General features: G+C 35.3%; 14 protein-coding genes and 1 long non-coding RNA gene across 20 annotated transcripts; 7 read left to right on the top strand and 8 right to left on the bottom strand.

The window, feature by feature from the left end:
- Nucleotides 1–12,547: 12,547 nt before the first annotated feature.
- Nucleotides 12,548–13,306, top strand: LOC113508362. Its single transcript, XR_003402017.1, has 2 exons — nucleotides 12,548–12,738; nucleotides 13,030–13,306. It is a non-coding gene; the product is annotated as an uncharacterized LOC113508362 (long non-coding RNA).
- A 33,649-nt stretch (nucleotides 13,307–46,955) lies between these two features.
- Nucleotides 46,956–65,019, top strand: LOC113508361. 4 transcript variants are annotated; one of them, XM_026891341.1, is made up of 4 exons: nucleotides 62,872–64,023; nucleotides 64,096–64,182; nucleotides 64,407–64,694; nucleotides 64,831–65,019. In XM_026891341.1, exons 1-4 carry the CDS (start codon nucleotides 63,919–63,921, stop codon nucleotides 64,867–64,869), a joined length of 519 nt encoding a protein of 172 aa, XP_026747142.1. In that variant the 5' UTR covers nucleotides 62,872–63,918; the 3' UTR covers nucleotides 64,870–65,019. The 4 variants fall into 4 exon arrangements, with proteins under 4 accessions (XP_026747141.1, XP_026747142.1, XP_026747140.1 ...); XM_026891339.1 differs by having other exon boundaries at nucleotides 62,873–64,023; nucleotides 64,096–64,254; XM_026891340.1 differs by lacking the exons at nucleotides 62,872–64,023; nucleotides 64,096–64,182 and adding an exon at nucleotides 46,956–47,768.
- Nucleotides 65,020–83,785: 18,766 nt separating this feature from the next.
- On the bottom strand, nucleotides 83,786–143,984 carry LOC113508358 (semaphorin-2A-like). The gene is made up of 14 exons (XM_026891337.1): nucleotides 143,413–143,984; nucleotides 100,312–100,399; nucleotides 97,955–98,006; nucleotides 95,731–95,901; nucleotides 93,851–94,121; nucleotides 92,622–92,852; nucleotides 92,203–92,348; nucleotides 90,707–90,822; nucleotides 89,772–89,926; nucleotides 89,333–89,522; nucleotides 88,299–88,574; nucleotides 88,050–88,184; nucleotides 87,717–87,825; nucleotides 83,786–85,898 (listed from the first exon to the last, which is right to left on the bottom strand). Exons 1-14 carry the CDS (start codon nucleotides 143,543–143,545, stop codon nucleotides 85,824–85,826), a joined length of 2,148 nt encoding a protein of 715 aa, XP_026747138.1. The 5' UTR covers nucleotides 143,546–143,984; the 3' UTR covers nucleotides 83,786–85,823.
- A 2,598-nt stretch (nucleotides 143,985–146,582) lies between these two features.
- LOC113508360 (clavesin-2-like) lies at nucleotides 146,583–153,742 on the bottom strand. Its single transcript, XM_026891338.1, has 6 exons — nucleotides 152,908–153,742; nucleotides 152,492–152,642; nucleotides 151,609–151,713; nucleotides 151,163–151,310; nucleotides 150,614–150,815; nucleotides 146,583–150,533 (listed from the first exon to the last, which is right to left on the bottom strand). Exons 1-6 carry the CDS (start codon nucleotides 153,035–153,037, stop codon nucleotides 150,379–150,381), a joined length of 891 nt encoding a protein of 296 aa, XP_026747139.1. The 5' UTR covers nucleotides 153,038–153,742; the 3' UTR covers nucleotides 146,583–150,378.
- Nucleotides 153,743–155,063: 1,321 nt separating this feature from the next.
- Nucleotides 155,064–159,877, top strand: LOC113508354. Its single transcript, XM_026891331.1, has 10 exons — nucleotides 155,064–155,224; nucleotides 155,550–155,643; nucleotides 155,933–155,995; nucleotides 156,582–156,713; nucleotides 156,830–156,974; nucleotides 157,268–157,420; nucleotides 157,786–158,023; nucleotides 158,599–158,769; nucleotides 159,263–159,382; nucleotides 159,690–159,877. Exons 1-10 carry the CDS (start codon nucleotides 155,124–155,126, stop codon nucleotides 159,811–159,813), a joined length of 1,341 nt encoding a protein of 446 aa, XP_026747132.1. The 5' UTR covers nucleotides 155,064–155,123; the 3' UTR covers nucleotides 159,814–159,877.
- Nucleotides 159,878–160,597: 720 nt separating this feature from the next.
- Nucleotides 160,598–164,840, bottom strand: LOC113508356. Of its 2 annotated transcripts, XM_026891333.1 has the most exons (10): nucleotides 164,534–164,838; nucleotides 163,851–163,947; nucleotides 163,418–163,483; nucleotides 162,874–163,005; nucleotides 162,560–162,704; nucleotides 162,340–162,492; nucleotides 162,036–162,267; nucleotides 161,603–161,767; nucleotides 161,215–161,316; nucleotides 160,599–160,981 (listed from the first exon to the last, which is right to left on the bottom strand). In XM_026891333.1, exons 1-10 carry the CDS (start codon nucleotides 164,626–164,628, stop codon nucleotides 160,858–160,860), a joined length of 1,311 nt encoding a protein of 436 aa, XP_026747134.1. In that variant the 5' UTR covers nucleotides 164,629–164,838; the 3' UTR covers nucleotides 160,599–160,857. The 2 variants fall into 2 exon arrangements, with proteins under 2 accessions (XP_026747135.1, XP_026747134.1); XM_026891334.1 differs by lacking the exon at nucleotides 162,340–162,492 and having other exon boundaries at nucleotides 160,598–160,981; nucleotides 164,534–164,840.
- A 5,875-nt stretch (nucleotides 164,841–170,715) lies between these two features.
- Nucleotides 170,716–173,050, top strand: LOC113508357. 2 transcript variants are annotated; one of them, XM_026891335.1, is made up of 5 exons: nucleotides 170,716–170,730; nucleotides 170,902–171,290; nucleotides 171,436–171,588; nucleotides 172,219–172,345; nucleotides 172,638–173,050. In XM_026891335.1, the coding sequence occupies exons 2-5, from the start codon at nucleotides 171,158–171,160 to the stop codon at nucleotides 172,780–172,782; spliced, it is 558 nt and encodes a 185-aa protein (XP_026747136.1). In that variant the 5' UTR covers nucleotides 170,716–170,730; nucleotides 170,902–171,157; the 3' UTR covers nucleotides 172,783–173,050. The 2 variants fall into 2 exon arrangements, with proteins under 2 accessions (XP_026747136.1, XP_026747137.1); XM_026891336.1 differs by lacking the exons at nucleotides 170,716–170,730; nucleotides 172,219–172,345; nucleotides 172,638–173,050 and adding an exon at nucleotides 171,713–171,975 and having other exon boundaries at nucleotides 170,881–171,290.
- A 935-nt stretch (nucleotides 173,051–173,985) lies between these two features.
- Nucleotides 173,986–177,572, top strand: LOC113508355 (protein phosphatase 1 regulatory subunit 36-like). The gene is made up of 10 exons (XM_026891332.1): nucleotides 173,986–174,206; nucleotides 174,402–174,498; nucleotides 174,576–174,641; nucleotides 174,862–174,993; nucleotides 175,065–175,209; nucleotides 175,834–175,986; nucleotides 176,079–176,307; nucleotides 176,723–176,893; nucleotides 177,076–177,192; nucleotides 177,317–177,572. The coding sequence occupies exons 1-10, from the start codon at nucleotides 174,112–174,114 to the stop codon at nucleotides 177,435–177,437; spliced, it is 1,326 nt and encodes a 441-aa protein (XP_026747133.1). The 5' UTR covers nucleotides 173,986–174,111; the 3' UTR covers nucleotides 177,438–177,572.
- Nucleotides 177,573–180,210: 2,638 nt separating this feature from the next.
- LOC113508353 (probable dolichyl pyrophosphate Glc1Man9GlcNAc2 alpha-1,3-glucosyltransferase) lies at nucleotides 180,211–184,174 on the bottom strand. The gene is made up of 8 exons (XM_026891330.1): nucleotides 183,884–184,174; nucleotides 183,401–183,673; nucleotides 182,969–183,116; nucleotides 182,550–182,792; nucleotides 182,107–182,212; nucleotides 181,660–181,858; nucleotides 181,228–181,314; nucleotides 180,211–180,874 (listed from the first exon to the last, which is right to left on the bottom strand). Exons 1-8 carry the CDS (start codon nucleotides 183,940–183,942, stop codon nucleotides 180,400–180,402), a joined length of 1,590 nt encoding a protein of 529 aa, XP_026747131.1. The 5' UTR covers nucleotides 183,943–184,174; the 3' UTR covers nucleotides 180,211–180,399.
- A 2,836-nt stretch (nucleotides 184,175–187,010) lies between these two features.
- Nucleotides 187,011–188,094, bottom strand: LOC113508350 (RWD domain-containing protein 2B). The gene has a single exon (XM_026891327.1). It carries the CDS (start codon nucleotides 187,912–187,914, stop codon nucleotides 187,045–187,047), a length of 870 nt encoding a protein of 289 aa, XP_026747128.1. The 5' UTR covers nucleotides 187,915–188,094; the 3' UTR covers nucleotides 187,011–187,044.
- Nucleotides 188,095–188,288: 194 nt separating this feature from the next.
- LOC113508349 (anaphase-promoting complex subunit 4) lies at nucleotides 188,289–192,141 on the top strand. The gene is made up of 6 exons (XM_026891326.1): nucleotides 188,289–188,620; nucleotides 188,851–188,954; nucleotides 189,127–189,318; nucleotides 189,535–190,072; nucleotides 190,260–190,459; nucleotides 190,702–192,141. Exons 1-6 carry the CDS (start codon nucleotides 188,512–188,514, stop codon nucleotides 191,917–191,919), a joined length of 2,361 nt encoding a protein of 786 aa, XP_026747127.1. The 5' UTR covers nucleotides 188,289–188,511; the 3' UTR covers nucleotides 191,920–192,141.
- Nucleotides 192,142–192,149: 8 nt separating this feature from the next.
- On the bottom strand, nucleotides 192,150–193,257 carry LOC113508351. The gene is made up of 3 exons (XM_026891328.1): nucleotides 192,941–193,257; nucleotides 192,593–192,827; nucleotides 192,150–192,392 (listed from the first exon to the last, which is right to left on the bottom strand). The coding sequence occupies exons 1-3, from the start codon at nucleotides 193,154–193,156 to the stop codon at nucleotides 192,160–192,162; spliced, it is 684 nt and encodes a 227-aa protein (XP_026747129.1). The 5' UTR covers nucleotides 193,157–193,257; the 3' UTR covers nucleotides 192,150–192,159.
- A 99-nt stretch (nucleotides 193,258–193,356) lies between these two features.
- On the bottom strand, nucleotides 193,357–193,900 carry LOC113508352 (transmembrane protein 60). Its single transcript, XM_026891329.1, has one exon. The coding sequence runs from the start codon at nucleotides 193,783–193,785 to the stop codon at nucleotides 193,378–193,380; it is 408 nt and encodes a 135-aa protein (XP_026747130.1). The 5' UTR covers nucleotides 193,786–193,900; the 3' UTR covers nucleotides 193,357–193,377.
- Nucleotides 193,901–194,562: 662 nt separating this feature from the next.
- Nucleotides 194,563–198,909, top strand: LOC113508347 (COP9 signalosome complex subunit 3). The gene is made up of 10 exons (XM_026891324.1): nucleotides 194,563–194,584; nucleotides 194,666–194,720; nucleotides 194,819–194,973; nucleotides 195,140–195,233; nucleotides 195,444–195,661; nucleotides 195,931–196,128; nucleotides 196,296–196,448; nucleotides 196,722–196,853; nucleotides 197,106–197,288; nucleotides 198,789–198,909. The coding sequence occupies exons 2-10, from the start codon at nucleotides 194,666–194,668 to the stop codon at nucleotides 198,867–198,869; spliced, it is 1,269 nt and encodes a 422-aa protein (XP_026747125.1). The 5' UTR covers nucleotides 194,563–194,584; the 3' UTR covers nucleotides 198,870–198,909.
- Nucleotides 198,910–198,924: 15 nt separating this feature from the next.
- LOC113508348 (uroporphyrinogen decarboxylase) lies at nucleotides 198,925–201,314 on the bottom strand. Its single transcript, XM_026891325.1, has 7 exons — nucleotides 201,106–201,314; nucleotides 200,739–201,026; nucleotides 200,479–200,637; nucleotides 200,237–200,380; nucleotides 199,542–199,697; nucleotides 199,253–199,420; nucleotides 198,925–199,179 (listed from the first exon to the last, which is right to left on the bottom strand). The coding sequence occupies exons 1-7, from the start codon at nucleotides 201,121–201,123 to the stop codon at nucleotides 199,036–199,038; spliced, it is 1,077 nt and encodes a 358-aa protein (XP_026747126.1). The 5' UTR covers nucleotides 201,124–201,314; the 3' UTR covers nucleotides 198,925–199,035.
- Nucleotides 201,315–248,154: the final 46,840 nt, after the last annotated feature.

Below are 248,154 nucleotides of genomic sequence, written 5' to 3'. Positions count from 1 at the left end.
TATATTTACAAGATACTTTTAAATTTTCTCACAAATGAAATGAAATTCGTTTTCGCGAGGAATCTTCGGCTATCTGACCTGGGACAGTAATGGAATTTTCCTTTATTATTTGATTTACCTGCTCCTTCAATTTTATATCGGTGCAATAGTGTTATCCTCTTGTACAGGAGCTGAACCTTTTTATATTACAAATGTTATAAGGTAATATACCTATAGGAATCTAGTATATTATGTAGATGTGTCTGTAGGAAAGTTGTTTTAAACTTTCTACATGTGTCTACAAAACGTACGGCTTCGAGTACCTATCGATTTATATTCAAGTCTTCGGGGACTCATTATAAACTTTCCTCTCTTGATTTAGGTTATCATGGTTATCTCCATCTCAAGAAAAACCTTATTTCTTCTGTTTTACAGTTAAGACTTTTCTATTGCAATCCCACGTAGCAATAGACATCACAATAACATTTCTGCCTCATTTGAATAGTTGCTGAGCATGCGATTGTTGTTTATGGAAAAGCCAATTCAAATATGGCTATAATTATGAGCCATTTCGTTTCAACAGAAGCTAATAAAGCTCACGTATCCTGCATTTCAAGAAAGCTTTTAATTTTCTACGTAGGTTCATATAATTAGTATGGTTAAATTACAATTTACGCGAAAATGGTTTGGCCATCAGACTTCACTCGCTCGTAATGCGACAAAATAATTGCTACTTAAGTAACTAAGTGGGTCTTTAATTGGTTTACAAATTAGATAAGATTTTATTTCATAGAACACGTTTACGTAAGGTGAGTAAATTTTTTGATTAGCAAATGTCTAAATTTAATAATTCTGATAATCTAATTTATTTTTAAGTCTTTTCAAAGTAGATACTTGTTTAGTAACTTAATTGCCTACAAATGTGTTCAAGGTTCGGTGAAGGGGGCTTGTGGTGGTTCACGATACACCTATTCTCAGCCCCCTCCCCGAAACCCTCACTCAGTAAGACTCGGTAGAAGGTATAACAATCCCGGAATGTGTGCGTATGCGTCGTAAACTAAAATTTGTGACTTCTAACATCTGAACGAAAATCGTGTAATCTCAGATAACAAAGTTATAAAAATAGAGTTGTTTACAAATTTACCTTCTCGCAAAACTGCGAACGTAAATAGTACCTTTTCTATTGCTACAAATTTTTCTGGAGCAAATCGGTGTGAGCTCGACGCGAAACTGACAGCTCGTTCATTTTTAACTCCCGTCCCTGCTTCCACGTTGGATACGACAATTTGGATAAATGGTACATCCGCCGACGACCGACTAAATTATTCAGTCTCCTTCTGGCTCCACTTCTTCACGTGGCAGCGAGAGGATTACACAACAAAGTGGAATATTTAGAGAGTAATCACGCACGCAACATTGGAACTTAGAATAGCTCTGTCAACCCTAGCGTGTGTTTCCTTCAACGGCATTTCTACTCTGCTCATAAGGCGTTAAGGATATGAAAATTGCCTTCAGGCCTTCACATAATATAAGTAGGCTGGCATGAAAATTAGAATTGCTTCTGCATATTTGCATGATTTTTATTAAGTGCGTGATATCCATTTAGGTTGCGATTGTCCTGAATACGCTAGTTATAAAACCTTTTTCTATTTATAGTTTCGTAGGATTGGTAAAATACAATTGTATGCAGCACTTTTTTAAATGCTTTATTTAAATCTAAACTGCTTGGTAATAAACTACCAGAACTTAACTAGGTACATATTTCTGAAAACAATTTAATTCGATAGGATCTACGTACTTATGTAGGTCATAGAGATAGCACATATTCATTGAGCGCTGACAACCTAATTAATGTTCAAGACGTTAATAATTGATCTTCATCTAATATCGGATTGTAATTTGCTAGTTAAATCCATATTTGATAGCATAGACTGTAATTATTGAAGATAGTATCAAACGTAATTATAGAGACATTACCATAGTTTATTTTGAACTCAAAGCAATATTGTAAGAGTCATCATTAAGTTTGAATGGAGCAAGGTTTCTTAAAATAAAAGTTGCCTAAATAAGTTCAATGGTATTTCATTAAAAGGCAGACGTTGAAAAACAAGGCATCCGAATGAATAATGTTAGCTAATGACGAATGTTTGCAGTTGTTGAAAATGTGCTCGAATACCACACAGGGAGCGCGGCAAAAAGTAAACTGCAATGTAATTGCGGCCCGGAATAAAGTTATAAGGCCCTCCTTACTCCGGACCGAATATTATAATTTAGGAGAGTGCTAATGTAATTTATTATTTTTTATAAATTCATTTAAGTATAGTTCGTAAAAGTTCGTTTTATTGACTATCTCCAACTCATTTTTGATTGCTTAAAATTATCGTTATTAATACTAAACTATTTGTGTATATTTTTTCGTTGACGCTATAGAAAAAATAAAACAAGGAGCAAATCTCTCTCTTCGCAAATCCGAGCAAACAGTTCGCTTAGATAGGGACCGAAACCGGTGCCCATAATCCAAAACGAGAGCAGAGATTAAGCCTTAATGGGATGATAACTATCTAAATTAAAGTTAAATCCAATAACTCCATTCATCAGGTAGCAGTTAAGTAATTCACCCGAGTTGGGGTGAGTTACAAGTTTTGTTAGATCTGTTTCCTTTCCTCCCCGTTTATCTTTCTTAAACACTGGAATTGGCTCGGGATTCGGAGGATAATTACGTTGCCTATTTAGTTGGTAAATAACGTACCACCTTATTTTTCTTTTTGCTTTTTTTTGCTGTTCGTTTGTAAGACGGATTTGTATTGTTTTGTGACTTCTTGCGATCTTTTGTGCCAATTGGATTTTATATAAAATGTCGTGACATTTAGCTTTATTATTTTATCCTGAAGTCCTAATTAGAAAAAAATAAATTAGGACTTCAACATGAAAGCTTCTAATAACAACTCGAGGTTTAATTTCAGTTGAGCTTGAGAGATTTTAAGAGGAGTTATACCTAATTGGCGGCAGTTTTATTAATACAACCTGTGGTAAAAAATGGGAAGGTATGATAATTTTCATTAAGTTCCGGTGCAAAATCCTTGCTTTTTTACTACGTACATTTTACCACATGTTAACATATTAAACACGAAAGTACCGTTGATACCATAAATAGAATACTGAACAAAATTTATATCAAACGAAATTTTGTCCAGAATCCGAAATACACTCAGAATTAACATTACGTATCCCACATTTACAAAACCATTAGATACGATATCGCGCGAATTATCAAAGCGGCGTGTTTAACGAAGACACACAACACGGGATCAGAATATACACGAACACAGCACCAAGAAAATACATAGCACCATCGATATTCTGATTAGTGCGAGTAAGCTCTAATTGGCCCAGTTTGGGTGAGCACAGATCGTGCCACTAAAATAGAGATTTGCGCGGGATTAATCCTTGTTGATACCACAAAATCCCACCGAAATGTTTACCTTTACAAATATGGGTCAATGGCGCTGGCGTTCGCTGTTGTCTGCCTTAGGGACCGTGCACATGCCAGCGCTTTAATGCAACAGCGAACGAACTGTTGCATGCAAACTACTGCTAAGTACATAATGAATTTTAGGTTAGGCTGGGTATTGCATTCGTCGGAACGAATTCGTAAAACTAACAGGTAATTTTCAGAAAATATGTTTCCATTTTTTGACTACAAGTTCTATCAACTAAAATTTTACATCATAAAGGTTGTGTTTTATACTTTGTTAAACTGTGGCTGTTATTATTTATGCTTTCATGTTTGCATACCTACTAACTTTGCTTTCAATTTACATTTAAGCTATTTTAATTTCGAGAACAGTTTCTATCCTTATTACGAGTAAGTTCTAATACTCTTAAAGTAATCGATACACCTAAAATAACGTATCAGTAGTTAGTGTTGTCTCGCATAGCGAGTGCGGGAGCCGGCGATGCACCAGAATAACTCGGCTAAGTAATATTGTTTTAGTTAGTAAGTAGTGCAGAGCGAGACCTCTGGCAGACAGTTTTGGCAGCTGTTCTGCACATGATGTATGTTAATGTCACGTAAGAGATTATTTCTTGGCACTGAAACATGGTGCCTGCGCATACAATTGTTTGCTCTCCTATTTTGCATTCGACGAATTCTTGTATTATAGTACGTTGGCTAGTGCGGAATAAGTGACTACAAGTATTTTACTTTTTTGTTAAGCTAGAGCAGGGTTAGCGAATTTTGGGTCATAGTGAGCTATCTGAACTGGTAAATAAGCTTTGAAATTCATTTGTTTATCGGTTAAAATCCTATTAACCAATTCGATCAAGGTGCACACATCCATTAAGGATCAGTTAATTAATTTATTTTAATCCCTTTGCTCTATCATACCTATCAGTCAACGAGTTTTTTGCGTTACATGTTAAATGGGTGCCGCTTACATTTTAATAGCTTTTCCCTCCGATTTGTAGGCGTTAAAAGAGACAGAAGAAGAATTTAAAATCATACGTACCGTGGCCTTATGAAGTTACAATAAAGATCTTAAAACCAAACATGTAAATTAAACAATACTGAATTGTAAGTTGGCCAAAGAAATAAGGCAAAAGTCCTTAAATTACTGTATCACCTACTAACATATTTTTAGTTTTTGTTAAGGTTTGTTTGTTAAGGTGAAACGTGGCTTGTTTATCATCGGGCTCTACTTGCTCAACTAACAGACCGAGGGTACCTAATGGTTAACTTAAATAGCGCTTGAAAGCTATAGACAGGCTTCAAACTAACTCTCAAGTGGAATAAGCGCAGGTAAATGGTGTTTACGTGTAGGTACTTGTTGTGGTATTTATGAACGGTTACTGTACATTGTAAGTGGGTATTTGTCTATTTTAAAACATGCAGTGGTAAATTATCAGCAGCATTCGCAGTAGCAAGACAGCCGTAAGGGCAATGGGAAAATTTTCGTTTCTTTATTAGAAGGCGTTTGCCCACTTGTGGGACAAAGTAGCTTAGCCTATTAGATATCACACTAACTATTCATGCTGATAGATATAGTAACTATCCAAAAATTGCTTTATTCAAATTTCAACATTCACGTGGAAGCGAAGGCTTTCCTTAATGATACCTCCGACATTAATTACGTGTTAAACAATAGAATAACCTACATTCTCTTTATCTCGTCCTAGTTTTATTTTGAGCTGACACCTAAATGGCGTTATCAAACAACCGACGTTACCTTAAATTGCCAGATATTCTGTCTAGATTTCTAGAACTACATTTTGTATAATCCAAACAGTCGCCTCAAGGTAGCGGAGCCAAGAATTGTTTCCGAACTACAACGGTAAACTAAATTCTAAGCTATTGAAGGTAGTATGTCGTGGAAGAATTACTACGGCAATCCATTTGAGGTAGTTTTTGTAGAGCGGCAGGAGCGAGTCGATACACAGTATCTCTACAAATTCGTCTAAGTGCAACACTTTGAGAAAGAAAACAATTGTACGAAGTTTCCGTCTTCCTACGATTGAATTCACTAACTTTAAAGTGTGTTATTTCTTTCAGGCGTAACTTTGTTGTTGAACGGAACTGACAGTTGCGTAGTATTGACTTCTCGATACTTGTTATTTGTTATAAACACTAAAAGGACGTAACTAAATAAACCTGGACTTGCCAAAATAATGTTGCGACTTATTTCCATTTATTTAACGTTTAGAAGCCAGTACCCACTTTAATATATATCAGAAGACAGCCATTTAACGCTTACAATTGTGCCCTATTTTAGCACATAGTTTGAGGATCTCCCCAAATGTTTAAACTTAGAAATGTTGTATAGTTAACAGGTTTGCAAATGAAGCATTGAGGTTGCTTGCCTCTAGCTCGGAGTTGCTAAACTTATCTCCGGTGCTCTCTAGGCGATGGACTTCAGCCTCGTCCATTTTACTTGCACCAAATCCTGCACCAATTCAAACAAGTTCCCAAGTTTTGCTGCAAGAAAACACTATGTAACAAAAAATTATGTTGTTCCCCCAAACGGGGTCCGCAGAAGTTCTTCTTTTATTATTTGTCCAGGAGAGAATTGTACAAATACGTCACGCATTACCACAATTTTCCGTATTCGTAGAAAATAAATAAACGATTTTATGGTTATTGTTATTACTGAAAGAGTTTCCACAAAGCTTTTCCTAACATTACCTATTAGACAAAAAGGTTATTTATTTTCGCCACAATGATTTGGTACGGGGGAATCAAAGTTTCCTTCATTTTCCTCAAACTTTCTTTGGATAGTGAACGAACACATCGTCATAAACCAAGAACACAATGGTTTTATTGGTAGCATTAAGTTAATGGATGCGACCTGACATACGTAGATATTTAACCAAGTTTTGACAGTAAAGCATTTGGAGCTTAAAACTTAAATTAAAAGAGTTATTTTTGGAAACATCCTCATTTTAACTTAGCATTAAATGTAATTTGTAACATTTAAGGTCACTTTTAATCTAAGTTATGTTTAAAAATGATATTAATTTTACAACAGTTTTCCCCCTCTTTTAAGACTTTTGACATATCTTTGCTATTTTTCGCGACGTGAAGCTAATTCATTTACAAAAAAAAAACAAACACAGCATCATCATCATCATCACGGATCATCTTTGTAAAATCCCTCTAAACTATCTACATATGCAAATAACAAGAGTTCACTCAAGCAACATTACACAAAGCGTTCAAGAACGGTTAAAGGCAAAGCGCCGGCGACGGGGTGCGTTCGACCCTCGCCACAGACCCTGCGTCCATGAAATTGAATTAGCAACTCATTAGTAACGCCAATAAAACCAGCCGACTGCCCGCCGCCCCTACTGGACTTGCCCTGCCGGCTGGCCCTCCATAGGCCTACCTTCGCTACGTACACAATATACACTAAATGTACCGGCCATGCTTTGAAAAGGAGAGCGCATTTTCAACTGTTCATATTGAAATCTCTATGACGTCTGAGGTGTTTCTCCGTTTATATTTTGAAACCTTGAACAGTTTTATTTAGTTAAATTTAATACAAGTATTCACATAATTTGCTGGTATTAAAAGAAATGTTAGTCTCAAGACTTGTTTTCTTTGTCCCTTATTTATTCATATAGGTATTTTAATTTAATTTGATCACGAAGCCAGCTTATTGTTCATAATTACAAATTGTGATTATGGAATGGATACACAAAAGTTATTCCCAAAGCATAACTCTTTCGCAAAACCTAAAACATTGCTAGAAAAAGTCCGAAACGCATCGCTTTTAGAATTCAGGTATCGGATTAGCATGTAAAAAATGGAACACAGCAAACCGTCGTACATTACGACGTTCTAAATAACCAGTGCTTTTGCTTTTGACAGATCTAGTTATCGGACGCAAACATTCGAATGACCACGTCACGTAGAACGAACGTGTCTGTGATATTGCGAAGCGAAAACTGAAGAAAATTCGACCTTTACAGATTCTTTTGAGTTGACTCGAACGTTAAAAAAAACTCATTTTAAATATACTGGCTTTTTAATCTACGTGCGGAAAATTTAGTACATCTTTAAGTAGCTTTTTCAGGTTGACTCTGTCAAAGCGTTTCATTATAAAATAAGACTCTTCCTATATATTATGTTTACTATATTTTTAATAATTTGTACTTCAAGAGACCTTATCTTCCAGAGATTTATACAACGTTCTGAAACAAGCTGGAATACTTGGAAGTAACTCCGTACAGCTGTAGCAATGTTTTCACAAATGAGCATTATGGTAACATTGTATCTAAAGCTACTCTCCAGTTTATTCGCAATCGGTGTGTATTGCAACAGATCTCTCGGGATACAAGTTGACCCTAGTTTGTTAGTTACACATTGTTCTATAATAATACATTTGATACGTTGCAACTGTCGAGGTAATAAACTTTATACTTCATATTTCCATGTATAGGTAATTTTTGAAAAGCAAAACATTTTTTACATGTACATTACATTACTTGTTTACTATTACGTAAAACAATTTTTTAGATCTAAACGTTAATAATTATGTAATTAAAGAAAGTGCTGGTGAACAAATAATCGGGTCCTGATTAAGAAAAAATCTACAGCTGTCATTGGCGTCACAAATTGTCTTAGTAACAGAATGAAAACTTACTTAAGACCAGTAATAAAAATATAAATCAGCCTCTAGGGCTTAACAAAATCAGAGCTTCGAAACATTTTTAATAACAACTTTTACGAGATACTAAATAACTTTTCGGGAGTTCGCGTTTATATTATCAAAGAGTAATCACCGTACATCGGCGGGAGTTAAATGACATTCTTGTGAAGGTGCTTTACATGATTAAAATCCTCAAGTGTCTTAGTAACTCACGGGTTTAATAAAAATATAGGTAACATTTTGTCAAAGAATGTAGCCGGATTTTAAGCCAACCGAGCATCTAATTTTTTTTTGCAAGATTATATAATGTCAATCATCCATGATTTATCATTGTTATTTATTACGAATAACGATAAAATTCTGTGATTGACATTCTGTCATATCGGGTAAAAATAAAACAAAAAATATTTCAATACCATAATAAAGAATACTTTAAATAAATCTCTCTTTTGCCTTAAGACGGTTTCTTTCCGACGATAATTATTAAGAATCTAAGGAGAGGTATTACTATGTGTGCTTTTATATAAGAAATATTTGAAAGCGGTGGAGCGCGATTCCCAAAGGCGCCAGAGGGTAAACTCTTCGAATTATAGGCACTTAGTTTAAACGATAGCCCATTGGGATTCAGTATGTTTCGTTACACTCATTAATCTTAACGTATTACACTTTAAAATAACTTTCATATTTGTGTGATCAAAAAGATTTTACAAGTTATTTCTGTAATTATTCCAACATATATATCTACGTTACGTAGGTTTATTTTCCGTGAACACTGATGCCATTTTTTATCTATACTAATATATAAAGCTGAAGAGTTTGTTTGTTTGTTTGAACGCGCTCATCTCAGGAACTACTAGGCCGAATCGGTAAATTATTTTTGTCTTATATAGACCATTTATCAAAGAAGGTTTTATTATGCTATAAACCATCACGCTGCGACTAATAAGAGCGATACAATGATAGATAGATACAATGGAACAAGTGGAAAAAGCAGGGTAGATATAAATAATAACTTACGAGTATATTATCTAAACACGTGGACGAAGTCGCGGGCAACAGCTAGTTTCAACAATAAAACTTAATAGATTCAAAGCAAAACATTAAACGAATAATAGATATACCTATATTTATGATGTATGTATTAGATATTAAAAGCAAAGCTCAAAATCTAGTCTCTACACCACTCTAGTAATCAAAATTCATTCACGTAATAGCTTTAATATAGCCCGATAACTAAGTTCTCACGCCGATAAAATATTCATAAAAGAAACAGGAGAGTTTTTACATTATCGATACGGCGGCGATTTGGTTTTTTATGTGTCGACGTCAGAGCTTTGTCGTGTCTAGATTATAATGTAAAATAAGGTATTTGAATCAATCTCATAATAAAAGTTGTTTAGTCCGTAACAGATTTTTCAAAAATTTTCAATGCGTATTTTTCATTTTATTACTGTAACACTAAATAGTGAGGACGATTAAAAGTACTTTAGGAATATGAAACTATAGGAATATAAGTTCTCTTTCAAAGGCGTCGGTCATCAAGAATTTAATTTTCTGTAGCAATTACCTAAGCCATGGGACGCGAACCTCTCATAGCGCCCAGATTAAGATCCGCGATCAAGATCCATGACCGCACATGCCTACGCAATAGATTTGCCGTCAATCTCTGTCACATACGCATTCTCGAACGTGTAAGATACCGCGGCTTAGCTTTTTAGCTTTATTACTTCATTATACTAAATTGATCAGATATCTTTGAAAACTAAAGTAAGTGTTGCGTCCCACGACGAAGCAACGTAGTGACATAATTTTCGCAATTTGGCCAGACCCTTCACCGAACCTTTCAGTTGCTAAGGTTGTATTGCAAACAAGAAGTTTACAGTACCTATTAGGACGGCCAGAACAAACATACATACATTTTGGAGTCGTGAAGATCATCAAATAGCCTACAAAGGGAAATGGCAATGTCAATATTGCCTATTGATTGTGACGGCCCTGGGGGCTTGCCACCACCTCTTAAAGTTACTCTAGCGATGTGGAAGCAAGATGGCGCTACCCAACATAGAGTACCGTCTCTTTTTAACAACGGTCTTAGTTAAAGTGTAGTTAGATACTGTTGAAGGCCATTCTAAGCTACTCAGAGACACACGATAATGACAAATTCAATTAATCCTCGCCTTTTTATAGCACATACGATAATCAAATTTCTGTTTCGTAAGCAGCCCAATCAAGGAATTTTGTGTCAAAAGAGAGAACCGAGTCAAACGTTAATTTTCTTAATGTATCTTGTTAGGGTCGGGCAGGATCGTGTTCCGCTTCTGAATAAATTAAGACAACATTAACAGCAAAGACGCGATCGTTCTCGTACCTTTAACGAACTTTGCTATGAATTATACGGCTTTATATAATCGTATGTTCAGAATAATTATGGAATTCGACCGTCTCACACAAAATTCTCGAAAAATTCTTTCCTTTTATGAGGAATAGGTATTTTTTTATTTAATTAGCAACCTTTAAATAGCAGAATATCGTTCGTTATAAAATTGAGCTAATTATAACTTAATGATATTTTAACGGATTTTGCGTATGAGGCAATGCTGATTTTTATTATTATTTTCAATAAGACTATGTGTTGTCCCACTGCTGGGCATATGCCTTCCTCTCATCTTTCGCTCGCTCATCATACCACATACGCCTATCAAGTCTTATTGTACCTAATTTCATAGAGAGCAGTTTCATAGAGATGGGTCTAATAAATCAAACACCATTAAGTGTCTTTGACATTAGGTACAGAAACAAAATACTGTAAGATTTTTTTTCTGTACCGCAAACATATGAAATATAATATTTTTCTAACCCTAGCCATTGTCTGAACATCCAACTGTATACAAAAGGAGCAGCGTTACCCAGCAGAACAATGCCTAGTTCCCATTAGAGATGGCGTCGCGACTGCGTCCCAACTTAATGTCGCGTGTAAAGTTACCGCCACTTCCAACTGCATGCACCAACTTCGCGGTCGCGTATGACCTCTACAGACCTACAGAAATTCAGGACACGCAGCATTAACTCAGCTTGTTCTCAACACGCATTTCAAAACAAGAAAAAAATAACAAAAACATAGCCAAAAGTTACAGCCAAGTCGTAACGGGGTTAAGCGTTTATTTTCATACCGCGAGAAAAAAAACATTTGGAACAACAAAATAATGGCTAAGACCACGTTACTGTTTTTCTTTGCTCCTTTTTGAGGTTCAAGAGCAACCCTTCAACTTGGTTGGACGTTAATTGCTTCGTGAGAACACTTACACCTGCACAGCCTTTATGGAGAGAGCGTAATAAACAAAATAAGTAAACAGGAATTAAAACATTACACGTTTTATGACAAAACGTGCTCCCCTTTTATGTTTCTTGTGATAATAATAACTAGCTGCTGGCTATTATCTGACGGTAATTACTGGCGCACTTATTAATGTGCCCATCACAAGTTAATCAACTACCGGATAATTAAAAAAGCTCTGTCCTTAACTAATTATGTGGTTCACTCCGTTTGGTATACTTAAAAAATAATTATAAAGTTGATGTCTCCATTAATTTCGTGTTTTGGAAACAACATAAACGACAATTATTTTACTTAATAATGTGTTATGATAGTTTTCTTTTGAAAATCCTAAATGAATAATTAAAGTTCTTTGTTTAATTACACAGGAGTTACCGTGCGTGTATAATCTCAGATGTGTTATTACAGGGATATTTATTCGAGTATCCAGAAATATTCTCGGTTTGTAAGATAATAAACAATTGTATCTCATTTAAAAAGATTAGTAGCCTATGAGCGTTCGCTCTAAATTAAAAACTGGAGCCATGTTTACTAAGCTACTTAGTTTTAATTGAAGTTTACGATGTTCATAGACATAGTATATTAGAACATGGCGATGCTCTCAACTGCGGTACATCATTGCATGAAAATTATAACGATTTGATTACAGCCGATTAATTACCAAAGTCATAAAGATTCTAATTAACTGGAACAATTAATAATTAAAAACATAGTTTGGACTCTAACGTCTATTATGAATTATTTTTCAGCCATTAAACTAATCCAATTTATCTGACAAACTGCTTAGTTCATCTTATAGAACAGAACAGCAGAAAAATAAAGCAATACAATTGGACAGCCATAAAATAAAATATGGAAACAAAGTATCGAGTCGTAGAATTTGAAAATAGAAGTGACAATAATATTAAAATCAAAAATTCACGCATTCATTCGTATCACCCGGTCGAAATTCTCGTAATGTTGCCTACGGGGCGTATAAAGTGAAAAATTTAAACCAGATATGACAATATTTTAGAAAGAATAGCTTTATTTTTAAAATGAGCGCCGTCATAAATCCCACCCCACTGCAATAACGCACGCCCGTGTACATGTGCCCTGAATATAAAACATAGGGTAAAGTACCTTTAGTCGTACCAGCGCTTAAGTCGTACCACGTCGATATCTGCGCACCCGTCATGAAAAGGTGGCATCTAGCAGTGCAATATGGTTCTACTAAGTACCACGGATAAACAGCAACGCGCGGCGGCTTGCCGGAATTCGCGATCAAAAAATAATGAAAAAGTAAGTTTTTTGCACAGTTTTCACTAATTTTTTTACGTCATTCATAAGCAATTTCACAAAAGATTGTGTTGAAACGAATATTTTTTTGATTCATGTCTGTTTTTATAGTGTTTTCTGGTTGATATGAGCTAGGTTAAATGGTAAACGGTTTCTAGGTTATGTTTTTAATTTTGGTTTTAAACTTTGTACACCCCGCTGCCTAACTCGTACCTGCATAAACTTCTTAATTCGTACCGGTACGACTTAGGTGTTACAGAGATATTTTTTGCTAATTTATTTCTTTTCCTTTAGGTGATCAATATGGCAAAGAAAATTTATAACTCTTGGAAGCAAGATGACATAGATGAACACAAAAAGGAACACAATTCACAAATAAAAAAAGAAAGATAGACAGAAAGATAAGAAATTAGATGCTAAAGAAAATTGGTTGTGCAAACTAACAACACTAAACAAGATCGCAAAGAAAATATGACCCTATGTATTAAATGCAAAGGATGGGTACATGATTTATGTGCAGATCTCGAAATTAAAACTAAAAATTACATTTGTGATATATGCATTTAAAAAATGATAGTTTTATTTCAAATCAAATCAAATCAAATCAAATCAAATCATTTATTCATTTGCGAATATGGGTACATAAAAGTTCTTAAATATTATAATACTGCACATTGACCATATCCCACCTACAAAGGCATGCAAACTACACAATTTTCAAAATCACTGCAGACATGAAACATTGTTCTGTTTAATCTAAATCTTATACAATCTTAAGTTATCCTCTAGGTATTCTGCCACATTGTAATATGCTTTTCTTAATAATAATATCTTGACACTAATCTTAAATCTATCTATATTTGTTATTTCCCGAACGGATTTTGGTAAATGGTTATAGATACGTGGAGCCATACATAAAATGCTTTTGTTAAATAGTGCTGTCTTGTTTTCTGGTAAACTTATATTATAATTTAATCTTTGGCTTTTTAACTTTTTGAAGTAGTGCATGTTTTTTCTAACGAACATTAAAACCTCTAATATGTATATGCATGGTAGTGTGAGTATACTTAATTCTAAAAATGATGGCTTACAACTCTCTGTTTGCTTAATATTGGTAATGGCTCGAATACATTTCTTTTGCGCTTTAAAGGCAGCTTCTTTATCAGTGGAGTTGCCCCAAAAAATAACACAGTACTTTAAAAGTGGTGCAACATAGCCGTGATATGCTGTAATTAAAGTTGACCTATTGACCGTTTGCCTAAGTATATACAATGCATAAGAGTATTTATTTAATTTAGAGCATAGCTGTTCAATATGATGTTTGAAGTTTAAATTATTATCTATATTTACACCTAGGAACTTTGTGGCATTTACTTCATTTATATTTTCATTTTTGTAAATAATGTTCATGTTTGTAATTTTATTAACTTTGTTTCTAAATGTCATGAGATTAGTTTTGCCAAGATTAATATGTAAATTATTTGCTTCTAACCAATCTATAATATTGTTTAGAGTCGTATTAATGTCTGATTCCATTTGCAATCTGTTGTCGCCGGTGAAAAGGATTGTACTATCATCAGCAAATAAAACTGTGTTGTATTTTGTTATCTTAGGAAGGTCGTTTATATATATAATAAAGAGAAGTGGACCAAGTACACTCCCTTGTGGAACACCTGATGTAACCATTCTACATGCTGATGAGTAGTGTACTATTTTTTTTACATATGGACATACTCTAGTCACTTGAGTTATTTGTGTTCTATTTGATAAGTAAGATTTGATTAATTCATGAATATTCCCTCTGACCCCATAGGCGCATAACTTATCAAGCAAAATTTGGTGATTTACATAATCGAAGGCCTTTGTAAGGTCCATATATAGTGCACAGGTTTGCTTACCCTTATCCATTTGGGTGTATATAGTTTGGAGAAAATTATATACAGCTATGTCAATTGACTTGTTTTTGCGAAAACCAACTTGCTCACTACAAAATAGATTATTTGCCTCAAAATATTTATAAATGCTATCATGTATAACTTTCTCAAATATCTTTGATAAAACTGGCACAAGAGCTATTGGGCGATAACAGCTCATGTCGTATCTGTCCTTTTTCTTAAATAGTGGCTTTATCACTGTTAACTTTAACTTACTCGGAAATTCTCCCTTTAAAATACTAAGGTTAATTATATGACTCAGAATATGTGACAGTTTTACAGAAACATGTTTCAGAATTTTGGTTGATAAATTATCATAGCCGGTACTATTTGTATTCTTTAAATTTCTAATTATGTTATCAACATCTTGTGGTATAGTCGGAAGCATAAACATTGACCTTGATTCAAGCTGAATATGGTATTTAGTGTGATTTGGTAAAGAACTTGTGTCTTGATCTATGTAAAAGTTATTAAAATGGTTAGCGATTTCTTCAGGGTCAATTATTGAATTACCATTGACAGTTATTTCTTGGATTTGATCCTTTGGTAAATTGGTTTTATTAGCATTGATTATCTTCCAAGTAGCTTGTGATTTATTACGAGCAGATTTAATGTATTCATCATTACGAGACTTTTGGGTAAGCTTGATAATACGATTTAATCGTGATGATAATGATACGAAACTAGACTTGTTGGACTCCGTTGGTTTTTTCCTATATTCCCATAAAAGCTCCCTTTTACGTTTGCAGCATACTTTAAGACCCTTTGTTATCCATTTCGGTCGTGACTTGGCAAATATTTTTATTTCTATTGTTGGAAAACAGAGATTATAGAACAGGCAAAAAAGGTCATAAAATTCATTAAATGCTACATTTGGTTCAGAGCTCTCAAAAACATCAGTAAATCTGAGGGAATTTATGCATTCTTTAAATTTATTAATATTTTCTTTAGAATAATCACGTTTTTCCATATTCCACGATTTAAGAATAAAACTAGCTCTGATTGGACATTTGAGCATCTGCGCTGTGTGGTCTGATAATGCTAGTTCAGTGACCTTTGCTGTACATCCTTTGATGTTAAATATTATGTTATCAATACATGTCTTACTTGACAATCGTGTCGGTTCTTTAATGCCTAATTTTAAATTATAACTTTCTATAATTTGCCGAAATGAAGTTGATTCATATGTTTTTTTGAGCATATTAATGTTGAAGTCACCGCAAACTATTACTCTTTTTTTATTGTAACAAAATCGGCTTAAAAGAGAATTTATATTTGAAAAGAAATTATTTATATCTTCTGCACTCGATCTCGGGGGCCTATAGATGCAAATTATTAATATTTTATGTTCAGTTAATTCTATACCTGAGCATTCAATGATGTTTTCAATCGAATATTTACTAATTTCATGTAATGGCATATATTGTAGAGATTTTTTTACCAGGATACAAGATCCACCGCGTCGGTTTTTTCTACAAAAACAAGAACCCAGTTTATACTCCTGAATGTTTAAAATACTTAAGTCATTTAAAATCATATTGTGTTCTGTAACGCACAAGACATCTATAGGTGTTCGTTCATTATCAAAAGTTAATGATAAGAGATCGGACTTGGCGATTAAGCCATTTATATTTTGGTGCAATATTGTTAGGTAATTATAGACGAAAAAGCTGATTTGAAGTAGAAGTTAGGTTCTCATTTTGTAATGTCTGCGAACAATTATTATTTATTTTATTATTTACCAAAGAGACCTGAGGACTTATATTATTAGTTACTTTTTTAAAATAGAAAGGTATTGTTCCTGGATTGCATTGATTAGTTTTATTATCTGTAAGTGTAGTTTTGGTTGTGTTAATATCGTTAGAATTTACATAACAAGCATCTAAATAATTAATATATTTTTTTAATTTTTGAAAAATTATATAAATCCCTAAATTGTTTATTTTGCCCGTATTTTTGGAGAACATGGCATATGTGTATTTTAGGTGTTTATTAGAATCAAATATGAACGCATATTCGAAAATTTCGTTACTTAAATGTAGATGATGGTTAAATGCTTCAACTCTCTTATTAAACAGAATTACATTGTTATGCAGTTTAAAATTAGGGGCGCAGATAATGACGTTAGTATGTGTTATTGTTTCGAGCTTACTCTTCATGTAGTTAACTAATTTTTCGTAGTTTGTGGATACAAGAAAGTCCTTCTCACCTATAAGAATTATACAATAATCTTCAAAAGTGTAATTTAAAAGCTTAATTTCCAATGTTGATAGAAGATCCGATATACCTGCATTTGGCATGCAGTAATGACATATTTTTGCATTCTCAAAAGTATGTTCCGCAGTTTCTAAGATATTATTAACATTATTGCTACTTATTATACAATATTTTTTGAGGATTCTTCTTTCATAAATACTTGAGTAACATTGTTTAGTTGATTTTGAAATGCGTTGAGAAAACGATGCGTTCTCTGTGTTTGGCAGATTCTTCGAAGCCTCAGGCATATTAGCTGCAGTGTCGTTTAAATCATATTCAGTTGACGGTAATGTAGGTGACAGTAGTGCGGAACATTTTGGTGGTGTACTACATCTTTTATTTCGTTCTTCTTCCATTGTTTCTGTTATTAATGAAGTTTTAAGGTCTTGGTTTTCGGAGCGTAAATGTTTTATTTCTTCTTGAGCATTCGTTAATTGAAGCATGAGGGATTCTATTTGAAGCTTGAGTTGACAAATTTGCTCACTTTCGTCGTCCGTTAGGTCTTCATTTAATTTCAAAGATGTGTTAGTAGCGCCATCTAGCGTTGCCCCACTCATATCATTATATTCCTCACTTTGTGATATTGGTGAGTGATTTGTAGACCTTGTTTTGCTGGTTCTAAACGTGATATTTTCAAAGAAATTCATTCTTATAACTGGTATAGAAATTTAATAATACGAAAAGAGATTTCAAATTTTACTTGGTTTCGAACGTGCGACCAGTTGATCGATGACCATCAGTAGAAGTAAAAAGGGGACCTCGAATTCACTTGACCATCACAACATTAACAATGTTGCTCAAATTTTCATTCCTATAGTTGAGGTTTATTTACAAACAATGACGGTTAATGGAAAAAAACGAATTTGCATTTATGAATTGTAAACAACTTTTCAAATTATTTGGTAAATTTATAAATGTTTTTTATTTCACTCAATACGACGATTTTAATGTTCGGATAGTACTGTATAACTGTTTTGCGGGTTTTAATGAGTTGTTCAAGTTAATTTCACTTCATAAACAACAGGTAATAGCGGTTGCAATTCAAATTACTGTATGAATCACTTTGGCACTTATTTTTCGATTTTTCACTGTTACTATTGTTTTATCACTATGATTCGTTTATTGTTTTATAATGTTTGTAAATAAGGGGTTTTTTATGAAAGTTAAACTTTGTTTTAATTTGAAAACAGTCACTTTTTGTATTGTTTTGTCATTGCTCACAAAAATTTAAAGTTTTTTTTTTTTCTTATATTTCCACTTTTTCTGTACATTAACACTTACACAATTACTGTGACTTAATAACTACTGAAAGTTTTATGTATGGACTAAGTTTCATACACTTTTATGCACTATTTATATTTTTAAAGGGTTTTTATTTACGGAGCACTTTCACTTTACGTTTGTCCACGTGCAGCGCCATCGTTTCCCAGAGGTACTCATTATTACGAAACTACTACTAACGTTTTTTTATTGATATATTTATAAGTAACACTGAAACTGGTCTCGTAGCATATTAGTCTACGCAGTTTTTTAATTGCCCTTAGAATTCCAGTTGGAAATATATATGTTTACTCTAAGTACGACTTAGGCCATGGGTGGTACGATTAAGGCAACCGGTTGCCTAAGTCGTACCGAAGGAAGGTTTTTGTAAAACCTATAAAAAACATTTTATAAAAAGATTTTCATATGTCTTATTTATCTTTGTTGATTCGTTAATAAATGAAGTATTTATATATGCAAAGATTTTTCTTTTATTTATATTACAATAGAAATTATAGCTATTTTCCTTGAACTGGTACGACTAAGGCGACCTTACCCTACCTACTCGTATTAAAATGTTCAGCTTACCTATTGACAAATATACTTACCACTTACAGTGTTTTAGCTTGATGAAAAAACCGTCTATCGCAATTTTTGCCGGCTCCAAATATAAATTCCATATTGAAACTTGTATGTTATATGGAAGTTAAATAATAAAATCCGAATTTACTCGAGAAACTGACTTTCCGAAGATATTTTTTCTTTCGCTTGCTAAAACCTTAAAAGATATATCAAGAAGATGTACGGGATAACGTTCCTACAAATAACTTTTTGGAAGCTCAGGCGATCGTGACGTAAATATTTATTTTGCTGAAATGTAAGAAAATAAATAAAATAATTTGTAAAACTTAGGTATAAGCGAAAAGTTTCATAAATAGCCATCATGTTACTCATGGTATAGCGAAATAAAAAAGTACTAACTTATTTAAGGTAGTTACTTGTGGAAAGCGTTCCGCCGTGTGTCCAAACACCCAAATATAAACGTAACAAACAAAATTTACTGTTATTACAACTATTTGCTGAAACATTATTTCATGTTCATTACGTTCATAGCTACAGTTTCCTCAGTAACTCTGGAAATTCTTACATTACTCGTTCATAATTGTACATTATAGTAATTTTAATATGCGAAATTTTAGTTCGCTAGTATTTAAACTCTTTTTAATTAGAATGAGTGCCTCCTACAATTTCGTTAGGTAAGTCGAGAATAAAAATGTGTGTGGGGCCGACGTGTGAGCATTACAGGAGCATACCGCTAGACTTCGTCCGGACACAAAATTCCGTCGTAAAAAGTACGGATTTGTATTAAGACAGATTTATGTTCTAATTAGTCGCTTTGCGAATGTTGCAGAGCTGCGTAAAACAAATTTATGCGACCGCGTCTTTGTTTGTACAAATTGTTTCATATGATTTAAAAGCGACAGGTAACTGCGGATTCCGTACGAGGATTGATGGCGCGGCTCGCGATACGGTATTGGAACAGTTTATTACATAAATATTGCTGTTACTGGAATTTAGTGCCAAAAGAATGGGGCAGGATTTTAATTATAAGCTATTGGTGAATAAGTACTGGCTTTTAACATAACAACGCAATAGTTCGTGTTTTACATAATTAGGAGGGTAATGTGTCATGCAGACCAGATAAACCTTCGATACGATTTCTTCTCAACATGAGGTTTTGACTGCATGGTAAGCCGAGTGGTAAAGGTCACCACTTCAGATCTACCGTGCACAACGTGACTGGGGTTCGATTCCTGCGTAAGACAAGCATTCGTGTGCACAAATACTTGTTATTGTTGTACAGTGTCTTGTGCATGAGACTTTGATTGTTTAACCTACGCGTTACAAGAATTTATTTGGCCGTGGCAGATAGAGCCATTCCCACAGTTAAAACATTAGTGTGGATATAAACCCAAACACACAAAATATCAAATCAAGTAGGTATATTTGCAAACAGACAATATCATATAACTTGGGATCGGAGAGGCCGAAGCGCAAAACACAACAAATACAGTGCCACCATTATCAATTCACAGTCTGTGGTTTACGACAAAAGGTTCGACCATCTACTCTCTGCACAAAACCAAAGCGATACAACAAAGCCCTTTCTATAACCAGAAAAAAGTGTAGTGAACTCTGGTAGGCAGACAAAAACACCCCAGGGTTTCACAATAAATATTACTTTGGTGCCTATTGATTCGATCGAAGTTCGGGAAGCCAAGAAGGCTAGGTTTCCCAATTGACCTTTCTGAATTAATGGATAGACTAAACTAAGTATCATTAATTATCTCCAAGTCTCGTGATTTCGTACTTTGAGGATCGTTTCCAAACATTTCTTGATGCTGTTTTGTATCTACTAGCTTTTGATTGTGATTTAGTCGCGTGAATATCGATTAAAACAGATGATGATTATAAAACATTTTCTTGCCATTTGTAAAGAGATAAGAGACATACACTTACAAATTTTAGTAGTTTTATGGTATCGTACCAGAAGGGTATAAACTGGCTCACTAGGGTGTACCTCATGGATTACATCACCTGTGGCAAAATAATATAGAATAAATTATTGAAAGAAAAAAAGAGGATAAGCAGACGTTGGTACGGTAATAAATTTAATGAGTGACTAATATTTTAGTCGAATTTATTTTTCTTTAGTTTTCTTGTATCTCTCAGCACCGCGAGTCAGACTCGCTCTTGACCAGTTTTCTAGCTTATAGTGTTATGCAAGGCTAAGTTGGTTCACAGGATACTGATCTTACAACAATTATTTATACTATGTAACTCTGTTGCATGAGGTTTCACATCGTTAATGTATATGTGGGCGTAAGTACAGCAGATTACACCCACACATGTGCTTAAGCGCGTTTAAAACGTCTACACTTAGGCAAACAAGTATATGCGTGTATTTAAATGTATTACAATCAATTCAGCTATTTGAATACCAACATTACGGAACGGTCTTCATTAAAAAAGACCAAAAATATCTACCGTTTCGTAAAAATCTATTGGTAAAGTGATAATAGAACGTCATCTTTAGCCTTGAACATCCCACTGCTGGACATAGAAGACCCTTTGTTTATGCCATTCTCCTCATTATGTATCTTGCCCTTCTTGACAATATACATATATTGCGCATAAATCTGACGTTTTATCAATTATTTTATACCTATGTTATTTTATGAATCCAATTTGAATGTTTGTTTACGTATGTGAGAGAGTAAGCCCTGGTCTCGATCAGAATTCGTCATAAATTCTCTATTTTCGATTCAGAAAATTAAAGTCAAAAACTGTCAGATTTTCCATGTTATCGGAAAAAAGCAGAAAAACTAACATCTGGAAATAAAGTACTAGTCAGCTCGAAACTGACCTCTAAAGGATTTGTAAGATCTGTGAATGGATTCATAAAACGTATAAGGGACCGTAAAGGGTCAACCGGCGGATAAATGTTACTACTCAAGCTTTAAGACCTATCTCCTATCCACTATATTATGGTGGGTTATTTTTTAAAGCTAAATTGTTTAGTTTACCGACAGAAAAAAATACTTCGTTCATTAATGTATTGTTTCCTAAACCGCTTAATATGTTGTCGATAAACGTTCATTGTAATAAAAATAGATCTACTCAATACGGTGAAGGTGCTTAGTAGCAAGCAGGTACATCACGTTTTAATTATGTTTGAGTTCTACATTGTAATTACGAGAAGGCGGTAAAGTGTATTCAATAAGATCAATCGAAGTGCCTTTGATGTTATTGTCATAGAGCAGGCTACATCCGAAATGTGGTGGAACAAATGTTCGGCTCTGGTACACCGACAGGAACCTGTTTTGAAGTTAAATTACCAAAGTTTGACAAGCGGTCCGACTCACTAAACTACGCCAGCAATAATTCTGCATAGCGTGGTTGGAAGACAATCACCCTCCAACTACTTATCTACTATTACTGCAGATTCAAATGCATTTTCAAATATTTTTTTGGTAATATGTTTATTTTTTTTTACGCCTTGTAGACTTAAAAGTTTAAATTAATTCGATTTGATAAATCGTACGTGACCAATGCGCTGGAAATACGTCGTCTGGCAGCACAGGTGCTCATCCGCGACGGAGCACCGCGTCTAATGAAATACGTCTCCCAAGACACCCTGGCGCGTTCCCCTCAAATTGATACCGCGGATTATCTCATTCCGGTGATTTCGCCGTGGCTTTATACTTTTCATTAAATTGAACAGACGTACAAATCGCCTTACGAGTCAGTCTCGTTGCGGGTTTCCATGTCCGGATCGCGCACCTCTCGCCATTAAAGCTGTGTTGCGATGTGTCAGAGAGCGCGCCGTGAACGGGCCGACCCACATGATATTAATTCCGAGCCGAGCTCTGGCCCACCGACAGGCTTATAAGATTAGAATAATTTTCTCATTCCGAGGACTCCCCGCGAGCGCAACCAGCAGTTTAATTAAAACTAACAGTTGTCTCACACAGTCTTATCCGGCAATTTGCGAGGTATTACAGGCCGAACTTTGTCCACAAATTATCTTGACTCCATTTAACAAAGCGGTTATGTTAATACAATCTCGCCGGATTTAGAAGAATGTTTTTGTTATAAGAGGCGTGCACCGAATTACGGCATTAAGGTTAAATTATGATATTTAATTTGGGGCTCTTAATAATATAGCAGCAACAGCCCCGTGTTGCGGCTTCACAACGTGTCGGGGATGTGATCATTAAACCGGGGCCCAAATTAGCTTTTTATAGGCATCATAACACTTACAGTCGTTGGAACCAACTATTGAATTAGTAATATCGTTTAATACACTCACTTTAGTGTTGTAGTGATGGCGCCGCGACTCTAAACTCGGCACTTCTATCAAATATTAAAAGCCCTCCAAGATATGAAATTATAAAGTAAACGTGACAGTCTCGTGGACTAGTTGACTTATTTAGTTCTCGCCGTCGTACTGAGATCGGGAGTGCTATTTAGGTGTGATAAAATGTTATAACCGGCATCGCGTATATAACAATAATTTATTTATGGGTACGTAAGTGCATATGGCTTTCGTGGAAATAAAATAAACTGCCTTCATATGTCCGAATAAAATCCGGTTGTCTTCATGCATATAAAATTTTGTCTCACCCGCCTTGAAATATTATGTGACACGATTGTTGGGGAAGGAATCTGGCGGAGTCAGTGAGCTCCCTCCTATCGGCTGCTGCCCTTTATCTTCACTATGAAATAAAGGGAAGCACCACTCCCTGTGTAATATCTTATGCGTATGAGTGCTTATGAAATATGAATTCTATCTCACAAAACATATTATTTCGTTATTACTGAATATATTGCTACACGTTTCGGAGTTATATGGGATAATACGCTTTTCTTTATAAGCAAAAATAAATATCGTTGAGCGCATCGCGTATAGCATTGTGACTGTGGCCCGCTGTTAAAATGTAAATTTCTCTGATACCGATAGGAAGAGCTGACGTCGACTTATTTCATTTTATAATAAACTGACGTACGAGGTATCATAAAATGTATCTATTTATCATTGTGGCCGTTAAGGGAAATACAAAACATAGTAGTGAATTACATTTTTAAAATATACGCGAGCACCTTAGCTCTGCTTAAAATGGAAATGGTTTAATTTCGCCATGTTTTATAACAAAATGAATAAAGCGTTTCAGAAGATTATTTTGGATTGGATTTAATGATGAATAATGAGTGCAGTTTTATAGTTTTCAATGGCTTACATAATTCATAACGTCTAATCCCACATAAATGAGCTGAAGGCGGAAGTATTATTTTGAATTAATTAATAACGGGTATAAACACGAGGCTAATAAAAGGGCAACAGTATTGTAAACTGTGTAAAGATTTAGTTCTGGGGTGTTCCCCGTCGGTTTGCCGGTAGCCGGCCCGTGACGGCGACGGCGAGACGCCGGCGACGCACACTGCGCTGCGCTCGCCTATACGTGGAAAAATAAAATCATAAAAATAATAGTCAGGAGGTAAGATGTCTAGAAAACTCTTTTTGTAAATTTAAGGCTGTAAAACTTTATAATAAAATTGGTGCTGAGCATAAGGTATTCATCGGAATCAGACCTAAAAAAGGTTCCAAATGAAAAACAAAAAGCTGTTTTCCTTAATAAATATATTAGTTTGTAGTTATTATTAGTTAGTAGTGAATTACATTTGCTTTTGAAGTATAGTGAAGTACCTTCTTAATTTTCCAATTTCATTATTTAAACCACACCCATAATCATGTCGTTTTTAAATAAACACAGAGTAAGTACATGAAAACACTTACTCGAAGCTATTGGACTAACTTCTCAAATGTATGTGTAGTGTGTAACACCATGAAGTTGTGCGAGTTTTAAAACATCTTAAAAATATAAATAAAACTATTTCCATTATTTCTATTAAAATAAATATGTGGAGCACTGTGCTGATCCCTAGCAATCTGTCCCGAACAATAAGTCGCTCTCGAACAAAAGCCGGCCATTTGAACAAGTCGGAAAGTTTTGTAAGTTTAGCTCTTTCTCCGCGGGATCTTGGCAACGTCGCGGTCCTCACAATGGGACGAATAATCGTTAGGGCCAGTCATAAGAAAAGGCATTACAAAAACAACGACGCACTTTAACCCGTATTACTCAACATTTTGTCAGTGCCAACTACTTCATTCCGTCACTTTTTGTGGTTGTTACCTAGTTTTTTTTTTAATTTATTTGGTCTCCAAGCCTACTATGCTGTATTGCGTCTCGAAAAAAGCTATCCACCAAATATGAAGTTCTCTTATATTTGCGACTCAAATTAAAGTTATATTTTTTTGTTATAAATTAAGATACTTAACTTCTCAAGCGTACGTGTAGCCGCGTATGAATAATGAACAACGCGCTGAATAATCATGTTTATGATATAAAAATGTTTCGGTCTGCCAGTTCTGCCGCCGAAATACATTTTTTGTGAGAAATTGTATATTACAGTTGTAAAGACAGAACCATATTTTATAAAATCCCTTATGTCTTATATCATAATGTAATTGCATCAGCTACTTAAATATTGGTGGAAAAAGTAAGAAAATTATGGATTGATATGTGGTGCAAAGGTACTTCTTATGCTTTCCGTTACCCAGGGGTTAAATAATAAATAAATAAAATAAAGCCAGACGTTAAAACAATCCAGATAATGAATTGTTGCCGCTAGTTGGCATGTCGATATTTTTTTGCAGTCTTAGAAAACTTTTAGTGTCGCGTGGCCGACTCACACTTGACCGGTTCGTAGTACCTATTCCTAATCATTATTATGACTTGGCTACGATTTGGTCCAAGTAGCAAAAATAACGAGATCATTTACGCTTCTACCAGGTGTCACCTTTTCGGAGCGCTTTTGAAAATAAACCAGAAATCAGTACAGCGAAACTTCAGAATCTCGACCAGGTCCTGAATAAGATTCATCAGTGATCTTTACCCACTTTCCCACACGAGTAAGAAATCTATTGAAAATAAGTAAGGATAAAAAGCTCGAGAGTGATGGTAAGGCGACATAACGAAGGAACGCAATCCGGCGTCAGTTCCGGCGTCCGTCACGTGGGAACGACTTCCGGCGCGGCGCCAGAACTCACCCCCACTTACAATCACTTAGCTCTCTAACAACACCCGATCTTCTGTAAACACACTGGAAACTTGCTATCACTACCCCAACACTCATTTATTCCTTCCACGTCCTCATATTAATTCCCAGTATTACTAATACAGGATAGGTATTAATTAATTATGCTGTCAGATGCAAATATATTCCAATTAACGGCAAAAGGCTTTCATAAAATCCAAATGCTCACTTCCCGCTACCTGATAAACGACTTGCATTAGAATTCAATCATTCGTTCGAGTTATGTCGAAAAGCGAAAATTCGAAAACTGATTAAAACCGAACAAATTCAACACCTAAACACATAAATCTGTCCATTTTCAAGATCTCGGTTATTTTCATACATCGGTTTAATTTCCGTTTCGGCATTGTTTTCAGAGGGAAATTCGATTGGCACAAGAGACGCGCGTTGATATGAGCCCGTGTAATTTCCTCTCATATTCAATTTAATTCTTTGAGGGATGCATGTCAGGCGACCCTTACTTTAGGAGAATGAACTCGTTATATCGTATCGTAAAAAGGAGAATTTATTTACGAAAATTGTTTTCCGAACTGAAATGTGTATTAACTTTGCGAAAATACGAGTATTTACGAATCATTTTATGGGATTCGTTTAGAAAGGAACTTTATTTTGTTGAAAGTAAGCTTAACAAGATTGGATGAATTTTAAGATGAAACTTCAGTTCGGAACTTCGTACCTAGTTCATTATAGAAAACTGGAATAGTGATATGGTTTCATGATTATAATTCCAGGTAAAGGATGTAAAAAAACATTTGGATAATTTTCATTTATCGGTAGACAAACTTAGCTGAAGTTCAGTAGGGCAACCAATACGAAACCACAACAAAGTGAGTGGAGATATGTAGAAACATGTAGAACAGTCGAGTTATAACGAGCAATTAGGCTTACGCGTGCCTATTAATTTGATCAAATAATTATTTTATACAAGTGTAGGGCAATGTAAGTGATGTCTATATCGGTGCGTGTGCGGCTCACGGGCCGCGGGCACGCGACATCGCCTGCCCTACTATCGACTTACACCCTGTTAAATCTGGCCCAATATTTGTACAGCCTATTCATTACCGCCATTTTATTGTTTCTTCTTGTACTCGTAACAACGGCCCGTTTCATTTTCGTGTACCCGTTAAAATTTGTTCAATGAAAATTTATAGCCAATTAAATACTCGTATGAATTAAATTCTCTTTGCTACAAATATTTTGCTTGTTAGTTATGTTTTGTGAGTCGAATTTATAATGTTTGGGTCTTAGCTGAATTTAATTAATTCTATTTTATGCTTTGTTACCTGAGTATTCGAGCTAATTTCATTAATATCGTATGCAATAGGAAAATTGGTTAAATCAATCCAGTATAAATTATTTACTACATTTCTGTGTACGAGACTTACAGGTTTAATTTCATTTTTATTGTTCGTCTTTATCCAACGTAACAAGCGACAAATGTCTCCATTTCACGTAAACAAAGCGAACTCTGCATAATCTACTTGCGAACGTTTTCCTGGTATCCCAATCAGTTTGATAATAACGGCGACAATGAAGCCAATCCGACACTATCACCTTAATTTGTAGAATGTCGTCTACTTTTTTCCAATTAGTCGCAACTCGCTGTCTTACGGGGCATGCCGGGATAAAAGTTAAGCCGAGCGTCGCGCGAGACACCGAGCACAAGGCCCGATGCCGGAAACCTGTCAATAGTGAGAGGCACTGAAAGAAAATCTAATTTGGATTTGAGGGATTACACCCAGACTTGTTTCGGCCTAGTAGTTGCCCCGAGCCGTTTCGTCTTCGCTTCAAATTGAATAAGAAACGCGAAGGCTTCGTCGACACGACCATTTGATTTCAGAAAATCCCGTACTGCCATTCTACGGTAAATTATTTTGTTTCAAATACGTTTCTCGTTTTAATGAATCCATTCGCTTTAGTAGATAACAGCTTTGGGATGTATATTTGGGTGGTACAATACTTTATTTTGTATAAAAGAGATTGTTTTGTAAATTAAAAAAAAACAAATTAATTTGTCATGTAGGTACCTAAACCGCAAGCGATTCCTAGTTTATAGCTGTAAATTGTAGTAGTTTAAAATGAAATTACAAAGTAAAATAATGTTGAAAACGAGGAAAATTAATTAACACAAAGCGTTCCGTTAATTGCTAACACAGCTGCAATTTTCATATGAAAATATCTGAATAAAAACTTGATTTAATCGCCTGCGCTCGTTCGATTAAATTGCCAGTTGCCATACGAAGGACACGATGAACGCACGTTCCCATATCGCCTTGGTATCGGTAATTAACGAGATGACTCGATGAAATCAAAATACATGAGTCACTGTCATTGTCCTGTCCCCTTTGAACCTGAGCTAAACGATGACCACGAAAACACGATGTTACTGGCACCAGAACAAAATTAATTTAAAAATAAAATAAATCCTTGAGCAGACAACAGTGATTTTGGCGCAGCATGTTAAATGAATACTAATTGGTTTGAAAAATATTTAGGATGTTTTTGCGTATGAATATTTATAACATTTACGTAGACAGTTTCCGTTTATTTTTTAATTTGATCAGTCCAGTTTCAATAAGATTTGTATTAACGGAGTAGAGTACACAAATCCACAAACTTTCTAAAAAACAAATTTTGGGTTTCGTAACTATGATTAAATTTTGCCAAAATTCAGTCTTCAGAAGTTTTGCAATTCATTGTAGGTCGGAGATGAGTAAGAGTCGCCCGGCGCCCAAGTCTGAACGCAGTTGGTTTCATATTTCATATTGGCAGTAGAACAAGCTCTTTTATTTCTGTCTGCTAGCTGACATGTGGCTTTTTCAATCGTCCCCTAGTTTTATTAAAAAGTAATTTTGTTAGTCTTGGTATGCAAATGTTATTTATCATTTATTGCTGAGACGATATATCAATAATTTGAATGTTCTTTCTACGTAACGTTTTATGAAATGCGTTGCTCTTTAATAAGAGTACTCCTGTTGTTATTTTATTCCTCACGACAAGCAAAGCATTAAATCCGCCAATGCGACAAAAAAAAAAACAGAAAAAATAAGCTTAATATGAAAATGAAATAATTCATCTGCGAAATAGACATGTTTGTGTGTACGTGGAAGGGAAAAGTCGCATTTCATCACCTAACAATTCTGCGAAAGCATATTGTGCACAAAGATGAGGGGAGAGCCAAGATTGAATTAAGTTATCGACGAGAACCGGCCTCACGTTATTTATGAGAGAAAGAAAACGTAACTAGCCCTGTTATCTACTAACTATTAATTTCGGTAATAATTAAACCTGACCGACTCATTTATATCTGCCGGCGAGGTTCGCGGTACAAACCAATTTCTTTTGTTACGTGAAATGAAAGTTCTGTGTAATATTTTTTCTAAAGCTCGCTTAATTTTCAGTGTTTTGTCTGTTCGTTTTATCTTTATAAGTTATTTATTTTTAGGTGATTTGTACTATCATGAATTTTCTCACATAAGTACGCAGTGTATTTTCCAGATGTACTTTTGTGCACTGCTGTGTATTTTGTTACCAGCTTTTAAATAACCTGCCCCTTTGTTTAACCATGTGTAGGTTATTGTCATGTCGAGTACTTTGGTATAAACCGAAAAAAAAATTGGTTATAAAATAAGTTCATTCTTAGTTATTAAAATAAGGAAAGAAAATAATGTACAATGCAAAAAGTGACGTGTTTCGACATAGGTATAATAAATAAATATGTCTTCAAATCCGGCCCCAATTATCCTTAATGGAAAGTTAATGGGATCAGTAATTTGCAAAATGTCGCCCTCTTTAAATATCATATACACGGCATTTTTGATATTTTATCGGCCGACATAAGGCCAACCCCTGTATCAGGTAGATCCATCAAATCGATCACATTACACTCTCATTAGTCCAACATAAAGTATTACAGTCAAGGCCTGTTATAAAATCGACGCTCGAATCTAGATAAGGCTCCACCATACCCAATTTGAAGTGTATCCCCAACTTTGGTTTAATAAAATTTCTTTTCAACTTTTCATGAAATGGATTTTCTACGGTATTTTTTATTATTAAGGTAATATTTTACCTTCACGTATATTTTATTGTAATTGCTTATAGAGTTATTATTGGTTTAAAAAGAAAATTTCCTGATTTGAGTTTTATATTATTCCATGTTTTGGTTTCATATGAATAGAAAAAACATCGTTTAGGGGTTGAACTATTTTAAAAATGAATATAAACAAATAAAACCAGCGACCAACTAAATAATCGAATAAGAGAAACGAACCTATGTATATAAATTATTACTCAGCATCGTAAACCAAAGCAATCTAGCGTGTAAGCAAGCGCGGCAGTCCAAATAAATCCACATTAGTGCCTCAAAACAAATACTGAACAAAAAAGGAAACAAATTTAGGAGTAGTAGAAGTCATTGGCACTGCACCATTTAACATCTTATCCTGTGTAATACATTCGGTGCACATGTTCCCTTCCTGGGCCGTCGACTACGGAGATAGATAACTTCCCGATGATTTAGTTTTATTGTTATCCGCCATCGGAATGTCTCTCCGAACCACGGCTCCGCCATGCGTAGATCCACAATTATTACCGACCAAGTTTCAGCTTTATTTTATCGGTGACTCAGCCCAATCGAATATTTTCCTTAAAATTCTGTTGGAAATTAAATATTGTTTTTCTCTGAATAATCTTTCTTTCTTTAGCAGGGTACGTACAGAGCTTTGTACAACGACACATGTAGCCTCTACATCTTCTTTACATTTGGGTTTTATTTTAGTTACTTTTCTATCGTGTTTATTTATTTCAGTGTGTACCAAGGAAAATACATGCGCCAAACACGAAAACGGTTCCTGTATCAGCATTTTAGTTTGCGGCGGCAGGTCAGGTCGTACGGCGGGTTCAACGGTTCGTCTTTGTCACGTCCGACAATTTTTACAACACAGGGCCGGCAAGCGTTTCGGAAAGATTTTATTGGCCCGTTCGGTCACGTCTCGCCCAAAGATCGTCCCCGGATGGAGTGGCGGCCGTTTCGCGCGATATGGGTTAACAGCCTCGATTCATCGACGGAGCAGATCGTTTTATGATTTCGGCGGAACAATTTTTATGAGGGTCCCGATACAAGCAACCGTTTTCCTATGAAATTACTTAAACGGTATTTACTAAATGCTCACATTTTATTATATTATCTGGTCTTGGGAATAGTTTTGTCGGCAAATTATTTATCATTTACATAGATATTGCTGCAGAGATAAAAAGATAGCTGACAAAATAGCATACTTACGAAACGACTGCAATGCACAAAGCATCTAATTTAAAGGTTCTCTGCGTCTGTTTAACCCGCTGAGACGGCGACTAGCAGTCGGGTTTATACTACCCTTAATAATAGGGGTGGCGTCTATGAAATTACTATTCAAAGGAGTTGGCCAGCGCGGAGGGCACATTACAATGCGAGGTAAACCGCTTGTACTCACGTGAAGGTTGTACCATGACCCTTTTATCATCCCTCGTCACGGATGAGTGCCAGGGACATCATTACAACTTTATCAAACGTCACCTTTACGATAAATAGATTTTACACGGGATGACCCCAATTTGGACGCAGCTACACACATCTACATAATATTTCATGTCGGAATATTAGTTTAAGGAGAAGGTCTGATATTAAAACGACAATTTTACCTTCTCGTGAATAATCTGGATGCATATCGCAGCGAATAGAGGGTGCATAACAATAAAACTAAATCACTGAAGGCTCTGTCTATTGTGCTTGTACGGCGCCGGCGGAAAGCGAGCGTATGTGGGGGACAACTTGATTCTCCCCGGATATAAAATAAACTACATTACAGTACCTATAGGTCATCGGTAAACAAAACTAGTGTTGAATAATATTATAAAGTTTTTGGTGAGACCGCGATCGATGACAAACCACTATGCATGTTTGTTGGTTAAGTCCTAAGGATTACAGTTACATTAACCAATTTTAGACTTGCTCCATTAAACTTTATCTTTAAGTTACCAAAGTAAACAAGCATAATTATATAACACTAATAACAGGCTTAAGAAGACTCAAAACATTTTCAAGCATGTAACAACTAAACATAATAAAAATCTGTCTTTATAAAACTAGAAAAATTGTAAGAGTTTCCGCCGTTTGTGACCGGAATATCGAAACAATCAATGGAGTTTGTCGCGGGCCGGACTAAATTGAATCGTCGGAGGGACGGCGCCGGAAACCGGACGCGCTCCTCCAAACCTCTCTATCTTAAACATTAACCGACTACCGACCGTTTCGCTATGCGTTGTTTTCCTAAAATAGTTTTTGGTAATAGTATTTCAGCCCGGAAATTAAAAGCTTAAATGGATTGTAAATTACATTTAAATTTCGTAAAGATATTAAAAATCCATATAAATCTAATCAAATGTTGTGTTAGGATGATTAACAGATGGAATATGAGACACATGATATAATTTAATCATATTATGGCAGTAAGCTATCATTGAGTGCGCCCCGAGGGTGTCAAGTTCCCAAACATATCATGACGTCCCCATAGATTATGGGGTCAATCGCTACATAAGGAACTAAGGAACTTTTGTAGCATAAATTATATGAGAAAGCTTCAGTAACAGGCAGAAAAATACCAATAGCCATAAGCTATTCCATAATGTTAACTATAGTTGTAATAGTTGGTTCACTTTGGCAACAGGTGAAGTTTATAAGTTAGGACAGTTGACTTCGCCCTGACTTGTCTTTATACAACACGTTAAGGTACTTGAGTTGAAACTGTTATGGATTTGGAAAGTTCATTTAGTGAAGTTGTTGAAGTGATGTGAGTTTTTATCCATGGTTTCAAAATGTTCAATGCAACTTTTGTCTAGTACTCGTAGTTATAGGGAGATAAAAATTTAAAGCTACCAAAATGTTTTTGTTAAGAGAAAATTCCATTGAGAGGGTGGATGACGAAACACGATCAATGAATTCAGTAATAAAATGGAAACAAAACCAAAGGCTAAAGACCATATCAGCAGCTGGAGAATTTCTGGACATAGCTCATCCAAGGAACATCACATAACCCGGTAAACTGCTTACGAAAATCAGGACAACGTAAAACAGAATCAGTGTAATGAACATGTTTATCTAAACCATTGTCTTTATGTCAGTGTTTATGGTCCAGTTATTTGGACATAACAGTTACAATGGTATCTGGACAGAATGGTCGGTAGGTTTCCCCGGGGTATAGTTTCCTGTGGACCTCCGCGAACCAGGTGAGGCAGCTCATTAAATTTGGTTGAGCGTGTAAATGCCGTTATGAGATAACGCCTCTCTGTAATTAGGTTTTCGTAGAGGTACTTAGTTATGAGGTTGTATATATAGGAATTATGTTTGTGTGTAATGGAAACATACTTCTTCTTGGAACGACCTCACGATCTCACAGCAAATAAAGGCTTTTTTAATAGTTAGACAACAAATTAACAAGTTTGGAGAACATGTTAATAATGCATGCATTTCCAGCTAATCAAAAAGGCTTTATGTCGAAATACTGACAGAGATGGAATTTATTTGTGACAGATCCATAAACAGTAAAAAACATTATTGTAAATAACCATCGCAGAAAATAAATTATTGAAATACTACTAATTGTGAAGTGCATGTAATACTTAATACAATTAAATCAGTTTCAGCATTAAAGCATTGAATGAGGTTGTAAGCCACAACAATTCCATAATGCGCGAACCGATTGAGTGCCAAATTCTCATTGCGAAATATTTTGATTTTGAAGTCTTTAATTTAATTACTGCTCGTGTTGCGATAAACTTAGCATCACTAATTGACATTGACGAAGGTGCACTAAAAAGAGCCAATAACGCTTTGTATTTTTTCGCGGAAAAGAATCTGGGGCCGAAAAGCTGTCTCGAGATTTCTTATAAGGAGAATCCGGTTTTTCCTCAACCTCTGATGTAACATACCTGTAATACGTTATTAAAAGCTTCAGACTTTATTGCAAGTTCAAAGTTAAAATACACGAGCAATTACATTTTAATCTCGGATGGTATTCCGTAGATTTCTTTGGTCCGTAATTTATGCATAGGTACCGCTTTCTAATTTAAGGCGTTACTATAAACAAGTTACGAGCGACATCAAGGGTTACGACGTCGCAGCCTTAATGACACCAGCATCCGAAAGTAAAGTAAGTTTATGGCACGCATGACTTTATGATAATGCCCATTATTTATTTGTAAATTTGCCTTACATTGATAATTTTGTCAACTGACAAAAATGGATACAAAATGTGCTTGTCTGGTATGGTTCATAACGTAACGTTAAAGTATAGTTTTACCAATACTTGGACTGTCTCAAAAAGGTAAGCAGCAAAAGCATTCATGAAATTGAAGTTTATAACTTCAGCTTCCCATATTTTTATTGATATTTCTTACGCATTTCCTAAACTGCATATTTCAGATTTTGATTACATCCCAAAAATACGTATTACAATCAACAAACATCGTACCTGGCCTAATAAAATCTTATGTAATTAGTGGTGCTCCATGATTTAATTGTCGCGTCTCGGGGCCGGCTACATAAGTCGTCCTGCAGGGATTTATTGCCTCAATTATAAGCGGTCTGGCCCCAGCCGCACACCTGGAAGCATTCGCGTACTTTGCACTTAACCGGATTATGCTCAACTAGCATACATTATATCTTCGAGCTATCTCTTTCATGGAACACCAAAATGGAACGCTATTTTAAGATAGCTTTGTAGAATTTGCATTAATTCATACCTGGTTTTTTGGTTTGGTAGGATTTTTTGACGTAAGTACCCAAAAAAAGCTGTGAATGTAATTAAGAGTTGGCTAAATTTCTACTTACGTAATCCATGTCTGTAATATTTATTCCATTATGTTAACTTATGTTAAGCATAAAAATGAACAAAAAGCTTTATATTCTATAAACCTTGACCACCTTTCCCTTCAAATGTTTCGAAGTACCACCAAAAGTATAAATTTCGTAGTTTATCATTTTCTTTAAAATTCTCAAGTTTTCCAAAAGCAATTTCCTCCTGCAGCGAGTCCAAACATTTTCTATATATTACGTAGTGAATCAGAACAGTGGTCAGGTGTGACCTACTTAGAATGGCGTTACATCAATTTGACGTGTCTTTACAGCTTGATTTAATTGTCGTCTCCGAGGGATGTAGAGGCAATAAGTCGTGATTTGCCCACTCCCTCGGGATTTATTACTTCAATTACCTATAGCCGGTGTTCCCAGGTGTAGCGATAACTATTTGGAATGTCCTATGTGTTACTGCGACATCTGTTACACATTAGTACGTAGGTGTGTGCGGATAACGATGTTTAACTAGATGGAATGCATAATTTTAGTTGATTGTATCGTGATATCTACATACACTGTTTACTTGCTGCGACGTGAGAAACTGATTGTCCTGGCTCAAGCAATCGTGTTTGTAGATATTTTGTTATTTAAGGTGAGAAAATACTTCGAAAATACTATTACTTTTTATTACCAGATAAAAGTGCTTTCAGGACATACTTATATCTTTTGTGTCTGATAAAATATAATACTCAATCTCCAAACGACGTTAAAAGTAGTTATTCATAGCATGTTTGTAAGGAAAATAGCTGAATCATTTCCATGTAGGAAGAATGCAAACAATACACACATAAAACGTCTATGTGACGTCTTGAACATTAGTAGTGTATGGTGGGTGCCAAGATATAATCTGTTATGGTGACATTATCTGGATCCCCTGCCAACGGCAGATCCGGCCAAAAACTTAAAACATTCTGCTTTCAGACGTGCCTACATCTCTGCTACATCACGCTTTTAACAGATTATTTTCTCGATTTTTTGGTTAAGTAGCTATTTTGAATTTATTTGGCCTTTAGTCTCTATGCAAGTTTATTTGAAACGTGTCCACTAGGTCTTTAAGTAAATTGTAATGTTCTATGATTAATTAAGTAATTTTGCTGCAGATAACTAAGCTACTCTGCAAATAAACAATCTTGTTTATCATTAAACACATTTAAAATAAATTAATAATACAACGTTAATTAACATAGAAATGTATACGTTTAAAACAAATTAATAAAAATATTTGCAGAGCATCCTCACTTCCTACTGTTTTTTAATTAAAAGCTACGTAATTATTAACACAACTGTTCGATGAAGGGTTAAATGGTGTACACCGCTGACACATCCACCATACAATGTTTACGAAAGTGTATTAAATTGCGAAGGCGGGTTATAACGTAATATTATTTCCCCGGAGTGACATTACGGCCGGCTAATGAAGATGTGTCGGTGAGGTTGCGCAGGTCGCCGCACTGTCGATTCTGTCCCAAACTTTGTCATACTAGAAAATTTACATTTTACAACGCCAAGCTTATTTGTGAGGGCTTTATACACCGGTGGAGATATTAATTTGTAAAATGAATTGTTTTTTGCATTTAATAATCGTGAAATATGGCCGGTATAATTTTGTCGCTCATTTTAGGGTTTTAAATGTATTTTGCGATGTAACTTTATGCTCTCAGACTTTTATGTTGCTTATTGAATTAATATTCTAGACATAAATAAATAAGCTTATTTATTTTAGGTAATGTGAAACACCTCATGTTTTTGTTTGTGAAAATTAGATTTACGTATAAAACTTAATCAATGACATGCTTGAATGGTTTAATCACATAAAATGATGCATATTATTCGGTTGTGACACTAATTAACCTGTCGGATTTATGAGCGCATTATCAGATGACAGTTTGATGTCTAAATTAGGTATTTCATAGTGTGACTGTGACATATATATTTTTTGGGAGACAGTTTATATTTTGATTTAGGCTTCGTCGGTTAATTTATGTATTAATGTAAATATTAATGAACAATGAACATGCTTCGTTTTGGGTTGATAAGGCATTTCGGTTGTTGTGAAATACGGTCAGGGGCGGGTCGGTACGCCCAGCCGGGCGCGCGTGATTCTGACAGTTCTGACTTACTGAACAAGTCCCGCTCGCTGGACGAAACGAACATCGACACACTGTTGACCTCCACTGAGGTCCTACACAGAAATACTCACTCAATATTCCTTACTTTAGAGTTAAAATTTCATCTTTCAATAATTAAATTGGATAAGGACATATCATGGTCCAACTAAACAAATGACAATCTTGATGAAACAAAAGCATTATTGTATTGAAAGGAGAAGAGTTTCATTTAGTATTACGGTTTAAAGCTGCCATACGCATGCCAAATATTTTAAGAAAAAAAAACTGACCTGTTTGAAATTTGCATTTGATTCCGAAAACCATGTATATATGTAGATTCATAACAACTGTAATGTTTAGTCACGGGCAATAAATTACGCTAAAAGGGAGAGGGGGTAAAAGTTTACACATTTCCATTCAATTAGTCACCGCTTATTCTATTTAACTCAATACATTTATTTGGACTAAATGTGATTCATTGTATAAGTCGGCATCGAATGTTTAAATTATTTACCCATTTCTGTTTCATAATTTTCATAAACTCGTCGTTCCGCTTCGTGTGAAATAGTTAACCAATGTTTTACCTAAAGATCAATGTAAAACATTTTATAAACAACAATAAAATAAAATACCTTTAACATCTGAACCTACATTTAGAGTATTTCATGAGATAAATCATCGCAACTTGGCATACGAAACTAAAAATTGCTTCCGTTTATTCATAAGAGAATATGAGAGCAATATATATTTCTAGCTCAGTAATAACTTGTCGTGCAAATTACCTTTGTGATTTTTTTATTAAAACACGTACTGGAGTGGCGCCCTATAAATCTGGTGTTGGGTCTCCCACTTTACTGCTGAATGTACCCATCAATTGACGGGAAATATTTAGGGGTTTCGCTTTTTATGTTGTCTTTTATTGGGATGAACGCTTCCTGGAAAATCGTTGCGAGAAAATCGTGTGTCGAGACTTTGGTGTCGCGACTTATTGAGGATTATGGAGAGGTTATGTCGAACACGGAATTGGAAATAGCTTCCTGATAATACTCGCTTCGAATGTTGTTCTCAGAAATGATGGCGCTGCGGCACGTTCGGTAATGGTTTCTCAGTTTTCTATTTATATTTAGCACCTAAATAAATAAACATTTTAGCTTAAACTATTACATTCTGTAATCGCTTCATATGCATCTGACTTTGTAATTCATTAGGGATTCTAAGAATCAGGGCCCCAAACTAAAAGACGCATAGGTGGCATTATTTCTCCCCTTCTTTACGCTATTTAACCGAGCGAGTGAAAAGGTTAATTTAAAAAGTTAATTTCTTTGTCTGGCTGAGAACTTCAATTCGCGTGATGTCCTATAAAGTTAAAAGCAGCACTACCACCGGTTGGTGTAGAATATTAATGTCGTTTTTCTAAGGAGTAGTAGCCTGCCCTTGGGGGCATTGTTGTCATCTTTCTACTGTCTCGTCTTGGACAGGCTCCATTAGTTACAAATTCTCAGGATATAAATATTCACACCCGGCACGGGAATGCTGGGGATACAAACATTCATCCGGTTAATGGAATTAGAAAACTGCACTTACCTTCTACTTGCACTGATATAACTGCAGATTACTTTGGGATTCACACCGACTCCACACCAGATTAGTAATTTACAATCGTGGCCAAATCGGCTTTTAGGATTTTTGACGCGAACGAATGACATCCGCGAAAAAGGTCATAAGTGGATTAAGCGAGCTGAATTTTAAATCGAAATCGATCCTCTCAAAATGCAAATTCAAAATTACTCGTGATTTGAATGATCCGTTTCAAGAAACGCTTGCTATATCTTAGATGTATTTATAAATTAACAGATTGAATAGAAGGAAAATAATATAGTAGGTACTATTATGGTTAATTAATACATAGTGTTGATTCGAGTAAAGATTTGCTACTTTTACAAAATACAAAAACATAGTTTAAAGCCTACTTGCAAAAGTAAAACTTATTATTTTAGCTATGCCTGGTTCAATAATACAATAATGTTTAGCAAAGAATTAATATCCATGTAAAAGAATTGAAACTGAAAGTTTAAATAATCTTTATGTAGTTCTTTAAATGGAGATTTTTATTGCTGTTCACTGAAATCTAGTTTCAATTTTAGAATTTTCCAAGGCCCTTTTTCCATTCTCTGTTTGAAATTCTCATTCATTTAGGATAGAATAAAATCCAGTCATGAAGGTTTACCATCTTCATTAGACTGGATTATTCAATCAATTCAGTCGGTCCAGACTACTTTTCGTGCTAACTGACCCTTTCTTTGTATACGACATCACAATTCAATTAAACATTTCCGAGCCGGCTTGATTGTGGGCTCCGTTTTATTTGTTCGTCCCATGAATTATTCAAACAACCCATTTCTTTTGCTTTCCTATTCACCAGCCATTTCTATAATAGTTTCTGTTAAGGGTTTATTCTCATTAAACTCAACTTAAGTATTTCTCACACTACGTTTGTTATAAAAAAAAAAGAAGTATTTTTAGAATTTATATTCATTTTTACCACTGGAATCTACTTTGCTTGTATGAACTATTAGGTATACGTAATTTGAATTATTTCAACCTTTTTTAGTTTTCTTCTATTTAACAAAGTGATTTAATGTTGTAAATACCTCTTTGTTTCCTCTTTCGTAATACCTTACTTTGTTTGGCCATCACCTACGGATGTAGGCTCATGGTTTATTTTGCAGAACTGGAGAACGCACGGGTTTTCGAACGGTTGTTGATTTATTATTCACGAAACAACAGAAACATCGTTTTTCAGATCCGTTTCTATCTCCGCAAACACGCGTTCACATTCAATTAACACTTTTTCGTTGCGGATGCTTCCAGGCCGCCGGAAATTAAAAAACTGTCTAGTATGTTTATGTTATACACGATTCTTCGCATTCATTGGAGAACAAATATAAACAAATACCTGGATTTCAAATGAAATATATTTTTTCGGATAAAGGCACCTTAATTACCATACATCATAAATTATTTCTGAATTATCGCCAGATGGATTTTTACATTATTTTAACTTCATTTTATAAGTAACATTAGTGTCTAGTTCTGATTGCAGTGAGTGAAATGAAACCCAGCCTCTTATAAGTTGTAATAAGCACCAGCAAGAAAGCTCAGGTGATGACGTGTCTGTCATAGGTTCTGCTTACAATAAAAATTAACCATGCTATGAATTTTCAGCAAACAAACGAAAAGGGTACACTAACAAACAAAATGATCATATAATAATTACGTGGCCGCAATAAAAGGTTCGCAAACTACTGTTTACTGTAGTCTTGTTATCATTACGTATAAATAAGGCAGTGCTCGTCGGCAGTTAATGCGGTCCACCGAGGATCGGATCCCGGTTACATTGTTACCCTGGAGATTAGATAGGCGTGATGATTGCCAAAGTTTGATTGAGCTTCGTCCGAACCCTTTCGCGAATCTCCTTGATTATGGGATAGGTAATTGGCGTCTACGGATTGGGTACACAGTTCACGGATCGGATATAATGGAAGATAACCGTTGCTTTGTTGGTTATTGCTCACGTTGCGATGTTGCCGATATGGGCCGAGTTTAATGATCTATTTTGATAGTTGGGTAACGTTGCTATTTTGAATTAGAAATTTCTCCTCGTTGAATCCCTTGTGATCTTAAAAGTTATTTATAAAAAGAAACAATTTCTTATATTACAATTTGGTCTATTCTATTTCAGTTTTATTTACTCATGTATATTGTATGGACAGTACTAATTTTGTGCTTTTATATCAATATTATGTGCATTTTCTCTTCCAGATCGGGTTGGTATTTACGCACCATTAACCCCGAGTGCAGGACGGCGACATCTTCGCTAAGCCGTACTGGTGTACATCGACCTTATTTGTAAACCACTACTCGTAGATATTCTTTGATCTTTTACCGTCAAATATATGCTGCTTTACGTATGGGTTTTAGTTTTTGGATTCCAGTTTTTTTCTTTAATTTCGCTACTAAATGTCTTAGTCTCTATTTTTATGAGCCTGACAGACATAGGCATTTTAAAATTAGACACATCCTACACGAAACTCTAACCTATCTAAACTCTGAACAAAGGAGTTCTTTGAAAGTAGGTCGTGTTATTTGGATCATGATGTTAACTGTTCCAAATAGAATTATTAGTTTTAATATTAATTAAATACGCTCAGGGATATTCGACTAGTTACCGCAAATAAAAATACTGACAATTTTCTCACTTTATATACTGGAAATTGGAATATTTGTAAGAAAACACCCACAGCTATTTGTAAAAGCCTCGGAAAAAAATGTGTTCAGCAAAAGAGATCCCACCAAGATTTTTGTACCAGGTTGTAGAACCACCCTATATCATAAAAACTGCATGTTTATGTGTATTAAAATTTATAATAAAATACCCCAAACTATAAGAGAACTTCCATTTAGACTGTTTAAATTAAAATTAAAACAATGGTTATCACAAAAATGTTTTTACACGATTACGGATTTTTTAGAAAATAAAGTAGGTAATAAAACAAATATATTTTTGTAAATGTAAACATGTACACCTTTTAATATATGTAGCATAAGTTTGTAATTATATTCCTGCCCGACTATGATTTAATTATTGTATGCCTAAATAGGCTGATTGTAGTACTGGATTATTATTATTTAACACCTGTAACCTACTCAATCAACACAATAAAGATACTTTGACTTTGAAATGTTTGGTTTAGGTATTCCAAACAACAGATCCACGGTAGGCCGGTGACGAGAGCAGCTAGCTATATTCCTAATTATGAGGTGATAATTAGCAGTCCATAATCGGTTGATAAGTTTTTTTTAAGTATTTTATTTATCGTGGTTATCATAATATTTTTTATTAAGAAATATCCTGTATATATGTACTTGGAAAGTCGTTTAGACCCTGCGACATTCGTAACAGTCTATAATAATGCAAACAAAAAACAAAATTTAGGTGGGTATATCAATTGCCCCCAACCCAAGTCTATATAGTAGTACAGTAATATTTGTATCGATTTCTATCACTTCTGTAGCATATTTACTGGTTAAAATCTATGTCGATACTTGGACCATAAATATTCTTTGCAATGTGTAGTACCCGCCTCAGGAGAAGCCCCCAGCAAGAAAACCTTTAGTCACCTCCAATAGCTCCCAAAGGGCGACGAACAGTATTGCCTTGTAGGTGAAATATAATGTGTAGCAAATTATGGAGCATGAGTTTTACAGCCGACAAGTGGTTTTTAACTTAATAAAATTCTCACATATAGGCTTATCTGAAGATTAGACAGTCTGTCTGGAGTTTTGAAAGGTACTGATTCACGACAGCTCTTTTTAATCAAATCTTTATTTCAATTTTGTCAGACATCAATGCTTCAATTAATAATAATGCGTAAGTATTTTTAATTTTGTCCCGCGAACGTAAATTTATTAAATTACAGTGACTGTGTATAAATTTTACGTCACAAGCTGAATGCACTTTAAAACATTTCATCTGCTTCAATTTTATCGTTCAAATGAAGGCAAAAAATTATTTAATGAATTATTTACCCGATTGTTCTGTTCTGTTCGTGGATCGCACAAATACTTGACCTACGCGGTGATCAAATCCTTGACACGTCGTCGTGCAAACAACTTGCAAAGCAAAGGTATTTCAATACTGTTATCAAATAAATTCATTTACTAATAATTATTATTAAAAATATTACAAATTAAAAGATAAAAATAAACAACATTACTCATATAAAGCGATTTCTATTTACATAATCTAACAATCATAAGAATCATGGTGTTTGTGTAGCTTCAGCAAATATGAAAGAATCCGTTGTAAACATGATACGCCAGCAGCCATGTTTTCTTACACGTCATAATCTCGTGTTTGCCGGCGTCGAGTTCCGGAGAGGAATCGAAATTGCTTTGTTTTGCTCTTTTTTACATATGTGTGTGTTTATTGAGATACTATTTACACTTTGAGTATGATTTTCAAATTAATTAATTTTTGTGGTCTCAGGGTTTCGTACCTACGGGGTAAAAACTGAACTTGATTAAGGCTCTGATGGCTATCCGTCTGTCCATCACACGGGTGTACAAATATTATGAACTGTTATAAACTGATGATGTATTTCTGTGGCTGCTATAAGACAATTAAAAATATTTGAGGTTAAGCAATGGGATCACCGTGGTTTTAGTTAAATAGGTGTAAAAAAAATATTTTTCTCTTTCCCATTTGCACGGAACCCCGTTGTGGGACAGACACGCACTTGACTGTTTTTTTTTTTATAACAGTATCAATATTTTTGTTCATAATGTGTTGGCGCGGACGATTTAATAATTATAATTATGAATAATACGTTCATAATATTGAACAGAGTATATCGTTTAGTAAATAATGAAGATAAAACGAGAAAATGCGGAAAGCGAAAACAAAGGAAAACTTTTTGACTTCCCTAATGTTTTGAAGTAGATTTGGAAGAAACAGTAAACTGCCAATGTTTTCGGTCAATTATATTATCACAGCCAACTAAATAACAACTTTATTGACTGGTGTTATTGTTTTCTAAGTTGTTTAGGCCTTTTTAACAGTTGTTGTGTTGGGTGCGAAAAGTTCTGCTTTGGCTCTGAACTCTGATAAGAAAGTTACCTAAATCAATGAATGTTTTTGTATAAAGCATCAACATTTTTTTACTGTTACTTCAATTATAGTGCAAGGAAAAATTAAGTAAAAGTACTAGGACCGTGACCGACTGAGACCGCTTTAGCAGAATGGTTAATTTATTTTACGCCTATAAACACCTAAGTCCAATAGGCATGTGTGACGTTGTGCTGTTTGCAGACGACACTTCTTTAATATTTAAAGTCAACAGAAATAGAAATGATTTTAATGAAATAAATAATACACTCACTCGCGTCACACATTGGTTTTCAATTAACAATTTAGTATTAAATGCCAAGAAAACCAAATGTATTAAATTCGCGACGCCTAATGTTAAGAATCTTGGGCCGAATATTGTTATAAATAATGAAGTGCTAGAGACTGTAGAATCAACGGTTTTTCTCGGTGTTACGGTTGATGCAAAACTAAAGTGGTCGGCGCATATTGCATACCTAGCGAATAAACTCAGCTCTGCCGCTTACGCAGTTAGAAAAGTTAGGCAGATTACTGACGTGGTCACAGCTCGTCTTGTTTATTTCAGCTACTTCCACAGCGTTATGTCCTATAGCATACTTCTGTGGGGTAAGGCGGCTGATATCGAAGCGATATTCGTCTTACAAAAGCGAGCTGTCAGATCCATTTATCAGCTAGGCTCTAGAGTTTCTCTTAGGGAGCGGTTTAAAGAGATAGGCATTTTAACTGTAGCATCCCAATTTATTTTAGATAATATACTATGGATACGACAAAATCTTCACTTATACCATAAAAAGAGTGATATACATAGTATAAATACACGGAACAAACATAAGCTAATTGGTACATCGCACCGTTTACATAGGGTACACAACTCATTTGTAGGGCTTAGTGTTCGCCTCTACAATAAACTACCTCCTAGTTTATTGGAATTGCCATTCAACTCGTTTAAATCAACGGTTAAAGATAAACTATGCAAGAAGGCTTACTATACAATAAATGATTACTTGAATGATAAAAATAGTTGGTCGCCGTGATTAACACAGGACGGTTTTAGTGTGGAATAATGTATGACGTGTTATTACGATTATTATGTTATTTGATAGGCATACTTTATGTATGTAACATTGTGTTACCTATTTTGTTTTATTTTTAGTATGATTATACGCATAAACGTATATGTTCTTTATTAGAAATTTTGACATGTATAATTTTATTAATTATAAGATTGAATGACGTAGCAATTTATGCCGCCTCCGTGTTCGGGGCTGTGCCAGGTAAATCAACGTTTGGGGTATTTCTTTCTTTGAGTTTTATTTTATTAGCCGGCAGCAGATACGTCATGCTCCCTTAGTCGTCACTGCCTGCGGTGGCGTCTTGGGTCGGGTCACCTCCTTCCCTCAAATATGGCGAGGGAGGTGATGGCTGACCCTTGCGTCATACTCGTGAACGGGTGCTGCTTGCGGTGGCTGGTCGGTCTGCTGACCTTGGCCGAGTAGTTGACAGTTTAAGTTCATAGTGGCTTAGGTACCATGACCTCAAATTTTTGTTTATTTGGCACGGCACCTACACACTTATTTTGATATATTTTTTAATAATTATATTGTAAATGGAAAGACAGCGCGCTGCTGGGGAGTTTGTTGCGCCGTTTCTTCTCTCACAGCAAAAGCACTTAGGAAGCGGTGACGGGTGGGCAAAACTGGGTGCTGTCAATGTAATTTGACCTTCAAAAAGTGCTACTTAGTAGCCTAATTTGAATAAATGACTTTTGATTTTGATTTTGATTTGATCAATCCCTTAGAATAATTAGGTGAGTGAGGCCTGTACTTTTTTATTTTTTTTTGCATCAGAATTAAAAATAATACCTATATTTATATTTTTTAGGTGAATTAAACGTGGTGATGGAACAAACAGACAAACTGTCATACTTACAGACAGCAGATCTCTAATTCCGTTCCTTTTGAACCCTCTGTGTGCGCAAACCCAAAAAATCTACATATCCTCTGCTGCATATCCTGTACGTAAATTTCAGCTGTACTTAGTACTAATAACTTATTAGTTAGTCATACTAAGTACCTTGTACAAGTGTACTGGCACAACTCAGTTCCTGAGTGATGACGTCATTGCCGTAATCGTCACAGTTTGCCGGTGGATTAGCCGCCGGATGAAATTAGTACACGTGACTGCTGGCTAATTCGTCCACTTGATTCTTCATCACAGTTTGCGACACGTCTTATTTTGATGAATATTTCTCTTGTTAAGACATAGTTTCAGTCGAACTTTACCTTCTTTAAGTCTCAACTTTAAATGTAACTTGTCAAAGATTTATTACGTATCAATAATATTTTGCTATTTGTTTTCAGGCATAGGTTTAGTTACTCGAGAAAAGCAAAGATGTCGCCTTTATTAATGTAATTTAATATTTAGGCAATTAGGTAGGTACTTATAACAATGATTAGACAAAACCGCTGAGATAAAAGCCATTGCCGTAGTTATTTTACTAGAGCTACTTGGGGTTGAAAAAAATTGTTGCGAGAAACAAGTAGGTATGCAGATTAGCTTTTGATATCCAAAAATAGCTAGTAAAATTCGTTGGATCAGGGGAACAAATATAAATAGAAGAGGAAAAAAGATAAATTCTACAAAAAAGTTCTTAAAATGATGTTCATCCTTTTTTCACTTCATTAAACTGAAACATATTTTTGAACCTTTATACTTCAAGAGATCTTACGTTTGTTAGATTTTAGCAGATATGATTACAGCTGCACGTACCTACACGTAGAACTTTCGTTATACACATACCTATGAGTTATCAACTTAGCCTACCAGCTTTTAATGCAGAGAGCATACTATCTGAGTAAACCAACGCTGCATCGTACTACAGAAGCATTAGAACGATATTAATTAATTAGTTAAATGGAATATTGGATATCTCGGCACATATTTGGAACTGTTCGTTTAGCCCTAACGGGAATGTATTCATTATGCGAACACTAAAATCCACTAGCTTCTAACATACAAAAGCCACGACATGTTGCCCGTAGCGAGAACTAATCCGGCGAAATTTGCACTAATATGCCTGGAAAGTCAATTTCTGGTATGAATTTGCATTCGTGACTGGACTCGGTCCAAGCTGCCTGCGGCGATGACAGCTACATCACTCATCCTATCTGCGTACTTAGTCATACCAACATACACACACATACGCACACCATACTGCACACCTGAGTAATCAGACACCTATATGCATACACAGAATACGTATTATATTCTGATTACATCGCCAACACGAATTGATAGGCTTGAGTTATTGTTACAGTTATCACACCATTAATACACCAACAAAGTTTAGTACAAAACTTTGAAATGCCAATGTCTGCTGTATCGTAATATATCTGCAACAACACGAATAATATCAAGAAACTTTAAATCACAATAGCCTAAAGAAGTCAAACTGTATTGAAGTAGTAAATCGAAATAGCTGCAGAATTTATTAAAATGGATATAAAGTTACCTAGAGGAGATCCGTAGCTGGAGCAAGTTCTAATCTAGTCGCAGAGACAAAGCAAGCGTAGCGGGGGTTGCGATACACGAGCCAAATGCAAAGCTTTATTTAGTTTAAGGCGCCATTACACGGCTCATATAAACTGTCAAAGTTCGAGGACGGGGGTCGTCGCAGTCACCGCGTTCCCTATCCTCCTTTCAGCTTTACGTAGCCAATCGAGATTTTTACCCGGTTTTATGTTACTATTGCTTCTTACGCGCGATCAATTTAACGGCAACGTCTTCAGATGTTCCGATTTTTTAGTATTGGTATTATTGTTTATTTTAACATACGCTTATCTCCTTTGATTGTTGGATTCGTTCAAATTAAGATTGAGTGCTCTTGATACGAATGTCACAGGTTTTATGAAGGCAATGTACCATATACATTTTTTGATTACCATCCTTTTTTACCGAAAACTCATTCCCATTTCACATTAAACATATTTTGTAAATAAATGAATGCGACACGACGTAAAACAAAACAACCCTCCGATTGTTATGTCATATTTCAGCGTAAAATAAAATGTCATCCGCTAAAAAATGGCGCACGGGGAGGAAAGATTAGTTATTGCGGGCACATAAACCGCGGTGCAATTACTGCGTCTGTCGTGCAGTGTCGCGCAGACGTCGCGCCGAGCCGCGCGCCTCCACCGGTAAGTCTCACCTCGCGACACCTGACACACAATTCCAGTAATTTATTTTACTCATACGCTCCCTTATTGTAAAATATGTCCCTTTTTCGGAAGACATTCTCATTCTACTTGTCAAAATAAGTCGTATTGTCGTATCCCCTTTCAACAAAGAATTTATTCCCGTTATTTGAGTATGTACCGACGCAAACTGTTCGTTCTTCCTTGATTTTTCTTTCGTTGTTTGTTGTTTCTTTCAATCCCCTAATCAAGTTTAGAGCTGGGCTATGTATTTTCCCTCCAGCTCTTTCGATCTAAAACAACAATCCTAACGGAGGTGTTTGGGATGTGAAATAAAATATAAATACAATGCGCGAAATGCTATTTTTCTAGTATGCAGCCATTGTTTTTCCAAACTTCATACAAAAGGGCTTTGACTGTAAATCCTGTCTTTGTGCCTTGACAATATTTAAAATAAGTGCAACCAACCGTAACAGTGTGATTGAGCAGCAAATATCAAAACTTTGTATTTATACAATTGAGATATAGTCTATCTCTTCGCAAAAGAATGGAGGAGACCAGCGGTACGTGAAATTAAATATATAAAAACGTAGATTTGCATATAAAGGTTTTGGAAATAATCATCTTCAACACGAAATTAAATCTACCTACCTAATGTATTTTTTATACGCTGATATCATTGGTACTTCACACTATCTACTTGCTTTTAAACAATATTGGTTTTCTCTGAGATTTTCCTCCTTGATTTGAAGCTATTTATAACTATGATATTTGATTTTGTGCCTGCTATATCGTTCAAAAGTTCCTTTTTCGTTTTCTTGACTTGACTTGCAATGAGTATTATTAAAGTTATTTTTTAATCTTCTAAGGACAGAATCTATTTTGCAAATTTGGCGGGTTGATAAGCGATGCGAATTGTAACCTGGCGTTAAAAATCTTTACTCTCATGACCGGTGGGCATAGAAGAACTAGGAAAATAATAGAAAAAAAATACAACTGAAAAATAATATTAGAATTCAAGGTCTGGAGCTCCAAGTCCTTTGTCAACGGCTAAGCTAGATTTTTTTATCGTCCCACTAGATTCGAACTCAACCGAAGTCCTTGCTCATGAGCGCACACAGCGCAAGTTGTCGAGTCAAACTAGTCAGGCGATACCAATAAATACGCATAGGCAAACTATCAAAATTATTATGAATCCGTCTCACGATAGTTATAACACTAATCATTTTTACTACGCGGGTTCAGTTCAGTTTCCGTTTAAACGTTTTATGTAAACCGTACTCCACTTTATTAGCGTATTTATTTCCAAACACTCTGAGTGTACAGAGTAACCCGTATCATCACAATTGAGTGGAGCTCGGTGCCAACAATTAATACTGGCTGGAAGCTTGTACGACAATAGATTGTGACTAACACTGGCAGCCTCACCTCCAGCTTTGCACAGGTAGTTAACCTTTGGCTGAAAACAATCAACAGAGCCGTTTAAGGGCTGCGACGTCGCCTAAATAGTTTGTCACAGCTACACTACAGGGGTGAATAACAATAAGACCCCTCTGTTCCGGTATTCAATCTGCGCGAGACATAATCAAGACGTCGGGACTCCTTGCAGACATCACTTCAGCTTTGTATCGTTAGTTTTTGTGTTTAGTGTAAGTGAGCTGTTATATGCAGTAAGGCAAACTGGTTAAGGAAACATAAAGAACTTAACTATTCAAAAACCACAAAAAAAATATTTTTAAATTGCTAACACATCACTCCTGACCATCTCCCAATTGTTTTAGTTTATTGCATTGTGTTTATTTCTTCCATTTCCACTCATCACCTCTTTATTGCCTTTCATGTAATGGGTATACATATTTACAGGCCAAAATAACTTATTGGTAACGAAAAATAATTTGCTTGTTATCACATAAATTCACTCCCACACTGGCGCCTCTCTGTAGACGCAGGAAAACAAATAGCAACATATTTATTAAAAACGATAACATCAGAATAAAGAGCATAAAATATGAGAAACAGGTAATAAACCACAGCTGGAATAATAGCACTAGCAATAATTAACAGTCATCGAGTGAAAGCCGCAAGCATCAATTTTGAAATGATTGGCATCGGCCGAGAGTGATCCAAATGGGTGGCTTAAACACTCATTTGATATTCACATTTGGTCCGAAATGGGAGAACGTTGCGACGCAAATTGGTACTAATTTGTCCACATTCAACCTGTCCTAGACATACAGCTGGTATCATTTACCTTTACTTTTACCCAACACTTCCCCCATTTATTTAGTTCTCCATTACTCATTAGGGAAATCTAAACAAATTGATTGATGCCAGATATTTCCCAATTCAGTTGTAATTAGGCTAATCAACTATTGAGCTTGTGAATCTACCATCGATATCCGTTAAATAAATTAGTCCAATTCGTATTTGTTGATCCCAAAGTAAATAGAATATAGTCCATGTATAGGGTTTGAACGAAGTCTTTTAATCAAAAAGTTTTAATTGGAATAAAAATAAAATCGGAGAAACGATGTTGAAGCTTCGTATTTCTCACACTAATCTGGGAACAAAATAAAATAAAGAACACTAGTAACTAGTTCACTATTTGGAATCAGTTAGATAGGAAAAAGGCTATTAATGTATGACCTCGTTTGTGCTAATGCTACTTGGAATAATTATTGCTTTATATAAAGTGTACCTCGGCTATTTCTTTTTTGGATCATACTGAACAAATATAACTGCAGAACAGTGCAGCGAGAATGAAAAATCTAATGGGAATAAATGTATCTAAAATGTACAGCACTAGAAGTTTTGCTTTTGCTCATATTTCTCGGACATTTTTTGCTAATTATGAGGTTCCATGTTGGACTAAATTATACTCTACTGTACTCGGAGAATATTACTGTGTTATTATCATTTATGTGTGTATTCGAATTGGGTGGATTGCGCATATTCGGTGCAGCGTGCAGGTTAATTACCATGATCAAAATGCGAAGGAAAGAGAGGGTTCCATAAATAAATTAAACAATAGAAACTGATCATATAATAATATATTATATTGTTTCTAATTTTGTGTGCATTTTTCCATTTGTTATAAACAGTCTTGTCTAGATGTCAGTAGCAAGATCTCTCTTTTATAGATTTAATAGAAGAGGCTCTATTTTATACCTTTGTAGTTTAAAGTACTTGAATGGCATTTCAAGTACTTTTTACAATTTTCTACCTTATATCTATGATCACTTAGCTTCCAATTCTTCTTATAAAGATACCTACGAATTTACTCCTGTTTCCAAAATATTAAAATGAAAAAGATGTCAGCGGAGTCCAGGCCATCATTTTCAAGATCGCACCTGCCTTCCGTGTGGAAGTTGGCACTCCCCTGTGACCCAGATGCACTCGTTCAGTATTGCTGGCACTGTTTCCGCATAAATTGCGTATATCTCTGGCCTGGTGTCATCGAGATGTTTAACATCGTGTGTTATTGCCGACAATAACCTATTGAATATATTCATGTTTCGACGACGAGTTTTATTTGAATTCAATGGTTTTATATGCGAGTTATTTTTGTTTGTGTATTTCTGGCTTTTCGATTGTCACTGGAATTTTGAAGGGGCTTGTGTGAAATGTGTATGAAAACAAAATGAATTACTCTTTCTACTCTTCTGAGGTATCAACAAACGGTATCAATAAAATATGTGCTGTCTGTCGTTTCTGAAATTCAAAATAAACACTATTATAGATGGAGAAATAATAATAAAAAAATATGACATTTGAGACTGCTTTCAGCCATTTAGTTTGCTTTTACTGTAGTATACTATACGGTAATAGTTAGTTTAGTCATTTGCACTGCTTAATATTGTACTCGTAGATATCGTGTACATAATCTCGCAGCAATCGTTAAGTGTATTCGCGCAACGATCCAAAACTTGTTAATTAAAACTCATTAAAAGCTTAATTTCAACATTGTTGGTAATTAAGAAGATTCACGATCTGCGAACCCTATTATCTTCGCGGAGCACTTTTACGAATTATTAAGATAGAGAGCAACAATATTAAAATCCCATCTTCTTCCTATATTCGCTAATTAGCGGGGTCTAGACTGAGGAATTTGCACAGAACAAACTGCCTAAGAAATACGAGTTAATACGAAGCTGTAACAAATTTTGTTTTAAACTTAATTGATAAGAGTTTTAGCAAACAAACAGTTTTTTTTATGTATGTAACCTGGTCCGGCCATGTTAAATAAATGAAAATTTAGGTAAGCTAATTATTAAAAACAAATTCTGTTATTACATTGATAGGGGGAGGCCCCTTGGAAATGGCATTCATTTATATTATCTTTCATAAAGTTACAGTACCTACTTACTAACTAAAAGGTGTCTTCGTGCATGTTACTTAAATGATTGTGAAATATTCCATGTCACAAGTATTCAATTTCCGTAATACGGGAGTCGTTCCTTTAAAAATATCTATCTGCTTATTTAATTTACATAAATCGGTTTCCTGACGGTTTTTGTCTCTGTGTCAAAAGCTTTTCTAGTAAAATTTTAAGAACTGAGAAAACTTGAACGATGTCGTTATAAAAAGCAAAAATCAAAAAAAAAACTCCCTAAATTTGTGATCAACTAAGTAAACTAAACTGTTTGGTCTATTATTCTTAGGCTTCAAGATTGAGTGAGTGATCAATAGGAATTATAAATTAATTTCAAAGTCTTTTATTAGTCTTCTTGATGAAATTACAATTTGAATACATCTATTTTAAAACAGAGCACTCAAAACGGATTGTTTCTGCAAATATAAGTACATTACATTCCCTTGCGTTTATGTCTCCAGGAAATTAAACTTCGAAATTAGTCTGAAATTCAAAATATTATTACTGAATTAAATGCGAGTCTGGGTGTAGTTTTATTACTTGAATTAGTTAGCGCTTACTGCAATTTTCTCAACGACAATATGGTTCCAACTTTCTATTTCATCGAGAGTGTGTTTCTATTTAATTGTATATATTTATATATTAATTGTTTACATTACAAGTTAATTTAATATACGATTTCATCGGATTACATGTTGGGCTCTTTACTTAATTCATAAAAATGGTTTATTTTAGTTTTCTTTTAGTTACTTCTTTCACCATGAAAAGAGAGTCTTACAAAACAATCTCCAATATTCCTGTCCAAATTAAGATTCGAATGAGTCTGAAAAGAGAATTGGTAAAATTATTAACATATACAAAGTTCTAGAAAAGTCAAGGAACTTTAATTAATGCGGCGCGCACGAAACTTGGTTGAGTGCCTCTACTCTTGTAAAATCGTTCGAAACAACAGCGTATAACAATGCTATTCCTACTTTTACCTTCGTCTACCGCAGCCGTAGTCTGCACCATAACATATTATCTCAGTCACTGTAGAAAATTAAAGTTTCGGATGTGTCTGAAGTGCGGGAAGCCACTTAGTGTTTAATTAAACGTACGATGTCGACGTCTGAACGTCAGGCGTCCCGCGAAGGGCGCAGTGCGTCGACTCCACGATACGCCGCGTCCTTTAGATGTCGCAATATCCGCCGCGACTAACTAAAGCGATTATTCTGTTTAATATGTATCGCGAATATATCGTTAAAAGTCCTGTGTGTTTGGATTAGTAGTCAATTCGCCCGAGACAAATAATATTTTGGTGTACCGTATTCGCCTGCTGTTAAATTTGTCTCGGGCGAATCTGCCCCTAAAAAATATTCAAAATAGAATAATAATAATACTACTAAGCCGTGTGTTTTTGACCTAGACGCTCCTTGCAAGTATTCAAGATTCTTTTCTAATACAAATTATCTCAACTACTTCATCGAATTACATACGTGTTTATTTACGTTAAGTTTATTTTGGTTACTTTGTTTAACAATTCGTTTAAATAAATTGAATTTAAGAATAAACACTTAAGGCAAACATCACAGGTGTTGATAGACACTAATATAGTTAAGTGTAATTATTATTAAGAAGAAAACAGTCGGGTAATCTCTGGTGATTGTTGATAGCAATCCCGCATCGGAGTTGTAACAAAGTTGCGTGTTAGAATAGGCGCCGCGCCGGCTCCCCCGTAGGTTCACTCCTAATTACGTACATGTCACGGACACACCAGTGATTGATTGTAACTCTAATATCTTAGACAATGGATGACATGTGTGACATTGTACTTGCGATATTTTGCTTCTCTCTCCCATTATTAGGGACTTAGTAACAATACACCAATTCTAGTTAGAATCCCTTTGTTCTCAGAAATCGCTTTTGTTCAAAGCTAAGAAAGTGCGTATCTTTTTAGGGTTTATTTACTTTGTATTTTCTTAGAAGATTCGTTTGAACATGTTAGAGTTTAGCTATTTTGTATGTAGATTAACATTTGTAGCAAAAATGTTAGGCTGGGGCTTACCATCAACTCTTAAAATAAGTCTATTGAAGTGAGACAGCATATGCCATAGCATATAGCGTCTTCTTTTTTCTACAACTGTAATCCTCTGATTCCAACAGAAAGTGGTAGGTGACTGTAGGTATGTGCCTTTGACCTTTGTTTTAAAACTGAAGATGATATGGTTCAGACTGAAAATTTTATTTTCTTTTCATCATGTCTAAGGTCGTCGCCGACATCAAGTGCCAGCAGCTTGTTATATCACATTATGTCTTATTTTTCAAAAGTTACTTACGCATTAATGAATTTAATCATTGCGTTGAGGGGGAATTCACAAACATTCAAGTCAAATGCACAAATACACAGGACAAGCATTCGAAAATTACACTTGTTTTACGCGGGGATCGAACCTACGACACGTCACGGCTATCCGTGAAGTCAATTCTATTTTTATATTAACTTTAAGCCTCATTATTTGTAGTAGTTATTATCTTTAAGATAAACAATAGGCATTCTTAAATGAGCTTAGTTACTATATAAATAAACAATATAAATTGCTGTATAAATAAACAAGTATCCCCAATATAATTAATACAGAATTAGATTTTGTGTGTAGTCAAATAGAAAACATTTTAATATAACAGATCCATTGTACATTACAAACTCTAATGTAAATGTTAATGTTATTGTGAAAACTAATAACGTTTGAAATAATGTTTATAAATACGAATATAATAGACTGGAACTCCATTGAACACAACCGAACTTGTAATGACTACGTAGTACGAGATATTGCGAATTCAAAATATTAAAATATGTGGCTGGGTCTTCATGGATGTAATTTATATGTTTGTAAAACCCCCGTGATACAAGGATTAAATTCTACTACAGGAGTCGTCTTTTTTTTTAATAAATTTTAATAAATAATATAATATGTCATACACATTTAAATGGACTTTCCCGTAGACTCATTCTCTGGCGTAGACGATACTGCCTACGGGATGCTACGAAAGTGAAAGAAAATAGGTTCTACGCATAAAGTTGTTTTATTATTTTATGGAAATAAATCTTCGCACGTTATGTTCTCGTTCTTGGAAGACATTTGAAATCGATTTAAAATATATATATATATATTCATACTTGTTAATACATTATATACAAACTGTGTGTTTATTCAGAAAAGTGATATGATACTACTTATATTACCATGTAACCTCGCCTATTTTGAGTTAGCTTCTATGATATATTCTATTGATATTGTATCTCTATTTGCTGTTTAAATGTTGTAAATAAATAATTGGCCAGTCGATTCGACTTTAAAAGTTCTTCAATTTCTAGGTCGACAAAGTTTTAATAGTATTTTTTCTAGGAAAGTCTGTGTTGCAGTCTGCGTACAGTTTTCCTACAAACGTTTTTCTCGTAACTGTCGACTTTCATGGCATTAATTTCATGGAACAAAGTTGTGCATATAATATCTTAACCTATATTGTCCAGAGCAATGTTACTTTTTAAAAGTTTTGTAAATATTTTTATAGCATTCTTGAAAATGATTGTAAAATTACGTATAGGTAATTTATAGTCTTATGTCATTGAACGTTTAAATTGCTGAAAAATATAATAAAGAACTTGGTAGAACTACTATCGGAGATAATAGGTTCACAATCGTTTTAATAGTTTTAATTTTGCAATTCAATCCTTGCTGCTACCAAAACGTTCAAAAACATGACTTAACATTACAAAAAAATTCTATATCTATACTAATATATAAAGCTGAAGAGTTTGTTTGTTTGTTTGTTTGAACGCGCTAATCTCAGGAACTACTGGTCCAAATTGAAAAAATATTTTTGTGTTGAATTCATCGAGGAAGGCTATAAACCCTCACGCTGCGACTAAAGCGAGCGAATATACAATGGAAAATGTGAAAAATAACAGGGCAGGTAGGTATAAATCATAACTTATATCTTCTACCCACGGGGACGAAGTCGCGGGCAACAGCTGGTCCAACATATACGAGAACCTGCAAACCTACTCTAATTACACTTTTACAACTGAAGACAAAAAGCAATCAGTAACCGCTAACTAAAGTTCAACTTTGAACTTCAATTCGGACTTACACTGAAACTTTAATAGTTGTATGCACAATCTACGTTTGTAATTGTAGCAACAGTTACTGTCTAGCGTTTCCACAATCTAATAGTTAATTACACCAAACTTGTCCCACTAACGCCTTGCAAGCGCTAATTTTGTAAAGACTTGTATTTATGGAAATATTCTCTTGTTTCGACTTCGCTGTTTTAAGCTAATTGCTGTTTTTTTCTATTGTTTAAAAAGTTTTGTTTTCGGGTCTTATCTATGCATGTGTAGGTGTAAGCAGGTACGAGTTTTTCCATCATAACTTTCAAATGCCTAAAATAATTTTGTGTTAGATTTACTGCGCATTGATAGCTTGCATGAAACCTTACTAAGAGTACTGATTTTAATAACAATACTGCCTAGCGTTTCTAGGGAAAAATGATTTTTTAAATTATGCCAGGCTTCTTCTTTCTAACTTCTCAAGAATCGTGAAATATTAATATCAAAATAAAAATAAATCGAAATCCAAATCGAGTTTAAACATAGGTAAATTTAATTGGTAGATACAGACATATGGAACACCTTGCACATTGATGTTTTACCAAACCGCTTTTATTTTTATCCGTCTCTAAAATCAATATTTGTTCAGCCATTTCTGATCATCAAAGTCCGTATTTTTATTCCATTACTTTCTGTCCACTTACAAATTTATAAAACTTCAATAAAAGTCAATTAAACTAAACCTTTTCGTTGAAATAGAATTGTACCCTCCTACGTAATTCAAATAAACTACAGTTAGTTTTTATATCACTTAGATTAATATTTATTACAAGTATAATGTACTCAATTCTCAAAATAAAACATGTTTTTTCGAAATATTTGCGTTTATCTTTTTACTTGAAGTAGGTGCTCGGCATTTATATAGTCTCAATGGTTTCGAGAAAAATGTAGTAGAAACTAAACTTTTTTGAGACGTGTTAATTGAAATTAAATAAACGGTCATTCACCACTATCCAAAAAGGGAAAATTCTGAATATTAGTCTTGTTTAAGAGACCTGTATGACTAATATGCAAATGTAAATAAATAATTCGAAATCTCTACAACACTCGACTGTTGATCCTCTACTATTAAATGTTAAGTTTATGCTACACGGTTTTCTAGAAGGGTATGTATATCAGACAAACACAAACCTTCCCTGAAATAGTCGCTGGGACACGTGCCTGCATTCAATCACAGCACTCCATCATCACGCCACAACGCACGTATCGAATCTCTAATTACAAGTAACAATATATCGCAGTATCGTAGGAATGCATCCCCACAAAGTAATTCATCTTGTTAAGGGCATTTGCCACAGCTGAGAACAGATTAATTAAGGTAAACGGCGTTCATTAATTGTTCGCTAAAGGGTTCGAACGCAAGAGGTTAATTATTACAGATTTTCAGCTAGAGTTGATCCACTCGAGTTTATAAATGTTGAGGGGAGGTGTATCTTCAAGCTAATCTATTAAAGAACAAATAAAGTACTCATTTGTATGCACTACATGCTTTATTAAGAATACTTTAATATTATAATCTACAATATCTCAGACATGATAGTGCCTTGGCCTCATTTCTGTTCGTAGAGTAGTCTTAAGTGCTTTTCAGCACTTACTCAAAATACAAAAGAGTGTAGAGAATACACCTATCGCAATAAAAGATGAAAGAACCATACTGAAAGTAAATATACAATAGGCAGTGTTATCGGTAAAAGCTTGATAGAGATTCGAGAGTTAGGTGAGAATGCGGTTATCGTTCTAGTCAGGACTCCTGAAAACTGTATGTGTCACGTGCTATCCAAATCACCAGCGTCCCGACAAATAGAGCTGTCGGTCAAATAAACCTTTTAACCGACATATCGTCCAACTAAACGCGCCTGGTGTTAAAATTTATCAGAGTTTTTGAAAGGTACAGATTAAATTTTTGTCGCCGAACCCAGCCATTTTAAATCTGGCAATTGTGAACCACGTTGCCGTAACTGCGAACTGCAATTCATACGTTCCATGTTATTTTCGGTATAATAGAATAAAAGTGAAATGACGTATTGGTGTTCCACTAACAGAGTATGTCGCGAACTAATTGCTGAACACAATAGTTCACTTAACAGTGAGTGATGAAAATACAATTCTACAAACGTTGGGAGTTTGATGCTCACGAATCAATCACACAGTGTCAGTAGAATAGATTCAGGTTACAAATAAAGTGCAAGCAATACTTGAATATAATATATTTCTAAAATGAGACTAGGTTTCTTTCCATATAGGTATGTTTGAGCATTGATTACCACGCTAGCTCGCTATAGGCTGGCGATTTCTGATTCCAATATTACTATGACCTAACTATAGTAATTACATTAACGGCTTTGAAAACCGTGTAAAGTTTACAGCACTTCGTATTACATGCATCTCTCGCACATTTTATCACGAAGACTTGACGCAACTAAGGCACCCGTAGAGATAGCAGCGTAGGTTCATGTGGAGTAGTATTAAATTTTAGCTGGACGGGGTGGGTGAACCGCAGTCGGCGGTTTGACGTATTATCGTCGCGCCACACCACTTAGTGCCTGCGCCGGGCCGACACGCGAGCCCTGCCAGCCCCGCCGCGGTCGCGCTGCACACCCAAACTGAATTATATATGTAACTCATCACGTACTCAACTCTAACCTTTCAAATGTAAGTTTACACGTATTTGTATCGTCATTCCCGAAAGGATCGCTCGCTATTTCATAGTCGGCCAAAATATCTAAGCCGCAAAAAGTTCGCACCGCAATATATTACCATTCCTGAGCGAAAAAGATAAACTAAGTCCTTACTATCCCGAAACGACGTCGAAAATATTCATAGATGTAACATTTTTTGCGTAAACAAAAACGGTGACGTACAGAGGTCCGTAGAATCCGTGCAATCCGTACTTATATTCAGGGATTGCACGGGAAACAATGTGAAAGGTGTAGGTATATAAAGCTTCTGATACAGGCACGGAATCTGGAGGATCCAGCGGGCGCGTGCTGCTACAATATTCATGAGCGCGCGGCTATCGGGCGGCACGGCCCGCGAACACTATCTCACACTCGGACCCATTCCATCAATATAACGAGTCGCTGACCTGAATTGTTTAGTGACCACCTTTATACATATTTTGTCCGCTAAACTTAAATATACGATTATTGCCAACACAACCTATTTCAACTTACACATGAGCTAATAATTTTCTTTGTGTACGTTTCCCGACCTTTTACGGCTTCACTAAATTTTGTTAGGGTTTTATTTGGCAAATATATCAAAGGTCAAAAAAATACCTGCCAAAGAATGATATAAAATAAATTAATATTTTTATTCGATGTAATAATGTATTTTGCCCTTGGAAATACAACAATAGTAAAAATATTTCGTATTGGTGCGTGTTTGTGTAATTGTTTATGAAACGTGGTAACTGTCAATAAAAAGCTTGGATCATGTTTTTAGCGGACAATTTCTGTCTCACGTAGTGTCGCTGTTTTAATTACAGAAGCGAGTTTGTTGTTGGCTGTAAAACTTTGTCGACGAACACTGACAACAATGACATTAGGATAGCATAGCTCTATTAACTTTACTTGAAACTATCCACTATTCACACGAGGCTTCAATCCTCAATGCTTGTTGTTAATTTTAATATTACTGTAATGACCGAAGGCATTTACTTTGGAGTTTCTTTTGAAAGTCATATTGAGTTTGTAGGTGTTTTGCGAGTTTAAAAAAATACTGAAAAAGGCTGCTTACCTATATTATTTAGTTAAAGAAAGAATCCCAAGAATCTTCTGTACTTTTGATGTTCTTTTTCTTGATCGTAAACCTTAGCATGATTAAAGGTCATCAGGAACCATACTTTCGCCTTTGGATCTTTGGACGTTTCAATGTTTAAAGGTACTGCAACTTTTTTGACAAATAGTGATAAAATTAACTTACTTCATTTCTGATTTCTTTGCAGTCAGCTTACATTTTTACTATTCGTTAAAATATAATACATATAACGAAGTACCCTTTTGCAACGATAAGCTAACTTAGTTCAGCTCCCAGTTCAAAACGGCTTAAGTCTTAATAGAACATGAAGTTAGTTGAATAAATGCTGTATATGTTCGACTATGGGCCGAGTGCACCAGTTCTACCAAAACCAAGTTTAATAACCCTAGTTTTTTTTCGAATGCTATTTTTAATAACTCGATTTTATTTACACATTTTTTACTATTAAGTGTACTTTAACTCAGTTAATTAGTTAATTACTCAGTTCTTCTTGATCAAGCTCTGTCGTCACCTCAAGATTTCTTTTGAATGTGTAAATTGGAGATTTTTCAGCGTTTAGGAATCGTCCGTTAAATGTACTGGAAAGTAAAAAAAAAAAGTAAAAGTAATGGGCGGAGCTGATTGAATGAGGCAAAAACTGAGATTATCTCAAACTCAATAGGCATGTTTATACCTTGAAACCCGCCTTAAGGTTAGGGATAGGTAAAATTTGCGGCGCTGGTAAAAGGCTGACCACTGTTTACACGTAACCTTCTTGTATAAGCTTGCCACGCTTAGCAGAGCGCGGGTAAATGTAGGTACCGGTCGTTAAGTCTGGTTGCTCTGAGCAAGCACAAACCGAGAACCTGACAATGTTTCTTTTTTATAGCATGTAACTGCTTTACGTTGCTTCCTCCATAAGTTTTCAGTAGATAATCGATATGTACGATATCTAGGTTCTATTAAAATTCAATATTCATACTCTACGTATTTTGGTCTAGTGTTTAGAGACACTGACTGCTCTACCGGGTTCAATTTCAACCCAGGAAAAATGATTATTGTGAGTGTGTATATATACATTTGTAGATATGTGTGTTTATAAGTTGTCTAGTAGGTACTCATAATGCAAGCTTTAAGTTACTTAGTTTCAGACTAGATAAAGTTGTGTGAAAATTGTGGAATATTTCGTTGATAGTTTGCCTTCTTGAGACAGCGTATGTAAAAAATTATAACCGATCTGCAATGAGTGTTCGTATGTGTACTACATTAAACCAACAAGGACATATGAAGTAACTGGTACTTTTTAGTACTAACATAAGGGTCACTTTAGTTTTGATCTAGGTCTCTCAGAGAGCCATTCGACGATATTCGGGTCCAGCAACTTCAAACGTCATAAAATTTAAAATCAAAGCAAAAAATACATTCGACCCAAAATAAATGACCTACCACTAATTACTATGAAATAGCCCCACTTTTACAATGTTATATTACCATTTTTATTTATTAAATGGCATGAAGAAAACCTAATGTTGGAGAAATAATACGTAGAACAACATTATTGTTTTATATTCTCTGGTAACACGCGATTGAAGTCGCCAATGCTGGTTATAAATATAATAATATTTAATTGCCATCAACATTTAAATTCATTGTTGTGTGGCTGTGTTGGCAATCGCTACATTACATGCCGGACTGGTGTAATAAATTGTACGTAGTAACAAAGTTGGACTGTGCTATGCTTTGTGATCAGGTTCAAATTTTAAGTCCTTGCAGTCGTTATGTCTCAGTTACAGTGGCTGTAAAGAAAAACAATCTTAAATTCACATCGCATTTACATTTTATTTCAATTAAATTTCGAAAATATACAAGTTCTCTCTCTGCCTCTCAAACAGATGTTCAGATGTTCAACCCCAATGTCACAATTAAGGAATTAATTTTAGAAAACTAAAATCATTAACATGAAGTAGCACTAGTAGCTAATTTTTACCAATAGCAAGGCATTCTTTATTATCTTTTCCGACGGCAAAAATAAACAAATAACACTAAGGTTATGGTTAGAAACTTCTGTGTGACCTTAAACTTGACTCGGTAATGACATTCATGTGTCGGTCAAGGCTCAGTGGGATTTTTAAGCAGAACCATTGCTTTTATAGCGCCGGCACTTAACCCTAACAATGCGGCTGAATAGTTTACATAAAGCCGTTTAACCGACCGAGTGGGATCACTGTGTTACTAAAATTAATAAAAAGAAAATTTTATGCAGGAATATTTTTATTTTAGAATAGAAAAACTTAAACAAAAATCACTTTTGAATAAGATTGAACAATGCCAGAAATTGGCTACGTCCAATTACCAGCACCTTATTTAGAAATAAAGAAACGTAGCTGCGAAGGTAATCTTTACTAATGCAAAATTTGTTTATATTTTGTAAATAAAAATAATGGCTCAGTAATTTGACTGAGAAAACTTAAAAAAAAATCTCTTTACCTAGATAGAAAATGCTCTTTCGTAAATAGTACTTTAAGTCGTTTTTGCTTTTAGTACATTTAGATAAGTTAGAAATTATTTCTGTATACGTTTTGTTATTGTAGAATCTCTTAGCTTGCACTAATTAGTATGTAAAGCTGAGTGCATATAAGCGAGCTCTGAAAGCGCCAACCCACAAATTTGAAAGTTGGCCAAGTTGTATTGACAGGGGTGTTGTGGTCGCAACCCGCTCCGCTCGTCGCTCCGCTTGGCTACACACGCTTTATACCATGCTACGTAACTAATATTCAAAATAATTATGCCAAAATAAGAAAACATCTCTGAAGTTGTCTTTTAAGTGTTTATTTTCTTATAATATTTATTCGGTAGATATTTTATTTTACTTCAAAATCAACACTATAAACAAATGCGCTATTTGGTTTATAAAAAAGTATAGGAGTATTTTATTTAATTACAATAAACTACAAAATTATTTTCTACATAAAATAAATAAACTATCATATCCCAACAAGTTGTAGGCTTGAACTATTTGTAAGTTATCGATCATGAAACTGCCGAAATGACTATGAGATACATTTAAACATAAATAAACATGTCCGCTAATGTCCAGTTATGTTGGAGGATGTAAAGAGATCAAGGCCTTGTAATATGCATCCCGCTCCGTTTTCCCGCCCATCGGCAGTGAGGTCGCTCGTGGTTGTCACAATTCTCGCGATATCCCGCATCTGAAATACTAGCAACACGTGTAAACACTAGTACTACATTTTCCAACTCCTTACTATCATGTATTGCAATCAGTGTTTAAAAAACAACACAACATGCATCCGGAATCTCGCTCGTACCATCAAAACATAGCCGATATCTAAAGCGCCCCGCACAATGCCTTAATTCTTGCAATAAAAAGTCAGGTTTATTCAGCTACAACAAAGCGTTTCTAATTTAAGTTGTACATTAACATCGTTGCAAAGAGGCAAAAAAGGTGAACCTAGAATGTGTTGCAACCTGAGCAAAATTTAGTTGTTGGCGTCTGCGCTCAAGCAAGCGAAGCGGCTCCGAACAGGGCCTGGGTAATTGAACTAATAAATCTAGCTGTGTTACTGCGCGCTCCCCGCTCCCGACTCGCTCAGGATCAAGACGAAACCATTAAACCTACGCTCAGATTTCGCCTTGACTCGAGTTGCATTTAGTCACACGATACCAACGTGACGGTTCGCTCGGCTCTGCGTTTTATTGATGGAATTTTACTTTCTTTCGATAATGCGTTTTTAACACGATCAGCCATAAACCGTGCTACCAAATAAATTAAATAAAGATTACTGTTGGTCGTAAAGCCAGAATTTGAAATAGCACCTTATCAATTGAATGCTATTATGGTGTAAGGTAGTTCTCCTTCTTGATGCTACATGTTGCGCGGTTCAATTGTTTTCATGAGCTGGAGGTTGCGCGGACAGTGGACAACTATTGTTCTTGTTTTTGTACTAAAGCTGAATATTGCTTCAACTACACAGGTATCTGTACAATTTTACTTTTTTTTTTAAGTGCGACTTCAATCCCAAAATTAACACAATTAATTGACACAGATACCACACGATAATGTAATGAGATTCTCTGGTGATTTCGAAGGCTTCCTAAAAGATTTGGGGTCATTGGTTTATAAAAAGAAAGGAGTAAGTGGAAATGATTTACACTCCCACTATGATCGATACACAACTCCCCCGCAAAAACATTTTCGGAGACAAGTTAGTGCACCTTCTACATTTATTTTTGGAGCACCTTAATTTAGTAATTTGCACCCAATGGTTTAAAAAAATGCATGGCTTAACGTTTACGTAAAAATTGCATGAACGCTGAAAGTTTTTACTATTAAATGTTATGTTTCTGCTAATTTCAGAACATTTACAACACGCAAAAGGCGGCGCTTGGAGATGTTCTCATGATGAAACTGGTCTCGTACTATGAGGATAAATATAAACTGACCCACGCTGAGCCTACCACAACCGAGAGCATAACATTCATGTCCGATATTGTCACGCAAGTTGGTAATAAGTATAACGTGGACATGGCTGACCAGAGACCACTTCATCAATCGCACGAGAACAACCACCTGATTGACCAAGCAAGGCAAGAACCTCAACCCCGAATGGACAGGAATAGGAGGATGGAAAGGAACAACCCAAGGGTATTTATTATATATCTTTTAACTATCATATCTGAAAACTATTTGCACCGGATAAGTACTAACAATTACAACTATTGACAACGAAAATCTGAATTAAGTTAACAATTGCAATTTAAATTTGTAATCTCGTTTTCAGACTTACGAAGAACCTATACCCGAAGTTGTTATTTTATAATGTTTCGATAACAAAACCGCAAATGCATCGTTCACAAAACCGCAAACCTACAACCAACTGAAAATACAAAGCAAGGAGGAACATTCTCGTATTTCAACTTCGAAAATCGGCTTAACGTACTTTTATTTAAATATATTGTTACAAAATAAATTGCATTCATCAATACCTATTAACGTTTAAAATATTATCATGAGACGAGCTGTTTAGTCAAATCTAAAGCAAAGATTCTTGTCGATTTCAGTTTATTTTTGCAAATTTCCCTGAATATCGGTCCTCATTGGCACTTGTTCAACGGCGTGGAGCGAAAGGTACTCCAGGGGACAACTCTGTCTGCACTAAATGTCATCTATCAACGGCGTATGCCGGATTTTAGCAAAGACACCGTGACCAACGCAACTCCCGGGATTAAACGTTACGGATGATAACTATTAAAATTCAACAGCATGACTTCAATTTGAACGTAAGACAGTTTCGTCGAACAACGGAATTTGTTTATGCTAAAGTCGGTCCTAAGGTGGAATCAATTTACGGGGCATTATGTAGAGTTTCGTTTTATTCAAGTGGTAGGTACGCTTTGGACGAAAGTGCTTTTATTTATTTTAAAAGACTTTATTACTCGTAAAAAATATTTTGTCGAATTTACGTGTGAATTTTTGGTGATAAACAATTTCAAAAAGTTTTTTTTTTCAAAATAGTTTTTCGTATTATTGCGGAGTGTATTGTTTTTATTAATATAATAATATAAAAAAAGAACCAAGTTACAGTAGGTAAAGTATTTCGCTTACTATAATGACTGATGTAGTAAATCCTCTTAACGGCTTGCTGAAACATCAGAAAATCCATGTAATTGTTGTTTAAAACTTCGAACTTTAACGTCGTTATAACAGTAAGTATAAGTGTTACTTTCCCAATCCTTACAAAAATTAACGGTATGTGACAGTTTTAATTAAATCCGGTCGGTCGTGTTGGCAACATCGTCACGCAAAACATTACATCTACAACTTTGTCTACAAATTATGTTTACACCATTCAAATAGACGTTCCTTGCGTAAATACTTTTGTAACTTAGACCATTAAAGAAACTCTACACAAGTAATTACCATAACACAAAGTGGTTTGTTTAATGTTTCCCTTGATGACGAACGAGATGGAAATATGTATCAGAAATAGAGAGAATAAAAACAAACTTAATTGTCTAGTGCTCATCTTATGACCCTTTATGCAGGGTTTTTGTCAGTAATAACCTTTATTGTAGCCATGTTATAAACTCTGCGTGAGTACCATAAACCTTAGAGTCGCGTGTTTGACCGAGAGGCCATCGTAAACTGCATCATAAACTTGCGCACATAAATTTAGAAAATCGAAGTGCCTACCTCGGAAAATGAATAGAAATTGTGTGTCGGTTCAAATAGGAATGTGGCACAACATGCGGATTGCAGAATAACAATGCAAGTTGATAAAATAATAATTTGAAAAATAAACATTGCTTTCCTTCCTACAAGAATAAGAAAATACTCATAATAATCATCTAGTACAGCTTTGGCAGAGTGCCGGCATTGCAATAAAGTTAAATCTCGGTGGGCAACAGGCCCGACGCAGAAAATACGGCAAGGATCTTGTTATGACGCTGCTCCGGCAAAACAATACCCGAAACACGCCGATCATATGGGAAAATAACACGGCCCGAGCGAAAATACGGCCTACTTATACTACGGATATATACCTATACTTACACCGTTATATTTTTGCATGGGGTTCTGAAAACTTCCGACATATAATATTTTTTGGCATGACATAAAATAGCCCATCGGTTTAACCCTTTAAAAGAAAAATGGACATAAAATGGAATATCGCCACCCCTCCCAGTACCAGTCGCGTACACTTTGTTCCAATCGCATTTCCCTTTGGAACGATCTCACGGCGGAAATTAATCCATCCGGCAAATGAATAGACTGCACTTGTGCGTGAGGGGTGCGATCTACGTATGAGTATGACTGATGTTTTTAACTTTAAATTGCGAATAACTTTTAAATGGACCTTCGCCCTTGTGTCCAATCGCCTTTCAATATATTCCCCCTATGATCTAACAAAACTATGTTAACAAAATCAAAACTTTGCATTTTATTATAGCCAATAATCATATGTTTTATTCCTATTATTACATGATAATCAAATTTTGACTGTTTGAAGCCGTCACGCAAGTTTGCATGATGCGTATTATGTTGTACAACAACAACCTACCCAATTTTATATAGCTCTTTGGTATATGAAATTCTCATGCGTTCCAAAAATCAGTATCACATGCCTGTTACGTGAAGTTTTTAAATTAAATTCCTCGCTTACCAAACTGATGTTGTACGCAATGTTCTGTCTGCTATTGTAACAACTTTATAATTGTAACCACTGTCAACTGTCACTTGATAACTTATTCTACTGTTTTTTGGATAAATGTAAATTATATTCGGAGCATTTATCGGGATTGCTTTTTAAATTAGTAAGTTAAATCTGGCTTTCTCCGACTGAATAGTTTTGGCAAAATGGTTGAAATGCAAGTGTGGAGTAAGGGGAACTTGCGATATTTGTCCGCTGCATTAGTGGAATTAGCAATCTCATATCCGTGGAGCTAATATTTCTGGAGTTCGCACAGGGGCCGAGAATTAATCAGTTTGCGCTGGCCACTAGCCGCACGAACAATTTCTCTTTGCTAATATACTTTTTTATATTGGGTACCATTAAGCTTACAACCTATTTTTTATCTTTTTGCTAAAGTAAATTTGAATATTGAAACTAATTGTTATTAAACACGATAGTCGTGATTTTTTTGTTAAGTATATTACTCAATATAAATAATTAAAGAGGCTTTTATGTTCCCAAAATGTGTAATTCTTGTTGTAGGTATATACAACATGTATGTCAGTTGATGGTATATAGGCTAGAGTTAACGAAGACTCATTGGATTATACGGGTGTCAGTTGATTCGAGACGCGTAATTAGGTCACCTTGAAACGTGGACTCCGCTCCATATTTTATTTTTACTTGAGAAAATTTACCCTGCTTGGCTTTTACACGAAATTGTATTAAAACGGTGTAAATTTCTCATCCGTGCCTAAGAATTAAAAATATAAAATAAATTTTTAAAACATTGTATCTAACTCAACATGTTGACATTTCAACTCAATACAATAAATAGAAAATGACGATCCTGAAAATATAAGCAGTCAAAGCAATTACACTATTGCTCATACCAAATTGACACTTAAAATCTGCAAGCTAAAGGCTATATAAGCTTAACAGATTTATTGAGCATAAAATCCATTTTCCACACGCAAAGTTTATAAAACAAAAGGTGGCAACACCAAGACGGTACTTGAAAACTCGGTAACTGTTTCATGTCGTTCATATCAATTATTGACGTGTAGTAGGAAGCATGTGCGCCATATAATGGTGACTGCCGGGATCCTGGGCGTCTACCATTACCCTAAAGAAAAATAATCGCAGTTGTGCAAGCAAGAACGCGCGCTGCAACGCGTATAGTGATGTCTCTATTCCACAATTGCAATAATATTGCTTTCATAGGCGATGATAGGGAATTTAAAGTCTAGCGGAACCCCTTAACGGTCTACCAGGCATCGTCATTCGATAAATATTTAACTTTGTAAACTTTTCAATAACCAGTACTTAGAGGTGTTAATAGTTAAACTATTTTGTAAGTTGGAACAACTTACACAAACTTAAAAACGGTCAAGTGCGAGTTAAACACCAGAAAAAAAATGACTGTACCAATTTCCTTTTAGACATAAATAGATCTGTTTAAATATTAACAATCATCCATAAGTTGCACCCTGGTGACAGACGCGTAAACAGACCGACAGACAGTAGAGCCTTAGCCCTTTACGTAAAATAAAAAAAAGTAATCCTTACATTATTTGCTTCATTCTGGAGTAACAAATTCAGTAAGTACCAATAAGCATTCATGAAAACATGTTCACTATTGAAATAACTAACGACGGTAAGGATTAAAATAAGATGTTATCAATATACTCACTAATGATCGGATTAAAAACAGCAAATGATTTTGCACCATCGATGCTCGTAATGCTGAATAATCCCTAATGAAAACACGGCTTAATAGAGTTATTGATTCATAACGAAGCTCGTCCCGATCCGATATTCAGATGTGATACACATCGCATGCTAAATCATGAACTCATTTGTTCCCATTCAGTTAACGAACAATACAAAATGATGTTCTGTCGTGTCGTTCGTCCGATGGATTCACTCAGCTTACTGGGATTTCACTCAATCTATTGTTGGAGCTTGCAGTCCAACTAAATATCTATTTTGGCAGTTCGATCTATTGCTAGTCTTGAGCTGATGCGTGGTGTTAGGTAATTAATAATTTGTACCAAAGAAACACTATAAATACCCTTTCGTTAAGAGATGAACATTCATGAAACAGAGATACATATTGTTTTCCAGCCGAAATGTTTGATGCTCAAAGACGTAATGAGCCCAATACAGCAGCGGGTTGTCAATTTTTCTCTCTTTAACTTGATAAACTTTAAATTGGTAAATGAAAGCCTATTAATTTGTTTCTTGGTCATAGTTTTAAATGCATCAGTAGTTATAACTGTACCAACATAAATTAGTCTTATCAAACAATGCGTAGAATGCCCCCATCGTCCATGATCATCGTGAGTGGCCATTAAAGGATTTGTCTAAGAGAATTAATGATCCACTCCACTTAAATAGCATCAAAGTAGCCATCGTAATATTTCCGAACAAAAATCTCAATGCGTAAGTTATAATAAAGCCTCCATTTATTCGACAGCGACCGTCTAAATCGCGTTGTACATTTCTTGAAGCAATCTGGATTGAATTCGTCATTTTCACAGAATCTTTAATTCGCCTGTAAAGTCCGGCTGTAATCCTCCAAGTTCCCAATTATTTCTGTTGAGGGCAGTAATTAAGCAGTATAAAGTGCTTGGCTGCCGTAATCCAACCACTTTTGTGATATTTAAACGAGTTTCATTACGCTTCGGTTATAAAAGCAGCGTTATTACGAGAAATGTAGTGGAAACATGACGCTTAAGTTCCATTGACCGTAATTGTCGGCTGTGGAAATAAATATGACGTTTGTTCGATTTTAAAGATTTATTGTGACCGTACTTCGTTTAATGAGTGCTGTACACACGTATGGTTATTTACAGTACAATATTTAACAGTTAATATGTGTACTCACGCTCACCAAAACCGCAACACCCTCATTCATTTAAAAGGATTGTTAAATTTTATTTTAAATGTGAAGAACATGTTTTATGGATACTGCGGCGTTAAAAATAAGTAGACAGTGGCAATACAATTCTACTGGAAATGAAAAGCTTAATTCCCTAATTACGTTTTCACTTAATTTTTATTTCTCATAAAACTGTTGATTTGATAGATTTTCGAGTGATATTGTGCAAACGAGTATTAATTAAAGGTAAGCACGTTTAATGCATCTCGTCGTGTGGTTCGCATGCGGCTTCGTTCAGGCATTAGCTCCGACAATAAACATAAATATTTTTGCGTCGTTATGGCTGGCTCGCTAGCGAGTAATTAAATTCCATTGAATCGCACAAATCTTCGCCCTACGTCCGCACGACTTCCCTGTACACCAAAAATTTATGTAAAATATTTTGACGCCACAAAAGTATTTTTTTCTATCTGTGGTTTCCCAAAAACATAAATTTCACCCACATAATGCTTCAAGTTCTATTTGAACAGAGGAATGCAAGACGAAAATAATATGAGAACGAAATACTTACGAAATGTCAGCACTCTTCTAGGTAAACCAAAAGCAAAAATTCAAGATATTTTCCCTTTTTCAGGCACTCCCGCGGAGTACCTGCAAATAATACTTACAAAATTTAATCACTCTCAACAACCATCTTGCCTCCCCACACGTTTTCTTTTTAAAAGTTGCCGTCTCTGGCTCGTTAGCGGGGTCTTCCTTATTATTTCCTCCAAGACTGTAATCTGGCCTTTCAGCTACTTCAAACGACTTGTTCTTTTTCTTATGTGTAATTGAAATATATTGCCGTAATATCCGCCGGACTGGAGTACCAGCACTCGAGCGCATCAGCTCGAGTTTTCATTACTTGGGGAAGTGATTTTTTTTCATGAGACAGTATAATAATTCATTTTGTACCCTTAGCCATGAGACGACACTCAGAAACTTTGTGCCTACGAGAACTTGGGACTTTCATTACGATTAGGTACGCACATCGTGGACTCTTGAAAAATAGACGCTATTTTTTTTCTATGTGAATTGTACATCACGAAGTTTTGTTAACTGTGATTTGCTAAACTGACCAACTCTCCCATTTTTTGGACTTTGTGAATTTAATAATTTACACTTGGTATTTTAACAAATATAATTGACAAGAAGACGATATTACTGGCTGTTGGTGGCCTATGAACTGACGACGGTGCTTAGCTTATGATTGATAACTCCAAGACATTGCATCACGGAAGCAGATAATAAATATCCTTCAGAGATGTTTAGATTACGTCAGGTTTAAATTTAAAATAAGTCCATGAACTGGTGAAGTATTATTAGTGCTAGAAAAATGCTCTCATATTTTATCAAAATATGATGCAAGGCTCGCAGTTTTGTACGGTAGTATGTAAATGCGAGCGTTGTGGGCGCAGAGCGTATCGCCGATGCCCACTTGCAGACCGCATCTTCCGCTTTAACTATTTTCCCACACTCTTGAGGTGATTTATTGCGGGAAACGCTACCAGATACACACAAACATTCGCCTCCACAGCCTCTGCTACTAAAAATATTGGCTTCTTTACGACCAACCCTATATTTTATGGCCGATCGATAAGTTAAGTTTTCAGCTCTATCGCAAATACGAGTTTAGTGTATAAGTCGTAATGGAGCGTTACGTTTGCGTTTAGAGCTTTACCTCTAGCGTGTCCAATTGGTTACTACGAAATATGAAATCACAAATGTCGTGTGTTCGTGAGTCCAAGTTGGACGGTATCTAGTAATTACAGTAAAAGGGGTGGGTTTTAAATGTGGCTGCAGCAGTTGACGCAGACTCGGAGCCACGTAGACATACAACATAGCGTAACTTAATGGCAGGGTAAAACATACTGTTATTGGCAGTTATCCACGGGTGAGTGCACGGAACATCACGTGACTGTGACACCCCCCCCCCACTCCTATGCTCGTAGTATTCATTACCATATAAAAATTTCCTAACTCCTGAAGTATGGTTAAAACAATAATATTACGAGGTAAAAGTCTAAGGCTGTGGGATTTACAACTTGGCAACTGAATAGATCTTTATCTTATTTTTTTTTGTAGTATAAATGTTAAGACGTAATTACCTAATTATGTTGACATACAAACCTGCTTAGTTGATATTTGGGTCAACACAAAACACATAATCTACTGCCATATGACTTACGCGTATATCAGTAATGCCCAAAGGGACTATTAATGTCGTTGTTTGGGGAATACATTGCAACAAATATAATTACAAGATAATCAAGGTCAAATTGGCGTTTGCAATCGCACAAAATAATTTCTTCAATATATTTTTATGAATTCCTGATTCAATTTCGTAAAACCTTTTGGAATATTTCCAAAATTTTGGAAGCTACTTGGGAAATGCCTCTAGGATTTTCCCTTATTACACGTGGTTTAATAAAATTATTTCAGTTCATATCTTTTTATGTAATTAAGCCTATGCTCCCCAAAGAGGGTCGGCAACCCTTCGGCTTCACAGTTCACCCACATATTGCTAAAGATGGTAGAAAATCCCAAGTAGTTAAAAGAGGGTGACCTTTTTTTAATTTTTGAGTCATTCCATTACCTGAGATTTTTTTGCAGCTGTTTTCAAATATAATTTGGTTGATCAAAATCGGAAACCTTTAAAAAATAGCGTTTGTACTCGTATTAATGATCAGCATGTACAAATGACAATACTCGACAAAATGAGAATGAATGTAGAAAAAACACACAGAACCACATTCTTCACAAACTTTTTTCCCAAAACCTCATGATTTTTTCAGCGTAATATGTCGTTCACATGTCCGTAGTTTATCTTGAATCGGATATCACCAATATATACTCAGTTGGATAGAGATGTGTCAAGTCAGCAGGGGAGGATCGCCGGCGGGCGCCTCTCACAATGTAACCTATCCTCCAAATGTTCGCTGAAATTAAGTGCGGTGATATAAAACATCAACTTTAAGTACGGGTTACCCTAACATTCCCTTATTAAAGCCAAACACCGGCTAATTAGGGTAAGTACATGAATATTTTTTGGGGCGTCATGACAAAGAATTATGTGCAGCTATGGTGTTTTTTCATTAGGTTACATGTTGATGTTATAATTATTCTAATGAAATTTGGTAATTTAATGTGAAGGTGTTTATTTACATTCTCATGGCTTTCAATTGTTTCATCCGAAGGATTGTTGCTTGGATTGTTTCGCAAGTCGATCAAAAATAAATTCACGATTTTTCAAGTATATAATTTGATAGTAAAAAAAACTTTTTTTAACCGATTTCAAATAGAAGTATAGTCAATATCTTCAATAAGGAGGTTCTCAATTCATCGTTTTTTTTTGTATTTGTTACCTCAGAACTTCGGATTGGGTGAACCGATTTTGAAGATTATTTTTTATTTAACGTGAAATTGCTGTCATTTGATCCCATAAAAATATTCAAGTTTGGCGAAGTAATTTTTATTCGAAGTCGGTTGTATCTTTTTGTATTTGGAAAATATTATTCTCATATTTTAATAAATTGCAATTTCTTATAGAACATATATTAAAGTCTTCCCAGAATCTAGATGAAACGAACCAAACCCAAAAGTTAAAACGTATTGTGTATTCGTTTTATTCCAAGTTCTTTTTTGTTGGTAGCCTGTAATCAGCTGTTTCGGGCTGTATACAAAATAAGTTTTTACCCGAGAAGGGTTTGATGGATGAGGTCGCTGGCGACAGGTCCAGTGCCTTCGTGACACGCATCCTTAATCTTCACGTAGACGCTTGGACCCGACAATGTGATGACCTGAAAAATAACTCGGTTACCGTTTGATACCGCCGAAACATTCTCGGTGGGTTGCCGATATCCTTCGATAACATTTTAAAATAAGGTTGTGTTGTCTGTCTCTTGTAATGCGTGTTTACTGTAATATTTGTTCATAATGTGTAACGACTGTAGCGAGTTTACATACTTTGAAAAACAATTTAGAATATTTCTTTGTAACGCTGAGTAGATATTTTCAGTTAATAAATAAAACCTTTTTTAAGATGTTATTAATTGCTTTGTTGCTTAAATTTAAAGGCATATGTTTTTTCTGCATATCTATAAACGCGCATGTTTGATTTCCTATTAAAAACAATAAATAAAATTATATATTAATTTCTAGATAATTTTAGCGTTTGTCTACAGATTTTGCCTTAGATAGGTAGGTATCTAAATTAATACTATCGTAAATACTAATAAAACTATCTACAAACAATCATAACATCATAAGTAAAGCAATACATTCGTCTCGAGACACTTATTACATTAGTAAATGGAAACGAAATACCAGGGATCCTGAGACAATTCATGGTTTGCGTAAAGGTATTTAATTAGATCTATAAATCAAGGTAACACAAGCGGAGATTGCCCACTTACCTGCAGTCGACGAATACATATCTATAGACCAACTCCGTAATGAATAGCGTCTGCTAAATCTTATAATTATTATCTATAAATACTAAGAATATGAAAACTTGTCATTTTTAGACTGGGTATTGTGTAGGTACTTGCAATAGGTCCTTCTCCAGAAACTAAACGTGTTGCTTGTAAAATGAGTCTTCATTAAACAAAACAAAATAAAGCTACTCAAAAGCCCACGCCAACTTTTATTGTCTTCGCAACTTGGAAAGTAAATTACCCGAACAAATTCGCTCAGCGCTAAATCTGGGGCTTATCAGAGGGCTTGGCCGAGATCCTTAAATTGAGAAAGAGCTATCTCGATGTGCCGAGTGGCCTCGAGGCGTCGCACGGTGGTAACCCTCCTTATAACGCCATCTCAAAAATGATTTTTGCGAAAATAGGTTTTCCCGAATTCTTTTGACGAAAATCAATAGTTTAATGAACAGGTAATTTAATTTCGATATAAATTATTTTTTTATTTATAACCGAATTAGTAAAATGAGTTGCTGAAGTGCATAGAGTCAGAATATTGATTCGACTGAATTATTCATACAGACATTTCAAATGAATTTCCTAGAAATCTTTCATATAGAACTATATATGTGTTATACATTTTTGGAAAGCGCAAAGCTTGAAGTAATTATAAAAAATACAAACATAATAATCTATATTTTAAGCAAGATGTTATTTTCGTTTTAATGTGACTCTTTTTTTACGTGATTTTCTTGGTATTCAAATAGACATTCGAAGTTTAGCGCTGTTTGCCGCTGCTTTGTTACTTATCTTATTAAAATATTTGATTACTCTAATTTACAAAGGAACAAAAAAATTTTGCTCCTTTTTTGCCTTTTTCTTGTCAGACACAAAAATATCTCTCAAAGTAAAATTTTAAATTTTGGCAATATTTTATTATTTTCTGATAGTATTCCCAAAATGGACACAATAAAAATAATATTTATTCACGAGGTCTGATAACTAAAACCAAGATAAAACAATCAATTTAGTGGTAGGAACTTGTAGTGATAGCTCGATAGCTCTAATTGTGGGTAAGTGATAAAGATATTTTTTTCAATAACCGCAAAAGATATCAAAACCACGAGTACGTATACACATTGCACACTGCACTGCGATCTGAATCATATAAATTCAAGTTACAATTCATAGCCTAACATTCATAAAGTGACTTTTCAGTGTTTAGTATAGTTGGTAAATTCCTAACTATTTATTTATTACAATGAGTGACTTTGTTTGTGCTCGTAGGGTTTTATGTGACTTTTTCATAAACTCGGGCACAAATTATACTGAATTAAAAAAATATTTGATGGACACTTTTACATTGTCATCAGAGAGAGCTGATATAGTTGGAGCAAGTATTCGGAAAAATTTACTATCTAAATTTAACGATCGATGGGAAAAGGCGAGAAGAATAAAAGATCGCTTTGAAAAAAGTAACAGTGCTTGGTTGGATGGTGAATTCAAGGTAACATTTGAAGATAATACTCCTACAACTTCTTCAGGTGAACGTGGTCGACCTCCTAAGCCATATGAAGAATCGTCAGAGAAATCAAAAAAACGAAAAAATATGGAACTCGTACAAGAATATGGGTTTGAATTTATACATAATGCGTATGTCCAACATTTACGGTCTATTGGTGAATCAGACGAAGCCTCTATTCTGAGTATTGTACGAACTTTACCCAAGAAAGACAAAAAGGAAGTCCTTAAGAAGATGACAGATGATACGGAATTAATAACTCCTTATTCAAAAGATGAAGCTCTGTGTATGTTTATTGATTTGGACTTAACGAAATCTCAGTACGGATTATTAAGGTCTCGTTTATCTGAAAAAAATGTATTTATCTTTCCGTCATATAATATGATATTAGATGCTAAAAAAATGTGCTATCCCCCAAGTTCTAGTATCGAAATTAATGACATTGGAGCTTCTATCAAACTCCAAGATCTTTTAGATCATACTACAGCTCGGATTCTTCAAATTAATTCGGTATACAAACCAGGATACAGAAATCTGAAGTTATACGTTAAATGGGGCTGTGACGGATCATCTGGTCAAAGTGAATATAAACAGGCTTTGCCAGGTGAGACCCAGCTAATATCAGATGCCAATTTATTCATTGCTTCTCTTGTGCCTATAAAACTAATTGACTTATCAACAAATCTTGTAGTCTGGCAAAATACTACGTGCTCTTCTGTTCGCTATTGCCGACCCATTTCCATAAAATTTGTCAAGGAAACTCCACAGCAGACTAAAGAGACTGTTGATAATATCAAGAGACAAATTGATGAACTTACTCCATCACTGATAAGCAAAGATGACACCGTAGTTGAAGTCAAACATGAACTATTGCTGACCATGATTGATGGAAAAGTTGCTCAAGTACTAACAGATACATCATCTAGTTCTGTGTGTACTATATGTGGAGCAAGACCTAGAGAGATGAATGATCTAAACAAAGTTTCTTCTAAACCCGAAAACGAAGAAGCTTTCCAATATGGCCTTTCCACTCTTCATGCCTGGATTAGATTTATGGAAACCATTTTGCATATTTCTTATAATCTTTCGTTTAAGAAATGGTCAGCAACAACTCCAGAAAATAAAATAAGCAAAGAAGAGAAGAAAAAATGTGTGCAAAGTAGGTTCCGAAATGAACTTGGCCTCCATATAGACAAACCCCGACAAGGAACTGGTAACAGTAATGATGGTAATACTGCGCGGAGATTCTTTTCAAACTACCATTGTTCAGCTAATATTACTGGTGTTGACGAAGAATTGATAAAACGGCTATATATTATACTACAAACAATGTCATCTGGAATCGCAATAAATGCTACCAAATTCGGTCAGTACGCAATGGATAGTGCTCAAATATTTGTAAATAAATATAATTGGTATTATATGCCATCCTCTCTCCATAAAATCCTTATTCATGGGGAAAGTGTTATAAGACATTTTGCAATTTTACCAATAGGCCAATTGTCTGAAGATGCACAAGAAGCGCGAAACAAAGATTACAGACGATACCGATTACATCATTCCAGGAAGTGTTCTCGTTCAGCAACTAATGAAGATGTTCTACATTCATTATTATTTACATCAGATCCATATATTTCAAGCCTGAGAACACCAACCTTTACTGTAGACAAGGAATTGTTTGATGAAGCCAAAATGCTCTTGGATTTGCCTGAAAGTGAATAATATAATAAATAATATACTATGATTTGATTGATAAAAAACTATATGGTTGACTTTATAAACACTAATTATTTCATAATTTTGTTTTTTTTTTGTATAATATTTTCGACATTTCTATTTTTAAATATTTTTATATAATAAAGTTTAAAGTTCAATTAATTAAAACTTGTTTCATTAAAAAGCCCATACATTCAATAACATATGTAGAAATTTTCAAGTTGTTATCACTTAAGACAAAAGAGATACACATTTTTGAGACAGTGAACCCGTTTCGGTCCCACTGTGCGTCGACACCTTGCTGCCGCTGTTCAGATTAAAAAAGTTTAATTACCAGGCCTTACATATCCATTAGAAATGAACGCCCAACTTGGATGAAAATAAATATACGTTCGTTACAGTTTTAATGTCCCGCTTTCTTACGTCGCTCGATACAGTTTTATGGAGGTTTGTTAATTTAACAAAAGTGACCCAATTATAAATCGTAGTAATTTGAATAATTGTCTGCCAGCATGTTGTAATAGAGGCCTATCGTTAACGACAAGTCGGGCTAATAGGATTAAAGAACTCGATCCTCTCTTAATCCAAGATGATGTATTAATTTACATTTCATTATTTTAGCCCTTTCTAACGATAGGGCCGATTCCCGAAAAGGTTCACTGCGGGCCAAATGTTCCGTGAGCAAAAGTTCGAACTTCACGTTTACTATGGGGAAACTAACAGTAAGTACATGTAAGCTTAATATTATTTATTACTTCGGCACCTATTTCGTGTAATTACTCTGCATCATCAAAGCAAGTAATATCTTATTCGTTGGAGAGCATTAACTTGGAACTACTTAGTAACTAGTTACGGCCTACTGCGGGGGAGTTCAAACTATTTAACTGATCGAACATTAAAGCGCAGTTAATAATGCTATTAGGTTCTCTGTACTCTAGAGGCTTGGTTTGTTTTTTTGAACTCTAACAGATTTATATAATCTGTGACTTTCTTCCTAATAAGTTGCAAATTCAAAATGTCAATTTGTAAACAAATGAATGCCAGATTAGAACTCTGTATGAATTTGTTTACATCCCAAAATACATAAACTAATTCTAAATGGAAGCAGGGGACTCTAAACTTAATGCAGTACATAACATTTATCTATTAGGTGTGTGATGTTCCGAGACAGCCGAGGTTTCGCATTGCCGCCTCTGGATTATTAACAGTTATTAGGCTCAGCGGCATAAGTCCGGATTAAATCTGTGTCAATTTGCATTTTATTATGATGACACAGCCTTGAAGTCTCCTAAGACGGCTTTGTGAAGTTTATTTTGATTTTGTGATCATACAGAAATATTCGAATACTCTTAAACATTCTTCTGCGCGATAAATTAAGTTGTAGTCTTAGTAAAAAAATAGAGCAACATTCAACGATTCACAGGAAAGCGGTAATTTATGCGGTTCGTTGGGTACGGAGAGAAATAAGAAAACGATACAGCGTGTTTACAAACATACACATTTTGTCGATTCTTTAATGGATTCAAAGTGCTTCGGGCTTAAGATAGTGTGCAGTTGTGGTTGTACGTTTAGCGTGTAGCAACCTTTATCCATTGTTCTTTAGTAAGAATTGTAGTGTTGTACCTATAATACTCAGCTGTTCTGATTCTAACTCGATATTTTTTTTTCAAATTTGCAAGGTATTTTGTTTTGTTTTTTTTCTACATTGTGAATCGAATACAATGGGATTTTTGTGCGTAATTTAAATATACCGCTATCAACTACACTTTATTATTTGTTTTTATTGTAGGTTATGTCAAAGTTAATAAATCCTTAATAGAATACTCAATACAAAACAACTTACAAGCAATAAAATCGTTCTCGATGTTTTCAAAGACACATGTCCTTCTTAGAATTCTTAACTCAATTAAGTTTTAACCGGTATTAATAAACTTCTTAATTCGTATAAATGACTTAATGTATGTGATATTATATTAATTTCGCAAGAAATGCAATTTACTTTTATCAATGTAAGTGACATTATTCTTCCATTTAATGAAGAGCGGAGTTACGAAACAATGATAAACTGATGTTAGATATTCAGCATTGTTGAATACACCAGTTTTTGGTGACAGACTTTGCACTTTGACAGAACTATACAATAATATCATTTTTAAATCATTTACCTCTCGCTACCGAGGGTCCGAGACGGTAAAAATCGATTTAGTCAAACAAGATTCCGATTTACAATACAACGTAATATTATGTTTATCACCTAACAAAATAAATAGAATCATACTGTATATAGAAATTACTATTCATATAGAATCCAGAGTACGAGCACACCGTTGTATCGCGGATCACAGCAAAATGATTGATATTATTATCGGATTAGTTGCGCGGTAAGCGAACCCAATGCCATCGGTATACATTCTATGTGAGTTAGGCGATATTCACCTTAACTCAATATTAATAACTTGTGTTAATACTTGGGCTTTTATCGTACAAATGTGTGTGAAAATAGTTCGGCTCTCGCTTTTCATGTTTTGTTTTGTGCAATCTGAAGTGGTGATATGGAGTATTTTGTAGCTATAAATTGGTTCTTTTAAACACTTAAAAGTTTTTAGTAAGGCACAGTTAATAATATAAGAAACTAGCTGTTGCCCGCGACTTCGTCCCCGTGGGTAGAACATATAAGTTATGATTTATACCCTATTTTTTTCACATTTTCCATTGTATCTTCGCTCCTATTAGTCGCATCGTGATGGTTTATAGCCTAAAGCCTTCCTTGATGAATGGTCTATTCAACACAAAAAGAATCAATTTGGACCAGTAGTTCCTGAGATTAGCGCGTTGTAACAAGCAAACAAACTCTTCAGCTTTATATATTAAAGTATAGATGATAAAAATTAAATTAAAAACATTGGAGACTTGTATTACGGACTATGTATTTGTATCCTTGGAGATAATGTTCTTCCCTTATTACTTTACATTCCCTAAGACAACTATTATGAGATGGATAGATTTTAGTTTCATTATATCGGGCAAAAGGTTTGACGGAGATGTCTTCGATCCTAGTCATGCTGGGGAACAATATTTAACTCTTAAAGACGTAAAATTCTTACTCGAAACAATTGATTTTCTTCTATTCGTCTAAAAATTAAACTCCAAAACAACAACTGAGAAACTTATTTAAAAGTATCTAGACAGCCTTAATTTAGAAATTTTGTCCTTGAAACAAAATAAGTACAAGTGGAACTTCTGTCTTTCAAATGTTTGTTGGTGTTTCAAATTATTATTTATGTGGTTGGCTATAGTTGCCTTAAGGCTTTAAGCGGATCCCAGGATTCCCAGGATAAACTTTATAATCCCTTCCCTTATTTGATTACTGATATGAAACATTATATTTTATTACTTCTAGTGGATTGTTCGATACAATTTATATTACCTACCTAACTATGTGAGGGATATAAGGGCTACGACTTGAAAATAGTTAAATTTGATAACACTCAAATACTTTGCTGCCTTTTAAATTAGACAAGAGAAAATATGACAATTGTGAGAAATTAAAGGGATCTTTTTAATTTCCCATTGTAATTTCATGTTTTCGTAAAGTCATGTACCTAATTCAAACTTGTCACAAATTTTATAAAATGAATACCAATTTAATGAGAGGCAAAATAAAAATGCCGCTCACTCTTCTACCAGTCTAGGATAAGTTTTAATTCTAGCATTTTGGACTAGGTAGTTCTAACTACTAAAAAACTTTCTTAACTCTACCCGTGCTATTCTCTTTGCAAATTTTCACCCAGCTCATAAGAATTTAATTTTAAATTATAACAAAAACGATTAATCAAGAAAGAGCTATGTCTTGTTACATTTTTTGTATGAACTCATTACGTAACTCAAGTAGTAGGCGTTGCGTTAAATTTGCATACTGCATCAAACCAAAACGTAGAGTCTGCAAATTAATTATACTACATCAAAATGAAAACTTTGAAATGAGTTCAACATGCCTTGTTTTAATTTAAAAGTTCAAGCTGTTGTCGATAGACGGAGGTTATTTAAATTATTACACACTGCAGATTTTAAATTGCTATTCAAGAACACTTGTAGCCGTGTATTAAATCTATTGTGGCTACGGTTTGATCAGTTTGACTTTGAAATCATTTATCAAAGTCCAAATCTTGTAGGTGCTTTGATTATTTCGAGAAGGTGAAATATACATGCGTCCTTGGTGATATCAACCCAGCCAAAAATGCAAAGTTGCATATCAAAAGACAATTTACGATCAGGACACTTGAATATCAATAGATACTCTCAAATAATAATAGTCAATATTCATTAAAAGTGACGTAAGGGCTATTTATGTTCCCCTTCATATTCTAAGGCAGTTGTCATAATTGTTCTGTTTACGCAAGCATGGCTTCGTGTAATTAATTAACTTTCCGATATCCACAGATTTGTTCAGACACATGCTCCACCGCTCGTCAATCTGGCGCCAATTGTTCCGTCAATAGAATTATTTATTGGCTGAAGCCGGCTATGCAAGACGTATGTAGGCCAAACCTACATTTATTCAATACAGCAAAATTATAAAGGCCCATAATAATTAATCTTATCAATGGATGGACATCGGTATCCTTCGATTCAATAACCAATGGACATCAATATCAGTGGAACAATTTATAATTAATTGATCATTTCAATTATTAAAGTATATTAGTGGTCTGATTTTAGGTCAGCAATTAATATCAAAATGAGTTCAGTGGAGGTTCAGCGGGTCCCGCTGCGGAAATCTATTAATTTGGCCGTAAAGCGCGGCCATTACAGGCGAGTCGCCAATTATTCCAGTCTCCCTCAGTAATTAAATTCTATGATGTTCGCCAATCTAAGACAGGCGCCGTTTACGATACCCAAATTACGGTTTCATTGCCCGTAAAAAGATATAAGAATAGCTTATTATTGAGAATTTCAGTTATAATCTCGCGTAAATTTTTTTGGAGAGCCATAACTAGGAAAGCACATTAAAGTTTCGCCATTATAGATATTAATTAAAATTAATATTTTTGTGAAAAGTTTGGTCGTTTTGTAATTTAAATGGTATTATGGAGTTGATCACACTTGCCGCGCCGCCGTAATCCTTACTGTCGCCGATGCTCAGGTTGTTGACACGCGTTCGAAAAGGCTCAGTCACGCCGAAACTGATTTATTATTTTCAATTCTGAATATTGGCGAGTATTTTTTGTTCAATGAATATGGTCTTGATAGTTTTGAGTAATCTCATCCAAACCTTGACTAATCAAGCTATACAAATAGCTTGGGGGGTAGCTTTTTTTAAATGACTCCCGTATTGATAAAATTAACCTTCAAGTTTCGTAAGCCTTCAAGTGACATACAGAAAGACGCCCGGACTCAGTAAAAGCTTGTCTTACGCAGGGATCGAACCCAGCGTTACCTGATAATCAGTCGGCTCTACGGGCAGTCAATAAATAAAATTGCGTCACATTAGAATTAGTTCATTCATGTTAGATTGTAGTCACTAAGCATTAATAACTGATTTCAAAAACTATTTTGCCCTATTTTTTTTGTCTAATTGTATTAGACAAAAAAAACAAAATACTTATTAAACAAAAAACTGAATTTTAATTTGTAGGGTAGGTTTACTAGATTTTTTTGCCACATTTTTTTTCACTTTTTATATCTAGTAGCAATAGAATAGCTGTAGTGTGTGTAGAATAGCTGTGTGTATCTAACTAGCTGTTGCCCTCGACTTCGTCCGCGTGGTTAGAAGAAATTGCGACTATAACTTGAGATTTAAACTATCCTATCTCTCAAGTTGGATCGAACTGCACATGGTGTGCGAATTTTATTATAATCGGTTTAGTGGTTTAGGAGTCCATTGAGGACAAACATTGTGACACGAGATTTATATATATTAAGATATACAAAAAATACCACAGTTGGATATTTGTGTCTCAAGGCGAGCCAAGTATTAAAATAAAACGAATATTAGATCTAAAATAATTTATTTTCTTGTTTCTTTTATAAAACAATCGCTTACAATCTACCTTAATTACAATCTTTACAATAAACATATTTCATAGCGTTTCTTCTACATTTATATTTATTTACAATATTTTTTTACAATAACATTTGAGTAATGAAATTACCGTTAATTTATAAACAAATCATGTAATAAAAATAAACGAGAAGACTACTTTAACACTGCACTGTTTAACCCTGAACTGCATTAACAACAAACAATAATTAATGACATTCGTTTCCCGCCTGGCGATATTACAGGGTCCACAAGTGCAGTTTATAATTATTTCAGGGTAATTAATGGTCTTTCCGTAGTCCAACAGAACCCAATCATTGGCTAGCACAACAATAAATAACAAGTCAGAGTAGTCTGTAACTAATCAGGGCTCGCGGCCGTAACATCCACATATAAGTCGCACGTCTTCACATCTTATACACTAACAATTTTGCTCAAATACAATCTCTATCTACTTTCTGCAGATCATTTTAATATAATACTGGTGACTATAATTCAGTGGAACGTTATTGCTTTATTTTACGAATGAATCGCTTAACAACTATCATCATTAATCTTCTTTACACAGTACACAAAAATATTATCTACTCAATAAATTTTTAATAAGTTTTTTTTTATTATAATGTAAGCATGCTTCACAAGGCACTATTCTAGCGAGATTATTATAAACTCAACTGAAAACACGACCAACTATTAAATTCGGTTTCAAAGTCCGAAGTCGGGCCTAAAATTACATTTTATGGCAACAAATCAATAACAACCTTTTGAAACAAAAACCGCATAATAGATGTGGAACAGTTTTGTAACACGCAACAGTTAGCCGCTACTCCAACGCAACAAACAAATGATGGTCTACAAGTCTACGCATCACGCTGACACGGTACAAATAAGCATGTCGTCATACAATATAATATCTTACATCTAAGTTGGCGTTTGTATTGCTCATTATTTTAAACACTCCCAAAGCTGGGACCACGACCTCTCCTATAAATAAGTTTTAGGTACTTCACTTGTCAAGTACGGGCTCTCGAATCGATTGCACCAAACTTAAACTTTATTTATGAACTTAGTTAACACAAGGAACTGTCACATTTTTCATAGCTATTAAATAAAGTTGCGAGTAAATGTAAATATCTTCGTAAAATATTGGTGCAATCAAAATTTGTGCTTTGTGGTACTTAAAAATGTTAATACTCTTTTCGCAAATTAATTTTATCACAACGTACAATTTATTTGCCAGCACAATGATCCAATGAGAACTGATATCACAGCATTTTATATAGGTGTGTTCACACCTTTATAATTTGTTTTTCGACATAATATTTACAGTAGAATTTCATTGCGAAGGCGAACGGCAAAACTACTCGTTCATTGAAGCGCTAACAACTTTCGACGAGACAATTGTCCTCACTATATTATACTCAGTCGCTTTCGTTAATATTTTATTTAATCTTGATTACTTAGAACTAATATAAACTATACGATACTTTTATGTTTACAAATAAAACTTGGAGAAAGTTGAACAGAAGTCATTCATCCATCACTGCAGTCTTGGGTACGGACAACAAATCTATTTTAACAGATCATCCCCTCACTACATTATCGTCCCCTTTTAGTTTGAGTCCCTTACTACTGATTCTCGTCACTCAACTCGTACTAAATTAAGCTTGTTCATTTCGCTGACAGTTTTAATTTAAGTGAGAACACTCTTTATTGGACAACATGGCCATAGATGTCGCTTTGTATTTAACTATACTTGACAATTAAAAAATTCGTAAAGGACTCAATCTAATATAAGGAAAGTATTGATTTAAAATGTTTGCAAGCTGCTTAATTTGTTTCAAATTAATATCTAAGGGAGTTTTAGTCGAGGAGTGATATCATAGTAAGGGTATGAGGGTAGGTAGCGTCTGCAAAATATCGGCTAGTTTACGTTAGCGTGGCTCGGTGTGTGTAATCGTTCATTAATCACTAGCGAGCTGTGCCCTATCACCGCAGCGAAGCCACGATCTCGTTGGACATACTGTTTTGCTGGCTCGATGCATTCAGGCTTTTGGAGCATTGCTGAAATACACAATATCTATCAATAAATTTCCCTGAAAAGGGAACGTCGTTGCAGTGAAAGATTGGATACAAATCGTTGCCAATAAAGAATTTCTAGAGCCAAATTCGAAAGTACTTGAAATTGAAATTTTTGGAACCGTTACAAGATATTGATGTATGGTGGAAGTTTACATAAGTATGGTGTTTGCGATATAAATGTTAATTTATTTATATCGATATCTTTCATGGGTATGCATAATGTTGTAACGGTGCTCGTAAAAACGATACCAATGACAGTTAGATGCCTACTTCAATCGTTTCACATAAATAAAATTTGTCTATCTTTCTGAATGTCTCATAGTACGTGATAAGTGGACATAAACTTTCCGGTTTATGGAGTTCAAATTAAGCTTTCAAACCAAAGCTTTATTTTAATTATTTATTTAAACCAAAGCTTTATTTATTTTAATTTATTTTACAAATCTTATCGGCTACAATTCAAGCAATTCAAAAACCTTATCGACTAAACGTTTTCTTTTAATTCTATCGACCAGGAAGTATTTTTATAATAAACTAAACTGAAAGTATGTATAAGTCTTCAACACTTCAGCGTTAATAACGATTTGGGAAAATCGACTCTACCTCATTTTGAATAGAGCTCTTGTTAAAACGACCAATGTAGGGAGGGCTAGTGTACAAGTTTATAGGGCCCTCACGAATGTAAGTAATTACGCACCATAATGTTATTAACTATTCATACCACAATGTTAACATAAAACTTGTGAATAGGCTGTAATAAGGCTCCAAAGTTTTAAAAATAAAACACTGCCTTCGATTGGTGATTTGATAACAGTAGTTAGTTACGGCACTTCAATTACAAAAAGTATAAAAGAACAAACTGAAAAAAACTAAATCTACCTAACTCTGTATTAGAAATGCTTGCTAAAAGTACCGAAAGTGGACTCTTGAATACTTGTTCAGTGTGTTCTACACATTGTATTTAAAATACACACAACGGCAAATACTACTCCTAAAATAAATCAAACCTTCATGAATGACGTCATATTGTTCCTAAAGTTTTCAAACTCACTTCTGAGTTTTGATGAGAAATAAATGTCATTCAAAATGAAATTAGATGGAAGATGTTGTATCAAATAGAGTCTGTCAGTACATTAGATTGTAAGTACAAATCTTAAAAAGCAGTGAAGTGAACCTTGAAAGAACCTGAAAACAAGATTAACGAGCTTGGGATGCGAGCCGATAAAACATGGACATGTTCCATTAGTTCGCATATGTTAAAATTGGCAGAAGCAACGTTTACTGCACGGAATGACCAATGATCCGTTTATAGTACGGCTAGACGATTGTGATTGAATAGTTTTTAGGATTGCGTTTGATGTTTCGAATGTATTTGATTGCAATGTTTTTTGTTCAAATTTATGGGGTTAAAGAATTCAGAATAAGCGTTTTACGAAGATGGGCAGACTATAGAGACCGTAGGTGAATTGGTGGTAGTCTTTGGGAATTGCCTAATTAATAAGCCCAAACAGTAGACAGTCTAAAGTCATCAAAATGTCATAGTATCTGAAGTTATTACAAATGTTTTTACTTGTCATTTGCAAACCACAGCACAGTGGTTTACCATGAGTATATCTCAATTAGATAATGAAATAGAAAACAAATGACTGTTTGGAATCGCGAATACTGTTTAAATAGCTATAAATAAGTAACAGACTCTTGTTTTAATTTAATTGACATACAGTCACGTTTGACATACTTTAGACCTACTTATGTATCGAACAGTGAAGAAATGTGAAGGTCAGCATAATTATGTCTTACCATTTGCCGCGACTCCCAAGCCTTCATAGCACTCTTGTATTTCTCAAACTCATGACACCAGTCGGAGTACACTTGCTTGTACTCTTGCGATTTACTCGGCTGTGTGCACCTGTTATAACATACATTGTTTACGATACTGTTTAATCTCTTTATTTGCCGGTTTTAGGACCAAAGGACCAAGTACATAACGAAAAAGTGTTTGTTTTACTTAAAGTAATAGGGAGATTTCTGATCCATATTAGACACCAAGTCAAGTCAGTCTTAAATTTGGCTATCATATGTTTATCAAAGTTGCAATGGAACTATCAACGGGTTATTGAACAATCCACTTACCTATGTATATCGATGTCCAAATTATAAGAGGCGATTAATGTCGGTCCGAAGTAACACTCGTACCGTCCTCGATCTGATTCTGTCACCGACAGCAGCACCAGACCTCGTTCTGATGTTTGTAGGACCCGGTCCCAACTATGACAACATAAATGTATTATTAAATAAAACTTTTTCAACAAATAGAAAGTTATTTGTGAGGATCTATTAGGATATAGAGGTTTTTACACTTTAAAATTATATGAAACTTACTTATAATTAATTTTGTACCGTCCTTTCTCCCTAGAATGGTGGTACCATATTACGTGTTGGTCTTTCAGCGCTTCAGGTGTCTTCCCGTAAGCGGCCAGGTGTACACTCTGCCCGTACCCTGCCCTCACGGTCTTTAGAGGCGCACTCGCCTCGCATATTGAAGGTGTTGAGTTTGTCGCGTCATGAAGCAACCCAGGACTGTATGGACGGCAAGCTCCCACTTCTTTGTCCCAACCGCAGTAAGGATCCAAGACACATCGCACACAGCTATCGTATCTACACAAAACAAATACCATTTTATTTTATGTTCAGTTAAAGCAAATAATTAGCCGGACCACTTTTTGCTCTACTTCTACGAAGTCAGTTTAAATTGTCACTGCAAAGTTACTTGGAAAAAATCACAGACATTTTTACAAAGCAAAACACTTTTATTTCAATTAATAACTTTATAAAACTAAACTAACCGACCAACAAACAAGTTACCAAGAAATACCAATTACGCACGACTTTGTGGCTAATTTAACATAGAAATAACCCCACATGGCAGGAAATGTAATAACGCCTGACATATACACATTATTATTAAAAAAGGGTTCTATAAACAGCAGTTGTTGGTGCTATCAGTAAGATTAAAATTACAAAATTAACACACGCATAAGAATTACAAATACTATACCAAGTATTCGACAGAAAGGACCAATTCTATTCAAACGTCAATAACAGCTGTTAGAGACAGAGCGACCTTTGCGAGAGAGCTACAGCTAAATCCTTAACTTCAAAACAATTGTAAAAGGACAATAAAGGATGACAATCTGGACAACATAAACTGACACGTTTGCAACAGCCTTAAGGTGGTTCGAGTGAGATGCAAGTGCACAAAAGCTTCGGCGAAAAAAGGAGAGCGTTAGTTTGTACAAAGTTTATATATCATACCATAGTTATCGGGCGCCATTCTAGTTCCGATTTAATTGGCGGCAGGCGTTTGGTTTAACTGTCTAAATCTGTTCCAAAGAAAAAACTGGATGATACCATACCGGTGTGTGCAGGCTCTCAGTGGCAGCTGTCGCAGGCGGTTGTCGGTGGCGAGGTAGAGCGAGTGCAGGCGGCGAGAGAGCGCGAGCGCACGCACTGGCTCGTCGCCTGCGGCGCGCCATACGTCCGCCACACGCGACCCACCGCCCCCACCCCCTGCCCACTGCACTATCTTGTATACTTCTCCTGCACCTATTGATTATGTTCGGTATTTAGTTATATGTTGAGTTTTGGTTGCATTTTGTGGAAGATAAGAGAAACCTTGGCAAGAAAAATATATTTTAAAAATTTTTGCACGCATTTATCTTACTTTCAATATTAACAACATTAAAAGGCGATGGACTCAATAAAACTTATAATTTCGATCGGTTAAAGATTATCTCAGTGGTAAATGACAAAAATAGAACTATTATACTTAATCTGTTATAGTTGTACACTTACTGGATCCGGCGTAAAACACGGTGTAAGTGATATCGTCGCCTAGCATATCAACAAACTGTCTGTCGACCACTAGGGTAGTGAGTACTAAGTCCCGTTTGTAGAACGCCGGCGTGTCTCCCTCATGACGCACAGCTGAATCCATCAACGGATGAGACCTAAAATACACACAACTTCAAACTCACGTTCACTCAAATTTCCTATCCATTAGTGAAAGGCCTTGGTAATTAATAGCAGTTTTAAAAGCATAGACTGACTTTTAATGGTCGAAAATTTAAAAATTAGGACCAAGTTAAATCCATTTTAAATTTGATAATTTACTGACGGCGTGCTCCGAATATGAAGTTCCGTGCAAATTACGGGCAAGCAACTAGTAGTTGGGTCCGTACCCAAGTTGAAACTGATTGTCAATTACTAAATATGTTAAGGCATAAGTTCCCCAAATTAGAATAGAGCAGGAATCCCGCCGCACCATCAATTAGTGTGTGACCCAATTAAAGGATACGCGTCGAACTAACACCACCTCTAACCTCACTCAGATTAGTCCCACGAGAGCAAGATTAAACTCCTATATAACCAATATCTTGAATGTTAGCACAACAGTTAATTCAGTTCATTTATCATGCGGACTTGTAAATGAGCGCCATTTATTTTAAGTATAGTTTTAAATACAGCGGCTGTTATATGAGCGTAGATAGATGAGAGTGTAATGACCGTAATTTACAGATATAAATGTCGTTGCATATGTTTAGTCGGAATGTAAGTTTAAATCTTTATTTGTGCATGCTATACACAAGGTGGAAGCGAGACGATGGGCTACATGGCCTATAAAGGTGTCTCCTTCACACAAGCTGCCAGAGCCTTATTTTTAGCTGCGGCAGACTAGCATAGTTCTTAAGTAATAGTTTAACGTCACTTTTTTGTAAGTTCGTTTTTACCTGATAAAGTTAAGGACATTGTCGGGGAGAGCTTCGGTGTTGTTGACGCAAGTTCCAGGCCTGGGGACGGGCACGCGAGCCCTAAGCACTGGTAGCCACGCCGAACTTGATGATGCCTAAACATACAGATTGTTCATGCAAATACACATGGAAATCATCATAAGGCTATTTATTTGTCTCAGTACTCGGTAGTGTAACTATTCGACATAAAGATGTGTTTAGACATTCAGACAGATTTCAAAAAAGTATTGGTTAAGTATTTTTCATTTTATCACGTCATTCAAAAGTATGGAAGACTAAAAGAATATAAGTATGGTAGTGGGGGCTTAAAACGCCACTTGGTAGTAAAAAGCGTACTTTTATGTGACGTCACACCAGATTTTAAAAATAAAACACATAATACACAGCTAATGTTTTTCGGAAATCTGTCTGACTAAACATTATTTTTTTCAGGTTATTGAGTATTTAGACCATTAAAAAAATCTCGAAATAATCTGAAATGTTTCAAGTTCCGCGAAAATCGTTGTCCTTTTTTACAGTGCAAAAATACAGTATGCACGTAGACTAAAATATATCTCTGTAATGACTCATTAACACGCCCACTACACACAACAAAAGTTTCTACCACTTACTAGACTAGATAAACAGTAGTTACAAAACTTCATTTCTCGTACATTAAGACGAATACGAAGCTTCAGTTACATAACATGAATAAGTAAAGTTAAGATCAAAATATAGAGTAACTAGCTGTTGCCCGCGACTTCGTTCCCGTGGGTAGAAGAAGATGTAAGTTATGATTTATACCCGTCCTGTTTTTTTTCACATTTTCCATTGTATCTTCGCTCCTATTAGTCGCAGCGTGATGGTTTATAGCCTAAAGCCTTCCTCGATTAATTGTCTACTCAACACAAAAAGAATTTTTCAATTTGGACCAGTAGTTCCTGAGATTAGCGCGTTCAAACAAACAAACAAACAAACTCTTCAGGTTTATATATTAGTATAGATTATTCATAACTAGGGTACTAATAAGATTAAATCCCCTGCGAGCTGGTAAGATGTAACAGTGGTAACACATTTAAACTATTTCTAGTATGTAATAAATATTACGCGTGTATTCTGTTGTGTATTGCTGTGTCGCCATTATAGTATGGCGCTTATGTAATTGTAAAAAAAATCCTGTTTTGCCGGGGATGTTTCAATCGGCGCTGACAAATAGGAATGGCTAACATCAGTATGAAAGTGACGTATGTTATAGAAGTTTCTTACCACATGTTTATGTAGTCAAGTGGCACATACTTGTAATTTTACACATTGAACAAGAGCTGATAATTTTGTCATAAATTATAGCCAAGTGTTTCTCAAATAACAATCAGACGCTTAAAATGTAGATATTCCAAAATAAAAGCAGACTAATTGAATAAATAAGTGCAATCCATTTTCAAATAGTCCATTTGCTGTTTTTTTTAAACTTCTAAAAAGGTTACATTATGAATTACCTGTTCTTTAAATCTCCCAGCGAATGCTTCTTGGATATCATCCATAGCGAAGGTGCATATCGCTGAACCCACCAGTCCGTCGCTGGCGCCCGTCGTGAACGCCGCGTAAAACTTTGTGGGCTCGTCCGGCATTTGATACACGCTCTCTATACCAGACAATTTACGTGTTACTTTATAGAAAACAATTTGAATAACATAAGAAAAGTTGTAAAATTGAAATTGAAAGATTTTATGGGTGACACAGGAAATAGTCTTGTCCTCTTCTCTTGTCCTCAGTAAAAGAGCATAGACCTTATATAGACACATTACTGTACAGTTTATGAAAACCTTTTAGCATATCAACTTAAAGTGAACGTTACAAAAAGCTACTAAAATGAAAGCAATCATCACAAAGCAAAATAAAATTAGTTCGAACTCACGAATTTCATCAAAGTAGAAGGGGAACTCTCCGGGTATACTGCAATTAAGGCGGGCCTTCAAATATGTGGCCCAGTTCTGGCTTAATATATGTTTTCCACCGGTATCTTGTTTACAGACTCTTGCAACTCTCGAGTACACCGCTTTCCCGCAGTTCATAAACTCCACAGCGGTTTCGCGGAAGAAGAAGAAGACATACTCGCCGACGTCGAAAGAACCGACGAAATTAGTTTCTGAGACAAAACAAAAGAGGTTGTCAATGCTGCCGAACATCCAAACACATTAATTTTAAGTACGGTACGGATTAAGCTTTCAGATGTCAATTTCATCAGCAAATGTGTGTATTGTCAAGATCTTGGAATGGTTCAAATAAAATTTTCCGTCTTGAACATTTCCAATAACTAATAAAAATGTAGGCTTTTATTTCGGGTCGTTTAGCTGACAGGTCAGACATTGTACAAGGTTCTTCTTTATTTCCTTTTATGTTACTACGATAAAGAGTAAGCACCTATAGGTTTTATCGTAGTCTCGTAAAAGAAAGTACGGAATAAGGGACAAAGACCCAATATCCCGATTAATATAATGAACGTACCCTGCTTTATTTATCCAATAAAGCTTAAATTTTGCATAAAGCAGCTTTTGCACGCGCTTTGAGCAATCTAAAACAATATGTAGGTGATAATTTCCGCATTACTGCTTAAATTGAATTATATTTTTTAATTTTCAACAGTAACAGCGTAATAATTCTTTGTTCGTAAGAATGCAAGAGACAGTTTGTTAAAAGCGAAAACAAATAAAATTATTTCCTTGAAACGTGTACAGACATCAATAACGATTTTGTATTTGTAAATGTATGGAGATATTTTTTTATTAACAATAGATGATAATAATTTTAGTGTTTTATCGCTGGGAACGAGCAAACAATAAGCATTTCCATTAATGAATAGTTATTTAAAAACAATTTATGATGGATTACAGTGATTTTATGTCAAGAGCTTATGAGGAAACGCCCGTAAATTAAACTTTTAAATTATTTTTAAAACAAAATGCCTATTTTGTTATTTTGTTGGGTTTCATTTTCCTCATTCCAATGGCAAATATGACTTGGTATCTCAGCGCAAAAAGTGTCCTCGCTTTAAATGGGCTTAAAGAATCAAAACAACATACAAAATGAAAGCTTACTCCATATCTCCAGTAATGACTTTAATATATGTATGTAGTTATTACTTACTGTCAAGCCACTTCGAATCGTATTTCAACGTTCGCTTGAAGTTAAACTTCTTCTGTCCCGTACGAAAGTCGTACAGATCATTGCGAAATATGACTGGATCTGCTTTCGTGAATTCTGCATTGGTTCCCGCGTAGAGAGTGGGCAGGCCACCAGGGTTGCCTGCCGTCACCCACACGGCAGTGCTGTTGTCTGCCGGGTCGTAAGGACACTTCGCCACCCCTAGCCCTACGCCCGGCACGTACTCATGTCGAGGAAGGTGCGTGAGGTTCAACTAAGTAAAAAAGGAAATTATTTTTTTAAAGAAAGTAGACTTGCGAGCTGTCAGGAAACATTAAAATTTGAAGAATATAGTATAATATAGTAAAATGTAAGTACGTTAAGCCGTCGCGCGTCGTTTGCAGCGCCTGATAATCTAGAAGCACATTGATTTTCCATTCGTGGTAAAGTGCTCTATATCTTACCTATTCTCGGGCCCTAAAATATGAGAGAATACTAAGAGGTCTCAAACTGTTAGAGCGCTCTTAAAAGCATTGCTTCAAGTAACTATCTACTCCTGATTTATGTTTTAGAGGCGGTATTTTCGATTAAGAATTTGAACATCTCTATTAAAATATGGATACTGGATTTTGTTTATGGACGTTTCAAAGGGTGAAATATACGTAACCATTTTGTTAGTACGTGCACGAAGATTTCACTAATAGGAAAGTCTTGTATGTACCTTAAATAATAATAAGAAAAGCTCCTATAAACATACACGAATACACACACATGAAAGTGAGATTATTCAAGGCAAGCCACTAACGAACACGAGGCTTAATGATGACGGCAAAGAGAATTGTACCTAGATACTAGAAACATAGGTACTATAGGCACCTATAGGTAAGGGAATTAAACACAGTACTTCGAATTCCGCTTAGCTTCGAAGGTAAATTGAGGATGAAGGTACATCAATCTTACATTCAGGACGAACTAGTTCGAGCTGATAGTTACTAACCCGAGATCCAACAACTTAATGATGATAGAAGCCATTAACCGTTTTACTGTTATCGTTAAGCGAATGTAACAGATAGCCGTTAGATGCAAAGACTAAATTATCTTTATAAACTTACTGACCGTCGCGTCGAGTCGGAATTAATTGGTGTGGTAATTAAGCTAATCTCATAAACACTTAGATTTTAAATTGGGGATTAGATTCGAGACCCTTTTGTGTATCCTTAATTGCTTTTAAAATGCCTGATTTTTTAAAATTTGAATAAGTTTTGACTCTGATTTTGTGACATGTTATATGTTTTATTTATCTATTTTGCTACGCGCTGACGATAGAAATGTTCAGGTATGTATAAGAAGCTTATAGTATTGTTACTCAATCCTTAAATCTTAGCTAACTCGAACACCGTGTGTAAGAAACACGGTAAATCGATTCGAACCACCTGACGTAGGCAATTAACACAAATCGCGGCCAAATTCTAAAGCAATTTGAACTGACATAGAAATTGCCTGCGAAGAAAATAACACGAATAACGTAAGTCATGTGTATTTGAATGTTTTCAATTTAGGGTACGAATAGTTCTTGGTACACGACTAAGTTCTACGGAAATAATTTGGAATAGAAAAAGAATCAGACTCGGCAATTCTAGGTGACGTTTATATTTTTTATAAACTTCTTAGAGCCAATGCAGACTGCATACAGACTTATCAGCAGATACTTTAACCGTATTGAACTTTTACTAGGGAAGTCATCAAGAGCCACAACTTTCCTTCAGGCAGAATAGAAAAAGAAAAATAAATAAGTAGGTACAAGACGTTTAAATAAACCTTCACCTATTCTCTTGCTCAAATCATTCGCGTAAATTACCTAACACTACCAAACAAATACTCACATAGACCACCCAATCCTTGGGGCTGTGTGCATTAGTCCCGCACACGTAGAGCCGCTCGCCGTCCCCCAGGGGCTGCAGCACGCGGATGTGGTTCCTGCACTCAAAGGGCTCTGATTTGCCCTTGCTCACACACCTCGCCACATTACTCGCCTCCAACAATAACGCGTCCCGCTGCAAAACATACACTTAGAACCTCCATACATATGACAGAACTCAGCATATCGGTTCAGTTAATGACAATCAAAAACAGACTTTAACACTGTTACTAAAAAGTGCATAATTGTTTGAGAAATTAGTGTAGTTGTTATTTCTTTGTCAAGTTTTTGTGATCTTTCGGTTTACAGTTTTAAAGTTTATTTTCGAGTGTTATAAAAAAACGCTTTTTGCTTGAAGCAGAATAGTTTATAGGTGAAAAAGGAGGTTGCTGTATTGAAGCTAGGTTTTCTGGTACATTTTGTCAAATGTTTTAGGTGAACTTGAAAGGTAAATCACTAGATACATTTAAATGTCCTTCTAAATACTAGAGATATAAGACTGTCATTATACTATACACCTAATGCTACAGACAAATTACCCTAGACACGTCTGCTAATACAGAAATCGTGTTGTGTGTGTACTCATAATGTAAGGTATATGTTTGCGTAAAAGCTCTGCTTGTATGATCAAGGATTATGACATACCTACTTCTAATGTAGTTATTATGTTTTAGTCTACTTAATCCTGCAATTTCAGAATTATGAATAAAGAAAAAAATAAAAATATAAATTTTGATTTTGATTTAATTATGAAAAGATTTACAAGTTAATTATAGAAACAAAAGAAAACACCACGTCGAAATAAGAAAGTAAAGAATATCTAAAAAAAGTATCCGTTTGTAGATTTTCAAATAATGTTACTTTTTGTATATTTATCGGACATCAATAACAAATATCGAAAGTAAAACACATCAAAGATGAAGAATGAGATGATGCTAGATTTTAACTTAGATACTCTATCATCTTAATTTTAGGTTTACGCGATACCTTAAGAAACACGTGTCCGTCATTTTTTTTTTAAATCAACTACGGACCAATTCGATTATTAAGGGGAGGTAATAGTATATTCACCTTTTATGATGCCTATGTTTCAAGCTTCAATAGATCGCAGCATAAATTTAGTAAAATATTACTGTTTGTCTCATGGTCAACGCCATGTTTGCCGACATTCTTTAGATTGTTTACTCAGACGAACATAAAGACACAAGTTGACGACGAATACAAAAATAATGCGCGACTACATATCAAACACATTTGGAATACACGTCTGCTCTGATTCAATGCCCTGAAAATAGTCTAGAAACCGTCTTTATATAGGTACTGAATAACGCTATACTTTTATTTAAGTACGTTTAAATAAAAATAAACCTTTATTTGGTGCTTATAAAAAGGTAAGTGTGAGTATCAGGTACCCAACACACTTGACGTACCTAAGTAGCAAATAAAACGCACACATCCTCCTTTATAACACGAATGTAAGGGTTTTAACGTCAGAAGAGTATGACACTTACGTGTGAAAATGTAGAAAAAGCTTATATGAAAGCAAGATGCATTAAAAATCTAGTGTAGTGCCTTTAGAATTCAGCAACCATAAGCAAGAGGTTCTTTCGCTTTATGAAAAAAGTCTCACAAGTAAATTTTAGGGACGCTCGCTTTTTTTTAGTGTTTACTCAATTTTGAATGCAGAACAGCTTTTTACCGTTTTAAGAATAAGAATTCCAGGGTAAACTTTTTTTATAAATCAGCCAGTATTGTGTTTTTGTGCTATCAGCATTAAACCTTTTTACTATTGCTATTGAAAATATGATCAATATTGCCTAACATTGATGACAACGCAGTTGGAATCAAACGTACACGTGATTGTAGGAATTGGGTTAAAACTCGTTATGCAGTGGGTACGTTTCCCTAGTAACCGAGACAATACTTGGCAGCTAAGTCTGTGGGATAAAGTTCTAAGCCAAACGGTTTCAGACTACGGAGCCCCGGATTTTAGAGATCCTCATTGCATAGTGCTCTCTAAATGTAACAAGCGATAGATTTAAATTCAACTTGGGTTACACGTGTTCCTATTCTTTTTACATTATGATTAGCCTTTTATTTCAACCATATTTGTACGTCACGTATTATTTCAAACTCAAATTTTAGACTTACTATATGAAGAGCTCATAAGTTTACATTTTGTTACTCACCTCACAATGTGATTGACTAATATCAGTCATATTTAATCTGAATACACGATCCCTGCAACAAAAGAAAACATTCAAATAAAATAGTTATGGTAATAACCGTAGCACAGTAGGAGGAGCACAAGATAATAATAGTTTCTTAGCTGCATTACGTATTCAAATAACAAAAGTAAGACAATCCACGGTGGAATCGAATGAGCGTCGGCTCTGTGGGCGGGTAGCATATGCACAGACATCCCGCTTTTTTTTCCTCTTTCCCCGTCCACTATCTGCTCAACGAATCGTATAAATTATGCAGAATTGTTAGCCGTTTAACATTAAATGCATTGTTAGTTAAATGAAAGACTTGCTAGCATTTAATTAATACCAATAATAGGTACTCTCCTCAAATTAATTTATTAGAGCGCTTGATTTAAGTTTATTAGATACGTGTGTACTTGTGGTCTTTCTTACATGTCTTAATTTATGGCCTCGACTGGTATTTGTTGGTTCACATAACATTTGTTAAAGTTAGTGTGAGAATTTGAGAATGTATCGTAGTTTGTGTACGAGATTTATTGATGTTCTTGTACTAGTACTTGCGAGAAACAGTTTCCACTTTCGAAATATCTAATGTGTTAATATTATTGCCGACAACTCGGAATCTATGACCTTCCTCTATAAAATCAATTATTTATTTGCTTTACGTTGTATTTTATTTTAAACAAAATTCCATTAAGAAATACGAGTAAAAGCACTCATCAATTAATTAACCATTTTATACGAAAGTTCAATTTTCTGCACAATTTTATGTCACAATCATATTACATTTATTTTGATTGCAGTCAAAAAGTAATTAAAAATAAATTTTATTTTGAAAAAGGAACAGCAGCAGTGAAGTTTATTTTACTATAACAATGACTGAATGAATAAGTAATATATTAATTTTAAATATAGAACTATAAATCATATTTTAAAAAGTCCACTCTACTTGATGAGGTAGGCAAAAAATTCACGCACACCTATCGAGGTAAAACGTGAATTGGACGGGGAATTACATAAAAAAAATATCATAAATGTGCATTACTTTACGCACGCCACATTTTGAGGTAGTGTTGCCAACCTCCGGGGAAATGTGAAAGAATGAATAACTTTTAGACGTGTGACGGATACGTGTCCAAAAAGACAAATAAACTGGAACAACAGGCTATCATACTCGTAGCGATGTATGAAATAAAATTATGTCACTTCCAGTTGTAGATCTTTTTACTTAGATGAAAAAAGTGGAATTAGAAATCTTTTGTAATTTATTTTTGTAGTCTACTTCAACGGCCTCTACAAATGATATAATATTTTTAATGACTGTTTGTAAGTTTCATTTAACCCTATGCTACAAAATATTTTCTAAGTTGTTAAAATTTCCCTCGTTTCAAGAAAATACAATAAAATTCTCATATATCACTAAGAACCTTCGTAGTAAGCAATTTGTGGTTTCTCCAAAGCTTACATACGTCACCCTTAAAACAAACAAAAAGTACAAATAAAAGTTGTCAGAAATTGGTGGATAATACGGTTTCATGTCTCAAGCCTATTTCCGTAGGGAAAATCAGTAGAACGGCGACTTGTAACAACTCTAATCAAGCACAATTGTTACCGTCGTATTTGGTTTGTGTTTCTGATAAAAAAAGCAAGTCTCATTAAAGTAATAACTGGTAAATAACCTAATACGCAAAGCGTTCTAGTTTATAATTTATGAGCATTATGATTTCCGTTTATTATTTAATTTTTCTATTGTATATTACTGTGGAAATTTGAATACTTACAGTTTTTTTTATAATAATATGCAATGCAAGTTTCGAAAGTCAATTTTAAATGCCGAATATATTTTTTTTTTTGACAGGAATATAAAACCTAAAATTACTGGCCAGCCAGAAGTGATAAATAATAATACCAGCCTCAGAAATAGGTCTCTAGCTGTAAAGTGAAGGTTAATGCATTTTATCACCACGCTAGCTCATTGCGGGCCGGCGATTTCAGTTTCCAATATTTACAACCCAGGTTCCTTCAAGATGTCTTTCTTCACGGTTTATCAGTAGTATCTCAAAAAAGAAAGTATGTCATCGTTGGCATCGAACCAGCACCTCGTGCATACAAATAAATGCATTGCCTTCACGACTGGTGGTAGCTTGGGGTGGTACGATAACAAAAGTAACATGACTAAACACTACATCACCTTTCTTAATATTTTTATCAAGAAGTGTAAAGCAAATAAGCTTTTGTAACAACACTTTATACTGAGGCTGAGTAACATTATTTATGTTTATAACATACACGTGTACCAGTTATGTCATAAAATTGCATCCCAGAAGTGTAATACTTACATAGCACCAACGTAAAGTGTGTTCCTCTCCTCGTTCAAATACAAAGTGCGGTAGAACAGACTGCCGCATGAGAATTCTCTTATATGATCTGTAACAAAGAAAATAATATTAAAAACTGACGTAAAATTAAAAACAAAATCATGCGTAATACTTACGAAATTTTAAAAAAAATTGTTTGTTGCTGGCCGTAAATAAAATAAATTAAAAAAAAGTTCCTATTGTTTTATTACGTAACAAAGTAGGTTGCACAAATATTCTAATCTTCATTGAAAAATACTGGCTTAGTTTGTAACTAGGTATGTAACTTATAAATAATGCTTGTTTACTTTATCAATTGCAATATTATTAGTAATATTTGCTGTATATAACTAAAACATCCCATAAACTTTTACAACCAATTTACGGCTGGTTTATGCAATGGATTTTTAAGTATTTACCATTTGCATAAGAATTAGCTATTGAAATATAATAACAGTATTTCATGCCGCTAAGCTGCGCAGTTTATTATGTGAGGGTCTTAAAATATTTTATTGGGGATTAAAATCGTGTTCGTTAACCATTGACTTTACAAAAATTAAAAACGCATATTGAATTTGAAACTTGGTACTTTAAGAATATTTACGGCACCCTAGTGTGACGTGACATTATTATCGAACAATAAAACTAAAAATCAGTTTCGGATTACAGATCATAAACTCAGAAATAGCCGGAAGCTATGTTTTTAAATGGATACTTTATTTTTACTACCGAGTACCGACTAACTGATGCCACAGTTCAAGAGTTCAGCTTTCATTCTGTTTGATTTACATAACTAGTAAAACGTAGATTGCTGTATGCAATTTCAGGAGTCGAGTAATTATAAGTGCTGGTAAGAATAGGTCGTGATTATTGGCAGGTGGTCGGGCGGCGCGCACGCAACGTCTCGTGACAACGAACACCCCGCGCCGCGCGGCCGCCGCTCCGTCGTAACGTTAACAACGACCTCTACTTAAATATAATTAAACTTTAGGGCATATGTTCGATGTACAAAATGACAGTTCTCATGCCCTTATATCCCTATGTGTAATTTCTGCAATTGTTAACGTCACTTGAAACCGATGAAATGTATGAAGATGACCGAATGATGATAATCGAATCTAAATATAATAGTATTCCACGTCTTACACACAACGCCAACCAGTCTCAAATTACGCAAAGCTGGTTTTATGAGTACCAGATAACTGATAAGCATAATTACATAATATCTACAGATAAAGTACATTCAGACGCTGAACAAAATATGATCGTGATCATCACACAAACATTTATGATGGACGAGACTGGAACCCACGAAATCGGTAAAGAAGTCAGGGCCACAAGACCAACAGGCCAGTCAAAGAGCATATTCACCAACATTTGAGCGTTATTAACATTAACAACTGTAGAATTGACTCTTAACTAAAAGAGCATTAGAACTATAATTCTTTATTCGGTATACAAAAGCGTGGAAGAATATCTACGCTTACAAGTTTCAACCATGTTATCAGGCCATCAAATCGCTCGTAACGATTGAACTAATAGCCCATTATGTTTTAGCTTTAAACGTCCGTGGTTCTACTCGTTACATGTACTTGATTTAATTAGAGTAGCTCGTGCAATAGGATGCTAACTACTCTGTTAAACCCACCTGCAATCCACAGGAACAGCCCCCTTGTACAACAGACTAACGCTTAGTGATTCCAACGTATAGTTTTACTACTACAAGTATGCATAATTTTATGGTGACTCAATAACAAAATGGTATAGTGATCATAAACGAAAAATATGATGCTATAATATACAGTAACAGTTATTTACGAAATACATGATAGACATTCGTGTATCACGCATGCCTTTTAACTCTGGAAAGAAATACATTCTTAGAAACAGAAATCTTTATTTGCTGTGACAGTTTATACAATTTGGTTTACTTTTATGTTGTGGAAATTTCACTTTTCCATTATACGAACTACCAGTTGAAAGAAAACGACTAATTTCAGTGACGGCCTAGGGATAAAACACCAAAATGGAATGACCAGCTTGTGGGACATGCGCTAATATAACGCTCATTAAATTTAAATGGTGTTTGGATTAATGTACCTAAATTAAACCGCGACAAAATCCCTAAAAGGAGTTTTATTTCAATTTCTAACATTCGTGTAAACCTAAAAAAACACTATATTTTTTTTGGCTTTGGATAGCAATACGTTTATGATTTTGCATACAAAGGAGATCAAGTTTACAAAAACTGAGGTTCTGCATCACGTGACACACTATACAGAATTCTTACATATTAGAGCAATAGCGAAGAAACTGAAAATCTCAAATGGTCAGCGGAGTGGTGCCCAACACTACTTTCCGATTAATGAATTATTGTCTCAATAATTGACTGTCTTATTAATTTGATATTGCCGTTATTCCATATGACATCGCGGACAAACGAAGGCTCATTTATTGCACACATACACGAGTCCGTGACAAACTGTAGATGTGTTGACTCCAGCTGGACCGAGCTGAACACCGCAGCAATTACAACACTAATGAACTCATTGTTTGGTTATCTAATGAACTGTGTTCGCTGTCATCGATTTATACACCTGATAATCTTTTTTATCCATTCAAAATCAAATTGGGCAATAGCCTTAACTAATACTGTATTTATCATTCGACATTCGTCATTTGTCATCTGTTTTGACAGCATATTCAGATTTAGTTTGAAGAAATGTTGAAATTGCTAGCAGTAATAAACTTATATTACAACGTTCTAGATAGCGCAGGACACGCTCTCCGCGAATAACTTAATTAGTTTATTTACTTAACTTTAGCAGAAATGTTGTCCGACATGTTTATTCATAGCGCCAAGATATAATTTATATTTTACGAAGTTGATATATTGCATAGACTGGACTCAAAATCATTATAATTTCTCAATTGACTAGCTTAAAGTGTATTTATTATGCTCAGATTATGTCATATCTATTAATTTTATTAGGCAATTTAATTTAATAGGCTAAAGGCAATTAAGCTAAAACCAAATGCCGCATTATATCGCAAAATAAATAATAAAACTTACTGACGTAATCATGTTAGTAAATTAATTTATAGTAAATAGGCAATACGGGTAAGTGCGGTTAAAACGTAAATCCATATAAACGAGGTGAGGTATCGCGACGGTAGCAATGACGACCGCATTATGCAGATACCATCGCATTGGAGGGTTAAATACCGCAACAAGTAAACGGCCGGAGCCGACTGTTTGCGTGGCAACCCTGCCATCAGCCCTGCTACCATAAACTTTGGGCATACAATTTTTTTTGTAAGTTCTGGAAGCATTCGTGCTCACAATGACCTAGACCGTAAGATTGATAACGAGATATTACAAAAATATTATTTATTGTTTAGTTTAAGTATTCAATAGGTATAAAAATTTAGTCGGAATGATAGTTGAATCTGCATATAGTTTTTATAAAAAATGTAATGTCTTTTGACCTCACGCGATATTAAAGATATCGTCTTAGTTTTTAAATAAATTAAAAAATTACGACACTTTATATTCTTGGTACCTGGTATAAATAAGAAAAAAAGATTCATCCCTATTCTGTCCACTGCGGGAGTATCCCCCCAATTGTAGCGAATGACTCACTAAAGATGCTACTAAAGATTGTCACAATTAAAGGCCCTGGGAAAACAATGAGATAATCAACACGCTCTGTAGGCGTGTACTCACAGATTTGTGTCAGACAGACTAATATACTGTTCATTTTCGTGTAATCCTTTTGCTATCATTTACACCCACATTACGAGATGAGAGCTTAGGGCCATGTTAGTTTCTTTATGAAACATATTGTAAAAAACTCACCTATCCCTAATGGTAATTCATTTTGTTTAACATCTCTAACCACACAAAAGATACTCATATATTCGATTAATATTAAGTAACCTTGTAAACTAAAACCGCGTTATTTCACAAAAAAAAAACAGATTATAAATTGTCTACCTTCTATAGACCGCTAAAATGACATCAAAACAGATTTATTATTACGTATATTCTTATTAAGTTGTTAACATGACAGCAAGTATTTCAAATAAGGCGAACAAAACATTTCAAAATAAGAATAGCAATTGTATCAGCAAACTAAATGTGGCAGTTTGGTCACACAAGTGCTCAGCCCGAGCAGCTGCTGTACAGATATATTTCTTTATTTATTTTTTTACACTCGCAATAGTGGCTGGTGTAACAACAGCCCTATATTTACGCCAGTGTATTAATACCCTCGTATGTATTTGAAAATGAGAGAATTAGCGCTACGTATCATGCAGGCGTGCTCGCATTAAACTAAATAGCTTTCACCATCAGCTTTACCATGCGTTGTATTAAAACATTTCCACTAAATCTCTACCTACTGTTTTGAAATTTGTAGCCTGCATCACAAGGAATATTGGAAAGATAACTTTGGAATAACGTTCTACAAGTTTTAGGAAGCACTAAAACATAAACTGTAAGAAACGTCTATAGAAGATTACGTCTCGGTGCCGAACAAAGCGATTTTTAATACAATTTATGGAAGTAGATACCACAATGAGCGGTGCACTTCGAAAAGTAAAGAGAAAAATCCAGATTTTTCTCAGCAAAGTGGTTCATTAAGTGAAGAATTTTAAAACATTTCGCTCTTAAAAACAATGGTATGTAACGGTACGCAGCAGAAATTTACATAGGTAATAAAACAGTCCCATAACTTCTGGTTAACGTCCCAGTACACGAAACCCGAAAGTAAATCAGACACCAGCAGTTCAAATAAAGTCTACGTATTTACAAAGAGCTCACACGAATGTCGGCGACTTGCAGAGAGAGTTGTCTGTGTACTTAAAAAGAACAATTCTCTAGTAAACGTTTTACTAAGCGTCTGGTATTCCGTCCCCTACCACTGACTTAACTCGAATGAAGATTCTACGCGGAGAACGCTCAAGTGATATTGTTAAGCGTAAAGTTCGTGTAAGTTCTCACGTCTTAAATTGTTCTGTTGCTTACGAGTTCAGTGGTAGGGGTTGTGGTGCATTCTTTTTGCGTGTTTCAGTTGCGCGTTCGTCCGGTCGGAGATGCGGTCCCAGATAACGGCAGTCTTCGTAAATCTGCGCTGTCCGAGTCGCTGCGCGTTTGGCTCTGCACTCCGCATTGATAAAAGAAAATACGTAGGGAGAAACCGCAGTGACATGTTTTGCTAAAACACCGTGATATATTTCAGTTTCCATTTCTCATCGCCTGAGTATCGTTTTTTGTCTGCGGTTAAAAGCTTTATTGTTTGATCAATTCCTTGTTAATTAATTCAAAGAAATGTTTAATAAACAATAAGAGTGTTACGTAAATACACGACATATTAATAATACCTTAGCTAAAAACTGGGAGCTCTATTCTAAGAATTCCCGATTTGGTTTAAAATTGGCTCATTTATTGCGGTATTTTAAATCTCAGTAACATTTTGAAAAGGGTGGAATCCTAAGGGTACGTCGATGGGATGCGAGGTACAGAAATAGCTGCGGACTAAAAATAATGTCAAATGTAACGCGTTTCGGAGTCTTAATCTATTTCACAGACATTCTGTAGGAAGTCGGTACTTACATAAAACTTAAAGCCTTATACTAAATATCATTTTATACTATTTACAGTATTTAGTAATGCTATTTAGATAGCCTTTTTCAAAACATGCATTCATTTATATAGCCATATACCTACATAACATTAATCTAATTAGTACTGTTTGTTTTTTCTCAGTCACGAGATCAATACGTAAATACAACAAATTAAATTCTTAAACGAGATAGCTTTCGAATTTTACGTATTCCCCTTCGTTGCATTAAATGCACCTGTCGGAAACAATTTAAACTTTCAACAACAATACGTAAAATAAACATAAAATATTTTTAATCAATTCCACCTTCTATAACGTAATGAGAAAACTTATCTCGCATTCGATTCAATGTTTCAATTGAGTATTTTACATAAAGGGGAGCAAAAAATTGCACAGATATATGGCGCATGAAGTGTCGAGCGGACGCCCGGGGCGCTCATTAAGCTGGGAGAGGAGACGCCGTGTTGTTTTTACACGGATTTCGTTGTAACAATTACCACGGTAAGGTGACGATGCTCCGCTTAATTTAGTTACAAATGTTGTTCAGCCTCAAACATTATGCTGCACAACAAAGTCTTGTTATTTTAAACATACCCACCCACGGTACTTTATACTTGGCTTGCGATCCTGGAAATTTTCGGCAACGACTTTTTAAGGCATTTTGTGCCACAATATTCTGTAAGAATCTAGGTAAAACAGTTCTCGAAAAGGTTAGTAAGGAAATATTAAATTCTGATCGAAATAAAAACAGCGCGAACTTCCCCTTTAGTCCCGATGCGAACGTAATAATTGGGTCGCAAATGGAATTAACACCCGAATTAAATCGGAATTTATTTCTCTACGAGTAACTTTTCACAGCGAAGATAAAAGCTGCGAATACTTCGTTGAGAAAAAAGTTGCGATATGTTAATTTTCGAATTACTCGATCTAGACTAAGAACATTCTACGCAGTTCTGTTCTTATTTCATGAATGTATTGTACTAACTAGCTCGCTAGATAATGGCATAGAAAAATCTAATTAAGGTTAGTACAAGAATGTCGGGTCTCCCATAACAAGGATCGTAACCGCAAGTCACCACAACTAGCGCCGTGCACTTTATCTATTAAGAAGATGTCTGTGCCTTTCAACTAATAGAATTTTTAATCAAGTTGCTTGCGGTGCCGCCTCGGCACAAGTACGCCAGATTAATGTAATTCGACGACGCCATCACAAAGGCAAATTGTAATCCTCCCTCTTTTCATTGTATATTCCCGTGACGTGGCACTCACACAATGTGTCGTATTTTTACTTTATTCGACGAGTCCGTGCATTATGTAGATACACATGGCACTGCAGAGCTATTTTATTATTTTGAAAGGAGCACGACAAGTGTTTTGCTAACAAACGTTGAATTGCAACAAAGGTACGATTTGCATAACGTCATCTCCAATGCGGCCTTTGACTCGGAGTCGGATGGATGTCGCCCGCCCGAGTGGGGTTGCAGTCGCAGTGTTTAAAACGCCCCTTAAATCGGCCGATTGCGGCACAGTCGTTAGGAAGGCCAAAGTGTCGGGACAATTAAGTTGAAGCGGCGATTGTGAACGGTGCCAAAGCGGATGTAGGTCAGTGAGTGCGGAGTGGACTCGCACCAGTAAGGTGACAGCAGATTCAACTACGCCGTGTCATGACCTCGACCATCCTGCGCGCTTGGCAACACCTCACGACACACGGCCAAAAACTTTCGTTGCTAGCCATTGTCGCTCCATCCACATGTATACATAAAAAATTGTACGTTACTACGAAAATTCAAGTACTTGCGTAGCTTATAACATGGTACTACATGACACCCCACCCTCCGTGTTTAAGCCGATCTACATCAATGCCAACATAAAATCTTATCTTTGAACTCCTTAAAGATGCATTCTTCGGGAAGGCGCCCCAGAGTATCTAAACAAGTAGGGGAGATAAGGCGGTTTAGTGCACTCTAATACGACGTGGCCCCTATACACAATTTTCAAGAGTTTAAGTCTGTCGTTACGTCAAAATCCGCTATTTATGTTCTTTGACAGAATTAATTTATTTGGGGCACACTATAACTGGGAGTAATCCGATTAGATTAGATAACATTCTAAAAATAGACGGTCTTATTTAAGTATATTAATATGTTTAAGAGTCAGTTCCCAAAGGACTTAAACAGTTATTACACCTTAAGATATATGTGGGCGGATATACATTTTCCTACTCCCTTGGAATCAAACGAAACTGTGTTTCGCAACGAAACAAATTACTCAATTACTTAAAACTGTCACGCCTGTGGTCTCAATTTGAAACTTGAAACCCCACAAAGCAGTCCGCGCTTCCGTATTTATATCGCAGCTTTGCCCGTATCCTAACTTGTTTACAAACAACTATACTTCATAATCGAGCTTTTCACCGGTTGATACTACTAAAAGCTTGGACATCCAACCTTTAAACTTTTCCAGCAAAAATTTTACTCCAGAACGGAACGACAAAGAATGTTTGTACGAGAAAGTAAACAAGATTTTTCCCGGCATTTAGAATGCCTCTTTTGGATAGTGTAAAATATGAGTGCGGTCGCCGTGAAATGAGCTTTGGGCTTCCTGTCAGCCCGTGTCACCAAGTGTATCTGAATTTTGTACAAAGCAATTTTCATCAAACTCGGAAAACCAACGTATAATTCACCGAAAGATAATGAAAACTGAGGTGAGGATTATGGCCTCATTAAACTACGTTCGTTGGAGTAATTAATACTTGTTGGAAATAACATTAACTGCTTATATTGATTGGTAGTTTTCGCCTTTATTGATTGATTTCTCTATTTTTAATGACTGTTCCTGACTGATTCAACCACCATTTACCATGAGTACACATTACTGGAGGTAATAAATACTTTAAAAAAAAATGAGTGTATTAATTACCTTCTTTTGTGTACTACAACTTATCTTACAATTTAATACCGTCTGTTAACTTTATAGACGTAGCCGAATGATAAGCATTATCTCGCTAAAGTTACGAATAGAACAACATTTTAAATATCCAGTACAAAACTTGCTCATGTGGGTACAGAAATTGCTGAAATGGTATGGTAATCTTATTACTCGCCAGTCTCGTCATCACAATTAGTCTAGTCGAAGTGGATTTTAGTACTCCGGAGTCTAGAAGTACTTTCGGTTACCTGACAATCGACAAAAAGCTTTTCTGGGGTACAATGGCGGAAAAATACAATTCTGTAAATATGGATATAAATGGATGTATCTCATAGATCTTTACTCAAAAGTTATTTAAGTAGAAAATAAAATAGTAAAAATGTAATGTCAGTTTGTTTTATTATACTTGACATAAAACAATTTTGTAGGCACTTGCAATTGAATCAAGAAATTATTTTCGTTTTTATTTTAATTATAAATTATTCTTATAAATTTTATCTTAATCACAATTCTAAAATAAGACTTTCTATATGTAAACAGCTTAATTGTAATTACAACATTGAATACTTGTGTGGTCTTGAAAAAACGTCGTCGGTATTGAGAATAATTACGGGAAAGCTGAGTCATATGCTATTTTAGAAATATTATTGAATATATATGAGATACAAAAATACAAAATAATTATATAATTAATGAAATATTTACCATAAATGTGCCATCACAACACATACGCATTGATACACCATTATAGTCTATTCATATTAACTGCATGCGATAAGTCCGAACAAGACGAAAAAACTTTCCATTTTCTTTACTTGGATCATGCTACAAGGTAAAAAGTTTAGTATATAATATATAGTCTGAAATAACAATGCGCAAGTTCTTTGAAAAAAATATACTTGCATCTACCAAAAAATACTACAAAAAAACTTTTACAACTTATAAAAACGGTACGGAGATGGAGCTCCAGTCTGCAATATTTTATACGAAGCTCTTTATATTCATCTGACTTTTGTCTAAATAACATAAGTGTCGGGAGTGAAGGGAAACAGCGCGACGCAAAACGGATGCGTAGCCTGCCATACATATGTATTTGTGTAATTTAATTCAGCTCATTCAAAAGCGCACACGTACAGTATGCAGACGACAATCAACTGTAACGTGCGTATGAGTTGCTGTGTGTTTACATCGAGATCCCAATCTTTGAGTAAATGAAGAACAGTCCACTTGCCATATTTTTGTTCTTGTGACGGAGACTAATGTCTTGCGATATAATAGATATGCTATGGAGTTTAATACTTACCTGTTGCGCGACACTTTGACTTATAAGCTGATATTGCCTTTTAATTGTATATAGGAATCTTGTAGTTTATTTTGCCAAATAAATCATATAATTGTTGATTAAAAAACACCTATTCATTGAAAGGTAAAAAAAATATGTCTAGACTATATAACGAGTTGCGATAACGAGTGATTAAGTTTAATCCAACATAATGAACGTGATTTGTGTCGCGCTCAGGCACAAATTCTAACTTCACTTAAAGCGTTAGAAATAATAAGAATGATCATTAAAACTTCGACCTAGCCATCCTAACATAATTCCAAGACTACCTACGAAACTACGTTAAGAGAATTCGTGCGAGTCTACGAGCCACGGTTCATCTACTAAATAATTTTCACACACGTCGACCGTTTAGAAGGAGTCGACCGTCGGCCGCTTAGAGAGGCGCTTGGGCAATTTCATATATCGATGCACACACCAAATATACGTATAGCTCAATAAAATTCAAGTAACACAGTCTGATACACGCAGGGCTACACAAATTACTTCAATAAGCACGCATGATGGAGGACGAGGTTCCCACGAAATTCCATCCGCCGCGGATGCGCCACTGAATACAAATTCACATGTACTCCAATTATAGGAAAACGATTTGGTACGAATATTCTTGGCAGACTTGCAAATTTCGTCTCGAATCAGCAAAATATACTTATTTTGTTGGGAGTTAGAATGTTTCCGTCATGAATTTGTGACTTTCCTTTTCTATATGGGCCAAAGTGCCCACCCAAGGACCGATGTATCTGTTACTTTTCCATTGACCAAAATTTATCGATGAAACACCACTTTCGTGGCGAGTTCCAACCGCAAATGTAGAAAATACTTTTCTATCCTCCAATGATTTATTAAGAGATTGTAGTTAGCTTAAACTCCTTCTAGGTACCACTGGTTTACAAAAATATTTTTCTACTAGTCTTTGCATGTTTTTGTAAAGTACTATAGATATTATTATAACTTGGAGTTAACCGTGGCAACAAGAAAATAAATTCACGAATTAATAAAACATAAACATTTAAACAGCGGAGCTTAGGTAGACAAGTTGAAGACTAGAACGTAGCAGTAAAACAAAGGGCTCGTTACAGCTGTTCTTAACATATATTTTAATTTCCCAAGTTATACGTAATATTAACAAACGGTATAATTTGTTTAACATGAGTTTGTTACAATGTGTGTCACGTACACGGGACACGTACGATGGACGGTCACAAAACGAGTTGTAATTTTAATTAAAATGTCACAACTTTTGTACCCATAATACAATTAGATACTTAAGCAAAAGTTAACATAATACGTTCTAATTCAAATCCTGACGTATTTAATTCTACTGTGATGTAAGATTTGAATTAACATTTATATCAGAATTCTGAGTAATTTTATGGCAAGTTTGAGGTTCATCTTATATTATTGTGTACCATAGAGAACAGCCTTAGGAACTGAAACATTAAGGTCACGGTTCGAGACACCCACACAGCCTTCTAGCAAGTTTAAATCTTAAAATAAGTTGTCTGTACATCGCGAGAACTTTCCGCCAGCTTGGGAAGTTTACATCGTACTTTAACATGAAATAAAATGTACAATACAATTCAGTTGGAGTAAGTTATTGAATCTTGAGAGTTTAGTGATTATTTTATTAGCGCCGCGCTCAGTAAATAATTTAACAGTTATCTGTACCTATATACTAACGGTACTTTAGGTAAGTGACGGTTTCTTATGTACTGTTGTTTCTATAGTCCGCTTTAGAGAGACCTCGTGATGCTTAAGATCTATTTTTAAATAAGTGACAATTTTGAATGAAATAGTAATATTCTGACCGATTTGCAGCCATGGCGGAACGTGTTGAAAGACACCAGCAGGCTGCTATACAATAGTGCACAAGCGTGTTTACCAATACAGGTGCAATCTCTTTCCCTTACCTTAATAGCCCGAAGGGACAGCAATCCGACACGACTCATTTTTACGTACGTTTCGAAACACGCTGCCTGTTATATTTATTTTTGAAATGCACACTACATTCGAAAAATTAGTCCCTTTCCTGGGGATCTAACTTAGACCTCAAACTTGGGATTCCTGCGGTCTTACCACTAGACTAACGTTATTCGTATAATATATAGAATTATAGAATCTACATTTATTCGTTCTCATTACTCTGTACAAAACAAATAATCATTCTTAAAACACATCTTACTAAACAAAACACAAGAAAGTCGTACCTGGTTCTATTACAAGCACAACAATGAGCCGGTGCAGGGTTCAAAATGTACCAAGACGAGATTGTAGGTGAAAGGCTGAAAAGGGCAATAAGAGGGCGAAATAGCTCTTGGTGGCGTCTCGTCCCGTCAGGATCCCACCCTCGCTAAGAGCGCCGTTGTAATTAGCCCTGCAGTCGGCCAACATTACCGCACCGCACTTGGGATTTTAGGAGATCCCTTTTATAAGATGCAATGATTAATAAATGTTGTATCAGTAGGAAATAAATTGTTATGTGTGATCAAGTCAGTGATGGATTTTGCGACAAATTGCTAGCGTATACGTATCTGAATATTGACTGTATAACCTACTCTGAATTGATAATAATTTCACTGTAATTTGCGGTAGAGTTTGTATGGATCAAATATTTATTTTCAATTTAATTTTATTTGTTTTAATTTAAATTTTATTATCTTGTAAATATTAGCACACCAAATTGATTTTTATTATATTGCATTTCATTTTAATGCAGAGCAGTAAGCCCTGTACTCAGCCCAATTCCTTAGTGCAGTAAATATATAAAAATAGCATTACAAAAATTACAATGTTCATGGTTTCTTGTAAATAGTTTTTCAGCCATTGTAATCTAAATTGCTCTTCATATAATTTCCTTAAGTTATTTAGGAAATTAAATATTCTTAGTAAAGTGGATATTTAAGATTTGTTCCATAAACACATTTTCACTACATTTTTCTTCAAACTTAAAACAGGGCAAGAATGCTGTTCTTAGACTATTTTCTCTTTAAAAATGTATTAAATTATCTAAGAGACAAAACAGATTTCCCAAAACATACAAGTCGTCTATGGCTGCTTAACATAAACTTTATTTTCCAAAAAGTTGTCTAAAATTTCTTGTCAAAACATCAAACTAAATAAAAAATGACTACACATCGTTGAGAGAGAACAATCCAACTTCCCATCAGCGGTCGACAGAACAAATAACTGTAATGGCTATTCGATCACGGAGCTTCGCCTTTACTATAGTATAAAACATGGTGGTAACATAGTGGTAACGATACTTTAAGCACCAACACATCGGTAAATGGTTTAGTTCGAGATGAACAGGAAGTGAGTGAAGCGCGGCCCCGGGACTGGCGGGAGTCCGGGACCGCGGGGAGCGCGTCTCGCACGGGATTGCATTGCGGACTCGAGGCACGTACGAAATCCGACACTTGGCACAGTTCACATTCCCGCCGCGCTTTCCCCATAATACAAGTTTTAAGTTTTAATTACGCCTCTGCAAACTTACCCCCGACGTAACGCCGTATTTATAAAAACCCTAATGATCGGCCGCTCGTACAAATGTCGACATTGTAATGTAAATTAGTTCTGATTTTCTTCACTGCCGACATTGTAATATTCTTTATTATCATTCCCCATCGGAAGGTTTTTTTGCTTTCGACAGATTTTATTTTCAATTTTTCCCGATACATATACATACAATAGCTATAATGTTAATCGTATCGATCGCCTTCATTGTATTGTCCAATGAATTATGAATCAGAAGATTTCGAGAGATTTAGTATTACTTACAATAGTACTAATGTAAACACGACGGCGGAACTTTCAGAGTTAAGCGGAATCGGAGCCTACCTACAACAAGAACAAAACTGACAAATAAATAAAACAGTCGAGGTCCAACTCAGGCAATTTCTACAACGATAAAACGCGAAAGGAGCGGTATTTAAATTGAATACGCCGTAAATAAATGCTAAATGAGACAAAGGACTGCGAGAGAATTTGCAATCTAAACAAGAATAAAAGGAGTAATGTATCTTTAATGAAAGCAAGGAAGGGCCGTCACAGCGTCGCGACAATGTCCTACACCTCTCGTTAGCTTAAGCTGATGTCATAATTAACTTTATGTGACATCCGAGTTGTGCAATACACACATATTCGTCTGTCTGTGTTGATGACTCACAGTTGATTAGTACCTGCACAGAGTGCAATAACCCTGTACACAATTTTGACACGCTGAATAAAATTGATGTATTTTATCAGCAAAATATTGTGTGCGAATGTCACAGCCGCAATACGAGATGCGTACTCACGATGATTGATGATGCCTAAATAAATTATAATTTTGTAAATGAAGTAACATGTATAGTGTTCACCAAACATGAATGTAATGAACTCGATTTGCTTGTTATTATGTAAACGAGATGCTCGCGGTATGTCAGATGGAACAGTCGTTTATTATTCATTGTAATCCAATACATTATGTTGCTCAGACGTCCGCTGACCGGGAGAAAATCAGAGAGCTTTTAGTAAGGAATCCGTCTTCTACATATAGCTGTATTGCTAACCGCGTACCGTTTCAAATGAAATTAATACTTCTGATATGAAACGTTTAGTTCGTAGATTTCCTAGTGATTTTAACTAATTGCTATTAGCTGTTCCAATATACGAAACGGTTTAAAAAAAAAATGCATTCATAGAAATTTCGTTACTTTGGTATCAATGTAGTGGTTTACCGTGATACAAGCGCGTGCGTCAAAACTCACAAACACACTCTGTGAATTTGTAGCTTTTCTTGTTTTTGTTTTTCCAATATAACCATAGATCACTAAACGCAATCTGTAATTCAGTATTTTTTGCGATTCAAACGTATCTAACCAATTTCAGTTTGTACAAATTTCAAAGGCAAACGTGACACACATCCGTTCTCTAAACACGAAAGCTTAGCTCACCAACTATCTTAATAGTGACTCTTTTCTCGTCAAAGTCCACAGAAGTTTCATGGATTTTGCCGCTGTGTTAGTCGTTAGAGAGTGCAGAAAAAATGTCTTTGCATAAAAACTTTCGCCATTTTTAGAGTAACCTTAACATTTATAACGGCAAACTTTGCAAAAGGATGGGAACTAAGTCAGTCTTCCAAAGAGCTTCAGTTGAAGGTAAACTGCATGAGATAAAATGATACAGAGAGAATAAGCTTTGTCAAAACTACTGTGAAAATATTGAAAGATGTTAAAGTTTTCAGAAATTACAGTAGACAAGCGATGCGATGCGATGCGAAGCCCGCGACGGTTAATATTCCTTTAATGAACACTGAAAATTACAAAATATTTTAAAACTAGCTTCTGCTAAGCTCTTAACGAAATGACTTACTTTACATAAGTGCAATTAATATTAATGTATAATTACAACAAAGCTAGCTAACAAGCTTTTATATAAAAGAAAATTCTATGAAATAATAATTCGAGACTGAGAATTTTCATTTTCTTTGTTAACATAAATCTTAAGCAGCTTACTACTTAGCTGATTTCGTTGACTTTCGTATGATTTAATAATGTCATCCAGGGTTTTTTGTAACATGAGAGTTCAAAATTTTCACTATAATAGGAATATGTTCTGATGGAAAAATGGCCAATTAACTGACAGTTCGTTCAGGAGTAGGTCTTTTATATCCTTTTCTTTTTACTGCATAGTATACTGTACGTACGTTACATCATTTAATAATGAATCAGTCTCACAATAGTTATTATAAAAAAAAGTCATTTCTCTCTATCAATGATAATGATCAGCTTGATGTAGTTTTCCTTATTTGGTTCTTCGGCAGAACAGTCAGAGTTACAATAGTTTCTATGCTACCCATTCCCGTCAACTCTCTGATGTTCCACAAAACATGACCCAAGCATTTTATTATATGCACCTCTTTAACATGAGTACTCTCACTTTTTTTGTCAACTATCTTGAAAACCTTGGCACTGATCACCTCCTGAATCTATCTGATGAGAGCCATCGTTTGTAAGCCCACATTTCGAAAGCTCCAAAGCGTTCCTTCTAATATTTCTTTACGATCCATGCCTCACGTCGAGTTAAGTATACCATAATGTACCTGTACCTTTGAAGCCAGCATGAAAAGTCTATTGACTTCAAACGAGTTAACATTTGTATTGAAAACAATGTACAACCCACAGGTGCTGCTCTATTCACTTGTAAATAACTCACATAAATCTATACGGGACTTTTATTCAAAGTAGTTTTAGTAAACCACCTTGAACAAACACCGGAATCGAAGGCGACCCGTACTGAATACGGCTTTCAGTAAATAGTACCTAATGTTTAAGCTAGGTTCAGTTAGTGTGTGCTATTCAGATGGAACCTTTAACTTTTGTGGGCACTTAGAGAGCTTCTTTTCATCTACAGACAATGATTGCTTGTACGGTATTGGTGTATCGGAGGTTATGCATGGGAGAAGGGAAATAAATGACGTTTTTAGTATTCGTTAAAAACAGGTTAAAAAGCATAAAAGTTAAAAAAGAGAACTCTATTTATTACTAAGGCTTCGCTGTCTGTCCGTCTGTCACCGGTTTAATTTCATGCACCATGAATCACGTAAATTTTGTCAGACGACAAGCACCGATTATGATTACACTTTTTTTTCTTAGTCTTTAATTTTGTACGGGACCTTCAGAGTCGCGAGCCTGACTTACAGTTGACCAGTTTTTTTATGCCTTCATAACAACATCAGTGTCATAGCAATTCATGCCAAGAAAATTGTCAGGCGCTCATCCATTATTATTTACACGACAAAAGCATAAATGCAATAAGGGAGTAAACATAGCCAATGAAATGGTTATCACCTCCAAACAGGAACATAATACAGGCATTAACAATGTGCAAAACATAAACTACAATCAACATGAATATTAAATCAATACAAAAAGATTTTGCGACCCGATTGGCAAAGTTGCCAAGAGCACAAAAATATTTATATGAAACATAGGGGCTAATACCACCTCACAAAGAAATATTTTAGTAGATGTAGAGAGGGATGCTGCTCTACAGGTTGAAGCATGCTGTCTCGCTTCCTCAATGGCGACAGTAATATGAAGACAAGGCTGTAGGAGTCCAGATATTAGTTTCCGTAAAAGATCCTCTATCATCATCATCCATATCCTATATGTTAAAATAGATAATAGTCCTAGCTACCGCATTAGGTTAAGTAACCTGTAATGGTAGATTAGTGTGATTATTAAATAAATAAATAAATAAATAAATAAATAATAGATGAAAAAAATCAACTTAGAATTTCATCAAGAATTTGTGAGTTTAAAACCCTACTAAATTGCTCTTGATTCAAAATGTCTTGGTGTTTGTGAGCTAGTTGCTTCAGTGACCAATGAACATGTTTACACGAGAGTCTTAGAGTGCCAATGAATAAAAGGATTTACTGTCAAAATCACTAGCCACCTCCGTTTAAAAAGCATCTCTGTTTCAAAGATCTTAAGTTCATTTTAAAACGTTAATAGTAATGTACACTTATATTTCAGGTACTATAAATACGTATAATAAATAATCCCTTTTAAGTACCAGATTAAGTACCAGTGTCGTTACAAGCCGCATGCGGGCAGATCATCGAAACACATGAACCATATAACTATTACGTATGCTCGTATAAAGTCATTCCCATGATTTATGTCCTGAACCTGCCACTAACGCAGGACTGCTGGTTACACGATCATATTTCACCTTTAAAATAAATCACTCAGTAGTTATCAATGTCTGACGTTTTGATCGACATTTAACCAAAGTTTATTAATGTTTGTATCTTTTGAGATATTTTAATTTTTAAGTGTTATCTTTTTCCCTTACGTCTCAAGTTGTAAAATGAATAAATCAATCGTTTAGAAGGGGGAGGGGGCGTGAAAAATAATTAGTTTTGTGTGCTATCAAATATTTCTGTTGTATACATGAGAACATGATATGCATAAATCATTAGATGTGAATTCAAGCAAACCGATATTAGCATTTATAATTCAAACCTTCTCATTTTGCTTGCAATTAGTGCACAAGGAATCTTTTAGATATCATTGACACGATAAAAAGAAGGATATCCCATAAACATACAAACTGATAGCGTTGATTATTTTAATTAAAGGCCATAAAAACAATGAAATATAAACTATTCTAATCAAACAGACATAAAATTTAACATAAAAGTAAATAAACGTTGCCAGCTATTTCATAATCGTCTAATCGGAACCGAGAGAAGTCAGTTGCGCGTCCGACAAAGTCCGAATAGCGAAACTTGTTCAGAATGATTCGGGAAACTTTTGACAAGTTCCTAACCAACGATCACTGTTAATACCAGACACTACTATTTTAGTTAACGTTATTTGATGTAGCTGTTTTGTTTCAAATTTGTAGACACGTTTATTTTGTAAAGGGTTTGACTTTTAGGGTTCTGTAACCAAAGGGTTTGAATTGAACTCTGTTATTCAGGCACTAAGTGTGCCCATCTGCCTCTTACTAGGCTGTTTCTCAGGAACAGTAATAGGTATACAGTTGAAATTTTCATGGATGATGTTCCTGCTACAACAACTAATACTAAAAATGAAGGTAAGGAACGGTTTTTATGGTCATAAACGGTTGCTGGTTAACAAGCGAATCTGTGTTAAACACCCTTAAATTTGTATTCGTATAAGTCCGACTTGCACTTGCCCTGTTATTGATCTTAATAATAATATATGCTATTTTAATTTCGTTTTTCAATCTTATTTTTACTGCTACACTTTACTTAAAAAATAAATGTTAAAATTTCAAGGTGCCATTAATATTAGTTTTTAGAAATAGTTGAATTAGTTGAAAGCTTATATTGATAATCCTATTAAATAACATCAAAGGCTCATGGTTAAGTAAAAGTTTAAATTGTTTAAACGGTATTCATGGTACAAAAGTTTGTTCTTACGAACCGACAGTATCTACTATTGTTTGTAGTCGTCGTAATTACAGTACTTTGAAAACTGTCGCATCTGCGCCGGCCGTATTCAAACACGCAAACAGTGGAGTTGTGTAGTAATCCTTACCAATATTATTTTAGCACACAGAATAGCGCCAAACGCAGTAGTTCAGAAGGCTTTCAGCAGTACTGACCGTTTAGCAAAGTTTAAGTAGGAGCCAGTGGCGCTTCATGCCACTATCCGGAGCTCACGTTTAATCCCCACAAATAAATAAACAGTCCTCGTATCACAGCGAATACCAAAAGCGAAATGTTAAATATGTTTTGTTTGCTGTTGGCACGCTCACCGCTGCCATGTCGTACATTTTTATGGAAATGTTAATAGTCACTTTTGTATTCAGGAACTAGTTACATCTTTTTAATTGAAATAGTTTTGTAAGTAATTGTTTCGACAATATTTTGTGAGTTATATTGTGGAAGTGATTTTTCATTATTTTGGTAATCTTGTTTGATGTCATCGAATGTCTTAATAGCGATGCTACAATAATACATATATCAATTCAAAACTTCTATTTGTTATCCTTATATCTTACTTTTGATTTGCTAAGCTATCCACAAACTAGCGTGTCTCTAATAAATGTCAATAAACTGGCTGAATCCTAATTGCATTAAATTCCCAGTATGGTAGTTTTGCTCTATTTGGAAGTAGCTGTCGCAGGATCACGAAGCAAGGCGAATAAGGAGAAACTCCTAACTTGTGCACAATAAAATAAAAGAGTGACCATAAAGTTTTAATTCTGAATTTTTGCGGGTGAAGAAACGAAACGGAATGGCGCAAAATTTTGTGTAAAAGCTTTAATGAACTAATGTATTCTTAATGAAGAGGCGGCGCCGCCTCGGAATTGTGGGCCTGCGAGCCCGTTTAATGCTATAAATTATACATAACTCTTGGGTACATTTCAATTAGCACTTGAAGTGAACACAGGCGCCGTCCTGACGTTACCGAACGACTTCAACGATCACATCCCATTCTAAATTTAAACAAAAGCTGACAGTTCCCTAAAATTGCCGCCGACGTGACCTGAATGTCAATTTTATCGAAACTTAAATAGATTAAGTTCAGATTAAAAGTTTGAGGGAGAATTTTTGGCAGCTTAAAGTTGGAAGTCTTTATAGAGAGATATTATTCCATTACTTGACGGTCGCCTATTCGGGTGAGAGCTGGTGTCGTATATAGACATTCTGCTAATGGCGGTACCTATTAAGTCTCATGTAATAGTGGGTGATATTATTGCCATTGGCACCGATCCAAAGCAGACTGTTTTAAGAATGTTCTATCAGGAAGATCCTATAATATACGACCCTACTTAAGAACCTTTTTGCTTAGCACCTAGCATAGAAGTTTATTTTTTATGAGAACTTTAAAAGGTAAGCCAAAATACGAAGGTTATACAAAAGATTTTTTTTTAATCTGAAGATGACCAATTTAAGCGATAGATACGCTTTAGCCTTTTATTCGATTTTACGGGGTTACACGGTAAGTTGTACAAAAGGAGAATACAAAAAAATAAAATTGTTTTTTGCATATACACGTTGTTTTTTAGTCGTCTTACATAAGGAGCCCAGTTCATGTATCCGACGTAAAATACCCCTAGGCGCGATTATTGTTTTTTCATCATCAACTAATATAATAAGTACGAAGAAAAATTAAACAAGAGAAATCTGAAAATACTCTAAAAAATGATAAAAACGCCGCCGCCCGCGCCCTCACTATAGTTACAAGGCTCGGACCACGCTCGCAACAAAGCTGTGTTTCTAAAAAACTACGAATTGCATCATAATATTGAATAAAAATTGCATTTTAAATTTATTTAAATCTCATAAATACCTATTTTTTTATCATAAACGTGTTCTAGTCATTGGATACATGAACTGGGCTGCTTTTGTAGGACGACTAAAAAATCACGGTTTATATATTTGATACCAGCCTGACAAAATATAAACTGAACAGCATTGACAGTTGAAATTAAACCCATACACCGTAAATCATCATGGCGTTCGACATCATATTAAGACAGCGTGATTTTCCAAAGATGCTAAGACCATTGCCATTAAAATCCAAATAATACTAACAAATACCTAAAAGATATCCCAAATCCTACATTCGCCATCAAAATTTAAGTGTTCGAGTCGTATCTAAGAGCGACCCGCATGCCAGATACCTTTCACGCCGAATCGTAAACTATGGATAGCCAATTTATGAAGCCGGTGCTGTAACCCATTCCGGTCCAGGCAGATTTACGATACCAGTGCCTCACGAATACGACCATCTACGCGGTCACATCTAATAAACAAGTCACGAGTTTTACTTACATGTAATACAAAGTATCTGAGGTAAGAAACGTCATAATTTATCGCTGATAATATTTGCGACAAATTTCGTTTTCGGATGTTCCAATTTAATATAAATGGTTCGTAGTACAGACAATTGGAAAATCGTTCTATTTGATTCAAGAATGATAGGTGGTCTTCCAAGATATATCTTTGAATTGAGGCTCTCCTTTTCCTATAAACCTTTCTTCTCCTTTTTGTATTCAGCTATAAAATTCCTATTCATACAAATGTGATTAAAATAACATAAATCTTAATATAACCTGAAGTCACGATAGGTAATATTATTTGCAAACCACAGGACACAGATTATAAAATAAATTATAATAAGCAAAAAGGTTTACTACCGCTGTATTTGCCTCGGTTACCAAAGCCTCTTACAATAAGTCGGGTGCTATAAAAGGACAAGGGACCCTGTGGTTTGACATGTACCTAACCGAGATCTGGCCTTTAACCACAAGCCTAGTTTACGTAGATATTTTCGTTACATCGAAACCTTAACCAGATCAAATAATAAAAACATAGAAAAGGCATGAATTTCAATAAGTTTAAACCAAAGAGGTCTACTTAAAACTGATCGCCAGAGCAAAACTTTCGTGTTAACCAGAATTCATTTCATTAAAACTCATTTTTAAAATCCATCGGTCGCTTCCTTTTTCAAAGTGACAATCAGTATTACGTTTTATAGCTTCGTACACTGATAGAATGTAAAAAACACCAAACTACACGGATGCTTAATAATTCTTTTAAAATCGATACCCACTCGAAATAAATAATCAATATTTTTAATCACATTCCAACGGTAATAAACAACACACAAAAATATTTGTTAACATTTCAATCCATGTATTACGAAGTTAATGTAATACCAATCGAATATTGATAAAGCCCGAAGTGCTTCCCACTCAGGCGAGTATTAATGTACAAATTATACGATTATAAATTCATTATAGTATCAAAGCGTAGCGCATTATGGTAATTCTTAAAAAAGTCATTATTCTATAGAGTTGCAATTAGAAAACATAATGGTAGTTTTAGGTTTATCGTTGAGTAACATTTGTCAAGCCCACGCTGTGGCAACGGTGCAACCTAATTGCTCTATTATGTTGGCTCCGATGATAAACAAAATTCAATTGATTGTATACAAGCGCATAAGTAGAGACTGTAGGAAGTTACCCCATTTGATGTTTTGTGGAACAAAAACTGATTATTTACATATTCATAATTTATAGTACTAAAAAGATTTCCTACGTTATGCGATCCTATAAAATACAAGCAAAAAAATTACATTACTAAGGGCCGATTTTTCAATCGCTTGATAACTTTTATTCGACGAATATGTTTGACGTTTTGACAGCTTCTGTATAGAAAATATGTCAAACGGCCATATTTATTCCTCCGATAAAAGTTATCTGACGATTGAAAAATCGAGCCTAAATTAATTATTATTAATATTATGGTACAAGATGTTTAAATTGGTTAGGTTTGTGAGCAACCTAGCTTCAGTTTAATTTACCAATAGGTCATATTCGATCCCAAGCTTGGATAAAGAACACTCCCACACAGTTAGTTTAGTAATTGCCTTGGTATTAGAGAGTATAATGTAAATTTTCATTTGTTTCTGAAACACATTTAAAATCCCACTTTTTATATTTACCATATTTTAAGCATTGAAACCGTGTTACTGACACCCCGATCTCCGTCTGTTCGTTTGCCCGTAACCACGCTGTATTTCATGAATCGTTTTAGCTAGACAGTCCAAATTTTCACAGGTATTATAGCGGCAACAGTTTATTAAACAAAGTAAATTTGAGAAAGGGTAACCACAAACACATGTATTTAGCACAGATTTCTTTATCCTAAAAAATCCTCGTCATCGTGGGTACGACTCGCGTTGGTACTTTAAATTTTTTTAAATCTACTAATCTACAAAGGCACTTTAAAACGATAATTTTACAGCAGCTCGTTCTTTTTATGTATTTTCTGTCGACTTTCAAAATTTCAGAGGCTAAGTACCTACGTTATTAGATAAAAATATAAAAAAGAATACAAATCTTTTAGTTAACAAGTACAACTTGAATTTCAAAAGATCTAGAAAAATATAATTAAACTTGTACCTTTACTCCCGACCTTTGTAGGTTGTGACATTTAAACGTGTGGCGGGCTTATCTAACAAATCCGATAACCTCATATTTTTGGGATAACGAGTGACATATACCTGAAACAAAAAAATATGAATCTTATAGCTGGCAGGTTTAACATAACACAATAATAGTTCTTAATGGGCCATTATCTTGTTTCTAAACTTCTTCAATTAAGACCAGCAATATACGACCTACAGATATTTATTCATCCAAGAGTTTGTAGGTCAAATTCATCTTCGTAACAACAGCGATTAGCGAGAAAATTAAAGGATGTGCCAACAATTTCGAAGATGTCAAATGGATATCGTAAAATAAAAAACAAATTCCAAAGAAACATTTGTTAGGCAATGTTTTTATCTGAACGTAAACGAAAACATTGAACATTGTTGCTTGCTATCGCGAAATTTATTAATACCAATTGAGGAAAATGGGTTATTGTGGTTTTCGCAAGCGATTGGCCAATAAACGATACTCTTATGGCTTCGGCGGCTTATGCTCTCAATCTATACTTCTTGTGATCGCATTTAATCTATGTTTACCCGAACAATAACGGAAGCAACATAAATACCGTATGCGATATAATAAAACCGAGAATGATAGGCATTTGTTTTTATAGTTCTAAGTTTAATTCAATATTAATTAAGAGCTAAAAAACTATAACAATGACACAATCTGTCAACCTTGTCAACCAAAAAAAAATTTTTTATACTGCTCTTCCGATCAACTACTTCATGATTCGTGCTTTTCCATAGCCACAATAAACTCTATTCTGACCAAAGAAGCAGTACACTCAAACTAAGTTTTCGCCTATTTTAAGAGCTGAGTTGTAAGAACACAATGTAATTTATCGTCTTTTCACAAATGGTGAGATTCTATTCTTAGCATAGCCGCAGGCCACAACCAAAATATCTTACAATCGTGCCTATGTAGGTGTGTACCACTGTAAATTGAACCCCAAAAATATGTACATTTACCGGGATTCAAGAATTATGATAATATACCATTGCCAAAATTTGGCTGAAAATTCCAAAAAACTTTGAGTTTGGCTTGTTACATCACAATTTTTTTTAGACTAAGCTCCATTAATCTAGCTATTTCAGTATTCTAGTCAAGATTTACAAACATTTACGTATCTCGTAAGTAACTAGTGTTACATTTACCTGAACAAGCACTGCATGTTAATATTTTACTTAGTTATTAGTGAGTTCGTCATGTTTAACAGTTATCCGATTAGCTGAGAAATACTGTAAAATCAGTTTTCAATTATACCTTATAAAATTGCAACTATCCCTTGTCTAAATATGTCTTTCGACTATGTACATACAATCATCATCAGATCATCCTGGAACTCCTCCGTCACAGGAGCTCCTTAAAAATTCGACAAGGTCCCTTCGAACTCAAAATCAATTGTTAAAAATGAATAATTTATAATATTTAATTCTTGGCTTAATAAATGCCCACATTTCAATGAAAAAAGGTATATATTTTGATTGAATTTCAAGTTATATCCACATCGTACCGATGTCCGCTTGCACGGTTAGTCTTGTTTCGTTCAGGCCAAGAGGTCATATCCCGGAGGGAATTTCTCACAAACCTCCTCGTTGTTTACGAGCTCGGAGATTTTTCCAGCCATTGCGACGGTTTGACGGGCGATCCGATACAGTCTTGTTACTTGAAACTGAAACAACTTGATAGGCATTTAGCTGGTTCAAAGGCATCGCCGAAGAGTGTTTAGAACAACCCTTTAAAGGTCAGGTAGGGAATAAAGGAAAATTCCCAGCCTGGAATCAATTTAACCAGATAAAAGAAGCTGATTCCCAATTACGTTGGACTTAACGGTAAGTCCACTGAAGCGGACACGGGTTCGTGACCGAGTTTTATTTTTTAACTCGGTATAAAACTTCAGCGATATTGAACGTCATATGGGAAGTTGACAAACATTCAAAAGCAACGCTGGATAGATTAGGTTTTATTGTACAACCGCCAATTCAGGCACTCCGAGGATAGCGGCAGTTCACCCACCACAACTACTACTCACACTGGAAACCAATTTCCCACCTCATTGTTCTAAAATTGCGTCCTGCACTATTCTACGGTCGAACGGCCAATCGATTCGCACATTGACAAACATCGAAAAATAAAATTGATATTGGATAGAAAATTCTTATCGAGGGTAGTAAGAATTTGAAGTCTTTCTTTTTCTTCCAAACGATGAGAAAGGTGTCGATAAGTGCTCAATATCACGCACAGGAAAATGTTCGGGAATTTCTTTCTTGTTTTGAATTAACATACAATTATCAGGACTCTTGGAAAATTATTATGAGCATTATTTCATACCTAGTTTTTGTAAAGACGGGTGTTTTGTGCGACACACGCTGCAACACGACTTGCATAGTTTTTTATACATGAATGTGATGAAGTTTTATTGCCCCCGTAGTTCCATTCATTTAATGATGCCGACTTGTTTCACACAAGTCACCATGCCCTGATGAAAGACATAAAACTAAATATAAACGATCAACAAAAATGTTAACCGAGTTCTTATTATAACTGACATACATTTTTTTATTTATACTTTTGTCTTTTTTAGACTAACGTAAGGATGAAATACTTTAATGCGGTTTTAAATGAGTGTTAATGAACTATTAACGTAAGTCAATAAAGTTATAAGCAAAAAAACATACAAGTAACAAAAATAACCTTTTATTGCTCTAATACGGTAGCATTAAATGATGCTCTTTGTATTAAAAATGACACGGCTAAATGTTAATAAAAAATTGATGTCAATCGATTCTTTCTTATATTTTTCATCAAATAGAAATGCCTGAAATTGAAACTTGTACCTTGAATGTCGTACAATAAATCCAACGTACCAAAGATAAATCTTTAGAAACTAGTGGTTCATTTAATGTTGCAACGACTGGGGTTAGATCTCGTGATCCCTCGATCGTTAGTCCAATGTCTTCACCGGTGTGCCATAGAAGGTCAACCAATCGACTGGCTCCATAAAACCTTTCAAGGTTTTAGTTTTAATTCTGTGTCTGTCTGTTTTCTGTTTTACATCACTTTTATTTTGCTGCCTAGTTTTTTTTTAATTCGTTTGTATCGACTGGATTTCCCAGACACTGAAACTAATCGCATAATAAGATTTTTCTGTCGAACTCTACTGTAGTAAAATTAAGTTAACAGACTATTTATTTTTTATCCATTCCGCATTTGAAAATGTAAAATCTATTCGCGAAGTCTTCTCTCAAATCACACAGTACTAGAAAAATAAATTATTTAAGTAAATGCATCTCACACAATTTATATACGTCCACAACCTACCTGACAATCTAAATAATTAACTGGAATGTAAGATAGACAAGTAATCTATGCGACATCGTTTGGTCCGGAGCGCAGTCGGCCCCAGGCTGTCGAGTTGCCTTTGTTCGTCAGGACAAATCAATTTTACAGATCAATTCCAGTGAAGCCGACTTCGACAGGCCGACAGCTACTAGCCGGCCTCCCAATACAAGCTACCGGATCACTATCTGACAGACGGGCTCAAAATATAATCGTATTTCGGGAATATTTTGGAACATAACTAACTCGGTAGGAAAGTTTGTTGTTGTGTTGAAATTCTTGCTGCGGTTGTGGCTTATATCGGTCGGAATTTTCTTAGGTTCATGGAATTCATTGTAGAATTATTCTTCGTACTTCATATTTGGTATTTGGAATATTCTTAAGGTCAACAGTAAATTTTCCACATGTGACCGAAACGAGCACTTTTGTAAGGTGGTAAGGGTATTTTTAAATAACCCAATGTTATTCCTAACAGTCAATGAATAATACCGGCAGCTACGTATGCAACTCAGTGACGTCACCGCAATTAATGTCGGCACCCTCGACAGCTCTGCCCGTCCCGCATGTGAAAACGAGCGTGAAGATACAGATACACATTGATATAGCACAGCACATCGTACTCCCGCTCGCCTTATACGTAAATTAATTTTGTGCTGTGATCAGCGAACCGTAAGCCTCACGATAATCATTCCGATCTCGGCCTCCCCACCACACATTCGCCGAATAATGCCACTATTAATCATTAGCTACGTTACGACTTATACAAATAATAACCGAATTAGTATCTTATCAACTGATTCAGCACTACCCGACATATTATCTAGTTCATTATATCCCCTCTTTTTTCCTTAACATTACTATCATCGGTGAAACAATAAAACTTTGGAAGTGAACTCAATTTGACAGTAAATCTTCTGTAGATTTTAGTTGTAAATCTCAGTTCTAAAATAGCTTTCCCGAATTTCACTAATCCTCCGATTACGAATAGAGCGGCGTAATACAGCTCACAAGAGATTTACGATTGCAATCAAACGTCAAATAGCATCATTTTTCAACATCAATATCATAGGGCGATACAGTTCGTGACACATTAATTTGGTAACGGGTGCGGGGCGCGAGCAGAGCCGCCGGTGATCGCTTTTTCATAACTCGCTCACTCCGCCCCGTATAATTCTCACAAGCACGCTCGTCAAGTGCACTTAATGAATTACAAATTGGTTTCATTCAATTTTCATTTTGCACGCCTACTGGGACAAACCTATTAAGACATCGGAATATCAAACGTGCGAATTGGAAAAGATAAAACGACGAGTCTCAGCTAATTTATCACCAGTAATGTCGTTTCGTTTTTATGATAAAATATGTGTCTTCATAAATAAGCTGTTACGAAATAAAGAATCACATGCTCGCGAAGAAAAATGTATGCGAGTAAAAGTATGTACTGTAAAAGGAAGTACGGTTTAAACCGGTTATGATTAACGATTCGGCTTATTCATTTGTCTTTGTTTGTTTTATCAAAAACAATCAAAAATAAGCTTGTGTTCCGCCGTCGGTCGGCGACGGAAGCATGGAAGTACGGCCGACGCTGCGCAGTGATTAACGAGCGAACCTCGCCGACTTGAAAATGAACCCTATTACTTAACTTATCGTCCATCCCAAGAAAAGTAAGCTCTCTAATTGCTGACCTTTACCCGGTCAGTGGGAATTTAGCGCCTAATTATGAAGAACAGTTATATCGCTGGGGAGATGGATGCGATACGTCAAACATTTAGTTTGTTTTGTAATTTTGGTATACTTTGAAGCTCTTTGTTGTTTATGTGAATAGACTTAGCTAAGACAGTAAATCAATGAATCTTATTAGACTCTTATACTCTTAGCATCTGCTGCAGACAACCAAGACAGTGGGATAATATAACGCTCCGCACTGGAAAGGCGAATTCCAATTCATTAAGATTTTACCAGAAAGAAATATGACCATAATGAAAGGCGCTATTGTTGTAACACATATATTTACGAACACGGCAATTTAATGTTATATTCATAAATAAATGACCCACTTAAAATAACATTCAAGTACGTAGATTTTCGCCTAGAAACATGGCCGCACCGGCCAATACAGATAATATCAGTCAATGCTTGCTCGTGATTCATTATACCTGCATGGCCATAGCCACTTCATAAAATAACTTTTAATGTGTTTATTTGAGTATGAAAGCGCCAAGCTTCGGATACACAATACCTTTATTGCACAAGATAAATCTTTGTTACAATCGGATTTGTTTAATATGAATATCGAATGAACCTCGCCGAGTGAGTCAGCGGTGAAATAGCAGTATTACTGCAGTCAGCGGAGTGGAGTTCCAACAAGCGATTACACACCACAATATTGTTGTCAGCCACAATACAAAAGTTTCATTGTGAAACTTAATTGAGTAGGTCAAAGCAAAAATACATACGTGTGGCAGGAAGACAAAAGCAGTTACCTTGTTTAGGAGTGAACAATGAAACGAAGCCGAAGAATCAAACTAAACACACGGTTATACCTATTTGACTCCATTTAGAAACCTCACAATCTATTGTTTGTTCTATGTGTATCTCATTTAATTAAATAAAACTTACGCAAATGTCTACATGAAATATTCAGAACGCTACTCTTTTGTTAAATAGGCTTTCAAATTCCAGAGCAGTTTAGGTCGTTTCAAATGAATAAATAAAACAACATTACAGTAATTTCGCGTAACGTGTATAAAAGAAAAACAACAAAATATTTTTCTCGGTACGGACAATGTAATAAAAAGTGAGGTGCGGTTCAAATAAAAGCAAATGTTATTTCGCGATGCACAGGTCGAGTGGATCGCGGGCCGGCGATGCGCCGCTCTTGGCTCCTTACCAAAATGTATCAAAGCTAGATTTATGTGGGGCTACGACGAAGGCTGCGATGGTATCGGCGGGTCGCCGGCCGCTGCGACCACGCTGCGCGGCCGCCGCGAGCCCGCTCTACGTGTCCCCCGTGCCTCCGACAAACGACTACACAATATTCCATGAACATTTCCAGCTAAAGTCTGATAGCTCCGGAATATTTTGCACGAGTTTTTGTGGATTTGTGTTCGATCACACATGCTTTTTTGTGTCAACAATCCAGTTTCACTGGTTCACTTTAAAAGAGTGAGTCTTTTTACTGAACTGTGCCGATGGACACTGAATATTCATAGATCTGTTTTGTGGTTACAAAATATTTTAGAATATTTCGAAACCTTTTGGCTTTGTTTTACAATCAGTTTAAATAACAGTTAGTCGGTCATCTGTACATCATTAGTATCATATTTTGTTAAAAAGTCCACCGCCTCTCATAAAACTGGCCTTCAATTAGCAGTTAGTTTGAATAATAAAATATTTTACTTCATTCAAGTCCCTTTAATAATCTTAAAAATCTTTACATCTCTCTTTGGATTAATAAACTTCTTAACTGCTTATAAAAAACTTCACAAAGGCGGGTAATATAACTGCTGCTATCTGGTTTTATTGGCTCAGTAATCAAGGCTTGACGTTCAAAACAGCGTTAATAATCCATTTGTAAGTACATAAAAGTTGAACTATGGGGAAGGCGGCGCTTAAAATATATCAACGTGTAATACGAATATAGAATAACGTATTGTTACTATTACGGCGGAGCGTGAAAACGTAAATTTCAAATATGAACGTCTTCACGGTGCTATGATCGAGAGAATAAATGGATGCACAATTTTTCGTGTTTCGCTGGGGCGTTAAATTATGCGTTTATCATTTAGGGATGTTTACAGTGAGAGTCCCGCGGGATAAAATTGAAACGACTGGAGCGGTGCCAAGCGGGAGCGGCGTCTGACGACCCACACGCGCCTATTCTGTAACTCCTTTATACGATACTCCGAGATTAGGAATAGAGGTTAATGTGTAACATTCAATTTTCTTTACATACATCCATATTGTATGGGAAACATCACGTCAAGAATCAGTCATAATTATAACATTAAAATGCAATAAATAATCACACCTTTTCAGTACACAGTTTATAGGTATAGGTTTTTAGACTAATCATTATTAATTATCTTTATATCGTGAGAAAAACCTAACAAACAAAGTGCATCAAAGATAACCAGTTACAGTCACGTGATCAAGCTATTAATAACCATAAAACAAGCCAGACAATTGCTGCCAATTATAAAACTATTCTGTTCGGGATTCCAGGCAATTCATCGTCAATAGACATTTGACACAATAATACGTGATGGCGCCTTCAGTTAACGAGACATGTTGGACAGCTGACCCTATCTATATAACAAGTATAGTTACACACAGTACAGTCTACACTCGCTGCAACCGTTAAGACTTAAATAGTTTCTTTGAATTGTTATGCTAGACTGAAATGCTGGTCGTTAGATCATACATTTTTGAAATATGCTTGCGAAAATTGTCAGTTTCTCAATTGAATCTCAATGCTCACACATGCACATGTAACAAAATTGAAAAATTGAGAACCTCCTCTATTTTGGAAGTCGCTTGAAAACACTGAAAATTTGTTCACAATGTGATAGTGCCATAGTTCTCTAAAGTCTCATTAAACGTTTTTTAATAAGATTATTTTAGCTCGCAGATAAATACTTCGTATGAACCCAAGATATAATTCTGACTAACACGATAATAATATTATCATTTGCTCTAATGAGTGTTCGATGTAAGCAGTGCCGATAAGACAATTATTTAGATCGATGGATAGATTTATCAAACGACAAGTCACAAATCAGAAAATCAGAAGCCCAGCTAGAAAGGCAGCAGAGAAATCTGTAGTAACTCATTAGAAAGTTAAAGCAATATAACTTACAAGTAACTTGCTATCAGTATTCGCGTGTAACAAGATAGTCCTATCATTTCCGTCAGATTAACCCTATCGTACCGAGAACAAGTAACACAACCCGATGCGGAATGGCACACTGATACATACTCACTTACCGATACATACACACAAACCGGTTCTCAGAAGAAAGGACGGCGCAACAGAAATAACTCAGTGACTGTTCCTCGAACTTGTGTTGTCACATCAACTTACTGTGAAAAAATGCGATAACTGCGGTCAACAGTATTTAAACATCGCTGAACTTTCGTTCCAGTGGCCACATATAACACGGCCATTAGAACCATTTCTGCTCTCGTTGTTTCAATAGCATCGGCCGCGTCTATGATTCATATCGATATTTCATCACGGTCCAATAAAACACTCGATACAGTGCAATTGCAACGGGCAACCGTTCTGCTTGGTTCACTTATTTGACTTTATTTGTGGCGTTTGTTTCTCGCGGCACACCCGCTCGTTGGAGCCCGTCCAACAGTTTTACACAATCATTCCACTCAACTAAGCGTTCCCATAAACACAACCCGGCGGGTATGAATTGCACAAAAAATTGGAAATAATTGCCAATTTATTGTTCGTGTTGCTTTTACGCATATCGAAATTTAATTCGTTTGGCTGAAATGTTAATGTATGCGCGTAGTAACACAGCTCGCAGTGCGAATACAGAATGCGTGCGACGGAACTGATGTCTATATTTGTGGCTCGGAAACTCCGCCATTTAATTTTCATCCGCCGCCGACACTCCGGGAATTTGTAACATCACTTACTTAATTGAACGATAAATAAGTTAAACGCCTATCCACTTGTTTCATTCGTTGCAATATTATTTATGATCTAGTAGTGGGTTTATGGATGATGAGTCTTCATATCCGAATGCGGTTACAGCACAAAATAGACACGAATATTCGGTACTGTACGTATTACAGTTTGTACATTAAACTTTAAACACTGTTGTTTAAAGTTTAATGTACAAACGAACTACACGCCAAGTCACATTCATAAAAAGTTCGTTGACTGTCTTTAGAATTCAAAAATAATGAAAAGCTTTTAAAATAAATCGTAGATGGAAAATAAATAATAAGTGTTTGAGAATAAGATAAACACAAATTGGAAAAAACACAGCGACATAACGTAATCCTTTTATTTAGTCAATTTATCAAAGTTTCAAATGAGAAAGGAACCGTGTATGAGGTACAAACAAATGAGGCCGTCTGTTCCTATCAGTGTCTCTTAAACATAAATAAGTCTGTCCCAAGTCGCGACACAATACCAGATCTCTTTAAACATTCAGACTACCTTCTCGACGTCAGAACACACACGTTTATACTTAAAATGAACAAGTAAGTATAATACAGTGAGAATGCGCGATAAGTATCTCTACCTGACATGAGGCATTGGAGCGGCATGAGCACATCTACCGCCGAAGAGAATATAAGAATAAAAATCTTATTTCATTTTTTTTCCCACGAATATACATACAATGGAAGCGTAAAATCATTTACTTCGTATATACTCCCATAAAAACAAATCTCAGCGTTATTTCCCCTCAAACCCGTTCCAAAATTATCGCTCTCGACTTTTGTATAAATCTTGTTACAGAAGATCTCACATTTCACCACTTACATGCCCATCGACGTTAGAACATCCGAAATATAGCCACCAAACCATAACGAGTAGATAAGCAGCACAGCTGAGTTGAGAACTCGAACACTACTTACATGTAAAGCGATTTAGATAAGTCCCAACTCAACCATTCAGAATGTTAGTATTGACAGTAACAGATAGTGTCTATTGAATATCTTAGTAATAAAAGCGTTTCTGTTAGTGCGATGTCGGGAACGGATTGTGTGGAGGTCTCCGCCGGCTCGGGGACTGTCCTCCGAATACCGGTAAAGTGTCATGTTACCGTTACCGGCCTTATCGGTTAGACAGCGGTCCCAATATTTGAATACCACACTCAATAGCCACCCGTCCTTGTAAATAAACGCTATCGCTTCCATTAGGGTCAATAATAAAGTGAAAGTAAATACATTAGGATTGTAATTTGTAACGTAGATAGATATCTAATATATCTATGGCGATGTAGAAGAATCGATACGTTTTTATTTCAGTATGTTGTTACATAATTATGATCAGTTTTATAGCGCGTGGGCGTTTTAAGACGAACACGATAGGTTTTTTGTTTCGGAAAGCGTTAGATAGACTTATCTGTGTGTTGCTATGCGACATAATATTTTACAAGCGAACGATTTAAGGTAACGATACACGAGATAAAAATGTTTGAAGTGTTTTTGAAACTGTTACACTTTCCCTTGATTATAAGGCAAGCCGCATCTTGTAGTTTGATGTTATGAAGGTCCTAGTAAACGCCGCTTAACACAACTATTATAATCCTTAACTTGACAGTACCGACAAGGATAATCTTCGTTGTCGACTTTGGAGGTCTAATCTTGGCTGCGATCACGAGCCATCAAAAGCTTATACACAATTCCATTAGGTATTAAACTAAGTGTCGGGTTTAATGTCTGAGTAAGCATTAAATTAATATCGTCACTCCGTCCATTGGCAGGAGGCAATCTGTCCGTTCGTCAAGTTTTACGCCTTCTGCGGGAAAAGCCACCTGCCTCCATACAATTTAGATGAGTTCTTAAACTTGGATAACGTATAATATCATAACGATGTGCCGACATTGTCACCAAGTTCAAATAGCTATTAGACAGCGGAAAGTGATCGTAAATAATACATGATCTGGTTTATATTTAGATGTCGAACAGAATTAATTTTCAAATTCTGTACTATTCTATATGATACTTGTTTGTTTGAATATAATATCTAGGTTTAGTTACCAAGTAATTTAAAATAAATAAGGAACCCAAAAATAATTACTAGGTACCTGAAAATGAAAAGTTCGATTCGATCAATGATTGACATTTTGTGAATGTGAATCATGGTGGTGGTTCATAAATATACGTAGTTTTTAAGACACATTATGAGATAACATTATTTCAGTTAATTAATTGTATTTTTTTCTTATTCTAGCTTTATTTATAAAGTACGACGATTTCGATAGAGCAGTCGCCTTAGCTGTCAGAAAGCGTATAATCCTTACTTCCTGCTAAAAAGTCCAGGATTGACAATCCATCACACTTACATAGGTTCCGGCTGCAGACAGGTCTACGCTCAGCCAAATCCAATTTCTGATTTGATTCAGAATAATCGGTAACTCAGTTAGCATTTGACATGTCGTATGACGAGCCAATCGAAACACCGGGTAAGCTTGAGACCATAAAATGAAGATATAAAATATTTTTCTTATGTTTGTAATGGGCTTTCTGAGAAACCTAAATAGCGTCATAAACGTAACTATATAGACCAGATCTATAAAATTGAGTATTAAATACCTAAATAGAACTTTAAGTCACATTGAAACCACTTTATTCTCATTTTATAGGTATTTATTATAAAGTCATCATAATTTTAAATAATTGGTTATAAAAAACACGAATTAGAAATAGTAGAATAAATTTTGGGTTTACGAATTAACAGTGTCAAAATTGAATATATTTTTTCTATAATATAAGTTACACAGACTTAGTAATCTTTCTTTTAAATGCATAAAAGCGAGAGAGTCTAGAATGTACTCTTATTTTATACGGGCAGCCGTAAATCCTAAAAAGCTATAGATTATCCATACAGGTAGGGTGCACCTGTACTCGATGCGTTTATATACGAATCTATGTGGTCTAGATTAGAAAAATAACTCTTTTAGTGAAGGAGTAAATTTACTCATTTATAATGAGAACTGGAGCAGAGCAAATGGAATTTCACTATTTAACGATGCTATTAGATAGGAATAGGACCTTGTCAAAAAGTATGCAGTCTTATGAGAGGCAATCTTTACTGAAGATTTACTAAAGGGTTCAACACTTGCCTATTACTTATCTAACTTGTTGTCTCTGTACTGTCTTTGACTGGTAGAGACCACAAGCCCACCTTAACACTATTACAACAATACTTTACAATTATTTACAAGCACATTTATGATCTCTCTCTAAAACAATATGGGCACACATAACCAGAAAAAAAGAAATTGTTAATTTACGATATAATTTAATGCGGACTTCCACATACTTCACGGCAGTTTCCACTTCATCACATCGTTCATGTAAGCTCATCAGTTTGGGGCTCTCTTGACCTGGCTTCAATCCAGAACATCTCTTAATTTATCAAACAGATTGTATAACTTCGATTCGATTGGCGCGAACTGCTGAATGCGGGTTGATTCAAGCCGATATTTGTTTTCATACATAACGTTTGTGCTTCTAAGAGGGAGGTTGCTACATATATGATAGCTCCACACAGAAATTCCAACAGGAATGGACAACGTTTTTAAAAGACTGATAAATTGCTTCCATTGGTGTTCCGTAGATTGGATTTTGTACGGAATGAGTCTTTTTGTAATAATGAAATTGAATTTACAAACGGTTCTTGTCACATTATGTGATTTTTACCTCTCAAATGGACAGAAATGGTAACTGAAATTTCTGACATGAAAATACCGCAAAATGTAGTTTCAATTCACGTTTTAGTTGAAAAAACTGAATGTACTTTCATGTTTTACTTTTATGGACGCGTATGGTGGTATGGTGAAACATTTCACTATAACATGACCTCACTGCATTCTAAGTTAGTATTTTGTAAGTAGCCTTTCAATTATGGAATAAATGTAGAGCAAACAAAATTATAACCAAACTTTTAATCGGTAATGAAACGTTTATAATTTTGTGTCCTCCATGCCCAGGCCGGGAAAAAGTGTTCTGAAGTTTTTTCTTATTCTAAATGAAAAAAAAACGCTTTTGGATTTTGGTGTTCTTAGGTTTAAGAGTGTTAAGCGAAAACACCAACAAAACAACGTTTTAGGCTCAAATTAAAGAAGCATTGTATGTACCTATTACTTGGCTAGAGCAGTTAAAGCAACGTCAGTCAATCCGGAACAGGTCTGTCAGTTCGATTTACACAGGACGGGCTTGCTAGCGACGCTACACGCCCAATAAACCTCGCTTAACACTGCAAGGAAATCCCTACACGACTTCGTACGATATTGGCAAGACTTTACTCCGAACATAACAGATATACGACGATAATATAAAGATAACGAAGCAATAACGTGCACTACAATACAATTTATAGGAAAGCTTTAAACAATGTCCGTGTTTATTGTAATACCAACTAGCACTAAGGTGAGGTTGAGGTTACAGAACTAAACAACGAATAAAATATTGAAGGAAACAGCACAGTAAATACAATAGGTAATAAAATAGATAGTTTATTTTAAACAGCTATTATGTGAATCGATTCCTGCGTCGTAAAAGTTGGTAATTTAAAATTTCTCAAATGGTTTTCGAATACTTAAACATGCAGTTCTGAAATATCTATCTGGTATTCTTTTCACATGCGAATTCAAAAAGGAGGAGCTTCTCTATCCGTCTTAAAACCTCAAATTATTAGGTAAGTGGGCAAACTGATCATGAGGAATCTTTTTATTTGACGTAAAACAGCTGCCATTTGGTCTCATTAAAGCTCAACCAAAATACAAAATAAGGTAGCTACATATGGTTTCTTTTTTGCTTTAAGAAGCTGCCTTTTTAGTCAGTTCCGTTTTTTGTGTTTACCCAGTTCATTTAGTCAGTAATTACCACTCATATGACCAGTTGGTACGTTATTTTATTAATTCTTCAAACCTCTTTGGGGTCCGGAATTTCTTTTGACTCATACACAAATATGTTTACGATGTTGCAACCAGTTAAAATCGCATCCTTGAAGAGTTTTGTCTTTCGTTACGGTTATAAAAACATATTCTTTGTTTTGAACGAAGAGTTAGTAAAAACCGCGAACCGCAATCGTGAGCCAGTTATTTACTGATTTGAAAGCCTCACTGATTTGAAAATCCCCCATAGAGTTTAGGTAATTACCCAGAACAGGGTGAAAAATTGATTTTGAAACGCATCCTGATAGCCTACTAAACATAAATAAAATAATATGATCATCATGACTGGATAGGATCATGATTATATTATTTTTAGTTAGTGTCTTCCAAATTTATTTTTTGTCAGGGATTTTTGATTTATCTGAAAAAAATAACCTTCATACTTTTTATGACTTATTTTTTATAGCAAAATATTATATTATATTAATATATTTCTATATATAAGTGTAAACAGCCAGATGCAATATTTCACAAACATTATAATGTGTTGTAACCTAGCCTTTCCGAGTTGGTGTTATCCGCAATTTAAAACCGGCTGTATTCATTTAAAATTGTAGACTTTACAATTAAGCAAATTTGCAAATGTCTCATAAACGCTTCCTTTCCCATCTATCATTTGCGAAATGTTCGCATTTAATGCTCTTCGGATACTACCAACTTATTTCGAAGTAAGAATTTGTAGTTATGCAAGTGGGACAGCGCACTACACAATGTAGAGCGGCGTCTCTGTCTTTCACGACAACAATAATTTTACTTTGAACGATGGTAGTAGCCAGCTATTTCCTGACACGTAATGCCCAGGTAGAATCGTGTTGACTAGATAACTTAATTAGAGTGATTATCACGCTCGACGCGATCATTACAGTCTTGTTGAAACGATAGAGCTTTTGAATTCGCAATTGTTGAGTTTCTGAGAAGGAAAAAATGGATAAGTTGTGTAGCTGAGATTATTACAATATACTTTTCTTTTATTTTATTTTATTATATGTTTTAAAAGGGATTGCTGTAACTGGTCAACTCTCAAATAATAAAATAGTACTCCCATAATTTTTTTTTCTTTTTTGTCAAGGATTGCGAACAGCTGTATTTTGGTAAAAACCACATTTCGTTGCCATGCATTGAAGAGTACAATTTGAATATGGACAACATCTGTTTAAAACTCTTGTGTAGTATTATTACTACTAAAGATTACTATTTTTACTACTCCGTAAAGTTTTTAAGGTGGATTACGGCACAACTTGCAAAAAGGTTTTTAATGTACAACATTTTATCGTGATCCTGCAATAGACAGATGCTTTGTATTCAGTATCAAGGGACCGCAAACACCTAAGCACTCAAAGCTAATCCTTCCCACATCCGGAATACATTAATCCCTATTTTTAGTTGAAGTACTTCGTTGTTTGGCCGGCGATAACAAAACCAAACACTCCTGTTTGGGACTCATAAAGTTGAAGAAATCAAAGTCAAAGAGTCGTTTTACTGTGGAAACAGATTAAAATAAACAGTTAGTAATTTACTTCTATTTACGTAGCTTATACTAAAAAAAAATGTGCTGTTGTATATTTAATGCAGAAGTTCAGAAGGTGAACCCCAAAAACAGCGAGTAACAAAACAATAATGTAGGTACAATTCAAAGGTCGCACGTACAGATACGTTATTCAAACACTTATCTGAACCCTATCTCCACAACATTGAATACAAACAAAACGTGAGAACGAACCATCCAGACAGACCTACAATCCAAAGATGATTTCGGTAAGCGATACCTGTGGGTGTATCTACGTATAGCGGTACTGTATGCGGGCTAGTAAATAGGTTTATATTAAACAGCGATAAGATCGGCCGGCTGTCAGAACGATTGCTGGGTACCCGGTGATGCGACCACACGCCAGCCTGCTTCAACCGAACGCGAACATTTACTGTTGTTGCCGACTTGCCGCGCTTCACCTAAAATAGCTCCACGAACGACGTGAAATGCTCCGTAAAGTAATTGTGGGTTACGAGTATCTGATAAATGTGGAATAAGAGGAAATTAATTGGTAGGCGGGATATTTATGTGAGAGATTTAATTACTTAATCTGGTTTTGTAAGACGGAATAACCGTTAAAAGCATAACTTATGTATTCTGATAAACAAAAGATTACCGATTTATTCTCTTGGTTAGCGCAATAAGTTTATATTGTATTGTTTCTTATATTGTATTTGTATATACTGTATTGTATTGTATTTTCTGAAGTTGAACTCGCGACTAAACTGAGGGGTCTTCCGTGTAAATAAACTTAATAAAAACCACTTTGCAAAAATTATTGGTCGAAACCCGTTTAATATCGGTAGCAGAAGTAGTAAATCATCTGAAAAAAGTCAACTATCCAGCAATCACCGTTCATGAAATACAGGCTGGTGGTCGACAGAAAGATAGACAGCGGAGCATTAGTAATAATTTTTCTCTTTTGGGTTTATAGCCCTAAAAAGGGGATTGGGAGGGGGGATTTTCAAAATAAATAGGATGTTGTTTATAACAATGCTCTACCTTTATTACAAACAAACTTTTGCGACTTATAATGAGAACTCACACAGTTTTCAAGAATAGGTAGTTCTCCATGCAATTCTAACTGGCATTTGTAGTATCAAGTATTGCCAGCATGCGCTCAGAGCTCAACTTTCTCGATAAACGATAAATTAACTTATGTGGCACTTCGCAGTACAATTTATTCCCAACAAGTTCACCTACACTCTCCCTAACAACTATATAATAATAACTAATCTTCGGAACATGTAAATTAAGTCATAAATAAAAAATGCTTCGTCCATGCGTGCGAGCCATAATAGTCACGACCATTAAGACACATTCTATTGGAATGATGAACCTCTATATTATAATAAAAACCGCTGGCCATAGCTTATGTCTCGATTATGTTGCCTCGTTTATTACTTAATTTAGCCAAGTGTAGGGTTGCCAAGTGTTAAGTGGCGAGCTAAATGTTAAAGGTCACAGTGAATACATTACACTTAAATCAGGTTCAAGCATGAAATCATGGGGGTTTTATTGAGGTCATGATTATTTAACTTAATTGTTCAGTTTTTAGTAAGATTGGTGGTCCAGAAAAAAAGGAATGGCATAAGAGAACAAAACTTAAAAACATAATTTCGAATGAATTATAAAGTATGACTAGAAAACTCAGACAAAATAAATGCGATTCCAAAATGCCCATTCCGGGCATCCCTAACTAAAAGGAGCGCGAGTCGATTACCTGCGCAGACGCACGCCGAACCGGTTGGCATGATCCTCCCCCCACCTTTTCGAGGCACCCATCGTGCATAATATTTTTTGCTCCACATAGGGGCCCCTTCGTTAACTCGAGAATCGAGATATCAGCCGACAAACAACACGAACAATAGGCTCATGATGTTGTGACCTTTGCAATGGTCAACGTGCGAGCTTGGTGAGAGATGAACAGTCAGTGGAACCTTAATATTGTTCCGTTTTAACCATTTGCGTACGAGCCCCTAACAAAGAACATTGATTCTTCAATTTTATTCTGCGAAATGGATTTTGTCTGTCCATTCGTATCGGTGTATACGATAGAATTCGGTATCGAAGCATGAACCGTAGAGAATGATATAGGATACTTTTTGTATTGGCACGGGAAGTTATTAAGCATGAATGATTTCGCAGGTAGTTTTGCTACGTATATTATGCAATTCCCGTCGCATTCATACTTTTTTTGTCAGATATTTATTAACAAATTCTGTGTGCAGTTTGAGAACTTGTTTTAAAGTAGTTAAAAAGTTTCAAATAGTTATAGGCAGTAAAAAAACAAGTTCATATATAAAAATAAGTTCTAGAAATTATTTTATAGAAGCGCTTATATGATACAAGCAAGTTATAAAACTAATTAAATATTTTATGTGGACTATATTGAGAAGAATATATCCATTATAATTTTAATGGGCAATTAACACAATACAAAAGTTGAGCCACAAAGCTTCTTAACGATGTAAAGAAAATTATAAATGTAAAATTTACTGCAATACTTTATAGCATTGCAAAATGAAATGCTCATTTCATTGACAAGCATTATCATTTAATTGTCTTCGTTCGCATTTAATATTAATATCGGAATAAAGGGTTATAAAAATCCAAAAAAAACGGTCTTTTCAGTAAGTCGTTGTTCATAGTAACTTTTAAAGAAGGTTTTATTTTATTTAACGGTCCTGTAGAATTGGTTACTGGACACTTAAATGATTGACGGAAATGATTATTTTAGGTTAATATATTTATAAGACCACTTGATAGTTGGACACTTTGTTGTTGATAATTCATTGTCAATGTTTTTAATTTCCCAACTTCTGATCTTGTTAATTATTTTCTACGGCATTCTTTCTTATCATTCTTTGTTTCATAAATAGATTTATTTTAATTAATTTTCCTCAGTGCTACACATATTTATGTAACTTTTATGTTGTAGTGTTGTTGGTATGTTCTATGTGATCAAAAACGATTTGGCATTATTTGTTTTTTTCTTTAAAGCTCTAGCAAAATATGTTCAAGTTCCAAAATATACAGGCTCAAGTATTTTAATATAGTGCGTTCTTTACGTTGACGCGTCACCCAGGAATGCTTGCTACTTACTAATGACACCAAATTGTTCTCCTCTCAATGTCCGAGAATTCGGAACTGCCTGTGTTCGCATAAAATTAAATATTTACTGCGAAATGTGAATACGAATTTAGTGAGAAAACAAAAGACGAACCGTAAACGAGAACGAACAAAACTTTTTAAATGCTTTAACGGTTTATTTTCAAATTGAATTCAAATTTAAATTAAGAATACTTTAATTTTTTTTATTTTTAAGGACTGTGTCATAATTTAGAGAGTTGGAATTAATTTCAAGTCGTTCTATGATTTCAGATAAAACTAATAATAATTGATAGGCCTACGTTAGTGATGACATTGTTATAACACATACTACAGCTCACAATATATTTTAAAATAAGAGCTTTAAGAGTAATAAACAAAACTTAACTGCCAATACTGTCAACATTTCTATAGAATTCAGATAAAAATCCGTTACGCCGTCTACTATTTTTGTAATACCCCTGCTTAACTCTTGTTTATACAGAGAATATCTATAGATAAAAAATTCTGATACACAAAATTCCAGCTTGATTTCCACGGAATAGCTTTGTTTACAGTTTTTCGTATCTTTTTATTCATTTATGGTGTTTTTACGAGTGTCGGAGAGGGTAAATGTTCTATTTGAGTGTTCGTGTGTGCGTCCCGTTTGGTCACGGCCGCCGCTGTGGATCGACAGCGCATAAACATAAGTTTGCGTGCGTCTCTACCGTGTAGAGCGCACAGAACAACTTTTATGTTGCCGACTCGTACACTGATGAGCTATTCGTTGTTAATCATCTCTTTAATTTATAGTTCTCGTATTTATAAAGTACTTAGTCTGTGATTACTTCCTGCAATATTATTAGAATGGATCATTAGATGCGTTATTGTAGAGTTCTTCTAGCATGACTAAATATAATAAAATTAGATAATGGTTTATCTGCTGGTTACAAGTCAGCGCAAGTAAATATTTAAAGTTTTGTGATGATGTCGTATCTGCCCGTTCTACATAATGCTCTGACTAATGGACTCGGCCGACGAACCGCCACTCACCAGTCAACAAATATTTGAACAGTTTGGTATATACGGTAGGCGGTGATGACTCACCTCTGTGATGTCTGACGCGGTGATGCGACACAGGCCGGCAGCACGGCTGCTCCTGGTAGGCTGTCCAGGAGTCCGCCAGCACTGACGCCAGCACGGCCCACAGCACCCCCGCGGTCCACTGTCCACCAGCCATCGTTCGCGCGGCAGTCCTACCTAGCGCACATCCAACCCGCACACACTACTGCTACACCTTGCTCTCCAACGCAAACATTATCCCTCGCATCAGTCCATACAATGCACCTAAGATTACAATCCAGTCAACTAATGATTCCGGAAAACTTCAACAATGTTTGTCTGTTTACATTACGCGCACCTAAACCGAAATCAGAGAGATTATACTTCCGTTCTGATCATTCGAGTTGAACGGACTTCAGTGATTAATCACCGCAGTCGTGCCGCGAGCCTGTTATCTCATATCGAGTTATAATCTGTTCGTGAGGGTTTACTTCGTTCGGTTCGCTTGATTTATTAGTTGGTAAAGAAGTACGCTACGATCGTGGTAACGCAGCGTCGTCGGCGGGCGACAGGCGTGACGTGCGCCACCGGCATCGCAGCGACGAGAACTGAAAATGTTCACGCGGTGGAGTCGGACCGGGCCGGCTGGCGGCTGGAACCGGCACGCAGCCGACAGCCGCGCTGTGCAGGCTCGCGCCGCCACGCCAGACAGAGACGGAGCGAGCGCGCGAGACTCCAGCTGCGAAAGCTCCGAGCGAATGAAAAAGCCCGCTCCACTCGTTTAAGGAAAAGTTGTAAGTTAAAAAGTTTTGATAATTTCGCCGATCCAGAGCCGCTTGAATTCTTGCGGGGGAGATTCGACTACGCATTGACCCTCGGTGTCGTTACGAACATATTGTAACGGAGGGATGACCCTCTATATAAATTTACCTAATTTATGTTTTTGTTAGGATACGCACGAAGAACTTTTATGTCTGTAGGCACGCGAAAGGAAGTCGGCAGTTTATTTTTTGTATGTTTATTAATAAGTAGCCTAGTAGAGCGTATGAGTCACGACGTCGCGTGGCATAAATAATAGAGAACTGTAAACAAGACATCACGAAGTCTTAAGAGATACGAAGTCGCGTAATTTATTTAATTAACAGGTTATTTATTTAAGCAGATTAAGTTCATATCCCTTATAAATCTCAGAAATAAATTATTATAGCTGTACGATGAAAAACAACTATAATATTTTAAATAAAAAATTGTATTTCATGTTTAGACTAGACAGTGGGTTCTGAAGAAGTTAATAAAATAAAAGTAAAAAAACGCATTACAAAAAAATGTATGTAACCGAAACAGTCCAATATGCAGATACGTAATGTTTACAAATACAACGTCACCATCTTCAAACACTTAACTTATTCCTCGTCTGATTCCGTACATCTCCCCCGCGGGTCAGCACGAAGATTTAAGCTGACAGCTCGACGCAATACATAAACTTAAACACCATAACTCGTAGCGGAGACTTAGTAATAAGTTCTCAGACAACTTAATAAATAACTATTTATTGAGTTTAACTTTGAGCTGACCGTGATTAAGGGTAGCAGGGTTAGCTTTATCAATTACTCAGCCTCTCTGCGGAGGCTTCTGTGCCCTCCGCGCTTCAGAGTGCCAGCGCCCGACTCGCCTTTAATTAATCTTAAATAACTTAATTATGGCAGAAACCCTTTAACATAATGCGATGAATGTTTTATGAGACGCCCCAAACTATGCGTGGCTCGCCACACATTATTTACCACTCATACCAGAACAGACCACTAATATAAAAGTAACTTATGTAAAAGTAAGAACATTTGGGATTCAGCGGGTACATTCATAAGATGAACGGGGATATCTTAAACGTCGCGGCCCCATTTTCATCAGTTCTTCAAGTTTTTCAATAAAAACTTTCGAAGGCGTCCGATTTACATACGGTATGGATTCATTTATTTTCCAAAAAGATTTTTCGCGTAAAAGTGAAGAAGGTTTTCGGTATCCATTAGAGAAGAAAGGTCGCTCTCGAGTCGCTCCCACCGAGAGCCGACACCGGCCCATCGCCCACTCCAATTACAATATTTTAAACGGCATTTCTGTTAAAACCTCATCCATTACACACCTAGATCCGATTTAATAGATTACGAAATCACACTCCTGAGTACACGGACGTAAATAGAAAACAAATGCCGAAGACAGCCTGTTATTAATATTATTACACCAGCTATTTACTGGAATCATTAAGTCGAACTTATCGAATAAATAATTGACGGTAATAACATAAGTTGAAGAAACAATATCCAAATAATCGAATAATAACACACAATAAATTGTTATCACGGACATAAAGGTTGATAACTTTTCTGGTACAATTGAATTATTTTGGTACTTTCCATAAAACAATTTTAATAATACATATTGTCTTAGATATTCTGAAGATGTATAATTTGAATACATTGTAGAACACTTGCATCATCGTCAATATGTGTCGAGATTCATGCAATGGCGTAACGGCGTCGAGTTTATTTTTGAATCGGTTTACTAGCGCTACTGATTCGATGCAAATCCGTGGTAGGGCTTCATCTCTCGATCACATTACAGGGGGAATCCAAATGTCCTTTTGTGTCGAATTGTTACGCCTAGCTAACTTGAAACAACTATTTTGCATACTGCCCCATCCGTAACATCGAGGCAACTTGTTCAAGACAAAGATAATTTAAAACCGGTTGAAATAATGACAAGTTGTTGTACTAAGTTCCTAACAAATTTTATATTAAACATCTCTCTCAATATTTATGTCTTTACAAAACAGTCTTGGAACTTGGCCTCCTCTATAAATACGAACTATCGACAGTTAACAGCGACTAGTAAAACTTACTCCGGCCGCTCGTTGTTCTTAGACGTTCGTTATTTTGTCACGTCTACGTGGAACATAATACGAGCATAAAGCAAAATAACACGCGTATATCGTAAAACAGGCTGTATAAACTGTGTATAAAGTTGTACTGGGAGTTTCATACATTCAATTTGTTTCCAGCAGTGGTTTGAACACCAATACCGACATAATTGTGCAACGATAAACAATGGAACAATGATCACTGCTGCCGGCTGCATACGCTCCTGCTAGATATACGATGTTTGTTCAATAAAGCACATTATCCAGTACCCACTTCTGTGTAAGTACATTAAAGCCTTGCCTTATAGATTAAAGGTTTTGTAAAATATCGTTAATGTTTTTGCAGCTCATTGTGTTTTAGAAAGTCGTTGTCGAACAATAGTTTTTGCCGAGCCATTCAGAAAGCAAGCGATGCTGACATTTAGCATATTGCATTGTAAAATTTAAGAGGATTTTCTTTTTATACTTTTAAGAAATTTGCCTCTCGTGCTTTCTTTTAATTGCTCCACTAATAAAGAAAAGTTACATTACCAAAAGATATGAACTTATTTTTTTTTCAACACTTCCTTAACCCACCGTGAAAAAACCCTGACAACAAAAAAGCAAGAACGCTATCGTGTCTTACCAAAAAAGTGTGATTCGAAGCCAATGAGCAGTTTTTCCTGATAACCAACATTTATCTTGGAATACGTGACTATTTATTGTGCAGAGATCAATCATTCACAAACTGCAAACGGTCTCATCAGAAGGCAGATGCGAGGAGGCGTGCCTTCGGTTCTGGACGAGCCAGCAGCGGCTCGGGGGGGAGGGGTTCGGGGGACGGAACGTAATTGATGAAGTCGACGCAAGACCTCGCCGCGGTTAATCTCCACCCAGCCACCTTCGACAGGACAAACTTTATCTACTCCCAAGGCGACACAGAGAGGTCACCGCTTAATTTTTTCTTGGAATGAGAAAAAGTATTATCACTTTTTATTAACATTCAGCCAACAAAGTATCTAATGCTTACAATCGGCCGACCCAAAAGCCACTGACGTCAAAACATAAACCTTAATTACGCCTACTGAAAAAGTATTGAACCTACGCTACCTGGTCACATTGACTAAAACAAAAGATTACATTAGTGTTAGTTCAGTATTTATTATCCGCAACAAAGAAAACGAACAGGACAAAGGGCATCGTGTCTGTTTAGAATAGAAGAAGACGTAAAGTAGGCATTCATTAAACACTCCCGAAGCTCATTACTGCACCGAACGTTCGCTATTCAGTCGCATGCGCTAAACAATCGCCGCCAACAATCCGTCATCATTTAACGTCTATTGTGGTCTTGCATACCAATTATAATTAAAATCATTTTTGCACCTCATGCCAATTAAAACTTCTATTCAAAACAAAGAGCGTTGACTTTTGACCATGGAAAACAAAAGACTGCTTAGATGCTTATTTTCTATTCCATATATTACATTACGCTTTCATGTAAGATAATTATAACAAATGAGATTGGAACAACAAAGGCCTCGTTCCGCTTGCATAAGGATAAAAGAAAATTTTTTGAATAACACTACAGTGGTGCGTTAGAGTTGCAGTTAACGATATTTACATGACTAATGGGCCACAATTTTACATAAAACTGCAAAAGCGAGTGAACTTAGGCACACCACACCAGTGAAGTGGTCCAATTTGCATGTTTTATGCAAGCGGCGAGTGATGCCGCCGCGGACACTGCACGCGCATACAGGCTCTTTGAAATTTTTATATGCTATTCCCACAAATCGGACGTCGCTGCATTTTATGAGGAAGCGCGCTGTAACCGCGTTGTCTAGTTTTATAGCGTTCCTTACTGTTCCACAATAAATATTATGCTCCAAAGCACTGATTTGGGACCGTTGTTAAAACTTTATTGCGTTTGTCAGTCTTCATCTGAATGCGTTGTTATTTAATTACTTTGATATGATATGGGTTTATTAAATCTTCTGTAGGCGAAAATGCCTATTAAAGAGCTAATTTAAAAAAAAAAAGAATAATATGTTCTTATTACGTTACTTAGCAACCAAGCAGTGTAAGTCGCGGCACGTGCTGTGATCCCGGTATTTGTTTTATATTTACCCGCGCCAGTAATCGAGACCCATGCACGGTTGGAACAACCAACTTTTACAGAGAAGCCATCGCATGAATGCAGCACTAGCTAAATTGCATTGTTCGTTTTATTGCAAGTGCGGATGGCGTAGCTCTCGCCAGAATTATTTACTATGTAACAGCACATGCACTTTATTCCATCCGTCGATTTTAGTATTAAAATCTTTCCTTTTATTCGCGTTAAATTCGCAATTTTATTTACAACCACACTATACCTAGTCAAACAAGTCTGTCGAATGTGAAGTAAAAATAGACATTCAATTAAAATAGTTTCGAATTCAATGGAATCGGATCTACATAGTGGATGACGTTTAGATTTTTTACGCATAAAGCCAACAATCTTTTTAATTGGTCGTTTATTTTAATTATGATACCTAAAAACTCTGAGAACAGGTCTCAAGAATATGAAAAAGAAATGAGACATACGCTACTTTTGTATTTAAGAGTGGAAAATAGGTAAAAAGCTTAGACAATAATCTACTGTAAGATGTTCCAAGTAATATCTCACCTTTCGCCGCAGACAGCACGTAAATTATGTAGGTCGGTGTATGTCGAACAATCTTCAAGTTGGGTCACATTATATTATGTAAGAAGACGGAGGCTTGTTCCACCCACATTAATGAACTAATGTAACTAAGTGACCGCGGCTTCTCATTAATAATTGAATCACGCAAGGGTTCATTTCATACGGGATACATAATGAGTCAGGGAGGCATCAAACTTCATGACATCCTACAGTTATGACTTCTTGAGAGTTAGGACTCATGTAGGATACAGGACTAGGTCATGGGATAGTGACGTTGATGTAGTAGTTGGGGTGACAGCGTTTCCGTAATTATTAATCCGCAAATGAAATTTCCCGTTGGTGAATTAATCAATTAATTACACTCAATTAGTTGTTGTTTGTACTGTCAGTACCTTAAATTACCATAAGTTCAATGAGGCATGTACAGTTGGAAAAGCTAGTGCAAAGAAGATTATGGTTTAGGTGATTTATTTTAGAAATTATGTTACCACTCGTCACAGCACTAAAAATAGTCATAGAAGTCTCTCCTATAACAGCTCTTTCCAATGAACTAGAATCGTTATTCTTTTATCTAGAGCAGAATGAAAACTTTTCGCTAAAATCGAATTCCTTTTGTGCACTATTTAGGGACAATAGTACACCGATTGCAGCTCAGTTTTAGGTATTTTATTTTCGACCATTACGCCATTGCGAACGAAATGATTGTATCAATAGAATGTGAATGCGACAAAAATGTTGATACATTGTCCACTGTGTGACCTCAATTTGTCGCACAAAAGCGTTGGTTAACCGATACCGACTCGGGAGGTAAAGATCGAACAGTTTTCAAGAATACGCAAACTTAGAAAGTGCATTAAAACTGGGACTTAAAACTCTGATACACTGCAAAAGGAAATTAAACTAACTTGTACACGACTCGACTAAATATTTTTATAACTTTAAATTGAACTTTTAACAAAATGAAAAGTATTTTGTTGATGTTCTGTGTTGGAAGCGAATAAAAACCTTTTTAAGTTTTGAAAGTTTCTATATGAACCAATTTTCTTTTATAGATAGATAGTAATAATAAATATAGGCATAAAATTCTAAATTACTACACAATATCAAGTATTATGTTCTGTAGAAGTCCGTCATGTAACTTGTACTTGGATTTTTGGTCGTTTTGCAGCCACACCGCTATGCAAAGAAGCAATTTCCTTTGTGTCACTTGCTACCCGCGCGAACTGCACGTGTTGTCACGTACCAATGTCAATATACACACTGCATTATATTTATTGCACATCTATTTTCTTTGCGATGCTAAAGTATTTCAACTTGAGATGAAGAGATTTTACTCTCATAATAAAAGACGAGTCCATATGAAAGTGTGCCTTGCTTGTAAATGTTATTATTTTGTTGAGAGTATGAATGTTGTATGTCAGAAATATTGCATTGACTAGTCAATTTCTAGTTTCTTGAAAGACTCCTCCAAACCTGGGAAGAAGGTGCTCAGATTTTTGGCACCTCCAGGTCTCTTAGATTCATCAACTCTCTTAAGTGCTTCTTGGTCAAAAAATGCTTGATTTACTTTCAGTTTATTGCAGATATCATCTGAAATCATTATGAACCATTAAAATATGACCTTCATTAATACGATAATTAAAAAAATAACATTTTACTTAGACACCTACCTTTTAAAGCTGTCTTATTTTTATTGTTGGTTATGTCTTCAATACATATAAACTCTTCCAGTGTGTTCGAGTCTGTTTGGTGAACTTTCAATATATCAAGTAGCTCATCTTTCATGAATGGCTTCAACATAGCAAGGAGTTTGTCAATGAAAGTTGGAGCATTGGTGAAATGGAACTCCTTTAAGCTGACGAACATACCTTCCTAAAAAAATAATTAATATTATTACAAGACATGAGTGTCCTACAACAGGGCAAAGACCTCGATCTTCTTTTCATCTATCCAAGTCTATAGTAAGTTAATAGTGGCCAGTTTTACGAGGAGAAATCGGACTTATAAAAAAATATGTCCTGAAAATGTATAAAAGATTATTTTTTATTTCTTAATAGAAAGTATGTATGCTAAAATTATTAATTACAATGTTATAATATCCTTTCTCAAAGCCAAATCATTTTATACGTCTACTTCCAAAAGTGAAAAAAAATAATGGAAAATTTTTGCCTAAATTAACAAGTATAATGAGTTTCCCAATTATAAAACTTGGTTCTGACCTGTAGAAAATAGAAGAACTGTTGCGCCACAGTCAAATTCACTCGCGATATATGTCCAAGTGAGACTCTGTCCAAATTCACAATAAGAGCAACGCCCGGCACCGTACCCTCCTCATACTGCCACAGATCCATTACCATCAGAAATGCTCTGGAAATATTATGGAAGTTATGTTATCATGTAACATAACCAGGCCGAAAACTTTAAAATAAATCCAATTTCAAAAACCTGCGGAGGTTATCTTGGACTAAATAAAAAAGAAATTCATACTTTTAACCTAACCTTTTGACCGAAAAATGTAACATTAGCCATTTTCCAAATGTACCTGGTTTGCAACATTGTAATTAGATTTTACCTTTAGTATGTCTTCTTTATCTTACCAGAGATCTGTGGCAAGTGATAACTTTGATAAGAACAATATTTCGCAAAAAAAAAGCGGTGAACTTACTTGATCACATCCTCATAAACAAACTTGTTCGGATCAGCGTCGAATAGCTCACAATAAATTGGACGATAACCTTTTTTCGTCAGTGTTGGTAGTGGGAATATTAACCTAGAAAAAAACATCATATCAGCAAATGTTCAAATTTTTTTTTGTATGAAATTTTCCAAGAAATCTTACTCATGCTCAGTGGGAAATGCCATTGAAAATATTTCGTCATATTAAGTACAGCGAACAGCACATTGTTGCTTTATACTCGTACTTAAAATTTCGCCTTAATTTTAGCACAGTAAGGTTGATTTTCCGATATTCTTTACTACCATTTATGCGGAAGACTGTACAGAAGGACAATATTAAAACATCATTAATACTTCGAGAGAACGACAATCTTAAGTTGCATTTAAAAAATGTCCCATTTAAAAGACCGTTCCACTTTTAATCTCATTGAAATTCTAGAGTATTTCATAACTTTGAAGAAAGTCGTAACTTTTGATCCTCTGAGACCAATGTTAGCTAACTTGTATTTAATAAATGACATGACGTGCTAATATCTGTTTTAAAATTTATTCGAAACATTTTATAAAATGTATTTTTATATAGTTTTCTCATTGTTGTCGAATTTGCCTCTTTGAAATATGGCTTCTAAATTCTACCCTTGTTTATTAATGAACAGACAACTTATTATGGTCATAATAAACTAAAGTGCAATGAACACTAGAACCAGAAGCGTCCTGGCCCAGCGGCCTGTATGTATAGGATCATCAGACAGTTTAAACCAATACGTACTGAGATCTCTTAATTCTATATATAATATAATCTAATATAATTATATATAAAATGATACATACCCACAGTAAATAACATAACAATATAAAAGAATAATACATACCAAGTCTGAAAAGCAAGATCTAAATATTCGTCCATTTTTCTGTCTCGGTAAAACGGGAACAATGTTTTGAGAGTATAATTGACATCGATGACTTTTTTCGTTACGTCCATATTGCAGGCGCAGCTGGAGTACGCTAATATCACGTCCAGTTCTGAAATTTATAACTAATGTATTAGCTTCCTAGGGAACATTTTACGGAATAAAAATGTTAAGTATTTTTTTTGGCTTATTTTGTTTCAATGTGTATGTTTAGGGGTGTAATTGTTTTTGTGGCTAAATCATTTTCATGAAAAACAATATTTTGTTTTATATAGTTAATATCTTTCCACATAACGTCAAGTTTATCAGACAATTTTGCATACATATTTAAAAGGTTTTACGTACAGAATGACATAATTACACTTCAAAAAGCTTACCAGTGATATACTCATAAGGAAGATGCGGCTGTGTACTCAACCACGACATCAAACTCTTTACATCTTCTCTCTTCACAGTCGGCAACTTTTCATATTCCTTATCAACTGACACACTGGATACTAAAGCCATATTCACTTTTAAATAAAAATAAATTAAACAAAAAGGTTAACAGCAAGAAGTATGAATGATTGAGGCGTGTCTCCACAGAGCTGTTTAAGAGACTGTGTGTCGCGTGAGATGTCTATGAACTAATGGATTATAAATGGGGCCAATAGCGTGTCTCTTTGTGCTCCTAAAACGTCAATGTATCTATTGACACAATTGCAAGGCCATTTCAAGCACATTAATATTGTCCTAGTGTCTGATCTAGATCGTAATGCTCTGTATAAAAAATGTGTAGTCATTGTGATTTGTTTTCCGTTCTAGTTTTTATATGTGAAATTGGTTAAAAAGTATATGTATTTTTCGTTTGAGAAGAGTATTTCTAATATGCATTTAAAGATAGGATATATACAATATAGTGCACAACTAATATACATAAGACATAATCTTATCTAACTGACTGACGCGTTAAACACACATCTTCTATTCATGCTCAGTTATACCTATGACAAAATCAGAATAAATGAATTATGATGAATTTAACGAGAACTAGAAAATCTGCGACATAATAATAGAATTACTGAAAACATGAAAGGAGTATTCATGCGAATACACGAAACATCTTGTAAGTTATTTTATTATGAAACAGGATAATGAACTTTGCACTACCTTAAGTATAAATTATATATGCCTAATGACATTTTGAATTTAATCAATGAAAACAAGAATAGGTCTTCCACTTCCTATAACAAGATTATTTTTTCTCATATATGTTCACGAGCTAACGTGTATTTAATAAATGTCATGACGTGCTAAAATCTGTCCTAAAATTCTACTTACAATCTTGAAACGAAAGGATACCAGAAAACAGATTTAATGTCCATATTTTGCTTGCAAATATATAATTTTGTAAAAATATCCTTAAGATGAAAGATCACAAATCGCAATTAAGGATCTGATGAGAATTCATCTAAGACTCTAATACGTCTACCACCAAACACGACTTCAAGGATAAACATCCATAAACATAACACAGTAAAGACTCCCAAGCAACTATTGCAAGGATTACCAAGAAAAATAATAGCCGCAACTTGCATTGAGCCAAACATTCTGAAGTAATCCAGAGTCACACATAATATCGTTGCTTTAACTCCTCGGACTTGCAACTTTGATTGGACTTGTCAGGACAGCGTAGAGCGACGTATCGTAAATGTTAAGTGCGGGCTTAAACATGGTGTTATATAAATGTACGTTTGGAGAGCTCAATGACGTCATAAATGAAGTTATAAAAATTGTTGGGAGTAATTTTATCATGGTTTGAGCCAGTTTGAGGTATTTTCTTTGTGACGCTCATGAATAGTGGCGGACAATATTCATATAATTGCTGATTACGGATTTAGAAACGTTTATGTTGTTTTTTTTATAACTCTTCAAATCATAATCACTGACCTTGTTGGTAAAAAGTATTAAAATAATTAAATTTCATGGAACTCGTGTTATCTAATAATATGGTATCGCCCTTGCCCGAGTTTCCACTACATCGGTGGTGTATGAACTCGTTAGAAACCCATGAGCGGTTCACCGCCGGCCGAGTGAGCCTCGCTCACGGTCCACCAAACGCTTTCAAAGCACCCTTAGCCCTCACCCTCCCATATAAACTGTTTATATTTATTGTATACTAAAATCTCGAGTTACTACCAATTAGATAACCCTAAATTAATGTTTATAACTTTTTAAAGATTATTGAGCACACATACACCCTCTCTTAAGAATCCTGTTAAAAGATCGTATTCTATTGCATTTTCAACTAAAAGAAATACCATTTTCTCGCTTAGGAGATAGTATTATCTAAATTATATAAATTTACTGTATAAATAAATGAAATTAATTTAAATATGTAGAATATCCGCAACAAACTTTTCGTATCAATTAATATTTATCTGTGCCGAAACGAATAAAAAAGTTACCGTAAGTCATTATTATTTATTTCGTCTTTTGACGTGTCGCGTGCTAGTTTTATATTATTAATTTATTTTTTGTAAAATATTATATATTTTTCTATTTTATTATACTTTTTGTACGTTATTTATTTTTGATACGTTATATTTAATCAATGGAATATCAGGATGACGACGACGATGATAGTTATGACGCAGTGTATGAAAACGGGCGTTGGGTGTGGGACGACGTTACTCGTCAACTCGTTTATAAGAAGTATGTTACTGTTTTTGATTTGTGTATTGTGTTTGTTACGTTTCAGTTTAGAAAAGGGACCTTGGAACTCTTAGAACTTATCCATGTTAGATCGCCACGGGAGACTGAGGAGAATGTCACAAATCACCGAGTGCACAGTTGCACTCTCTGTTATCCTATCGTAATAGAACGACAGGATACGCACACGAAATTCTAAAACTCAGTGCCTACCTTGGGATCAACTTTCCTTATACATACTATGAACGTCAAACTCCTTATACTTATAATAGAATTTGCAAATCATGTGATGCAGTCATTACAATACCTAACCTATGTTATTTTGTAGAGAAGCCCCTGAAGTGCCTCAAGAACGCGTGGCTATAGCTGTAGCGATCCTTGGTTCAGTAGAATTTAGAGAAGATATTGATTTAAACGAACAAGTGAGTACAAATTAGCAATTAGTAATCGAATGGGTTTGCGTATCTATACATCGCCGTGGACCTTCTAACGCGACTTAAAGTAAGTTGCAGATGTGAAAAAAAGAAAGCCATAATATGTGCTGTACCGCATTGTACACTGATTTACTCTTCCAACTGCAAAATTCATACTTACTACCCCTTCAGGGTATAGCCCGTTTTGACTGGCCACCATAGCGTCCTTCGAAAGAGATCCAAGTACTTTAGATTATCATAGTTATGAAACTTTGGTAATACTTTTTGGTAATTACAGCAAAGATTCCGGAAACGTATACAACGTAAGATTATTGAGGGCAATGATGTAGTCACTCTTCAGGTAATTTTTGGCTCTTAAATTTATTATACTTAGTGAAAAGTGAGAATATTTCTGATTTAAACCGGGTGATAATAATCACCAAATCTAGCAACAACTTTCGAATAAAGTAGAAATGAAAGTTCATACGTTTATCGTTAATCGATATAAAAGAATGAATGGATTAAAATCCTTTAGATTTATTTTCCAATCTTCTAAAGCAGGTTTTTCTCCTCTGAACGATAATTCTGACAAGGCAATTCTAAGCGAGCATATCGTAATGGTATGACGGGTATATTCCAAATGAAATACGAACACAACCCTCAAATCTGTTACAATCCAATTTACAATATTACCGTCAAGCCTGTATACCTAAAAGGGTAGATGGAAAAGTTTAACAGTCCAGGAAAATGATGCTTGTGCTCAGAAATTGTAACCTACGTAGAAAGGCCGAACTACTTGCAAGTATCCCCATTTAATCGTTAGACCCTAAGTTGTGTAATTTTAGTTCCAAACGCATTTTTCATTAAACACCCCAGAGGCGAAATCAGGCGGAGTCTGTTTTTTGTCTACTACTATTTTATCGATACTTATTTTCTAATGTTCACAGGATATAAAAGATGTAGTCCTTTTTACGGCCCCTCCCAAGATAGTCAAGCCAGTGATAATCCATCTTCTTCATTTGCCAGCAACCGAGCGCTTACTCCGAGCTCTCATATTCTTCTGCCAATACTATTTACAGGTTCAGTATAATTTAGCTTGAAACCTCTCTTAATTCAATTTATATTTCTTCAGATTAATTTTCTTTCAATTATGAAAACGTAGGTAAAGATAAATGATTTATCGCTTTTTTTTCAGACATTAGACTTAATGAGCCTACGTACGTTGGAACTCCTTGGTAAAATACGCACTCCTAAGAGTGATGAAACGGAATTCGAATTTCTAGAAAACCTACAAGATCTCCGTCTACTCGTTGCCAAAGAATACTCTAATGTTATAATGGGTATATTACTAAATTTAAATATTTCATTTAATACTTACTTAGGTTTGAAGAAAATTGATTCTCTATAAAAAACATAGCGTCCACAATAACAATAAGTGAAATACTAGCTTAGTCACAAACCTGAAAACCCGAGCGAGCACTCATTTTTTCCAGTAATGCGTGGTTCTGAGGGAATCCCCTTTGTACTGTAATAAAATTTGGTTAGTTTATGATAAATAAAAATAAGTTTATTTATAAGAACGTCCATAGATTTTCGATTACTGTCTTGTTTTAAAAAAATCACATTTTAAAAGGTTTCGGGGAATTCGCAAAATTACATCACATGGGTGCCTTAAAGAAATCACGCTCTTTATCGAAGAGGGAAAGCTTGGTGTTTGAGACGTTCATCCGAATCAGCATTCAGATCATATGGATCGCGCTCGGCCGTAAATCGTTTAGCCAAATTGGTAAGTATTATTGAAACCAACCATAAATTCGTCACCCACATGAAATCTTTTACAACTCCCCTAATAACTTTCCAGAAGTTTTACGGCAAACACTTCCTTTTGCTTTTAGTGCAGTGCTCAAATGTACAGAGTTTATGGCTAAACTTAAAGTCCTTATGAAAAACATAAAAAAATATGTTTTTTTCATATTTCGCATGCTATAAAGAGAGTTAGTTCCTTATTCATTTAAAAACTGAATATTTGCTATAGTGCTTTGGGTGTTGAAGATTCAAAGGATTCAGCGCCATAAAAAGACCAAACAAGGGTTCAAGTTGTTATCAGTTTGCATAAAAAAGATTATCATATATAAAAGAACTTTCTTTCAGAAATTGAAGTTAATAGAATATTTAAGTCTTCAATATTCAATTCAGCGGAACATAAGCTAAGTAAGGAAACGAAAAATAAATTGGCCGTAACCAATCCAAATGAAAAAGCGGTGTTACTTGGGCAGTGCATGCAAAAGAGACACAAGGTGAATGTGCTATCGCCTCTTATGGACGAAGTACATTGCCATAGGTACATTGATCACCGAATATATGGATTGGGGATCATAAAATATCCAAGGTATGATTATTAATGAGGTTTAAGACAATACCGTAAAACGGGATGTTTTTTAGACTAAATTAATAGCCTTAAATATATCCCTTTCCAAAATTCGTTTCTATTTACCCCGACGGTCCTATTTATCCCGTTTTACTCAGTACTAATGTTTCATTATATACCGTATTTACTTAACCCCTGACGTATAAGTTACCCGCATGAAAAAATATCAAAATAGCAGTCAAGGGCGAGTGAGACTCGCTAAACTGAGAACTCCAAACAAATAAACTAAACAGTCTAAAGAAAAACTTTGAAGAGAAAATGATCACCATCAAATGTATGATCTTCCCGATTGCTACTTAACCTCTATTTTTATTGTCCTTTGGTATTTGCTGCAGGGAAATTTTCCCTGGTGAGAGACGGACGGAAAGACGGACAAATAACTTTAGTAATATGGTGACCTTTTAACCCTTCTGGTGAAGACTCCAAAAAAATCGTTTCCATCGTAGATTTTAACTTATATCCAACTTATTTTTGAATTTGCTTTTGACATCGAGTTGTTCCAAACATAATAAAGCTAAACGAAAAACAAATTTCAGCATAAGTCCACGTCATCGTTACCTGGAGAATGCGATATCGTTGCCTGAACATCAATTGGAAGATGTAAATATGTCTGTGGGCATACTAGGTTTGCCCAGAGAAAATTTTGATATTTTGCTGAAAGAAATCAAATTTATAAGCGCCTCTTCTTCAAATGTCAGCGTAAACAAGTAAGTGTAGCCGTTGATAATCGAATAAACTGAATGTGCAACTGAAGCAGCTAGTCGGACTGATGCCGTTGTACGGCGAATAGCATTATTAATAATAATAAATAAATGCGGACAACATCACATACATTGTTCTGAACCCAAAGTAAGTTGCTGAAGCACTTGTGTTATGTAATTCAGATACGAGCTAGCAACACCTTGAAACCGGTGCGTACGCCACTCGACCACGAAATCACAGACCACACGTGCCGTGGGTTTGATCCCCGCTTAGGACTATCATTTATCTGAACCGAGTTCAGGTTTCTTTGGGGATATAACTAGAATATTTGTAAAAAAAATCCCGCGACACACGGATTAAATTCCTGAAAGCGGGAGTCGTTTCACATAAAAAAACAACACTGACTTTTAGAAGTCATGTAAGGTGAACCAAACTTATTAATAACTTTATATTGTCCAGTTCTTACGTACAATTTCATCATAATGTCATATTTGATAGACAACCGTCCAGACCAACGAACGTGACAAAATCTATGCGAAAAAGTTTAATTGTGGCTGGACCCACATTCAAAGACATCGTGATACCTTCGAAGCAAGAAGATGACTATCCATTAGAAACGTAAGCAGCTACTTTTCCAGTAGTTTATATAAAATACACCCAATTTATTCTGTGAACCATCTATACATAGTTATAATCAATAGAAGGTATTTCCACGACATTTTCACATGATTTGTGGTAAAAAAACTCAGAAGACTGGAACAGAATTATTTTTTGTATTATATTAAGTACACCAAAGCGAAGAGATCAGGATGATTCCCCGAAGTTTAATGAAGAGAGTCTGTGGAAAGACGACATCTGGTCTTCTTAACGCTTTAGTTAAAATCGGGCTTTAGTCTCGATAAATGTATATTCTTTAATTTTTCAGGTGTCCGGACTTCCCAACTGAATCGATGCCTCGTCGACCTTGCGATGAACTACAGCGACAAAAATGGATGAAGAGGATACAACGAATTCAATACAGGCAAAGGGCACACCAAAAGCACGTTTAGTTGCACGACAACCGTTTGACCGACGAACGATTTATCAGAAAATAAAATTTTATCACTACAAAAATTATTTTTATCCAATACATTATACTTCCCCTAATTCAAAATAATTAAATGAATAAATAAATAGCGTTACAAATCGTATAAAATATTCGATATTGTTTTAGAAACTCTCCTTCTGATCTAAGTACTCATCGTCCTATCAAGTCTCCAACACAAGAGCTCTTTAAAGCTCATATAGAAAATTGGTAACGTTATGAGGAGTGAGAAGAAAATGGCCAAGAGCTTGCCACCAGGTCTTAAAATTATATTATTGTTAGTGAAAGCGTCACAGTGTACGGCATCTTTGTACACCCGCATCAAGATTACTTAAGACATTGTGCAAGGCCTCCATAATCTATCATGAGGTACTCAGTACCAGTAATACAAAACTTTAATTTTCGTAGAAACACGGTTTTACTCGTGGAACTACAAGCCTTAATTTCTAAATGTCAGTCTTCCAACTGCCTGTCAATACCTTTTCTGACGGCTCCTCAAGACACAATTATCGTGTCAATTGTTGATTGTCAGAAACTGATTACTGATAATATCAAATACAGCTAGAAATAATCTGTAGTTCGTATCATGAATAACTAATACACAAAAATTACAAGTCCGTAAATAGCTTAAGAATGTATTGAAAATGTAACAATAAGTAACTATAACCACTTGTTAAGAAAATCATGTGCTTAATAATAACAATTACAAATAAAACAAAATTATATCTAAGAATGTAAGATAGAATATAATATTAATAAAAAATAAATATACTAGGCATATTAATAAAGAATACTTATAAAAAATAGCATGTCAACATGTCAAAATAGCGTCAAAATAGTATCTACCAAAAATGACATATTTGGCTGAATTCAATCTCTGATGCGATTTCTAGCCTTGGTATTGTATGCTTTGTTACTAGAGTCTTAATACATGACCATAACCTTTCCGTCTTCGAGAGCTTTGAGGAAGTAACCGCTGAACTAATGAGCACTAATATCTCGTGTTGCTTCAATGAGTCGGTGGGGGAGGATTCAACAGCTTCACTAGTCGGTTCTGCCAGCGACGACGTTGAACATCACTTATCGGGTTATTCTTCTCAGACTTATCAGGGAAGTGTGGAGGAAAGTATACACTACAATAAATAAAATAAACATTAAAAACAGAAATGTACTACATACTTGCTATGCTCTTGTCGTATTTTGTCCGAAAATCCAGCATCAAGTAAGCGTTTCCAAGTCCAATATTATGGACCCAGATTTGCAAGAAAAGAACTGATACTTTTCAATGATACTTACGGAGCATAAAGTCTTTTATCTGCATATTTTCATAAATGAAGTACCTCGCATAAAATTAAAAGATACATACTCTTTTATATCCTTAGGAGGTATTACTAATGGGGGATATAGCTGCTGCGGAACAGTGGATTTTCTAACTGAAGTCTTTGAGCTGTGTCCACTGTGAGATGACCTATAAAAAGAAAATTTTATGCATCACCCCCAATAAGGTATTTGACAAAATAACTGCTAAGTCCATCAAGGCACATATCCGAAACATATTGAATAAGTATTTTTTCTTTTATCTCGTTAACAAAAAGTGAAGGGGTTACAGTGACTTAAAATGTCCTGTGACGTCACTTACCAGTACGCCTTTCTCCTAGCACTTTTTGAACTGCTCTGAACTTCACAGATCTATATTATAAGATTAAGTCAATTAAGTAATTTAAATAATTAAATAGTGGGAACGGCCAGCTTACATGGAAGCCTTCGATTTCGTTTCAACTGATACTGTGACCGGCCTGAGCATGGTGTCGAAACCTGAACGAGGCATTCCAATGATACCTAGCGTGAAATGGGATTCCATTAAAATTTCTTCTGGGCCAGATACAGCCACATGCAAATACTGTAACCGGTTTGTAGTCCTGGAAGAAAAGCGTTTCCGATCGAATTAGTAAACATAGAATAATCTTAATGTGTCTAAGCCTTTGTATGTATGGATTTATGGATGCATGGACGTCTCTTACACTTAAAAACCACGAAAAGGGTTTAGACTAAACTTGGTACACAGACAGTTTATAACCAGGAATGTATCTCCCGATTTTATGTTCCCATGGGCTCATTCTCGATATATAGCGGGCGGAGCCGCAGACAACAGCTAGTATTTACATAATATGATTTCATATGTCTTACTCTGGATACTTGACAACTCCTAGTCCTAATAAACGATAGTCAATCGGCCTATGACAGAACACCTCATTCATGAGAGGAGAACGAGTATTGAGTTTCTTGTCTTGTCGACGTACACAGGGCCCGAGCAGCACTGCTTGCTCTTCCGCAATCATTTTCGATATATATCCAGTTTTCAAAGTGTGTTCTATTTCGTTAAAAATCTCCGACTTGAATATACGGTGGGTTTCCAACTCTAAAAGTTTATGGACAATAATTACTTTAAGAATTTTGCGCAATATTTATCGTAAATTAAAAATAAGATCACCAATTTGATGGAAACTCCTGCGTCCTAAAGCCAGCCATACAATTTGTACACTCATGCGTAGCAGAGTTTCAAACAGCCTAGCATCTTTATCCGATAATGATTGTAGTTTTTTCTGCGGACCCATATGGTGAAATTTCTTCGTGTCAGCCCCACCTAGCCAAATAAACGTTTAAAAACTATCCCATTCACGATTCATAAAAAATCACACAGATTTTCTTACCAATGAGCATAATGCAATATTCTTTAGCAACTAATACTCTTAAATCTGCTAAATTGTCACGATACTCGTTTTCGATATGTTCACAATCTGGAGTTCTCACTTTAGTGTCGAGCTCAATCATACGTATCGCCATTTCATCTGCTACCTAAAAGGAAACTGTATTAAAAGTATTTCAGTACATCAGATTAAAAACTGACATTCTAATCATTACTTATGTCTTTTTAATAAGAAGTTAATCAATGAGATGAGTGTTTTCATAATTATCCATTAAAATTAGTATTCAACAGTTTGTCAAAGTAAAAGGAATGATATACCTGTAAATAGTAGGCGCAGCAAAGAATAAGTGCTCTTAGAAACCGTTCCGTTGTTGGTATATGCAGGACATTGATCAGCATTGGACTCAAAATGCTGACTGGTGCAGTGTATAATGCTATATCCTTAATATCCTAAGAATTTTAAAGAGAAGATCAATATTAATAATTATGTTTAATTCAATCCAAAGGCTTTTCTACACAAGAAAATTTACCGCCAAACCAACTTACAGATGATTATACAAAGAGCACGCGTAGCTGGGTGATAACCAACTGATAAAACCATTGGACTGCCAAGCCAAAGAATCAAATTCATATTCGAGTAACAAAGTAATAATAATTATTAACCATCTTAAAACACTGAAGGAAAACATGGCCAAGAAACAGGGGAAACCTGATCAATTTTGAGGAACGTGTAAAGCCACGTCAGAGACTTCAGGCGTAATAAACTCTGGCATGAGGATGTGTATCAACCATACAAAAAGACATTAAAAACTAAAGTTGTCATGAAAGCGTAACTGGCATTGCAAGTTATTGTGCTACATACCTGTAAGGTAATAACATCTGGTTGTCCGGGCTTTAACTTCCTTTGATAACGTCTTCGATAACGAATCTGAAAAAGTAATAATTTAGGCATATTTAGGTACGCCAACAAAATGTAATGAATAATAAACATCACACACTAAACAATTATAAGGTGTTCGATGCCTGAAACTATCGCTGCGCGTAAAACGGCCTTTAGAGCGTTAATAAATATTGAGATATAAAATATTACGTGTAACATCATACAATGAAATCGTCACATCATATAAAATAAAATTGTGATCTCAAATATTTATTTATCGACTTATACCAACCTACTAATTACAGCTCCTAAGACTGTGTGGTTATATTTATTACTTACACCTTATTGAATATTCACCAATGATTATGTAAATAAAATTCATATTCCGTTATCATAATAATAAATTCAAAATCACCTGTTCAATTAAATCAACGTCATCTCTGAACTCAATATTCCCGGTCGGCGCTTTGGCGGTCATTTGTATAGTCTCTATCAGTTTCGGAGGTATATCACTGTAAAGTTACGAAAACAAAAGCATATACTGCCACAGACGGCAAGAGAAAATAGGGTTAAAGATTAAAGATCTCTAGAAAAACTTAGTTATTACCTAGAGATCTTTCTTTTCACTTTTAAAAATCAAAATCAAGGACATTTAATCAAATGAGGCTACTAAGGAGTACTTTTTGAATGTCAAATTTTGGTCAACAACCAGATTCGCCCGCCCTTTACCACATATGAAACTTTACGTCTTTTTATTATGAATATAGATGTCGTTGTTGTACTCTAACACCTTTAATTAGGGGCGTGGCAAAGCGCAGTATTAGTGCAACTTGCCAGCTGTGGTGCACTAGCCTCAACTCTACAAGTCCTCACAACAATTTCTTGAAGATTGGCCTTTAGACTTCCTAGTTTGAACCCCAAAGTTTTATCAAAAATATTAAAAAGCAATTATCCCATGCCAGTTTCATCACGATGACAAAAACTAAAGTGAAGGGACCGGCATTTAACACGACCTTTTAAGTCAAACTCCCAGAGCCCACCCGTATGATAGGACGAAGTAAAAGGTACCAAAATAAAGAAGGTAACCTAACAGCTTACCTAACAAAGGCCAACGCTTGTGCGTTGTCGTCCCACACCCAGTGCCCATCCTCGTACATACCCCCAAAAGCCCCCTCATCGTCATCATCAGCCATTTATATCAAATCAAAATTATAAAATAAACACTATTTTATAAAGTTTCATGTAAATCTTATAAATTGACACTTTAGTGATATGACAAATGTCATCACGTGAGTCAAGAAACTTGTATTTTTCAAAAACGTTTTGTCAAAATTTAATTAAGAATCCAGGTTACATTAAAAACTTTTTGTTTCGTTTGACTCGGGAATGTTGTTTCGTATTGAATAATTTTATACTCATAATCCCTGCTAAAAATAAATATTAAACTTTCGACTAAAATTTGCAAACAAACGCTTGTTCTTATAGAGTAACTGAAATATTACTAAAGATCTAACATTTACTTCACAAGTCACATTTTCCTTAAATCTTGAAGATTCATCGGCGCATGACTTATGATGTTCAATATTTCAACTTCTTATTCATGATTATAATTCATGGACAGCTATAACTTGCAAATCGGAATCTCTATCGAGCGTGTTTGTAAGTTTGGCAGAATTTACGACGTCACTAGTAAGTTTGCTCTCGGCGCCACTGAATATAAAGTTATGTTAATGTTACTAGTGCATCCAACTCCGGACCTTAAAACTTATAAAACGCTCTAACTTATTTCCAATTCGGGATAAAAGCTATTGTGCATATATCGTAAAAGGAGCGAGCACTTACGTGCATTTAACGTTTGGGAGTGTATGTATAAGTGAATGTCGAGGCAAGTTAGTCAATAGAGTTTTCATATCACAAACAAACAATACAACGCCGCGAGTCAGGCAGTGTTAGCTCTATCTCAGGCTAGCTGTAGAGTCGCTGATTATTGCAAAACGAGAAAACAGCATAAAACCGAGCACAGAAAACTTGTTAGAAAACTGAGTAAGTGCTTAGTGCAGTTTACCTATTCACTGGTGCTTTTCTTTACTCTCTGGAATGGACGATAAAATCGCTTAGAATTTCCACCCGCATTTGAAAGCAAACGTTGGGAAAACATCAATTTCAGGTACAGCGTATCAAAGTGTGCCAAATATGTCGAAAGGTGAGGGGTAAATAACCTTAGGCGCCAGTTTTTACATGAATAAATTGAGAATTTTGAGCATGTATGTCACTTGTGTTAATTCATTGAATTGGCTGTCACACACGATCGCACATAAGGCTGTGATGCGGTGCTTTGATCGTGTGCGCTCTGCCATGTGATTAAATGAGTATCTACTTAGTTTAGCACACGGATAGGGATTAACGCGGTTACCTACAGGGACCCATTAAAACATTCAATGTGGACGTGTGTGCCTAGGGTGAGCGTTCCGCTTCCTTGTTAGAACAATCGATAATTAGAAATTGTTTATTGTATAAATGTAGTTCAGACTTGAAATATATCTGTTATATATAGCATTGATGCATAACACACATAAATTAACATTTTAACGACTATCTCAGTAAGAAATTTGATCGTTCTGTCGCGGGCCTTTCAGGGAATTAAACCCGCGATACGTCGCGCTTGGTGGGTTTGGTGTTTTTATCGTTTACCAGTGGCTATCCATGCATTATATGATCAATTTCTAAAACTCGAAGATAGGTATGGCAGTTCTATAATTTCACAAAAATATCCTTTTCAGTGCTAAAACACGAAACCACTAAACATACAAGTTTTGTACGTCAGGGTTTATCATAAAAACTGTTTAAAATTAACCATTTACTATGCAACAGCCTAGCGTAACACCACCTGCGACCCGGTGGGCTGTACCCGAAACAAAGTAATTAATACAACTATAACTTAAGTTATTAAAATGCCGTCCCCGGTACATGTTGAAGTTCGGGCACATTGTGAATTCATGGGAACATTGACATGAAAATACGGCAGTGTGGCGATTTTTAAACGTGGTAAGTATCTGAAATACGGTATATTTAAATATTTTCGATATACATATTTAAATATTTTTATGCATTTTTTTTTAAACCCAAACCTTTTTCTTTACACGTTTCTTGATAGAGCTAACTAGTTGTTAGCTCTATCAAGAAATGTGTAAAGACTGTGTACTTATTCTAGATACCAGATTGAGTAGCAGTACTTACGTAACGTACGTTTTTACGAAGTTTGCTTAGCACGTTTTGGTACCTACTTGTAAGGCTGAGAGTAATGCGATGCATGCATCTAAATAGACTTTATACACACCAGTTGAGGTCACCAGCCAGCCTACTGTTCGCTACATGTCGCAGGTTCGATGCCAGCTTAGCAAAAGCGAGTGTGTGATCTTCGAATGCTTTCTGAGTCTGAGTGTCACTGTGCTAGTACTAAAGTCCACAGTGTGGAAGCAGTTTGAAAAAAAACGATATTATGTCAAAAATGTTACGTATCTGAAACAACAACAATTTTCATTGAAATTCACACATTGCTCGCATGTCACTCCACTAACATTTAGTGCAACACACAAAGCAAACGAGTTACTATGATAGCGAACATATTTCTAACTCGATGAACATTCTTTCCAATTTCATTCGGTTTGTTCCATTCCCACTGCAAAGCAAACTGGCTGCCTACGATCATCTTTTAAAGTTATATAATTGCTGTTGTGGGAACGGTACAGCGCACTACACAGCGTAGAGCGCCATCTCTCTTCAATAACTGAAATAATATTACTTTAAAACGTGATGGTAGACCCTCTGCACTCTCATTCATTTATTATGACACAGAGCACACTGTGACGCAGCGATAGATGCTGTTTTTAATTAGTTACAGTTTAAATATTGCTCTCCAGGTGCTGAAGTTTCATTCATTCCGAATGTTATAGTTGTTGGCTTTTTGATTATGTTATTTGTGAACTGTCACTGTTAGATTTGTTGTTTTTTGATAACTGTCGACTCTTTTCTAGTATGAGCAGTATTTATCTTGATTATCATCAAATATTAGAAAGCACTAGCAATCTGATCGGTCATGGGTTAATAAAATCGAAATCTATTTTCCTAGACAAACGCACAGCTCTACTTCATATACCTCTCCATAAACTCCCCGCAATGAGTAAAGCCCGAACATACCTATAGCTACAATACAACTATTGAGTACACAATAGCAGTCTAATACAATTTTCATCGAACCTGCAACATTTTCCTGATGAACTTTATATTATTGCATCGGAATATCTAGGTTAAAAGCCAGGGAAATTTAATAAAGAGCGAGTCGATTGCATTCTATGAAATCAAAAGCTACTCGGTGTTGATACAAGGATGAAGTATACCTACTCGTGGGGAAGCACGTTTCGTACTGGTATAATCCTTCGCCGGGAGCGATGTTCAATCTACTCTGGGTCATAAACCGGTGTTCCGCGGACGTAAACTGTGCTACGTGAGCTCGCAAAGCGGATGCCAAGACATTGGATGCTAGCGTTGTGTACATCTGTTATAAAACTTTCACATTATACTCGCTTGTAAACGCTTTTAAATGCGGGTAAGGTAAATTGTTGTGTGTTATCAACCCCTCTACCCAAGTGATACTTCTACAATCGTTAGCTTTGGTACAAAACAGTCAATGTACGAAAATGTTTCATTTAGCTGCGCGATTTTGAAATGTCATCTCCAAAAATTCGAGCGTTTTCTATCAACGCTATGTAATATCACATTTTATAAATTCTTACATTCGTTCAGTCCATCTATAGCAAAGGAATAAAAACTTCCGTTACCTCCATGCAAAGATAAGATTAAATAAATTTTCGCCTACAAGTATATGAAAAGTTTAGGAAACTTCGTAATGTGCTAAGTCGAAATAAATTGCTATGAAACTTTCAACGAAATTAATAGGCCAAACAAATTAAGAAAGTTCTATAAAAGTTATTAGGCTGTAATTTTAAGTTGTAAACTAACACTACAATTTATTATTGAGTCCATGAGGTCAGTTTAGAAAAGTTGGTGTTTAAAACTGATAGAAAATTAAAGTGTATAATTATTTATTTTGTAAGGAGATTGTCGATATGAAAATTGAAGAGCGCAAATATATTTAGTCTTGGATTTTTTGTTGTAACCTTCAAAATAGTACTCTATAACTAAGACAGTAAAGTTCAGCATTCTTTGAACATAAAGATGAGTGAACACGGCTCTAAATTGTTCCGATTAAATGAAATAAAACAAAAGGATCGATCAACAAGTAAGTGCAAGTCACTTATCAAACATGTTTATGCTCTTAGTTCTAAGTGATACTGTAGTAGCTTTGGATCTTAGTACATGAGACCACGCCAGTTCATTTAACCCATTCCTCTTTATTTTTTCCCGTATTTTTGAAGTACAAACAGATGTCAAAGTTGAATCCTCCCGTAGGCCTCTTCCGTGGCTTGACACATCTTGAAAATTGTTAGTTGTTCTGGTTTCCTTTCGTTGTTTTCCTTCGCCATTTTTCAAGTGTAGTAACCCTATGATATGCAAATTAATTTGAGAACAAAAACAAGTTCTCCGATTGGAGCCTACGATCGTTGAATGGCAGTCCAAATGTCATACTATAGGTTTATATTGTGGCAGTAAGTTGATTAAAAAAGGTCGGGTATAAGGACTGGAGTTGCCTGATGTACTCCTAATAAGGGGGCTAAGCGTCTTTCGGGTCATCATCAAGCAATAGTTTCCTGGACTCCATTTGGACGATGGTGATCTTGTCTGATTGCTCGGCGTATTGTGAGAATGGGTAAGTTATACCTTAAGTCAATTAATAAATAGCCTATAAATTTCATATAACTATAACACAAACAAAAATAAGCAGAAAACATGCAATTATTATAGTCAATCAAAACAATTTCATAACGAAATGATAAATTCATATTTGGATAAGCATTATTTTATGTGCGCTGTCAGTTTCCATTGCTATAACTAGCAAATTAAGTCTCAAAATGCTAAATTATATGCTGAATAAACGAACACATTTCGGTACATTAAACTTTTATTTTCAAATTTCCGATCTATTGAGTGAACCGATTAAACCTATTACCAATAACTTTACGTGTCTGCTGAGCTGTGAATTAGTAAAAAAAAGCAAAATTTCTAAATGATTGATAACAACAAATTATTTCAGACATTCTATGTTTCGAGACTAGAGTTTTTAGAAAAGTGTAAGTGCAAAGTACCTTTAGGGTCCTCAAAACATTCCAAAAAGCATTTTTGCAATACAGCCTTCAAATACCTTATTATATAATCATACGACATTCGATATAAAACACAGTGAATTTACAAATACTGGTTACAAAGTGGGTGAAAGAAGATAACATACTCCTTGGAATAAAATCACAAAAAAAAAACTTTGTTATTTCATGTGACGCATTCGGTAATAAGCACGACTCGTTGATGTCAGAGAAGAGATTGACGATATTATATTAGTAGTATTAGTAGTTACTTAGCTTAAGTTCAAGATGGAAGACGACGACGAAGCTATGTATCGAGGCCTGTATGAGAATGGTCGCTGGATTTGGGACGACAGAACTAAACGAATGGTGTTTTTGAGGTAATTTGCCTCTGTCTCATATGCTACTGGTTCATCACACCAGATCTACGGGATGATCTTCTAAAATAACAAAAACAAGTAATGGAAATCATTACCACATTGTTTTTAGTAAAGTACAAAAATATTATATTAAAAAGAAACCTTACAGTGCTTTAGTTATTAATAGATTACGAAATTTTAACGTAACACAACCGTTACGTTAAGAATGTGTGGACTTTGTAATGTTTTCTCTAACTTGCGTGACCCCTATGGTACTATTAAAAATAATATCGTAATTTTCAGTAACCTGCAATCTAAAATTGACGATTTCGGTTTATATACCTGCCCGGAGAGGGCTGGTGTGATCGAATTTCGAGAGGACATTGATGTGATTGAACAGGTAACTACAATGTTTGTATTTAGAGCTAAATTATTGATAGCACTAATAAAAAAATCGATTTACCAGAATAATGATGCAGTATAAATCAGAAACTAAAGGAAAAAAATAAGTTCTTTAGTTATGGATTCCTGACCTCCACAAAGGTTGCCACAGGGTGCGATGTTTTCGTAATTTTAATATTTACGGGCTATAACCTTTAACAGCTATTTACAGATGCGTTACCGGCGATACTTTCAACGGAAACTGCAGCCTGGACAGAATAACGTGGTTACATTACAGGTAAATTACTCCTGCCAACATTTTATGTCCCCATTAGCGGATGTCGTCTGTCTGAACCTATAACAAATAACATGATTATTTTTTATTTCGTTCACCTACAAATCTCTTAGAATTTTCCCTGAAAAGACATTATTTTATTTTATACTTTGTTATACATATTGTTTATTTCAGGATATAAAAGATTTAGTTCTTTATACTGCACCCGTAAATTTTCTGAGCGTAAGGCTGATAAACAGGGTGCATACTGCAACATCGGACAGATTTCTCAGGGCACTTGTTCTTTATTGTGCCTACCAAATACAGGTACAGAAATCCTTTGTCCATTTTTTATTTAATATAACTAGTCTTAGAATATGCCACAGGAGAAAGCCCACTCCTTATGTTAAGTTCTAAAAATTATATGTTTATTGTTTAGATAGGGAACGAAATGGAGAATCGTAATGTGGAACTCTTGACTAAAGTGAAAACTCCCGCTGGTGAAAGATTGGAGGAAGAGTACCGTGAAAATATAGGTGATATAAGAATACTGCTAGCTAAGGAATATTGCACAATGCTTGTTGGTGAGTAAAGCAATAATAAAAAAACGATTGGACAGTTTCTATTGAGATGTCACCCTGCTGCTAATTCAGGGTGCTTTGGTGATATATTTTGAGCTTAAAGCATACACACACGAACTATTGCCTTCATAATATTAATGTTTTATAGGTGCTGGAGACCAAAAGGCATACCATCATATGGGCCCACTAAAGAAGCGACGTTCGTTGCTTGCAAAAGATGCTCAAACATTTGAAGCGTACATACGAGTAAGCGTGCAAGTTGTTTATTTGGCGCTTGGACGAAGACACTATCAAGAAATAGGTAACACCATTATATAAATCTTCTTCTCCTTTAAGGGGCATAAGCATTTTGAATGTTCGTTAATTTAATGGTTTGCTATTGGCACTCGCATTTATCACGAAATAAAAGGCTAATATTTTTTTAGAAACTGAAACCCATCGTCTTTTGAAATCGGCCACGTTTAACGCAATAAAACACAAGGCTATGCGCGCCCATTCTGGAACCCCAGCCAAGCAAACACGTACTACAGAAATACTTATGGGTACTTGTTTGCGCCGAGACAGACATCTTCTCACCCACTCGCCTCTTATGAACGAGTTATTCTGTACTAGACCTATTGATTACAGATTAAAAGGAATCGGGGTTGTTAAATATCCAGAGTAATTTAATTATCTCACTATATATATATATAAGCAAGCTCTGTAATATTTATCATACTTGTAGAGTCGTATGTAAGGCACCACGTATCATAGTATTATAAAAAAGCTATTAGTGTTTTAGTGACAATTTATTGTAATGGATGTCAGTAGTACCTACCACCACTTTTTATTTTTGTACATACATTGATTTGAATAGGGCCAAATAATGCAAGAGACGATTTTCATTTTAGCCTTACACCTCGACTCCTCTTTTTCTACCATGCCATTGCAGCTCCAGAGGAAATTATGGCAGATAACAATATCGCTATAGGTATAATTGGAATGGCTCGCACAAAATTCGATACAATGCTTAGAATTCTCCCACCAGCACCGGCGACTGACGGAAAATCAAGAACAATGTTCGTATATTTTAGTTCATAATAAGTTTATTTAATGAAAGTGATGTGTCGATACTAAAGAGCCATCATCTGACAGAAAGCACAATAATAATTTTACGATAATACGTAAATTGCACAGAACATGCATGCAATATTGACGTGACTGTGTTGGGATTTCAACGCTCGGAAAATCCTGTAACCTAGAAAACCTTGTAAAATATTATTTTTTAAATACACCAGTATGTAAAAAAGACACTTATAACGCTCAGTGGAAGGATGTTTCGTTTTAATAATTGTATTTTCATTTACCCAGGTCGCAAATCTTCAGTAAACAGAGTGCAATGATAATGAGGAAATCTCTTAGTACGTTGAAGAAGGGGTTGTATCCTGAAATTGCTATACCTCCGAAGGACTCCATAGAGTTAATATTCGTTATTCTCCATAAATTATATTCTTGACTTAAATATTCTCTAGGATATAGTGTAGTAATAATTATGATTTTTCCATAATTTACAGGACCACCATGCCAAAAGGTTTCGTTGAAGAGCCAGAGGATTTAAACCCAGTGAATGACGTTCAACGCCGTGTCTGGCAAAATAGGTTTAAGTCAATGATGGTCTTGTTGACCCAACGTCGAAGACGCTAGATTTACGTGTACGTAGTCTAAGGAATGTGAATAGTTTTAACGACCACCTTAGAAATAAAGCGTAACACTTACGATTTAAATTGTCATTTGTTTTTTTTTTCCAATGGTATTCTACCGGCACGGGGAAATGCCGCATGCTTGATCAATCCTACACGATATTTTTAATTCTATTACGAGCAACATTCAAAAATCTTTAAAATGTGACTAATTAATGTGATCAGTTGCTCTGTAGGCAATTTCCTATAAGATTTGCAAAGTTTGACTTGCACTTGAACAAGACTATGAAAGAACCCTTGGCACCTGCCTTTCTACACATGGTAACATAGATAAATCAGCAGACGATGACTCGCCGCTCACTTGAAGGAAAATACCAGTGAGCGTGGCAAGGGGTATATAGCTTTCGTGGCCCTTCTCTAGCCAAATAAAATGACCCCCTGGGGCATATAGATTCTATTATCTACTCGCAAACAGCTCGCCACAAGCTCAGCCCTTTTCTTTAGGATGAGAAATCATCAAAATACTTACTTCCGGAACCGTGCAACTAGAGTCAGTAATGTAACTTATGTAACGTTTTAAAAGTGCCTGAAAAACGGCATATTTGAAATAAAACTTTTGATTTGATTTGACTTCCACTCTCGGACCTTCCACTTTAGATTAAGCGGAAGGGACGAGAAGGGAGTGTACTCATGTTCAGCCTCCTCCTTTGCTAGCACAACTGCTTCGCAGAAGGAGGCGACTGGTTGTCTTTTCGGACCGGACAGACGCGATAGTCACTGTCGCCAATCGCCGCTACGAGGGCGCTACCCATGCAGGGCAGACTTCCACCGTATTTCACTATGCTTTCCAGGTGATCCTCAAAATTGTGGTGGTGTGGCTATTGTTTCTGTAGTGCTTTTGCTAATTCTCCTTGCATCTTTTTCGCTAGTATATTCCGCTTTTAAACAGTTATAAAGTCAATACAGAAGACCAAGAATTATTAAAAACCTTTTTTACTGGTTTTCATTCTTAGCCACTTTATAAAATGTCTTAATTAAGAATAATTTAATCGACAGCATATTTTGACATTGAGTTTGCGTATGTAGTTTTAAATCAGAACCTGCTATTCTTTGATAACTATTATTTGATATTTTTTATATGTGAGATGTCTGATGATGACGATGAAACTGGTTTCGGCGGTTTATATGAGGATGGTCACTGGGTTTGGGATGACAATGTACAAGCATTGGTGTTTGTTAGGTACTTACACTAAAATAGCTCATCTCCATAGCATGTAGGAGTAGACCAACTGCCTCATCGTCTTCTTAACTTTGTCTGAGCCTCGCGTGAATGAAAGTGTTATTTTTTTCTTTGAACAAAGATTAATGAAACAAGTTCTGGTGTCATTCAACGGGGATCATTTTAATAATTGCAAATATTTCTCATGTGTTTTAGTGACCTACCTCCCGCGCTGATTGAATCTGTACAAATAACTACAAAAGCACCGACGGGTAATATTGAATTTAGAGACGATGTCGATTTAATTGAACAGGTGATCAAAACTTCTAATTATTGACGAAATACATGTAAACGTTAAACAAAATCTTAAATGATGGTACTTATTTGCAGCTTCGTTATCGCCGCCGATATCAAAGAAAATTGAAACCGGGAGAACCTGACGTTGTAACTTTACAGGTCTATTTTAATGTATTGTTTGCGAATCAATAATATTAATACGTCTGAAGCTTTAAAGTGCATGGATGACGATATTTCTCAAAATTTGAGGAACTGTTTTAGTTTAGATCTGTTTTTGATATTAAGTGTTATCAAGTATAAGATTGTGTTTCCAAGTAAGTATTATATCTTATTAAATAATTCGATTCACCAAATTAACCTTTTATGTTTGGACTTTTAGGATATTAAGGACATAGCGATATTCACCGCACCTCTTAACCTTCTAAGCCCAATGCTGATTCACTTGTTGCATCTCCCGACGACTGAAAGATATCTTAGGGCACTCATTTTTTGTATGGCTTACTATATACAGGTAAAATTATGCTTGTATACTTGATAAAACAATTCTTTGACCTTAGTGTTATGAAACAAGGTTAATTTTAGATTGGAGATGAAATGACGGCACGAATTATGGAACTCGAAAGCAAAATAAGGACTCCAGATTGTGAGATAGTGGAAAGGGAATTTCGTGAGAACTTAGCGGATTTAAGACTTCTGGTGGCTAAAGAGTATTGTGTCATGCTTATTGGTTAGATACATTCCTTTTTCCCACATAAACTGAATATAAGTGTAGTTATATAGTTTGACGACCTCCGTGGTCGAGTGGCGTACACACCGGTTTCAAGGTGTCGCTAGCTCTGAGGTCCCGGGTTCGATCCCCGGTCGAGTCAATGTAAAATTTCACATTTGTATATTCTCTCGGGTCTGGATGTTTGTGGTACTTTTGCTGTATCTGAATTCCATAACAGAAGTGTTTAAGCAACTTACTTTGGGTTCAGAACAATGTATGTGATGATGTCCGCATTTTTTTTAATTTTTTTTTTTCGCTCGGGACCTCTTCCAGTTCAACCAAATGCAGCTAGTTACAAGTGTTTTACAAGGAGCGACTGTCTATCAGACCTTCTCAACCCAGTCACCTCGGTTCCACCCCTCCTTCTAGCTTCAGATTTCCCGTAATGACTGTCAAAAATGTGTAAATAACATCCGCGACCCAAAATTTACCGAGCCTTCCGAAACACGGACGAAATTGTTAAGACATAGATGATCACCCAACCACAGAGAGACCGCATAAGGTGTAGCTTCACCTGTGATCAATCAACTTGTCCAGTCGTAATTTAGCCACGAATCTGAAATAAAGTACTTTATTGTGTAGGTGGAGGAGATTTGAAGAAATTTCACCACAAGGGTCCTAACAAGAAACGACAATCCTTGTCGGACAAAGATGCAAGATTATTTGAAACATTTGTACGTGTAAGCGTACAAATTGTGTATTTGGCGCTTGGTCGCAGATCCTTCCCTATCATCGGTAATTTTCGCAATTTAATTTTATGGAAAATAGAAGCGTAAGTAGGTACTTATATAAATTGCAATAATTAATATCTTAACCCCTTCTTTTAGAATTGGAAGTCCATCGAATAATAAAATCAGAAATATTCAACTCGGTGGAACACAGATTAAAATCCGGATATTTAGGAAATATGGTCCCCGAAGAAAGGAGCGTACTGCTTGGGCCTTGCTGGCATCAGGATAAGAAGCTTAATACTCGCTCTCCTCTCATGAATGAGCTATTTTGTCATCGGCCAATTGATTATCGTCTGATGGGGGTTGGAAGTATTAAGTATAAATTGTAAGAAGCTAAAGTTTTCCATATCTTATACTTAAGTTAAGACAACTCATTCCGAATACAGAAAACATGGGAAGGTACAATGCAATAGTGCTTTTTAATCTAGATATTTTCAATTTGATTAATTAACTTACGGATAGCTGAGTGGTTGAGGTCACCACGCCAAAGCTACTGTGCATGTGTCGTGTCGCGGGTTCGATCCATCATCGAGCATTTATGTGTCCAGCATATCTACGAATGCTTGTTCTGATTCGGGGTGTCTTGGTGCATGTGATTTGTATGTTTGTGAAACCCCCGCGACACGAGGATTAAGTCCCTTAGTGCGGGAGTCATTTTTGTTAATGGCTCAAAATATATCAAGGACTAAGAAGATACTAAAATGGGTTAGCGACCTTGTAACTTATTTTTCCTTTTTTAGCCTCTCCTCGCGACTACATTACTTCCACCTCGTAATTTCCGCACCAGAAGAGAATTTGATGACAGCAGATATGACAGTGGGCATCATTGGCATGCCACGTGCTCTATTTGACACAATGCTCAGACCCATTCATCAAACTCCATATGAAGGACCAAAATCCAAAGTTTCTGTGTAAGTATTTCGTGATTTAGATATATCCAATATCCAATACCTAAGAGATTTGAATTTAGAAAAATTATCGTGAAAAAAAAGAAATTGTAGAAATTTGTTAACAAATTAACCACTTAGAACGTCTAGATAAAAAACTAATTAAGCCAATAATATGTATCTTACCCTTATATCAATTTAAATAGGTCATCAGCATCACGTCAGAGTCAGGGTTCCAAACAGAGCGACAGTCGGAGGAAAAGCGTACAGGCACTTCAAAGATATTATCCTGATATTGAGTTACCAGAGAAAGAATTACAAGAGTAAGTATATTTATAGTATTCTACTTTAGGCGCATAATGCGTTACATAAGGGTATTTCATTCGATGTCGTCTGTAAATTTTCAATTGCCAGTAAAGACATTAAAATATTAATATTTTTCTTCAGCATTCCTTTACCTATGGATTTCCCAGACAACCCTGAACCGCCACGACCAGTCAGTGAGATTCAACATCGTCGTTGGCAAAACAGATATAAAAGGCTCACGAAGCCGGTAGCAGTTCGATAGATTTTGATATATTTTTAAGGCAGGTGATTGAGGTATCTCAATGAAATATATTAGGTAGGTTTGTCATGTAAAATAACCTATTTGTAATGGTAGTTTTAATTTATTTCATAAATATATTTGAGTTATTGTTGTCAATTGCTTTTTTTTCATAGCTTTTTAAGATGAGTTAGGGTATTTGTCCTAAACTTACTGGGTTTCATAAACATGTAAAACTAAAAGGTGAAGACTTAAGAGTTGATCAATGTATTGTTGTCCTTACCTATAACTAACGGGAAGCTAAGTAACAAAATGCTGAATCACAATCTGAATGAACGAGTCCTTTCGCTCCATTTCACTTTTATTTTCAAACTTCCAATCCAATGAGTCGAGCGATTGAACCTATTACGAACAACTTTACCTATCTGCTCATGTGTGAACGAGAAAAATATTTACGATTTCTGGACGGTTATTAAACCATGAAATTTGTATGTACCTATTTAGAGGGTTAACCGCACGAGCACCTCACTGTAACTACGTAAGCTTATGTTAGTCACTGATTTTCCAAAATAGGCACATTAACAAAATTTCTCACCCAAGGGCTTTGGAACAAACGTCAGGGGCACAACAAAAATAAAATAAACCTTTGGTACAAGATCAGGGATTTACAGTACCTAAGTCTTAGAATAGCCAAAAGTTTCACTATAATAATACAGAAGGCCAACAACCTTTCTGTCTTCGGTTATTGGCGGTGCAAGTGTTATGCGATTATCTTTTACGGAACTGCTAGGGCCATTTCTGTTCTTGCATAGGTAATTTTCCTTTTTTTCTGGCATTAATCCCAGTAACAGGATTTCTTCTCAAAGGTTTGGTCTAAAAAGCCTAACTATCACTCCTTGTCGGGGCAGACGCGCAGGACGACGCTTCTGTCTCCTTTAGATCTCCTTTCATACTTAGCTCAGATATGCAATCTACCATCCCTACCTAGAGTACCTAGTAGGTACCTAAGCTCCAACACACTAAAGCCTGTCCGTTCGTTAAATTTTACATCTAAAATTGGAGTTAATGGAAAACAATACTATGTTACTTATGTACACATTAGTTAGGCTCAAAACACCACCAAACAAATAAGCCGGAATGCGGCTAGAAGCGCGATGGCCTCTCCAAGCCGAAGAGCCATGTCTCCCATTCACAACTACCTACTCGTTGTTAGGTGTCGTTTTACTTTAATCCATAGATGGCCCCAAGGAACCGCTCACATCGCTTTATAACCTATCTGCAACCTGAAGCGAATTCTAACACACCATTACAGCGTAAGGTGATATACCTACCTAGCATAAAGACGTTAAATATGATACGGTATTCACTTTGCAAACTCGATGATGCACTATAGGTACATAAAATGACATTAGATACGACTGCATAAGCCATTATCGCTGCGGAAAGTCAACCTGTCTCAATACACTCTAGTTACGAGGAAGGAATAAGTCGATACCGATAGGCACTTATAAATACAAGCTTGTGTCAGCGGATATGCCTGAGATAAAACTGCAGTCGCGATATAGAAGATAGGTAAGGAAGGAATATATAAGAATGGGTGATCTTAAGCTATGAAGTGAGAACAGTTTTTTTGTAACTAAGTCTCACTGATATGTTTAAATATGATAAGTATCCTATAAGTCTCCACCACTAAGGGATTTGTGGCGGAGGTTTTAGAAACATTCAAGTCACCCATACTCAGAACAAGCTTGGATTGAAACTGTCGGAAGATTGGATTGGACTGGGCAAGTCTTGGAACACAAATGCTTATCAAACGCAGGGGTCGAACCGCACACAGTGGGTTCAAATGAAAAAGCAGCATTATCACAAGAAAAATCAAATCGACTAATCTCACGTACAAAAACTAACGAATACAATGTAAGCACAGAATATTAATACAATTCAAAAACACTGTTAGCATTAATAACAACACATAAGTGTCATTTAACTCGCACCTCTCAATTTGCGTGTAATAAGGTGCGCGAGCTGTCTTTAGGCTCCTATGAATATTCATGGCGCGATCGACGCACGCCTTCACTTATTCTGTGTAAACACGCGTACGTGTCCTTTCGAGTTTGTCTTGTATTACACAAATACGAGACATCATTGTTACGTTCTACTTATATTATTATTCTGCCTAGACTTTTCTTTGTTTTTGTCGTAACTGTATGCAGAATCAAGAATTAATGTGAAGTTTAGTTATATTTTTTGTTACTAAAGTATAATGTTGAAATTAGAATGCTTTGTGAAGAATTTCAATTGCCATGCACCGAAACCAAATCGCGGTAGGAAAGGCACGGTGGTTTAGGCTTATTCAGTAGAGAGTCTGACACTACCCCCGAGGGATTGATGTCCTAGCGATATAACCCGCTTTAAAAAAGCCGTCTGGGCATAATACAGTAAGTATAAAATAAATCATCTCTCTATATGTATAACCTATGATACGAAAACTTTAATAACATAGATCTGGCAGAATTTTACTTAATACAAAACAATGTTAAATTGCAAAAAAGGGACATACAAAATGTAATAAAAACATGAGCCTTATTGTACTCATTTAATCACTCGTACCTTTTAAAAAAAAAATGCTGCAACACAGTTTCTTAGCAAAGCAGCAATATTTACAAGCCTTACTTTTTTATACATAAATAATATTAAACCTCGAGCCATGCAATGTATTTACATTTTTATTTAAACTTACGTATTACATTCTAAAACATTTCTTAAATCAGTAATTTTAACAAGCTTTCTTTTTACATTTTCGTTTAAGACTTATTTCTCTCTAAACTATTGTAATTATATTAACAGGCTTAGAAAAATATTTAAGCATCTAAAGTATTATTTCTTTGCTCTTTTTTGATCTCATATCTTCCTATTAAATGCGAGAGATCATAAACAAATTAAAAACATAACAATAATTACAACATTTTCTGTCCTATTCTAAACATTAAGTAGTCTTTTTATATTTTTGTGCTAAATTAACAGAACATAAAGTGGGAACTTTACTGACATTGAATGTTAGATAATAATAATAGAACTTTATCCAGACATATATGACTCCGAAAGAACAATAGACTGAAGTCATCATTAACGGTAGAAAAGGTAACGTTTTGTCAAAGCCCCATAAAATGTGAAGGGAGTTTTCGTAAACACATAGAATTATGAGAACATAGAGGTATAATGACTCGGTTTGCTTTAACAAAGGTAGCCGTAAGACACGAACTCGTCTCCCGCCCTTCACCTTAGCTGGTTCATACAAAGTAGGAATGTTCACAAATGCTATAGCTACGTGAGTTAACAATATAAATATTTTTATACATAACAAATTCTTTGGGAATAAAAGGGGGAATAGTGAGTAGTTACCGACTGTTGTCAGAATAAGAAATTGTTTTCCGTCGACGTCCCCCAGCACGGCTAAGAAGCTGAAAACAAAAGTAGGTTTATTGTGAAAAATACTGGATTAAGACTGATCATTTTTTGAAATTACAAAAATCTTATGTCTGTCGCTAAGATATTGTATTAGCGAAGGTTCTTTTTTCCTTTGATGGGTATCTCCCGCATGAAAATATTTAATCTTTGTGTCGAGGAGGTCTCGAAAATTTTCAAGTCCCTGGCCAGAACACAACCTTGACTTAAAACAAGCATTCGTGGATCCCCAAAAGCGTGCGGGGATCGAACCCGCGACATTACGCGCACTATGGGTTTGGCGAGGTCGCTGTGACCCCATTCGGTTATCCGTGCAGTCTTACTTGTTGTATTGTATTTGTTCACTTACCTCAATGGTATCAGTATTAACAAAATAGCCTTTTCATGAACATGCCAGCCGAACAAGAAGGAACAGCCCGCGCATACCACCATACACCTGGTTAAACAGATCATGAATAAATTTGAGTTAACCTAAAAGAAGATCTTATTTAAAAGAATTTAAAGGCAATTAATAAAAACATCATGAACTAAAATTGACTTGCGAATATAAACATCAGCAAAAACAGGTAAACAAAGCCTACTAATGTTATCAACGCGAAAGTTTGTGTGTGTGGATGTCTGTTCCTCTCACGCAAAAACCACTAAAAGGATTTAGGTGAAACTTGATGCACAGATGGTTTATAATTATGCCGATTTTATGTTCCCGTGGAATCATTTTCGATTGTAACGGGTGGGCCCGCAAGAAGCAGCTAGTAATACATAATAGACAAAAATGGTATACCTGACGAAACTCAACACCCTGTATCGTCTGTCAGCGCACAGGTACCACAGTTTGATGAGTGCCGGCACCATAGTCACGAATGTGAGTACAAACGTGACTGTCGGCGTTATTGTAGGTAGGATTGAGTGCTCATACTCCTGCACCAGCCCACCAGTCATTGATGCTTCAGTTTTCTTCACTTGTATGCCAAACTTGATTGCTAAAGTTGAAAATATGCACATTTATATTATAAGCTATAATAATCTAAAGATAGATGGTCAATGTTACTTTATTTTTTTATTTGTCAATATTAAATTTCTACGGAAAAAACGGTATAGTATGAAAATACAAAATCACGCTACATGCATGCAAAGCCGCGTGTCTTTTCTTCTTTAAGGTCTCATTAGGTATTTTGGAAATATTTGAATAGTTATAATAAGTGATTTATAAAATGAAATTAATTCTTACCTAAATGTAGTAAAACTTTATCGACAAATGTGTATAGTGCCCAGAAATTAGGCGCCCAGTATGCATGGCACAGACCTCTTTTGAAAGGAAACAATCGCGACATTATCTAAAATGAAATAAGATATTAATATCATTTAATCTTAAACATTATAAAAGATATCCAATATTGTTCGTAAAAAAAGTGAATAAAGTAGTGCTTAATTAAGGTTATAATTTTTGAAGAATGTTTAAGTTCAAGATTTTATGTATTTATGTTACAGTACAGAAACACAGAAACTTATGCAGTACAGTAGACATGTTTTATAGTCAAAGATCTGACTTTAAACAGCAACAATCATTAGGCAAATTAAAAAGCTTGAGTTTTAACACTCAAACAACTTATATGCAAAGCAATATTTTGTTATATACTCTAAAACATTTTTTTGACTGTATAAAAATCCTACCTGTGGAAGATGTTGTATAAAAGGTCCAAAAGAAAGTCCAACCACAGAGAGTACAGTGAACCCCAGTTTAAACAGATTAGCAAATGAGAATGAATACCAAGGAGTATGTACACCATCAACTGAAGATATTGTGAAACAATATGCTCTGAACATGTACACAATATAAACTGGGGCCACATACAAGAATATGTGCTTTAAGTTCAATAGAACTGCAAACCAAAAGGCTGCTGTCAAGTTATTACTCTGAAACACAAAGGTTTAAATTACCATTACTATGGCCATTATTATTTCTCTTTTTTCAATAAGGTGGGACATGACAAGACATCTTTTTTTAGTAACAGGACAATTTAACACATAAAATAAAGCTATTTATTTATTCTACTGCCATTATATGCATTTCAATAAAAAATTATACTTACTCTTATTACATGTGATACGGAATGTAAAAGTAAACCATAGAGGAATCCATTATACTGAAAATGTATGTGGTCTATCATTAGCAGGCCGGGGCTCGTGACCAGTAATATGAACACCAGAAGTTTTCCATTGCCAACATATGTTGAAAGGCTGTGAAAAAAAAAAAGTAAATTAATAAGAGATTTTGTGCTGTTGTGTCAGCCATCCAACTTTAAAAAAAACAAGCTTCTTTCACTTGCGTCACACCCGCCAGAATTCAATGTGTGTATAAAGTACAAATAAATAAAGCTTCATCTACAGATGCATAATGACACTGTGTAGTACATAGTTCTTATATACATTTAATTCCAAGTCCCAAAGGAATAATTTAAAAACAACATTCAGAGTAAAAAATTGCCATATTTATAGCTAATAGAAAATTGTTGCGTACTTACTTCTTTATACTATTAATGTAAACAAAATCCAGAACTATAACAGACAATCTTTGGAACAGTATTGTCATTTCAGATTTGTAATTTAAGTTTGTCAAGTACAGCATTTGAGGATCAAAGTATTTTGCTATGAAAGACAAAACAAACTCCAGCCAAGCAAACAGAGGTGGGTAATCCAATGTCCACTCTGATGTCTCATCATAGTACCACTTATCTAGGGTCAAATTATGAGTTATTGCCAGCCAGTTTCTGTGGACTTCAAAATCTGTTGAATGGCTGAAAATGAAAATATATTTTATTAACGTTATGGCAAGATCTCACTTGTAAACAAATCGGTTAAGGCCCTTGTTCAATAAAATTTAACTCAACAGCTGATAAGAAAACTTCGCAACGAAGCCACAACAACATAGCGGAAATATTTACGCAGATATCCAAAGCATTGGTAAAATAGTAATTGACTGTATGCGTATAAGAACAGATACTTACTACAGAGGTATAAAAAGTAATTTAACCGTGGTTACAATAACTACTATTTGGGGAATCATAGTCAATAAGCCGGTAATCCCAGGCAAGGAAGATCTGTAATAAATATGGAACTGTAACTAAAAGTCTTGTTGTAAACTTTCTCTAATGATAACACAATAATATCCTCTCGTGTTCCAGTATGATTACGTGGAAAATAGATATTTAATTTTGTAAACATCGATTGCCATGCTAGCAAAAAGGATACCCTGATAACATGTCAACATGACATGTGACTGACAGTAGTGACAGTATTTAGAATTGTGTCATATTTTGGGAGACGTTCACCAGCGTTTGGTTTCGTTATATGTCTTGTTAAAATACGTACCTATTCACAAATTTCTATTAATAATAAAACAATCGTTATAATAAATTAATAAGCCAACGCACTATAACGAGTTGTATAGAAATATGCTTATTTTCAAATATTTTTTAAATAAAATGGCGTTAATGTTTATCAAAGCTAAGAGTAACAAGTGTTTAATTTTCAACAAAATTGTTCCTCGTATGAATTAATTACAGAGATTTAACCTTTCGTATGTTGAATGACATTAGCCCATTTCGAAAAATGGGCTGCTTTGCTTCACCTGTTATACTCAATACTCAATATTATTTATACCGGGATCCCCACAGGCACTGTAACTGGATTTCCTCCGTATATTGTAGGAATCAAGTCAATTCAAGTTGAAAATCTTGTTTCTTTATTTTATTTATACTTTATTGCATATAAATATACACACTTGGACCATATGTTCTTGGAAAGTTCATGTACAAAGCTTACATAGAACTTTCAATATAGGGTACTGTGATATCTAGATAAGTTTCGGTTATAATTTTAATTACAACAATATTTGGAAGTTCATAAAATATTTTATTTACAACTTATCACATTAGGTATAAAATACAACTCAAACTTCTAGGGCCACCATACATATTTTTTACACAACACATGTTCTTAAAATATAGTCTAGAGAACTGCCACTTAACAAGTCCTCAAAACTGGGTATATTTCAATCTAGAATTTAAATGACTTATAACGATATGGACTAAGATGTTTTGTTTATTAGGAACTTAAGCTTATAAACTATGAATTAGAAAAGTATCACAGCACTATATTATTATAAATGTCTTGAGTAGGAGTTGCTCGTCTCAAATCATGAAAACAAATCAACGGAAAACTACAATTCTAAGAAATGTTTCAAGATGTAAGTTGATAAAAGTAGTAAAAAATGGTTCATTTTGGTACCTGAGAGGTTAAAAAGTATGGGTACGACTTTTCGTATAACATATTTTCAAGGTATGGTTCACATGAGTATAGTGTTTGTTTTAACTTTATTATATTAACGTTCATTCCAAACATTTTTATCTAATTGGGGTATATGAACTTTACACATTGCATTGCATAGGTAAAAAAATTGCATTCCGGCCACATTCCGGTAACGTAACGGTCATTTTTTTTAAAACACCCATATTTCAAAATTCTAACCAGAGAGCTGCCTACAAAATGATTTCAACGCTAAATCGAATGTTTTTTTTTTGATAAATTTACCACTGCATTTGCGTAGGTAGTTGATATTTACACATTTAGTATAAGTACTTTTATAAATTTTTGCTAATACAAAAAATGAATATTGCAGTCATAGCTAATGATAATATCAAATATAGTCCTGATTTCGTGGGATATTGCTTGTAGAATACAAGAGTTAGCAGAGTTATACTTACCTTCCCAATTCCCACTGAACTGGCGACATAAAGCGTTTCAGACTCCTGTGTGTTACTGTCCTGAGTAGCTGTGCGTGTAGGTATAATGTTTGTGTGATGTGGCTCAAAACAGGTGAACACGCACAGTGGAACGTTGCACTGCCTGCAATATGCAGTTGTACGTTTTTTGCATACAACGCAAAATCTGCGCTGGCGTTCGTGTTGTTTTCCGGCCAGAAAGTCATACTGAGCCGGAAAATGTCCCACTGGTCGAGCTGTACCTGCTGAGGGTGAAGGTGGCTTGTGTTTTGCGACCAATTCCCTTAGGCGAAGAGTGCCAACGCAGTCAAATCCCCGTACCTTTAACTCTCGCGCAAGCGCAGGAGAGTTATAAAAGTTGTCCATCCAAACCGTGTGGCCCTTGTGCTCAAGACCATTGAGAAGTTTAAGCACAAGTGCCGGCACAACCCCAGACAAAGGACTATCTTGTGGAGGTTTGTCATGCCCTACGTGCACTTCAAACCGCCACAAATAGCCAGACTGGGACTCACAAACCTCGTAGGTTTTTATTCCGACTGATGCTGCTTTATTTCGGATAAATTGATTAATATCTAACCAACCCTTCCACTGAGTCAGACTTTCGTCTAATGCAATATTTTGTGATAAAATATATAACTGTTGAATAGTGTTGAAACCGCTGGTTAAGATGATCTATAATAGGACGCACCTTAAAAAGCTTTGCCTCCGATCGTGTCATTGTGTTTGGGTTGCAGTCATCATTATTACTGAAGTGGAGACATTTAGAAAGCAAGAAGTAACGGTCAAAGCTCATTGTTGCCGAAAACCCAGGAGAAGATAATAAATCCTGGGCTGTATTCCAGTATGAATCTGGACGTGATTTCACAATAATCCCAGTCGCTAGGAGTATTGCGAAATATACGTAGAGCTCATCTGGATTCGTATCCCGCCATCGCGTGATACGACTGGTTGGCAAAAGTAGTTAAATAAATAAACAACTGATATATTTCATTTGGTAATCTTTATTGTTGTTTTACGTTTGTTTTAGTCAAGTTTTATTTTTAAACTGAGTTTTTAGACAATAAGACACACCAAGATTGTTTACCTTTAGTTAATTACCTAAAAAAATTAAGTATAGGTGGCTTTATGTAGTTTGTGTAAAAATAGTGAAAAATATAATATAAAATAAGCCATTGACTCAGTCTTAATATCAAATTGTTATCAGTTTGCTCTTTCACCCTGTGCACTGTTGAATTTAAGTACATAACATAAACAATAGATAAAGCAATAAATTGTGTAGATAATATTGTTAATCCCACAAAAATGAAAGATTTAGCTTGGGTGTGGGTGCCAAAAAAAAAACAATATTTCGCAATTATCAAAAAAATTTAATGAACATAATAATATCAGTCATCATTACCTAATCCAAATAATTCATTAAAAATTGGGCCAAGTCCCCGATCATGAAGTAGTTTTGATAGTTCACTCATTGGTGAGCATTTATTAATAAGAGTATTTGTAAACATAAGCTCTTCAAAAGAAGAAAATTTCTTATAAGTATTTTTTTCACTGACATCAAATATTTCAGACTTTCTAATCATAATTTTTTTCCAACACATAGCTTTAATGTGTTTCCACCATTCTATACAGTCATTATGAAAACCTTCAACACATATTATGCCAGGTTTGCCGGGTAAGGAAAATCCTGTTAATTTTAATTCCCGAGCTTTTTTTACTATTTCATCTCTCTTCCTCTTATTGTAAATATGATGAGAATATATCCAAAGTCTTGCATATTCATCTTCAGTTTCATTGACTTCGCTTGCTTTAGAACTTGTATTTTCTGTAATTATATTATATTTGTGCACATTTTCTTGCAGCCAAGAGATTGCTGTGTAGAGACAAACTTCCCCAAAACTGTTTTCTTTAATATAGTTCATGAGCTCCGAGTTTAAATTTGATTCGTTCTGTCTATTCATATTATTGCATCTTACATAAATTTCTGGCTCCTTTTTTGGATACAAACTGTGCAAATTCACGAAAACCTCTAACTTCAATTTGAGTTCTTCTATTAAAAGATTGAGTTTGAAATCTAAATGACCAGGAATGCTCTCTGTCTTGTTATTTAAAAAGTTATTCATTTCATTTATTACACTTTTGTCGTTTAATATCAATTCTCCCGGATTAGGATACATAGATTTCAATAATTCATATTCGCTTATTTGTTGAGAAATGCAGTCTTCATACTCTTCCCTCATTGTACTTGAAGTAGCCATCTCAATTTTGATTTAGGTATTACTATTTATTTAAGTACTTTAATCGATTAATATTTGTAAATAAACTGAAATATGTTAATAACATTGGTAATAAAGATAATGAACTGAAACAGCTTGTTTATAACGTCAAATTGACAAGACTGATAGCTCTACTGATAACACTGTTATTGTCTTTACCACAGAGTACTTTACTCCTCGCTAGTGTTCCTCTTGTCTCATGTTTGTTTTCGCTAAGAAAATTAGAAAAATTATACCAACAGGAGTACCCAAAGGTAGCTTAATCTTATTTTACTTTCAGAAAAATCAAAAATTAAATCAACGTCAAAAAAGAAGTAGATGAAAAATCTGAAAAACAATCTAGTCATTGATTTTTGAAAACGTAGTACTTTTTTAAACTGTCCCTCTGTGTCTGTCACTAGTAAGCTAGTGTCACTTTTTAATGCCGTTGACGGACATTACTGTTTACTGAGATGTTTTGATTCTACCGCTACCAATTTAGCAGCAATTATTGTTTAAAGACTATCAAATAATTGTATACGCAGGCATGTACAGAATTGGATGATTATATTTAAATCAGTACAGTGAACTTATTTCAAAATGTATCACTGTGGAATGCGTCAAGTTGGGGAGAGACATGTTGCTTACAAAGTTGATCTTATGGTTTGGAGTAACCGTCTTGATCTTCTAGCTCTGAGCAATTTTAAAGGTAAACACGTTAATATCTTCTTATACTTTCTATGTACGAAATTTCAGGCAGTTCTAATAAAAGAACATTTTTGTTGTTCTTTTGATCTTTTTCATTCAACCTTCATTTAAATAAAATTCGATACTTTTCATATTGCATCAAGCATAATAATTCCATATAGATATCTTATATGGTATTGTACACTGAATTTTAGGAATTATTAAAACAATTGCAATTTATGTTTATTCTAGGAGAAGTACAAATACATAGACTACACTGGCAAAAAGTATGGAACCTACCACCTCCTAAAGAAAAAGTTACTGTTCGAGCTATGGCTTGGAGGCCTGATGGAAAGGTAAATTAATAAATCCTATTAAAAGAAATTAGATTCAATGATAAATGGGCTAGAATGGGGCAAAGGCTTATAATATAGTAGTGATGCTACTATATTATAAGAAATATTCTAGCCTATATATTATTTGGAAGCTTCACATAACTCACTAGAATTTTACAATTTGTCATTTCAGGCTCTAGCAATAGGTTATAGTTCGGGTGCTGTATATATTGTGGATATAGAAGATAAGGAAATCTTAGATAAATATGATTTGGAGCAAGAAAATTTAGATGAGTTTGATAACTCTAAACACTTTGGAATTACATGCATAACTTGGGCTGTGAGAGCTGATACTCTCGAGGGTGCGACCGATCCTAACATCTATGTATGTGATATTCCTTTTACATATATATATTCTTTAAGAAAAAGTTGATTGCATGTTATGTTTTCTGTTGGATGTAAGTATTACAAGACTTTGTTGATGATTTTGGATACCAAGAAACAGCCCCATCCTATGGTGATGATGGATTATGGGATTATATATTATAGGAAGATGAAAAAATTATAATTTATATAATATTTACTATTTCCGGTTTTGCAGGATGATGCTTCAATATTCCTTCAAAACTTACCAGTAACTGGTGAATACAAAAATCAGGCAACAGATGAGAATGCTAAGGATTTTAAGGAAATCCAGGCTCCCAATCAATTGAATATGTTATTAGTTGGTTACGGTAATGGCTACATATACATGAACATCTTTGGTAGATACCCTTATGGTACACTACATCTAGCACAAGTTGTAAAAGATGATTTTGGAGAATACAATATCCTGGATATCTGTATGTCAGATGACTTCAGTTTCATGCAAGTTGTATACATTGATAGACTGACAAACAATCTCCTTTTATCCTTAATAAACACTAGTGTTTTATCTGCATATGCTGAAGAAATGTATGTTGTTGCTAAGAAGCACAGTGAGATTGTGCGGTTGACTTCTTACCTTGATCAAACAATGATATCCATTACTGAAGCTTGGGAGCATATTCTGTTAGAGATGGACACTAAAATGGCTGATTATGCAGCTTCAGTGCCGGAAGGTGGTGTTTCTGCAGATTTACTGGAGTTACTTATGTTGGGTATGTTTGTTTTCGAAATTTTATACACAGTTATTTAAAAAAAAAATAAGTCACAAAATGTTCTTCCTATCTAAAACATATGGAGGACCACTGTTAAAAGCTTTTGTCCTTAGATGGGAATTATTAATTGTGTTAATGTAATTATATTAATTTGCAACTTCCTAATACTTACCATTTATTATTTCAGGAACTCCATCTGATGAATTAGAGCTGTGTCTGCTACAAAAGTTAACAGTAAATGATTTAAAAAAGTTTGGTAACTCAATTGAGCTAAGTTACTCAACTATTCAGAAACTAGTTCTGAAGCAGGTAAATATTGTAGGCCAAAGTCTCACTTATTACCTGTCTGAACTTAGAGGATTGACAAGGATACCAGATAGATATAAGGTAAGAATACATAATGATACATATTATCACTAAATATACAAAAATGCTAAAGGTCGCTATCCCAATGGCATTTTATTAACATTGGCACTTCTCCAAAGTTTGCGGAACGTCTATGTTCCACAGACGCGTCCATAATGTTAACAACCTGGAAGGTAGTCGCCTAAGTTTACCATTAAGGGAGGAGGTTAATTCGGATTAACAAGTTAATAAAATATATTTTAAATGACTGACTTATTTTTCAGGTTCTAGGTATTGAAGAACAAACTGTGACTGAAGCCATAAGGGCTTGCTGTGCATTCCTCAACAAGTGTCTGGAGTTGCAACAGGTGATCGACACATCTATGCGGAACTACAAGGCATTTTTCCGTTGGCTCTTTGTAGTCATTGTCAGATTGCTAGGTGAACAAACACCTAGCGAAATTGTTAAAATAACGCAGCAGGAACTTGGTCACATTGCTGAATTCTTATATAACTTTGACAATGTTCAAGTGGACAGTAATGAGGGATTACCAGAAAAACCTGTTAAATTTAATTTAGAAAGATTAGGCCAATACTTGGAAGATCAAGAGCTTACCATCTTGCCTGATGATGAAGATAATCCCTGGCATAAGTTCCTCAAAGATAACTCCTGCCTACTGAAGGATAATGATACTATATTTTCATTAACAGAATTCAAAAAGTTTTCACTAGTTCAACAACAAAAACATTTGAAGTCTTCTATTAACCAAGTATTTGATGTTGCCAAAAAAGACACAAGCAAATATTTTTCTGCTTTATACAACATCAAATGCTATGAAGACAAAAGTGGTGGAAAGCTTAGTGAATGTTTGAGAATCTGTCAAGCTTACTATGCGTCCGAAAATGGCTTTGTGATGGCATACATTGACTCCATGAATGTAAATGATGGAATCCATTTTATGTCAGTGAAGATTAAAGAGAAAGCTTGTGCTTTACTTGGTCAGAAGTACACTTTTTCAACTCTCATACTTGGTGATAAAAAGCCAAATGATGAGATGATACCAGTACTCGATTTACAATTTTATTCTTCAGAATATTTATCAGTTCTTACACAGCATCCACGTAATGACGAGAATTCTATTTTCATCCAAGTGCCTTTAGGTATTATACTAATCAATTCTCCTGAATGGGCCATAAAACCAAAGCAATTTCTGTTTCACGACAAACTAAACAAGAAAAACATATCGCCTTTAATAGAGCCAGGAGTTTTCAAAGTATTGGATAAAATGGATGGTTTCCGAATAGCAGTGTCGGGTGGTCGTAAAGTTGCAGTTGTTCTGTCTAAAACTCACAGAAAAGTGCGTGTTTTCGAAATGGAAATTGATGGTGATGACGAGGAAGATGAGACTTTGGACACAACACCACAATCTTTAAGTACCAATGACCAGTCCATACAATCTGATAAGAACAATGCTAGTACTGCTGCTGATGTAACCTTTTAATTTTCTTTATCCTGTGCTATGGAAACTAATATGAACTATTATTAATAAGTAAATAAAATACAATTGTAAACTAAAATAAAAACATCTTTTAATTCACAGTATAATCTTACAACTACATTATATTAGTACAATACTTAAAAATGAAGATTCATTAAGAATTACAATTATTTTACTATGAGTTATCTTAGTTAGTTATTAGTTTTACTAGTTTATCACAAGTATTTATATAATTTGCTAGTTTCAAATCAGACTTGCCTGTGGTGACTTTATTTGTATATTTTCAAACACTGAGTTGAAGTCTGTGTCTAAGCCCTGATTATCTATTCCATATAGAAGATGTTCTGATGATAGGTTCCTGCTTGGCCCTGGGGCCGGCTGACTGGGTGGCCGTTGTTGACTAGTAGTTGGTGTGGTAGTACGGTTATATATCTCATCACCTTCTCCATCTGCATCATCATCATCTATTTCATCCACTGGAAGAATAATTATGCATTATTATTTTAATTCTACAAAAAAAACAAAACCTGGAAATTGAAAATAAAACTATTTTCAAAATTTACTGTAAGGTTTGTTAAGACTGAGTCAACCTAACTTAGCATTATAAAGCATCTGGGTAGATTAAACTTGTTAGTAATTGATTTTTGTTGTAATTATATCAGATTACAGTCAATACCTGGTAACACCGCCCTGCCATCATATCTTTTCCAGTCCTTCCTTAAATTATAATACAGTACAGCACAGCCAATTATTACTACAATAGAGAGTACTATAGCTACTAGCTTGACGGCATCTATAGCAGAGAATGTTGAGCCAGTCACTATCATGTCAACCTGCCCAACAGTGTACCCAACGCCATTCAATTTCTTTGATATGCAGTGGTAGTACCCTGACTCCCTTGGAGAAACATCCTAAAAAATACAACAAGAAACTAGTGAGACACACTGTCTACTGCTAATGGACTTTATTTATAGCCAATGACATTCGGTAACCTTGAGAAAATTAGCCATGAACTTTTACTTACATGAATATGGAGCTTTCCGGAGAGGACTTCATATTTATATTTCTGTTCATTATAAACATTTCCTGGTCCAATCACATCTGTACCATTGAACAACCAAAACATAAAATTATGGTCTAAATCATTGCTGTGACAATTCAACACGGCTGTACTGCCTGCAGGCACCTCTTTCACAGTTAAACTTTTAATTTCAGGAATACTATCACCCATAGAACGCATTTTCGAATAGAATATAAAATAAACCCTTTGATGGAAGTGTTATATCATCAAATTTTCAAACCACGGCACAAATGATTTGACATGTGCAAACATACTCAGTCTCGATGAATGTGTGCCAAGTTTAAAATTATCTACACCAATACCTGTCACATGCTTCACCTTCAGTACAGTTCATTAAAGTCCAAAATAGCAGAAATCTGTAGGTTCATAGTGTGCTTGTTTTAGTATCTACTGCTCCCACTTGAGTGCTTTATTAAATGCATGAACACTTCCACACAAAGCACTGGCAGTAACATCCAAATAGGAGTCATGACCACATAAATAGGTAGATTAACCCTGGTGTATTCTAATTTGATGCATATGATTATTTGAGCAGCCATTTTCAGTCCTATTGCTGCTATATACCACACATTCTTGTTTATAGTTCCTCGAAACCTCTCTATGCCATTCCTACAGTGTGACACCATATGAAACAACACGTATATAAGTAAAATACTGTCGTAAACCCACATTGGTATAAAAACAATGAACCAATTCCAGTGAGTCCTAGATTCTAATCTAAGGCATAAGAGTATTAAGAAAACTAAAAATATGAACCATGTAAATAAAGCCCTATGTAAAATTGCCATTGTATCCAGATATATTTCAATATTTCTTAAATTGATGAAGTTCAGATAATAATAGCAAATACATCGAATTGATGTGAAACACGAAATTGACAAATATCACTTGACATTTGATAACTGTCAAGTGTCAAATACATCTGAAGAGTCTGAAACATAGATAATACATATAATACTGGTACTGAAAAGACTGGAAATCTTAGATAAAGAATCACAATTCTAAATCTGTGTGTAATTCTAAATCTATGATGGAAATAGAGTATAATGTCTTTGACTTGAAATGGAAAAGACATTGCTATAGTTTACCAAGGTATTGTATTTAGGTATTCCATTTTAAGTTTTGGACACAAAATGTCAATTAAATAAACAGGGTTTTTGTTCAAGAGTAGCGTGAATACGTGCATACCCACTGGATGGACCCAAGTTACCAAAATTGGGACCACTCAAAAGTTTGGGTAGTATTTTGACGTTCTCTGAAGTAGCATTTTTGCTATAACACAGTGGGCATAAAATAAACGTTAAGTAAAGCTTGCCCGATACATCAGAGAATACCGCAATAAATTCGAAAAAGCTGTTACTCAGTTCATCGCACACAAACGCACAGACAAACACGAGTGCCCATTTTCAGGCTCCATGTATTCTTCTCCATAATTCTTCCAAAAAATATTCAATGCCTACGATTTATTCCAACTGACTCTGTGGATGAGCGTGTGCTGTCAAATTCCATTTTGACAAGATTCGCGGATTCATTATCTGTCAGAAAAGGTATTTTGCATTTTTGCACATTGCTGCGGTGTTGAAAAAGGTTTACCAAATAATAATATATGATAAAGCCATATCAATATTGATTTTCCAATTTGTAAGATTGTAATAACCTTTATTTAAGATGGCTTCACCGCTGGAGCAGTTTGTTGAAAATGTTAGGACTATGTCGGCATCAGGTATAAATCTTATTGTTTCAGTTTGTATTTTCCTTTTACAATATTTTAATATTTATAAAGTTTTTAATTATTTACTTTCATATCGACAAATATTGCAGGTTCGTTTCGTGAATTATGTGAAGTAATAGGCAAGTCTGATGAGGTCTTACAAAGGAACAGTGCTCACCTTCCGACAGTTCTTGAGACACTTGATATCCAGCAACACTCTCTAGGCGTGTTGGCAGTCCTAGTTGCTAAATTTTCGTTGCAACAGGTAAGCTTGAAACTTCACAATAACAACAAAACTGCTAACTGTTTTAAGAGGGGAAATTTATTTTGAAATTTAAAACTTATTTTACCCTTGTTACCCTTTTTTTAAGAATTATGTAAATTCTAATTATGAACCTGTTTATAAACAACTGTAATATCAAATTTTACAGAGTGCCGATGTGGACAAGTCTACTATGTTCAAGCAAATCCATGACTTCATAACAAACTGTAACGGAGAACAAGTTAGGTTCTCACCAGAGCTTTGTAAGTTGTTAACATTATTTTAGTTACTGCAAAAATATACTAGAATCCATGTACAATAAATAAAAAGAAAATGAGTTCAGAGTTGAGTACTTAGAACTCATTACTATGAGCATGATTTTGAAATTCACAAAATATTAAGTTATAGCAAGTAATATACCTACTACTACCTACCTACATTTACTGAATAATATTTTGTGCATTATTTTTCAGATGCTGAACTATGTCACATCTTAACAAACTACCTTGTAGAAATTAAACAACCTATCAGAGGTATAGAGATACTAAAGAAAGCAATCAGAAAGATCCAGTTATTTGATTCGCAGCTGACTTCAATCCATGCTGATATTTGTCAACTTTGCCTGCTTTCAAAATGTATGAAACCAGCACTGGAGTTTTTGGAGACTGACGTCACAGGAATAAGTTCTGAGGTGATAGAAAAATAAATTTGTTTCTTTATAGACAATATTTAATACTAATCCAATGTAATGCATGCAGTTTAACAAGCTACTATGCACTACACATTTTTATGTTATCAATACCTTGTATTTAATAAGTCGAGATAGGAGGATCTTTTTTATACTTTGTGAGTCATTTATAAAATGCATGAAGATAAAAAGTCTTAATACCTTCTTGGTCTCCAATACTCATTTAGTAAGATTTGTTATTTAACATGTTAAAAAGATTCACCTTGTTTCAGTTGGGCGGCAACAATGATTCTAAGCATTTCCTTCTATATTACTACTATGGAGGCATGATCTACACAGCCATGAAGAACTATGACAGAGCCCTATATTTCTTTGAAGTTGTAGTCACTGTTCCAGCTATGGTTGTCTCCCACATCATGTTGGAAGCTTATAAGAAATACATATTAGTGTCATTTATTCTACATGGCAAGGTAAGATAAATAATTTGGTGCCTTCTTAAATTGTGCATAGGAATTTAATGCCTATTGTTTTGTTACAACAAGAAACAGTTTCATTATTATCATATTCTGAAAAGATAAGATTGAGTTAGATGTCCTGTGACTTCTACTAAAAATTGCATTTATGATGCCTTTTACAGATTTTACCCATGCCGAAATATACATCACAAGTGGTGTGCCGTTTCCTGAAGCCATTGTCAGTGGCTTACCATGAACTGGCAACTTCTCAGCATGCAGCCATAAAGCATCGGGAAACATTTATCAGAGATAAAAACATGGGATTAGTTAATCAGGTAAGGTAACTTGTGTAGTCTAACTACACAAGGTTCTAACTATTTTAGAGGATTTCAGTATAGATTAAAGAATTAATCAACTCTTTTAAATTAGCTATTTTCAATAGACAATCTACTTACATGCTGTAAAAATATGAGGAATAACTGTCCTGCAATAACTCAGCTAATAATTTTTATGATACATAAAAACCATTAATAAACAGAAGTTCTTTCAAAGATTTTAAGGGATAATTTAGTTTTTGTATTTTATACTAATTTGGTCTATTTTTATAGGTTTTAAGCTCAATGTACAAAAAGAATATACAAAGGTTGACCAAGACATTCTTAACATTATCGTTAAGTGACGTAGCAGCACGAGTGCAGCTGCCCGGTCCGACGCAAGCAGAAAGTTACATTCTTAACATGGTATGGGAAACTTCGAACATATAGTAATATATTATACATCTTCCTTTAGGTACAAATCACTCGATTCCTGGAGTCGCAAATTGTATGGCCCTTGTTTAGGTGGCGCACTCGAAAACTTGGCGAAAGTAATAAAGTAATGGGAAAATAAAAAACAGTGTCCTACACTTCTACAGATGTGATTCTGAACTTATTCTACTACTATACTGTTTAAGTCCTAAAATTAAATAACTGAATATCTACTTGTTTTAACAGATCGAAGAGGGAGAAATATACGCGATGATAAATCAGAAGGATGGCATGGTCGTATTCTTGGACAGTCCCGAGAAGTACGCATCGCCAGAAACATTGTGTGTATTGGAACAGCAAATGGCGGCCTGTACGAAACTACATCAGTATATACAAGAGATGGACGAACAAATACAAGTTAACCCTCAGGTAAGATGCTTTGTATTTATGTTTAAGTTATGAGGACTCCTGAATTTACTTAGCCATGCCTCTGTATCAATATCATGATTTGAAATGGTATTCAACTTTATACTTTTCCGTATTACCTTAAGATATCAGCCGATACTCATACACGTATTAAAAGCTCTGGTATATTTACACTGTGAAAGTACCTAGCTAAGATTCTATCTTACATTGGCGAAGTGATTACGGCGTCATTTCTCATGGTAGGAATTGCATTCAAATGAAATCAGCCTTTGCTTTAGTTGCAATAATAGTTAAAACTCATGTTCTAAATACTGACTCGATTGTTTTCTTCTTTAATTCAGTACGTGGTTGTGATCGCGCGACCTTCGCTACCATCAGATGTCAAAAAGATAAGCACTGGCACTTTTGTGTTTGCCTGAATTTGATAATTACTTAAATGTCTTTAAAGTTAGAACTGTTTAACTCACTCAATTTTAATGGTCTTGGAATGAGTTGCATGAAACTGAGGTAAACACTTAGCAATCGAGTCTCTAAAACCATTGAAATTTGCAGTAAGTATAAATGTTCTGCTCAACGGCCGCATAAACTGTTCGATATTGCAAAAATAAATATACTGTTAGGTAGAGCTTTACTTGTTGTCATACTATAGTAAGTTCCCAATCAGCATGATATCTGTCCCACAATAGATGTTCGATCACTGCATATCTTGATGTGCTCTGTTCTAGAAAAGCCGTTGATTCCGGCTGGAACCCTTTCGCTTTATATTCCAAATGCAGCTTATCTTCCATTGTTACCCTTTCACATATTCTTGAGCTTAGGTACCAAACATACTTCCTACCAATGTGTACCTACACGAAATTCGTTTAAACTTACTCACGTAAGCTTGTTTGCACATCAAGACTGAGTAGAGCAAAAAGGCATGACATTAAAATAATTAATAATTGTCCCAGAGTAGTTTCAATTGCCTGTTAAAAAGGTAAACAAATAATTCTTTGAGATTAAATACTTAATTCCCGATTAAACATGCGTCATCCCGCTCTGAGCTCTGTACGGGTACTGGCCGGCCGGCCGGGATAAGTTGAATTCACAACAAACCAACAGTACGATGACTTGCGCAGTGCAACCCTGCAAATATCATGCGTTTTGCAAGAGCGATGTGTATAGCAAAGTATTGATTTCCCGTGCAACTTGTGTTTTCGTGTGCGTGAATTAAACTAGTTTTTATTCGGTTATTAGTGCTTTCCGGTGTATAATTAACAAAATCGCGAATAGAAGTTTATATCTACATCGTAGTTACTTAATAGGTACTTTTACATCGTGTATTAAAATAGTTTTTTACTTTTAAAATAGACTGATTTTAATTTATTGGTGATGTTTTAAGGGATAATGACTTAGCATTGCGATTTGTAATTTTAATTATTGAAAACAGATTCCGTCATTTGTTGATTAAAGCTTTAAATATGTTTGGCCAAAATAGGGTAAATGTATGAATTATTGTTTCAGTACGTCAAGAAGTCTGTAGGGAGCCACGACGAGGATATTCCAGCCACCAGTCAGAATTCAAAGACTACTTATTCTATGTAATAATATAGATACTCATTTTATTAAATAGTTACGTAATTAATTAAAAAAGTTTCAGTTTGCCTTATTCCCATTCCTTTATTTTTGATATCATAACATTCATTATATTTTCACCACAATATAAAAAATATGCAACACAACAACAAATACATAGAAATGTACATATTTATTAAAAAGCTTCATGAATGGCCTCTGTGAAGGCTGTCATACTTTCCAGAGGAGTTTGCGGAGTTATTCCGTGTCCCAAGTTGCAGATGTATCTGTGCTTGCCAAACTTTCGCGCCATTTCTATTGTCATCTTTCGAATTTCCTCCTGAAATAACATTTAAAGAATAAGTCATGTGTTTTAAGCTCATATTCATCACAAGTAATGTAACAATACTTACAGGTTGCTTATACAAGTCTTGTGGATCAAGATTGCCCTGTAATGTGATATTTTCACCCACAGCCTTTCTGGCTTGAATAGGATCAACAGTCCAGTCTATTCCTATTGTTTCATAGCCTAAGTGGGCCTGAATATCCAGGGAATGTCCACCACCTTTTGCAAAAACTGTCTGTAAGTAAAATATTACAAGAGCAATGAGAATTTATAGAAATAATAGTTAGGTTGCTATTTTATATGGATTAAAACAATTCTACTTGTCAAACATCTTTAAAAATAAAATGTCTTCTTACCATAGGAACTTGTTCTAGAGATTTCGCTTCAATCCCTTGTCTAACGCCAATTCTAATGTCTTTGAGATAAGGTGCAGAGAATTCAATAAATTGCTCCCTTGTAAGATGGTCAGCACTTGATTCAAAAACTTGCAACAATTGAGCACCACTTTCAACCTGCAAATTTTTAATAAATTACCACTTGAATAAATAAGCCATATTTTATAAAACATGTTCTAAAGACTTTGACATCATTGTTTGTTTTATATGAGAAATATTTATCTGTAATTTGATGTCAATTTTAAAGATACCATTCAAATGTTTCCCCCAGTTATACTCTTAAAGGTTTTCAAAGGTTTTCAGTATCATAATAAGACAAACTGGAACTGTGAAATACGATAGGTACATAAGTATTTTTTATCGAGATACTTTAAATTAACATAATTTTTGTATCAGTAAAAATTGCAATCAATAAAAATATCTGCAAAATCATCATGATATCTTAAATGTATCTAATTATAAAATCTATGGTCCACTACACTACACTGCTATATTCTACTTAAACCAATATCTAAACCCTGTATTGACTGATAAAACTTATCTATCAAAAACAAAAAATTAAAACTTTGAATTGATTACATCATACTAAATTATTTTCATTGAAATCTTGCTTCACATTTGAATATTACCCTTACATAGCTTTGTAGAATCCTTACCTGCATTAGAAGATAATCAATAATGACATTTGTCAATATTTTTAGTAGTTTGTGGACATCCTTAGGGTATTTTTCAATCCATTCCTTAGTCTTGGACATAGTTTTACTACCACCTCCTTCTATCATGTAACCCATTAGTGTGAACTGAAATGATTAAATCATTTTTTAGAGATGCCAGACACTTTTAAATGTTTACATTTTATTTTGCTTGCTTTGAATTTAGAAATGAGGTTTTTACTAACTGGCGCTCCGGTGAAACCAATCAAAGGCACTTTGCCTTCAATTTTGTGTCTTGTTAGAGTTATAGCATCACCAACATAAGTAAGTCTTGAAACAGCACCTTCTTGCTGCAACTGATCTATTTCAGATGGATCTTTCAAAGGACTAGGAAACACGGGGCCCTGAAAATTTGTGTTTTACTTAGACATACTGATCACATGTATTCATTTATTTTTTTGATAAAATTTTAATAATATTTATTGATGTATTACGTGACACTTACTAAACCAGGGTGCATTTCTACAGTCATCCCAAGAGCTTGTGGAATAACTAGAATGTCACTGAAGATGATGGATGCATCTAAGTGTGGATATCTTCTTAGTGGCTGTAGGGTCACTTCACATGCCAATTCAGGCGTCCTGCACACTGTGAAGAAGTCGTGTTGGGCCCTGACTGCCTGGAACTCCGGTAGGTATCTACCGGCTTGCCGCATCACCCATACGGGGACTTTATCAACCTCTTTTCCGAGCGCAGCGCGCAGTAGCCTATCATTTTTCAATTCTGGAAAATTCTGTACAATATTGCTTCAGAATGTGAACTTTAAGTAAACGTTAAGAATACGTAATTAAAATAAGTGGCACAAAATATACCTTATTAGTTAATTCCATTGCTAGTATTATGTCAGGTTCTGAGAGGGAATTTAGCTTCGTTTTAGGAGTTTTTTCGAATTGTATTGTAAGAATGATAGTTTACGATTAATACAATTGTTCGAGTTTCAACACTTTCAATCAGCCGCTTCAATGACTCGCACAGTAATCGAATCGGTAGCCGCTGCTGTTATCACTGTCAATCTGTCACTGTTGTCAGCCAGCTGTCAGATTGTCATCATGTCAGTTCGACAGTTTATATGGTCCAATTTACGTTCTAAACAATATTTACTATGCATTAAACGATATTACTATGGGCTCGTATTTTACATTGTTTATCTAACTTGTTACCAAACTCAGGTTCACAAAAACCAAACTAAGATTGTATTTTATTATTATAAATACAAAATAACCTATAGTTTATTGCTTATTCAACACCTAGATGGCGTTAGTAGTGATACTGTATCAATGTTGTGTTTTTTTTTATATACGTATGAATCAGTACCAAGGAATATTTAAAAAATTGTTGGTACTTGATCTTAATAATGAAATTCATTTTAAATACTGGTCGCACTTTTTTTTTGTTTGTGTGTATAGGCAAAATATTACATGTGTATGGATTCACCGATGATAGTAGGTGTAGTAGTACTAAATGTAGTATGAACCAATTTTATCAATGGTTACTGCTAATTTTATTACTGAACCAGGTCACATAATCTGAGAGTCAATATTTTTTTAAACTACTTACGTTTTTTGCAAATGAGAATGAATATTCAATTTTATATTCGTGGTTAATCAAATGTAAACACAACTCACCTCTGGCAGGCACTACTATCATAATAGAAAATACACAATGTTTGCGAGTCTCATCTACCTGCCCTCACACTTATATCAAAATAAAAAAAATACAAATGAGTAGAGGTCTACGATAACGCGATGGTTTTTGTGGAACGACACAGGGCGACCTTTTACATTGTAGTTTTTTTTTGTATCAAACCTTTATCCCACTTTCCTAATAAAGTTTATTCGCCTAACATAAAGGAAACACGTCCCAGTTTCAAAATGACGTTCGACGTTGATTTGAATTCTTGTTTTTGAGAAGGTATCTTTTCCTGCGTTGTTTGAAAACAAGCATTAAACTTAATTTATTTTGCCGAAGTGTCGCATCTTTCTAATGAATGGTTTGCGAAGTTATCTGCAGTTGCGTGCCTAGACAACCTTATCCCATCCCTCACTTTATTTGTATTTAATGTTAATTGGGGACTTATGACTCTTCCGTACCTACCTATTGATTTATTCTAATTTACTATCATTTTTTTTTATTTAAAAAGACATGGCATCCCTTCCCTACCCTTCGTTCGGTAACTGTAATAGATCTGTCTTTTTGCTCGTTATATTAAATTTTATTTCATTCGACTTATGATACGTAAACGTTTTTTTTGTCTTTGATATCGTATTGGAATGGCACTTGTCGTCTTTTGATATTAGATCTGTCCTTTTGATCAAACCGTGGGGGCACAGGTGCTGTGACTTGCGCATTCTTTGTGCAACTCCGTGGGATCCGTGGATTCTATTCACAATATTTATTTTAATTTGCGTATAACTGCCTTAAAGCTCACTTTTTGCTTATAACTAACATTGTATAGTAACTACCTAAATTAATCTGTGCGGAGTTCTAGGCATTCTAACCTTCACTTCTGATGAGAAACTGCACTTCATATACCAGAGTCTAATAGACATGTCTATGCCAGAATTACTGTTGAGGAGAAATTAACTTAGCCAGCTGTTTGCGTTTGAGGTAGCACAAAGATAATAAGTACATAATTAGGCACTCAGCAAAAACATTTCCAGAGTCAAATCATAAAATACTGTGGGAACTCAACTTTTTTCGAAATTCGAAATCAAAAAACAAAGGCAGAAGATTATACGCAATAATTTAGCCGGTCCCGTTATATCTCAAATGTTTTTTATTTACTAAAAAAGTTAATGGCCAGTATCTGCGATTTCTTTCCAAAGAATTGGACTTTTTTTGCACCAGCCTATCATTTTGACTATGTTCACTGGGCCCAGTGGGAGTATCAAAAAAATGAACACGTTATACTAAACAATGACTTACGAATTTTGCAGACTGCATTTCTCTGACAAGTTTTTGATGAAACGATTCATGTGAATTGTAGTCAAAGTATAAACACAAATATAAGTCGTGTTAAGAATATTTGGTGAAAACGTGAAAACTAAAAGAATTGATATGTTTCGTGAGATTGTATAGTCTGCAACTTCAAAGTGGTCTGGGTGGAGGCTTATCTACGAACAACACGCTAATATACACAATATTCTTCTATTACTGTTTTTGTAATTAATGCCAATCTCTTTCATCTGCTTCGTTAATTAATACGGTGTGCATAATAAAAGCACAGTTATTTTGTACAAATCCACATGCTATTATTTAGTTTTTAGCAAGTAATAAACATGCAATGCAGCCATGGGACACGGACACATAAAATGCGATCTGTGTTCAGGAAGATTAGAGATTGTACCTACATATTTACATAAAATCAAAGTTCAAAAGTGTAATTTGCAGTTAAATTCAGATAATGAAGTGGTAATACAGCCATTTTAAGTCCATTTCACAAAGTAAGTGTATGATATGATAACCTAACGATGACGTGTTCCAATTTTATTCGATCCCATAATTTTTAGTGACGTCTGCAAGCGAGGAAGGTGCATTCGGCGTCGGCGGCGGCAATAGCGAACAATTGCCACTAATGCAGGCTCAATTTATTTACGAGTCAGTCGCTAGGGGCGCATGAGAACACAGATCATGCTCTACTATGGAGTAGTCTTGTTTTTGTGATGGTTACTTAGGTTTAGATTCCATTCACATAGTAATGTTAGTTATTTCGTCTACAAATTATACCTAAATATCATAAAGACTAGGATTGTATTCTCAAAAATCATTTCAATATTGACTACATATTTCAGAGTAATCAAGTTATGTCATTATTTTACGAATTTTTATTTTTTGAAGTTACTTGAGAAACGGACAATGAAAGTAATTAGTCGTACCTAGTCCTTCCATTCTTTGTTCGATATACGAATCCATTATAATTATCTTCATTACAAAATTGTTCTATAAACATAGTCTGCCCTTCAATACCGATGTAATCGGCGATATTTAGACGCCGCATTGTTAATGGCGACCTAATGTCATATAGCCTTACCATTTGTAATTGTAATAGTAATTGCGTATTTATAAAAGCAGCACAGAACGTTTAATGTCCGATCAATGGCAATGATAGATCAACGAACTCACTTCGCTTTGAACGCGGAAGAAGCCGTGGAATATTGTTCGTAGTGGACGGCTCCAAGGTTTTCCTTGTGTGTAAACAGGAGGAGGACATTGACTCAAGCAGTGTAAACAGTTCCTTATCTCAAGCTTCGCCGCAACGTAGCCGACGAGTCGCTCGCAGCTTTTATCTAAAACTAAATTGTAGTTAGTAGATAGACACGTATTATGGTAGGTATTGGCTGTACGGGTATGGCACGGTCTGTGGTATGGCAACTGGTCTGGCTTGGCTATTTATCTTTACAGTTTAAGAAAAAAATAGCTCAAAAGCACCATTTTTAGATAGATAGAGCTGTCTAGCTTTATACAGGCATACAAGTAATTAGTCTCTACTAGGCAAAGTTTAAACTTGAAGAAACGTAGGTAAACAGGATAAATTTTAATAACAGATGGATAACTCAAAAATATCTTTACAGAAATCTTAAAATACGTCAAAACCTATATCTGGTTAGATTCTTATTCGCTTCCATCTTGCGTCAATTACAACATTGAAAACGGTTAAAACGGAGTTCGTTATTTCACGACGTTGCCAACGTATATTTTACACGGAAGTATGGTTTTGGGTGCCGATTATGATCTTAAGCAAGGCGGGTGTACACTAGATACAAGCGCGCTTGATAGTAATTTAGAAAGCTGTTTTTTGCCGCTATGGGCAGCTGGCCACCAATCAAAATGTGCATTGTGCAGTGAGGGTTGATGCTTGATTGCCGACTCATGACTCTATGTTTTGATAAAAGAACTCGACTTTGAATCTTTGCTGGCCATTCATTTTAAAGGCTGACTAAGTAGTAAACTGTTCAATTCATTGATTCTCTTGATCAATTGAAGATTCAACAGTACCGTCAAGCACTTTTAGGACATTAACGAACTCTTGTTTTATCAATACAGGTCAAAATACAGATAACTTTCTGCTTAGTGTTTCGGTAAAATTACGTATTGCCGTCTATTGTATGATGCGTAGAAAACCACAACCCGCATCGCGATATATATTTGTTTGTACTCTACATGACAATAGGGCGATGTGAATACGCAAATGCACGTGCACGATATTAAACCGATGTTCTCTAAATCTCAATGGCTATGCGCCACTTTGCGCAACCAAATTAAATTTAGAGGATTTTAAATGATTCCGTGATAATGATAGATGATCCCTTATAAAAAATCTGAAAAAATAACAAAACTATTTAACTACTGAAGATACACATTGTAGAATTATTACTGTCTGAACTCTACATTAAAGTAATGTAGGTAGATATATAAAATCACTGCTAAAAAAGTACCCAGATATTCGTGATTTCTACTCACACTCTGGACTGTAAAAAAATACCCGCTGAAAACCAAGGCCCATTTGTATTTTATCGAAGGAAATTTGTATCTTATTGTAGAGACGCAATTACTTAACAATGCACATGAATTGGCCACGTGTAAGGCTCTGCCAGCAGTAAGTACAGGCAATTGACGGTGAACAAAACAGATGCCTATTAGTTTAATCTAAATAAGTAGGTACATATACGGCTTGCATTTTATAATGAGGCGCGGAGGGCGGCACCGGGCGAGGCGCGCGGCTCGCGGCCCGCGGCCCGCGTAGGCGGCCGGAGAGCTTGTTTTGTACTTTTTTTGCCGCTAGCACGCTACCCTTCCCTCGCTATGTAAGCCGATCGTCTTTTTTACTTCTCTTGTACAAGTTGCATCGTTGCAGGTAAATAGTGACCCTACGTTTTCTTATTTCATTCGCCGCGGATGAATTTTATACTGTCCACGCCTACGTGTTTTCATTTGGGGCAATTTTATGCTGTATTAATTTTAAGGCTCTTGTAAGTTTGATATTAAATAATATTTTGCTATAAACAGGCAACGTTCTTAGAAACTGTGTGTTTATGATTTCCATATTTAGTATTAGTTACTTTGGGCTCATAGGAGCCTATTAGCAATAAGAAAGATGCAATGGTAGAGATGTTGAATACAAAATCATCATCATTTTGAAAGCAAACATAAGTAAAACTATACTTATTATAATACTTAGTCAGAACCGCAAATGCTATATCAGCTCAAATCATAAAACTTACTACTTTTCCTGACCTACACTCTTAGATTTAATCAAAAGCATTATTAAATTTAGAAACTCTACCATCGCCATAACAAAATATTATTGGCTATTTTGATCGCATCAAAATTCCTTAGACGAATAAAAGGTACCTACAACGAGTCACAAACAAATCCCGCCAACAAGCAGCGAGCTCACGACTTACCTAAAAAACTACATAGTCAAATATCCTTTGCCTGCCGCGGTCTGCGTAAACTCACTGCAAGGAACGCACACTATGCGATTTGTTGGAAAGCAGTGTGATTCCTATAAGAGAATGGATGGAGCGGAGAGAACGGCACCAGTGTGTAACGTTCCCCGGAATTTGGGTTCGGGGTGAATACCCTCGAGCCGGTAAAAACTATTTTCAAGGTTAGGCTGTGTTGGAGGGGAGCGTGGCGGGTAGTGCAGGGCGAATTCGGCGCGGTGCGGGCGCGGGCGCGGGCTGCGGGAGGGAGAGGCGAGCGCGGACGCGCCGAAATGCTGATAGCCCTCCGCCCCCGCGCTCCGCCGCCACTCCTGTCTAGTCGCTGCACCCTGGCTGTTGCTGACAAACGGACACTTCGCGCGCATCATGCATTTTGGATTCGGCTTTCGACTTTGACAAACAAATGATCTGACTTATCTTTGTGTAGGTCATGATTTGATGAGCGATTCTATGTTGGTATTGTTGAATATTGATCATCATTGTTTAATTACAAGTAAACTCTAGTTTTTAAGTATAATGTTTTCATAAGTGTTATTCGGAATAAAGGATCCTGTAAGGCTGAAAGTTATCGACAATCTGGTAGTATAGGTATACCAGGTTTTGGTGATTCTTGGTGACGATTGCAGTTTGCGTTATTGACGAATATTTTAATAAAGAAATAGTTGTAGCTTTATTCTTTATCGTTTTTAGTAGGTTCAATAGTGCATAATGTTAGCACTTCTTTTTTGCCAAAAATGTTCAGTATTTTAACTCTGAATGCAGTACGTTAGATAATTGAATTGAAATATCCAATCAGGATGATATATTAATCAGGTTATATCGTATTAGTAATGTGTTTAGTTAGGAAACAGTAACGCTGGCCGAAACCTTGCGTCGTCGGCTATTGCTCCCCTTCGTGTAATTCGCCATTAGTCGCCGTTTGCACTCGGCTTTTTACCTTAATGAGCTCCCCCTGTTAGCTTCTCGCGGCACGCACACGCACCAATACGCATTTTTGTGCAGCAACCCCTAACAACACGAAAAACGTCAAGGATAAAATGTACGCAAGTAAAAAATGTTGCAAATGGCTAACGAACTTCTCCAAAAAAGTAAAAAATTAACGTATAAAATAATATATTAACAAATCCTCGACAATGCCAAAGGGGAGCATTAGCGGCCAAGGGTGACACTTCCGTAGACTGATGGTCTTCTCACTTCCGGTGGATAAAGTTAGAATTGTAAAATTTACGTATCCAACGGGTACATTGCGCTATTTTGTTTTAAAACTTAAGCAAAGAGTGAAGTAGGTTCCCGGCCGTTACGACTATGCTAAATCTGCGGTCTAGCATCTTTTCAAACCAGTCTAAGAATTAGGACAACATGTTGCTAATTTATCGTTATTAATAAGTTATTATGTACGATCTGAAGGTTTCCAATTTACTAGATATGTCAAAAATATGGCGGAGCAGGAGAGACATCTTTAATTTGTGATCCAAAGGGTTAGTGAGAGTTTTTGCCGTCATTTTGGGGAAAGGAGAACAGGTTGCTGTGCACCCACCTGTCGTGTTGTCTGCTGTGTGTGTGAGTTGTTTATGTGAATTTTATGTTATTTGGCTCCCTGGCCTGTGTGAATGTTGAATAGTAGCATGTGGACACTGATGTAACGTTTACATAACATGTCTAAATGCTTCTAGCTACGAATTATATCACGAGATGTCGACGACCATTGACAACAAAGTTTGTCGCGACTCGAATGCCGAGTTTAAGTGAAGATGATGCGGCACTTCGTCGTTAGGTTTGTTTGTAAAGATCCCATCAACTGCCTTCATTGTAAAGTTATTGCGCTAGAGCCCTCGATGATATTTAATTATAATTTGACTTTCAATTTCTGTCAAATGATTCCCGAAAAGATTTTAGTCAAACTATGAGGGCGAATTTTTATTTAGGCTTCGCGTCATACATAACAATTAAGCGGCTAGCTTTAGGATAGTGCGTGCATTGGGTGCGTGCGATAGCGATCTCGCGCGCCCCTCGGGCTCCGCGCCCGCGCCCCGCACTCCTACAAAACAACATTCTAAGTATTTGTGAAGCAGAGGGTTTTTTGCGCGAAGCCCGAGGGTGGCAGAGCGCAATCGCCCGCCACCGCACAAAAAACACTATTAAATAACTCAACAGAACCGCGGGGCGGATTCGTGATCGTGATACCGCTGAAATTATAATACCTACGGTTTAATTAACGTTAGCGACAAAAATTTTACATGTTTTTATATGAAAGCTACTGCGTCCACCGCGATTTGCTGTGCGATTAAGTATGCCAATTAAAAATTCGAATGTTGGCTTTTATTGTTCAATATTTTTTTGGAATTTGTTTTTATTAATATCTATTTTACAGCTAGTGGTTTTAAAATTACATTAGTATTTTTACAAACACGTGGAGCGAAGCGAAGATTCTTTCTCAGTTCGTCTCTGTCAACCTGCTTGTATACAGACGATGAAAAAACGCGATAAAAACTCACTCTCCGTATGCCACGACGTTGAGATTTCCCGCCAACTCGTGTGTGATTTACGAATAAAATTAAAAAGTAAATAGAGGCTACGGTCCGAATCCGGTCAACAGGTAGATCTCTTTGATAACCTCATCCAAAAAACTTACAAAGTTTAAGGCCATTCTTATTGGAAAACAAAAAATGTGTAATTTACATTGCATGGTTAAATATCTTAAGACAAAGTGAATTGAGGAGCCTCTACAGGTAAGTTAATACCCGGAAAGTAAATCGTACCTATCCAAATGAAAATAAAATTATCATTATATCTCTTGCAACTCGTTTTAACCAAATCCGAGCTATTAGACTGAGGGAAGACGTTGATGGCCTTATAAGGGCGAATAATTATAACTACGACGCAATGCACTATGATGCGATTCGCTAAGTGACACAGAATCCGATAACGGGCTGTAATTTTCGTATTGTATATTGAAAATTAAATTTTAAAAAGAAGAACACTTATTGGCTAATGTTAGAATTCTGAAACGTACTGAAACGCCAATCATTTGCTATCGGTGTAATTTTCACGTTTAAATAATGTAATTTGTCTGTCAATATTATTGAAGATTTTTTTAATAGTGCTACAAAAATAAACCAATATTTACATTTTATAAATTCAAATGGATACTCTCGTTATAATATAAAAGTTTATCGGTTCCACATGTAGAGAGTTAAGCCGTGTTGCTTTATAGGTAAGGAGTTATTACGTTTAACGATGTTTGTACACCTTGGGAACGATGCTGAATTAATATGCGATGTATTACAAGGTTGTTATACATCTGTATTTGTTTAGTTACATATAATCCCCTTTATTATAACAGTTTTATAAGTCTTCAAGCAAATGCATAGATTACAAACAATTGATTTAGTCTTAAAAACTACAGGTGTGATAGTGATAGATAGAATATTAAAAGTGGACACCAAACAGTATAATAATAGGATATCATGACAGAAGATAGTTTGAAAGTAAGTTGGCCTATGTCCAACGGTGGGTCATACAAGGCTGATGATGATGATTTAAAAGTCATTCAATTTGAATATTTATGGACAAAAGCTGTCTTAAAGTTTTTTTTAATTCGCATCTTGTTGTTCGATCGTATACTTGCTATGCTTTATACAATTACAGACATAGTTACAGGCTGACAATAATTCTAACCTCAAAAATAATTTTACACATGACCGTTGACAATATAGATTAAAAGTTATGATAAAGTGACATTGTAGTCATTAACTATGTTTTAGCTAATATCGAATATGGCTCACTAATGATGGGGATGTTTGTCATTTTTCAGTAGCTATAATAATGATGGGTGATAAGGGAAAGCATTAAAATATGCCTGCTTTAATATGCTGCTATAATTTGTTCCGCTGTTTTTTTTTACAGCTAGAAAACTAAGAAAACGATGAAGAAGGATCAGGGAGCTGCTCGATACTTAAAATTCGAAAATCGTAGCTTAATTAGTATATAATCAATACGAGAATGTGGTAATAACTAATTTAACAAATATATCATGTTATAAACATGCACCTACCTAATTCACAAACAAAATATTGTTGAATCTAGGACTGTTTTGCTTACGCAACCCAAGATTTTTTAAACAGTACCTCATTTACGAAAATAGTTTCACAATACGCAGTAATTTTATTTTCTTTATCATTCATTTAGGTATGCATTTGTTTATATTTGTAAGGGAAACGTGCGTTTCTTATATTTGGGTAGAAACCTTACGTCCACCTCGTCACGCAAGATTGGCCGAGATTATTTATAAGCCTTATTTGTCACCTTTTTATGAGTGTACTTATTTTCTATGGGTTTCATTTACGTAGCTTTTATTTTTACAAATTAAATGCTGAATAATGAAGAAATATGATGCCTTGCAAAGAAGTAGTAGGTATGAACTTGGATATTGAAGCTTTTTCATGTTAAAACGTTCAAAGACATATTTTGTTAAACCAAAAGGACCTAAGAAAGATACTGACAGAAGTTTGGTAAATTTCGCAGATATTATCGATTACTTTATAGTAAAGAAAGCAAGACCTTTAGAAGCAATGAGTTTCAATGATCGAGAGTTCAGCGAATTAATTTAAAACTAAATAATATTATTTTAACAAAAAAAAAAACAATCAACTGATTGCGATTACTGTCATGAACTTAATATTTTTGTGATAGGACCAAATGACATAAGTTTTCTTCCTCTTAAAAAAAATGAACATAATCGTTTCATCCAATGCGAGATTCGAACGAAGGCAACAAACATAAAAAATACAGACAAATTGAAAAGCTCTTCCTTTTTAAAATTGGTTTTAATATAAAATAGAGTAAGCATAAATGATACTACAGATTAGTAGGTATCTACAGACCATTGATCATCAACTGTCAGTCTATAATGCCCACTATTATTTTTAGATTGCAATGGTACAATTTCTACAATGTAAGTATCTAGTGGGTCACACATTATTGTAATGAACAATAACCATACATTATTAAGGAGGCACTTCTTTTAACTACAATTGCATTTATTTATTAAGGTCAACGTAGGAAATATGTGTTATTATGTTTTATTTACGACGAATGTAACTTTTTCAGACTACAAGACTACTTTAAAATAAACAATTATAGTATTCACTCACTCAATCAATCTTTCTTTTAAAGAATCCCTTAAAAAAATTACAGTCTTCTATGTAGGTTTCCTGATGCTTTGTAGTTTTTAGAACTAAAATAATTACCAGGTTTTGAGGAGTTTTGAGTTATACCATTTTACAAAAATAGGAATAATTGGATAACTTTACTCTTTATGACCTAAAAATAAGTACAGAAAAAGTAGAGCTAAGATTCCATTTTCGGGCCGCATTTCGACTACACGTTGATGGCAAAACTGAAGCATCTGTGGAAGATGGTTTCTTTCGACACTTCGGCAACAAGCCGTGTCAAATGTAATGGTTTCAGTTCATAAATCACTCAATTATATGTTTGTGAGTAAACAAAAAATATCGCAAATCCCGGTTAAGTAACCACGGTCATTAATCACGAGTCGAGTTCGGCCACAAATGGTAAATTATTCGGTAGCGCTAATGATCTCGATATGTTGATGGTACGCATTTAGGGGCTCTACTTAGACCTGATCTTAAGTTGTGCTTTTAAAGTTAAATATTTGAATGTTTCAACAAGTTCCTTGGTAATGGAATGAAATCATTTCGTCTGTAAGTAAGATATACCATCACTTTTACGTCTCTTGTTTTGATAATTCTGGAGTCGATATTATTATCTCACTACCCTGCGAAGTATGTAATTTGAAAACAAATTTAGAGGTGGCAGATTTTTTTAAAGTCCACTTATTTTTAAAATGTCTTCTGTTAAACAACGAGAAACATTTTCAGTGCAGCGATTTAACATCAAAGTGACTGAGGTAGAGCCAATACTGCGATAAATTTTGCCATCTCAATTGATATTAGGTTCAACAAATTTTGCATACGCGGGCTAGGTAGCAAATTCAATTATTCTAAAATCAAAACAAAGACCATACGATACTTAAAATATATAGCATTATATGAAATTAACCTCGTACCCAATGAACTGAAATAGCGCAGTCTAGGCCTGCACGCTACTTACCGTGATTACCTCATCTATAATGCAGCTTGTCAATGTCAGCGGCTTAAGACATGTGAAATGGTTTGCATTATAGGTTCAGGGAACCGAGTTCATTGATAATTCATGATTCGCGTTCTTCTATTAGCCATAGTTGTGATTGTCATTACAATTACAAACAATTTTGCGGTCCTAGGTGAAAAATGTTAAGGAGGGTTTAGTAGGTATAGTCAATGGTTTTGGATGTGGATGTAGTTGTTGCTGCTCAATTAAATCTCGTAGATAGCGATAATACCGCTATCTACGAGATTTAATTGAGCAGTAGAATTAAATGACGTTTGAGTACGTTTTGGTTAAGGTTCTAAAATCAACTCAAAACTTATTCTAACCGTGCAAAGTAGAGACGCAAATGTTTTTAAATCTTATTTTTTTTCATATCGGCCAGACAATTTCTCTTTAAATTTGAATTGATTAACTACTTGTGTTTACGCCTTAGGTACCTACAAGTGTTGTAATTTATACATTATACTTTACGCAACGCACGCGTCCTACAGGTTCGTACCGACTTGTATGTGGGTCAAAAGGAAATCACTCAATCGTCACATTTTCCTGTCTACAACAAAATACGTTTGTTTGATGATTTGGCTTTATTTCGTGATGCTATCAGTTTTGTATTTGTTTCGTGTGTTCAAACAATGGCGTTCTCTACATTATTTCGCAACGTGAGTGACCTTTCGTGCTGGCTGGCGGCAAATCGCGCGAAAATATCGATTATCCTTATCTTATCGGTGGCTATCGGTGGCGTGTCGCCTCGAATAAATGGGAATCAAAACGCACGCATCGGTACAGCAGTGTTTTATACCATCATGGCGCATGCGTCCTCTTGGCCCTTAGATTGGGTATCGCGGACTCCGCCTCCGAAGTCACTATTCGCAATTTGCAATGCGAATCCGATGCGCGTAGGCTTTAAATAAATAGGCTGATAAGAAAACGACGTGGTCAACACTTCGGCTAAACGTTGCGATATTTATCAGTCTCCAAGCGTTATCTTGAGAATTTGGTAGTACTAGAGCTGGTGAACCGAATTCTGTGCGCCTGGTACAAACAAGAATTCGATTCAAACATTATGACACTTAATTTATAGCGTTTCTTGTTATGTTATCGACGTTTAAAATTATAATTTTTAATTTAGTGCTACATAATGTATGTTAAAACTGAAAAACAAATAAATTATAACTTTAATGGCACATAAAAATGGCAGTTAAATGCACCTCTGTCAAAAGGTAGAGCTGATTTTGAAATTTGCATTAACTATATGCTATATATTGTTTAGCATATACAAACGGCATGATAAGTGTTTATATATTCAGAAAGGCATGTGAAAGCAGTTATTTAAACTCGTTTACGGCACAATCCACCTGCTATATAATCCGCGCTGTTTCGCAACTCGCCTGGTATCTATGTCATAGTGTTAAAGAGACGGAGGTAGTCAGATAGTGCGAGAGTGAGCGAGAGGGAACATGAGACCGGATTCTGCGAGGACGGAGGGGCAATGCTATACATACCTACCTACTTTGTTATCTGTTCGCGAATATAGTTGCGCAATGTACAGTGGGTAAAATAAGTTCCTCATTCGCTTGAACAAATGCCATATTTTCGAATGCTTAAATGGTTAATATGTCAATCGATTTGTATCGAGTTTTCCTTTATTTCTAATAGCCATCGTTGATTGTCCGTAGTTGTTGTCCAAATCGCCTTGAAAACCGGCTTAATCGATGCGACTCAAATTATTAAATTACATGTTTGACTCACTGTAAGCGGCGGTGGAAATTTCGAAAAATATGGATATTTTGCGTTTTCGGGGGTTGAAAATGAATTGACACAGTCTTGATATGCGACAAGACACACGTTGAGTGAAAAAATATTTATGTAGGTCATTGCAAAGTCTTTAATGTGAATACCTACATTGTGTATACCTACCGTAATACCTACCGGGTTTGTAATTAAGAGGAGAATAATGAAGATTTTCTAAATAATGTAAGTAGAACAATTAGTCCAGGTGACAACACCATGGGTAACTAGCATCCAGAAAATGATATACTACTTGTTTGCTGGCTAAATGATAAATTAAATACAATTCTATACTCTTCTTCTTATTCTGTTTTCATAGTCCAAATTCTCTTTTTAATTCAGTTTTTCTTTACTTAAGCTTAGGTATTGTTAAATATGTTTTTCCATCTAGAAGTCTTTCAGAGTCTCTATGTTTACGATGTTGTGTGCATTTCTGAAGAGTCTGAGTTGTATCCAGTAAATGGTGACGATCGTCATCGGCGTCGGTGAGGCGTAAACACACGATTACAACATGCCGCGGAACAGAAGTCGCTGGATTCGCGCTCCACTACCGCGCCCGCGCCGCCAACATGGCCGCCACACGAGTCAATGGCCTCCACCGGCGCTTGCGCAACTGCACGCGCGAATCTCAACAGCAAAACAAAGTCTTCGACTCACGTCCGTGTGTGTTAACCTACACACGGACATAGATATTGTTTGTGTCGATTCTGCGCTTGCCCTACCTGTGTGAGTGAGCCACTGTGTACGCACGCGCAGTGCATGTGTTGGTGAAGGGCTTCAAGTGTATAGCAGTTGACCGCAATGCTGATTAATTTGATGATAAATAGTTGTTTGCTTTGAATTTTCCTTAATTGATGCGTTGAAGGATTTTGTCCCTTTAGTTCAGATTAAAGTTTTTTGTATTGACAACAAAGTGGTATTGCACAACATGATAACACACAAAAAATGGGTGAATATTTTTAAACGTATGTATTCAGGGACAATTATGTTTCCTAAACCTCGTATTTGGTTAACGCGTAATATTGTTACCATTTGTCGGTGTATGTAAATCGGTTGACAAATAGGCGATGTTGTAGAGAGGGCACGATGTTTTCAATTGCTGATTTCATGTCGACACAGTAGCCGTATAACTGGATCACGTAGTGCAGAACCAGTAGGTTCCACAGTCCAAATATTTAGTGGACTGTCCCGTTAGTTTGTGAACCAAGTGTTTAGAATGCGCGACTCGGCAACTTGACATTGGCAGACCCCCACAGGCCGCATGGCCAATACGCTCGCTGGAGGAATGCGAGAAACGTTTTTGTAGTTAGTTCGGAAATTAATGGCTGATAAATATTCAGCGTTTTGAGAATTCGTTGGCGGTAATAAAAATGGCGGGTTGTATAAGAAGTTTACTAGTTCCAGAGCCCAAACACATGCATGAAGTATGAATTTATTATGTTCGGTCGAGACACTGTCATGTTTATTTTCACTAAAATTGTAAAAGATTTCTACCTACTGGATATTTAATTTGTATTGCATTCTGCAAAAGACTAGAGATAGCTTTTGTCGTAGAAAATCACGTTCCATGCGTATTTTTGTTACACATACTAAAGTACACAGTTGTACTAAATATTGCTAAATGATATTCATATTTCTTGTGCTAAGTTGGAGTACATAAATCGTTAATACCAAATGTTCCTTTACCATATATGTATAAAAAGGTTTTTCTTGATTAGACTTCTTGGTTGACTTGCCATATGAAATTTTAAGAATGCTATAATGTGATGACGCCATATTATAAAATATTAAAATTGGGTACATTATGTAACGCTTAGTTCTGGTTCCGTACTACGCTGCATAAAATACACATCTGATTCAGAATTAAGTAATTTGTAGCCTCGAGAAGTAGCCTAATGTACTGTTAATTGCCATATCATCTAAGTGCCAACTCCTTGATAATAATTTCATAATTCGTCATAATATACTTTGAATTTATAACTACAGCATATTTTACTTTACTGAAGTTTACTGGCAGGTAACAAAGAGATTTTGCATGACCTCAAATAGAACTTAATAAAATACCGTCACTAACGCCATAATATTGAAAGAAATACAACACTGAATGTTGCCGAAATGGCGACAACATCTCGTTATAATATTTTAATGATGTTTATCTTTTATAGAATATCAAGTTTAATAGCAAGCCGTAACCTAAATCCATACGCAGTCATTCATAAATGGTTGTAAAATAAATATCTTGCTTTATAAAATTAATACTCTCACATTCAGCAACATCTAATAGGGTTTCCTTTTATAAATCTAAAATTTAAGTTACACGTACAATGAGTTGAGCGCAGACACTAGTTACTAGAATATTCTGTTTAAATCGATAAAAAGGCCAAGTTATTTTTAATTTTGACTGATCGACCGCATGTCGTGAAGGTTGAAAGTTGACTACAAACAAAACAATAAAAATGCGAAACGAAACAAATGTCTTGATTTAAATTAAGAATAAAACAAAAAGGAAAACTCTACATTTTTTAAAATTCAATTACGCACAATGGAGAATAAATATTATAATGAGGTACAATTAAGATATAATAATTAATCTTTACGCAGCCTCGTTTTAAGTTTCCGTATGATGGTCACCTTCGGCTTTCAAAATATTCGAAGTACATTTTGTTGTGCATGCGAATCGGAAGTGTTCGGCAAAGGTCGTCGCGCCCGAGCACGACACGTGTAACTCCGTAATGTTGTAACACAACCTTGCAGTCGCGAATATGGAACGAACGACGTCCAACGAAGTCCAGAACGTCCAGCCAGGATATCGTGGACATGACCCGGTTATTTAACTCCCCAATACTAACAGATGATTACGTACTTTGTGACTCTACTATTTGTGATACTGATTGAAGGGACGCTCTTTATCTGAAAACATATTATGGATTTTTTTGTTGTATAGTTAGCGCATTTCGAGAAATTAGTATTTTGGCGGATTTTAGAAACATAACTTTACAAATTATAATTTTCATCAAAAAATAAATGGTTTCAGTTATAGTTATTAGAGTCAATAAACTTACAAATTGTGAAAATGTTTTCAGCTATCGTTACATCAGTCTGGTTTTAATTTCAGTATGGATAATTAGGTTGATTCCTAGATTCAATTGTAAGTAGAGTTTATCAAAGTTCTTTACAAAAAGAACTGCTAGACTTTTTGTCATGGAATTTTCCCCTAATTTAATTTAAAAAGTATCCTAAAATGTTACGTTTATAAAAACAGTTACGATTAAAAAAAAAATTCATATTTCCGTTTGCCTTCGAAGGTACTAGAATTGTCGCCGAAATGTGTTAGAAACTTTGGACATACTTTGGTATCTGTTAATGATAAGTGTTCGCCTTGATCATCCATGTCGTACATATTTATATCTTATATGCCATGGTCTACTTGGTGTTTACATTTTAACTCCATTATTTGAATGATTGCGAACATTTAATTAACTGCGTTGTTTGCCGTGAAAAGTAAGTAGATTGTGTTTAAAACTTTTATTTTCTAAATATAATTGGTCTATTTCTTGTCAGGGTCTGGTTAGGTTATAAGTATCTCTTTCTTTATTAACATTTTCTTTATTGACAAGGTATAGAAAACACTTGTTGTAACCCAATTGTTTTAAACTGTCAGAGGTTTATCCACATCTTCCTAAATTCTTGATTCCCGTTAAGTATTTCACTTGCAAAAATGTTATTTGTATGAAAACCTATAAGGCTACTTCCACAATGATTTATCGGAGCGCTAAGTGGCGTCATGGCGAATCAAAGGGCCTCGGTTTGGCGGCGGAAGGTCGGTGAGACCTTCTGTCCATTGCCCACCGGTGTTAACATTGACAGCGGCCCTTATGCAAATCGTCTTTGCGCGTGCTTGCTTTAACTACACTACCGGTACGACGCTAGTCTCAATGCCCTCTACTTTATTATACTGCAATCATACCCATTCTAACAAACCTTCAATTCGGACGCTCAATCCGTGACTATCAGACATTTAACACGATTTCCTGGTATCTACCGCAGTGGCACAGGAAAATAAACCAGTTGGAACACATCCTAAGCCCGCCTGAATATTTCATTCCATACGCGTATTCAAATTGTCGTGCGAATTAATATTTAGTATGTATGAGGTCAGACGTGAAAAAAGTGTATGTTTGCGAAAATTGACATGAGATTTGCTTAACAGATTTTATTGAAACGAGCGCGTAGACGTCAAAAAGCTTAGCAAAAAACGAACGCGATGCATAATCTATTTTGAATACCTTTTGGGTATTCAATGTTTTTTTGGGATTAAGTCAGAATGTAAGTACTTAAAAAAACAACAAGTGCTTACAAGTCTTATAGATTAATTATCAGCTAGTCTTATATTGTAATAAGAATCAATAATAGTTTGAATCAACAACAAGTTTGAATAACTTTTGCTCAACCTTGCCACGAAATTATTGGACGTTGCGAAAGAACGATCTGGAAAACGCCGCAGTCGTTATTTAATTAATTAGAAGTAAGTATAGGGCCGAATTTCTTCGTAATTAAGCTCATGTGTATCTATAAATCCTATAATAATTACGATTTGTTTTTATGTTAGCCGTTGATAAATAATTGTAATTACAAGGCAATTAGCAACATGCCAATAATATAACCATGATGAATATTTAAAAACCATGAATATGGAGTGACATTTCAGAGTCAGAATTGGTAGTGAGATTTCCCAATATATACGTATGAATTTCATTTTCTAGGAATATTTTTTCTTTATTTAGAAAAGATGATAGTAATCGTTCTTTTAATGTAGGTACACCAGGTGCTTCGTTGGATGGATGTGGGGAATGTAATCTTACAAATCAAGTAATTTAAGTGACTTACACTTTGATCAGAATATTTACTTCCTGATCTTAGTGTAGTGAAATCTTAACATTTTTAAATATTGTTTATCAAAGGTTCCAACATTCTGCAGCAAGGTAAATGAAAAATGACAAAAATAAAAATGGCGGATGTTGTTTCCACGGTGGCCTAGACTCGAATTTATTTTTATTTTTAGCAGAAAATCGAGCGCAAATTAATACAGTCAAGCTGTATTAGTAGGACGGTTCAAGGCGAGCCCTACGGCCCTACGGCTCGCAAAGGGCCGCGTCAGCGTCACGCGCCGCCATTGACCCACTTACACATACCTACGCTGCGTGCGCGCACCATGTACAATCGTCGATGAAAGCCCTTCGCGACACTGTTTGTCACGTACACTCTTTTAATATATATCTCTTCTATTTTTATCTCATTAAACCATATTTAAAACTCATATCTAATTCTTTAGTAATTAAAAGACTTTCACAACCCTTAATAAAGTTTTATTTTGATTCACTTTGAAGGTAATTTATAATGGCTTTAGTAGCTGGTGTATTGTCGCCTTAAATGATTCTCAAAAATTATACCTTGACATTTCTCGTACGGCCGCAGGATGTCCGATAAATTGCATGTTACGTCAAGGAATACATGTGTACTAGAATCACTTGTGCGTGTAACTGTATAAGATTTCAGCGGAGTCGTTCGCTACAGTTGTTTGTGCGCGCATCTCAAGGCGACGGTTGGCCCTCCGCCGCAAATAATTCTGCTATTGTGAAACACACGCCTTATCATCCGGCGGGGCCTTGGCTAGATCACACGAATTACGGTCAAGTTGACGATTTGACGATTAATATTTTTGTATTTCATGATAAATATTTCGTTTCTAGTGTTTTACCTATAGTATCTATAGAATCGTTGCTATTTGTCTCATATTACAGGCCGGCTATTTTATGTACATGTAATAAATCTACTGATATTTAGCTAGAACATAAAATGGTTTTCTGTTTTGCACGTAGACGATTAAGTTTTTGCTACGAATGTCTACGCAAAATCTGCTACGCGAAAATGATTGAAGTTGCGAATTTATGTAATAAATTAATTTCTTTTTTCTACGATTTTTTTCACTGTTACGACGTACTTTCTTCATACATAGAGGAAAAATATGTGAAAAGGTATTTTGCTTTGGTAAAGTTTATTTATATCCTTGACTAGAACTGATATTAAAAACTACGTGTAGACATTGTAAACAGTTTGTTGAACACTGTAATTTGATGAATACAGTGCTTTTGACCTTCAAGTATAATTCTGGGTAGACAGACATGAATACATGAAACATGTGTTATTCATCTGTTGAATAGGGCATGTTCTAAACATTATCTTTTAAGAGGCATGCCAGTGATAAGTGCGTCGGCAGCGGCGTCAATGCACTCGGCTGCATGCCCGTAGGTCAGTTCCCTGTGAGTCAGACACCACTGCACCGTTACGTACATAGCGCGTCGTGATCGTCGCCGCCATTATACAATCGACATTACTCAGGCACGGAGTAACCAGGCGTCCGTCGACGCTTCTCAATGCATCTCGAAAGCCCCCCGCTCTACCAATACGGCTATGTATTTATAATGTCGATACGCATCGCCGGTAACACGGCTCGGTACAGGGACCCCAAAACAGAGCTAGTTAAATACGGACGTAACAATCGTTACCCGGTGCTCCAGTGACTCTACAATAATATGAATCTCTTGCTTTCTTTACGACTTTCAATTTCAATTATTGGGTAATACATTTCAATGGTTGCGATGAGATGCAATGATAATCCACTAATAGAAGATTGAAATGCAAACTAGTTTAAACAATTAACGAATCTGTTGTTTTTTTAGTAACTCGATCTCATCGGGCTATACGGTTTGTTTAATATAGAAATGTATTAACCATTTGGGTTCGCATACAATGTATGTATGATTTGTGGTCGAAATCAATGCGAGCCTATTTGAATACGATAACTGTTGATTATGTAATTGTAGCTGCAAACATCTGCTTGTTTGCCTCCTCAGCAGAGGGTTGAGATAGCTAACCCTTCCCGCGGCCACCGGCCATCATCGGCCACAGCTTTTTATCGAACGTCAAACAAACCGCTTTAATGAGAAATATCGGTTACGGAAACACTCCACTGCATACAGGATTGTTAAATATTTGTCGGTTGCCCTTTCGGTTTTTATGTCGTTCAGTGAGTACTTCTGTGAATAATCTTTTCTGCTTTACGTTGTTAGCCTTCGCTTCAGGGTTCACTTTATACCTACGCAGATACGTGTACGTGTTTCGTTTTACGCCGATTATAATGATGCTATCAAAACACGTGTGGTTTTACTATTTTTACGAAAATGTTGCAACAATATCAACTAGTTCTGTTTCTAGTCTCATTAACGGAGCTAAGAGAATCGAAACGGTCTATTTATTAAATTAATTATGCGTTGGCTTGTTTTAGATATTCTTAACGTAATTATTTAAATAGTTTCGAATTTTTGAATTTAAAATAACAGTGTTATTGGGAACAGTGTATGTTACCATGACTTATAAATGATGGCCAATCGAGACCTTTATATTTAAACTGTTCTACTTTATCGCCTCGAAGTTAATAGATAGTAACAAGGTCTGCTTCGCTTAGACGAACAGTTTGTATGATGATTATTTCTATAACACGAGTGTCAACACTTCTTATTTTGTATTGAAACTTGTTGGACAGATTTCGGAAAGAATATTCTAATTCAATGAGATATTTTTAGACCGTTCTTCAGGGCGATATGTAAATGAAATTAGCAAAAAGAAAGAACTATTTTGAGAAGTATCTTTAGCAAAATTTGGGAGTCCAGAAATCAAAGACTTTCAACCGAAATTCGCAGTTGGGTCCAAAAGTGTCGCGACTGTAATATCTAGTGAAATTTCTAAAATTATTGCGGTTACTTTTCTAATTTACGTGACGTTATTACGAACCAAAATAAAAGTGCACTGTTGCTATTGCTACACCCGCTGTAGTGACTGTTAAGTAAGTCGCAGTAAACTTTGCGCATATCTTGTTGACATGGCCATTCTCTACCGCCTACATAGCTAATAAAGTGTTTATGTAGGAAGCTCAGATTTGTATTGGACATCCACTTATCGCCTACGATGATCCTTTTGACCTATTTGTTACAGCAAAATTAATCATCCTTAACTCGGATGTTACGTGCCATGACGGCGAAATTCTAGTGTAAGAAACTATAATATAATTTTCATATTATAGTTTCTTACACAAGAATTTGTAGTTAGATATTGAAGATTTGATGGTAAAACATTTCCCTTTCTGTCGCAATCGAGCAAAATGGGACACTAAATTCTATCAAATTCAATTTTGCTCGCGGGTTTTGTCTGTAGCATAGGTAGGTAATATAAATTCGATCGGCATGCAAACTCTAATATTAACCGCCCTTGCACCAAGGGCAATAAATATCAATAAGTAATTACGGGTCAGGTTAGCCAGGCAGATGTGAATTCATGTGAAGGTTGAATATCGTCGTGATCTGCAATCGAGCAGCTTGTAGGCCCCGACCAATAGGAACGCGTTCTCCACGCAAACCGAATTAATTCACCACTCTTTATTAACATCGAGGGGCTTCTGATAACACGTTTTATATATTTTTTGTAAAATAATAATATTCACGTTTTGTTCTATCTGTTATTGCTTATAATAAAGATTGTGAAGTTTTGGAAATCTTATGTAGATTAGTTTTATAGCTTTTTCGCATGGCGCAAGAGTGTTTCTAGTTTAGGCGAAAATTCCATTATTTTACCAAAATTTTAAGAACACGCCTTCAAATGCGGAGATCTCTAAATAATTGCAGTTTAATTTGTTGTGATCCCATAAATTAAAGAGTCGCGTTATAGTTTTATTTTTAGTTAACCGATATCACTTAATTCGTAATTTAAAGCAATTAAGCCTTACCATGCATTGGAGAAGCATTACCTCGAGGGTTATGTGACGGAAGACACTGTATATTTTTGTCATATTTACAATCTTACACACAATACACAAAAACATGAATTACATAACCTACAAACATGAAAAGACAAAACACATATTTCGAATGCAAATGATCAGTTTAAAAACGGAACAGGCCGGCCACTCGTCCCCCGGAAACATTTTGGGTAGGGTTGCGATTTATTGAAGACCAACAGCCGGGTCCTTTCTACCTTTAATTGGCTACAAAACACATCCCATTATAAAACAGTCAGATAACGGGACAAAGGAGATTTTTTTTGTTTACTGATATGTTTTTGCTGGAAGCGAATTGTATTTTAAATGGAGAGCTACTATTGCACATTTGAAGTCAAAAGACAGAGCACCTTTCCTATGCCTTCTTTAACAATTTATAGACTACATGTCATATAGTAATGTACTAATTGTTTACTTGTGTTGATGTGCCAACTACAGTATTTAGAACCAAAATATGATACTCCTTTAGTCATAAGGACATTGTTCTTCCTATGTGCTAAACCTTGCCCGACAAGGTCCATACTGTTCTCAGTTATAACCTAACATCTGTTAACATGTATCGTATAGAAGCAATTAAATATTACCGAACTATATATATAGTATTGAGTAAGGCAGATTTTTACAAAACGGTCTTTCATGCAAGGAGCGGATATGTTGGTGCCATTTTATAATGTCTCTATGTATATAATAAATGGATTGATGACAAATAAAATATAATGAATACGTTTGTAACGCAGTCGAATAGCTCCGTCCACTATTTATGAAATTGCTTTTTACTTTATTGGCGTTAAAATTATTATCGTATTGATTGCGTAACTATCATCGACGCCAAATGATTTGCTGTTGGCAAGGTGGGAATCCAATTGGAAAAATCAGCTATAAAACTTTATGCCGGCACATAAACTGCTAAACAGGTATTCAAAATTTATTAAGAGAACTGCACATACTCAGTCCGAATCAAAAGCAAAAAATATGGAGAGGATTGCATTATATCCACAATAAATCTAATGACACGACAGCCTCTATAAATCCGAACAGGTAGAATTTGGAACTAATGACTGCGATGTGGTAAAAGGGCTTATGTAGGCTGAGAGATAACAAGGGATTTTAAATCATGTATCGATAACTCAAAGTAGGTTTTCGTATGCATGTTTATGTTAGAGGTTTTTATGCAGTTTTCGAGGGGCCTGCGCGGTGCGGGGGCGGCGCGAACCGAGAGGTCGGTCGCTGAAAGGGTTGTGTGGGAACGGAGGGCACCTGCGACTGCACATGGTGCTCCACTGGGGTTTTTTATACATTTGCGCACACATATCTGTCTAATGCAGTTTTTTACTTATTGTACGTATGTAGATAGGGAAATAACCGCCGCTGCATGTGAAACACAAAATCAACAACGATATTATCATGTAACGACAAAACGCTACTAAACACATAATAGTTTAATGAAGCCTGTTCAAGAAAGGGGGCGGTTGCAAACTGTCGATTGCAACTGTTTGCCATGGCATTATCGTGTCAGCGGTTCTCATTACCAATGCTTTGTTTCGCGTTATATTTTCAGCGTTCAGTCTAAATAGAGCTCTCCGGCCATAGCCACACGCAACTTGGCAAGCTCTTCTTACTCAAACGTACATTTGGCTGCATTATTGAGTTACACCGGTCGTTACCTTAGCGAACTGCCCCTATTTCTCGCCACTATTTATTCATTTTGCAACACATCGCCTGTCGGCCTTTTCACCCTCCCCTGTCGACTCACGCGTTCTCGTCAATGAATTCTTAATGAACCACCTTCGTTAAAGGCCGCCAAATTCACGAAGCCCCATGTTGTTGAGGCGTTAACCAAAATACGGACACGCACACCATTTCATATACGGCAATTTACTTATTATTCGCTTTAGAGTGAAAGTCGATAATAATCGAGCGTCAAAAGGTAGCGAAATAAAAGTTTTCCGAATATCTGGAATTGCGTCATTGTTGTTTTAGCGAAAGTTTGATTATGAATGTAAATTGAGATTTGGTTAGATACGATTACGTCTTGCTTTGAACTTTAAGATCGAAAACGACATTTTAGCTTCACAGGTTAATGGATTAAATCTCTTGGAGCAATTATTTTTTCTGACACACGTTAAGATTATCGGATGATATAAGTCTATTAACAAAAATAACATTTGAGTTTTAAGTCTTCTAAGTCGCGTTTTGTGATGGTGTTAATCGGATAGTTTTTTGTGTTTTTTTGCATAAGCGGATAACCCTTTAGCCTCTACCTGCGGAGCGCCAACAATACGCGCATTGTGTGCAACTCCTGCGCAAGTGGGGTGAACATAATGTACTGTAACGCCGGACAAATAGTTCTGTTGTTATTTGTTGTGTCAATACAGTTTATGTTAATCTGTTGTTTGTGAAACCTGTACTCGTCGGCACTACACTTGTTTGCGCAAACAAATACTTATTGGAAAGTTAATATTAATGAGTTAAAACAGTTCAGACGTTTTTATTACGGACACAAACAGGTGTTTCAAAGACAGTTCTACTTAAATACAAATTGTGCTATGGTAATTCCTATTCTAAAAACCTAAGAACGAAATATGGGGTTATCCACAAAGATTCAGTAGCGTGGTTATAGTACAAAATCAAATGCATCCTATTGATATCTTCAATGAGAATAATGAGCAAAAAACACGATAAAGAAAACACGTATTTTTTACACAATTTAATATAGGTCAGGTGCATACTCAACCCTTTCAAAGCGTGGGAGTTTCACTTTTTTTGCCTGCCGTACTTTGTGCAACACTTTTTTTGCGCATGACAGAAGTGTTTGCGATAATTTGTTCCCACAATTCTGTGCGATTGGGGAAGTGATGACAGCTATAGATTGTTCCATTGATGGATTACCGTTATGGTTTGTGCACGTATGAATGGCGTAATACCGTTTTATGTATTTGCAAGGTGCACAATTTTTATTGCGATGAATTTGTAAAGCTCCTAACGGGTTGAAGTAGAACACTCTATGTTTTGTTCTTTTGTTACGACTTTTGCGATTGTACGGAAACGTCTTGCCTTTGAATCCGTTAAATTGAGATAATTTAAGCTCCTATTTATACACAAGATACCAGTTATTATGCTTAGTAGTTGGTAATTTTCAGTTTATCAATACTACTGCATTCGTATTGCATAACAAACAGGTTTTCTGGTTATACATACATGTATATAAATCGTATATAATACAGAATATGATTTCTTTACCTGCTTCATTAATCATTATAGCTAGATTAAATAAAACCAGTAAATTTCTTAATCCACCTTGTGGCGTCAAAACAAGCCGACATGTGGCGACTGTACCCTTTAATGATCGATAATGATACAATCATTATGTAAGGTAAGGGAGATCATTTGCGTCCGCCCCAGGCAAGTAAAGGGTAGTCACAACATATTTGCTGAAGAGTAATGGCAGTTCGCGGCAGGGCGCCGGAAGCCTGGCATTCGCAGTCAAACTACTTCCTGTGATGCCACATGCTAATATTTATTATTGCTTTACCATATTTGGAGAAAAAGGTTCTGTTTGAAAATATTCTTTTTAAAGATAACATAAAATGTGTTCACAAAAATAATATTTTCAACAATAATGGATGATGAAAGTTGCCTAACGACTTGAAGCTCAAGATGCAGTCATTTATAGACGGCAATTATTTACTCTTTATAATGATATCTGTTTTTAACTTATTCTTAAAAAGAAATCAGTTTAACGTAGCCCGTATAGTTGTATGCTTGTAATGTATTGGCAAGTTTTTACTGGTGCCAGAGTTCAGTCGCGGCGTGAGAACAGCGGCGTCTGCGCCTGCGCAACGCTGAAATTCGGGGGAGTTTTTGTTCAGCGGAGTTCATCGACACCACGCAAATGTGCCCTGTTCACCACCACAGACGGTTCTGTTAACTAAATCGTGTTTGTATAAGAAAATATTACTTGCAGATGTTGCTCATTGCGATTCTTGATAAGTTTATGCTTTATACTAAAAATAGATATTACCCCATTTGTTATATTGTTAAGTTATTGTTTAAACAAGAAGTAATGCATGCTTGAATTGAAATATGATTACACTGTTTTACTGAAGTTTTTCTTACTTCATAATGATTATAATTAGAAGTTTAAAAAAACTCTAATAAGTTTATCGGATTGGATTCGTATTCTTGAAATCTCTTTCGGAAAGCACTGAAATTACCAGTTATGATTTTTTTACTCTATTCAAAAAATTCTTTAAGTATTTAACTTGCCATTAAGCCGATAAACTCCGATCTCCGTTTCTAAATAAACTTATCACGTTACGAACCTCGCGAGCAGATTTTCTTTTTTGTTCGTAGTTTTTGCACAAAATTCTTTTTAACAAAAAGCTTTGGTAGTTTTCGTCGCGGTCGCAATGTTTACTTTTATGATGAAAGTAAACCTACCAAGTTTTTAGAGGCAAACATTCGTGACTATGAATATATTTTGCCAATTATGATTTTTTGCTCTAAGTTCTGAAAGGTGAGTGAGAGAGAAAATGGGATGAAATCGTAAGCAAGTATGTACGTCAATCGTTAGTCGATTAAGTTTCTATATGCCTTCTATATGCTTTAAAGGACTAACAGTAAGAAACGATCTCTTTTGATTTGCTCAATTTGACTCTAAATGTGATTTATTATGAGTGGCTCGTATTTAGTTGAATTCGCCGTCCCCACATGACTAAAAACTGATAAAATACATGTGTATTTAACAAAAAATGCCGAAATATCATTCTTCATTGTATAATCAGACATGATTTATGTTCCGGATCGAACCGGCGATGTCTTGCCGAGTACAGTTATAACTCCGCGACCCGTCCCACGCTTTTGCACAATTTCCTTACAAAAAAACATCAAATTTATAAAGTTCGCCTACCTGCTCGTGTGGCTTGCAGAATTTTGATACCTTTTGTTAGAAACTTTTTGCTTTAATTTGTGACAATTATACCGGTATATGACTTTTTACCTGCCATTTTTTGTTCTCAATTTGGGATTCCATCGAATCTGACATTTTGCACGACCTTTTGTTTTGGTAAGATATCGTTGGATTTGGGTTTACTGTTAGCTGGCTCGAAAAAAATGTTGACAGAGGCTTATATTTCTTCCAGTTAGAGGATTTTTTAAATTGTGTTCTTGGTGAAAGGTTTCTCATGTTACCGCATCGCTGGCAATATTTTAGACTATCCCAAAACCCGAAGCTACGCACCATCAACATAGTTTATTTACAACCATTTTCTAAATTGCATCCTATAAGAAACTCTTTCTCCTGAAGAGTAAAGCAACCTTTGTCAAGGTTTAATCGATTAAGGATGAGCTATTAAAAGAATAGTCTTCAAGACAGTCCAGGTAGGCTGATGATATTGCGTTTTAGTAAAGTTCTAAAAAACAGGCTCTCGCTGCATGTGCCATTTAAAAGGGAACGAACAAAAAACATATTTGGTAGGCAAAGAATGGCTGCCAAGATCGACGGAAGGGTTGAAACGTATGCGAGAGAGGGCAAAAAATTTGATAAAATGCTCGTTTGCTAGTATAGTCACGACGTACAGTATTGGCAACTTACTGTGTAAGATTCGAAAAGAGGTACTTTAAATTATACTGAGCAAATTGCGTTTCTTTCTTGCCTTTCTTGAAAACAAGTCTTCCAGCGAATGTTTCACGTTTTCTATGATAAACCTGACCCTTAATTTCCTTGGTAAAATTTTAAAATACTATTATTACCTTGCATTAAGGATTTCTGTAGAGGCCAATTTCAAACTACACTACTGCCCGTCACCGAGCGTACAAATTGCAGGCAATAATCAAAGTTTTTTTCACCTTTCGAAACAAAGCGCAATAAAAAGGGGTATTTTTTGCCCCGCTTTCACAACATGTGCAATGTACTATCTGACCTACTTACCTACACTTCCTCTGCATTAAAGGGTTAATAGAATATCCGCGATCGGCAAAAAAATCAACCGTGATTTGTTTTTAAGGAAGTGAAATCGGTTTTGGAAGCTGCATTGTGGGAGAAAAAAAAATGAGAATACTTTGTCATCATCAACACTTAAAAAACGATATGCATTTTTATAACAAACTCGATATAAAGTCTAAACCCTAATTTTAATATTGAGATGTTCTTTTGTTTCAAAAACTCATTACTGGACTATTCAAACTGTCATTTCCAGAACTATTAAAATTAGCGATTACTCAAAAAAGTTGCTTCTCTCGGGCAGTGTTCATCACGGCATTGTTTATTTTCGGCCAGTTACTTGTTCCTCCAAGAATAGCCTCATTTTGAATATTCTTTAGTTGTGCAAAGTATCGGAGCTTTTGAGATACTTAAGTCTATTTTTAAAACAAGTAGGGGAAGGGGTATATCGCTACGTTCTCTGTAAAATAATAGCGGTGTAGTTGACAAACTGACAGCTAATTGAAATACGCCCTTGTGTATTGCGTTTTTGCTTTGCTAACACAGAGGGCTAATCCCGCGACATCCTCAGTTTTTTGCTATTCAGTTATGAAGGGGTTGCGTTCTACCATGTAGGTGTGCAGTAATTGTTTCAACATTTATTAATGAGTTTTAGGTACAAGACTACTTCAGTTTTAAAAATGGCCATGTTGCGATGTAAGGAAGTAAGAACATTAAGATTTTTTTTGTTATATTGAAATGAGAAAAGTTGTTAAGAAATGTATTTTTTTTTCAGTGAACTGTTGAAGCTATAAATAAATAGGTAAGCATAGAGTGTACCTACCCAAAATATTGCATTTAAATCTATTTATCTGAGTTGCCTTATAACAAAGGTCTTTTAAAATCTGATTTCATTGAATCCGTGTGAGTATTGGTATGCACGGATTTGTTTGATGCGGGTATAAAAGCGCTTAATTTTTTCAGACGATGTAATTAACTGCTACAACAAGTAATGCGTTATCCCGTTCCCGTCTCTGGGGATCACTGTTCAGCCGAACACGTGTTTTAAACGTTTAAATTGAGATATTTTACACAGGGAAGGGTTGCACATTGCTTCGCTAAACATAGTACAAACCCTACCGCGTTTTAGAATCTCATTAGAAATAATCCTCCCAATTCTTAATAGAATTCACCCCTCGCCTTTTGTTTTTGTGTTTCCGGTTGGCAATTGAGAGATCTTTGACGTTTTGACGTAAACCATTGTTTAGAACAACCGAGTAGAAAACTTTGCGTTCGAATCGCGGTACCAAGGCCGCATAATACGGAAGAGGTCTCATTCATAGCTGCGTCACTGACATTGTAGGTATTCACAGACACCTATATAAATAATCGTTATGTATACACTGAACCTCCTAATCAACCAATAGTATATTGTAGAGCTATGTATAAACAGTATTTTAAAATGTAATAGCTATTGTTGGAAGTACATAACAGGAAGTCGGTACATGTGCTAATATATTCGCGATATCGGTACAAGCCGATACGGAGCTCGGTCGCGGCGAACCGTCCTCCCATTGGCTGGCGGCGCGGGAGGGCGATCCTCCTTCCTCTCGTCTGATGTGATTCGCGAACTACTACACAGACAACTATGGCAAATCGGCTCGCGTCCTGCGCTAATACCTACACACCCACACACTCACGAATGTCTTTTATTTATATTCGTTTTATTTTTGCGTTATCTTTGTTTGTGTGTTATATACTATTGTGTATGTAGTTGTGATATCAGGCGCACATGAAATAGTCTGCTTTAAGGAGTTATTTGTTTTATTTGCGCGAGTCTATCAACCAGTACAAAGGGCGCAGTTTATCTCAATCTGTGTTTACAACTTTCAATCAAAAAATATGGTAATTATCATCTACTTCATCTACTCTATCCGGTTTTCAAATGCGATTCTATTATGCTATTAGTTTTTTATTCGTGTTTTATGATCAATCGATTCACACGCATTTTAATGTAAAGATTGAAAACCAGTCTTTGCACAATTGCTCAACGGAATATGTAGAGTTCAGAGGTCATCACGGACTGAATGCGTATGTGCACTGGTCAGTTGCATCAGTTGCATGTATTGAATGCAGTTTTCGTAATGAATGGAAATTAAAGTAGCATGTTCCCTAGGTAAACAAGTGCTATCTAGGTTACTATTTTGTTGGTTGCAATAACTGTTATAATGACGAAGTTGGGTTTATATTAATATAGGTAATGTAGGTATAAAAGGCGTATATTTTTCATGTATATTGAAATATAAAAGTAGCAAGCAGGAAAAAGTTGCAAATAATCACATAATAATTAATCACTGGTCTAACGGTCGTGTAGTTTATACTTGTGAGAAAAAACTCGGAGCGGTCAGTGTGAAACTGCCCACTGGGCTAATGATTGCCTAAACAAAACGAACAATACCGAAGGGCCGAACACAAAGCACACAACATCGATGAACAAAAAGTATTTTGCACAATACACACTATTAATTACCCCTCAAAAATTCACAATGGATAGGGTTTAATAAGCTTAGTAAATAAAAGAACCGTAAATCGCACTGACCGCTGTCCACTGCACAAGACATGTTGTGCAAAACTGTGAAAATTGATGTGACGTTTATTATTGAATGATGGTAAAATGTATTGTGGAAAATTAACGAAACGTGTGTTAAGGGCAAAACACAGTTCTGTTAGGATAGCGATAGTAGCGTGTATTTATAGGCGACATTAAATAGAAATATAATTCCTCGTTTATTACCCATGAGAAAAAAGTTTTTCCTTTTTTTTTGCCTTAAGTAGATGACTTTCCCAAACAAACATCAAGTGTCATTGTAGTATACGTTAAAAAAAATGCAATAGTTTGTGTTGAAATAAAAATAACTACGTGACTAAAGTTCAACCTACATAATATTTTGACGCGACTTTAATATTCACAGACGTTTTATCAAAACAATAACATCGATAATGCTTATCTATCTACCTATGGAAAAAATATTTCAAAACTACAACAATGTACATATCTGTATTTTTTATTTAGATAATAATAAGAACAGTAAATCAAGGCTGATGTGAACTTGCTAATCTACAAGATTGGCGGAGCGTCTTAGGGAGCCACGGCGGCACCGGTCAAGCGTGGGTCAGAGGCCACGAACGGACAGACAAACCCGGTTTTATATACGAACGAGCCCAAACTATCCCTCCTATATTGTTCAATATTGTAATTTACTTCACAAAGAATTTTACCTAGCATTTCTTTTTGTGGGATATTTTCGAAAAATTTGTATTTTGTTCAACATTTTCGCATGTTAAAATTCTAAGCAATGAGGTAACGAGAAACTTGTTCTTTTGTTACGATTTCCGGGATCGCCAAAACTTGACGCATACATTGTGTATTCATATTGTGAGGAGAGCATACCTACCTAGTGATAACACAATGCAAAAAACCATTTGCGAGCTGATAACATGTTGCAAATAGTTTGGAATGTTCCATTGTTTTGTAACAATGGTGTCGGCGAACAGGTACTGCCGTACAGGGTGAAGGGTTTTGCGAACCCATTCGTATTCGCGATCGTTGGTCACCTCTGACCGCTGACCCTATGGGACTGAGAACTTGAACTTAATCCGAACACTGACATTGAACTTCGCAAAATATGATTAATCATAGTACCTACAGTGCATGACTATAAACAATGCAGGGTTTGAATTTGAATGTTGGCGTCGGCAAAATAACTATGTCAGTGACTAAGTTAGTAGGTATCGATTGATCTCGTTATAATGATGACTAAAGCGTTTCATATTTTAATAATTATATCTAAAACATGCTACGCTGCATTATGTTAGATGAATTCTCATAATATATATCTACGTACACCAAAATTCCTCATTTAGATGCGAATGACTAATAATTTATTTAGTCTATAAATAGCTTGGTACTTAAAAGTACCATTTAGTACTTAAAACGCTACTCATGAAATTACCAGCGTGATTAATAAAAAGCAAATAAAAAACTTAAGTAACGAGATGTATTTGGTCACGGTCAAATAGTTTTATTCGCAACCCCTCGGACGGCCGTTGGTCACCCTTGACCACTGACCGCTGACCTCATGGGATCCAATGCTTGTTCTACATGGTACCTTATGCGCTTTGCGTTCAACTAGCTTTGGCATTGAACTTAAGGGTTTTATTAACAGACAAATAAGAGTAGTTTTTTGTACCTGGACTTTGTTTCGGATGTGTTAGCATTGGCAGTAAATTATTAAAGATGATTAAAATATAATACCAATCGCAGTCCTAGAACAAAATATTGCGATTTATGTTTTACCTACTACAAATATCTACTGTCGTGAGCTTTAGTTAAAAGTCGCCTATAGATAGTTTCATACAACATCGTTGACTTCAAAGCTTGCATTTTAGTGTAAGAACAATTACAAAAACAATAACATCCTACAAACTCAACAAAGGGAAACAAAAGAAAACTATATTGTTGCGCTATTGTTTAAATAAAAAAGAACACGAAATCATATGTGCCGTTCTTAAAAAAAACATTACGAAAATCTCAAAATACCTGTTCGAAAACTCCCTTTATTCTCATGTTCGGATAAATGCACTATTGAATAGTCTTCCTTTGTTATTAAAATTACAAAAAACGGCCGGTAAATCCTTCTTATGGCCATCTGTGTATGCAATTGCGAAAGGGTTCGTTCGGACGTTGGTCACCTCTGACCCGCCAACGACTTGACCATCCCTCTTCTTAATACGCATTATTACTTATTTGCTTTAACAATTTTCGAAGTGCACAAAGGTGCAACTTTTGTAAAGAACTTGCAGTGGTATGACACAAAAGTTTACTTTTAAGGCAGAAGCGAGGCACCGGTAAAATGAAGTATTTGAAACTTTGACGTATTTCATCTACATATTACTCTGAACAAATTACTAAAACGAGCACTTCAGTTTTATTTCGGGGTAACTTACTGGCTTAATTGTTTTAGTTATGTAGTCAAATTAAAGTACGAGAAAGTATTTATAAACTAGGCAGTTATTTTGGGGCACTGTACGCTTGAGCAGCTTAAAGGTAGGTCACGTATTCAAATCAAGTGTTATTTGAATAAAGGTTATTGTAACAACGTTTTAATTAATGAAATTCGCAATTTATAAGCGTTTTACAAACAGGTGGGCATGTTAATAGAGTTTCGCAAGCCACAACAATAAGGTTCATTGATCGACGTGACACCTTGCGACCGGCTACCAAATGTCATTGGCCACTCTGGAAATATTTGTACTTATACCAATTAAAATCGCCTGGTTCTCTAGACTAACCAAAAACAAAATTGCGAATACCTTTCAATGGTCAATGGATGATGTTCAAATGTTTTAGGGAAAAATTAGAGATACTTCTAGTAAAGAACGCATTTAAAGTAAGTAGCACAGCATATAAATAAATCATAAAATCAATGATAGCAGAACTCGAGTTAGTAATTAAACTACGCTAGTCTCTTCAATAATATTGGTGGTGGGTTAATTACTCGTCAAGACAACCCTCCTGCATCTAATAACTGTTCCAACCAAGTTGCTTGTGATTACATGTCTTACAAATAGGACACGGCAACTTTTAATAATTTGAAATAATTCTGACGTCACATGTTTATGAAGAATTCATTCCTTGAAAAGAGGTATGACAGGATATATAGGATAAGTAGATTCTTTAGTGGATGCATTTTTGAGTCACTTCATATTTTAGTCGTTGTCAATTTACCTATAGAGAAATACGCTTTCAAAAATAGTTATTAAACGTATTTTTCTCTTCCTGAATTTCTAAAAAACACTGACCTCGAAAAATGCTTCGTATTTCTAGAGCCAATTATATAATAATAGAATCTCCACAACCGACCATAACCTTACCTATGTCCAATAATAAACAATTTTATTTTTATATTTATTTAAAATCTATTTATAAAACTCCAATGTTGTTTGTATAATTAATTTCTTTGTAATTGGACACGTGATCAATTAATCGCTGGAACTGTCATCTAAAACAAGATACAATCAGCCGCAAGTCGGTGGTTATAAAACTTTGGATTATCAGTCTTATCACTGTGATATAAGGATGCTTTGCTTTACACATTAGATAATGTCAGAGATATGCGGTTGACTGTACATCATGTGGTAAGTGACAGGTCTTCATGTGGTGCCGGAACCGCGACGTCTTTTTATTTTATTAAATTTATATCAACTTACGCGCATACGCATAGATACAGAGCAACAAATGATTTAGACCTTCTCCATTTAAAATTTTAAGTTTGTACTAGGGCTTTTAACGTGATATCATCCGATTTTTGTTGTGATTTTTATTTCTTGAATTGTATACTAATTTTTTAATATCATTTTGCTGAGCATATTATTTTAAAGTTCAATTATACTCATCATACGCATATGGACTTTAAACGTGAATATGATTTACTTTCAAACCAACAATTACTTTAGTGTTAAGATAGTCTATCAGGAATTTAACGACATTTTTATTATAAAACCTCTATCTAACGCTCTGAACTCTGTGCAGGTACATGTTTTTATATTTTCTTTAATAATAAGCCGCATCGCTCACATGTCGCGCATGCGCCTTGCCCACCCCCATACGTGGGAAGTAGGAAGCAACTATCCTTTTATTGGGGGACTGTAATTAAGGAAACTTGCTCTGTAATTACAGGGGAGATTGCTAAATATAATTGAACTCTTTTCTTTTTGATTTCACATCGCTCCATCCGCCTTACAAATGTTCTCGTAAGGGGGCTATAGTTTATATTTTATTCACGTGAACTACGTTTCTTGGTAGAGCGAGTTATTAAATACTTATTGGAAAACAGAGTTGGTAATTAACATTTCAGATTGTTTTTGTTCGACTTGTATAGTCCGGAAAAGTTTTTAGATTAAATAAATATAACACTAAACATCGGCATTAAATGACAGTGAATGTGTGCTTCTGTATACCTATTTGCATGGCTGCTTAGTATGCTGGAGCCCTAACCTTTAGATCAGAGTCTTGGATCCTAGATACCCCAAGTATATAGCAGATAACCTGAAAGCTGTCAAGTTTTGTAAAGAGAAAATAAATTTATTGATGTTCAATCGAGCTTCTATAGAAGAGTCGTGGTCATTTCTCTTCCGTTACAAGTATCTGTTATCAATAAACAATTAGCGATTTGTCCACGACAATTTGCATTGAGTGATAGCACTATCAGTTCCACAAATAATTAAATAGGGCGTAGTTGTGGTAGGACCAACTATTTATCTAATGTACAAATAGTGACCGACTTAGACAATTTATAATTGTGTGACTCTAATGCAATAACAACAGATATAAATGGAATTGTCGAGATATATTGGAGAAAACAGAAAAGTATTACGAAATTCTTTATTCCCTTGTCTGCAATTGTGGCCATACCCTCAAGTGATTAGGGAAAATATTTTTAGATTTTTGTCTCTAAGGTCGCGTAAGTATTTTAACTAGCATTATCATTTCAAATATGTAGATATGTACGTAAAACAAAAATACAACAGTAACTGATTGCGTAGTCCATAACCGATCACGAAGTCCAATGTAATCGATATTTTGCTACTTGGGTAAGAAAGACGCTAAAGACCAGTTTAAAGAATCGTTATCCTAAAAGTGCCAAATAAATAATTTTAATAGGGTCAAGCACACAGGTCTACTAATTACCTATCACAATAATATAGTTAATTACTGTTTTGCAGACAAAGAAATTGATGTTTACTAACGGTTCACTTAGTTATGATAATCTATTGTAAATATTGAACAACATTCACACATTGCACTTGTTATTAACAATATAAAATTTTTGTGCTTTAATGTCTGAGTGTTTGTGTTTTCGTGGAATTGTTCCACAAAGGACAATGCATTTTCTATTTACGAATAATATAGGCTTTATTATTCGCCCTATATTCTGTAAGTAAGGCAAGGAATAGCACACTCATTTGAACATTGACAAGGCCAGTAAAAACTCGCGTGTTTTGTGTTTTTATTCCACGGAGTTAACATTTCATGCGAACGATACTTGTTTCTATCTATTTCTAGGTACAAGTAGTTAACTGTAGATATCATTTGTTACGTCAACATGTGACGGTTTAACGATCACAAATGTGCTTGCTTGCTATACAGCACCTATTTATCCGCTAAGCTCCAATAGCTACGGCCTGGTTGGAATTACAAGCAGTAGATAGGTACGTTTTATGTGTCTTTTACTGCCATTCCCATAGTCATCAATATCAAACGTTTGAATGTGGTTTTCAGTTCCATTTTAAAACCTGTTCGAAATATCGAATTAACTAACATTTGTTGAGTCTTCATTTCACTGAGGTCGTAAAAAGAGTTATAGAGTTGACTAGTTTGTTCTAGTAGCATTTAAAGTAGTAAACAACTACTCTACATCGAGGTATTCATTTGTTTTAGGTTTTTCTAATGCAAAACATAAAAATAAATCTACGTATAAGTGCAATCCTTTAGCCCCACCACAAAAAAACTACTATTTATCACAACCTCTATCAGTTTTTTTTACACCAAGGATCTTAATTGTCAACGTAATTAATACCGTAAATTCAATTAACGTTGCCCATAACAATATGCAACTAAGTATTATGTAAAGAATTTGTATGTAACTCTTGATCCAGGAAACGTTTACGTCACGAGCGGCGCAAGCGCAGCGAACGCGCGCCGTGTTGAGGCAGGCCGAGCGGCCCCCCGCGCCCCGCCGCGACCGCCCGTGCATCTCTTGCAGACGTAGCGTCAGCACAAACATTTGTCGAATCATTTTAGTTATTATGCTATTATTAATCAAAAGTTTTTGCTGAAAATTAAAATCGAATCCTTTCTGTTCTTGCTCGTTTGAGATCTAGTACCTATGCGAAAAGTAGTTGTGAGTTCGAAGTTAATACATTATCATTATTAAAAATAATATTTCCACAAAAGATCTGCGCATTATGCTAGACTTTTTTCTATCATAAATCAACTAATATGTTTACATTAATAATGAAATCTATTATATTTGGATATTTAGTTCAATTAGTAAAAAAAACAACATAAGACCGCATTTAGTATAATACAAAAATAACTTAAACATACCTCAGTGTAAGTTTTTAACATGCATTCAAGTTTCTTAAATTCACCACAAAAAAATGACAGCTCCTTCCAATGCTTTTACTCTGACCTTACCAGTACATACCTCCTATGTACTTGTTACATAGCAAGTAACGGGAAGCGGTTCGTCTGGCCGCCTGCAGCCAATACGACGCAACCGATGCAATCCACTCATTCAATCGCCAGATACTTGGACTGATTGAGAACTATTGAGATAACTATCTATAAATGTGAGTCCAATAATATTGATCGAATGAATATAACTGATAAATGTACGTGAACGAGGTTTTGCAAGATTAAAGCCCATTTATCATACTTTGATATTTCATTATCCTTGAATGAATGTCTTACTTACACATGTGCCCTTTAAATTAGCTATGAGTGATATTCTTATAAACAATAAGTGTCAAAATAATTACACTTATTACTTACAATTTACATTGTTGTTTTGTGTCCACAGACTAGGTAGAGTCGTTGTAAAATATGCTTGTTGAGAAAATGGGATAGTATGATGTACTATTTAGATTGTAGTACTAATAAATAATTTTTAGATCTACTGCCCATATTTGCAATCTTAAATCATAGAAAAATATGATACCTCCGAACTACGTACTCTTTATTATACCATACTTCCCTTTCAAATTCCGTGTGATCATTTTTGGACGCAAACTAAACATCCCAAATTCAACGGTGACTAAACACTCGAATCCGGTCGCTAGTAGTAACACTGGTTAGCGAGTTTCGGCAGGGCCAGTGGGGGGAAGGACCAAAGGGCCGAGGGGGGAGGGTACGAAGTGCAATGTCCTCGCCAACGGACGCCTTGATCTCTCCTTTGCGCCTAGAAACATCGACACTTTTTAAACAAAATTTTTACCAACCAATGTTATGGAATCCATGCTCAAGATTTTAATAATATCAAAGGTGGATTCTGTTTTTTGATTTTTCTATTGGTTTTGGTATGATGGTGAATGTTGCAGTTGTTCTTGTTTTTGTTATTTTGATTTGGATTTACGAAGTATGAAAAACCTTTTTTTTTATTATGTTTACTATGAAGAATTTACCAAAAACTTATAGAAAGTTTTATTGCTAACGTCCCTTATTTGCAAAATTATATTAGGAAGCTATAGATTTAAAAATGTAATTAAAGTTTGTGAGAATGAGATTGCTCTACCTAAGATTTCTCGTACAGTGACTTGAGACATCCATATTTTGCAGGGCCATTTTAAATGATGTCGCGAAGAAAGTATTAATATCAACTTTCAGGTGTCACGTTGTAATTAAGGACATTTGGCTATGGGGTGTCCCCTGTTCGGTGTCGATGACTAAACCTGAGGGAAGCTGAAGCCATAATAATGACCGCTAACATAAGGGTGAATCCTGTTATTGTTTATGTGGCCACACCAGCATTTTGTCCATATATTATTTAGCGTTCCGCTTTGTATAGAGCAGTAAAAGTTTCAAAAACTTCTACTTTAAATGAAATAGGCAAACATATGACAGGCATTTTGCGAAAGGCTTCTGATAGTGATTAGTTGTGTCATTTTATATCCATTAAGAGTTTGATGTAGGAAAACATTAATTGTTTAATTTGGAAACTTCTGAGTCATGTGTATTCAATTCATTAGTTTCCTTGTCTTCGAGTTTAGCAATTTTAGCTACAATAATAGAGACAGAAATGTACAGATTTTTGTGCACGCCAGAGTGTTTGTTTACACATACAAGCTCGCAATTTTCGGGACCTAAACTAACGTTTACATAAGGCAAACATGTATTGCAAGTTTAACGACCACTGCGCACTTCGCGGTTTTATCTCGCGACGTTTAATTGACTTTTCGCAATTAAGAATCGATTAAAACATCGTTGGGTCACGTTTAGCAACATTCGATTTTATAACTAATATTATTTACTTATCAAATACGTTTGCAATACCTTCGGACTGGTTGATCTGCTTAATAGGCTGTTAATGTTAAGAAACATATTGGCCTTACATATGATGCATTGAAGCATTAAAACGAACCCGGTAACCGAATTTCTGATGTATAGAACATTGAACAGTGAGGCGTGAGTCGTGAGGCGTTTACATTAATGTGCATAGACGCGTCGCAGGGGGGAGTGGGGGTGGGAGGTATCGGTGCTGCAGAGACTTGACCTTGGGGCAGGATCGAGGCGATACTCGCGGTCCCTGACCTGACTATTTCGAGTGGCAAGTGCGCTGCTGTGCTTATGCCGCCGTCGCCCGCGCCGCATGCAATGTGCATACCGAAATAACCGCTTGTGTCTCCCCGCACCCACGTTTCACCCGCCCCCGCGCACTCCAGGATGTACTTGCCTTATAGGCATGCATGGCACGCCTATCACACCACCCCGAGGGGAGTTCTGTTACTTGTAACTTTGTAAACAAAGAACCCTTTGAGAATCAAAGTCAGTCATGTTTTATACCAAACATTGAATCTCTATAGCTTTTTAAAACAAGACAAGTTATAGCAAATTATTATTATGAGTAAACCTAGAAGGAATAGTGTTTGAAATAGTGTAGAAATGCCACCAACCGAATTGGTGCGAGACCTAATGCTTGTTCAATAAGTACATACCTACTAAGTTTGTGTCGCTTGCCGACTAATGAAGTTCCCGTTGCGCGATAAATGTCGCTCGATAACCTAATGTACGGCGTTATGTTAAGAGGCGAGAGGCGAGAGCTCTCGCTCATTTGATGGACGAGGGAAAGGGTCCGCTCAAGGCTGCAGCGATGCACTTTCACGAGATGTGGCACACCATTATTATGCATCCATTATGCGTTGACTTCGTCGGCTGTCTTTTCTCCTGTCAAAACGCCCACGCCACAAACATTTTTTCCAATCCTATCTAGATAATATGCGGTAAATGACTGTGTTTTTTACTCTTGTTTTAGTTGGAAAAAATATTTTTTGTTATACGTATGAATGTATATATTTATGTTTGATAAATCTCAGTGAACTGTCGAATGTTTAGAACATACTTACCTAGTAGCAACTTCTCAGATACTCGTAAACATAGTCAAAAATCCCTTCTAGACTTATTTTCTGCACTCTGCCTGTAGTTTCATAAGAATGTTGGGGTAGGCTTTAAACATAAACAGACGCTACGGAATTCAGTATTTTTATCTTGTATGTTCTCACAATATCAAAGTCATCTGGAGGTAAAACATGCAGGCCGCACCCCGACGCATCATGCAAGTGCACGCACACGCACATAAATTTCGTGTATTTGATGGGGTGGTGTTTGTATGTGTTGTTTGCCTGACTAATCTATTGCGCCCGCGCACCACTCAAGGTCACTGGCCAGTGGCGCGGCCCCGATTCTATTTTAACATTTTCATTATTACCCAATTTATATCTGTCGAAAATTTAATTATTTCAAAGATAATAGAAATATTATCTAAATGCGAAGTAATATTACTCTGTATTGATAAAAAGTTAGGTATAGTATCTCTGTACAATTCATATATTAAAAGTTTTAAAAAATGTGGAATCACGTTAAATACAGCATTGCATACGCATTGCAAAACGAATAATTTCGTTTTAACTAAATTACTTTTACTATTCCCTAACTCTACATCCTATATATCTACGGCGAATCCAAAGAAAACACCAAGAATTCGAACGTGGGTAGAGATATCAAGGAGACGGTTAAATGATTGTGAGGGCGAGCGAGGGTGGCCGGCGGGTTCTGCCGAATGACTTCGTAGCGTCCGGGAGCGGCCATCGACCTGCCCAATCTCCGCTGCATTAGCATAGCGAGCAATATTCGTGCCTAGCCAATCCCTTGTGTGCGTATAGATGCAAGACACCTACTATGAACCGCGAACTCACCTCACGCTACCAAATCACACGTGTAAAAAACTCATCAAATACCAGTTATAACTTCAGAACGCATTTTAATACTCACTCCTGGTGAGTATAGTCGAATTTAAAACCCGTAGTAAGAGTCTACCGTCTATGTAAATTGTATACATGTGTGCGTAGAGTGCGTGCATCGTCTTGAGGCAGTTTCAAGCATGTGTGCACGTATGCTGACAGATTAAATGCTGGCTCGCACTGCGTTGTAACGACTTTGAATGGTATTGGTATATTCAATTATTTATCACATTATTATAAAAAAATATTATTTTATACATGGAATTACTATAAAATGTGGATGGATGAAATTATTTGAGTTGATGATTAGTTTACTAAGTCACTTCAAGAACACTAAGAAGATATTTCTTTGGCTGTTAACGTTTTACTTTATCAATTGTGCTTAAATCTTGCTGCAAAAGGGCGTAATGTCAAACAAAGAAAGTTTTGTTTTGGTAAACTGCCTAAAGTTCTCCTTATAAATGTTTGTTGGTGTGCATACTAGCTGTTAAATACATATAGTGTAGAATGCATGCCAGTGTGGGTGCGTGAACGCGGAATGCGGCGACGCGCCGCTGATATAATTTTGGGCTCGTAGCCACATTTGATAAAAAGATCAAGTTCAAAAGGGGCAAACATCGTGCAGTTGATATGAATTTTTGAAGTTGTTTTCGTAAAATTATTTTTAAGGAGCCATTATAGAGTCCAACAGTTTTCCTATAAAATATTCGAATACGTACCTATGTATGTTGTAGTTTACGGCTAAAGGAAAAAAAAATAAAAATAATTTTTTTTTTAATGCTGTCAAGGTAAATTGAAGGAGAGCTATTATCGTGACGTGATCTACTTCACGTTGGTTGAAATACGCGATATAATGACGAAGCAAAGAAAACTGTTTACATCCCTGAAATTAGGTTAACACAAACGACTGTAAGAAGCAACAATAATCATAACCAACGTTACTGAAGAATATAGGAAAGATAGAGTCCATTATAAACGATCCAGCTAAATAACTTTACAAAGCAGTTTACCGGAATCAATAATGAGTTTACAATAAACAAAATCGAATTCGGTAGCGCTGTCTAGTCGCACAATGCCTTCATTGTTATACTAAAAAGAAGTATCGTAAAAACATTTGCATCTATTTGCATAATCTAACATTGTACTAGTGAATGGCACTTGTATTCGCAGTCGGAACTTCTAAAATCCTCCAAAACCCAAGCTTCGTAACAATAGACCCTTTTCGTACCTGCGAAGTTTTTTGACGCAATCATAAAACTAGCCATTGCGTAATTTTTCCGCATTGTTGTAAACCCTTTCCGTTTGTTTTTATTGTACCCCTTTATTTAACCATCAACAATTTTTGTCGGCATCTTTGCGGAGAGTTCTGCAATATTTGAGTTAAGTTGTAAACTAATAAAAATTGCGCTATTCTTGCAGAAAACGTGCGCAAAAGGGTTTAATGTTGCGGGCGGGGGTTTCTCTTTTATTTGAAGCGCTATGAGGACCGTAACGGTATATTTGGAAAGCATTTCTCTTCCTTTACACGAGTCTAATGGAAGGCTCGTTATTTTATCAATAGATTACTCGAATGTTTTCATACGAGTCATATTTATCACAGTTCGTAGCACTGCAGGCAGTTTAATCATTATTGGTAGAAGTATGTGTAAAAGCCTTCACGACAATGGTTTATTTGTGGACAAGCTATTAAGATCTATTAGACATTAAAGATATTGTTTGAGGACAAACATTTTTACTATGAAAGCCTCGATGTGGTATTTATTATAGAGAAAAAGTACTAGTTCTTGTAAGGTCAAAAAGTTAAACGAGACCTGAACAAACACATGTAACTATTGTTTTCCAATGTAAAAAAGGTTCTCTACGTAGATATTCGGTAAAATCCTTTTTACTGATTGCTAATTCAAAAGCGGCTCTACAAAGGAACTAACTGTTTCGTCGAAATAAAACTTTCTTTTTGAACGAAGTACGCAATGGCGCTTACTCTCAAAGGTGCCGATTTTATATCATTGCCTACAAAGGTGCCGCTCTCTGCATAGCGGTTTGCAACACCTATAAACAATAGATGGTTATCCCAATGAACAAAGAATTTGCAGTTCAGACGAAAAACAAATCCCATACTTACGCAACCTATTCATAATTAGCAGGACCACCACGAATGCAAGGAAAAATATGGGATTCGATGAAAGTAAGTATATTTGCGTGGTGTATGAAGTAACACTTAGGAATTGCCTGTTGTGCTTCATTATTTCGTTATCAACGATCACAAATAAGTTCATGAAATGACAAAAACTATTAATCCATCATGTGAATAAAGAAAACAACAAACGGTTTTCATCCATCGCCGTGCCAATCAGATAGGAAGAGGGGGGCACGAAAAATATTTATATACTTCAATCAATCGCTAGTCCATTACGATTCGATCCAACAATTTGTGAAGGAGGCATAGAAAAACATTTTTCTGTTTGACATGGTCGAGGCAAATGACAAAAGTCAATCTACACATCAATCGCCAAACATTGGAAATTCGGGAGGCCACACGCGACTATTCAATAATTCACGAAATATCGATGTGAGGCATCACCACCATGCCACCACCAAAGTGCGTGGAAAACACCACATCTACATCGACCTCATGTGTACTAACTCTGAATACTGAACTATTTCACAGAGGTTAATTTAATGTCAATATCAAAGAGTAAGAGCTCCAACATATCAAATCTTTAATAGCAAAAATAATAAAATATAACGTAGATTATATTGCTTTTAGTTACTTTATACAGTTTCTTAAAAAAATACATAGGTACTTAAGTGTACTCAAAAATAAACTTTTACTTAAGTTTGTATTCTACACTAGTTTCCGAATTTATTTTAAGATATTTAGACTTATCCGATCCTCATTTCCAAAACTACATATAGCAGTCGTATAAACTGTATTCCAAAATTCTGAAGTTAGTTACTTGGGTAACATGCTTCCGAATTTCGGGCATGTTTTGTAAAACACAATTATGTCGAGGTAGCTAAGTGAAGAAGCGTGGGTATGTTAAGTTTGGTGACACGAGGCGGTGGGCCAGGGTGGTTGCCAAATGACACGTATCAATTATTCACACTAATTTCCCCCGCCACATTTGCGTGTGGAAGACAAATAGTAGCTGGACTAGCGACAACCGAATCTTTCTATGTAATTACCGATAGACAAATGTATTCCTCAATAATTTTATAGTGCTATACCTACCAAGTATTGTTTGGCATTGGGGTTACCTCTAATTCTATGTACACAATGTTGCTAATGTATTTGAAAGCAATTTAGATGCATGATAAAAATAAGATAAATGCATATAAGGACGAAGTATACAATCATGCTTTTTAAGTGTTTAAAGGTTTTGCCGCTTGGATGTTGATAGATACTTAGTTAGATTAGGGTAGAGTTTTATATCCAGAGAATCCGAAAGATGGTTGCTTGAGCAAAAATCATAGTTCAAAGTCATTTGGTCTATAGTTTTGATATGATTATTGTCTTTACATTAAGCCATTCATTTTCATTACGTTTTACATTGGTTGTTAAGTCTTCTCTACAAACCGATTATTCAAAAAGAGATTTTAATGCTATTCGTGCCATTAATTTTAGTTGTCTTTTTTCTGAGAATTGTTTTGCTCAAAGGAAGCCTGAGTCACATGTATAGTGTACCATCATCAATAATTTGCGTTCTATTATAATGTACCGATAAAAACTAAAAGTTCGGTGAGCTAGGGGGACTGGAGGGAGCGGGGTGGTAGAGGCCCTATGCTTCAATTATTCAAAGCGCGTATTTTGGTCACGAGGCCGCGCAGACCGGTGGGCCACCGCGACCGTCCCTTTACCCAACTATCAATATATACCACAAGGGGTTGATTTACGAATTAATGAACTAAAAACACACATGAGAACACGACACACGTTCGCCACGAAGTCAATAACTAAGTAAACTAATATCTAATCTGTATGCTAAATGCCCATTAATTTAATGCACAGTTCACGTTGTCTTAAGGTTTAACCAATGGCACCAGTTTTTCAACCTTTCAAAATACAGATATCTTACATAAATACATCTACATATTAGCAGTTAAACCTTGGCCTCAAAATCTGTGTAGCCTCGACAACGTTGTTTAACAATCTGTTTAGGTTAAAAATATCGCAATGGAGTAGATAACAAATTATTATTCTTATTCTATTTCATTTATTAAAAATGCTCTTTATTCTTACTTATTACAATTTTTTTCTTAACCTACGCGAATAACCCACTGACTTTATCGACTAATTTACTTGTTGAAGATTTTACTTCGTCTTTAGAACCTGTTAAATTGTTCACTTTAATAAACAAAAACAAATTTTAATTAATGTACCATTCGTTGTTGTATTTCAACCAATAGCATTGCCGTAAATGGTCGGTATAATAAGTACTAGGATATCAGAACTTGTTATCACGAAATTTATCAATGTGTGCGAATTTGTGTGTGTGGTAGTAAATTGGCAACGCCTCCACGCGAACCAGTTGCCAAAATGAGTCATCGTCATCATTCGAAGCGGCTGATAGCTGTAGTACCGCCGACTATATCAATATACCGACTCATTATGTATACATAGCACGCGTATCACAACTGTATAACTCTTATAGTAGTAACCTCCTGGTAGACATAATACCCTAGTACAAATTTGTTCATACATTCGGTGGTTTACAAAAAATATTGATCTACTTTATGGTTTTATGTGGCTCTACCTAGTAAGATAACACGATCTGTCCCTTTAGTTAGTCACTTGTTCATTAATATTCCTTTTATTAATTCATGTAAACACATGTTTTATAAAAATACTGAATAATGTAGGAATTAATAAATTTAAAATTAAATGTTATAAAACTTTTTTTTGGGATTCGTTACCGAAAATGACGTTGTATCATAATTTTGACAATTTATTTATATTGTTCGAACAAAATTACGAATTATAGACATACGTCCAGTATTAATTTTGAGAAAATAACTTTTTGTTTGTCAAATGTAATGAATGTTTAAACGATAAATTACTGTAAAATGAATGAGCAACGTCTAACGACTATTTGTTTTTTTTTGTAACCACCTATAGATTTAATGATTATTTTTCAAGTGTTGCGCAACTTTTTGAAAATAAAAAAGGATTTGATCAAAATAATGGTTTATTTTTAGGCAAATATTTAGTAAACATTATACTTAATGGACTACTAGATATGTTAAAAACGACATAAAAAGCTGTTGAAATTAGTCAGAGTCCATTTTTCACAATGTGCAGTTACTTTTCTAAATGTAAACTCCGTTAAATGGCGGCTTTTGAATAATTAAAACAAATACTACGAATATAAATAGTTCCTCGACACAAGACGGCAAAAAAATTGCGCGAGTTTGACCATGAGCATTATTCGCCACAATAAAACAGCCTCTTACAATTTCATAATCTCCTGGTACAATTGTGCGAAATTGACGTAATTTTGCGCCCGCCTACAACAAAGTGGACTTTTTTTGCGCGCGCACGCGCCTGACATTCGTCATTGTTATGTCATCA

Source organism: Trichoplusia ni, chromosome 2 (genome assembly GCF_003590095.1).
Source record: "Trichoplusia ni isolate ovarian cell line Hi5 chromosome 2, tn1, whole genome shotgun sequence".
NCBI classification, from domain to species: domain Eukaryota; kingdom Metazoa; phylum Arthropoda; class Insecta; order Lepidoptera; family Noctuidae; genus Trichoplusia; species Trichoplusia ni.
This window is presented reverse-complemented; position numbering and strand designations above follow the sequence as displayed.

Excerpts from the sequence above, each read along its gene's own strand:
- LOC113508352 (XM_026891329.1), bottom strand. The coding sequence starts at position 193,785 with ATGGCAATTTTACATAGGGCTTTATTTACATGGTTCATATTTTTAGTT.
- LOC113508355 (XM_026891332.1), top strand. The coding sequence starts at position 174,112 with ATGTCTGATGATGACGATGAAACTGGTTTCGGCGGTTTATATGAGGAT. Across the intron at positions 174,207-174,401 it reads CAAGCATTGGTGTTTGTTAG|TGACCTACCTCCCGCGCTGA; the intron begins GTACTTACACTA and ends CATGTGTTTTAG. Across the intron at positions 174,994-175,064 it reads GTATGGCTTACTATATACAG|ATTGGAGATGAAATGACGGC; the intron begins GTAAAATTATGC and ends GGTTAATTTTAG.
- LOC113508358 (XM_026891337.1), bottom strand. The coding sequence starts at position 143,545 with ATGGCTGGTGGACAGTGGACCGCGGGGGTGCTGTGGGCCGTGCTGGCG. Across the intron at positions 92,349-92,621 it reads CTTCTACTTTGATGAAATTC|AGAGCGTGTATCAAATGCCG; the intron begins GTGAGTTCGAAC and ends TGTCTGGTATAG. Across the intron at positions 85,899-87,716 it reads CTTGGGAGTCGCGGCAAATG|CAATGCTCCAAAAGCCTGAA; the intron begins GTAAGACATAAT and ends TGTGTATTTCAG.
- LOC113508353 (XM_026891330.1), bottom strand. The coding sequence starts at position 183,942 with ATGATTCCCCAAATAGTAGTTATTGTAACCACGGTTAAATTACTTTTT. Across the intron at positions 183,674-183,883 it reads TTACTTTTTATACCTCTGTA|CCATTCAACAGATTTTGAAG; the intron begins GTAAGTATCTGT and ends TTTCATTTTCAG. Across the intron at positions 182,793-182,968 it reads CCGTATCACATGTAATAAGA|AGTAATAACTTGACAGCAGC; the intron begins GTAAGTATAATT and ends TTTGTGTTTCAG.
- LOC113508349 (XM_026891326.1), top strand. The coding sequence starts at position 188,512 with ATGTATCACTGTGGAATGCGTCAAGTTGGGGAGAGACATGTTGCTTAC. Across the intron at positions 188,621-188,850 it reads AGCTCTGAGCAATTTTAAAG|GAGAAGTACAAATACATAGA; the intron begins GTAAACACGTTA and ends TGTTTATTCTAG. Across the intron at positions 188,955-189,126 it reads CTTGGAGGCCTGATGGAAAG|GCTCTAGCAATAGGTTATAG; the intron begins GTAAATTAATAA and ends TTGTCATTTCAG.
- LOC113508361 (XM_026891339.1), top strand. The coding sequence starts at position 63,919 with ATGTTGCGCGGTTCAATTGTTTTCATGAGCTGGAGGTTGCGCGGACAG. Across the intron at positions 64,255-64,406 it reads AAAAACATTTTCGGAGACAA|AACATTTACAACACGCAAAA; the intron begins GTTAGTGCACCT and ends TGCTAATTTCAG. Across the intron at positions 64,695-64,830 it reads TGGAAAGGAACAACCCAAGG|ACTTACGAAGAACCTATACC; the intron begins GTATTTATTATA and ends TCTCGTTTTCAG.
- LOC113508347 (XM_026891324.1), top strand. The coding sequence starts at position 194,666 with ATGGCTTCACCGCTGGAGCAGTTTGTTGAAAATGTTAGGACTATGTCG. Across the intron at positions 195,234-195,443 it reads TAGGTTCTCACCAGAGCTTT|ATGCTGAACTATGTCACATC; the intron begins GTAAGTTGTTAA and ends ATTATTTTTCAG. Across the intron at positions 196,129-196,295 it reads CATTTATTCTACATGGCAAG|ATTTTACCCATGCCGAAATA; the intron begins GTAAGATAAATA and ends TGCCTTTTACAG.
- LOC113508356 (XM_026891333.1), bottom strand. The coding sequence starts at position 164,628 with ATGGCTGATGATGACGATGAGGGGGCTTTTGGGGGTATGTACGAGGAT. Across the intron at positions 163,484-163,850 it reads ACGTTGATTTAATTGAACAG|ATTCGTTATCGAAGACGTTA; the intron begins GTGATTTTGAAT and ends TTACTTTTTCAG. Across the intron at positions 161,317-161,602 it reads ACGAAATCGAAGGCTTCCAT|GTCATCTCACAGTGGACACA; the intron begins GTAAGCTGGCCG and ends TTCTTTTTATAG.
- LOC113508360 (XM_026891338.1), bottom strand. The coding sequence starts at position 153,037 with ATGGCTTTAGTATCCAGTGTGTCAGTTGATAAGGAATATGAAAAGTTG. Across the intron at positions 152,643-152,907 it reads TCCTTATGAGTATATCACTG|AACTGGACGTGATATTAGCG; the intron begins GTAAGCTTTTTG and ends TATAAATTTCAG. Across the intron at positions 151,311-151,608 it reads GTTTATGAGGATGTGATCAA|AGCATTTCTGATGGTAATGG; the intron begins GTAAGTTCACCG and ends TAATATTTCCAG.
- LOC113508348 (XM_026891325.1), bottom strand. Across the intron at positions 200,638-200,738 it reads TAGAAATGCACCCTGGTTTA|GGCCCCGTGTTTCCTAGTCC; the intron begins GTAAGTGTCACG and ends ACAAATTTTCAG. Across the intron at positions 199,421-199,541 it reads CTCTAGAACAAGTTCCTATG|ACAGTTTTTGCAAAAGGTGG; the intron begins GTAAGAAGACAT and ends TTTTACTTACAG.
- LOC113508351 (XM_026891328.1), bottom strand. The coding sequence starts at position 193,156 with ATGCGTTCTATGGGTGATAGTATTCCTGAAATTAAAAGTTTAACTGTG. Across the intron at positions 192,828-192,940 it reads CCGGAAAGCTCCATATTCAT|GATGTTTCTCCAAGGGAGTC; the intron begins GTAAGTAAAAGT and ends TGTATTTTTTAG. Across the intron at positions 192,393-192,592 it reads TGGCAGGGCGGTGTTACCAG|TGGATGAAATAGATGATGAT; the intron begins GTATTGACTGTA and ends TTATTCTTCCAG.
- LOC113508354 (XM_026891331.1), top strand. The coding sequence starts at position 155,124 with ATGGAATATCAGGATGACGACGACGATGATAGTTATGACGCAGTGTAT. Across the intron at positions 155,644-155,932 it reads ATATTGATTTAAACGAACAA|CAAAGATTCCGGAAACGTAT; the intron begins GTGAGTACAAAT and ends TGGTAATTACAG. Across the intron at positions 158,770-159,262 it reads TCAAATGTCAGCGTAAACAA|ACAACCGTCCAGACCAACGA; the intron begins GTAAGTGTAGCC and ends CATATTTGATAG.
- LOC113508357 (XM_026891335.1), top strand. The coding sequence starts at position 171,158 with ATGGAGAATCGTAATGTGGAACTCTTGACTAAAGTGAAAACTCCCGCT. Across the intron at positions 171,589-172,218 it reads AAGACACTATCAAGAAATAG|CTCCAGAGGAAATTATGGCA; the intron begins GTAACACCATTA and ends ATGCCATTGCAG. Across the intron at positions 172,346-172,637 it reads GACGGAAAATCAAGAACAAT|GTCGCAAATCTTCAGTAAAC; the intron begins GTTCGTATATTT and ends TCATTTACCCAG.
- LOC113508350 (XM_026891327.1), bottom strand. The coding sequence starts at position 187,914 with ATGGCTACTTCAAGTACAATGAGGGAAGAGTATGAAGACTGCATTTCT.